General features: G+C 37.8%; 1 protein-coding gene and 4 long non-coding RNA genes across 8 annotated transcripts; 3 read left to right on the top strand and 2 right to left on the bottom strand.

Moving 5' to 3' along the window:
• The first annotated feature begins 32870 nt into the window (after positions 1-32870).
• On the top strand, positions 32871-186140 carry LOC310892313 (uncharacterized protein). 2 transcript variants are annotated; one of them, XM_083819886.1, is made up of 3 exons: positions 32871-33654; positions 35738-35891; positions 168189-171526. In XM_083819886.1, the coding sequence occupies exons 2-3, from the start codon at positions 35857-35859 to the stop codon at positions 168721-168723; spliced, it is 570 nt and encodes a 189-aa protein (XP_083676012.1). In that variant the 5' UTR covers positions 32871-33654; positions 35738-35856; the 3' UTR covers positions 168724-171526. The 2 variants fall into 2 exon arrangements, 1 of the variants encoding a protein (XP_083676012.1); XR_014578034.1 differs by lacking the exons at positions 32871-33654; positions 35738-35891 and adding exons at positions 159139-159765; positions 178253-186140 and having other exon boundaries at positions 168189-173361.
• On the bottom strand, positions 138157-143589 carry LOC310892318. The gene is made up of 2 exons (XR_014578050.1): positions 143548-143589; positions 138157-140281 (listed from the first exon to the last, which is right to left on the bottom strand). It is a non-coding gene; the product is annotated as an uncharacterized lncRNA (long non-coding RNA).
• Positions 161993-226331, bottom strand: LOC310892317. Of its 2 annotated transcripts, XR_014578049.1 has the most exons (3): positions 223425-226331; positions 167232-167333; positions 161993-165359 (listed from the first exon to the last, which is right to left on the bottom strand). It is a non-coding gene; the product is annotated as an uncharacterized lncRNA (long non-coding RNA). The 2 variants fall into 2 exon arrangements; XR_014578048.1 differs by having other exon boundaries at positions 161993-167333.
• LOC310893154 lies at positions 206792-211399 on the top strand. Its single transcript, XR_014578764.1, has 3 exons — positions 206792-207301; positions 207425-207507; positions 208350-211399. It is a non-coding gene; the product is annotated as an uncharacterized lncRNA (long non-coding RNA).
• A 2243-nt stretch (positions 226332-228574) lies between the features above and the next one.
• Positions 228575-236582, top strand: LOC310904419. Of its 2 annotated transcripts, none has more exons than XR_014588319.1 (3): positions 228575-229730; positions 230763-230891; positions 231689-236582. It is a non-coding gene; the product is annotated as an uncharacterized lncRNA (long non-coding RNA). The 2 variants fall into 2 exon arrangements; XR_014588320.1 differs by having other exon boundaries at positions 229666-229730; positions 230760-230891.
• The last annotated feature ends 36504 nt before the right edge of the window (positions 236583-273086 follow it).

Raw genomic sequence — 273086 nt, 5'->3', positions numbered from 1 at the left:
GCATTCAAACTCTTGATCAAGCTACTAATGCTCCAGTTTGAAAAGTATGACAAGATGATTAGATGATTTAAATAGCCCTGTGTTTTTGAGATGGCTGATATCACTAAAGCAATTATTTTTGCAGTTGAATTTTAGATTTCTTATAGTCATATTAATAAAATGTGGTTTGTCAAGTTTTTCAGTAAGGTGGTTTAATAAAAAGAATAATTAATTTTGTTTCTTTTGCTTAACACAGTTACCTGTTATTCAAGTTGTCTATTAACTAAAAGCATAATACCTGGTACTTATATAAAGCTATCTTCAAAGCATATGACTGTCCCACATGATACCCTTGCTTCTAAATTGGAGAGGCATGGATTTAATGGATGGACTGCTCAGTGGGTAAGGAATTGGCTGGATGATCGCACTCAAAGTGTTGAAGTCAACGGCTCAATGTCCAGGTGGATATCAATAATGTGTGGTGGCCCTCAGGGATCAGTGCTGTTTAACATCTTTGTTGGTTACATGGACAGTGACATTGAGTGCAGTCTCAGCAAGTTTGCCGATGACACCAAGCTGTGTGGTGTGGTCAACACACTGGAGGGAAGGGATGTCATCCAGACAGACTTAGACAGGCTTGAGATGTGGGCCTGTGCGAACCTCATGAGGTTCAACAAGGCCAAGTGCAAGGTCTTACATCAGTGTCAGGACAGTCCCAAGTACAAATACAGGCTGGGGGGTGAATGGATTGAGAGCAGCCCTGAGGAGAAGGGCCTGGGGGTGTTGGTTGACAAGAAGCTCAACATGAGCAAGCAATGTGCACTGGCAGACCAGAAAGCCAACCGTGTCCTGGGCTGCATCAAAAGAAACATGGTCAACAGGTTGAGGGAGGTGATTCTCCCCATCTACTCTGCTCTCATGAAACTCTACCTGGAGTATTGTGTTCAGCCCTGGGGCCCCAATCCCAAGAAGTACACGGACCTGTTAGAACGAGTCCAGAGGAGGGCCACAAAGATGATCAGGGGCATGGCGCACCTCTCCTGTAAAGAGAAACTAAGGGAGCTGGTGTTGTTCAGCCTGGAGAAGAGAAGGCTTAGAGGAGACCTTACAGCGGTATTCCAGTACCTAAAGGGGGCCTATGGGAAAACTGGAGAGGGAGTGTTTGTCAGGGAGTGTAGTGATAGGACAAGGAGAAATGATTTGAAACTAAAAGACGGTAGATATAGATTAGAAAATAAGAAATTCTTTACTAAGAGGGTGGTGAAGCATTGGAGCAGGTTGCCCAGAGAAGCTTTGGATGCCCTATCTCTGGAGGTGTTCAAGGCCAGGCTGGATGGGGCTTTGGGCAACCTGAACTAGTGGGAGGCTGGATGACATCCCAGGATTTCCACATCTGTACTGATCTAGAGCAGCCTGGTATTCATTAGCTTTATGTCTTGTCCCGTAAGTGAATCTAAAATAGATCTAAAAAGCAGGAGTCATTTGTCATAGAATGATTAAGGTTGGAAAAGACTTCCAAGATCATCTGGCCCAACCATACCCCTACCACCAATATTACCCACTAAACCATGTCTCTGAGTACCACTTCCAACCTTTCATTAAACATCCCCAGGGACGGTGACTCCACCTGGGCAACTCATTCCAATGCCTAATCACTCTTTCTGAGAAGAAATTTCTCCGAATTTCCAACCTGGTCTCCTGGTGCAACTTGAGGCCATTCTCTCTTGTCCTATCACTAGTTATCTGTAAGAAGAGGCCAACTCTCAGCTCCACACACCTTCCTTTCAGGTAGTTGTAGAGAGCAATGAGGTCTACCCTGAGCCTCCTTTTCTCCAGACTAAACAACCCCAGCTCCCTCAGCCGATCCTTATAGGACTTGTATTCCAAGCCCTTCACCAGCTTCGTAGCCCTTCTCTGGACACACTCCAGGGCCTTGATGTCTTTCTTGCACTGAGGGGACCAAACCTGAACACAGTACTTGAGGTGCGGCCTCACCAGAGCAGAAAACAGAACGATCACCTCCCTGGTCCTGCTGGCCACACTATTGTGTGCCATCAATCAGCACCCCCAGATCCTTTTCCTCTTCACAGCTTTCCAGCCACTCTGCCCCAAGCCTGTAGTGTTGCATGGGGTTGTTGTGGACAAAGTGCAGGACCCGGCACTTAGCCATGTTGAACCTCATCCCATTGGCCTCTGCCCATCGATCCAAACTGTCCAGGTTCCTCTGCAGGGCCTTCTTATCTTCCGGCAGATCGACACTTCCCCCCAACTTGGTGTCGTCTGCAAACTTACTGAGGGTGAACTCAATTCACTCATCCAAATCATCAATAAAGATATTAAAGAGGATGGGCCCCAACACCAACCTCTGGGGAACACCACTGGTGACTGGTCGCCAGCTGGATTTCACTCCATTCACCACCACTCTCTGGGTCCGGCCATCCAGACAGTTTTTAACCCAGCAAAGGGTATACCTGTCCAAGCCATGGGCTGCAAGTTTCTCCAGGAGAATACTATGGGAAACCTTGTCAAAGACTTTGCTGAAGTCTAGGTAGACTACGTCAACAGCCTTTCCCTCATTCACCAGTCTGGGGTCACCTGGTCATAGAAGGAGATGAGGTTGGTCAGGCAGGACTTGCCTTTCATGAACCCATGCTGGCTGGGCCTTGTTGTCTTGCACATGCTGTGTGGTTGCACTCAAGGTGATCTGTTCCGTAACCTTCCCTGGCACCAAGGTCAGGCTGACAGGTCTGTAGTTCCCCAGGTCTTCCTTACAACCCTTCTTATAGATGGGCGTCACATTAGCAAGTCTCCAGTCATCCGGGATCTTTCTGGATGACCATGACTGATGACAGATGATGGAAAGCGGCCCAGCAATCACATCTGCCAACTCCCTCAGCACCCTCGGGTGGATTCCATCTGGCCCCATGGACTTGTGACAGCCCAGGTGGAGCAGCAGGTCTCTAACTGTTTCCACCTGAACTGTGGGAGTTTCTTCTGCTCCCCATCCCAGGCTTCCAGTTCAGAAGGTTGAGTGCCCTGAGGATAACTGGTCTGACTATTAAAAAGAAACATAAAGAACGCATTGAGAATCTGAGCCTTTTCCTTATCCTCAGTTGTCATTTTCCCCACCACTTCCAGTAATGGATGGAAATGATTTTAAAGGATTTAACTTGCACTTAGTGTTTGGAAGAATTATTTTATACTATTTGAAAATAAAGTTGGTAAACTTTCATGAAGGAAGTTCCAAAGGCTGCCCATGAAGCTCTACAAACTGACTCCTCCATGTCTCATTCCAATGGGAAGCTACTTCCCAGCTTATTCATCCTGAGTAGAGGGAACCCTTCCACTCTGCCAGGCTATACGGATGTGGTTGGTAAGGAATATCACAGATTGACTTTTCACTGGGGTAGATAAAGTACATGGGAGAGACTTAAGACTACTAGATTAGGAGACATCATTGTTGATAATGCCATGGAATTGTCTGAACTGTAATCACACCGCACCCTGATAGCCTGGAAGATAAGTATTTTCCCTTTGGTCTTAGCAAAGTGATAGGTGAGAACTCTGCTTATAATATTTCAGGTCACTGAAAGCTCTTTTCCCCGTAATGAACACTTAAAAAAATAATGATGTGCAGATGGACAAACTAATTCTTCAACACCTGTCACTCGGGGCTGGGTAGTCAAGGATCCTCTAATGAAGCAAAATGTTGTGGTCTGTTATAAACCATCAGTCTCATTCTCTGCTGGTACTTGCTAATTAGGTGTGGCTGTATAATGCTATCCATTTATTGTACTTTGAAAATGTTACTATATAGTGATAAAAGGTTTCCATTGTTTACCCCAATTAGATAAATGCAATGGCAGTCCTTAATAGAAGTGTCCTGTCCAGTTTCAAACTCTGTGGAAGCACAGGTTGATTTGATTAATGTGGGCTGTAAAAATTCCAAATAATGCAATGATTTAAGCAAGAAAACACAAACACTTTGCATGCTGGATGCAGTTGAGTGAGTACTGACTGATGAATTGCAGCATCCTAGCAATAATTTCTATATGATTCAGGAGTTTTAATTGCAGAAGTGTCCTAAAATATGCAAAAATGCCCTTTAGGAATGCAAGCTTACAGGAATGATTTATTCTAAATGTAGGGAGCAAATTTATATATATATATATACATACATATATATATAAACATGCACACATATATACAAATAGCAAATGCTCATCATAGCTGAAAAAGTGGCAACGATAATGGTACTTGTGTTCAAAGAAAACTCTTTCCTTTTTGTGATTAAATCAATAGGGGAGTATTTTGCAAAGCCATTGAATGAACTGATGGAGCTTTCCAACATTGCTGTAGGAAATGACCACAAAACAAAATGCTTATGCACCTATTTTGTTACAGGCTGTGAAATGTCATGTTGTCTCGTTAATGATGAAAGCTTGGTATGGGAACAATACTTCTCCATACATGAATTTTCTATTAACACAAATGCCTTTGCTCAAGCAGCACTCTTTGCTAAGGCTCTGCAGTGACTGGCCAAGCTCACAGAAGTGAGATAAGACAACTTCTGAGTGGCAGATGTCAGCAGCGTAGGCAGCTGTGTGATGTGTGACTGACATGGAAAGAGCAGGCTGGCTGCCAAGACCTCTAAGCAGTGATCTGCTTGAGGTATGTGTGAAACACTGAATGTTTTCAGTTACAGGTCTGCTCTGACCTGCTTTGTGCACACATATGGAATGTGTCTGCAAGTACCAGAGATAAAGCTGGAGCAATATGAGACTGAGAAGCACATGTGCATCTGTAGCACTGAGCCCCCTTGGATAACTTGAATGGACTCCAAAGTGAGAGGAACTCATGTCTGCTGTGATAAAAGTGCCAAATGATTAAGGACTAGACTGATAACTGACAGCACAAAGGGGTAAGGTGGATTCTGACTTACTCATAGTTAGACCTCTCTTCTCCATAAGCATGACAACTCAATGATTGTCATGAATAAAGAGGAATTAGAGGCTGTCAGTGGCAGTCCTCAGTTTATTTCTCTTCAGATTCACACACAGTCTCAGTGGTCAAGAGTTTTCCAAATGCTAACTGTTAATGTACAGAGAGAGAGGAAACTGCTGTGGCTTAATAAACACAGTGACACAGATTTTAATGCTGCCAGGCCTGAGCTTATCTCTAGGACTTGCAAAAAGTACTGAGTGGTATACATACTTCCAAGGTGTGAAGAACAAGAGATGCTGTGTGATCCCCTGTCATAGAATCACAGGGACCTTAAAATAGGATCCCCCTTGAAAGGGACCTTAAAGACCATCTAACTCCACCCCCCCTGCCATAGGCAAGGATACTATGCACTAGATCAGGTTGCTCAGGGCCTCATCTAACCTGGTCTTGAACACCTCCAGAGATGGGGTTCTCAGGGATCACTATTCTGCCTTCTGACTCCTTGAGTGTTTGAGTTTTAAAACTTTAATGTCTCTACATGTTGCTTTTGTGTGTGTAGTACCAACAGCAATGGGTGAAGTGTCTTTTTTAATAAGTTACCGTGTTTGTCTACGCAATATAATATCTGTATGAGACCGCTCTGCATTTTTTTTTTCCTGCTATGGAAGAACAAAGATCATTATTTGCTGGAACATGTTGGGCTACTGTTAGTGTAATACATATATTAATAGTCTTATCTCCACATCCAGACAACTTTATTATTCCTTGTTTTTACCGTAATGTAGAGATAAGACACCTTTATACCTGCACCATAAAATAATAATAATAATAATAATAAAAAGAACAGAATCTTTGCCTAACAGTGTTCACCTCCTTCCAGAGGCATTGCTGCATGGTCCACATTGAGCAACCTCTGCAGATTAGCATGGAGATGCTTGTAAAAGCTGCACTCGTACTGTAATAAAAGTGGCTCGCTGCTTTTGGGGGTTCACCATCTAATGTTTCTGAAAACATTTCATTTTTTCTGACAATGACAATTTTTCTGTGCAATCTGCCAGTTATTATACCTCACCTTTTGGAATAAGCGTGAGGGTGGGGAGATGCTGCAACTCTTTTCTGTGCTAAAAGAAGGGTGAGAGGTAAGTGGAAGAAGAGAATTGCTATTGTTTCTATAATGTGTGTGGGAAAAAAAAAAAGAGACATATGCTCTGAAAAAAGTTGAAATCTCATTAATTTGAACTAGCATGACAATGAGGACATTGTAACCCCATCACCTACATCTTTCATACAGAGTCAGTAGAACATCAAGGATAGAAAAAATCCTATATCTCTTTGCTTAATCATGCCTTCCTGCAGCTCTGAATGCAAACCAGAACCGTTAACATCCAAAGCAATTCTTTCCTGTCAAATGCCGTCGGAATGAGTTCTTGCAGAGAAGCTTCCTCATTCTACAGAAAGGGGAGTGTTACTGGCTACTTGGAGACAAAGCTGCAGCTGCTTAGTGACTGTAAATCAGTCCCATCTTGTTAATGTCAGTATTAATGTCAGTAAAGATATGCTAATTTATGCTTGCTGAAGTACTCAAACCTGCAAACGGGCACCTGGTTAAATACCTACGTTTAACCTGCTGAAATTGCTCAGAAGCAATTAAATCAGCAACTGCTCCATTAGGTGGGAAAGGAGCAGTGTTACCCACTTGCACTCCTTTCAGGACCTGAGGCAGTGGGGTTTTGGGGGGTGCCTTCACAACCTCCCCTCCCACTAAAGCCTCTGATGGAAATATGAAGGCAGGGGACCATAGATACGACAACATGCTCTAGGAGTAGCTGAAGAAAGAAATTAAATGCTTGCTGAGATCTCATCCTGCTGATTGGTGACATGATCCATACTTCCCTTCTATTGTCTTCCCAGTCCTTACCTCACTTTTACCTTCTTGACATGCTATATCCCCTTTGTTTCTTTCCTTCAGCATTTCCATTTATTTTCTTTTATTATTACTACAGATGGAAGGAAGCAAGGAAGGAAGGAAGGCAGGCAGGAAGGAAGGCAGGAAAGAAAAACGTGATGTTTGCTATTGCTGCTGACTGTGCTTGCATAATACACACTTTTCCTCTCTTTTTTATTTTCTGCTTGAACTGTAAACTCTGAGCACTCCATTTAGCTAGACACTATACAAATAATGGGGACCCAATCTTATTTTGTCCTCAGGCATTATCATAATAAGAAAAACATTTAAATTTAGTGCACTATCATAAAGATGTGCCTTTTCGTAATGAGAGATAGTCTTTGGTAGTTCCTACTAATAAGAACAAAGCAAAGGAACACCAGAATACTTACTATAAATAATATTTCAGCAAAATCCTGCTATTTCATTGCCTCCTGCAAGCTGCCAACCAATTCTCTTCATTATAAAGTGTACTTGTTTAACAAAAGCTTAAATATTATAATGAAATTGAGTGAAAAGAATTATTCCAATGCAGTAAGTTATGACCTTAATGGACTGATGATCCAAGTGATAAACTAATATTGAATAATCAGGTTAAAGTTTAAAAAGACATATGACATTAAGAAACGCTTAAAACAAAACAAAACAATTCTGAAAATTTAGAAAGTAACTTTTCTTTAAATGGGTGGAGAAATGTCAGAGAATATTTTGATTGTTTGATGGCCAAGTTTCCTGTCTATGTTAGCAGTTACAGTCTTGTTCTCTCCATTGTGAATTGTCTGTGGAAAGTTTTAGATTGGACAGGATCAAGAAAACATTTAGAAATGCTATTGTAGTCATTCAGATGGAAAGAGAATATGAGCATCAACGATTTTTACAACATGCAACAACCGAAATCAATGTGACTCTGCTATCTTCCTTTCTTAAATGGAGGTATGAAACATCTCACCTAACTGTAAACAACCACATTGTAGACAACTCTGAACAAAACATGTTACTCATTTTATAGTCAAGGGAAGGAAGTGTCCTATTTTACTTATTTCCTCTCAGATGAGATAAATTGCACTCTGCAAGTGCCTGTTTCTCCCTCTTGACTCTAAAGATCATCTAGACTGAAAGCTCAGTTTAGGATGTTTACAGTATAGATATCTACATTTTGGCAACCGAGTCCTTTTCTTGGTGTTGGGTCTGTAAATGTGTTCAGAAAATGCACCTTCAGAAAGGCTTCATTGAACACATGCCCATCCATGGCTCCTACCGCACATCCCAGGCTTGGTCATGGCTTCTGAGTTTGAGGCAAGTTTGAAAAATGCTGTGAGTAGGAAGGACAATCAGACTGGGGTGTTCAGCAGAGGAAGGAGCAAGGCAAGGATGGAAAATCTAGTGAAATGGGCTTATTGCTTTTGCCACCTCACTCCTCTTGGCTATCCTTGCCACACCACAGGCTCTGACACCTCTTTTGGCTGCCACAGGCAGGATGACTTCCAGGCCTCTGGCACAGTGAAGTGACGCATGGAGCCTGTGGCCTTTCTACTTCTTTTGCTGATCACTTCTTCTGGTCACTGTTATGTGAGCTGGCTTTGGCTCAAAGACTTCAGGTGTTCTCAGGGATAAGTCCTCTTTCCTTGGTCATCTGTCCAGCTGCATGTTTTAGTTGCCAGTTATTTGAAAAGCTGTCATAACGACTCACCAGTACAAGATAGTGCAGGCAAGTGTTTTCCTCTTTCAGTAATGAAGGGGACAAAATACTGTGAAGGAATTTGCTTCCCTTTGGAAACTAAAATCTATTTACAGGTCTTCCTGCCATTTAAATAACTAATATCAGAGTGGTGGGTCATGGCTCAGGGGGTTATAGGAACAGCAAATTCTGGCTACCACTTGCTCCTTGAGAAAAGTAAATCTTTCATGTTGTTTCTGTTTTTTATTTAAAAAAAAAAAAAAGTGTCTGAATCTTGTATAATGATGACCATTTGGAATTTTATCCTTTTTTTGAAGTAGCAGTAGACCACTCAAACACAACGCAGGAGAGGAAGTACTACTAATCTGTGTGTGTGTGTAACACAAAACATCTACGGTAATTTCTGTGAGAGTAAAATTGGTCAAATTCACTGAATCATCTCAGCAAAAGATTAGATGAAAAGGGCCAAAATATTTTTCTTCAATATGTAAAGACATCTAATTTTTAGTCTGAGTGTTTTGTGTGTGTGTGTGTTTATTTTTTTAAGATTCGCAAAACATAAAATGAAAAAAAAAAATGTTTGGTTTCTGAACCAATCTTTTTCAACAAACCTAAATGGCTATTATTCATAAAAGTGTACTCAGAAAAAGTAGAGACAGATGAAACTCTTTTTATTTTTTTTTTTTTTCCTGAGCTCCTTGGAGACCAGTGAAGCCACTATTAGCTTACTTTAATACTGAGCTGAAGTAAGGCTCTGCCTACCCACATAGTATAGCTGTATTTAACTAAACATATTTCTATTACTCTACGTTGGATACGATCAATTATTTTGCACCTATGGTTTTCTGTGGCATACCATTATATCACGTCAGTCTTTTGTTTGACATCAAACCGATGTAATGTGATACATGAGGAGTTTTATCAGAGCTGTTTTAATTAAGCAAGATATTTTATTCACTTTGTGAATATTTGCTTTGGGTTGCCTGTAGAAGACCACAAAGTACAAGCACCTAAATGCTTCTAGTGAAACGTCAAATGGGGTATCCTGCACTCTGCTGATTAATTACATAATATTTAGATCATTTAGCTAATCTGTTGAATGCATATCACATAGTTAATGAAAGATTTCAATGCTCCAGGCAGACTTTAAGAAATGAATCATCATGTGCAGTACACAGTCTTTATTACTCATTGCAGTAATGCAGCATCCAAAGGTACCAAGCTTGAGCTGGGAGAGGTGCAAAAGGCATTGTTACCCTGCAAAAAATTGGCTTGCTGTCTATTTTCTTCTTACTTGAGGAGTCACACAAGGCAGGGTATATAGATACTCTGGCTTCTTCGTGGGGCAGAGACTGGTCTCAGATGTACTGTTGAGAAAAGTGTCTTTTCATCTCATCCATTTTTCTCTGGAAAGCGCTGCAGCCTTTAGGAACCAAGGTGTCCCCCTTGCACTGCTGTTCCTGGTAAAACTTTAAGGAGGCAAAAAGAATTATAATTCTTGCCCAAGCAGAAAAAAACTTCTGGAATGTGCTAGATTTTTTTCCTTCTTCCCATATGCAGCACTGTACAATGATTAGTTAACAAAGGTTGAAAAGTCGTTGTTATCATCACCACCTTATTGTCATGGCTTGGGTAGTACATTCCATTTTTTTTTTCCCCAGCCAATTATCAGCAATTAAAGGTATCAGTTAACTTGTAAAATGACTGTGAGGATTTTTCCATAATTCTGAAGGCCAAAGGTTTATTAAGTTTCTCTGGGATCATTGGAGAGAAAGAATTCCTCTTTTGTTTACTTATTTGTTTCTAAGGAAAAGATATGGAAACGTGAAGTGGAAGCTTCACTGGACTCCAGCTCCACGTTGTTCCGTGATCATGCTCACTAGGTCTGAGCTGGAAGTCAGGTTTGTAGCAAAACTTGTTGTTTGGGCTCAACAGACAAGAAGGTTAAAAACAAATTAGAAATGGTAGGGTAGAAAGGCATATGGGCTGACAAGTCAAAAATTAGATCCATTTAGTTACAGACTGATTTAGTTGATAGGGCAACTCCTTGCTCACTGATTGGCCACACAAAGGAATGACACAAATGGCATGATGCAGATTGCAAATAAATGCAAATGATAGAATCTTTCTCCTGGGATGCAGCCAGGAGACTCCAGAGACACATGCCTCTCAGCATCTCTTTCACTGCTCTGCACTGTTATCAAAGCCCAGGAGCACTGGCGGTCATCCTGCCCTCGACTCCCTTGGTGGGAGGAACTGCGAGTGCTCTCTCTATCTGACTTAGCCAAAGTCAGCTGGGATAGCTAAGATCCATCTACTCCTGTTTTTTTTTTTTTTTTTAAACTCATTCTGGCTGAAGTAGATTAAGGACCATTTGCACTATCCCTCTGTCTGCAAACCCTCCAGCAGAGGTGGGAACAAACAGCTGAGGTAGAAGTGATAATGTCTTATCTGCTCCAGCCTCTTTCAAAGTGAATATCTGTTCAAAGCCTATGGGGTATGTAGCAAAAAAGCAGCATACATCTCCTCCTCTTCCTGTATGTGGTCAGGACCCGAGTTTCGTATCTCATCTGAAAGATAACACATCCAGGAGCATCCTGGGAGAGCAATTTAGTACTGAGTCAGAGGGAAGAGAATGAGTCACTGCAGCTCTTAGATTTTTCTTGGAAGTTTCTCACTAAAGCATTGACCCAGCCTGACACTGTTTAGTAGATGACATCAGAGAGACTAGAGTTTATGTTAAATTCAACACGGAAAAAGGCTAGGATCCCAGGAAACCAGTTTCAAAAGAGTGGTTAATTCTTTGTGGGGCTGTTAAAAAGTACTTAATTGAGGTATTTTCATCATGCACTTATGGTAAAAGAAAAGCAACCCCCTCCCCCCAAAAAATCAGAAGACTCTCTAACCAGAAATCTTGAGCTGTTAAGTAGTAGATACAGCATGTGTTACATTACAGACTGTTCCTTCCCTTATCGATGGTACACAAAGTGAACTCGTTATAATTGGATTGTATTTGGCTAGAAAAATCTCCAGTCCTTTTTCTTTCTTTCTCTCTTTATTTGTTTTTTTCTTTCTCTCTTAATTTGTTTTTTCTTTCTCCCTCCCTCTTCCACTCTTTCACTCTTGCTCTTTCTTTTGCTCTTTCTATTTCTTTCTCTCTTTCATCATTGAAGGAAAGCTACCTGATTTTTGCAGTGAAGTTGCCTGCAATCCTGTGAAGGATCCCCTCATCAACAGAAAGGCATCAATGGCAGTGCCAGGTTGTCCTCGTGGAGTGGTGCTCTGATGACTATCAGTGAATTGGCAATGATTAGTGACTCACTGTTGCTCATTCTTAATCCAGCCCTGCTTGTACTGCCTTGTGGGAAGCAAATCGGAGCACATGCACAGGAAGAAGTCTCAGAGTTATTTTGCTGGCAGCCTTCCAGAAACCTCCTTTGCACTGTAACTGCCTGTCTGCTACCCACTAAGTTTGCCATCCGGCTGAAGATTTTCTTCTTTTCTGCTGCTGCAGACTTGAAGCCACATGACACAGACAACCATACATGTGCAGAAGCTGTGTTTGCTGTGTCTTGCCCTCAGTGTGCTACTCCATGACTGTTCAAAATGCAGACCTGGCTAGAACGTAGTATGGTTCCAGTCTGGCACATGTGCCTTGGATCACGCGAGTTCAATACAGCAGGACTTAAACGGCCTGTGGACCAGAATTTCCCCCACCAGCTATCACTCTCACATGGGACTGAGAACAGGGGACTGTAGAAGGACAGGCCAGGAAGTTGAGGGGAGTTAGTTGCAGAAGCTGAACTTTTAAGAACCTGAGCTGGTGAAGCTGGAAATAAACTAGCCAGTGGAGGTATCAGAAAGTCAATGTGGCTGTCTCAGCTCTCTCAAAATGCTATAGATTCTGTTCCTTTGTTACTAACCCTTCTGCCTCTGTTGCACCAATATATTTCCTGCACAGAACTGGCTAGAGACCATACAGTTGACTTGTCTGTTTCGTATAATCCCAGGAATACATAAGCAGCAGTGGAAAAAATCATTTTTTTCTTTAAAAAAGAACAACAAAACATGACTGTTTCATGGCCAGTTCCAGACCTCAGTAAAAGCTAAGCTTCCCATACAATCATATGCACACAATGTTTAAGCACAAGGATTAAGCACATGAAATTCAAGATAAAATGAATCCCAATATATTTTCAATGAACTGTTCTTTAGGAGCTGTAAGGAAAAACTAGGTACCTATACAAATGACAGTCTTTTTAGTTTAGCCAACATATTTAGAGCAATAATTCTCAGAATCTAAACTAAAGGCAAAGACATGCTTAGCAGCTATATGCTCAACAGCACTATTGCTGGAAAGGAAGAAGGTTTCTGATACCTGGAAGAATTTATAAAATAAGGCAATTATGTTCTACAATCACTTAGTAAGAGGAGTAGGTCTGTTAGGGTCTCTAGTCTTTGACTTTGTTTTTCATGCCAAACATATTTTGTCACATTTGTTCTCATTGCTTTGAGCTGTTTCTGGCATACTGTATAAGTTCTGCTTACTGCAGCTATACATCTTGAAAAAACATGAAGTTGTTTATATGCAATGTTTTGATGGATGGAATGAAAGCTGGCATTTAAAGGCACATTTTGAATGTTTGCATCCAGAGTTCTTGGCACACTGGTGCATCCTGAAAAAAAGAAAAAAAAAAAAGGAAAAAAAGAAAAAAAGTTCTGCTTCAATAACATGAAAACCTCAGTTGTATTTAATGGGTGGCTCCAGATGAGGTGGCATCCACACAGCCACCTGCCTGCCAGGCACTCTGTCCAAGTGTCCAGGTGTGTACTAGATAGGGTAGAGTGTCCTCTTTGAATTGCAAGACACCTTTCTATGCCCGAGAAACAAATCTGTTATTCTAAGGATGAAGGGATACCTCTCAGAAGACTTTTGGACACATCTCTAGTGTCTTTAGGTTTTGACTGTCTTGGTTTCCCAGAGTTAAAAGGGCTCCCTGGCCCTCTGTCCTTTCTCTTACTGAAATCCTTGTCCACATATCCTTTAGGCAAAAGACAACTGGGATATGCTTTTTTATGCATACTAATTTCTCAAGCTTTTGTACTTCTGTTTCAGGAGAAAAAAGGACCGTTTGAATTTTCTGTCATCTGAGGGAGATAACATAGGAATGGGTTGTGTGATTTGCAGTACACATGGTCTTTTTGGTCTATGTGACATTGCATGTGACTCCAAGGACTATTCCTTGTGCACAGGCACATTTCTGGTTAACATATCTTATACTTCTGCTCTGTGAAACCAGCAGCTGGTCAGCAAGCCACAGACCAAGCTGATCAGCAGTGGCACAGTGTGTCAGAGTGGAATGGAGACCTTGGCTTTGTGCTGCATAACTGGGACACAGCAGATTTCATCACCAGGCAGGAGTTGGCTGCCAGTCTGGCACGTTGTGTGAGGTGTGATGGGTCTGCAGAAGGCTAACACTGCTTACCCTTGGTATCTGCTCAATGGTTCTTCATTAGCAGCTGCAGTGACTGAGAAACCTCCAGTTTCTGCTTTTGACATCACTTGCAGGTCACTGTTTCCTAGCACCAGTCTACGCCAACAAGCAAAGTCCCAAGGACGTGCTGTGTCTGCACTCCTCACGTTTGTTAGGGCAGGCTGTCCTGCTGCAATTGAAATCAAGGGCCAAAACGCCCATTGAAGTTAATGAGAACATGGGTGAGCCCACTTCCCATATGGTGCCTGTCAAACACGTGCTTAAGAAACATCTGATATATTTTTATTGTCATCATGTGTTTGGTATAAAGATTAAGACTTGCTAAAGCTTGTGAGTTCTGAGACTGTAGGCAGCAAGAAATTCCCAAGTTTTGTATAAATATCCAGCTTTATTCTTTTGTGAGAGAACCACATGCCAGCGTGAGGACTCATATGATTCTGGGTGCAAGTTAGAAAAGCCATCTGCTTTAAGGTATGCTTAATGCGCTCTGTGGCAAACTGTGGCTCCTGTCAGTGAAACATTTGTTTACATAAACCTACAACTTCAGGTCACTTTAAATTTCAGATGCATAATTAAGATATTTAGGATAATTAAGGCTGACCTTTACCATTTTTTGCATTTCTGTGTTTTTTTGTGCAACTTTTTGACATCTGCTGTCTTAGTCAATGTGAAGCTGAACTATAATGCTATCACCTTTGTAGTAAAAGAATTATAATAATAATGCTGCTATAACAACAACAACAACAAAATCATTCGAATGATATTTGATCCTGATAGATATTCTCCACAGATTAATGTCTCATTAGGTGGTTCATTTCAATTTAAATAGGTCCCTGAACTTTAGGTAGATGACCAAAATTTTAATATGACATTACAGTGGACAAGATTTATCTGTTACGAAACAAGTTTACTGTTTTATGTCACCTTGACTTTGCGCAAATGTATCATATTATAACTGAAATTGTTCAGAGTACAATGGAGCATAAAAGAAAAATGATTCTGAACAAGGTACAGGCACAAGCTGACTTTCATGCTTCCTAAGGACAGAGACTAAAGGAAAGTGTGAACCATTGCTGTTGTAGGTTTGCTTTTACTCCACAGAATTGTTTGGGGAGCCCTCCAAGACTTAGTGGAGTGGACTGGACATAAATTGCAGATGGCATAGCAAAGATGCAAAAAAAAACCCCAAAAAGATACCATCCCACAACTTCTTTCTATTGTGGTTAATTCTTGACAGTGTCATCATAAGACAGGCCATTTTTTATCTTCTGTTGTTAGCAGTAACAGGATTTTTTTTTCTTTTTCTTTTTTTCATAATTTCTATACTTCCTATATCAATGATATTTTGCATATCGGTTTGTGAGTAATAAAAAGCTGATACAGAACAGGAATAGAACTACATAGCAGCTATGTTGTTTATAGGAAACCAAAGTGAATTTAATATAATTTATTCTACTCAGGATAAAAATCAATATCTATTTTGAATAGATAAGAAGGTCTCTTGAGCAGACAAAAATCTTCATTTACTTCTACTGCACCCACAGTGATTTCCCACTCTGCTGCCTGAAGCTTATTCTTCGCAGTTAATAATAAACATCATTGACTAAATGATGACTGCAGTTCCTCTGCTGGAATCACAAACGTTCACTTATGTTTTAGCCAGCGCTGTTCTCCCCTCAGTGCATTCATTCACAGCACACTCTGCATTACTACAGGCTCTGTTTGTTCATGGGCTTCAACCACAGTCAAACTCACTTAAAGTAGAACTGTTAACATTTTCCAAATAGTTGTGAAACACCTAATAAACCTGTATGTTCTCCTTGCGCTTCAGTTAGTCACTGCCTATTTACCATGGGGAAAAAAAAGAAGGACTTTGACCTCTAGAATAGAATTTCAGGGGCGATCTCATCCAGAACGTCTGAAAAATGTGTCACCTCAAGCCACTAACCTATTTAACCTTTACTGTGTTTCATACTTAACAGAGAAAACAATTTCCTCTAACTGTATCCTAAGGGTACTGAGGAGATACTGATATCACTTACACTGTATTCTGGCAGATAAGGTTTCAATTTCATCTTTGGCATTCAAAGAGTCGAGTCTAATGATACTATATAAAAGTGGTGATCTCTTCTGCATTGATTTCCAAAATGCTAATTTGGTAATGCAAAAGGTGAGTGGTGATAAGCTTCTAAAAATGGTTAATTTATCTCCTGTAAGTTTAAAAAACATTGGCTTGGCTTCCTAATAAATAGGTGACTGAGTTAACTCCTGGAGAGTTAACCAAAATAGTTGTTTGTAATCTGAGAAAGTCTGAAGGTTGTTTGAAAGACTTGTACATTATATTTTTTGAAATGGATTCGAACAAGCTCATAATGTGCTGTAAGTTTGTCCTCCAAATAGTATAAAATACCTGTAAATCCTGAAATACCATTTGAAGTGTTTCTCCAGGATATGATTACAAAGCATCCTTCATCCATTTTAAAAGTTAATGTTAATCAAGGCTTAACTATGAGTGAGAGAAAAACGCATCTGAATAATTAAGCTAGATAGCTTGTGTCCTGCTTCCATACGACCAAAAATATGCCTCCTCCTGGATTATTTTCTACTTTCTTGTAATCTAAGAAATGGTTTACTATACAGGCAATACAGTTTCCATGGTAAATACAATACCAAAAAAAAAATAATCCTTTCAGTTACAAATTTATTTATCTTCCTGGCATTGCTAGTCACATACCAGCCATGTAACATAATATAATGACATTCGTAGCTGTAGACCTGGAGTTGCTGGAGGAGGCCATGCAATGGTTGTGTAATGCCTTGCGTGCAGTCCTATGAGGCTGTGCCTACTTGTATTGAGTCTGCACACTCGAAATACTGTACGTTATGTTTCTGCTTCAAGTAACTAATTAATGAAGGCTGAAATAATTAATGATGAATGTAACAGAAATACAGTGTGGGGACTGAGGTTAACAAGTTTATCTTATTCCTTACCATTCATTATCTGTGCATCTCTGATATTAATTGAGTAAACTGTGAAAACAAGAATTGAATAAGTATAACTTAACACCTATGAGTCCCGCAATATTTCAATTATACTTTTGCCAACGTGAAAGGTGTGCAGTAAATCATCAATCAGACTACTGAAGTGAGAGTGTAGCAGGTAACACCGGAAGATTCACTCCCCAGGGACAATGGTATTGTTACAACTCCCTATTATTAAGCAGCAATACTATTGGAAGTACAGCAAAATAATTGTTTTATTTCAACCTGGCTGCTGATGTCATTCCTGTCAAAACAAATGTGAAAAAAATCCACTTGGGATGCAGACTTCAGCATGACTTCAGCTCATGCTTAAGTCATGATGAAAGGTGCCCAGGATATCTTCAAAAATACTTAACAACTCAGTGAACAAGGTTCAGAACCTGCAGGAATCATTCTCATCTCCTCTTCTAACAAAAATTAAAGAAAAACAAATCTTTCTTGTTATTAAAAACAAATATCCTAAGAGCATCTGGACTTTCCAAATGTTTAGCATGTGGATGACTCACCAACTTTATGCTAAGATACCATGCTATTATTTCAAAACCAAAATATCAGCTTTGACATTTTTATATGTCGCACAGAGATCCGTAGTCTTTCTCATTATTATATATCATTTCAGTTTTTAAAAGTCTAGAAAGCATTAAGCACGATGCTGATTTTGAATTAAGGAAGGTCTTGTACAAAAAAGATATTTTCTCTGACAAACTCTGTCTGTTTGTCAAAAAGAATTGTATTTAAAAATACATTTGTCTTTCTTTTTTGGACAGGCTCTCATATTAGCTGAATTGTACTTGTTGTAGAATTTGGAATAGGAGGAAAAAAGTTATCCATTTTTTTTCCCCAGCTAGCTCAGGACTTAGAACTGACCAATCAAGGTGGTCTTTCCAGGAATTCTCTGTTCACTGGATCTTGCTAGAAGACTATTGAAAGTGTAGCTTTTCTACCACTTCTTGTGAAGAGGCTTTGACTGCTCAGGAACATCGTTTATAATGGGTGTGGGAGGGAAGAGATATATGTACTTTTATCTTTTATGTAATTGCAGATATCCTTGCTAATATTTTTTTACCAATGTAAGTGATTTAAAGGAGCAGATTGTTTTTTATTATTTATTTATTTATTTATTTAAGAATTTTGTGGGGAGGGTGGTGGTGCTTGTATAGAACTTGAAGTATAAAAAACATTCTTAAGAATTTGCAACTGTAAAACTTCATTTTGGCTTATGTGACTACATATAATTTTCATGCACAATGAATATACACTTAAGTCCTCATTGTGGTCATGCAAGTTGTTACTTCGAATAAAATAGACCATGATTCTTAGCTTGAGTGACCAATACTAAGAAAGAGAAAGTAATCTAAGCCAAGGAAGGAAAAGCGTGTTCCCATGTCACATCTATTATGTTGATAAACAAATCAAGAATAAACTCGCTATTTTTGTTCCAGTGATACATGGAGTTTCAGATTGTACTGGGTCTGGCTGAGACGGAGTTAACTTTCCCTGCTGTAACCCATACAGTGCTGTGCTCTGCACTTGTAGCTAGAAGAGCATTGGTATCACACCAGTGTTTTGTCTACTGCTGAGCAGTGATGGTACAGCATCAGGACTCCCTCCAGCCCTGCCAAAAGTCAGCAGGCTGGGGGTGGGCAAGAGGTTGAGAGGGGACACATACCTAAACCAGCCAAAGGGATATCCTGTACTATGTGGTGTCACACTCAACAATAAAAGGTGGAAAAAGGGATGGAGAGGGGAGGGGTCCCAAACAACAGCTACGCGTATTGAGGTCCTTCTTCAGGGATGTGGTCAAGCATCACTCCTTGGTGGGAAGAAGGGAGTAATTTCTTTCCTTTCTCTCTGTGCTTCCACAAGGCCTTTTTTTTTTTTTTCTTCTTTTTCTTTTCTTTCTTCTTCTGTTATTTTATTTAAATTAAATTATTTAATTTTCCCTTAAAAATAATTTTAATATATAATAATAATAATAATAATAATAATAGTCCCCAAAGATTTCCAGACCTTCCAGCACAGGGTGGTCTTTTGGTTGGTGTGATAGAAAGAGCAGGACTGAAGTATCTTCTGTAACAGCATCTGAGAATCATTTGGTTAACTCACCATAGACTGATATCTAGATGATCTCAAAATCAAGAAAAAAACAGGTATATAAAACTTCCTTCTCTCCAAATTTTAGTGCTAAAGTTGTGTTAGAAAATATGTATGTACATACCAAGTCCAGAGAGAATGACTTTCAGTGTACAGAGACCTATATCATGAATACAGGAATTAAGGCCTCAGTGTATATGCTATGTGAAATCAGACCCTCTGGACTTGTGATATACTGCTTTTCATGATAAATTGGAGTCTTTTTTAACCATGTAGGTTTATTAATTTCCCTTGGTTCTCTCAACAGAAGGAAGACTACTTTCTACTGTGGGTGTATTTATATCTAGCACAGGTATAAAATGGTTTCTGTTTTATTAAAAGATATGATTATAGCAGTATGACCCAAGAGTACAGAATCTGTCAAGCAGCTGCTAAATTAAATTTCTCTAAAGTCCTTGCTCTTACACACCTGAACATAGTTGTCCACAGGCCTGAAAAAATCAGACATAGATAGGAGGAGAGACCAGCATCCTCTCAAAAGGCTGCACCAGTCTCTGATTGCGTCCTTTCAAAGCAAGCTAGAACTTTTAGCTACACTTTAATGCAATGCATGGGCTGGATATGTCAATATAATCATAGTGACTTCATAATCCCCCTATATGCGTCCATTGCTATTTTCTTTGGATCTTTATATAAGATAATTGAATAGTCTCTCTCCTGGGGAACAATCTTCATTTCCTGAGGCCTAAAAATCCCTTTGCCTTCCTTACTCTTATTCCTGTTACCCATTGCAGTCCATTAGGTATACAGTTCCTTCTCAGTAGCTAATGAGACTTAAATAAACATACTGAGAGACGAACACGGCCTCTACAGTTTAATAAATGATGCTGATTCTGGTCTCAATTACACTGGTGTAAATCTGGAACAACACCACTGCTTACAGTTGAATTGCTCTAGATTTATATCAGAGCTGTATTTAGACCATAGATTTTAGTTTTTTAACCTGCTGGGACTTTATTACTGTGATTAAAGCCATTTTAAAAACCAACATATAAAGATAACAGATGAAGTTGTGTTCCTATTTTTTGCCATATCTCTGCATACTGCAACTCTAGCTCTATTTTTTATCTATTTTAAAACCGTACTTTTCCAATAGTTAAGGAACTGATAACATTTTACTGATAACTGATAAGATAACATTGCATATTATAATTAGAAGACCAATATTTCTTTTCTTACAGAAAGCCCTTTAACTCTGCCCTTGAATTTTTGTACTTTTGTCTGCAAATAATGTGTAGCCCAAGTTTTTAAACATACTTTGCTGTCTTGTTCTTAATTAAAATGAAGTGATTTGAAAGATGGAAGAAACACAATGCATCTTAAACTAGTCAGAGGAACAAAGCACCGTTTTGTTCTATAAAGCAAGTAGTGCCAGAGATAGCATGATCACATTGCCAATGTTATAATGAACAGGTTGTTCAGAATCTGCCAAAAATCAAAGGTGAGTCAATGGAAAAAAAGACATTAAGAGGAGAGACACAGACAGTCAGCTCTCAGACAACACAAACATTTGAGTCAAGCAGCTTTCTACCACGTTTTTCCTTTTAGGTCAAAATAATAGTAAACAACAATATTCTTTTTACAGAAACTGAGTAGCCTTCCTATTTCCTAGTTCAGATAAACTATGAGTAAAAATAAATATACACAGTTTAGAGAAGAATATCTATGTGCTTTAATTCTGATGTGGAGGTGTTAAAATTCGCATTAAGCGTCATGATATTAACCTTGGTTGAAGCTGATTCAGCTCAATAATTTTTCTAGAAAGTGCTAGAATTTGTTGAAAAAGTGAAATCTGAAGGACATCGAGGTGCTCAAGCGAGTCCAGAGAAGGGCAACGAAGCTGGTGAGGGGTCTGGAGAACAAGTCTTAACGAGCAGTGGCTGAGGGAGCTGGGATTGTTCAGCCTGGAAAAGAGAAGGCTCAGGGGAGACCTTATCGCACTCTACAGGTACCTTAAAGAAGGCTGTAGTGAGGTGGGGGTTGGTCTATTCTCCCACGTGCCTGGTGACAGGACGAGGGGGAATGGGCTAAAGTTGTGCCAGGGGAGGTTTAGGTTGGATATTAGGAAGAACTTCTTTACTGAAAGAGTTGTTAGGCATTGGAATGGGCTGCCCAGGGAAGTGGTTGAGTCACCATCCCTGGAGGTCTTTAAACGATGTTTAGATTTAGAGCTTAGTGATATGGTTTAGTGGAGGACTTGGTAGTGTTAGGTCATAGGTTGGACTCAGTGATCTTGGAGGTCTCTTCCAACCTAGACGATTCTGTGATTCTATGTTGAAAAGTTATGAGGAAGCATAACTCTCTGGTTGTATGAGTCTTGAGAACATAAAAATGAAGTTATTCTAAGTTGATGTTGGATAAAAGTAATTGCCATTCTTGATGAAGGGATTATCTTCAGTAGTGCTGAGGACAGGAATCCATACATATTGTAATAGTTACCCGCATCTTCCTGTTATAATAAGAAGAAAATGTGTGTGGGAAGGGGGAGGGGGAAGAAGATTAAAAAACCTGTGCAACAGAAGCCATTTGAAAGACAAGATTTGCCAACTATCGTTACCATAGTTACCTTGCATTATAATTATAGAAGAAAGATCTGTGATAGTCTAATTTAACCATGTGTGGGAAGTATCAGTGATTGGATGATGACCCCTGTTCTATGAAATTAAGAAAAGATGTGGCCTCTCTTAGCACATCAGACTCATGGAAATGAATTAACAGTCTCATTAAAAAAGTCAACCTATCAGTGTAATAATGATGAATTATGTTTATTTCAAGACATCTGGTCACATTTCCTAGAGAACTATGACTGATTTATTTTTTTTTAATTTAAATTTTTATTTTTTAAGAAAAGAATAACTGAATGTTTTAGTGTTAATTTTCAAACCCATTGTCATGTCATGTATTATAAAATTGTTGATGCAAACTCCTGCCAAAGAATTAAAGTACACTGAAAAATCTAGACTAACTTTAAGGACTGAATACTCATCTGTTTGTTAAAGTTATATATGCAGGCCTCCATGGATCTTCGTTCTTCCTGTTTGTGAACTGATCTTTCCTGAGACATGCATGATCATCTTCCTACAGCTAATCACTTTGGATACTTCTTCAACACGTTCATCTTGGGAAAAAAAAAGGGGGTGTGTGTGAAGAGATTTCAGAATAATCTTCACAGATTAAGAAAGCACACATTCTCCATCTGATTTTCCTTGCAATTCACACTGGCTCACACCTGGTGTGGGACTTGGACGACACACAAGTTCCAGGATGTTGCAACTAAATCCTTCATTGAATTCTCATGCTGATACAAACCATGGACTACTTGTAGATCATTTGCTTTGCCATTGTTCTACCGTTTCTCCTGGAGACACCCATACAGAGGACTGCACAAGGTGAAGATACATGCTAACTCATCTGCTTAGTAAGTGCTCGTAGAAATCTAGAAATCCAATGATGTGAATGTCTTGAACTTCCCCTTGTGTGCCTAGAGAAGAATTTGTAGTATCAAGTCTGTAATCCTTGCTAACAGGTTAGTTTCCTAGTTGACCTTTTTGTCCTTTTGGAAACTTCCTCCTACCTTTCATTATGAAGAGCCTACAGCCGAGTAAATTTTACAAGTGTACTTATATGAGAGGGGGACTGTTTTGTGGTCTGATTGCTATTGAGTCACAGCTGCACAGACACTATAAGATACTGTGCATATATTTACACTGTGGTCAAACAACAGATCTTACTATAAAATGGCTAATTTGGGACCTGCTAGCATCATAGTCATGGGAGTTTAAGCTAGTTGCCTTCAAGTTTATTTGTTTCTTGGACAGATTTTACAGCCTCCTTTAAGCTTTTGGTGGCCTCTTCTACCATTGAGATTAGGACATGAAATAAAGTTTAAAATTACGCTAGGTGTGTCTGCAAGGGTTGGAACACATCCCTTTTTAAACATAAAACACTCTGTGCTGTGTTGTGACTCATGCTTAACTTTCTGTCAGCTTGGCATTTTTCTATGGCAACACCATTACATTTTTATTAGATCTCCTTGTTTCCCATAGCTTTTTCCTGAGAAAAATCAACCTGGATGTTCTCCAGTTTTTCTACCCAGACTACCCATTTTTCTATCACCCAAATCATGGCATACCTGTGAAGCATGGAAACTCTATAGTTTTGTTTATTACAAAAAGAAGAGTCACTTTGTTTACATGAGGTGACTCAGAAATCTTGGCTTTCTGCTATTTAGGCCACTTCTGCTTCCTGCTTGTTTGGTTTTTAGAGTCTCATCATGGCTGCAGAGGATGGGTCATCACATCAATAGTTTTGCCCCCTCCCTATTCTTCTGAGTTTCTGTTTCATTCCCTTATAATTCTAGACTGGTTTCCAAGTTTCATTTAGTTCTACATGAAAGATGCCTTGAAATATAACTAAAAACATCCTATACTGAAATAGCTTTCTTTTCAATTCACTAAATTTTTACGTGTTTCCTCTCAAGTCAGAGAAAAACCCTTAGTCCTTTTGACATGTGTTACTTGTTTTCTTCTCTACCACTGACCCAGAGATATCAATTGTTCGCATAGTCCTAGTTGTGAGACAGATTTTTAGTTAGTGTAAACTGGAGTAACTCCCTTGATTTTGCTAAACTATGTCAGCCTACACATACTGATAATCTGACCTGTAACCAATTTGTTCTCTACTGAATATTCAATTTTCCTACACCTAGTATGAAGGATGAAAGTGGGAAGGAAATAATAAAATAGTCTTTTTTTTTTTTTTCTCTGTAAAACTATTCTTATTCTACTCACATACTGACATGCATGTCAAAGAAGCCAGTAAATCTTAAGTGTATGTTTCAGGTCAGCATTTTCATCTTTTTTCTTCCTGGTGAAGGAATTAATTATAAATGTGCAATACTTCGTGGGAGCAAAAAAATATATTGATAGATTTTTTTTTCCTTTTTCTCCGTAACATGATTAAAACAATTCAGAGAAGCAAACCATAACAACCTCACTATACTTTCTGAGTCTTATCCTGTCTTTACAGAGTGGCATTTATTGCCTGGGGAGAAGTTTAACTAAGGACTGGAACGACCCAAATTTTCCATATTTGTTGCATGACCATGGAGTATGCAGAATCTTTAAAGCCATCTGATACTTTTTCTGCACTTTTCTGTGAAGCCTAACATCATGAATATGTGAAAAAGATCTGTTAATTAATTTTCAGTGGGGGACACTAATGTCGCTCATGCGTGAATGACTGAATTTAAGCCTGTTAAGCCATTTCTTCAGGTATCAGCCTTGACTGGATATAGAGGGTGAGGGAACATTTCTCATTCTGATTACGCTCCATTTTACAGTACAGAAGTGTTAAGTATCACAGATTCTTCCGTGTTAAGAAAACAGTGTAAGGCTGTTAAGATGTAACTATGAATTGTCTTCATTTTGAAGCAGATTTTTCTTTTTGCTTCCACAGCAGTAATGCCTTAATGAAAATGAATAAACAGTTCTGGCTGTAAAGCCAGATGCTAAATTGTTTCACAAGCAAATTGTTTGCTTATGCAAGTGAGATAATAGGCCCTTAAACTCATTCTGCACATATACACAGTGCCTAGTATTAACATACTAACATAGGCTAAACTCTGTGGTTGCAACTATTTGGACATGTGGAGGTATATGCACAAAGAATCTTGCTGATTTAGTTGTGGTCTAAAAGCTCACACTGAAGACTCCAGCCTCACAGAGCTTTCTGATTTTAAGAATAAAAATTTAATTTTTTATATGAATCTTTTCAAAACGCATATTCAGGATTTAATATAGCAATGCTGAAATGGGTAAGAAAAGCTTCTTACCTCAGTAGTTCATTGCTTCACTCTATGGGAATTATTATTAAACAAGTTTTTGCAAGACCTGAAACTTTTCTATGGGGAAGGTAACAGGGTCCAATTTTTGAAGAAACAAATGTTCTTTGAAGTAAGCCAATGTCAAACATTGAACACCTGGAATCTTTTTTCTTTTTTTTTTTTTTTCCCCACTTCTATGTCTTCTGTTTCACTCCTACATCTGCAGATTTGAATATTCAAGCACAAGCTGAGAGTAGGAGTACATTATTTTGGGCTACTGGTATTTAGTTTGAAACTGTCAATCAGTCTACAGTGAGTGTACAGTGAAGAACAAATACTGCCAAACTCTGAAAAAAACACTCATTACTCTTGATATGAAACAAATTTATACTGAATAATATTAAATTAAATGTTAGTAGTTCACGAATTGTATATTAAATGTTGGTACATGTTGACTTCCTCACAGGGCTCTGAAGTAGTGAAAGCAAAAGTGCCCACATGGTGCTTAAGTAAAAATGGCTTCCCATGAATTCATTTTTCTTATGTTTTTCTCCACGTCAGTAACAATTTTTCTTCACTGAATTAAAAGAATGAAATTTTCTTTTGTCTTCTATCTATCCTTCACACAAATGGATTTAGACTTAATACTACAAAGCTGCACAACATAGTACCTCTAATAATGTAGGGCAGGAACATTTGAACGTTCTCAGTCAACTGAATTAACCGAACCTTCAGAAACTGCTGAAAGAAAACAGGACAAATTCGCCCATATCCAGTTGTCTATGTAAATGTGGTCTCTGGAAGAAAGGAAAATAATATGAAAAAATGTATAGGATACCTGGAAATAAATTAGATTTTCCAAAGCAATGGTGATAAGATATTTATACAAAAAAAAAATCAGAATTAAAAATCGAGGTGCAATGTCATTGTCAAATTAATGAGTATTAGATAGAATATTATCTTATCGATTTTTTTCCAACTAAAGGGTTTTTCAGAATAAAGATTAAAAGTCACAGTGAGTTCAGCTCAGCTGTTGTCTGAAGCTTGGTCTGAGGAGCATCTATGTGGTGCCATGTTGATGTAGTGGCCATCTGTTTGGCTGTTTTTGTGCCACTGTGGTGGTATAGCTGGTAAGAAAACAAGCTGAACTGCTGAGAAATGAGTGGAAAGCTTTTATGCTGGAAAATACTAATTTATAAATATATATATATATAAAAACAAACCATAAAATGAATTTCATTTGAGAAAAAGAGGTTTGCTAAAAGCACAACTCATATGCAGTGTGTGAAATTTCTATTCAGAAAAAAAGACAGAGTCACAGAGTCAATATAGACCTTATTGGGATCACAGAGTACCATAGCATCTTGTTTACCTGGCTACTGTTCTGAGAAACCCTGTGTCTTGAAAAAACACAGTACAATGCAGATTTCTTGGCACATTTTTCAGAACCAGTTTTTACTTTATATTTTTCTTGTAAACTTTGAGAAAACATCTTTTTATTATTATTATTTTTTTTCCCAATCCTTGATTGATTGTTTATGTGTGATGTTCAATAATTTTCTACTAAGTATTTCTTATGATTATGATTCAAGCAACTTTAACAAGTAATTAACATCTATTGCCTTGGTACATTTGTTAGTAATACGTGAAACAGAACACCCTTTTACATGTGTTTGAATGTGCAGTATATTTTTTTTTCTTTCAAAAGTAAGGTTAATCTTGACTTATATCTAAGATTAAAGCCTTAACTTGTTTTAAGTACATATATATATATATAAAGTGTTAATGCCTAATGACCCCTAAAGTACTTTGTTCAGAAAATACAATTTGCTATAATTTACTGAATTACTTCTTGCAGTGTTAGTAAAGAAAATCATTCCATGGTAATCAGTAGGACTCAGACAATGTTGTAACATCAATCTGAAAAGTTCAAGCAGGTCTTATAAGAGCAAAGTTAATAACGCACACTCTGGTATACACCATTCCTGTTATGGACGATAATATTGCTAATTATGCAGTGAACTCTGTAAGAAGCAACCACTCAGAAAACCTAACAAAAGCCCCTTGCAGAACAAAAGTAATTGCTAGCAAAGAAGGTAGAGCAGAACTATCAATATAAGTGTAACCAAGAGGCGGTCTATGGATTTCTGTGGCACAGTGTGAAGTTGTGGAAATTCTGCTCTCAGAGGTTGTTTCATGAAGGTTATTTTCTTGTACAGATCCTTTTCTTGTTCAATTACTACTGGGCATGTGCCCAAGACAAGATTGTATCTAGGCAAGTTGATCTTGTAGAACTATGTCTGTGAATATGGTATTTTCATAAGAATAATTACACATACAATCTACTGAGATTCATGCTGTTGTTCTAACACCTTTAACCAAAACAGCTGAACAGAAAAATAGCTAAATACTTATTTAAAGTTTTATTTTAACTTATTTGTAGGATTTCAATTTTTACACTTCTCAGTATAATTTTAAATGGTGCCAGCGAACCTACACATGGGCTTGATATTAAGGTTGACACAGAATTTCTACTCATGTAAGGGCCACTTCTGAAAGTAGTCATCAAACTTTCACTGAACGTCTATTGGGGCATCCAAAATGAACAAATACAATTTGATCTTTCAGAACTGCTTAGTATCTGAATCTTCTGTTGGCCTTACTTCAACATCCTTGATATGTGCTGACATCACGAGGTACTTTTGGCTCCAAGCTACCATCAACTAAATTATGCATCAGCACAATCATAATAAATCGACAGTACTCTGTTGGTACAAATACAGGATCACCTTAAATACTGAACAGAAGCACTTCATTTTTTACTTGCAGTTTATTTTGCAAATTTTTTGACCTTTGCCTTCTGCAGTGTCTGGAGAGTATAAGCTGCTCTGTTGATTGTGATACCATTTTGAGCATTGCACTGCTGCTTAGTGCTGAGTCATGCAAAAGAAGCAAATTGATGCAATCTTTTTCAGACCTGTCTCTTGACAGCCATATACTTCAGGAGGAGGTGCAGGTTGTTCACATTTTTTGAGAAGTCAGAGAAGTTAGCTTTCTTTATTTTGAAGGAAAGGGTCATTCCCATTTCCACTTGCATTTTAAAATGACTTTCTCACTAGCATTACAGTATTTCACTGCTAGGCTTTGATCTAGAACTGTGGTAAATGGCAAGAAGCTTTAGTACTATTTCTGGGAAATACAACGAATATTGTCGCATCTTAAGAAACCCTAACAGCATGGCTTCAATATAACTGATGCTGAAGATAGGGAAAGTACCAGTGACCAAATAGTGCCCTTCCATATTTCCAAGTATTATATTTTATAAAGCAATTGGATTTGCCTATATGTATGGGAAGCAGAATTTTCCCCTGACTTAAAAATATTGTGTAAAAAGTCTGAAAACACAGGACTTATAGAAAATATTTTTTTCTTTGCCTGATGGTTCTGATAGAGGCCAGGAAAGCAGTGACTATTTGCTGTCACAATTTGGTAGTCTGTGTGAAACGAGAGAGTGAGTGCTGCCAGTTACATTTTCTGACTAATCCAATGCCTGTTCAGCTATGGCAGTTGAGAATGCATCTGAATAATGAAATATTTCCCATGCTTGAAATCAAGCAGGTGGTTTAGTACCTTGATGAGTCAGGTGTCATAACAGAAAACACTATAACTTACTGCTTGTTGGCATGTCTGTAAGTAGGCTCAGCCAAGAGGCCAAGAAAGGAACGGACTTCTCAGCCCAGGAAGCTTGTTGGCAGCATAATATGGGAGCTTACCCTGTCACTGCCTAGGCTGTGCTGGGAGATTAATGGTTATTTTATTCTGACTACATTCAAGTAGGAGACTACACTACAGCCTCTTGAAGAATGGCTAAAAGTCTGTGTGTGCCTCTCTGTATAAATGCACAAATATATATAGTATGCATATATATATACATATAAATGTGCACAACACATATATAAAGCTAGATGTAAATGACTCAGCTACTGCTGAGATTCATATGTCAAACAAACAAACACATAATTTCATTGGCCTTTCTCTGCAACTTACTGCTGTCACACTTCAATTAACTTCTTCACACAACTAAAATGAAGAAAGAATTAATAAAAATGAGAAAGACTAAATAAAAAGTAATGAATAAAAACCTTGTGTCAGAGCAGATGTTTTTCTAGATTTTTTTGTCATTATGAAGTTTCTGCATGATAGGGTTGTGTGTGAAGAACATCTGAAGAATCTTTCAATTACTATGCTTAAAAGAAATTGGAAAATATTGTTTTTCTGGTTAACAAGGACTGAGTTTTCAATGTCTGTTTTGTTTATGTATCTCAAAGTATGCACATAGATATATAGGAGTTTAAAGTCCTTTCCCAAGGTCTTCAAATCCAGTGTATTCCTCCTCTTCAAGCAGAGGCTTAACTCACAGTTCAGATAAAGAGTGTCAATATTCGTACTCTCTAGGAGAAATCATTTATCTTGATTTGGTGGCTGAGCCAGCTGTTGTGCACACGAACAAAGGCAGGGGTTCTTCACAACACGTCTGAAAGTTGTGTCTTAGCCAGTGCTTCAGGGCTTTCAGCAGATACTGGCCCAGCTACAGTATATATCCAAGATCCTTCAACCAACCTAGAATGTCAGAATTATCCTCCTGTGATTTTCTCCAGTCTTGCTGCATTTGAGGACTCCTGTGTTAGGTTTCCATGTGAGAGAGCAGCCCTCACCCTGCTGGCAGCATGACTGCTTTCTGGCACCCCAGCACCTGTCACTGGCTGGGCAGCTGCCAAGGGCTGCTAACCAAAGCCTGGAGAGGTATACTCAAAAACTAGGGCTTCAAAGTTGTAAGTATGACTTGGCAGTAAGAGTTGTCTCAAAAAATTCCACTGCTTAGGGAGAGGCAACAACTGGACTGTGATGGGGAAGTCCCCAGCTGTCCCCTCCTCCTTCGGGATCCCTTTCCATCAGCAGAAGCCCAAAATCTGTGGCCTTTAGTAGCATGGGAAACAACACTCAGCTTTCTTCAGCAGCACTGGGAAAGGACTCTGTTAGCTTTCTTCAGCATGAGTTACTGTACATCAGGCTCTGTGCTTCTCTGACCTATGCTAGCTGTTGTGCCCTCAGGTCAGCCAAGGCAGCAGAGCTGTTTGCACAGCTTCGAGTAATTTTTGTCTTGCTTACCACCAGGATAAGGACAAGACCCATGCATTTGGAGGTTGAGCAACAAAGAGATTAAACAATTAATAAAATTAGTGGTAAGTGTCTGGTCACAGCATAATCATGTTTTCAGATGTGCATGTTTTAGCCTTCCATTTGTCCTGTTCAGTGTCTGTGAGAGCAATATGTGCTGGTCAGCAAGGTGAGGTTTTAAGACTAAAGTAAAATTGTACTTTCATGAGCCTTGGCAAGAAAGGCAATCACTTTTCCTTGGTCTTTGTCTAATAGTCATAGAGATTGCAAGTTCATAAGTGCAGTGAATTGTCTTAATGTGTTTGATATACACTTAAATTGTAATAACAAATCAAGTATCGTACATTAATTTCATGTGTTTTATATTAAAAACAAACAAACAAAACAACAAAACTTGGTCGCTATACTGAATAGACTGAAAAATGTCTCGTATGGCAAGATAATACTTTCAAATGTGGTTAGTATGTTGGGTGTTCAGCCGAGATAGTCAGACAAAGCCTAGTTCTCTGAAAGCATGAACCTTTCAAGCCTCTTTTCTGAAAACTGGACAGCTTTGAGATGCTCCATGTTCAGCAGCAGAAGTCTAGATGGCTCAAGTTATCAGTTTTTTTTTTTTTTTTTTTTTAAGATGAGGCAAAGTGACAACCTGCTTTTCAAAGCAGAACATGGTTTTTACTTTCAAAGATTCATAAAATAACCCTGGATCCCCAGATCTCCATCTCACTTCTGTTGTGCTTATGATCACTGAATAGCTAAACATATGCCCTGAGTGTAACCGCGGAAAGCAGTGAGTTTCTTTCAAGTTGTCAAGAATTTGAATCTTTTGAACTACTTTACCTTCAGCTCTGTGCTTCTACCTCCTCAATTGACCTTGATGTTATGAAATTGATGTTATTTTACATTATTTAAAAGCCATCTAAATTTAATTTCACAAAGCTACAACAAATAAGACTGTAAGCAAAGAGAAACTCATATTTGTATTATTACACTAATAGGCTTAATAACAATAATCCACCAACATCTGCAATCATAAAATAAAAACTTCATTATCATTTCAATACAGTTAATACAAATCCTCAGGTTTGCCAGTACACCAGCTGTGTCCTGGTGCTCAACAACACAAAACAACAATTCACGCAAAATTACCAGTCTTTGTTACTGACTCTTTTCCTTGGCTCCAGTCCCAAAATATTCCTGCTGTTCAGGTCTTTTGTTTCCTCTCACTGGAAGTCTTTCATTTCCTCAGAGAATACAAAAGATCATCCCCAAGGATGCCTTCAGTAGTAGCCTTCTCACCTCCAACATCATGCCTCCAGCCTTTTATTCCTCACAGTTAAGAGCCCTCGAGGCTTGGTTAATAGCCTCTACTGATTTGGACCATGTGCTTCTTTCTCTGGTGCTGCTGGCATTGCTTGAGACATGCCCACAGTGATCTCTAGCACCTTTAACTGACTTGGAAGCTTAGAGTATTAGAAAAAATGATCATATAAGAATAATATTTACTGACGTCTTTCCTTAAGGATTGTAAAATGCTCAAAAATAAACTGACATTTAATGCTTCCCTTTAAATTAGGGTGGTACTTTCAGTGTTGGATATTCTATTAAGCTAGAGACTTGAGGCCTTAACCAGGAATAAGACCTGACTGTGTTGGGCGCTGTATAAGCTTTTTTGGTGGGAAATATCCTTTGCCAGAAGGAGTTTGAAAATCAAAGGCAGAACAGAGGCAGGAGACTAAGAAGGAGAGAGAGGTTCAGGACAAAATATTTCTCTCCTGGATTTGAGCCAGTAATTCAGAAATAGTCCCATTGCACTGGACCTACTGGTTCAATCATTGACAGCAGCTTTCCAGCACACAATTCATTAGAGAGGTGACAATGATCAGAAAAATCATGGTGCTATCACCCATGTCCCTTACAGGCAGCTTCTCATCTCTGCCAAGTAGCCAGCCATAAAAAGGACAGTTTATGTTTCAGACTCCTGGGCTGCCCTTGCATTTCTTCTCTGTCTCACTCAGCTGGCCATCTTGCCATTCCTGCTGTGGTTACAGAAGAGCTTGTGTGTTTGCTGACTGAGATAATGGATATCTTCCCAGCAGTTCTTGTGGGAGGGAAGGGAGGGGAAAGGATGTAAAAAGTTTGCCTGTCAGTTGACTGCATCTGTTATTCCCCAAAGCCTACTGAGAGTACAAAAAGAGGAATGAACATCTCAGATAATGCCCTATTATGTAGCAGACCACAGATCTTGCAAGCTGCCATTAAGATGAGATTCAGGACTGGTAGGCAACAGAACAGTCTAAAATAATTATCCATTATGAGAAGGTTGGCACCTTTCCTGAAAGCATTCTGCACTGTACCTTGGTAGAAAGAGAATACAAGCTGTCTTAGCCCAGTGTGCTACCTGCACGCTCTTTTTATATTAGGAAGCTCCAGTGTTTGAATGGCCCCTGGTATTCTGGCAAATAAAAAAGCATCCAAATGAATGGATGGCATGTGTCTTTTAAGAACACAGCTTTCCCAGGTGACAGGATACATACCTCTTTACATAGATCATTCAGTCACTTGCAAGTAGAGACACTCAGGACACTCCAGTGGTCCAGTGGTGGAGCATGAGCATCTGTAAACAGTTTGCTCACTGGGCAGGTGAAAAGATTTGAGATGTAAAAAATTTAGAGGTGTTTTACCTCACTGGAAAGTAAACATCATCATGTTTTGGTATTGTTTTTAAAGTTAACATCAGAATTGTGTTTGGACAAAAAATGTGTCTTTAAAATGGGCAAAACACTTGACTCTTGAACTTGTGAACTTGTGAAGTGAGGGGAGCCAAGTGCTATTACTGCAGTCAGCTCCTGCTTTTCTAGACAAATCACTTCCTCAATGCTATATCTCTTTCTGTCATTCCCTATCTTGTTTATTTGTATTGTGGACTACTTTCAGCAGATGTTGCCTAATAAGAGTCTGTGCAATGCTGAAAATTTTCAGACCTTACTCCATGTTCATTTTCATAGATTCATAGAATCATTAAAGTTGGAAGAGATCTTCAAGATCATCTGGTCCTGTTTTCAGATCTTAAGAGACTTATATGGAATAGGTTAAAGGCAGACTCTGTACAATGTTTTAGTGCCATGGAACAAAGTTGGATATGTCTACCTGGAAAGGGCACTCCAGTCCAAATACTGTTGACACTCTGAAAAATCTAGAAACTTGTGAATTCAGTTTTTAAGATCGAGCTTTGCAACTACTGGGACATTTTTTGTTGATGTATATAGAGAACTTTTCATTTTAGCTTAAAGTTCACATTTTCAAACTTGTGATCGTTTACCACAATGCCCAATATTATAAAACTTTTATTCTAGGATTTACTGTCAAAATTTGTATTCGAAAAATAAAGTCCAGGAGAAGACCAACCCCAAAACAGGTCTGTATTTATTATGTGACAAATATGGTATTTTTCATTTTGTGTAGAACCCTAACTAAAACTTGTCTAAGTAAGCTAATTTTATTTCAGTAACAATGACTTTAAGAAATGAAAGAAAAAATTTCTTTCATTTTGATTTGAGTTTATTTCATTTTGAGTCAGAGCAAATCATTTGGTGAACGGCTTTATGACTAGTCCATTCTGCTACAGTTGCTGTGTCTAAAGGTCAATCTCTTTACCCCCTAATACAGATTTTTTTTTGTTTGCATTGTTGATTCAGTCTTTCCTTCCTGAGTCAGATGTAACAATCTCCCTTTGACCTTCTCTGTAGGTGTTGTAGACTAAATTTGGCACAAGATATTAAGAGGGAATGCGCAGGCTTTCAACTTTAACTATGGATAAAGTAGGAGTAAGAGAAAAACACTCCAGCATCAGCATAGGAACATGAAAACATCGCACAGGAGTGAGATCCTTTCTTGAGCTCTTTGGGAATAAAGACTCTTAGGAATATAGTACATCTACTAACTCATTACTTAGGCAGAGATTAGCTCTTTGAAGTACCATATCTTTGAGAATCTCTATATAGACTACAGAGAGAGTTGATGGATGACATTTCTGATGTCAGCCTGTCATGTTGACTCTCAACAAGATTGATATTCCCCCCCCCCTTTTTCTTCCCCCCACAATTTCTTTTGTATAATAGCAATAAGACAGTAAGCAGAGTGTTTCCAGTCAATACTGCATTTCTCACACAGTGGAAATAACTTGGCCATCATTTGTGTCCTCAGAGTTCTTCTCTTAAAGACCAAAATAATTCCTTAGATCATGGACAGTCACTGTCCCATCACTTCATCAAATCATATGATCTAGTGGAATGAAATAATTTTCTGACAAACAGTGCCCATGTTCCAGATAATGACTTTCAAAAATGAACCTAAACCTGTAGTTCAAGTAGGGTGGGTTAAGCAGTGTAACCCTACCAGAAATAAATATTTGTGTGTGTGTGTGTGTGTGTGTGTGGTTTCATTATGAGAAATATGTTTTTAAAGTATTAGTTTAGGGCTCAGGACATTGAAATCCAATAAAAGACTTCCATGTCCTGCAAAGCAATGCCGAGGTGCACACAGCGCACAGCTTTGAGTGTGGTAGCAGTTAGGATTCTGATGTAGTGACTTGCTAGACATGGGATACCAAATTGTCTTCATATTCATTCACATTCAAGTATTCATTTATATTCAAATCTTCAAGCACAAAGATTTAGGTGCCATTTAGCTGCCAGAGTGCACTTTGGACCTTTGATGCCTGAGTCAGGGTGGCAGGTAAAAGCCTCCATTCATTCAGTGAGTGCCCAGTGGCTAGCATCCTCTCCAGCTTTAGATTTTGAAGGACGTATGACTGTGTGGTTATTTAACTCTTAGAGAAGGTTCATTTTTTAACAGTAAATCGTATTGTAAATTTTCTGGAAGACACTTTTATGCATCTCTTAACATTTCTTCATATCTTTAGGTGAAATATCTGGATGAATGTTGTCAGGTATTTTAAATTATTGTGGCTCTACTGTGATTTTTACACTGACCTATGTATATTGGGAACATGGATATGTGTACAAGTCCCTTCCCTTTGCTACAGGAAGGCATGCCTTTTCTTTGAGGTCATGGGTTCTACAAGATGAGGGAAAAGATTGCAACACATCTGTCATAGCTCACTATGTGCTTGCCAGAGCCTTCTGCCAGTGTGAGACCATCTCAGTATGATACTATCAGATAATCTGTCGTTATTTTCAACTTGTTTCTTAACTACTTCATGGAGCTACTGCAGGTTGTGCAGTTTGCAAATACATTTCAGAGGAGATGGTAAATTTGTATGATCACTGTAGGAGAACAGCCCCAAATGTTTTACACAGTGTTTCCCTGATGCTACAACCTGCATTCCTCTGAACACTACTGGAGCCTCCTTCCATCACCTCTCACAGTGTCCTCCCCATTCTTCTTCTACCTGATGGCCAAAGATGTAGGGAAGGTAAACAGAGAAAGTTTATCCCATGTCTGGTTTCAACAATGTATTGTTTATCTACTTCTTATAGAAGTCAACATTGATCTTCAGATACACGGGCAGATCACACTTCTGTAGTCCATATCAGCCTCAGCACAACTAGAAACACACCTCCATATTTCTGTAAGTGACCTGTCTCTCAACCCATCTATGGAAGAGGACGTCTTTGTCTCTGGAGCATTCTTGTAAGTAAAACCTGATGATACTGAGTTCCTGAGTTAAATAAATGCAAAAGTGGTGGCTACTGAATAGGAAATATATATATATATATATATATATCTCCAGGAATTTGATCCAAAAGAACCACTGTATGTGAGAATCACCCACTTCTGATCAGTAACACTCACACACTCACACTTTTCTGTTTTGCATATGCCATAAGGATAGTCTAGAAAGGATATTCTTTACAAGCAATGTAGTGTTTGAAAAAAATTTTGCTAACATCAATATTTGAAGAACATGACTTATAACTCCAGCCCATTCAACATTCCTTATTTTAAAATCGTCCTACATGAAAGAACTAGTGGATCTTTATGCTCAAACATTTGCACACAGTTATCTGACTTTAAAAAGATGAACATAATTCATTATTACTTTATTTCACTAGCTATGCACAACCCCTGAGCATATTTTTTGTCTATATATTCAAGTCTAGCTTACTTAGAGATGTTGCTTTATTTTTAATGGGATTATAGGGTTATCTATTCTATTTACTGTCCCAACAAATATAGGTGAGTATATACACAAAATAATAATAATAATAATAATAATAATAATAATAATAATAATAATAAATAATAATAATAATACAAGATTCTCCATCGCTGAATAAAGGATTTTTCAAACTCTGGGCCTGTAAATTGTGAAAACTGATACCACGTGAAGAGGAAGGCCTTTTTTAAAGAACGCTTGGGAAAACTTGCACATTTGAACTGCCAAAAGTAGCTGTATGTTCTATAGTCATTAGTTCCTGTTCCAGTCCTAGGTGGGCTACAATGTTTTCTGAATAGTGTTCTGTAAAAATAGCTTTTTTTTTTTTTTTTTCCTCTGAAATTCTGCAGGAATATCAAGATTTTCCACAACATTTCCGTGGCTGAACTGTACATCAATGTTTCTGACAAAAAACAAATGTTAAGCTGACAGTCCATTGGTATTTGTGTTAGAACTGGTCTGTGTTCCCTTGGACAAGGCATTGCTAGACACTGAAAAAAGACAGAAACCACTTTCAAATTTGCTTGCCTGTGATGTGATTATTCCCATTCTAAGTAACATTTAGCAGGTACTTTGTGTGCATGAGAATAGTAGAAAATAGAAATAAAGAGATTACATTAGACATTCCATGGAACAAAGACTAATTTTTTACTCTATTTTTGCTACCTTTAAGGAGTCCTTGTTCATGATTGTGATTTGTGGTCAACAGGAAGTTTATTAGTAAAAAGTAAATATTATTTTGCGTCTTGGTGTTAAATCTTGTTCAGTCAGGAAAGACTTGAAAGGTACAAGAAAGATTCAGCTTCCGTCTTGGCTTTTCTCCAAGAGAGGGTCCAAAGTCTGGTATTTTCTTTAGTCTCCTCCCATTATAAAAGTTCTGCCCACCAGCAGGAGTAAAAAACACATTACTATATATACTCGGTAACCAGGCACAGTGAGCAAATGCAGGTCAAATTTTTTTTGTCAATATTTGTGGTAGCTGGTTGTAACAAACCTCATCACCTACAGAGCTTATGTAATGAATTAATTAAAGGAGAGAATAATATTCTCAATAAGTATTCCCAACCAATAAATAAATAAATAAAAATCTGACTTCATCAAATTAATGTCTCAGCTCTATTATGTAGTTTTCACAACACAGTATCTAAAAATTTGGGTTGCATGCCCTCGGTCTTTCTAGCCACAACACTGAGATTTATGACAGCATAAGATTTCCCATTGGAACAGATGGCATACTGCAGCAGAATTTATTAGAGATGCATTTCCCAGGCTCTTTTCTGTACTTTTGCTACTTCCCCTCCTTTTCCTAATGTGACAGGACATCATATGGCTCTGACACTGAAATTAGCAGGAAGACATGTGGTTCCTCGCAGATCTGGTCTGAATAAATAATCACTCAGATTACTGACCTGTTAAGGCTCCTAGTTGGCAACAACACATAAAAGCCTGTGATTTCTCCCACTTTGTGGTGCTCCACCATTCCCTGAATTCTAAGCTGCTACATGTCTCTCGTGTTGGACATCAGAGAAGATAATCAGTTGTGGTTTAGGAATATTTTCATTCTAGGTCTTCCATGGAAGTATCTTAGAGTATCTTAGGTTAGTAAGAAGACAGATAGGTATCAAATAACATATGTGACTAGAGAGAATATGGCCAAGTTAAGAATTCTTAGTTTTCCAGGAAGTGTTTAAATTTCAGTTTTTCCATAAATGAGGTTTGTAACAGATGGGTAGAATGTAGGTCAGATGCAGCAGGCATCATAGTAAGCACTTGCTTTATGGTTTCTCAGATCATTTCTGCATCTCTTGTCACACAATAAAAGAAGATTTGAATCAGTTCAGGCTGAGCATTACTGATATGACAAGGGTTAGTGATAGAGCAAACCTGTAATGCAAAGGCCAGGATTCTGGCATTAACATGTGCCTTGGACCAAATTCATGTTGGATATGCATCTGCTGAAGCAGTAGAGTTGCAGGCAGGCAGAATTTGCACCCTCTTAGTAAGTCCTGTGATATATATGATACCCAAGGGCATGTGTTGAGATGAAACTTTTTCAATCCCAGGGCATCGAAGAAAGGGTCAACCAAGGACACAGTGGCAGCCTTGACTTTGAATTTCCTAGCTGTTTTTGACTAGTGCAATACTTAAGGTTTTCATGTCTGCCTTCATATTTTGAGAAAAAGCTGCTTGGGAAACAATCCTCCCTCCTCCAAAACAATAAGTACTTCCCAGTTCTTTCCTCTTAATAACTCGCAGCCTCTTTGGCAAACATATAATGTGTAGAGTTGAAACGATCTGTCTTTACACATGGTATCCTTCAGAGCTGTGAGGTCCCACTATGTAAATCCAACTTAGCTCCCAGGCGTGAGGTATGTAACTGCTCCTTTGGAGCTGCAAGAGCCTTTCTCCTGCTAACGTGTCTGCTGTGCAGACTACTGGCTCTTCTCTTGTGACGTATGCAGAGCTCAATCTGTGCTGCTCAGTCCCTGCAACTGACTATTATATTGTCGGGCAGAGAGCTAACAGAGATCACTGCTGTGAATTTGATTTAGCTTCATAAGGTAAAAAAAAAAAAAAAAGTGTAAAGATTCAAAATCATCTGTCATATTACACTTGTTTCTTGAACACCATTTAAACGTTTTCCTGACATCTGGCATCTTTTCCTAAATTCGACACCAAATTGCTTGTTCTACATTACTCTGTGTGTTACTAAGAATTTAATCCACAGTGGAAAGGTGAGTCAAGCCCAGGAATTATTTTCCTTATAGATTTCCAAGTTTGCTTATTTCTGAGCTGGAGACTAAATATTTTGAGTATTGTCATTAGTTGTTTATATTAGATTTCTTTATGTATTAGGTATATTATTAGATGTATAGACATATATTAGATATATTATTTCTTTAAATATTCTACCTTTTGGAACCAGCCAGAAAAGCACTTATATATGTGTTTAATTTAATGGAATTACTATTCTGCTTAAAGATACATGTAAGTACTTCACTTTCTGATATCCCTGGATAGAGCTGTAAATACGAAATTATAGCTATGGAAACAGAAAGATATGTTGATTTCAAAACCTCTGTCATAGAACACTTTACAGTTTGTATGGAAAATAATTCTTGAACTAGATTCCTCTCTATGGGTAAAAATTGGTTAGGAAATGTCATCGTTTCCTTGATATATCTCTGCTGCTGTTAAGTGAGAGTCAAACCTGTATCTTCCCCTGCAAGTGTTCCATTAAGAAAGTTCCAATGGAGAACCCGTGGCTGGGACCTGAGGACAACATCCACTAGAACTGGAATCATTGGTAATCTTTCCTGGCATGAAATAGCTTTCGGATAGGATCCAACAGGAAAATAAATTTTAGGTCACTGTAGAACAGAGTATCTTTGTGGCTATCCTGTTTATTTAAAGGGAATATGCAAAGTCCTCTTTCCCCTTACACACTAGAAATTTGTTAGAAACATCTTCATTGGTGACATTTCCAAGCTCTTCTGTGGGAATACTCATCCCACAAAGGTCTTTTAAGGCCTTTCTGAAGAATAGCTCCCAGAACTTGTTTTGGCTTTGTTTCTGATTCTTCCTTGCACTCTTCTTTCTTTGTCTCCCTACTGAGTTATTTTGCTGGTTCTTCTATAATCTGTAATCAGAATCAGAGAAATTCTGCCATGCACACATGGGCTGGATATAGTCATATAAGCCTTTGGTGTGGACACTGCTCTGGCTTCACTGAAAAATACAAAAAGTTGTTTATAACCTACTTATCACTACCCTGAAGGAAGTGCAGCTCTTGCAACTTCTGTTATCTTCAGAGAGATTTAATGTGATCCATCATCCATTATTTTATGTTGTCATCTTTCTAGACTGCATAATTTCAGAGAATTATGCTTTGCCTCCCTTCAGCTCTAGGCAGTTAGTGATCTCAGAAAATAGAGATGTATGAGTGAGCTGCTCTTGACTGAAAGGGTCATGCAAAAGGTAACACACTTGTCTCCATTGCAACTCCAGACTGCAGGTTCATTTGACACAATAAGTAGAATGGGATCTGTACTGATCAAATATCAAAATATCTTTGATAGAAAATTGCCTGTATAGAATGAATTTGTCACAGAAGAGTTTACCCCACTTTTATGAGAATTGGAAAAAGAATATTGTGACTCATGATTGTATTTGCGCCCTTAACAATGGACTGTTTCATTTGGCTGAATATAACACAAAAACTGTGAAATAAGTGTACCTTCATGTTTAATGACTCATCTCTCATGGATGAAGAGCAACTACCATTGTAGCTTTCTCCAATTTCAGAGGAGTTGTCAGAAATTAAACCCCTCTCCTTTTTACATTCTCATCCTTGTACTCACAGCAAAACTGTTTGTGCCTCCTTATTTGATGTTGATTTGAAACCATGCATAATAATGTATTATCAAAGCATCTCAACTGTGTTTGGCAGGGACGTTTTGCAAAGTAGTGTTTTGACATACCATGGCACAAAAATTGTGCTCTGGCTTCTGATTAGAGTTGACGTGAATTCGATAAGGGGCAGAGGCAGGGCTGGGACCACAGTTATCAGAGAGGTGCCTCTGTACCTCACATGTACCTCACTCCCAGCATGAGCAATTCCAGTATATCCAAACCACCATGGAGAGCAGAGAGCTACCCTGTGATACAGCTTCACAGTCACATGATATTTTGTATGTTTCCACCAAAAACAAACAAACAAAAAACCAAAAAGCCCTCGAAGCTTAAAACCCCCCTCAAGCGCAGAATGGAAATTATAGCCTGACAAAGATGACATTTCTCAGGATTGGCTATCTCCAAACTAGCACCTGTTGGTCACAATTGTTGAGTCATTAATTTCTTTTCTGGGTAATCAATTAGTACTCTATTTCCTGGGAAGAAAATTTCCCTTTGGACAACAGTGAGAGAGGTTGGGTAAATGATAGCAGGTTTGCAGATGTTGGACAGCTGCCTAATCCTTAAAAAAGTTTCTGGGAAGATGTGTTTTACATAGGAACCCTAGCATGTCCATAATCATCCATACATGTATTCATTCACATACACACAGAAGCGTCAGACACAATCAAGGCCTCACTGTTCCCTGTGCTGCAAAGATGGACATCATGCTTAGAACTAATAAATTCCACAGCTAATGCCACCTCAGAAGTGGTAGAGCTGTATAAATCAATTAAATTTGATTTATACAGAGAAAAACTCTGCCTTTATTGGAGTGCAGCTTGAATAAAGATCATAAGCAAAATTTTATCACAATGAATATCTAAATATATCTAATTGGAGCTAAGATAGAGAAGGAGAGAAATAAACAGGCAGACTTTCTTTTACTTTATTATTTGTTGTACATTTTATCCATCCCAACTCTTACAAGCGAAAACTAAAAGATGTTCATAAACCAAGAATTTCTCACAGCACATTTCTGTTGTTAGAGTGCTGCTCACTTCAATTCAGACTACTGAACATTTATAACTTAAGTCAATTGGTTAAACAAATTCCACCCTTTGTAATCTTAAACTCTGAAAGATTTACTAAATTCTAATGTCCTTCATTCTCATGTGACTAGCATAGTCAGAGGAAAATATGAAAACTGCAGCTGGAAAGATAAGACTTAGATTAAGAGAACCATTACCTCATAACAACACTAAGAAGAGATCACAAGTGTTGAATTCAGTTTGGATGTTACTCAGAGTGGTGGGAAGAGCCTGTGAAACCTCCTGTTGGTGGACAAATCTCTTCTAATGCAGCTGCAGCACTTAGGTAGCCAAAACACAACAGTATGCATTTCTTTTTCACTTAAAAATGAATAATGGTGAATAAACTTTCCCTGAAACTCTTTTTACCACAAAGCATAACTTTTCATATTCAAAACTACTGCTCCACGGTCATCCAAAGTCTTCAGGCATGTGAACATTTTCTATAAGGGCTTGGGTCTGAAGAGTAAGTATGATTCCTGAATATGGCCCATAGGATGGACAGGAAGGGGAGCCTGCCTAAGTGTTAGATGGCCAAAGGTAGGTGATGCTGTGCAATTGCTGGTGGTGCTTTTTATCCAGCAACATGCTCCTTGAGGAGTCAGCAAATCCTCGGGCTCCAGCTGCAAAACTGGCCATGTGATTTAATGCTTTGAGATATCAGCCCAGGGTTTTACATAAGAAGTAAACAAGTGGCCATACTCTAATAGGGGTTTCTCCAGGTGAGCAATGAAGTGTTTTTGCTTTTGCAAGCTCCCACATGTCAGCTGCAAAGGGAAGGTGTCTTGACCGGAGGAGAGTTGAAGAGGGGAAGAATAACAAACATTTCTATGCTTCTCTGAGCCTGGAGCTGCTGGCAGAGGAAGCAGAGCAATGTTGTCTCTGTTCTCATTGGAATCTCTAGTTAATACTCTCCAGGGGACAATTACTCAGGCTGGAGCTTTGTGAAGCAGTAACACCTCCAAGGGGTCAATCCCTCGAGGTAGGTGAGAGGAATAAGAAAATGAAGGTAACACGGGCTCTGTTTGCCAGTATATCTTTCTGTGTTGGTTGTTTTTGCCTGTTCCTGGAAATGCAAAGGGGCTAGGAAAGGTTGTGGACCTGTCTGTACATGCTTTTTTCAGCTTTCCTTTAAAGTTCATCTGAAGTTAGAAAGAAGAATTATCTGAGAATTGATTTTTGCTTCTGTTGAGCTCTGCAATATGTGTCATATTCGATCTTCAGAGAAACTACTTATTCACTCACGGAGGATTGAGCTATTTTTCATACTCTCCTTAGCAGTTTAACTGCACCCAGTGGGTCATGCCTCCAAACACACAAATCACATGCTCAGCTGAGCACTAGTGGCTTTTGTGACTTGGGTGCTGCTGTAAACAGCTTTTTCTTCTTCTTCTTCTACTGTATATATTCTGAACTAAGCACTTTTTACCCACAGAGAAAGAAAGAAAAAAGTATTTTACTTTCTCAAATTCTCTCTCTCTCTCTTTTTAAATTAATATATACATTTTTGTGGATAACTATTGATTAGGCCTTTTTTTTTTTCTTTCCTTTTTTTCTCTCCAGTCAGATAGAAAGCTCCCAGTGATGTGATTGCTCATGTTAGGTAATACTGATAGTTATAGGGTAATAAATGAGAACCATAATGGTTCTGTTGATCAGTGGTTCACATTTCTTGAAGCTGAACTAAGTATCTATAATTGATGACTAATTTTTACAAAATGAATTATAGTCAGTAAAATTTTCTCCTTATTCTGAAGAGGAGAGGTAATTCCTGAGCCGTAATGCAACGCAACAAAGTGGTGATTATCCAGTATTTTGTGATTATCACAGTACTCATCTGCTGCTGCTGTATTGTCAGCCAACACAGGACCCACTTCATATGCTGCCTTATAGCCGTCAGGAAGGAACAAAGTAGACCCCAGCTAGGACACATTGTCAGCATGTATTCCTGCTGATGGACAATATAATTCACCTATCCGTAGGAATTTATACCTATAAACCCTACTGTATCAGCTGCCTGCTGGGGTATATCTTTGCTCTGGCAGATTTCTTCCCTACAGTCAGGTTCTGTAGCAATGCAGGAGACCACATAGATAACCTAGACCTGTTATTGCACAAAACTATCTCATATTAGACTTTTAGCCAGGAGCTGTTGAAACAAGAAGGGCTTATATTTGTTTCCTTCAAGTGCTGATGTGAATAATACACCAACACTCATGGGACTATTTGCACAAAGTAATTAGGAAGGGTGTGAGCATCCTTGACTGAGTTGTGTTTCACAACTCAGATGTGTGCTCAAGATTGTTTGCCCCTGCCACTTGCCACCGGTGTGTAGTCAAGCTGAACACAATGGCTTGGTCACAGGAATAGGCTGGTGGCTGTGGCCTTAGATGTTCTCCTTTTTGTGTCTTTGTTCTCCACATACCATTTGTCTGTCTTGCCTATTCAGACTTTAAGCAATTTTGGGGAAAGGTCCATTTCCAGCAATATGCCACCTGACACATTGCGCTAGGTCATCACCAGCTCGTACATGCCCTGAGCCAGAATCAGGATAGTCATATCAACACAGAGTTTACCCATGAAAACTGTTGTCAAGGCTAATTAAGGAAATAGCATATTGAGAAAGCTAGATTGTCTCCAGGTTCCTTGTGTTGTGTTGTGCCACACTGCTACAGCCTATTTAGTTGAACAACATTTGGACTACAGGGACGTTGATGTTGATTGGGACTTCTATATACTACTATGATATAAGCTAGAAAAATTATCACGTGGTGTCCAAATTATTTATGACAGGGATAAGGAATAAGGTGAACAGCAGTAAGTGTTCAGCAGTGCTCTTGGTGCCAAGTATGAATCCTCCATGGCCCAATCGGGTTTGAGTATGAGGGAGTAAATTAACAGATATTAAAGAAAAAGTTAAAGCAAGTGCAGCACATATATTACTGTAAACCTGTAGTATAATAAATTGAAAACTGGGGGAGAGGGGAGGGAGAGAGAGGGAAAAAGAGTGAGAGAAAGTGGACGGGAAAGATGGAGCAAAACTCAATATCTTCCCCACTTGTAATATATATGTAATTGTAAGTCAGTGCAAAATTCAGAGCTCAGTGCATCTTTGAAGGTATGGAAAGGGGCTAAATTTTCAAAAGCTGCCTTTTCTTGTTAGATTTGGAGAAAGGGAGAGACAAATGATTCATAAGTGAGAACTACTTTTTATAAGACTTTTTTTGACATCTAGAAGGTAAAGAACTCAAAAAAAAAATCCATCTCAATGCAGCTGTTTCATGAACAGCAAACTCTATGAAAATAGATTTAAAATAGTTCCAGGTTATGGCTTATAAAACAAGGCCAGGATAGCTATTGAGCCCCTGTCTTACGTAATAGAAAAATTACTTGATTTATACTGAGTCCCTTTAGCTTTGTTTATATCTGGACTTGGGGCAAAAACTTCCGTAGTGAGGCATTCCTATTTTCATTTCTGTAACTTATACCACTTTGTTTTGTAATTTTTATTTTTGGTAATCTCTTCTGTAAACAGAACATCCTGCAGAGACCTACAGTAGTGAGTCCAAAGCAAACAGGACATCAAAAAGCTTTATATTTGAAAACATTTGCTGGTGTATGATTAAGATTATGACAGGACTACAGTCTGTAACATTATATAAGGCTATGCTATACAAACACTTGAAATGAAGAATTTCTCAGACAGTTTCTGTTATCTTTGAGGGAGTTTATGTTTGGGTTTCTTAGCACCTTATGAGGAACTTTAATAACCTTGCCTTGAGAAATCCCTCCCTTTCCTTTGTATGCAGCAGAAATGGATGTGTAAGCAGGCCATGAGGACATCTTTGCACAGGGTTTTGCACTCAGCCAAGATACAATAGACCTTGAAAGCAGCTGGGATTTGAGGTAGCCCCAGCTGTAGGCAGCAGCCCAGCACACAGGCCCATGGGGGCAGTGAGGCCACTCAGACCTAGCTCTCTCTCGCTAGCAACTTATTGAGGGCTTACTCCAGCCATGTGAGAGGCTCAAAGTGTGTGTCAGGGCGTAGCTCAGTCTGGTAGAGCAGAAATATGTGAGATTTGGCCCCTGTAGAAGGTAGTTTCCAGTCTAATGCATTTCAGTGATTTCAGTGTTTATCTTGCAGCTTGTCCTGCAATGAGAGGCAATGTTTCGTGATGTGGGGACTTACTGTTTTGTAACTAACATTTGCAAAAAAAAATATTGCTTTGATGTGGATGTCATTCAGTTTAGGCAGCATCCAAGTTTTAACCAGGCCTCAGTCTTCTTATTTGCTCTTGTGCTGCAGGAGTGTGTCCCAGGTTATTTAAATGACTTTGCTTACTCCTTCCTGCATAATTAATTTAATGTGAACCTAAAAATCAGTGCAGCTAACTCTCCCTGGAAAACCCTGTGTTGAATATGGCTTAGTTCTTCCCAGCTGCTTTTTATCCCTCAACCTTCTTCCAGTGGAGAGAAATGGCAGTGCAGGAGCTGCTGAAAGAGCATTCCTATAGCCATAACACTGCTATATTAAGACAAGTGACAAGGTAGCTTTTAAAAATCTCCTGACACTGCTGAAACAGAATGTTTGCTCTAAAAACTTGTCTAACCATATTAGTCAAAAGGAGCTACCCAGCAAAGAACAAGTTCTAGTCTCTGTGAAGGCAGCAGAAATCTGGCATTACTTTCTATTGACTGCAGCACAGTTACAAAAGATTTCCACTTGCAAAGTTAAGATCAGTTTGGGGCCTATATGACAAAGCATATTTAAATGATGTCTTCCCCCAGGTATGGCTCAAGAATGTATATGGTTTTTAGTCAGGAAGAATAAATATCTGGGGACATTTGAAACTTTTTTTTAGACGCTGGTGAGATAAAGTCAGCACTTGTGAATTAAAAACAGTCCCAGAGACAGTCCTTTGGACATTGCTTTCAGGAAGATTGATTCCTATCATCTTATCAACCGAGGTATATGCTCGGGGAGTGCGCTGGGAGCAGGCAGGCCGTTTCCACTGCTGTGGCACAGAAATGAATGGCAGATTATCTGCTCGGGTACAGAAGGTCAGCAGTTGTGCTGCGATCTCGGAATACGCAGAGGACAAATTCCTTTCTGTTACAAGGTACAACCCTCCCTCCCCACCCCCCACCCCTGAAAAAAAAAAAAAGCAATTGGTTTTAATGGAGTGATTCTGGATTTACACTATTACAGCTGAGACCAGAATTTGGTTCATTGTGTGTAGATATATCTATGAATAACCCTCTTAACCTGTTGGAAAGCTAATGATGGAAAATGTTCCCTATAAAAGTATATATATTACAGCTGTGTAAATATATTAAAAAACCCCAAACTGTCAGCAAGCTTGCTGGCAGATGTATGAATGTTTCAACAAGTTCTCTGTACTCCACATAGCTTCATTTTTATTCTCTACATAGACACTTGTTCATACACACATGCACATACACACATATATAGACTTAATAGTGTTTAAAGAGTACAAGACTCTTAAGAGAGCTAATTTTGATCAGTTAGCTCCCCCAAACAAACAGGATCCCATTACAGAACAAATGCTATGGGATGTGCTGCATATGAAACACATTTTATAAGCCTTACCTGGTTGCCAGCTATAAAATTCAGCAGGCAATCTGTGCAATAACTGTAAGAAGTAAGAAACAGAGACCTCTTTCTCTTCTTACACATTGTCCAGGGGAGAACAAGAGATGCCCTAATGACAGCACTGGAGTCTCCCCAAAAATTCCTCAGCAAGAGCATCTGAGCTTCTTGTATTACAGTTGACATAAGTTGTCTTTATTATAAGCCAGGCCAGTGGCAAATTTTTGAGGAGCAAGGAAGAAACAAGGAGTAGGTGTCTTGAAGTCCCACTGCCCCTTGAAATTACTTATGGAGAGATGTAAATTACAAACTTAGGGCTAAATCTAGAGACACAATCCATCCTTCATTTTTATAACTTTGTTTAATCAACAGAGTGACTCCTGACCCAAACTTGTACGTCCACTACTTCAGTGGAAAAAGAGGGGGGCGAGGGAGGATTTGACACACACTTCTGGTATTTTTAAAAGCTAATAAACTGGTTAAATCTCTATAACTGAGTAGTTGTAGTGAATAGTTAGTATTTTTGGCAAGACTGTTAAGACATATTTACAGCATGAAATTGGAAAATAAGCTTGTTATAAATAAACTATTCCCAGTGACAGATTAAGAAAATATTGGGTATGTACAAAATGACAGCATTAAACAATGAAAGTATTTCCTGAGGAGCTGAGCCTTAGCAAAAGCCACAGACAAAATATTTTTAGTGGCATTCCAACACTCTGTGTTTCAGAGCCATTTATAACAGAGCTCATTATGAGATACTCCTTTCTGCTACAGGGCACAGCTGGATATACCAAAAAATAACCCTCAGAAAAAGAAAAAAAAAAAAGAAAAAAAAAAAGATTTAAGAAATATTTACCTATGTGAAAGAGTCACAATACCTGGCTTTATTTCATACAGCTAATTTCTTCTCTTCAATCCACCACATTAGTTCAAGAGAAGAATTTGCCCTTATATCTGCATACTCTCAAGCCCTCTCTTCTACCAAGGACTTCTATAAATCCTTGGTCATTCCTGTCTTCAGGAGTATAGAAATTCCAGCAAAAGGTTTCAACCTGTATGTGCAAGCTGTAGTTTCCTGCTCCCTTACCACCCTCCTACAAGACAATGTATTTGAACCATCCATCCTAGAGTACACGCACAATGCATCTTGGCTTCAGCTATCGTGCTGGGCAGCTTTCAAGTGAATCAATCTGCTAAAAGCTCAGGTATATTGTCTTGTCTGTTTAGAACACCCAAACCAAGCCAGCAAACAAATATCTATAGTATACCTCTTCAGGCCTAAGATGGGCTGGGGAGGTGGAAGGTGAAAGGAAGAGAGTAAGTGTAAAAAGGCAGAGCATTTGAGAGCAGTGTCTGGAACGCTTTCAGGGAACTAAGAGAGAAATGCTCAGAAGAGGCACTTTACAGGCTTTGTAAAGGGTAAAGTAGGCATTGTCTGTGAAGGGGGCCTGGGGGTCCTGGCCAGCTGTGTTAATGTGAAGTGACACCAACAAGGGCATTTTGGCTATTTCTCTCTGGGAGTGTATCCACCTTAATCTTGTCGTGGCCTCCCTTGTCCCTCTGCTCATCACTCAAAACAGAGCTCACACCAAGCACTTTTGCCTGTAGATATCATTTTGCCTCCTATAGGACTTATGTTTGCTCCCCTGGGATTTTTATCTTGTTTGTCCCAGTCAGCGCAGATGGCATATCCTTTCGCTGGTCCCAGAAATATGCTCAAGGAAGAAGAAGGAGGTTGGGAAAGGGAAGAGAGGTGCCCTCTCTTTGCTCAGGGAAAAGCTCTATGGAGAGTATGGAGAGGTTTTCATCCAGTTTTCCTTCTTTTCCTCTCCTTTCCTGTGCAAATGGTGTAGATTGCGGGGGGAGGGGGGGGGGAGGGGTGGGCTCCTGCTCCTGCAGCTGCCTTGTTGGTTATGCTCACCCAGAGAGCAGACACGAGGAGAGCTGCCAGCTGGCTTTCCGAGCTACATGTACTGTATAAATATGTACACTCTTCATATGGTTACCTTTCTTTCAGAGAATATAAGTTCTTGGGTCTCTGACTGCAACCTAGCACACATCAAGTGCCACTTTGTCCTCTGCCCTTTTCTGCCCTTTGTATGCCCCAGTGTGCTGACTCTAAATATATAGCCAACACCAGTTGTAATACAGATGCATACAAACCCATGCCACTGTATGATAACAGCCCCGCCCTAGACCATGCCACCGTATTATAAAGTGTAGCTATCTAGCTATCTAATAAGAAGTATGGGTATTCCTTTTTTTTTCTTTTTTTTTTTTTTGCTTTCATTCCTTTTTCTCTCTCTCTCTTTTTTTTTTGTGTTTTGTTTTGTTTTGTTTTTTCCCTCTCTCTTTCTCTCTCTTTTTTTTTTTTTAATATTTATCAATTTATCAAAGCAATGTTGTCCATAACATCAACATATATATTTGAGATCTTGTACTTCTCCCATAAAAGTCCATAGAGATAGACTGAAGAGCTTTGGAAGGAGCTGAATCTCATTCCAGATGTTTAATAAATAAAAGTCAGTTGGTTCAATCAGTGTGATCCAGGTTTTTCATGAAAAATGTTGGATCCTTTCTGGACAATGTGGAAGTGGCAATGGTGTGTATTGACTCTAGGAAGGCACAAGTGTATTCAGACCTCCATCCCCTCCTTCTAAGAGACAACAAACGTGATAGCACATCTTCTGAGCTCCTAGAAGGATTTAACAGGCCAGTTCACCTGTGATCCTCCTGCTGTTTTGAAAGGTATATGCTTCATGATGGAAAATGAGTTTTAGAGTCCAAGTTCTCTTATTCAAAGCAAAGTCTCCTATAACTGAGGGGGGGATTTTTGGCATTTCTACTGACCTGATTTTGTTTTCCTGTCTGCAGTGCCTGATGTTATCAAAGGCTACACCATACACAAAGTTATTGCATTGGCCAGAATTTCCTTAAGAGATTGTTCCAATGACTTGAAAATTTAACCAGGGAATCAGATGATTCCTTACAGACATTCATTAAATATATATGCGCTTTAAAACTGATCTCAGGAGGACCCGTAACTTACTCTAGCCAGATACATTTGCTATTTGTTGCATATTTTTTCTATGAATCACATCATATTTTGGCGTTAAGAATCTGATAATAATGAGGCATGGTTTACATTAGATAGCAGAGGCCAAATTCTATTTGTGCATAGTGTAAAAGTAGAATATTTCCTTTGAAACTTACTTCCCTGGTACAAAATCTCACTCCCATTGAATAGAAAACAAGACTGTCAATTTAAATGGGGTTAACTTACTCCACTGAGTGGTATAAATGAGACTAACAACAGAAGACTAATAGTTGAGTCCATAAGCGATGTAGAAACAAAAATAAAGATCAGTAGAAAGAGTACTACGTTAAGCATTAGTTAGGATCCTACATGTTTTAATGAATCTGTATTTACTATGGGTATGCATGAGAAAAAACTTTTTACTGTGAAGGTGGTTGAACTGGAAGAGGTTGTCCAGAGAAGCTGTGGGATCTCCATTCTTGGAGATATTCAGAACTTGACTGGTCACAGTCCCGAGCAATCTGATGTAGATGAGCCTGTCTGAGAAGTGGCATTGGACGATCTCCAGCAGTCCCTGTCAATCTCAGCTAGTCTGTGATTCAGCAATTCTGTATCTTCAGGGTCCAAAGGAAAGTTTAACAAAAGATAAAATAAACCATTTCCCCAAAATCTGTGCTTTAAAACACAAGCTTTCTCCAGGAACAACTAAAAGTTTTTTTTTTTTTTTTTTTTAACATGACATAGCAAAATTGCTGAAGGCAAAAAACAAAAAGACACAACATAAGAAGAAGTGAGTGCTGGAGAATAGGTCTATGCCTAGGAAGTGTTATTTCTTGTAAGTTGTAAGCACAGTCAATAATCATACACAGAAATGGACAGTCACCAGTATTGTACTGCCCTTTGGAAATCCGCTGTTGCAAAAGTAGTTATGGTGACTGGCATGTTCAGAACAACTAGATAATAGGCAATTATAGTCAAATTCCTTCAATTTTCCCTGTAATTAGAGTAATTACATCTCCAACATGCCTATATCCCAAGCTATGAGCATGTTAGAAAAAGTAATTTGTTTTCAAGAACATCTTATTAAGCTGCATCATCTGTATTAATATTTCCCTGTTAAAAACTTTGTTATTTCCAATAAATGAAGTCCAATGTATTGTGCTTTTTGTATTGCAAAATTCATCTGTATTTCCCCTAAGGGTAAAAGGTCTGAAGCAGCTGTAATGAAGAAAGGTCTAACAGTATAAATCACTTGAATTTCTCGTCAGTTTGATTCTAAGCAACAGCTGCTATAGTCTACTTCATAGCATGTTATGTTTGCAAAACAATGCAAGTTGGGCTGTGTTTCACTGGTTATCCTTTTTATCTGCTGAGTTTTATTTCAATGTAGTGCTTCATTTTGATGTCCTCTCTTTTATAAATAATTGATTCTTATTCTGAGATTTCTGTGGATATTCTCTAATTTTGAAGTATGATAAGAGGTTGACTTCAACTGGATTAAAAGATATTTTCTTCTCAAATAAACATACATATTCAACTAAATTCTTTCCTGCTGTGTTCCTTGTACAATTCACTTAAGGGAACAGCATAATGTGTTACAAATTACCTTCCCTTGTGCACCCGTAGTTACAGGGCGAACCCGAATGGAATTTCCCAGGAAATATATGTACCTAGTAGTCAACTAAGTCAGAGTAGCTACTTTTGTACAAGCATCCTTTATATTTTTCATCTACAATGAAAGTATAAACAATGTCTCCCAAAAGTAGTTCCTTCCTTCCTCCCTCCCTCCCTCCCTCCCTCCCTTCCCCCTCCCTCCCCCCCTTCCCCCCTTCCCTCTTTCTTCCTTTCTCCTTCTTCCTTTCTTCTTCTTCTTCTTCTTCTTCTTCTTCTTCTTATTTTTTTCTTTTTTCTTTCCCTCTCTTCACTTTATTATTTTATTATTTTATACTCAGAAACATGATCAAAAAAGAGATCCACAGTTTGGCTTTACTATTACTGTATAGCTAGGCTTACTGCCCTTTCTATTTCCACAGTATTCTTTTAATTTCCTGCTTTTCCCCCAGCCTGCTTTAAACGGTGTATATTTCAGCTAAGCCTGAGGTAGAGGTTTGTAACTACATGAGAAGTTTTGCACATTCTGATTCTTTTTTTTTCTGTTTCTTATGAACATTCATAAGTTCATACATCTTTGCTTCTCAATAAATTGTAGGTGTTTGTTTCTTTGAAGAACAAAGAATTCCTGCTTTAAAAGCAAATATATACGTAACAATTTATAGGTGACAAAAGTTATTCCACTTTCATAGTGAAGTTACTGTAGCTGGTACTACTACATGCATGAAAAGTTTCAACCTTGTTTATAACATTTTGAAATGCCTAAAAGTAATGTGGTTGCCAATATGTGATCAGGGAACACTGACAGAAGCTCTGGTAGGTCTTGCTGAAGTAGTTAAATCAGCACTTCTTTCAACAAGGTATGGCCCCTGATGCAGACCTGGCAGAACAGAGCATTTTACTGCACCTCAGCTGTTCCATTTTACAGTCCTGGACATGAGCTTAACTTAGTAGTATAAGTTGTTTCACAGTAAGATGCCAGATTATGAAGTAGAGCAGCTGAGGTACAGCAGGTTTTGCTGTATCTGGAACAGGAGCAAGAATTTCTGGCAAAGGGTCAGTAACAAACAGCTGGGATGGGGGGAGAAGAGGCAGCGAGGTCTTAGACACCACAGCTGTTTGCTTAGTGAATGTGAGTCAGAGTCATGAGAGAAGCCTATAGTCAGAAATAGTTGAATAGTTCATAAGCCACCTGTAGTCTGAAGTACATTTCACAGGGAATATTTGTTGGACAGCTGTAAATGATTGCTAAAACTACCCATATCTGCTCTTGGATCATTTGCACAGAGAAAAGAAAGCTGTATCTGTAGTATAAAATATTATTTATAGAGCTCGAGGCCTTGTTCCTTGACTTTGAAGGTAAAACATTTTGAACAGAAATGACTTATCGTGTGTGTCCTTGTAACCAGCATGTCCATATTACTTTGCAAAATGTAATTCATATGAAGCTCTTCTGCAAGTGGCACTGGGGTATCTACCCCTTAAAGCACTGGCATAACTTTTTAGGAAATACCACAACAGAAAGTCAATAGATATTGAAGAAAAAAATGCTATGACACTATCAAAAATGTCTCTCGGTGTCAGGATACTTCTTCTGGTTTTTAATGCTGTTCTTCTATCATTTCTTGATTCTCCTCTGCAGAGAAGCGCTCACATCTATTTATTTATTGATTGACATTCATATCTATAAAACATGTGCCCACTGCCCAATCATCTGGGTGGATTCACACTCACAAAAAGCCTGATAAATAATTCACAGTGTATTACCAACAACTGTTAGAGAAAATAGGATCTCCAAGCTAATTAGTATCTGTGAGCACAAATGCCCTGTAGTAACTTCAGGTCTAACCAATTTCCCTGCTACATCTGCTAAGATAACAAGCCCCATGGATTTTATTAGGAAGAAGCACAGGTAAGCAGATAAGCGTTGCACTGTACCCTAAAGGCCAGCAGGACTAGCAGTACAGCTGAGAAACAAGTTCTAGAGCTGAGTTCTTCACAGCAAATATTTTTTTTGTCCATTACTGAAACTGGAACTGACAACAGAAACGCTCCAGGTGAACTCAATGGCTTACAAGATAAAGACCATATAGGACTTTGTAGTTTATGCCAATAAGTTCAATATTATCACTCCACAAACAAAGCTTTATAGGGTACTTTCATAAAAAATGCACTTGGAACTGAGAGTAAAATGTCCACGTAGTTCATTTATGAAGCAATAAAAGTAAATTAGTCATGGAGCAATAGAATAAGGTAAAATCAAATCAGATTTGCTTATTTGAACACTTTACTACCTAGAAAATAAAAGATAATAATTTGGAAAAAAAGTTTTATGTCTTGACAACAAAACCTTTAAGCAGTCAGATACATTATCTTGCATTTAATGAGAGGGCAAGCAAGTTGAAAGCTGTATAGAAACCTGCAGAACTCATTGACTTATACAGTAAGGATGTGGCAGATGAGTGAAATATATAGACTTCTGCTGACGTAGGTTGGATGCTTATGACCTCGTGGCACATGCCCTCAAGGGTTTAGCTCAAGAAGCTGAATCTGGTCAGAGATTTGAAGGGTTGCTCAGTGGCTTGCATTCCACAAGTTCTGGGGTTCTCTCCGTAGTTCAAACCTGTTGTGTGCAATACAGTTTTGGCAGCTGCTTTGCTCATTGATCTCATTAGGAAGGGGAGCTCTTCTTTGTGCAGTAGTGATACTTTTCCAGACACCTTTTACTGACTCTCTGCACTTTTCCCCACATAGATGATTATTGTCTAATAGGAAACAGTGACATTGTTGTGTAGGGATGAGCTGGCCAGCTTTATCTCTCCAGAGATGTTGGGCATTCTTGTCCTTAGATCTAAATTAAGGAAATTGTGTCAGAGAAAAAAAAAAAATTGAAAAGTCTGAGGGGAGTTTAGAAGAGACTGCTCTGTCTTGGGAATAAGTATGGAGAAACAAGTATGGAGAATTTGGAGAGAATAAAACAGAAGGCAACAGGTGGAAAAATGAAATATATCTACATAAGCCCAAGAGCAGTAAGAATGCACAACTAATCAGAAATCACATAAAATTCAAGTTCATGTACTTGTTCTATATTTCATTCAATAAAGTCTCAGAACTCCTGCTGCCCAATGGCCTGTAAATTCCAAAATGTGGGAAAATCCAAGAATCTTCCTCTCCAGTGACATAAACCTCCTTATTCCATCTACTATGGTAAAGACAAATTCTATTACTTGTATTCGCACATATCTACTGAATAAAATCAACCATGCAAGTTGATTTCCCACTGTGAAGATGGGACCAAGCTAAGGAGAGACTACTGAGACAGTTTCAGTGGTGAAATATAAGTTCATGTTTCCCAGCTCTGTTACTCTGTTAGGTTTTCATCTCACCCAGCAATTGTGTTTTGAACAATAATGCATAGCTTGTAGTTATGTATGCATTTATACAGGAGTGCAGGACCATTGCTTAAAAATGGCAGAGCAAATTTATTCTGAGCATGGTCAGAGAACTCTTTGTATCCAAGCTTATGTCTTCGTAAACAGGGTGACATGAGGTTATTTATTGTCTGGTTCCTAGAAATAAAGCTCATTGTTTTGAAATCATACCTTCAGAAGCAAAGATTTTGACCACAAAGTTTCTGTTGACCTGTGATTTGCTGATTACCAAATTGATGATATCAGAACTCTGTTTTTGGTACAGAGATTTCTATTTTCTTTGCTTCTTTTTACAGACAAGTTATTCTTACACAAATATTAATAGCAGGTTATTGGAGATATGTTTCCTAGTGGTGTGAATAGCACAGGTGTCTTTCTTTTTGTTTCTTTGCACTGGAATTTAACTCGGCACTGGTGACATATGAAGTACAGAGCAGAGTCTATCACCTGTGTTACAGCCATCTGCCCTACCTGCAAATTCAGCAGGGAAGAAGCACAGAGAAAGAAGAGAGGGTCTTTTCTTCCTGCTGGCTTGCTTCTTCAATATTTCGGGCCAGGGAAGGTCCCACTGTGGGCCCTGGTGAAGGGGGTTTCAAAGCCAGAAGACCTGCCCAGTCTAGATGGGCTCCCAGGAGGGCACTGCTGCCAACCCCTCATGAGGTCTCAGTGACCCCCCCGTGCTTGCCAGCATGCTCCTAAAACAGATACAGCTGCCTGAGACTTCACAGAGAAAACTTTCCAGAGCTGCCAACACAGCTTTAGACTCTAGCCCAGTGGTTTCCACATTGGTGAATAAGAAATCATATGCTGACGTGCACAATTTAAAAATATACCCCTCTTAACCTTTCTTCTCTTTATTTCTTTCTGCACAGATTGTAACTCCACAGACAGCATATTTAGGGGGTTATGTTGCATATTTCTGCTACCACAGAAACGATCATCAAATCTTTGTTGCACAATGCAGTTTTGATCTTCCATAAAACCTCCTGCTCTTTGTGCTGCAGAATGTGACACAGACATCCACTAAGATCAGAGACTTTTCAAATCCTGTCCCAGAGTTTTCCCAAAAGACAGATAAATTGAGCTACCAAAAGCATGACAGTCAGAAAACTTACCTTTATGTCAGAAAATTGACATGCACTGTGTATCTTCCAGTAACGTGTTTGTACAAAGCATTGAATGTCTGCTACAATGTGTTATGCAAGATCATCCCTGCGGCCAAACAGAATATTACAGTATTTGAGAGTGTCAAACCATCTATGTTTTTAGAATGGCAGGGACAAGTTAAAAATATGTTTAAGATCTTTGATCTTTGAAGAGCCATTTCCAAAGCTCTAGGGAACTGCCCCCCAGCACCCTCCTGTACCCCCAAGAAAACAAACCCACCCTTGTAAAATATATAGATACATACTTTTTACCAGCCTTCTGGGATAGACCTGTGCATCTCTTGAATTTGCTGTACTCAGGCATTTTCTCACCAAGGATGAGTGATCTTAAGTAATTTCACCCTATATCAAGTTCTGTGTAGTACCAAAAAGTGGGCAGGTGGGCTCCCTCTCAAAAGAAGGGAGGCAGCAAGTCTGGTTTGCTATTTGTCTTATTCTAAACTATGTGTCTTAGTTATTGTGGTGGAATACTGCTCTGGAAGTGCCTCTCTTTACTGAATATAGAGGTAAAAAAAAAAAGATAAGAAAAGATAAGACCTTCTGCTCTTTGACAGGTGAGATCAGTCCTAATAAATGTGATCCCTATATTATACACTTAGAGCAACCCCAATATAATTTCTAATATTGCATCTGTGTTTCACTGGGCCAGGTCTAATAGATTTGTAAGTTAGTGCAAAGGCATTAGTCATGAAAGGTTACTGGCAACTGGAAGTGAGCAGTTGGAAAGAATTATTATTTTATTTTAACAGTATTGTTTAAGGTTAACAGGAAATTAATTGGGACAGGAGGCAAGAAGTGTACACTCCTACCACAGGAAATGGTTAAAGGTAGTGCCACTAGGATGTCATATCATGGCTAGGGCCATGTATATGAAAAATGCAACCTTGAGTTCACAGAACTTAACAAAACCTCCCTTGGGTCTTTCCGAGTCCCTGTTTAGGATTCTAAGTCTATAGTTGTGAATCTTGCCATTTTCTGCAGGCCATAGAATAGAATATCCCAAGTTGGAAGGGACCCACAAGGATCACTGAGTCCAGGGATCACTGAGGTCTACAAGCAGACTTCAAATGACTTCTGTGTAAGCATTGTGGTCCATGAATTCATCCACCTGTATAAACATGGAGGGATACATTCATATGAACACAGTGCATTGAATGCATCAAGTACTTCACAGAGGAAGGAGAGCAAACTTCAATTTATTTACCTGGGAGTTAACAAAACATTGTAACTGAGAATTTATTATAACACAGAGTGTGAAAATGGGTAAAGATCTGATTCTGAAAATCACTGAGTGCCTGAAAGGACAGGAGGAAATGATGCAATCTGTGGGAAACATGAAATGCTGTTCAAAAGCTGCACTTTAAGAGTGTCAGTCACCATGGCATTGCCCATGGGACTAAATACATACAACAATTACAGTCACTCCCATTGGATCTGATTTTCCTCCTTTGGCTTCTAAGACTAAGCAGAATGGTGAAATTTTCTGCAAACACTAAGTTTTTAGTGGGACAGGAGTTTTCCTTTTTTTCAGACACATTATGATATATCCACCAGTGGTTATCACTTTAATAACCTGTCAATAAATAAAGAGAAGGTGTAGTATTTAGACCTTGGCATTTCTTTAATCAGCTTTTTTTTTTGCTATTGGAAGTTCAGTCAAATGTTAACAACTATGAACCACTGAAGTGTTAACAAGAAAATATTGAGAAAAGCTTTTCAGCTCCAGGACCAAGTCCATGACATCTTTCTTTTGTGACAAGTCTGATTCAAAGCTTGTAAACAGCCTACACATTTGTAAAATTAGGTAACGAGTTGGATGTAAAACAAAAAACAAACAAACAAAAACCCCCCAAAAAAACCTCATGAATATTTTACATTTTTTTACTTTTTTTTTTCTTTCCCTGTAGATTGTCATATAATGTAGTTACAGAACTAGCAGGACACAGTGTAGGCACCTGAGCAAACTCATATTGCTACAAACCAGTGTTGTGCAATCCTGAATACAGTTGAAGGCAAAAGCAGCAGGTCTAGTGTACCACAGCAATGACTGTGACACAGCTGCTTCTGTGTTACAGAGATTGAGTTGTTGGGTGAAGTGATAAGTGATAATGTGACTACCACCTCTCCTGAGTTATATTTTGCAGAATTTCTCTTCCACATGTTTTTTTTTTTTTTTTTTTTTTTTTGTCTGCACTGAGTGAATATTGTCCTGGCTTGTCTCTTCTTATTAATGTGATTGAAACTGCATATAAAATTTCAACCAGATCTCCAGAGACTGGAGATTGTATTTCTGTAACATCACACATTTTATATTGTTCAGCAACATGGATTAAGGCAAATTCTTAGAAAAAGCCAACATTTCCAGTTAAAGCTCTCTGCTTGTAAAGTTGCAGAATTATTACATCTGTATTATATATACAATTTAATATTTTAAACATAAGACATATCAACTGTAGCATCCAAAGTAACACTATCTTTCCTAAACAAAAAAATAGGCTCTGTTGGCAGGGTCTCAAATACTTCTGTACTGCTGACAAAATGTGAACAGTTTAAATGGTGACAACTATATGCAGTTTACTCTCGCTTCTCTCCTGGTGATTAGATCTGTCTACAGCAGCAATTAACCACTTAGCTTGTTTTGTCACTGTTGGTATCAGGAAATGAGTGAGTCTGTTTCCACTTGGACAGCAACAAGAGACCATATATGTTGGGAGAGCTTTTATTATTTCATTTAATATGACTCACATAGTATATTTAAAAATAAAATAATAATAATAAAAAACCTTAAAGCCATTTAGACATCCATAGCAAGGAGTAAAATTTCATTTCTGTTTTCACGTGATTTGCTGTGTGAAGACAAGAGGTATCAGTTTTAAGTCTGCCTCAGATACTTGGGAATGATAGAACGTATTTTTAAAGGAGGCTGGAGCATGCTTATTCCATGCCACGGCATCTTGCGCAGGGACACACTAGGTCTGGGATCTGGGACCTAAGCCAGTGTCCTCATGTAGCTAGCTAGCTATGTGCTGTTCTGTGAAGATGTAGCAATCTGTATGGAGTTACTCCAGGGATCACAACTGAGTTCCCCTGATGATGTAGACATGTTGTCAACCACTTGCATGTCTAAATATTATTCAAAATCAATGGGATACTCATTTCTGTTTCCAGTTAGATTTTAGATTCATGTAGAGTGTAGATGCTTCTATTCCTTTCCCCTTTCATAGGAAAAAAAACTGGTAAGGACTTCAGGACAAGCTCATAAGCATCGTTTATACAGTTCTAATACTATATGCCCACAGTAAGAATTATGCTGTGGTGTGGGATAAGAGTTTTTCCATGTTTATAATCATGTTCCTGTTTATTTTCATTCATGTTCTTATTTCTGTTCAGTCTTCTTGCATACATATCTTTTTATTATTATTTTATTTTATTTTATTTTTTATTTTTTTTACTTTTCTGCTGCCCTTCATTATCTAACTGTGTAGTAGCTTACTCTGAGGACCAATATACCTTTTGACAAAGTTCATTACATTTTGAAGACCTGCCCCTTGATGCAGAGGATGGAATTTCCCTGGTTCCCAAGAGCTGGAGGCTGCATGTCAGATGGTAACTACATTGCATTTATGGTCAATGGAGACACATAGGCTGTTTTAGACTTCATTTCATCTCTTCCCAGAGCAGATATCTGGAATAGGCTTGATGAATGAATTTGCCTTTGGCTCTCTCTTGACGGGCAAGGATGTAAATGCCCATTTTCCTCAGCTCATGAGTAGATCTGTAGCCTCAGATGTTATGACTTGTGTTGATTAAAGCTTATTCTCCGCAGTAATTTTTTTTTTTTTTTGGTTAGTCATTGGATTTTAAATGTTTCTGACAAGGACTACAGTTGTTAATGTGAATATAAGCCGTTGGAGGGTCAGGATGACTGTGCTTATGATCTGGGCTAGATACTTAGTAAGTCTCACAGGTTCTTTTATGTGGTTCATAAGATCAGGCTTTAAATAGCAGTTTCTTTGCCCTATTCCTGAGCCATGCCTATTAAAAAATCTTGTGTTCCTGGTACAGTTAATATTCCTGTTATGGTTTTGCTGAACATCTTTTTGTTCATCTTATCATAAAGAGAAATTTCTGGCAAGCGTAAGATAAGACCCAACAGTTGTGGCTTTTGTTTGTGAATGTATACATGTTCATCATGCTGCCCCTCCACTCTGGCTGCCCGCTCAGTTCTCCTAGGCAGGCAGACAGTGAAGTACAGGCTGTGGGAGTCGTGCCCCAAGGGTGCCAGGGAGGGAGATGCTTTCGGACTTCAGTGCCTTGCGTGCACACAGGAGCAGAGGAGAGAAGTGGGGTGCCAGAGTGATGTGACCTGCATATATCTACACAGAGTTTTTGAGCAGTCCACTTACTCCTCTGGGTTTAAGCCACATTACCACGTGGAAAGCTGAATTTTAGCAGTACTGAGCATTGTCACTGGGGAGTGGGGGAGAAGGAGGAGAGGGGGCATCTTAGTTTTATAGGGCAGTGTACAAAAATTACATCCTCAATGGATGGATGGTAAAAATGAGACCTGTCAGTCTCAATAATGTCAGTTTAAAGTTGAACTCAGTGTTTCTTCCAAATGTGTGAGCTACGAATGACACAAAAGACTCACGTTTAGGTGATGTCTGGCAACCACAGTGCACAGAGGCAGAGTGTAGCCACTGTTTTGAAGTAATGCAACTTTATTACAGATCTGCTTAATGTTATGCAGGGAACCTGGAAAAAAAATAATCACCCAGGGTGTTAAAATCAAGTCTGCTGGGAAGCTCTAATTATAGCTGTTGTGCAAAATGTTAAGGCCAGTATATAAGTCAATCTCTGCATGTTTGTACCTCTTGTTATCACAAAATGTAAGAACTTTTTCTCTTCTCCTTTCTCCATTTCATAGTGTCCTATAAGAAGGTGGAGAGTATTGTTTATCGAGAGGCAGGATATTAATGTTTTGCTCTGTGGTGCCTGTGGCTGTTGAGATTGGAGGAAGCCTGGGCAGTGTTCAGCCTTGCACAGGCATGTGGCTGTGTATTAAAGAAAATATCAGAAATCTGTGAATCATTCCCTGAGCTCTAGCATTTTTTTCTAAAAGCACTCCAAGAAGATCTGCAGAGAGTTAGAAAAATTGCCAGTACATTTCTAGCACTCTAAAGGCATTCTGAGACATAATATGAAACAAACAACGGTATAAATTTCTGTGGTAGAGGATGCTGTGGAGTACTGATGAAGATTAAATGAGAAGAAAGAAATCTCCTTCATGTATGAGCTACAGAACAGGTAGACCTTGGAAAGTTTTGTTTTGTTTTGTTGTGGGGTTAAAGATGATGATGATGATGATGATGATGATGATAATAATAATAATAACCTTGTCTGTTAAAATTCAAACAAACAAACAAACAACAAAAAAGAAAATGGTTGACATTACTGAGAAGAAAGAGATACAGGGTGTTTTTTTTTTCTTTTTCTTTTTCTTTTTTTTTTTTCTTTTCCTTCAGCACTGGACAGCACAGTGAATAATTAAAACTTGCTTCATGAAATTAAATTGATTTGGGATTTTCCTTTCCTTAATCAGAAATCTTTGTCATGATAGAACAAGAATGATTTGCAGTTTCTGTAAGAGCAGTCTGCCAATAGCAGTTCTCCACCCACTGCTAATTTTGGTAGGCAAAGCCAACTTTGTATTGTGGCATAATCATAGCAAATAAAAAAAAATGTAATTAATTTAAAATCATGTCTTATGTATCCTTCCATGTGAAGTCAGATGACAGCAGGTACGTGAGGAGCAGGGGCTAAAGAGGCCAAAGATTTGGGAAAACTCTGATGTTTTGTTGAATAGGAAAGAGTGAACCATAGTTTCACTCTGAAGAATATTTTAAGAAACTAAACTCCATGTTTGGGACTACAACTGATTCACTTCCCTGAAACCCAGGCATGGGGAAAGGGAGACAGACATGATACCTCTGACCAGGGGGTGGTACAAAATTTCAAAACAGGTGAATCTAGGAGCCTAAAATACAGAAAAACAAACAAACAAACAAACCACCCAGCTATCTTCTGCAAAATACTAACAAAATCAATAGAGAGTTTTTACAAATGCCTTCTCAATTAGGTGGCCATTAATGTATTTAGGTATTACTTATGACAAATCCTGCAGTCCATTGGTGATTCTAGATTAAACTGGCAGTAACAGAAGAGTGACAGATGCTTTGGCTGCCTGCTGAGGACTACAATTGTATGGAGATCTCTGGGCCATTTAAAATATTTATGTGTTACTCAGAAACTGTGCTATTCTCAGTTAAAAACTTATCTCCATTTGCTGGAGTAAGGGAGAAAACATACTTCATTTTGAAGTGGTAGCAGGCTTTGCTGTAACACACCAGGAAACCAAAACTGTATTCTTGATGAGAAGGACTTCCTGTCAGGCACTTAACAGCTCAAAGTCAAATGCTGCCTGCCGGTCTCTGACTTGGCTTTCTTCTACAAGGCGAAGACAATCTAAAATCCTACAAACATCCAACCTCATTCTAAGTGATGTTGCTGCAAACATACTGGAAGCAATATTAAAATAAAGGGTTTTTCTACCCCATTGCTATTAAAGGTTGGGTGGAAGAGGATATAAAAAAAGTGGAGTATATATGAAGAATTTCCTGGGAGTCCGAGACATCACCTATATAATGTTACTTCACTACTCCAGTGGAAGAAGACATCTTCTGCTGACCCATTAAACATGGGGAAAAACATGTTATGTAGATTTCTGGCTAGAATAGTGATCCTATCCTGGGGGAGTAGATAATTACTCTCAGGAAGGTTCCCTTTCCTGCAGAGAACTCCTGATAGGAAAAGGAAGATGAAGACATAATTCTTGAAACAACACCTCACACTCTCCTTGAAAAAAACAAGCAAACACAAAACTAAACTAAACCAAACCATGCAAACAAACAAAAACCCCACCACTTCCAGAATTAGAGACAACGAGCTTAATGAGAAGAGAAGCTTCACTATGCCTACATTAACTTGACTGGGTGCCACTTAACTGACTTTGACTTCTTGAAGTGTCTTACTAAATCCTCCACAAGGTTTATACTGGCAAGTGGAAAGGCAAGGCCCAGTTGTTAATCACATGGGCTCTTACTGGGTGATAATGGATTTTGTGACACACTCTCCAACTGCACTCTTCCCTTAACATTGAAGAATGTTTTTCACAGTGATGAGCAATCTATAACCAAGACTAATTCAACTACAAAATGAAAACAAGATTGATGCTTTGTTCAGAAATTTCTAGCTTGTCCCCTCCTTCTTCCCACCTCCAGGGGGTAAGATAAGGTGCAAGTACAGAAAATCACGTTGCTGACCTCTGACTCCAACAGGCAGTTTGCAAGTGGGAGCATTTGTCACCTCCCTTCTCATTCCTCCTTGTCAGTTCAGGCATAGGAGATGTTGAGTATGCAGCATCCTCTTCCCCATTCATCTTGGATCCAAAATGCAGGCAACTATGATGTGAGCATATTGATTTAATAGTGTCCACAGGAGGTGGGACATCATCCATCTAAGAGACAAGTGTTTATTCTCAAATGGCCCTGTATGTTCCCTCTGTAGTCAGTTGAGAGGTACAGGCATTTCCAAAGGATGATTCATATCATTAAAAATTAAGTGTGTAGAATAAATGGGATGGACCCTCTAGAGGGACAACTTTCTCTGCACTGTCTGTTCAAGTTACCTAGATGAAAATCTCAGACTAGATGTTTAATTTTTACAGGGCTGAAGTTAGGTGAGGTGAATCCTATCTAAACATAAATTCCATCCACATAGTATCTAGAAGAGCACTTTAAATCACAAATGTGACTCAAATTTTCAATTAGCTTAAAGGAGTTAAACCCTCATACCTATTGGAATAGAAAGGGATTTGGGTGTGGAGATCCGTAGAGAAATTTTGGAAAGACTAGTTTACCTAATGGAAGCTGGCAAAAATCATCACCCAGTGATCTGACATTTAATTTTTTTTTCCACTGCAGATGAGTCATTTACATGAGTAGTCCAAGAACTATAGCCCTATGTTTCCTGTTCAAACATGACCTCTGAGAGTAAATGTAATCCTTTCAACTTCTTTTGAGGAACAATTTCATTGCTTTCTATTTTGTTTAACACAGTTGCTGCTTTGATTAATGATTTAATTGTTTAAACGGTTTGAAAATGTAAAGGCTGCCTCTAAGCCAGGCCCCACTTAGTGAAGATCAAGAACAAAGAAGCTGCAGTGTATGTTACAGGATTAGCTTCATTGTGTGGCCCTGGTGAGATCACCAATTCCCTTGTCCACCTCTGCAGTCTAGCCATTATTTTCCGTGGAACAAACCCTGCCATCTATACTCAAAATTTAATCAGGACAGAAGTCACAATAATGGTACTGAGAGCTACTTCTGGCACAGCTCTGCATAACCTGAAGCTATTTTGCCTTCCCTGCAGTAGCATGCTCTGTTTTGCTTGACATGATGATAAAGCTCAGCAAAAGGCAGCACTGTCAATCCCGAGGAAAGCCAACCCACATCCCTGTCTACCCACTCTTAGAAGTGTGATGAGAAGGTTTCAAACATTACCTTTACCTCTTTCTTTTAAGAAGGATACCAGCATGAGAGAGTTTATTTGAAAGAAATGTTATGCATTATCTCTGAGCTTTTAAGTCCTCTCTTCTTAAATCCCCTGCCCATTTCTTGTTAGGTGGCATCAGATTCCTTTAACAAAACCTCACCTTGTTTTATCTCCTCTCTTCTCACATGTTCCTTCTCCTCTGTATCATGCTCAGCCTCTTGCCGTTGTGGTGGTCATTGTGGTTTCATTAACTGAACTTTGATTATGTCAAAATACAGAAAGTACTGTACTGGTTTATTGTTGTGCACCTACAGTAAGTGGGAAAGGCAGTCAACTTTCAGCTCAGGATGACCATTCAAATGTATAGAAGGAGAGAAACATCCTCAAAAATGGTCTCATAATATGAGAACTATTTTGTTCCCTTTCTTAGAACCAAAAGTGCTGAGAAATGCAGAACAGGTGCTGCTCTGCTCTCTGTCTCACTGTGAGATGGAGTTTGGGCTGATAAAGGGTTCTGTGTTTGCACATGAGTACTCACGATAAGGGAAGTGATTCAATGGCCAAATGTCCTATTATCAAGAACATGCAACATGTAAAGTAAGTGCCTGCTCCTGGGCAAAGATAGCGAGGCGGTTAAAAAAAAAAAAAAAAAAAAAAGGTATCTATGTTGCAATTAAAACCACAGGAGATAATGTGAATGCTATGCATTCTTTTGGCTGTCAGCTATAAAACTTCTTCTATCTTCCACTTTATTGCATGATTTATTTTATTCTTGTCTGCATAAAAAATATGTATTAGGGATAAAATCCATGAGAATGATTTTTAGATAGACAGGCGTCAAAATAAACACACAATGAAGGGTGACCTTTCAAAAGGGGGATTACTTATAAATAGCGATGGTTATCTCTGACAGCCTTATGACATAAGCCTGCTGGGAGTATGAAAAGGAGACCCCTTCCACCAGTTCCTCCAACATGATTTCAGACTGGCACATGACACGTTTTGGCCATGAATAGCTGAAGAGAATTTGCAAGGGATCAAGAAAAAAGCCTCAGCAGCTGGCTGGCTGTTGATACTCCGCTGTGTTTAAAAATTAGCTCAGAACTTCCTCTTTTTTTCCTATGAACAATGGCACATAGTTCTCTAGAAAGGAATATTAAGGTTTCATGTTTGAAATATGTCACTCTGGGAGCTAATTTATGAAAAAAAATAATTGTAGCAATTCTTAAAATTAACCAAGCACTGTCAGCAGAGTTTGTTCAAACTCAAGAGGGTTTAGTACCAGGCTGCAATTCTTAACTATTTTAAATTCTGCTCTCTGCCATGGATCTATCATATCCTTTATTTGGAATAAGGAAGAATTGATGTTACTGGTCATTTACTGTTGTTAAAGAGGTGAGTGAATTAATCAGAAAAAGATACAGTGTATTCTGTTTCTAATACATACTCTTTGCTTATTTGTCCTGTGAGATTATCATAAAATATTTCAGAGTTCCTATTTGATGAGGTTTGCATGAAATAAATTCCCTGGCCACACTGCAAGAAGGTGGTGCACAGAAGACAGCAGTTTTGAATGCTTGGAAGTGGTCAGTGTCTGAATGCCCATGTATCCACTGCATACATAGCTATCTGTACATCCCTCCCAGGTGCATCCTGCATGCAGCCTGAGATCACCAGTGGTCACCCCACAGCATGCAAAGCTGTTCTGCATTTCTGACTCTTGTGACTTCCTGTGCTCAGGATAACAATTCTGATTTAAAAAAAAAAAAAAAAAAAGTGGCTTCAGTGGCTTCACTGTTGTTATATTCATATTGGTTAATTACTATGTTTAGCACCACTATTCAAATAATGATTATTAGTGACCAGGATCTGTGTACAAGACTGGAGCCCATGTGCTATACGCTGTTGGTAAACAAAGTAAGAGACGGTCTTTGTTGAAAGACATTTACTGTCTAAATAGACATGCAGACAAGAGGTGTTATTATCTCCACTTCACAGATGGTGACCAAGATGCGCAGATATGATGTGCCAGGGGACACAGGCAACCATGAGGGGACCAGGGAGGGAGCGAGACAGGTACTGATGCTGGGTTACCAGGCTGCCCTCACTCTGACCACTCTTGCTATGGCAGCTGCTGCAAACCTAAGAGATGCTGGGTTTCCCTTCTCCTGCAGATGCAATAGCATGACAAGCAGTTTCCTCTCTAGCTGCACTGGTTTTACACTCCAAGTTGATTGCTGACCAGCAGTACCAGGTTCCCGTTTACCCAGGACGTATTTGTGACTGGTTGGCTCCACAAAAGAGATATTTTGATTCTGCCTTGCAGATGTTGTTTCAATGAATATTTGACAGTTGTTTCTCAGTTTTACCATCATGATCTGGAGGCTATTCACTTCAGATACTTACAGCTGTTGTTGCATTTAACAGCAGTACTTCATTCAAGCCTTTCCACAGCAGAGAATTCTTCTCTGAATTTATGGCAGGGAAATGTTGCCTTTAAAAAATAAAATAGGGTTTTTAAGGATGAGTTAGGGAAAGAGGTTATATAATATTGTGCAAGTACTAGAAGCAGACTCTATGACCCAGAAGATAGCTTGCAGTCCTATGTTGCTGCTGTTTATGAGATAATGACTTATTTTCAGTGCAACAACACTGATCAGAACAAGTTCTTTTCTGACATGAAAACCCCTAAATGGTTACAGGGAGCAGATCTTTATTTTTGCTATCATGTGGTCTTATTCACATGTAACCCCAGTCAGGGATTGGTGTCCTATTGTGACCTCTCTTATGAACAGAGGTATGAAAATGATCCCTGTCCTCAATGATTAGGAGAATAGGAAATGCCAGCAGATGCCAACTGCCAATTTGCAGCTGGTTTTCCTTTCAGCATAAAACTGAGGGTGGCTTTACCTTGTAGTTGCCGTGCAGCTCCACTCTAACTGGCAGGTTAGTTTTTAAATGTGATTTATGATGTGGATCTTGATTCTGTGTTGGAGTGCTTTTGGATTACAGCATGAAATTTGAATGTATCTAAATAAAGGGAATGCAGTAGTGGCGGTGGCTGGGAGGCAGGGATTATATGAAAGCTTTCAGGACGCTCTGAGCAATGTGCTGCAGTAGCCGAGGGATTTTTACGGGCACAGAGGCACAAAGTAACCCCTCTAATCCCTTTCTCACTGGCTTACAGACTCTGAAGAAGCTTAATAATTACAGGGGAATGCAGTCAAAGTGTTTTTAAGGACATATGTGCAGAGGCTTATTTTAGTCATTTCCTAACAGCAAATGCACTGGCAGATTCTCAAGGAGAAATCTGAGTGTAAATTCTCCCTTCTCTCCCCCCAACAAAAAGATGATGATTTACACTTCTATCAAAAATAGGCTTAACCAGTGAGGAGCTGGAAGAATATTTCCCAGCCTGTAGGTTATGATTTCTTCAACACCACACCACTCACTTCTCTCTGGTGAAATGCAAGGTCTCTCTCTCTTTTGTTGAGTTCCCCAGACTGACTTATTGTAGCAAAAAGGCCAACAGAAAGCCTGCACATTCCCTTTAAAATATTACCTTTCTGGAGAAGTATTTCACCTTCTCTGAAATTACTGTCTCAGCTGATGGTGACTCTACTGCATATGTATCGTTACCCGTAAGTATGTCCCTAGCTGTGTCTGTGCTATATATATGCACAGGCAGGAGGTGTCCAGGAACTGTTTCTGTGCCGAGCTTTCAGTTTCACAGCTATGTCATTTTTGAAGGAATCTGTTCCTCAATGGAGAATGATATGGTGTTACTCTTTCACCCTGGAGACTCTGATTTTTTTTTATTATTTTTTTTTTGAATTTTCTTTCATAGTCTTGCCCAATTCAAAAACTGTGGCGAGGATTTTCCTTTATTCTTCCTCAAATGTCACTTCCTCAGTAAACTGTGCACAAAAAAAAAAAATTGTTACAGCAGCATGAAAAATTTTTTTGAGTGTTAACAGTAGAAGAGGATTGGAAGTATTACAAGTACACTTGTTTTATGTTGCATGCTAAAGCAGGGCTTGACATCCCACTGTTGTTTGGATTATGAACTATAACAGAAGCGAACTCTTATATCTCATCATCGAACTGCTAACTAAAAATGGCCTATTTGTTCAGATTTATTATCAAAGATAAAGGTTTTGTCCATATACTTGCCAATTCTGTAAGACACTTCTGAGACCTATAAATCCATACAAAAATATATGAAGAAATACACGAGGTAAGAATTAACCTCAGCTGTCTGGTATTTCTCTTTTCAAAGTGCAATATTTGCCTGCATCATCAAGAAGGTGCTAACTAAATTCTTGATTTTTTTTCTGCTGGGAAATAGATTGCTTATGTTAGGATTTCAAATTCATTTTAGTTTGAACCCATAACATGTGTTGTGCTAGGTCTAGTATACTGTGTGTGAACCTCTGAGATGAAACAGTATAAACTAATCCAAGACCTGTCTTTCCTTTTTTTTTTGATGTTAAAAACTTGTAGCAAATTTTGAAGAGGGGTTGTTTGCTGAAATGCTATGAACCTGAATCTTCTTTCCTGTGACCCCAAACTTTTTTTCTGGAGGACCCAGCTCACCTTTTCCTTATCACTTTCATACCAAAGGGAGGATATCCTGGCTCGTGTGCTCTAAGCAGTTTAGATTTGAGCTTATTCGGCACATCCGCATGTTCAAGGTTGGAGTCTAGAGGCCAAGCTGAAACAATAGTCCCGTGGTCTACAGTGCATGCTCAGGCCCTGGCTGGCACCACTGGAATGTGGGTGCTGTTGCACCCACATCAACCACCTCAGCCCTCTCAACCCTTTCTCTTGCTTTGCAAAAGGAATGTCAGAGACCTTCTTGACAGCAGAGGAAAAGAGAGAACTTTCATGTTGTGAACAGAAAGGTCTCCTTCCGTGTGTGGTGGCTGTAAACCCATCCCTCAAACAAAGCTTTAAAGACAGAAAGCTTTCAGACAGCCTCAGTACCTTTGCTGATTTTTTGTAGATGGTGTAAAGCAACCTGCTCAAATGTGCAGGTTTGTGCCAGTCCAGTGTCCTGTGATTACATCCAGTATGCTACAAACTCCTAGACTCTGCTATCCAAAATTACTCACACTGAACAATGTTTCTTGTAACTGGGTGTGTAGACTTCTGTGGAATGACTTAGTGTAAGCAAAAGTGGCTTAATCTAGCTTTTATCACTTATAATTGGAGTTACTAACTTAAAAAAAAAAAAAAAAGGGATGGATTTGGATCTTAGATGCCATTACCCCAAGGTGCTGGCTGTGATCAGGTTTTATTCTTTTTGAATGTTTCCAGGAAAAGTGCTTCCTGGGCAGGAGAAACGTGAAAGATCAGGAAAGTGACTAACAAAACGGAAACCTTAATGATGCCTATCAAGAGCAATAACTGAAAACACAGTGGATTGTGGCAAGGATAACAAAATGGGCTGTTTAACACAATGACTGTGAGCTATTGTTTTTCAAACAAATGTCTGAAAGTTGGAGATGATTAGTCTATAACCAGAAGAGGGAAAAAAAAAGGTATAAAGGGTTCGTAGAAGAAACAGGAAATAAAACACACATACAAAATTCATATAAATGTGAAATTCACTCCAGAAATAGCGATCCAAATTTAATCCTCATATATGGCAATAAAGTCAGTCTATTTTCACTGGATTAGGTTTAATTTAATGATTTCAATCACAGGCTAGCTATTTTTGGCAATAAATAATTATCTTTGCTTGAACATGTTCAGTCCTAGCTTTTACACCTTCACTCTGCCCCATTGGCTTTATTTGTAGAAGGGAACAGAGATGGTATTTGCTGATGAAAGAATTGTAAACATTTGCAACAGAAACTCACCACTGATGACAACTCTTCATACTAAAAGAAATGTCATCCAAAAATGCATCCATTTCTGTAGTGTCTGTCTTCCCCAGCAGGGACCTCATGTTACAGAAGGAACACAATCTAAAAGGCAACATGGCATTAAAATATTGATGGAACGATGTTAGTAGGAAGGGGAATGCATATTTAATAAGTGTCTAGATGCTTTTCATGTACACATGTGACACCAGATCTCTCAGGCTAATCAGAGTGAGGTTGGGTCAGTCCTTGTGAGGGGAAGGTTCCAGATGATACATGGGGATATTCTATTGTAGCTAGCTTGAAGGCACCTTTCATTGCCTTGACAGGAGGGAAGGAACAAGGTAAGCAATGTCTTGAATCTAGCATGCTGCTAGGGACACTGTACAAGTACCTCCCCTCAGGTCAGATCTCAAAAGGATCATTTCCTCCATTACAACCTTCTTTTTAAGGAAACACATGCTTTGAGATACTAGTGCTGTAGCCTTCTCTGGGCTGATAAAAAAGGTTGGAAGATATAACACTCATTGTGGTTCCTCACCTGGAAACTAGGAGGTAGCAGGACTCCTGATCTACCAACACAAGAAAGTCTCAGCCTGCATGGAGAAAGCATCTGAGGGGGTAAGACAAGCAACTCATTGTGTCCTGAACACCTCACAGAGAAGGGTCAAGAACATGACCCGGACAATTACTGGCAATGAGCTATAAAAGCTGTGGCTTCTGGGTCATGAATCTATGGTTGTGACTAGGATGCACATTAGAACCTGCAAATTCACCTTGGCCTGTGCCAGGCCTCCATGTACAGGACTGTAAAAGTGCACATAAATGGGTGTGCACACCTCTGTGCTCTGGCTTTGCAAAGGTGTGAACTGTAAGCAGCTGCTAAGTTTTACAGACATGACACATCTTTCAAATAGTTGCTTGTAGATGCATGAATGTTAGGCTTTGAATTGCAAAATTGTCCTTTGTGTTAAAGCACATAAGTAGTCCCATGTGTGCTACCATGTGTGTGTATGTGTGTTTAGGTGCTTGCTCCTTTATTTGGCTAAAAGTAATTTATAACATTCACCAACGGTCTTCTGTACATTTTTATTATGACCAGCTCTTCTTTAGCTTTCACACTCCATACACTTAATATGAGTAATAAAAACTACTTCATTGCCCCAATAAAGGTGACTTTTTATGCTTGAACTTTGATACTGAAAGATTTTCCATTGTATAACTGTGTATTTTTGTACATAGACAATAACATAATGATTTCATAGAAGAATACTTGGAAATAGTGATAAACCTTATGAATGTCATTTATTGGTGACTAAAATGAGCTCTAGATTGCTTTTCAGTCTTAATCACAGCCATCAATTTTTCCATATGAAAGTTTATTTTTCCTTTCAATCAGTTAGGTAGTGGATAGAGAAAAAAAAAGTAATGAGAAAAAAACAGTTCACTTAAAGGAAGATAGCGTTTTCACAGAACCTGGACAAAACTGAAGCACGCTACAGGCAATTATTTCCATTACATCCCAAGCAAAGCATACTAGCAATGCATTAATAGTTGTATTCTCCATGCCAGGATGATGCTTTCACCATTAATGTACTCCATGTTCTGACACAGCAGCACAGCCAAAAGTCTCTGAGGATCATTATGTTATCACAGAGTTCCCTTAAGATGCATTCAGTGATAATGTTAGTTATAAAGAGCTTTAGAAAAAGATGGAAATATCCCTATTATGCCAACTTTTACATATATTGTCAATTTACCATTTATAGACTCACCAAACTTGAGTTCGATTAATTTTACAGCTGTTTGTTGGTTTATAAAATATTAACAAGAGTAGTAGAATTTATTTGTCATAGAAGTATTGGAAAGTAAGATGAAATAGAAACAAACTGGTATATAAATTTGAAGACTTGAAAACTTTTCTAGGTCCACCTTTTACTAGGATATTCAGGAAGTGTTGAGTAAAATCTGTTTTTTTTTTTTTTTTTCACTAGAATTAGGTGAAAGTGCAGGACTTTTGAGGAATCAAATTTCTCAAATCACTAGTGCCTGATTTAGACCCTTTCCTGGAGTGAAGGCATGACAGTGAAGAAATTTAACATGTGCATGGAAACGGCCAGGCAGATACTAAAAAGGGGTCCACAGCAGCATCTTAATTTATTTATGTGGCAATTGATATCTACAGAAGTAACAGAGCAGCCTATACAAAACACTTCCAAATGAGCTACATCAGTAAATATACATATGTATGGGCATATTCAAAGCATATTACACACTAAAGTTGGAAAAACTATAGAGCAACCACGGTATTACATTAAAAATGCCAGTTTGGATCTCTTTCTATCTAGTAAACACACAAAAAGGAGAAAAATGAACCTTCATTTCCCTCCTGGGCTTCTCCTGTTTTATTTTCTGGGACAGACTGCCTCCAGTGGAAGGGGCAAGAGTGGCAATACATATGGGGGGCCAGGACGACTCTGCTGGAGACCTCGTGCCCCCAGTGTTCACCTGTGGCTTATTGCCCACAGTCTTTCTCCTGGAGGCAGCTATTAAATAGAATTGTAGTTGCAAGGACTATTAACCTGGCAGATGTCCCTGCAGTCCACTTATATTGAAATTCCTGGTAAGGAGCTGGGATGCCTTTTGTATGGCTTTTCTTTGCAAGACAAGGTCAAAAGGGAGGACATACCTCCATATTCCTTCTTTCCTCTTCTCCTCTATCCTTATCACAAAGACCTGGTGCCTCACAAGGGTACAGGGGCAGAAGTTTTTCTGGCAGGATGGAGGACCAGGTCTGTACACAAAGACTTCTCTCTATGTGTCGAGCATGAAGAAGACTGGGTCAAGGGGGGCTGAGCTGCCTGGATCTAGATGAAGGTCTGCATAGCTAATCTTCCTGAATTGAAAGGATTGGACAGTATTTTACTCACTGCAGCTCTAGAGGAGAATAATTAGTGAATTAAAATGGATTTTCCACTAGGCAACATGTTGCTGAGGCTAGTTTTAGGATGATTTTTTTTCCTCCTTGTTAATAAAATAAAATAAAACTTAAAAAAAAAATCAAAAAATGAGACAGCTGTCTTGTGAAGGATCTGTATTCAATATTAGAAAGCTACACAACTGTGGAGTCTGGATGCTATCATAAAAACTGAATAGTAGAGACATGGCATTTCTGGAATACAATCCACTTTATAAGTGTGCTGGGTGCTTGGAATATGCCTATCACACAATGAAAGTGCTGCTCTCATCTGTGTTCAAAGTAAGAGAACCAATAGGCCTGTGGAGCTGATGTAATGAGATTCAGGCTGCCCTCAACAGCTGAAATGTTCAGTTCAGCAAATGGATATTTCAAATGTAAATATTTATATGGGCCAAGGGCTCTTTTTTGCTCTGCTATTTTGACATTTTCAAATCCCTCAGCTTTACTTTTGTTACAAAGATGGTCTATTTGCTGACGAGGAGAACAAAGTTCAGTGGCTAGTTATGCAGAAATGGTGTTATTATTGTAGTAAAATACCACTTCTCCCAACCCACAGAGGTCTGATTCCATATCCTTCAATATCATAACGTACATGTTGGAAATAATGCATCCTGCTGGTGGTTATGAGGAAATAAAATTAAAAAAAAAAAGAAAAAAGAAAAAAAAGAAAGTTGTTTGAGGTCTTGATTGGTTAGAATTAATGGTTCATCAGGAAAAAATGTTAAGTGCATTTACCTTTCATTTCAAAAACATTCCCCAACTGCTCTTAATAACCACTTGTTACATTTTACTGAACTGGTATTCACTTTCAATACCATTGCTGTTGCAATTCTTCATTCATTTAACAGTGTGCTCACCTTTGGGGTTTCACACCGTTTAAAGATTTAGAAGAGGTTTTGAAGAGTTTTATTTTAGCTAAAATTATTACTATTTTCTAATCTCTAAAGCTTTAAAATCAACATTCCATTCTTTTCAGTGTTCCTTATATGATTGACTCCATGTCTTTTTATAGCTGGGTGTCATTGCCATTGCTTTTTCCTACTTTGTGTACCACCATCCTTTGACCTTCTGTCTCCTCATCTCTTCATTTTTCTTCCCCCTTCAACTCTTTTCTGCTTTCTTCTCCTTTTTATTCCAGTTTCTACTGCCCCCAAGCAATGTGCCTCTGGCTCCTTGCTTCCCACCTTCTTGCTGTCTTCTGCCATTCTCCTGGGCTGCTGCTAGCTCCTTCTCAGCCCACTTACACCGACTCAGATCCTCAAGTAGAGTTTCTTAGTTTTGTCTTCTCCCCACTCTGTGCTAAGTCTGAATTTTCTTGTTGGGATGTATCATTAGTGGGAACTGCTGAATTATATATAACAGCTTCTTGGAAACTTGAAACAAAGATTGAATGTTTACCAATCCACTCTTTGGCAGATACCCAGATTTATATTCATATTGTTGGACTTCTGCCATAAACCGTTTCTATAAAAATAGAACACTCATAGTTTTCCTGAGGAATATATACATCTCAAGAATAAATTCTTCCAAGATGATCAAAGAAATTATAGGGTGATATGGCCTTGCTGCTACCAGCCTAGGTTTGATAGGTCACATTCTGATGTTACTTATTTGAGCCCACTTAAATGTTTGTGCCTTCAGTATTACTGGTTACCTGGTACTGCTTTTGGTGAGTGATGCATTGAGGAATCATTATTCATATTTGGTTGTGTTCATTGCCTAACTCAGAAACTGAGAGTTAAACTTTCAGCAGGACTCCAATTGTGATTCAGATCTGGAACTGTTTTCGACTGGCAAAACAAAGTGTGGTGAAACAGTTCCCTGTAGTATTCCTTCCTCAAGCCTCCAGCATCCTGTGTGCACAGTCCTCTGCTCGTTTCCTCCATTCATCACCAAATTCTCATTCGTGGCAAGTGGTTTAGATTCTCCAGGTTCCGCACGCCGCCCCCCCCCCCCCCCCCCAAACACTGAAACATTCCTTTTCAGAGCTAAAACTGAGCTACCTTAATTGCCAAGGGAAGAATGTTTCTGTGAAATAGCTGTAGAATTAGCCTACTGTGAGAGTACATGGGAGGTCAGAAGCGCATGGATGCCCTAAGAACATCTGGCAAAGTTTCGGACTGTGAATATACATATTGCAGAGTAATGAGTGTAATACAGAACTGCACTATAATTTCAGAGCTCCAGCTACTCTCTTAAGAGAGGAAGCCCGAGGTAAACAACTTCCATTCTCCTTTTGTCCCTTCATTTTTGCTCAGTTTTCAGATATGAAAAATTATGTCATATCATCTGGACCATGACTAACAATTGCATTCTTGATGGAGATGTTTGAATTTCCACATGGAGCTAATTGCATATTTTGTTAAAATCTTAAGATACTCTAAAGTCGTAACATTGTCTGTGCACTCTGGTGGGAATGGATTTGGAGAGGCATGCTGATATGGTTCTGAAAGCAATTCCTTGATCATGAGGTGTATCATGGTTCAGTGGAAAAAAAATCTCAGTCTCCCATCCTGCTTTGGCAAAGAGGAAGTAAACGCTGACAGCAATGCTCTCATCAGGCAAAGTGTTTCTTGAGAATGTTCTTTCCAGGTCACTAAGAAGCTTGGGTAGTGAGTTACTTTATTTAAATTGTTCTGTGTTTTTGTATATTTTGCTTATGTTTGCATATGCATGTACATTCTGGCTTGCAACTTGCCCTAGAAGAGTTGTTCATTGACAAGTTTTACCTGATTATAAGGAGGAAAATCTTGACTTTGTAGTGTCTCCATGCTCTTCTACTTTTTTTTTTTTTTTTTTTTTTTTGAGCCATCCACATTCACAAAGTTCAGGAGCTGTTCATTTTTTTTCATTGATTTCTTGAAATATAAGCAAAAGATATTGAGTTTTCTCTTGGTCTCACTGATGTATAGTTGGAATCATTTAAGCACCACCCAGATCCAGTGTCTTTGGGGCATTTTTTTTTTTTTCTAAGCACTCTGCTGTCAGATATTTTTTAGTTTGTCACTAATATCACATAGTTATAAAGTTTGTCAATAATTTCTTTCCTTTGAGTCACTACACTTGCTCCTCCACTACACCTATTCAGCCCTAGTGAGACCACAGCGGGACAGCTGGGTCCAGATACGGGTTCTCTAGTACAAGAGAGACGTGGACGTCCTGGACTGAGTCCAACAAAAGACCACAAATATTATTAAGGGACTGAAACATCTTTCATATGAAGAGAGTCTGAGAGGGCTGGGAAAACTGAAGACTCAGTGGGATCTTCTCAATGTGTATCCAATGAATAGAAAAGAGACAGTGGTCACAAATGTGTAAACATAAGAAAACACTTTTTTACTCTGAGGGTGGTTGAACACTGGACCAAGTTGCTCCAAGAGTTTGTGGAGTCTTCATCCTTGAAGATATTCAAAATCCAGCTGGATGTAGCCATGAGCAACCTGCCATAGCTGGTACTGTCTTGAGTGGAAGGTTTGGAGTAGATTATCTCCATATGTCCCTGCTAAACTCAACCATTCTGAAATACTCCCCATACTCCCATAAGGTCCTAATTCTTTTCTCATTTTGCACACTCTCATCATATACTATTTTGAGACACTTCATATCAAGAGCATTTGTGCGTACATCACATGTGGTACTTACATCAATGTGATTTTGAACATGTCTTTTCTTTTGCCACACTTTATATCTAAAGAATAGTTTGCCTAGTGATTTTCTTTCACATCTGCTTATGCTCTTAAATAAAAAAATAAATATATTTGATCAAATTTTCTGGTGCTTTCTTGGACTGTATATATCTCGTTATTATAGAAAAAAAAAGTTGCTCAGTGTAATTTTCTGACTTTGCTTCTCACTGACATTTCCTTTCACTTGTATATGTTGCCTTGTTAGGTGTTATGGCATGTGGTGCCTGGAAAGTTGTATACCCACAGATATCAAAGCATTACTTTGTCCCAAGTCCTACAATTCCACAGCAGTTTCCAAACAAACTTTTAATGGAGCACTTTCTGCTCTTTTGGATAGAACAAAATACCTCTGTATTACCAGCACTACCTAAATGCTATCTGAACTACACCCCTGTATTTCTAGCAATGTTTACTCCCTGCAAGAAAGAGCTTTTAGGCAGGTGACTGAGAATCTCAGATCCTCCTTTGAAGGAGGGAAGAATGCAGCAGTTGTAGCTGCTTCTTTCATCACAAATTTCACCCTAAACTGGATAAGTGACTCACTAGGTTTTTGCTGAGCTTCGTAGCTGTCTTTCTATACGTCTTAACAAAATCAGTGGAAAAAAAGATTTCCTAAAGAACATGAAAAAAACACGGTGAGGTGAATGGCAAAATTTCCAAAGCCTTCTGGGGGTCCATGGTTTTACCTTACTCTGTTGCACTTTATCTTCTGATCAATTTCATCCTCCTCTTGGCTGTCCATCAGCTCCTGCTTGTCAGTGCTGGGAAAATCATTCTCAAGCACTTGAAGTTACTCAGTGCTATTGATCACTTATAAAGTCATTTCCACAATGCAGTCCTTCAGAAATGGGACTGACAGCTAGGCTTAGCTTGTTAGTACAAAAAAATCTTTCACAAAAGTGACTAGAGCAACAATAATGCCTATTCTGATCCCCCTCCCCCCACACACTTTTTTTTTTTTTTGGGTGGGGGTGAGGGAAGGAGGGGGTCATATACATTGAACACCTTTTTTCCTTCTACAGACTCTTCCACAAAGGCAGGATTTCTTTATTTTCTTCCTGATTATAAGCTGACAACTGAGCAATACGTAGAGGGGAACAGAGCCCTTCTGAGCCATGGCAGCTGATAATTACCTTGCTCTGTGCAGGGCTCTCCATAACCCCAGCATTGTGAGAAGTGTACTTGATTACAGCATGTAAGCCCAGCTCGGTGTGAGAGTTCTGCTTCATTAGGGAAACAGACCTGCAGTGCTTTCACTGATCTCATTTCCATCTCCATTTTTGCACTTGCATGTAGCATTAAACTACCTTTATGCTCAAGTAGCTGCCATCCTTTTGTCCTTGGAGAGCACTACAGGTAAATGCATGGAGGCAAAACAAATGGTGAAATATTTGTAAAATGGGGTAGGGTAAGGAGGGGATAACCTGGACGACCACGGGATGCTCTCCAGAAAAGAAAGAAAAAAATTGATAGGCTTTCTCTGGGGAGATAATAGCATATCATTTGAGTGGGTTTATTTGTTGAATCCTTGGAGGAAAAGAAAACCAACTTCCATCCCACAGGGAAAGTGGAATGATCGCCTCCTTGTGGAGTAGGCAGAAACTAAGTACAACGATAATGATGATGATGATTAGAGGTCTTTTAATTGAGAAAAATGGGTACATTGACCATTGTGGTTCAGCAGCCTGGCTCCGGCTTGGTGCATGGAGAATCTGCGGCACTCCTAAGCACTCTATTAAAGTAGATAAGGACGTGGTGCATAAGGGAGGCTTACCTAAAGCGATTGTTTGTACAACAGCTTAGTGTTTGCCAGGATGCATGTTTTCTTCTGCCAGTGATCAAATATTTAAATGATAATTATGGGGATTTCTGATTTGTCAGCATTTAGGACACTTATAATGGCATTTAAAGGTATCTCCTCTCAGCTCTTGTGCTGTTCCTCAGCACTCAGCAGAGAGTGTGCAACCCTGAAAGCAAAGCAGAGAATTTATCTTGGAGAGATTTTTTATTTTAACATCTTTAGACCTGACTGCAGATTTGGAATTACTTATTCTTTCACGACCACTGTGTTCAGCCCTTAGGTTAAGAGTGTAGTTCCATTGGCATTAAAGGGATGGTGCAAGGTAAAGGGTAAGTAGGGTGTACTTACAGGTATGGAGCAAGGAGACCCCCCCCCCCCCCCCGACTGAAGGCAGACTCTGGCTACTGCACACACAGTATGGCGCAGTCAGCAGCAACTGGTTTGAGGCTGAAGACAGGCAATATCCTCCTGAGACCATCTTGCTTCCAGCTAATTCAAGCACAGATGGCAACTAAAGGTGGGAAGTAGGAGGAGTGAGTTTCCCCCTCCAGGTAACGTTGCTCTTATGCTATGCTACATGATGTGTTGCTGTCACATTTTCTGTGGCTGTGGAGTTCCCTTGGAGTCAGGGCTGGGTACCACGATTGTTACAGATACAGCTTGGCTGTCACCCCACTGCTAGCTTAGTTTATCAAATCTCACTCCTATGTTATACAGACTATAAGGTAAGCTATTCAATCTACGTTCCTCATTCATGTGTGTCTTCAGTTGATACTCCAAATGCTGCATTTGAGCTCACAATGATTTTACGGATGGTTTTGAAACCTGCATTTATAGGAAGCTTTTTATTTTATTTTATTTTATTTTATTTTATTTTATTTTATTTTATTTTATTTTATTTTATTTTATTTTATTTATTTTATTTTATTTTAATTTTATTTTATTTCCTTGTAGCCTATGTTTTGCTTCATTTACACTATTAACTTTGAAAGAGCTCCTCTCAAATTAGCTGTACAAAGTGAAGGAGGACTCTGATCTGACTGTCAGAAAATATGGGCCTTAGCTCTCATTTACATGACCATTTATATCTGCTCCTGAGAACCCATTATAGTGCTGGGACTGCTGTGAATTTGTGTGTGCTGCAGCATATTAAGCATGACAGAAACAATGAAATGGGACTCATTGCCTTGCTATCTACCCATATTCCTTCTGCTTCCTTCCACCTTCATGGAACGGTGCTGATCCTCTGTGGCCTGGTATAGTTTCCATGTCTGTAAACTCAGCAGCTTTCTCTTTTTTAATGTATAGAAAAAGAAGATCTACCACATCAAAGCTAGTCATAATGGTACTCTGAACAGAATAATGCCATTTAAGTGAAGTCCCCACAGAAAGAAAGAATGGTCCATGCAATTATAACATGGAACAAGGAGTTATTACTGGAAATTGGGTAAAACAAACAAAAAAAGCCCTCATTGCAAACAAATCTCTAACCTACTTTTTAACATTCCCCCAAAGAAGAATGAGTTTTATTTCCACCAGTGACTGAGGTTTAAAATAAGATCTTTCCTATTATGCTGCTCATGACCTCCTTAGATCTTGTCTCAGTCATAGTGTGTGGAATGAAATGGAGTATTACAGTGTTTGCTCCCAAGGGACGCTTGAGTCTTAGTTACCTTTTGAATTAACTAAACCATTTGGAAAGATTAAGCCATTCCCATGCTATTGTGTTTCATCTAGTCACTTTATTGTTTCAGTTAGCATTTTATGTTTTACCAACTTTGATCAATATTGTTAGGTCTCTCCCTGGATCAGAACAGTCATGAAGACAGTTCACCTAATCAAATTCCTGTCTTAGTTCTCACCTCAGTAAGGTCAGCGGTCACATCATGAGCAGCACACATGTGGCTGCCAATGCAGTCTCACTACCTTACTATTAAATGTAGCGTTTTCCTAGGACTGAGGATATTTATAATATAAGGGCCGCTAAAGGTGTTTCAAAAAAATCCTTGCAAAATTTTCATCTCTTTCTATAGAATAAACATGGTGGAAACCTTGATCATGCACCTTGATCATGACAAATGCATTGTCTCTGCATTTGAATATTGGCCCCATGCTCTGGTTCTCAGGTAAGATTCTGCTTTGAGTCAAGAATGGACAGGGAAGAGACATAGGCTAGGCAGAGTTTGTAAGGGCATTTTAAGGCCTTTTTGAAGCAGTGCCAAGGCCTGCCTACTTCATCTGTTCCTATAGCATTCTGAGTTTCTCTGTGTTGAAATACAGTCTGCTTGAACTATTACTATCACTCCAGAGAAGTAGAGAGTCACCAGCAGAGAAAACTCTTCCTGCTCTTTGCCTGCATCCTCTTTCTAGTTCCATCTTGGGTCTCTCACATTCTTCTACACAGGGAAATAAACTTATCCAAGGCTCTTGTACAGGATGCAGGAGGGCTGAAACTGCTTTTGTAGAAATCATGTGCACCTTTTTCCTAGCTTAAATATTCCCTTTTGAAACCAGGGTTCAATAGCAAGACTCCTGAATAACGGAAAATCACCCTTAGTATATGCTTTTTTTTTTTTTTTTTTTTTTTTTGTATCTCCTTGGGCTGACAGGGTATATGGAAGGAAATATCAAGCTGTGAGAGAAAACCTTCAAAACCTTCTAGGAACAGGGGTAGGTGTTCATGTATTTTCCAGCTGATATAACTGGGGGGGAGGGGGTGGTGGACTGGCTCCTTAGGAACATTTTCGTAGTCTAGTAATGAGTTAAAATCTGGTGGGCAATTAAAGCATCTGATCATTCAGCAATTACCTTCATTTGATAGGTAAATCATTAACAGTTCTTAGGTAGGCAGCTGTGTGAGACTCATGGCAACTGGATGGTACACTTAACTGTGGCTGTGCCCCTCACACAGTTATGTCTACACTGTAGTCTAAAGAGATGCAAGACATCTTTAAATCAGCTAGCCTGAGTCTGGGAAATGGTCTGGTTGTGGTTAGAGAGGGTAATTTAGTTTGCCAAGAAACAGGGAAAGAATCACAATAAGGTTTAGGTGGTGCCAGTTTGTGCTATGCAGGTGAAAAACAATGGTATTTCAGTCATGTAAAAATGAAGTCAGAGAGTGTTGAATCAGTCTTTTTTATTTTTAACCATGGGAAGCAGACACTGAAATGTGTATGGGAAATGCAACAGAATGTGCTATAGCTGAGGAATCTGCAGAAAACCTGCTTTCACAGTTTGGATAGACTGTTAAGGTAGGAGAATTAATAGCATTAGCAGCCTCAGAGGAGATACACAGCTTTCAGATTTCCTAAGTGGGTGGGTGTTAAAGCAAGGTGGATGATGGCAGGATGATTTTCAGCTTTAAAGAGAGCTCCCAGAGCTCCAGCAAACAGCTCGAACAGCTCACTAGCAAGTTGAACAGCAGTGCTAGAACTGGGAGGGGGGGAATGTGAAGGAGGGAGAAGAGAGGGATGGAAGAAATAGCCTGCAGATTATCATCAGTCCCTGGCTGAGTTTACTGAAATACAGAAGGATGACTCTGTTGATTCAGCTTCACCTGCTGCTGGGAACCTTCTCCCCTGCCCTCCCTCACTTCTGATCTCAGCTCTATACTTAAGAGTGTCAAGCACAAGGGAGAAAAGCTACTGAATATTTTGGGCACAGACTCTTTCTTTGTGAAAAGTACAAGACATTTTGAGACTGAAACATGTCTCCTGGAAACACCTTTACCATCCCCTTTCCAAACCAGTTTTACTTTATATATATATATTATTCCCAACATTTATAATCTGAACTCAGGTCAATCTAATTTTAACTGTAAAACCTACCTTGCTTTATGTTCTTCCCTGGCTGCTGTTTAGTAACACTTCCTTTACAAACATAATTCACAGTGCTGCAGCAATTATGGTCTTTTCATCCTCACCACTGAAATTGTTCAGTGAGATATCATCCATTTTGTAGAAGTGCTACACTGGTATGATAATATGAACAAGAAGAGTACCTCACATTTATTTACAGTCCTTCCTCTACAGAAACATCAGACACTTCCACAAGATGAACTTTTATGGTACCAGAGTAAAGAAGATGGCCTCTTTCCAGAGTCCCCTTTCCTGCTGAGGGAGACCCCAGCTGCTGGGTGCATGGGCCTGTGCTCCCAGCCTGTCCTGGGCACTGCTGCAGCCTGTGGCCCGCTCCCAGACCCCTGCTTCTGTGGCAGAGAATGGGCAAGGGTGGGACACCTAGTAAATGAAGACAGATTTGGTTTGGGATATCTTTTAAAAAATATATTATTTTTTTGACTAGCTTGGCAAACGCATACATGATGAATCTGTGCTAGCACATGTTCCTCTCATTGCCACCCCCTCTTTGTCTGTTAAATGTACTTGTCAAATCCTGCCTTAAATCAGACTGCAGCAGGGAGTCCTGTGCAGGGACTCTCTCCCCCCTTTTTTTTTAATGATTTTTTTTTGTTTGTGTGTCCAGAGCCCCCAGGACTATGGGACTTCAGTCCTGATTAGTATTTGATCCAGTATGACTGTAAAAGCAGGTCTTCAGCTCTCTGTCTATTACCATTGACTTTTGCCAGGCCCTCTTGACAGTTACAAAATGAAAGTAGGAAACTGTCATTTTTCATGCATTCTTCCCTGATTGTACTACTTCATCTGTATTTTAATCATCTTTAAAATGGCTTTTTCCACCTAGAAGGCTGCTCTGGAAGATCACACAGAAGTGGACATGCTGCACAAAAATGTATTTGTGCTTTGGGGCCCCATCTTTTCTGCATGTGGGAGCCTGGTGGCAATAGGCTGCCTGACAGACCTGACAGATATGTGAGACAAATGTGAAATCTCAGTGTCTTCAGGCACTATGTGTGTGCCAGGTCATAATTCAGCAAGAAAATGAGTTCAGGTCAAGACTCTCCAGTTGGATGGTGCTCCTCACCCTCCCTTGCTCCTGTCAAGAAAAGCTGAAGACCAATGGGTGACTGGTGCGTTCCCATGTTCCTGGATCTGGGTGAAAATGGCCTGTGCCTGTGCTGGGTTGGCTCTTTGCATGGCTTGGTGCCTGGCAGGGACCCCCAGGCACCACAAGGGAACCCCTGGGCATGGGGAACATGTGGGGCTGTGATGCAGCAGGATGCCCCCAGGGCAGTAGCCCCATGCCATCATGATGGTCACCCCATGCCATCATGATGGTCACTCCATGCCATCGTGGTGGTCACCCAATGACACATGGGGCGATCTCCCCATGCCATGCCCCATGTGACCTGAGGTGGCTGCAGTGCTCCGTGCTGCTCTCACACCACCTGGGACAAGTGATGCAGAGAGGTCTTTCCTCTCCTGGGCTGTGCTGGCTATAAATAGCTCTTGCTGAGGAGAATGGAAGGGGCCACCATGATGCCGAGAGGACACAACTTGTATGAGGAGATGTGGCAGGACTGGCAGCAGCAGCCTCCCTGCCAGTGGCGCCTCTCAAAGCCTCCTCTGTCTCAGCTGGCTCCCTCCGAGCAGTTGCTAGGTAAAAGCAGGTGTGTCAGCTGAAGTAGTGGAAATTTCTATTCATCTTATAAATAGTTGAACAGCCCGACTTGGTGAAATGTGAACCGAGCAAACATCCCATCTTATCCTTGGAGGGCAGATCGGGATTCAGTCTATAGTGCTGTCATGTCAACTGTGTCAGCGCTACTGTTCATGATGCCAAGGCCCTATAAGTTATTCATGAGAACACAGAAAACAAAGGTTTAGCTTAACCGAGGGATGAACATTCCTCTACCTGCAGCTTTCTCCACAGCTAGATGCAAAAAGCTCAGAGGTCACTTAATCTGTGACAGAAATAGATTGCACTGTCTTTGGGGTCAGTATGCTTTGCAAGTATAGTAATATGACTGCAGGCAGCCCTGAGGGCTTCTGGCACAGAGTCCTTGGTTGTAAGAGAAAATGTCATTAAAATCCTAATGCAGCTTGGCTGGTTTACTTGAAATTTGCTAGGGAATTATAAATTTCCCTTATAATCATGTTTATACACTAGACTATTAGAAGGCTTTTTTCTTTTGCTAATCTCCAATGCTTCTTGAGTGAGTACATTGACCCTTGTTCTCCGGTGTCTTAAGACAGATCCCCATCAGAGGTTAATACTCCCTTTGAGACTGTGGGAGCTTTTCAGGTCTTTCTCAGTGACTGAAGAATTTCTGTACTTAAAAAGAAGAGAATTCACTCCCTGAATTTGAAGCTATACATCAGATTGGTAATATATTAAATGGAGTTTATTGTAGTATTTCAATCACAGTCAATTTTAAAGAAAGAAGATATCTCTGTGTTATTGCCTGGAAACCAAGGTGTATGACCAAGCTTTCATATACTTCAAAGAATCAATTCATCAATATCATTTAGTAGTTAAAGCAGAGGGCTGTGAGTGAAGATATTTAGATCTCAATTCTGCCATAAGACCTTTAGCTAGACTGACAAACCAATTCTTCCCATATCTTAGATGATAAAATTGTCATTCAGATGCTGAGGATATCTAGCACAGCAAAGCGTGTTGCACTCATGAGATGAAAGGGAGTCTGTATGTACAAGTTTTTACTTTCTTTTGTTCCCCTGTTAATCAGGTAGTAGAATTTTGCCAGTCATAATTGGTCTGAGCCCCAGTGGAGCTCACACCTCCCATGGAGGAAGGGACACTGGAATTGCCCTGGGTAGTAGTTACTGCCAGTTATTGCGGTGACAGTGACTGAGGAAGATTCATTGAAACAGAACAAGTATTAGGTTGGTGTACAAAACCAAGCTCATCCTTTCAGCTGACTAGTATCTTGGTGAATGGCAAGGACCTGCTCTCATCTGCCCTTGCTCTGTGTAGTTGCTTCCAGAAAGGGGTGACTTGTGGCAAGCCAAAGAAGTGTGCTGTGATGAGGAGCCAAAGGAGGTATGCAAATGAAAATCAAGCTACTTAATACTGGATTGTGCTGCTACTGTACTCTTTCTATTTTTTTAGACCCACATTCACAGAAAAAGCAAAATTCAGCCTCAGCATGCTAGCTGTTACTTTTAACCAATATCTGCCTGTAATCTTATCAAATAGAGGCAGAACAAAATCAATCAAAATTAAGATAGATGACAATGCTCACTACAGAGCTGGTGCTTTGCCCCTTAGCATGCAATGTAGGCTGTCAAGAAGCCTTCCTACCTTTCTGGGAGACAGGTAAGTAAGTGCAGCAGTCATATTTAGCAGATGCAGGAACATGAAAGCTTATAGCTACAACATGAAGGGGGAGGATAAACAATTTATAAGTACTTGTAAGTGATGATGGCACAGCTCTGAGTTGCAGTTCTAATTTACTGCTCTCTGCTTGTCTCCCCCGCAAGCTTCAGCCAGCATATTGCAGGGTCATCATTTTTTTTGAGCTCTGTGCAGTTTCAGACACATGCCGAAGGCTACGCTGTATGAACTGCACTTGCACTTTTGAGAGCGTACACGAAGAGCCTCACCAAAGTCAGTAGGATGCTTTGCATAAATACTCACTCTGCATGGTTTACATAGTGTAGTGCTTACGAGGTGAGCCACTTAGCTAAAAAATGTAGCAAATGTATAAAAATACAACTACTTTTTATGTAGAGCTACTGTAGAACATTAGCCTTGAAAATCTTTGTTTTTAACGTGATAAATACCTAGCTCCCAAGAGCAGTCACTACTGTTATGGAGTACAATCTGATACAGAATGGCAAACAAGGGTTTAATTGATGTGCAGTATTGTGAGTGAATTCATGATTTTAATACTTCTTTCTCTACTGGTCTAAGCAAGCACAGTGTTCTTCATTGTGCAAATAAATGACTGATGTGAACTTTCCATATGCATGTTAATATGGTAGTGCTTAAAGTGTTATGTGGGCTCATTTAGTTAGATGCAAGAAGCTATTTCCTGACAGGAATCCTCATCACCTGAATGGAAGGATAGAGATTTTTTTTTTGAGGAACTTTGTGCAGATCAAAGATGCTGTTTGAACTGTACCTTGGTGAAGCCTGGGAAATGAATTGTTACAGGAGATGTATTTAACTGTGAGGGAATATATATCTTACAGCAGGAGAAAGGAACTTAGAACTTCAAAGGGAGGAAACTTTATAATGAAAAACTAATATACATCTTCACATAACTCTTCAGATTTTGTGTCTCCTGCCATTGTGTAACCTTGCATCAAAGGATAATTGGGTTATTACTTGAGGGAAGCCATTGGCAAGGACAGCAGCACAAGCTATGGAGGGAGTGAGAAAAAGGGAGGTATCAAAAAGATCTATGAATAAATAAAAAGAATAAGGGATAGAATAAATTTTGTTTCCCCATATTAAACTGTTATAGATGAAGAACAGCCTTAAGAAACTGTTTAGACATGTCATGTGACATAGTTACCATAAAAACATAAATATTCATATATCATTAAAGTGATAGTTTCCATTATTGTATTGTGCTTGCACATTGTATGAGATTTGCTTCACACCGGTATTTGTGAAAGTTCTTGGACATAGCTGCTTTCAAACAAATGCTGAGAGATACTTTCAATTGTCAATTTTTAAATTAATACTTGATAATTGATACTTGATCTAGAAAAGTTCCTAAAATTCTTAAAATTTCTTCAGAAATGCATATATCCACTCAGGAGGTTCTGTGGTGATGATTGTAGTGAGATTGTTCTCCAGAGAACAGGTTACCCAACGATGTAACCCACTTAACCTCACAAACAATTGTATACCACATATTATTTGAAAAATATAAACAAAATAATTTTGAATAGTAAATGAAGACTGCAGTGTGCCCACGGAGAGTCTAAGTATATAAAAAAGAGGTAACATTCATTTAAGGTATCATTTATAAGGGGTTGTTTGACAAGTTTAATCATTTGCCATCTTTTATTTTTCATTTTTGTCTCTCTTTCACTAGTTATATATAGATTTTTTATTGAAAGTCATGAACAGCAACTTAAGATACATGTAGGTACTCAGAAATCACATGGCTTAAATTTATTTTATGGTTGCTTAAATTTTCTTAATGAAAACTGAAGTCATGCAGAAGCTACATAACATAGTTTGTATCCTGCTGTTCCGTTAAATTTGGACAAATGCATAATGCTTATGCAGAGCTGTGAGAGAGAATCCTTCCCTTTCTATAGATGTTATCTGGAACATGAAAATACAGATTTCTCTTATACATTTGGAGTTAAGCTGGTGAGCAGCAGCAGCACTTGCTCAAAGCTGGTTTCCAATGGATTTGTGTGGTAAATTTGAGCTCATACATAATATCCATGAAGAGAAATGAGGTATGAGTCTCATTTTAACTTTCCCTTCACTAACTTTCTGGAAATTTAATAAATGCAAGATATGGATAGCCCATCCACCATAGATGGTAAAAAATCAGCAATGTGTTCAGAAGTTATTAAAGGAACTAACAAATAAATATTGATATCGTATAATCTTCTTTTATTTTTTCCTATTCTTTCTCTTTTATTTTTATTTTATTTTTTTCCCCATCATTGAGATAACAGCCACCAAACAAGATATACTTCAGAAGAATTCCCTTGCTAGGTTTCTTCCTTTTATCTGCAACAGAATCATGTCCTTCAAACTTCAGTGACCACTCCTAAAAATCAACCACGACGTTCTTAAGCACACTTAGTGAAAGTGTAGCAGCTACTGCAATGCAAATGTTATTTTCAAGAAAGCTGGAAATATGCTTGATGCTATTTACTTCAGAGAGAATAGAAGGAAGCCAGAGCAGAACACCAAAGAAGACTGCTAGGCTGGGTACTGACAGTATGACTAATTCAGCTCTGACTGAACAGTAGTATACTGCTTGTATGTTGTGTTGTGCCTTTTGCATATTTCCTTTATCAGCACTAAATGTGTAATTTTAATTTAAAGAGACTAATGTTAATACTTTTGTCTTGTTAGCAAAGAAGGCAGGGAAGTACAGGTCTGCCATTTTGGTATGATGATTCATTATTCAGCATCAGGAATGTAATGTGGTGCCCCCTAAGATCTTCCTGAGTACAAAGAATGTTTTGGCCCTACTTGTGTTGACCAAGCTCACAAAAACTTCTTTAAAAAAAAAAGTGGTGGGTTACTGATACTGTGTATATTCCATTCAGCTATTTGGATGGAAAGAGGACTCTTTGGCTCATGAAAGATTTTACTATCTGAAGTCTCTTTCCTCTCCCCTTCTCTTTGCATGATATTACACCGATTTGGCCTAAGGTCATGGAACAGAAGAAAAGGGACTCCATTTGCAGTGTGCAGCAAACTGTGTATCTGTGAGAAGAGGGTGTTTTAACAGCCTAGCTGGCACTTGGTAACATGCAGTTAGTTCCCTACCTATAAATCTCTATTTTAAAATGTCCCAACTATAACACTGCATAGCTTTAGAGAACATCAGATGCCAGGCAGTTTGATTTTACCTTTCTTGACTCCACAGGAATCTGCAAGAAGCATCTGTTCAGTACACTGCTCTCTTGAGCTTTATGGTGTACAGCCCCCACCTACTCTCAGGAGAGACTGTGATGTCTCCTCAGCACCATTTTTTGTTTCTTTCTGGATCATGAGAAATTCTGCTTCTGAGGATCTCAGCTGAGTCAGAGCTCCATTGAGATTTATGGCTTAGTATGGACATAGAAAGGATGGAAAAAAAAAGGGGATATTATGCTCTGCTGCGCTATTGCTTTCAGACTAGCCAGATCACTCCTGGAAACTGGGACAAGTCAGGCTAGGCATTAATACAGCTCAGAGCTGTATCACATCCTTATGAAGCTACTAGATGTGTTGCTGAGCAGCTGCAAGGGGAGCCAGATCAAAGGCAATGAACATTTACATGCTGCAGAGAGGATGGAAAACCATGCTCCACGGAGAGGCAGCTGTCCATGCTAAAGAGGATTCCAGTTTTGAGGAAACTATTTATTTGAATTGCTTAAGTCCTAATGTTGTTGTTCCAAAGCTTTAGAGGATGTCTAGTGTGGCTTTAACTGTGAAAGCCCTTATCTGAGGTGCTCTGAAGGAGAAGGGACTGAAGTACCCAATTCTTTTGCCCGAGAAATTTTTCAGTGCTCACTGATGACAGCAAAAGATTATGGAAATAGCTGCTCACTCTGGCATCCAACAGGAACTTTATTGATGTAAAGAGAATAGAACTCTCCCCAATTTTTCCTTTTCTCTGAAAGCATGTAAATTGCACGGCTGCAAGCTCTACAATAAAAACACTTAACATGCACTCTAAAATAAGAATCCAGGCCTACGGTAGTTACTTATGTTTGAAGAAAGATATAACTCAACATGAGTCATATCAAAGGATCACCAAAGTTGTCACTAAGTGAACTGAGTATGTTGCTTTTGGTAAGTATATGTTCAAATAGTTGGTCATATGCGGCAATCTATTTCTCAAGACGTCCTTGGGAAATAGTTCTGATATACTACAAGCTGTATTCTTGTTGGTGGTCAAATCTGGGGTGTAACTCTGTATTCAACATTCAGATTAAAAGCCATCCTTTTGCCATTGTATCTCGTACAGCATGGGGCAGGGTAGATGATTGCCCAGGGAGTGGAAAGACAACAGTTAGGAAATAACACTGAGGATGGTAAAAACACAGTTTTGGCACTTGGTGAAAATAGAATTACCCTGGTTAGTTTTATTGCATCTTCTATACTGAATCATAAGGAATAAAAAAATACTGCCACAAGGCCAATTCCTGTTGTAATTACTTAACAGTCTGTCATCTCAGGAGTTATACTTTTTTCCATTGTATCAGGTCTTTTTTATAAAGCAGTTACACAATGAATATTCTGATGCCTGGTGAACTCTGTGCCTGGTCTATCTTTCTGGCAAGCATTCAAAGCATAAGAAATTACCAGTGCTTCTGGTAAACTAATGATAGTGCTGGCGCTTGACATCTTTATTGTTTTTCACTTCAAAAATCATTTGACAGAAGAGTGCAAACAACAAAAAATAGTGTATTCGTTTACTAAAATATCCTGATATGTACTGTAGATACTGAATTTTACAGATAAAATGAGCCAAGCTGTGGCTGTATATTCACTTAACATTTGTTAAGGTAGAGTAAAACCAAGTTTACTCAACCTATCAACCACATGACAAAACTGGATTACTCCTAATAAGAGTAATTCATATATATATGTATATATATATATATATAATATATTTGTCCTTGCCAAAATTGACATGATTTGAAAAAAAACTTTTGGTCTTTAAAGTGCAATCACATGCACTAGGAAAAATCACTCACTAATATGTAGATGACTAGAAATACATTTCCTTCATTCCTACTGCATGCATTTCTGAATTTGACATGAGGAAGCACTATCTCTTATGTTGTTGATAACCAAACAATGCTGTAAGAGAATTATTTTTATTATTATTATTTTTAAAGAGAGAGAATGTATCCCAGACTTAGATTTCCTTCCTGTTATTTTCCTAAATGTTTCTCCCCTCTCCTTTTTAGAAATGCACAATGAGCCTTTTAAAAAGTGGAGTTGCTTTCAGAATTGCTATCGTCATCCAGATCAATTTGGAACAAAGTCCGGCCTCCCAATCTATTTTAATTTCAATGTACACACTCTGCTGGCTGGCTGCCAGCATGGAGCTCAGGAAATGATAAATACCCATTTAGTCACAGACGCAAAGACTTCCCTGGTATGGTAGGTTGGGGCTGCTTTAATATCCCCAAACTTACTGCACATTTACACATTCGTTAACGTCACTCAGAGTGATATTTATATGCGGGGGGGGGGGGGAGGGGCGGCCCAGAAGGGGGGCAGGGAAGGACATAATTTACACATGCTCTTCAAGAGGACTGAAGCTCTGAGTCTTGTTCGCCTGCCCTGAGATGATAGCCTTCCACATCAACTAACTGTACATAACATGAATAGAAAATTAGGTTGGACTAATCTAATTTGAAGGAAGCTGCCCACAGCCAGATATTGTGAATCCCAAACAAACTTCTTAGGAACTGGTTATGGTAAATATTTGACATGTTTATTGGATATTGAATGCAATTCTCTGTAGTTATAAAGTACAGCACAATATACAACGAAAATAACCTGTATGTATTGACTTGTTTGCTTTATTATTATTATTATTATTATTATTATTGTTATTGTTATTATTATTATTATCATCATTATTATTATTATTATTATTATCTTTTATTTCTTCCTGAGTTGCTGGGGAGATTTTGTTTTTCTGTGTTCATCTGGGATATTTCCAGAAAAGGGATGAGATTGGAAGATTTTTGTATATAGTTAAATATCATACCCTCTCTCCAATTATTTGAGAACTGGATGTTTTGCAAAAGCTGAATCTGAAGTTAGGGTAAATATTTTCCAATATGGTTTGAATTTTTTGGTGCTTCTCTTGCTGGCATGTTACATAATTTAGTGCTATTAAAAACATCAGTTTAAGCAAAACCTTGTGTAAAAGCTAGTAGCACGTAATGCAAGCAACCCCAACAACTAATATAAAGTTAATGAAGAATAAAAAAAATCCATTTATGTTAATAAGACCAATTATTTGGTTAAGACCAATTATTTGGTTAAAAAGTAATTATGTATGTTTAACTAATTCTGTAGGCAAGAAAGGTCCCCATAATTAACTTATAGTATTGTAAAATATCCGATGTACAGTGACCCATGTTAAAAACACATTCTTGTTTTCATCAGCACTAAACACAAACGTATGTTTTGTATATAGGGATGATATATAGGCTGGCTTCTTTGGTGTCCTGAGTTTCTTATTGGTTTACTAAACAAGAGACTGCTGTGACTCTTGTAACAGTTTCTCAGTCCTCTGGTCCCATATTAATGCAGGTGTTAACAGACTGTTATATGGTCATCCATTATATGGGGATTAATGAAGTTTTGCTCCTTTTCCCCTGTCCAGCACAGTCCTCTTCCACACGTCTGTTGTGGCATCCATATAGAACCTCTTTATAATACCTCCTCTAGACAGAAATAATTTCTTGAGGGAAAGCTGAGTGGTATTTCTACACCATTTGCATTTGAGGATTGTCTCATCAACAGCTGAGTGAGCCAGAAAGAAGGGGAGGGGAGGGAGGTCTTTGATGCTATATGAAGTTTCTGTCAGTGAGATTCCTCACTGTTGTCTACACACATAGGTACAAAAATTAAAAAACAAAACTAAACAACACCAGCAAAACCACCAAGCACACCATCTATGTGAAGCACACACGTATCTCTGCCTTTATTTTTGTCAAGATTTCACATGGCTGTTGTCTTTTTAAAGGTACTGTGCAAGGAATGCTTTAGGCCACAGCCTCCCTCAGCCACCACCATTTTAGCCAAGCTAGCAAAGCAATGATCACATTGCCTTGCAGCACTCTGAGTTTGGGCTATGTGGTGCACTTCCCTGGCAAGAGGGAACAAATGTGCTGAATGGTGGCATCTCTGTTGTCTCACAGTCATAAGGTCATGATTAAAAGAGACACAGGATCAGACAGGGTTCACAACTTGCTCTGACTCAGTGCTGGCTGCATTAAGAGATTTGTGGTAGGATCATTTCACTTGGATGTCTGTGCTGCAATGTTTGCAGGTAAGCTGGTTACTCTCAGTTTTCTTTATTTTCATTGGGAGAAGCAGACATTTCTAGAGCACAATTCACAGGGTTTACTTTAGACAATATGGCCTGAATCAGCTTAAAAGTGCCTTAATCTATTGAGGAGAGCCCAGGAAGATGTGTTTAGACAGATGCTTCTACATTATAGACATGTAAAGTCAGTGACATGAAATGTCACAATTAAAATGTTTAACTAGATAGTAGAGAAATTTTAGTTTCAAAAATCTTAATAAGACATTGCTAAAATGGGGCTGTTTTTCACAAAGTTAGTATTTACTACCATTATGACTCTGATCATAATGTGGCAGTAAAACAATTTAGATTAGAAATAAGTTCCTAAAGTTTTAACCAATGAATACAGGCTTCATAAGCATTTGGAAATTAAATTACTTAGGAAGACAGTCAAAATGTTTAGAGAGACCAAAAGCAAAGAAGAAATCTCTGCTAAGTGTTCTTTTTCATGTTTTTCATGCTTCTATCGAGCCAAGAAAATAATACAAAAACAAACAAACAAAAACCACCACCAACAAACAACAACAACAAAAAATTTTAGAATTGTTCAGGATGTGACTTTGTTAGAAAACTGACCTCATAATTAGTATTAATGAGTGCTAAATTTACATCTCACTTTCTTCTGTATAAAATATCTGTTTAGTATTTCATACGCTGATCTAGAAGAACGAATCTAATTAGAAACAGGTGTTAAATTAGGCCATCCTTATCTCTAGCTCCATCTTATTCTTAAGATCTAAAAGCATTAACTAGTTTCAAGTGTCCAAATTCACCTGCCAAACGTGAAAAAAGTTTCATATATCATTTTTTAACTTTTCTGCAAATCAAAGAGTATGGATGGACCTAAGCCTTCTCTGGAGAGGGCTGAGTAGCTATGTAGCCACAGCCATGTCACTGGACATGAGATGTTATGCTTGCCAAATCTGATACCAGCACATGGGGGTTACTGCAGCTTGGACATTAGCTTGTGCTTTAACATTTTGTGTGTGAATAATTGCTAATTGAGATGCACTGTAAAAATTAATTTGCAATCATAATGACAGGAACACATGTGCATATGCTTTGTGGAGTATCTGTATTTCATAATAAATTAATCTTGAAAATGTTTCACTAAGCTATATTTTCTCATTCCAACACATGCCATTTTTTTTTTTTGGTCTTCTTATAATGAATAATCGCAAGGGCACAGTGTATTGACAAACATTACCATTAGAGAATGAGAGATGAAAGCAAAGTTCTTCTTATCTCAGTGAAAGGAAATGTATTTTGGAAATGGAGTAGCTGAGATACAATAAATTAAGTTTAGCGCTCACTCGTATCTACACAGGGATGTTTGTGCTTTCCTAGTATTGGTCTGTGAGTCATTGCACTCTTTATCTAGTAATATGGTTAAATTCCAGGGTTATCTTGGATTTTGTTTCTTCCTCTTCAATGGAGACTTGAAGATTTCCTTGAATGCAATATTCTACAAGGTCAGCAATATGTTGTTTTATTTCAGTGATCGTGGAAGGAAAACATTCCTGGCCTTTAAAAATATGTATTGTCTATTGCTGGATCTGCAAAAGAAGCATAATGAAATCTGTGTGAACTAGGAAAGTTGTTTGTTTTGTATCAAAGCTATTTAAAACAAAAGCTGAGTTAATAATAACTTTTTTTTTTTTTTAAATGTACAGAATTGACTGTGAAATAGAAAACACTATTCAATACTGGTACTTACAGGAAGATGACTTCAATTTATACTTTGGTCACCAGTGGAGGTAACATATATAAAGATTATCTGGCTTAATGTCTTTTAGTATACATCTCTATCCTAGTATGAATAAAAATACACTATGTTTTTCTGCCCCCTGTTTATTCTGCTGAGAGAGCCTGGTAAACTTCTGGCTAAGTTGTACAAACAAATATAATTCAGTAATACTAATTCTAATTTAAAATGTGGCTGGCAGTTCATCTGCTTACTAAATGTCAGGATAAGTTTTCCATGAACATTTCATTTGCTGAGGTTAAATTCCAAATATGCTTGCAGAAGGTGAACTGTAAGCTTGTGTACTAATGTGCATATAGGTTGTTTGCTTAAATATTATACACATCTGGTGTTTTGGTGATGTGAACAAAACTCTGCTAACACTCAGTACCAATAATAAATAACTTTTCAGAAGTATCTGGTTGTTTCCCAGGTATAAATTAAAGAAACAAAGTCTAACATTTTCCCGAATTGCTTTTGAGTTTGTAATTAATTCAATATGAGAAGAACAGCTTGGTGGATTGGAGTGAATAAAGTGGTAATAAAAACAACTCTAATTTCCTGGCCAGTCACTGCTTTCATTCTTTTGTGCACCAGCGGTCATTCCAGAGGTCATTGCCAGATCTGCAGCCATGTCCCCTGGGGCTTTGGTCTTGACATGTCTTTCAAATAAGCAGGACAGAGGATGTGAACAAGCTAACCAGTTACACAGAATGAAGTAAAGCTTCAGAAGGAGACCACAAAAAACTTGTTAATCTTCTTGCACCTTGGTATCTTGTTTTAACTATGTACAATGGAGTAAGACATAGATATGGGTGTTTCCAGTGAGGTAGTGCTTAATTCCCATCCTTACTTATTTTGGGAATGTTTCTGACTAAACCGTGAGCTTGATTAAAATGCTAGTCCTGCTGTAACTCCCGTTAAAGTTATCTTAAACATTCCCATCGCCTTAATGAAGTTGAAATCAAGCTTGTAGATTGGCACCTCAAAGGAAAATGTGGGCACTACAAGAAAATGATGTGGGTGAATCAGTAGGTGTCAGATCGCTGAGTCCATAATGAATAATTATCTCAGCATAATTATGTGTGCTGTTTTTCAGACAAGATGTAAAACTGAGGTCCTTTTGTCTCCTGGTAATTAAAAACACATCTCTCATGCAATTTCACATTACAAAAGAGTCTCTCTGTTAGAGAACATGGTTTGCTAGTGGTATCCAGGGTTGGATAAGGAACTATTATACTGATAATTAGCATTGGCTGCCCTGTATAATTTTTAGTTCCAGCAGCTCAGATACTCATTTTTGCATTTTAATTTCAGTTTATGCACATAATTTGTAGAAGTAGTTCATATGTTTTACTTTCTTTGACTCTCTTTTTAGTTACATTTATACAAATAGGTTAGTTTTGACACTCCTCCTGTGTCTGCATTGATATAACCTTGGGTTCAAAAATCACCTGCTGGATTTCAAAAGCAACTGGATGCACACATGGGATAAAAATACCTAAAGGAGTCTTAAACACAAAAACATAACTTTTAGTTCAGGATATCCCTGAGTTACAAACTGTTAAAAATTGGGAGAACATTCTTGATACATATCCTTGATTGCTTGCTGTTCTTAAACTCTTTCCTCAAAATCTGCTGTTGACAGTTGTCAAGACAAGATCTGGAGCTATATACATCTTTGGTTTTATCCACAATGACCATACATAGGTTCCTATGTAAGATAACATAACAGCTGAAAATAAATGTCCCATCATCAGGATATCATAACAAATCAAAGAAACAAACTTGGTTTTCAAAAAATTCTGAAAGTTCAAGTAGGTTATATTCTCCTGAAGAAATGTTATAGGGGAAATATTTTTTTTTCCATTGAAATATTTCTGTTCTTTTATATTACCAAAATGGGCATCTCTTATCAAGATGGCTTGCACTTTCTGCAAGTTATGGCATTTTTTTTTTTTTGAAATGACTCCTTTGCCTGCCCTTGGAGCTATTATGGGTAATTAGATGTAGGATGCTAATTTCTCATGTTCCATCGAAATTCTTCAGAATATCCTCTTGGATATGTTAGGTGCCAATACAATTATTTTGGGTGGAAGATTCACGAGAGAGGTGAGATATAGCTATTAGCACTTTTGTGTGCCTATCCCACAGGTAACAGTTAAAAGATACTTTTTTGAAGAACAGTTAGTTTGCTGAAATAACTCTGGATTTCTGACCTGTGGCTTAGAGCCAGATACAAGAATTACCTCTGTACACAATGAAAAACAAGAAATTTGGGATTTTTCTAAAACTTTTTGTGTGATTGTTCCATGACCACAACCAGTAATGGCTGATTTTGGCTTTATCCTTGATTGCCCACAACTACATCTATACTGCCTCTAAGTGTGAATTTAAGATTAATATATATTTTTCTTTGGTAAAACTGAAGGAGGAAAGATTAGAAGACATGAAACCTCTAACTCTGATGCCAGTTGCAGAATGGGAACTCTGAGATGAAATCTATCTGATCTCTTTATTTCTTCATACCTGAGACAAGAATGAAAAGGATAAGGTTCCTTTCATTGACCAATGTCTAGGAGGAAAAAGAAGACAGGAAATAAAGGGTGAAAAAGATGACGTTGCTTGGCCATCATAATGACAATTATGAGATGAGAAGAGAAACACTAATTACTCTGTGACTGATATCCCAGAGAAAGAATGGCCACATGCTTTAGTAATTCAGACATCAAAATCACTTATGAGTCTCATAACATGGCACGTTTGCTTTGTAACACTAATCAATAAGATGCCTTTAAACAAAAAAACAGTGACTTCTCTATGCCAAAGCTTGACTGATCAGTGGTGAATGCAATTTTGTGCTTATCAGTAACTTAAAAATCATGAAGATAGACCTGCTTTTGATTATATGTTTTAATTAAGGAAAACTTGAGGCACTAGAACTTCCACAAAATGTTTTGAACTCTTTGGAAAATGCCAGCATATATATATTCAGGTCCTCATCCCGCTTCCTTGGTATAATACTGAAAAATGAAATAAAAAATTATGACTTTATTATATTTCAGTGAATCTCCTAGGCTGGTGGAAGCATGGAATCAAATCTTGTAGTCAGGTGAGGTCTGCAATGAGCTACACCTGGGGCTCAGGTGTACCTTCTGCTGATTGAATTGCCAGACCTGACCTTGCCACAAGACATTGTCAAAATAAAAAGACATGTCATGTGCTCAGAGAGGTATGGAATAAGGCAGGTCTCAAGCAGGAGACAGAGGTGTTTTTTTCTCTTGCATTTGCCAAGTGCATTTACACATGGAGTTCTTGGCCGCCACTTGTGCAGACTTCCCTCGGAAACATTTTCCATCTGTCATACTCACATGCAAAAGAAACCCTGGAGATTCCACCCCCATCCCTGAAATGGAGCCTCTCTTTGTCTTTACAGTTTTCAGCAAGCCCTTTATTAAAGAGGTAGGGAGGAGAGGAAAAAAAAAAAAAGGCAGACAAGGTACTTTCTAGCATTTCATAATAGAAGCTGCAGCCAGCCAGATCACAAATGTCTGGGATGGCAAGGAGAAAGAGATTCTATTTCACCTTGACTCTGTGTTTCATCCACCAGCAATCCTCCCTTTATCTGCAGCACTCTATGCTCCATCAGCTGCTCCATCCGGGCCTACTAAGAATTAAGAGTCTCCTTGAATGTGGAGGACAGTCAAACAAAGTACAGCCAGAAATTCTTGACACTGCCTTCTACTATACTTAGAACTGCATGTAAAATGCCAGCCATCTTCTTCACAAAAGTAGTAGAAAATTATCTTTTAAGATGTTGAGATTCCCTCTCTTCCCTCTATTCCCTCTACAGCTACAATAGAATGATTGAAAAAAACAGTCACTGAAAAAATACCCCGGGAGTATCAGTCATCATAAGCCTAATCAATAATGATGCAGGGGAAATACATAGGTTTATTATGTTTCTTGTCTTCCAAATAGTAAGTATTTCACAAATAAACTTCTCCCTTATCCAGTGATTATGATTTTCAGAAGATAAATTTTGTGACAATAATTTGTAATATGTAGAAGACCTACAATGAATGCATTGAAAATTAGGACATTAGACGTCAAGAAAGCCAATTGGCATTAGGGTAACTAGTTTTTGTTTGTTTCTTTGTTTGTTGAACAAAAGGAATCTTTCTTTAATAGAATTTCCTTGATTTAAATCTCTGTTTTACGTACCATGTGAAAAGAAGTTGTACAGAAAAATGGAGCACAGGGCCTATTTAAAATTCTGGCTGCTCTTCCTATTATTGACATGGAAAGTCTGAAATTTCAATTGTATTTTAGTTATATTTTGGAGATAGGGACAATTAAAATTATCTTTAAGTATATCGGAAATAATTCTCTCTTAGTTTTCCAGTGGATTTTTTGGCTTTCCCTGTCTATTCTCACCTCCTGATTCTACACAAGCCACCACCCTTGAGGCACAGAAAACAATGGGTTAGCAGATTTTCCATGTGGACATACTGGAAAGCCACACACGAACTGGTCTTCTTCAGCGCTCCTGGGTGACACCACACGGTGCGCCAGGATGTGGCTGGGCTGACAAGGCTTCATCGTGACTCATTATAACAGGAGGCACAATCAGCTGGTGCAGTGAAAAAAATACAGGTTTATTAAGGATAAAGAAAACAAGTTATTCAGGGGGAAATGATCCGTAACTGCTTGTTATTAAAGCCTTTAAGAATTATACGTATAAGAAGAAAGGAGTTGCATAAGAAATTTAACTCTCTGGTTTGTTCTCAGAACAAGAGTGAGTCAGGGCATAACTATCTTTGGAGCCAAAACACACAACTGGTGAAAGTGTTCTTCAGCAGGCCTCTTAAAGGTGTTTTTACTGAGTTGAATGCCATTATCGATTCATTTTGTACTGTGGAAAAAGAAAAGAAAAGGGGGTAAAAAAAGGAAGGTGGCAACTGTGTGAAAATTTCATTTTGTTTGAGAAGACAGAAGAAAGAATATGAATTGGAAAAGTTCCTTTGAGAGCTCCCCCCTCACAAGTCCAAAAAATGAATGCAAATCTGATGATATCATTGCTAATGAAAAACATAGGCATGAGAAAGTGCTCTCAGCTTTACTGAACCACCCCCATTGCAGAGCTCATCATTATATTCTCTTCATGCCTCTTCAGATTTTTCTGTACATTAGTTGCTGCCCACTGTTATCCTGCATCCATGTGTTACCATAGAAGAAGCTGCAGTTCAGTTTTGGTGGAAAGATTTATAGTTTGCAGGGACAAGAGTGGAAAAGGTAGCACAAAATGGCAAAAAGGGAAGATAAATCTTGCAGTGCCCTCTGATCTCCACGGTCTGCTGCCTACCAGCAGTGACCCCAAGCAGAGAGCAGATGCGCGCACATGGATATATATCGCCAGTCTCTCTCTTCTCCCTGAAGCCGGCTTTGCCTTGCCAGCTGTCTAACACCACAGGAAGGCATTTCTTATTCCTCAGCCTGCAGGAAGGAGAGGATGAGGGAAGGAAGAAGAGGCTACTGCCAGGATGTGAAGGCAGAGTTGTTCTGCCAGATGCTCCCCCAGCTTGCCCACAATGAATGTCTTGCTGCTCCCATCCCATCTCTGGGGAGACCTTTCGCCACAGACAAACATGGGCAATTAGATGGGATACATCATCCTGTGTGTGTCTGATGAACAAATTGCCATGGTACTTGCTTACATATTGTATACACAGCAACTGGTAGATTAGTGCTGATCTCTCAGAACTCTGGACAGAGTGGGCCAAGACAGAGAAACACATGTATATATGTGCACACACATTTAAAGATGCGAAAGGTTGATGCCATCTTGCTCTGGGTGCCTGAATAATTTATTATGGTCACAGTGCTGAGGTTACATCATGTTTATATTCTAATATCCTGCTTTTAATGGCTAATAACATTCAGATTTTTTTTCTCTGTTCCAGACATGGTTTCTATCCAAATGTAATTTTATTTGGAAAGTTTGGAACAAGAATGATTCTGATTTCTTTCTCCCTTTCTCCCTTTCTCCCTTTCTCCCTTTCTCCCTTTCTCCCTTTCTCCCTTTCTCCCTTTCTCCTTCTTTCTTTTTCTTTCTTTCTTTCTTTCTTTCTTTCTTTCTTTCTTTCTTTCTTTCTTTCTTTCTTTCTTTCTTTCTTTCTTTCTCTTTCTTTCTTTCTTTCTTTCTTTCTTTCTTTCTTTCTTTCTTTCTTTCTTTCTTTCTCCTTTCTTTTCTTTCCTTTTTTCTTTCTTTCTTTCTTTCTTTCTTTCTTTCTTTCTTTCTTTCTTTCTTTCTTTCTTTCTTTCTTTCTTTCTTTCTCTTTTCTTTCTTTTCTTTCCTTTTTTCTTTCTTTCTTTCTTTCTTTCTTTCTTTCTTTCTTTCTTTCTTTCTTTCTTTCTTTCTTTTTACTCTTTCTTTCTTTCTTTCTTTCTCTCTTTCTTTCTTTCTTTCTTTCTTTTTATTTCTTTCTTTCTTTCTTTACTCTTTCTTTCTTTCTTTCTTTCTTTCTTTCTTTCTTTTTCTTTCTTTTCTTTCTCTCTCTCCTTTCCTTTCCTTTCCTTTCCTTTCCTTTCCTTTCCTTTCCTTTCCTTTCCTTTCCTTTCCTTTCCTTTCCTTTCCTTTCCTTTCCTTTCCTTTCCTTTCCTTTCCTTTCCTTTCCTTTCCTTTCCTTTCCTTTCCTTTCCTTTCCTTTCCTTCCCTTCCCTTCCCTTCCCTTCCCTTCCCTTCCCTTCCCTTCCCTTCCCTTCCCTTCCCTTCCCTTCCCTTCCCTTCCCTTCCCTTCCCTTCCCTTCCCTTCCCTTCCCTTCCCTTCCCTTCCCTTCCCTTCCCTTCCCTTCCCTTCCCTTCCCTTCCCTTCCCTTCCCTTCCCTTCCCTTCCCTTCCCTTCCCTTCCCTTCCCTTCCCTTCCCTTCCCTTCCCTTCCCTTCCCTTCCCTTCCCTTCCCTTCCCTTCCCTTCCCTTCCCTTCCCTTCCCTTCCCTTCCCTTCCCTTCCCTTCCCTTCCCTTCCCTTCCCTTCCCTTCCCTTCCCTTCTTCCCATTTGAGGAGAGTGGAAAAACAAAATTGCTTTTAAGTAATTTTTAAAGTCAGACTAAACAATCCACCTGCTTTCTGTGGGGGTATGCCTAGAGAGAGGCACCAGCAAGTCTTCCATTAGAACAGCCTTCGACCTCTGAGCTTCATTTGTGTACATTAACTGAGTGCAGGACAAAAAGTATCTCTGTCAGAGAGAAAGAAAGGTATGAGGTCAGTATGAGAAAACATGGGAGATATGGGTGAAGAAGAAAAGCGTGATGTGCTGTGGCTTGGGACATTCTCTGAAAAAGATACGGAGGCAGGACAGAAGGGTGAATTACTAATATCTCTGATCGAAAAGACATCATTATATTTTAGTTGTTTCTCATTCTTCTTACCAGTTATGGCAGTTTCATTGCCTCTGGGAAGGCCCTTGGCATAACTGCTTATTTTGTTCCTGCAAATGACTTTCTGTCAGCTTGTGGTGAGTGCTTCTTGTATGCCTTGATTGAGTTCTTTGCAGAGCTTCTCCAAGGGTCACTGGGGTGTCATGTAGTCATGATTTTTTTTTTCAGGTTTCCAACATCACTTGCACTGACAAATCCATCAGTGAACAGAAATTAGCATTTTTTTTAACTGCTACTTGGAATGTGAATGCATTATTTCATTTATTATTTTATTTTATTTTATTTTATTTTAATATTTTATTTTATTTTATTTTTTACAGCAAAGGGGGTAGATGTTAATCCGTGATATTGCCCAATCTTTAGTAGGTATGGAAAAAACTGTATGGGACATTTCATTATTTTTCTGCAAGCAGTCTGTGGGTGCCATTTTCTGCTGGTGTGCCTGTTCTTACATGATGTTACAGATGCTACTCAGCAATGTGACTGATTTCACCCCTGCACTACACAGCGCCTTCCTGCTGCTGCTGACTCAAGTTTACTTATGGCTTTAATGACTTGGATTAAACTCTTTCTGAACATTTTCTCACGTGTATGCATGTGTTTCCCACTGTGTATGAGTGTTGTCATTGCTCAAATGACATAATTTGTTTCTAAAATGTGTTTCTCTTTTCTCTTTCAACTGCATAAGACCAGACTCAGCTATGTGTTTTCTGTGCTTACTTATCTGACTAATCTCAACCTCTACCGATTCACTCTAGCCCTTATGTTATACAAATCCTTCAGCTGGCCTTTAGAACATCATATTTGGGGTGAGTACCATGTGAATGGCTTTGCTTGTGCTTGCAACCACCACCAGCAGATATCTTCTCTAGTTTGCTAGCGAATTGCCTATCCATTGTAATTAATTTGGAGCCTATGAAGAGTGACCACCTTTGTGAAATGTGATATTACAGAATGTAAACTTACGTAATTGTTAAATCCTTCATTACATTACTATCTTTGGTGCAGAGAGAAGTAGTTATTTCCAAAGACTTAATAAAATAGTTGTTTTTGTTTTTTTTTTTTTAGCCATTATTGCATAAGTTTTAAAATCACTTTAAAAAAAAATATTTTTCTTCTGAAAGAAATTTAGTGATCAAGCAGCAGAAACTGGGACATGTGGATAATTCAAATATTTCCAACTGAGTACATGGGAAAAAAGAACCAATATCACCTAACAGTCTTTTTAGATAGTTTTTATCTGTGCATCTTCAGAGTACCTTTTGTCTGTTGTGCACAGTCGTACAACCATATATAGTCATAGTCATACAACCATATATATGGCTTACTGTGAGAAGGAACTTGCCCTTTTGAAATCCTAAATGAAAGGTAATGCTGGTAAGGTAGCTGCAGTGATTCCGACAGGGAAGCCGTTGTACGTCAAGGCATGATTGATCCACAACACAGTCTTCCTGAGTAGGCACAGACCTGTCCTGTGCTGCACACACAGCATGGCCTGCAGGCCAGTGTTGTGCTACACAAATCTGGTGGCTGCAGGGCAAGCTCGGGTGGCTTCTTGTCATGGAGGAGCTGCAGGCAGCTCCCACACAGTGCCGGTGATTATGCCTCTTGCATGGCCTTGCCTTTATCTGACAGTGCTGCAAGAAGTTCTCATGAGAACATTGTTTCTGTTTGACAGTAAAAATGATGAATAGGGATGTTTTCTTGTAGGAAAAGCCTGTAATAGCTCGAATGACTAAAGGATGGAATCTGTCCTATGGGTAGGTTCTGTCCTGTGTCACCATGGATGGACTAGAGTCTGTTTCATGCTGCATCATCTGGGGCTCCCACCATCTAAAGGGTTGTAAGATTGTCTATACTATTCTTTCCTTATAGTGTTAGCTATAATAAGAATTTTCCATGACACTCTGGAGAGTCAGAGTGCCTTTCTTACTAGGATTGTAACAGACTGTCACCTCTTGGTGCAAAACATTAGTACAAAGAAGAATTGCTGTACAGCCCTCTGTATGCACCAAGAGAACTTTTGATACAAATGTTTATTGATAGGCCCAAAATATGCCTCGACTGTAACAGATCCTGCCATGCTGAATCTAGAAACAGGTGACTGCTCTAGGAAACCAGAAGTGAACTGGCAAGTAGTTGAATGGAGAAGGTTCAAAACCTACAGATGCAGGAAAAGGTCAGAGTAAATTGGATCAGTTTTTATGTAGGGTTAAAAAGGGAAGTAGAAATGTGGTGCTCCTTCAAAGATATACACTATTTTTGTCCAGTCTGAGAGTGACTCCTTTATGTGAGATGCTCCACTTCAAGAAAGAGTTATTAATGAAATGGCTAACAGAGTGGCAGAGGTCCAGTTTTATTCTAATGTTACACACTTCATGAGCAAAAGTGAGGAAATGGTTATTACAAACATCAGATCATTTGCAGACCCAGTGGCAGGGAAATAGAAACTTTCTGATGCAATGAGACACTCTCAATATATCTTGGATTCCTGTGAAGTGCTTCAGAGAGATGTCCTCCACATCCGCAGACACCGAGGGCTAGAAGATCGCAACACAATTAACTTCAGGATACAAATTTTTTTTTTTCTTTTTACTGTGAAGACTAGTGCTGAGAGGTAAACAGTGCAATAAAATAATTGCTGCCCAATATTTACTGATCACCATAAATGACAGGGAAATTGAGATTGGATGAATCCGTACTATATGCTCTCAGGAGTCTGAAAAACTGAAGAAATAGGTTAACAAAGATTAAGGTTTTTGAAGATGACAAATTTAGATTAAACTAATTATTTGATAAAAGAACTGGATATCTGGCTACAGAGCCTGTTGCCTGTGTTTGCTGACTACAAACAGACGTACATATAGAACAGTGCCCTTCTACAGTCGTTATGAGTCACAGCTTGGAGCTGCACCAGTGGAACACCAAACTGGACATTTGGTTTATGAAATTTAAGGCGTGCAGGAGAAAGTTGTGAAAAACAACTGGAATGTGGATTGTCACAGCATCAGGAATGGTCACCAATCTCTGCTAGAGGGTAGCCCTGCTGACAGAGGTATGACTCATATGGTTCAGTGCAGCTCAGGAATGATTATCAGTGATCTGACTAACAGTTCATCATAGAAGAGGATCAGAATTGTTTGTCAATGAGCTTACAGGCAGCAGTAGCAGAGCACTTTCATTGCTAGGCAGTGACTTGTGCTTCAAGAGACTTTTTGGATTCAGTGTGTCTGAAGGTGTTAAGTATAGGATACCAGTTTTTACTTGGTTTAACTCTTCAGAAAGAAACATATGACAAAGGAGTGTGCAGCTCCACTACAGAAAATGTCTCTGAGTTCATTGGGACTGACTTGAAAGGGCTGCTCTTGGAAACACCAACTGGAGATCAGCCGGTGCTGACAGCATGTGACAACTTCTCCAAGTATGAGATACAGCAGCCACACATACTTAAAAAAACCCTGACACTTAGAGTTACATTACATCGTCCTTGTTGGCCTTCCGCCATCCTTTTTGTTTTTCTTCACTGGATTATTTTAGGACTCCAAGAATCTACGTTTCCTTCTAACCAGATCTCTGTATCTTAGTGCTGTAGCAGAGTTTGTATTTCAGAAGGTGGGAGAGCAGATAAAGTACAGTCAGGACATCACTGACAAAAAGAATGTATCGATACTGAAAAGATAATAATGATGAGAACATTCAGGATATAGAATAGATGTGGCTAAACAGACAGAGAAAAGCAGAGGATAAAACATCATAAAATACTCATTTTAATGTTCTTTTACATATCTAACGTGGTTGTTATGGATCTAAAAGTTTATTGGTACAGAAAAACACAGACTGCTCTTTTGCAGTGTATCAAAACCTAGTATGAAAATTCCCTAGAAGTGAGAAGGGCCAATAAAAAGAAATCTCAGTGGTTGGAGGGACATGGAAGAAAATCTAGAAATATTATGGTAAGTTCTACATATCCTAATATGTTTTGTTGCATTGGTTGTAACACAGCAATTTGCAGCAGAGAAGGAGTTGCCACCTGAACCTCAACTCACTGCAGTCTCTGTGTACCCAGAGGATAGGCTGGACTCTGCAAACCAGAGACCTGTGACCCTAATAATACAGATGCAAATTTGAATGGTGACTTTGAGGCTGAATTTAAGGCTTGAGCTTGTACACTGTTTAGGAATGCTATATAAATGGATGAGCATGTGTATTCCTAGGGGGTTAAAAGAGTGATAAATGCTTACTAAATCTGGCTTGAAGAAAGTATTTGCAAGGCTCAATACAGATAACACAAATAAGTAGTAATAGTTTTAAGTTCTATGTGGTTTTGTGTTGACATATCTTCTAAGTTATAATCTGCCTGAATGTGTTGGCAGCAGTACTTGTGTTATCACTTTAAATCAAATGACTCCAATTTATGAATTTTCCTCCATGATACAGTGCCATCCTTCAAATGGTTACAAGACTGTATTGGATCTAATAATTGTGTATGTGGTTATGTATTTCTTCCCGTAAATTTACTTCAATAACTAATTGATGCTCTTTTTGGAAAGCAGAATATAAGGTGTGTTGCATTCAGTTGTTCACTCCTAATTTTTGCATGAGGATACAGCTCTCAGAACTCCTATCAACATGTTTGATATTAAGATAAACTTTTCAGATGAGAGCTGCATTGGTACAGATTAAATTGCAGGAAATGGTGTGTCCCTCCCAATTTCTCTTTGTGAGCCATGTACATGTAAATATTTCCTCAGGTAACTGTGATTTAAAAAAAAATTATTGCTGATTTTCCTTGAGTGGAAATGTCCCACCAACTATCCCAGGAGGATTCTCACTCAGCAGGCAGAGCAGGCTTGTAGAGAAGCAGAAGTTGTTCTCTTCTTGTAACATGGTTTCTGATGATGATGACAATGATTTTCTAGTCAGGATGTTGTTTCTTTTTCATTCCTTTTGTTGAATGTTTCACCGGTAGACAAGAGCAATTCCTGGTAAACGGAAGAGTGCAGCACCTGGCTAGAGCAGAGGCTTCAAAATGGTCAAAAAATCATCCTTCTTTTTCATAGAGGTTATATTAGCTGTCAGGACAAACACAAACCCTTGGGAATTAGCAGAGTTCAAGGAATCGTGGCCATCTTGTGCACAGAAACAGTGTGCCAGGCCAAACTCTCCTGAAGGCAAGGGAGCCAACAACAGCTTGCAGATCTGTGGAATGAGCTCCGGAGATGGATGCCAGCAACACCTAATTGCCTTCTGGAGATTATAAGGGCAGCAAAAGGGGCGTAGTATCTTAGAAAACCACCTGAAGTCTTATGCATGATTGGGTTCAGTTTGAGAATCTGGCTAGGTTATTTTCTTGAATTATTTCTTCTTCTATCACTTTGAGAAAAAACAAGAAGAATGACTCAATCCTCTAGCATCTTACATGTGTCTTAGTCATTGTCAATCACAAAAAAAGTTACAGTCTGGTTCTCATGTTGAATTGAAACACTTCCTGAGAGAATGGGCATACTTGATGCAATACTGAGTCACTCTCAGCTGCTCACCATTATTAGGTATTCAGCATTGCTAAATTGATACAATTAATTTTCCTGAAGTCCCATAAAAGCCTCTTTATCCTCCTGACACTATTATTTCTTTTCTTTTTATTACAGTAGTCAGTGTGCTGCTAAAACAAAGACAAGCCAGCTTTTTCTCTTGCTTTTATATCTGAAACTCAGAGAGCATTTTTTTTTAAACTCTCATTTTTGTTGGTTTATTTGTGAATCACTACGTCTTTCAGAATATGAATCTGTAGAACGTCATGCTCTTAGATATAAAGTGAAAGGAAAAAACAAAACAAAACAAAACACAAAACTACACTTCATCCGTCATCTCCTGAGAAAGTCACAGAAAAAAGTCACTGGAGAGGCTGACCTACATACCACACAGTGTCCCTTAAACAAAACAGAGTTGGAATACTTTCAGTGCATTACCAAGGCAGATATAACCATTGAAGATAGGACACATAGAAATAGCCCAGAAGGCTTTCTCTTTAACATTTCATTCTTCAGTTCACTGGACCAATAACAAGTGGTCAAAATTTACTATCTACTCTTTTTCTTTTTCTTTTTCTTTTTCTTTTTCTTTTTCTTTTTCTTTTTCTTTTTCTTTTTCTTGTTCTTGTTCTTGTTCTTGTTCTTGTTCTTGTTCTTGTTCTTGTTCTTGTTCTTTTTCTTTTTCTTTTTCTTTTTCTTTTTCTTCTTTTTCTTTTTCTTTTTCTTTTTCTTTTTCTTTTTCTTTTTCTTTTTCTTTTTCTTTTTCTTTTTCTTTTTCTTTTTCTTTTTCTTTTTCTTTTTCTTTTTCTTTTTCTTTTTCTTTTTCTTTTTCTTTTTCTTTTTCTTTTTCTTTTTCTTTTTCTTTTTTTTCTTTTCTTTTTCTTTCTCTTTCTCTTTCTCTTTCTCTTTCTCTTTCTCTTTCTCTTTCTCTTTCTCTTTCTCTTTCTCTTTCTCTTTCTCTTTCTCTTTCTCTTTCTCTTTCTCTTTCTCTTTCTCTTTCTCTTTCTCTTTCCCTTTCCCTTTCCCTTTCCCTTTCCCTTTCCCTTTCCCTTTCCCTTTCCCTTTCCCATTCCCTTCCCCTTCCCCTTCCCCTTCCCCTTCCCCTTCCCCTTCCCCTTCCCCTTCCCCTTCCCCTTCCCCTTCCCCTTCCCCTTCCCCTTCCCCTTCCCCTTCCCCTTCCCTTCTCGCCTTGCCTTTTTCTTTTCTTTTCTCTTTATCATTCACTTCTTATCATTTTTGGACATGGGTGGTTTCAAGTTATAAAAGGACAGCTTGAGAAAAGCTGGATCTGAAAATAACTCCTAACCCATCCCCCAGGAGAAAAGCACAATCACCATGCGTGTCTTTCTCCCCAGTCGGAAGAACTGGATGAAGTATGTGCCTTGATCCTGGCATTCAAGACACTGTGACTCTGTCTGATAACTGCAGAAAGTAGGTTTCAGAAAGGAACACTGTGGCTGGCTTCTTAGATCTGCTCTAGCTTGACTCAGCTGCCAGTCTGATTTGTTGGGAGAGTCTGATTTCAGGGGAGGCAGATCCCAAAATGTGGTTGCCCTCATTGGCATCAGACAGTGAGCTCTGCATGTGATAAGCACAATGTAGGGATTGCAGCTGTAGAGGTCCACCTCTTATTGAGGAAAAAGGTGTTATATTTTGCACTTCCTGAATGACCTTTCCAGACCTCCTGCTTGTAAAGTACAATACTACATTTCAAGCTGAAGGGAAACAACTCCTCTTCTTCTCCCCCTGAAAAACAATCGTTTAACCATGGAAAACTATTGTGAAATCCTTACTGGGGTGGAAAATTTGTACTCTCTCCTAGTGCATTTCACATGAATGAAAAAAACATTCCTGTACTTCAGAAGCTGTTAACAGGAACAAAAATAATAAAATAAATAAAATGAAGACATTTTCCAGATTTTAAGTCACCTAACAGAGAACAGTAATAATCTTCCCAAAAGGGAAAGGAACATTACCTCTGCTAACTGCAAAAGCTTCTTTTCTCAAGAAACATCTTCTTTCCTCTGTCAGTTCATTCACTTTCTTTTCTGCACTTTCTTGACCTTCATTTCTGTGGCCTGAACCCTGCAAAGTTCTAATTGCAGGCTAAAATGAAGAGTTGAGCTATGGCAATATGACTGATGAGCAAGGAAGCACTTTTTTTCTTAAGGATGACGTAGAATTTGTTTTTAAGAGTTGTTTCCTGTTCAGAATCTTGAGTCAATGCAGACAGTGAGCATCAGGGGTTCCAAGATATGGGGTAATGTGTTTTGGAAAATGGATTCCAGAGGAATGATGTTTTTCTCATCCACTGTATCTCATTCACCACCACTGTATGTTCAGACCAACAAAGAATGAAATGACATCACAGCACCCATCTTTGTGACCAGGGTTTCCTCCCCACAGTTTTTTTTTTTTTTTTTCTGTCTAAGAAAATCTTCTGTGAAAAGATCTTATTTTCAAACATAGGCTAAATATTGTCACAACTCTTGTTTGTGTGGACCTTTCCCCATGTCAGATCATAGCTTGCAGGGCCTTGATAACTTCTCTTGATTCTGTTTGGAAGATAAACAGGAGTGAAACCTGAATATAAGTAATCTGACTTAAAAGACCTCCAGACTTATCACTTTCCCCGATGTAAGAGTCTGGTCATTTATTACTGTGTTTCTATTTATTTTATTAGAAAAAAAAATGTGTGTAGTTTAGAAAGACTTTTATAGCAAATTCTGGACAGCTGAAGCATTTTAACACTTTTAATGACAGATTTGCCTTAAGCATATAAAATTAACTGTATTACAATTTAATTAGGCCATTGAAACATTCTAATTTTTTTATACTTTAGATATGGATTTGAAACTCAGTAAATGTGAAATTGTGGCTCTCTTAGGTTATATCTGTAAACTTTTAGACAGTTTTGCTGCACAAAACATAAATCTGATCACCTAATTTTCTTGTTCTCAGCTCTCTGTGGGACTTTTGGTATTTTTCCCTCCTAAGGAAGGCTGCTGCTTTTGTAGCAGACTGCAATAAATTTATGAAATGGATACACAGATGGTAGAAAACAAAGGGAGAATTTCAGCAGTTATATTTGTGGCCTAAGTTTGCTTTAGGCAGGAGGGATTTTTGCAAATGAAACCTTCTTACAGCACTATGATTTGTCTGTATGAGGTAGTGGATGTCCATATAAAGGCTATATATATATATATATATATATATATATAAAAATAATATATATATATATATATATATATATATATATATAAAACCTGACAAAATCCATTGTGATTCCAAGTTTCATGCAAGTGAGATCCTCAGCTGGCGTAACTGTGCACACCCTCATTTATGGCAAAATACCTTTAATACTCTTAGATTTCTTTTTTCTGGTAATTAATTAAAACAATTGTAATTCAAATTTCTACTTTCCAGAGCCTCATTTTATTATATTAAATAACAATCGGAAGTTCAACTGTACCAGCATTACATCACAAACAAACACTGTGATACCATTGTGTTGAAGGCAATTTTTCCCTTGTTCCTTTGCTGAAAGTTCTGCATACATGGGGTATTAACTTTCACAATTAGAGACACCCTGAGAAAACCCCAGCAAGTCTTCCTCTTTTTGCTAGTATTACTCTGGGGGATGATACGGTTGGTATTTTGCTGCCACAAAGTCACATTAACAAGAGAAAAAGAATCAGTTTCCACAACTAACTGATGGGCTACTGAAGAACTTTGTTCTATATCTGTGCCGACACGCTGTGGGTAACCAAAGTGACTTGCTTTATATTTGAAAGCTTAGAGAACTAACTTACATTCATGTTCTGTCCATTTATACAATGAAAAAAAAATCATTAGCAGAAACAGGAAAGATGGAGGCTTAATTTGCCCTCTGTGCAAATTATGTGCTGATTTTCAGGGAAGGCTTGGAAAACTTGTTTCATTCTTCTGAAAGCAGGCAATGGAGGGAAAAGCGCCATTGATTATATTCCTCATCTATTGCAGAAAATCTGGATTCAGTTTCATGCTCTGCCACGACCCCAAAACCTCAAGTGATCCTAGAATGATTTTTTTTTTCCTGAGAATTAAAGAGCATCTACACCATTTGCTTTTGAAAATGCATATATCTTTTCTAGATCTCATCTGTTCTAATGTAAATACACAGTAGAGCTGTTTCTGATGTGTGTTATAGAAGCTTTTTAATGTAAGCTCTGTGGATAGGCAAAAGGAAATTACTTTGTGGACTGAGTCTTTCTAGCAATGAGACAAGAACATGGGGTCCTATATGCTTTTATCATTTTGCCAGGTTTGTGTGAAGGACAGGCAGAATTGCAGGCTCTGAGCTAAAAGTGGAACAGGAATTGTTCTCCATCTATTACCTCAAAAGGGGCAGAGGAGAATGGAGAGCAGCAGGATGAGGCCACAGCCCCAGATTTTATAGACAGCCTGTAGAAAGGGAAATGTACTGCACCATTTCAACCCAGGGCTTGTGCTCCCCCTGTACTAACAGAAATTGAAAGTTCTTCCTTGGCTGGCAAGGTGCCTGCTGCCCCATTGAAGGTCCATGCCAACAAGATACAATCTAGTCTTCAGGTTACCTTTGAAAAGGAACATCTTATCTAGATAGCGTGAGATTTTTTGCATGTATATGAATTGCATTTATATGCATTGTATATAATGTACACTTACCAGTATATATTTATACCACTGTGGGCTGGAACTGCAAAAGAGTAGGATTTTCTTTCCAATGTATCTGGACTTGTCATTTTGCAATGTCTGAAATCTCATTCTGACCATCATCTACAGGTATCCATGTTTTTTCTTGCTGATTGGAGCAAATTTCTTAAACATGTTGGACCCTCAGGAATATGGAGGTACCAAGTTCTTGTCCTGACTATGGAGAGTGCTGCAGGCCCTGGAACACTGCATGTACCAGGGCAAGACAACCTAGCTGTGGCATGCAAGGTGCTGTAGGCATTTTATTCATTGAGGCATTGAGGGGACTAATACATTAGTTATTGGTCATTGAAGTGATTGTGAAGATTGTCTTTTTTTTTTTTTTTTTGTCCTCCAATTTACCACCCTGACTGCTGTACAATCCTGTGATAACCTTACCACACTGACTGGTTGATAGCCAAGTTCATGTTGGAGCAACACGCCTGGAGACAGTAACGAGTAAAACATAACTGGAGACCCATGTCATTCTCTCCACCTGTTTGCATGTATACTTATACCCATGATATACTGTTATATCCCCAGCTTTTTTCAGGCTCATGCATCCACCAGCTCTGCAATGCAGTGCTTTTATTTATTTATTTATTTATTTATTTATTTATTTATTTATTTATTTTCCTTTGGCTAAACAGAACATAATGGTCAGAATGAAAGCAACACATCAAATCAAATCTCACTCAAAAGTTAAATATTGTTCTCTTTTATCATGTTCAGATGTTTCAGTAAAACAATGCCTTTCTGACATTTTTGGAAATCATCATCTAGAAGCATCACTAGAATGACATATCATTTACTGTTGTGTCAGACCTGCAAGCTGTTGCATAAGTTAAATTCCTTTTTGGCCCTCAGTGCTTAGATATGTGTTAGAGAGCTTTAACATGTCTGCATGAGAGAGGAAGACACTGTGATGCAGTTTCAGTTTGTTTGCCCACTGACACATTTTCAGAGACTAAACAACAAATGAAAAGACCATGTAGTTCTGTGTCTGTTTCTCCTGCTCTATATGTATCACATGTATCAGCCTTTCTTTTCAGGCTCAATAAAATGCCATCTAGCATGACATTCCTCAGCAATCAACACTCATTCCTGACACATCTGCTTGTATTTGGCTTTAATCCTTCTTTGCTTCATCTGTATTTAGCAATACTTCAGAATTTTGTGTCAGCTAGTCTCATACTCTAGCATGACTGCAGTATTGGCATGATAATCTAAAACTTTTAGGTGAAACAAAATATTTTAGATGTATTTAGATCTGATAAATACTTTAACTAACAGTGCCTCGCAGCATAGCCATGTCATTTTATACATTAGGTTTGCTAGTGTCCATTTAAAATAAAACAAACAAACAAACAAACAACAAAAAGAAAACCAACACATTTTAATGTAAGAAAATATCTTAAGAATACTCAAAAACATTAAATTGCGGCAGCATATAGTTTTAAATCTATACTTGTAATATGAAAACAGTAGCATAGAATGGTTAATATCTTTGGAAGATTAAGCAGAATAAGCATTCTGTAACATTGTGAACATATTTCTATTACCTGAATATTAGAATGATGTTTGGCTTTTTAGTCTGAAAACTTTTGTTTTCTCTGGTGTTGGAAATTCCAGTAAATCCTAATAATGAAGAAGCTCGAAAAAATATTATAACCCACTTTATTATCATGATGGCAAATTAAAAAACTTTATGTATCCACTGCCATGGTAGTGATTCTATTTATTTATTTATTTATTTTTGAAGGTTACAATCTTTTAACACAGCAAATGAATCACAGGAATAACATATCTTCTGAGCTGACCTGTATAACTTCAGTCTAAATCCTAAGGATAAAGTAGTTCAAATGCCAAAAGCACAACACCCTTCACAATTTATAATTGTTCTGTGATATTTTGCTAATCAATATAATCTGAGAGGCTAGTCTTGCAAGTTTAGCTATCTCAGAAGAGTTCATGGTCACTTAAAACAGCAATTATAATATTTTATAATCACTGCTGACTTAATGTGGATTCAGACATGTTCCAAGGATGATCTCTGGGCCATTGACTATCTATCCCACCTATTTTGAACTATCCCACCTCTAAAGAGAGCAAGCTGAAAGGGTGGAAAAATATGTATCTGTCAAAGGAAATATATACAGCAGTATCTGGTGTGTTCCTAAGGTTATGTGAAGACCATACAGGATTAACAGTTTTATCAGAGCTGTAACATACTTGTTAAAAAGATATGGACTTGTTGAATTCCTATTATCAGTTGGAACAGATGGATTTCCTGCAATTTAAAGTATTGCAAGCCTTGAGAACCAACGTCTGGGCTCACACGATTTGTGGAGTTTGAACAAGTTTATGAACTTGTCCCTCTCTAGTGCATGAAGACTTTTTTTTTTTTTTTTCTTTCTAACTTTCCTTATGTACAGCTTGTGTTTTGTATTATGACATGGTGATCCCTCCAAATGCTGTGCTGGCAAAGCAGATGTGCTCTGCTTTGCTCAGATATATCTCTAGAGTGTATATCTGGTTATCCACTACTTCCCCTTCTCTTTTAAGCTTGTGCATTAAAGTCTATTGGGAACTTCAATACATACTTCCCCATACACTCAATGTGAAACACTAGCTATGAATATTTCTTCAGTGAAGGTCTAAAAGCATGAACTGTGGTCTTCTTTTCTCCATAGCCTGCAGATGAACTCAGATGTCACAGAAAGAGCAAGACACATTATCCCAGAGTATGTGCAATTTTTCTTAACCAATTCTGTGGGATTTGTCTACTTCTTGTTTCTCATTCTCTTCCAGGGTTCAGCTGAATTTGATATGATTAAAACATTAACATTCCAGACTCCACAAAAGATCCCCATGGAAGACTTAATGTTTAACAACAAAGTCCTTAAGAAGATATTTTTTAGATAGATTTATAGGGATAAATCAAATTTTCTATATAGATAACGAGGTTAAAGTACTGTAATCAGATCTAGCAGGTAGAAGACTTAAACTTGTAAGAGATGTAGCTGAAATGTGGCGGACAGCTTCAAAATATCTTACATTTACATTATTTCAGCCACTGTATTGATACTTTTCTGCATGTTTGTGCTACCATAATAAATCTAACCTCTGTTCTGATTCGTGATACCAAGATGAGGAATAAGAGCTGATAGATAACAGATAGAAAAAAATAACTGATATTCTCAGCTTTTTATCTGTTTTTGCTTTTGGTTGTTATTAGTTTTGATTACTTTCCCATAAAGCATAAAGATTTTCCTATTTTATTTTTTGTCTCTCTGAAAGTTAACTCACCCAAATCTGTAACTGATCAAAAATCCTTCTTTTAAAAGGTCCTGTTAAAAATTTCTGAGGCCTCATGTTCTCATGGAGCCTGCAGAACAGGAAGAGATGGTGTACCAGTGGCACAGCCTTTCTCTCCTGTGGTGGGACCTTGATGTACTTGGATCATCTACCTAGTGTGACCAACCCCTTCTCTTTTTGTAAGGGAAATTCTGAAGTGATGTTGGGTCATCCCTGGAGCTGTGGGAAATGTTCACTTACAAGTAATTTTCTCTGCTGAGTCAACAACACACAGTTCACAACAACGGGAAGTAATTAGATTTTGAAATTAATGGATTTCCCTGTTACCTCAAAATGGACTCTTTTTTTCTAGCCTTTAATAGAACTGCTTTATTATCAAGCTTTGGACTGCTCATGATAGCTACTGTCTCAAATTGGGTGCTGGCAGATACTTATTAGTTTTATTAATGACGGAATAACTAATGAGAAAATGTTGTAGATCTTGTAGTTTTTTAAATTAATCACATTTACCTTAGAATACTTCTGCCATTTTTTTTCTGATTGCAGATAGAATACAATTCAGCTGAGACATTTTTCTGATGATTTGATTTCTATTTGATATTTTTTCTTCTGCTCTTGAAATCAATTACTTGGATAACATAACAGGCCCCCATTAATCTCTATGGAGCACAGTACAATCTGTTTCACTTCAACCAAGGAGGTCCTATTGGTGTAAATCAAGGAGTCAGTCATTTTGTTGCTATTTATAAAATTAGTCACCTGCAACATCATCCTGGATGAAGTCCATTGAATGAAACAATGTTGGAACAGTCCTATGTACAGGACTTAGTGTTTCACTTTCAAGTCTGCAAGTTGCACATCTCTTAATATAAAAATGGGAAGTCCCTTTCCATTCATTTTGAACCTATTACAAAAACAAAACAAAAAATAATAAAAGCAATTTAAAAATGAAATATTTTTTCCCTAGCAAAATTTTATCTCTCTAGACTCCTTCCAGTTATTCAAAATAGCAAAATTGCAATTAGAAACTTGGAAAATTTATATCAACACTTTGCGGGTCTAAAGGATTAAAAAGAAAGGAATCATGTTTTCTCTTCTGTAGTACAAAATCCATCTAGCATATCATCCAAGTTATACAAACCAAGAAAAAAATATCTTCAGAAACTTAATCTAGTATATGACTTCTGTTTACTCAGAATAATCATGACTTACATTCCTATTTTCTGTAAGTAAATGTAGTTATGACTTTCTCCCACTTCATTTTTGGTAGGCAAGATGAAAGACAGGAAGATTTTGCTGTTTTCTTTTACTTGTGATGACTACTGCATTAGTAGTTTTGTTCTTCTGAAAGAATATACACAATGCTATCATGACAAGATGTGCTATAGCATTAATAGTGACAAAGAAAATCCAATTCTTATTCAAAGCAATATAAAATGAGAGTAATTCTTATTCAGAGATGTTAAATTTACATTCACATCAGTGAAAACAGAACTTGTTCAACATGCTTCCCATGTAATAGAAGTTCTTTTCCTCCTAGTAGCTACTTGACCTTATAAGGTAGAAGTTGCATTGTGCCACTAACAGGTGCCAATTTTGCTGGGCATGAGTCAGGTAAGCAGTACCATGCTAATGCTGTTAGCATAAAGGCCTGTCAGCTGCTTCAGTTCGAAGCAAAACAGCTTAAATGTAAAATATGTATGTATATTTTTTATGCATATATATATATGCATATATATACACAATTTAGAAGTAGAATTATATAGAAACAGTTTACTATAACCTTGTGCAATAAAGAGCTGAAAACTGAAATGATGATGCAGACAAGCTGGACTTGTTTTAATGAACTCGTTAAATGCATAGGCAATTCTCAGTGTTGGAATATGGTTATAAAGATTTGGATGTATCCAGCTGATTTCTGGCAAACAAACAAACAAACAACAACAAAAACAAACAAAAAACACCAACAAAAAACAAACAAACAAAAACCACCAACCAACCAAAACAAAAGCAAAAACACCTACAAACATTGATTCTCATTTGACTTAATATAACTACTCATTATGAGCAGGAAATTCCTTCTTTCAAGAAAAAAGGTGTTCTGCTGGAAAATGCTACTTTATCATTGACTTTGAAAAAGGAGTGAATTCTCCTAAAAATCCTGGAGCCAGTAAAGAAATGCCAGCAGTCAACAAGTGTTTTTGGAAGTGTGAAATTTGATGATGAGCTGACACCACTTGGACTGGAACCCTGATTTATGCACTAATCTCATTGTTGTCCAACAGTAGCTGGTACCACTAGTTAGATCTGACTACTTGATGAAGTTATGGTTCATGCTTGAGTCACAAAAAAGATAAAGGGTTAAAAACTCAGGCCATCTAAAGTAAAAGTAGAACAAAGAAGCAATGAAGAAGAACAAACAAGTATAATTAAATTTTATTTTTCTTGAAATATTTCAGACTGTGCAAAATCAAATGCTGTGTTTGGTTTTCAGATTTTTAACCTTTTTGTATGAAAAATAACTAACCTTTAAAAAAAATAAAAAAATGCTTGAAGTGTTCTTTGGCAACTCCCTAAACTAAAAGAATTTCTGAGACAATTAAAAATTAAAACCAATTAAACAATGTTCTCTTCAATAAACATGCATCCATTTGTATACCAAAGCTGCAAAGCATTCCAAATAGTTTTGTGTGCAAATCATGGGGACTTTTTTGTTTATTTGTTTGTTTTTATCCGTATTTATGGATATTCTCCAAAAAGTAGTTGTAGAATGGACCATGGAGAGACTTTTTTTTTTTTTTAGCTCATATTTTCCAGATATTGGTTTATCTCCAGAAACATTTAAATTGTCTCTTGCTTTGTGTTTTCTCTTTGTGTTTTCTTTGTGTTTTCTCTTTTAAACCTACTACTTTGAGCGGGACATTATGGAGAACTCCTGAGGTCCTTTCCAACCTGACCAGTGACATGATTCCATCTGTATGACCAATACTTGTAAATACCTTTGTAAAGCTCCCTATTTCTGAAATATATTATCTTCTTCAGTACTGACGTTATAAGACAGAAATATTTCACTCATCTCAATAAACAGTCTTGACAACTCAAATCTTTTACCTAGATACAGAACTGACATATCATACAGCAACAGAAATGCATTTATCGTGCTTGAATTCTGATAGGTGAAGCTACCATGAGCCTGTCCATTTTACTGGCATGTTCACTCAACTTTTGAGTTATTCAGTTGAGATTTCAATGTAGTTTGAAGATTCACTCTTGAGATAAAAACGGCAGCTCCAGTGAAGAGACACCAGTTTTTGTGGTGAGAGCCATCAGCTGTGTTCTGCAACATCTCCCTAAAGTAGTTAGTGCAACCCATCTGCACTATTCATCTAAGTACAGCTGAGAGAGAGTGAAAAGAACATCTCATCTGTTTTGTACCACTGTTAGGAAGGAGGTGTCAATTTGTCTCCATTGCCCAGAAAGAGAGCCTGCATAGTTACTGTAGCCCGGGCAACTAAATTTTATGTTGCCAAAGTTAGGCTGTGTGGGTCTCATCTTCAGTTACTATTGTGAACAAAAAATTAGAAATTTGGAGTTTAAAGCTTTAGTCGTTTTACCCTGCTGGGTAGCCAACCTCCACCACAGCTACTCCCTCACTCCCTGTCCTCGAAGAAAAAGGGGGAGAAAGTACGACAGAGTGGATTAAGGGTTGAGATGAAGACAGGGAGATCACTCAGTAATTATCATCACGGGCAAAACAGACTCAGCATAGGGAGATTAATATAATTTTTTGCCTACTAGAACAGTGAGAAAATAAATGCAAGCTAAAAACACCTTCCCCTCCATCCACCCTCTTCTACCTCCTTCCCACTAGCGGCGCAGGGGAATGGGGAACTGAGGCTACAGTCAGTCCCTAATGCTTCATCTCTACCTCTCCTTCATGGTCACTCTCTGCCGCTGCTCCACGTGGGGTCCCCGCCGTCCTTCCCAATCTGATCCTTCATGGGCTTCCCACAGGCAGCAGCTCTTCAAGAACTGCTCCAACATGGCTCCGTACCACGGGGTCCATCCCCCAGGAGCAAACTGCTCCATCATGGGTCCCCCATGGGCAGCAGCTCCCCCCAGATCCCCTGTTTCTGCGTGGGCTCCTCTCCACGGGCTGCAGCTCCGGCCCGGGGCCTGCTCCTGCAGCCTCCTCCAGGCCACATCCACCTGCTCCACCAGGGGCTCCTCCATAGGCTGCAGCATGGAGATCTGCTCCATGTGGGACCCATGGGCTGCAGGGGGACAGCCTGCTCCACCAGGGGCCTCTCCACAGGCCATAGGGGAACTTCTGCTCCAGCGTCTGGAGCACCTCCTGCCCCTCTTCTGCATTGACTGTGGGGTCTGCAGGGCTGGTTCTCTCACATTTCTCACTCCTCACTCTCCCAGCTGCTATTGCATACCATTTTTTTCTCCTCTTTCTTAAATCTTTTCTCACAGAGACCCAACTAATGTTGCTCACTTGTTCGGCTCCGGCCAGCTTCAGGTCCCTTTTGAGGCCATTTGGATCTGGCTCTGATCTGACATGGGGCAACTGCTGGGCTCTGCTCACAGAGGCCACCCCTGCTGCCACCCGGCTGCCAAACACTCGCCATGTAAAGCCAATACAATTGAACATCTGAAAATGTTTTGCTGAGTATCTGGGAGAAAAAAGAGAGTCTATGTCCGGTAGAAGGCAACTTGGGGAGAGTACAAGGAATTTGCCAGCATATACAGAGAAAACATCGGGAAGGTTAAAGCACAGCACGAGCTCAATCTGGCCACTATAGTTAAGAATATTAAAAAATATATTTTTATATAAAAATATTTTATAATAAAATTTTATATAAAAATATATAATATATATTTTATATAAAAATATTAAAAATATATACAAATATATTAACGGTAAGAGGAGAATCTCCATCTTTTACTGGATGCAGCGGGGAACATGACTACTGGGGATAAGGAAAAGGCTGAGGTTCTTAATGCCTTATTTACATCTATCTTTACTAGTCAGACTAGTCACGTATCCTCGGGGTACTCAGCCTCCCATCCTGGAAGTCTGGAGTGGGGAGCAGAAGAAACCCCCCACAGTTCAGGTGGAAACAGAGGCCTGCTGCTCCACCTGGACTGTCACAAGTCCATGGGGCCAGATGGGATCCACCCAAGGGTGCTGAGGGAGCTGGTGGATATGTGAGGGAGCTTGGCTGCTTTCCATCATCTATCAGCAGTCATGGTCATCCAGAGAGATCCCGGATGACTGGAGACTTGCTAATGTGACACCCATCTATAAGAAGGGTTGTAAGGAGGACCCGGGGAACTACAGGCCTGTCAGCCTGACCTTGGTGCCAGGAAAGGTAATGGAGCAGGTCATCTTGAATGCAACCATGCAGCATATGCGGGACAGCCAGGGGACCAGGCCCAGTCAGCATGGGTTCATGAAAGGCAAGTTCTGCCTGACCAACCTCATCTCCTTTTATGACTGGGTAACCCATCTGGTGGATGAGGGAAAGGCTGTTGACGTAGTCTACCTAGACTTCAGAAAGGCCTTTGACATTATTTCACACAGTATTCTCCTGGAGAAGCTGGCAGCCCATGGCTTGGACAGGTAAACTCTTTGCTGGGTTAAAAACAGGCTGGATGGCCAGGCCTGAAGAGTGGTGGTGAATGGAGTGAAATCCAGCTGGGTCACCAGTGGTCACCAGTGGTGTTCCCCAGGGGTTGGTGTTGGGGCCTATCCTCTTTAATATCTTTATTGATGATTTGGATGAGTGAATTGAGTGCACCCTCAGTAAGTTTGCAGACACCAAGCTGGAGGTAAGTGTTGATCTGCCGAAGGGTAGGAAGGCCCTTCAGAGGGACCTGAACAAGTTGGATTGATGGGCAGAGGCCAATGGAATGAGTTTCAACATGGCTAAGTGCTGGGTCCTGCAGTTTGGTCACAACCCCATGCAATGCTTCAGGCTTGGGGCAGAGTGGCTGGAAAGCTGTGCAGAGGAAAAATATCCAGGGGTGTTGGTCAATGCTCGCCTGAACATGAGCCAACAGTGTGCCCAGGTGGCCAAGAAGGCCAATGGCATCCTGGCTTGTATCAAGAATAGTGTAGCCAGCAGGAACAGGGAGGTGATCTGTTCTTTGTTCTCTGCTCTGGTGAGGCTGCACCTTGAGAACTGTGTTCAGGTTTGGCTCCTTCAGTACAAGAAAGACATCGAGTGTGTCCAGAGAAGGGCTACGAAGTTCGTGAAGGGCCTAGAACACAGGTCTTATGAGGAGTGGCTGAGAGAACTGGGGTTGTTTAGTCTGGAGAAGAGGAGGCTCAGGGAAGACGTTATTGCTCTCTAAAACTACCTGAAAGGAAGTTGTACAACTACCTGAAAGGAGCTGGGGGTCGGCCTCTTCTCACAGATAACTAGCTATAGGACTAGAGGGAATGGCCTCAAGTTGCACCAGGGGAGGTTCAGGTTGGATATTAGTAGACATTTCTTCTCAGAAAGACTAGCCAGGCATTGGAATGGGTTGCCCAGGGAGGTGGTAGACCCACTGTCCCTGGGGGTGTTTAAGGAAAGGTTGGACGTGGTGCTTAGGGACATGGTTTAGTGGGTGATATTGGTGGTAGGGGTATGGTAGGACCAGATGATCTTGGAGGTCTTTTCCAACTTTATTGATTTTATAAAATCTTGGACCCCTGACACCCATAAAATATTTTTGTCAAATCATCTTTGAGACACTTAATATGATCTAAAACCACAGTCAAAACCTCTGCACTAGAAACACCATAAACAGTGACCTCAAAAGCTTTCCATGCATCTTGAAATATTTTATTTCATTCTTTTAGCATTTTCAAGGTGTCACTGAGATTAAATGATAAGTTCTAAATCTTCCTTAACTAAGTGACATCGAATTTTTTCAGGTTATCTGTGATAAACCTGATAGTGTGATAAAAAAAATACTGTTGTGATAGGCACTTCTAATTGCTTTTTTTTTTTTATTATTTTATTTTTTTTATTTTCAAGACCTTAAAGTGCATCTATTGCTGTTTCTACTGAGAAGGGGAAAGTTAGTATGTATTCATAATAAGAGTCAAAAAAGTAAAGGACAGGGAATTATAGATCTATCAGTTAAACTTCAGTTCTCATAATAAATCTGGAATAACCTGCAGCACCTGGAAAACAAAATGGAGATGAGAAGCATGCAACATGCATATTTGTCAAGAACAAATCTGAGCAAATGAAGATGATTCCTCCAATGACCAGATAACAGGTCTTATGGATAGAAGAGAAGCAGAATTTGTATAGCTTTATTAAGTAAATCTTTTGACAGACTCGGTTGATATTCTAATACCAAAGCAAGGAAAAATATGGCCATTATTCTGTGGGCACAAAACTGATTAGATAACCACACCATACAGTAATTAATAAAGTCTAATTACAGTCAGGGTTCTGTGGGGGGTCTGCTTTAGATCTGTTTCTGTTCAAGGTTTTCATTAGCAAAACAGATGGTGGAATAGTCAGAATGATCATTAGTTTTGCATATGACACAGTGCAAGGAAGAACCCCAAATGTGTTGGAGGACAGCAGTAAAAATAAAAATATGGAGAAATGGACTGGAAATATAGGATGTAACATCCTAGACAAAGGACTAGAGCAAGGTTAGAAGACAAGGGCAGGATATTAAAGGAAAAAATAATGATACAAATCCTGGATAGGAAACATTAGGAAGAGGTTCTCCAGAAAGATTTTAAGATGATAGTGGACCACAAATTGTTTCTGAATTAAGAATGTTACATTCTTGTGAAAAGACAGTCACCTGCTCATGGTATACAAACAGAAATATGACCCAAAAGATGCACACTATGATCAAAGATTGTAGAAAATTCGAGCTAGGAGGTAAGATATAAAGAATTGATGTTATCAGGACTAAAACCAAAAAGACAGGGAAGGATGCTAGTGGCAAGAAAGGTTGATAATCTTAAACTTTCCTGTTGTTTTAAAAGGGAAAAATACTGTTCTCTCTATCCACCATGAATGAGGACAAGACGTTTCAATTGATACTAGAAGGATTAAAGTTATTAAAAATATTTTCTTTTCCTAAAGCTAATTGAGCAGGGAACATTGTAGACTGGACATTGTATCTGTCAGTCTTTAATGAAAGTCAGTCATAAATCTTTCAGAAATGACATCGGTATTGCTAAAACTCCTTAGAGCAATGGGATGGATCAAACTGGTTTGCGTTCCTGAGTCTGCTGGGGGTCCACAGCATAGTATGTAAAATTAGGATGTTTTTTTTTTTTCTTAGGTGCGTTACTGTAAATCTGTATGTTACTTATCCAGCAAGTCAGCATTGGACATTAGTGCACCATTTTGGCAAGGCTGGACAGTTATTTTTATGTTTTAATTTATTTGTCTACAGCAATTCTGCCTTTGCTTGCCTATTGTGTCAAAAGTGAAGTTGTACATTATATTTTAGCTCAGCAGCAGCAGTTGTCCATCACTCCTAGTTCTTGACTCCTTACTTAGAATTAATTTTGTGTAAGTATAGCTGTTAGCAGTGGTGTGTAGTGCTGTGTATAGTCTATTGTATTTTAATTTTATTGTAATTATGCAGCATCCAGATACGTCCAAAGAACAGGAATAATTTAAAAAGAAATGTAATCTTATGAACACCAGTGTTTATTACTATGTGTAACTGCAAAGATATAAGCTAAATTTTTTTAAGAATTGATAGAATTGGTAAGAATTTTGTCTCCATTAGACTGGAATGAGCATTTGTGACTTTGATGACTTTAGAGTTATGTTTCTGACTTATAGATAAATCTGCATAACCAGCATTATAATCCCGCTTTATACTGCAGTTACGGAATATATCTTCCTGTAACAGTCTTAATCCATAGGGCCCAGAACTAATGAAATCAGGGACTTGTGTCTTGTGGTTGGTTGCCTTTTTAACCAAATTAGGACTAATACTGCAGTGGAATTTCAGGCTGTTTAGCCTGGAAGATGATCCTGACAAAAAAAAAAACAGGTTCTTAAGATCCCCATAGGGCACATTTTCCAGCTGAGGCTTGCCTGAAGCTGGGATGTGCAGAAAGTTTTCCCTCATTTGGGTCCTCCCATGTCTAACACAGGGCAAACGTTGCAGCTTTTCCCTCAGCGTTGTGTTATCATAACTCCACTCAATCCGTTCTTTTGTTTATTTCTGTCTTGAAACTTACAGGACAGGGCATGCAAGTCAAATATATATTTGGCTGTTGGAACTAGATGATTAGGGACTAAGGTCCCTTCCAGTCCAAGACATTCTGTGATTCTGTGTCAGAATGCATTATGGACTTCCTTATACTATTAGACTTCCTTATACTATTATCAGATTGCAGACTTCCCAGCATTACAACAGCCTTAGTTTCCCCCCAAAAGTTTATACCATCCTCACAAATGGCACTGTGCATCTCACTTCTGTTCCTGTATTGATTAACCTCAGTTCTTTCTCTTTTCATCTATTTTCCGTCATAATAGTCCTTGTTCCTTCCTGTATTCCCTACCTATGTTTGTTTAGCCTGGAGGCTGGCCAAGAGATGATAGCTGCTCGCCTAGTCCAGACTCACATGCTTGTGAAATGGTCAGCCTAGTGCTTCTCATGCCTAGGTAAATGCACACTACCTCTTTGATAAGGATCTGTGACACAGGGCTGGCCCACCAGCCGTGAACACCGACTGTGATCATAGTCACATCTGTGGATATAATTTTAAAGTCTGGTTAGGGGCTGAGAAGATTTGGGTGGAGCTGGAAGAAAGACATCCTCCTCCCTCAGACCGAACAAAGAACCTAATAAAAATCCTTCTTATTCCCCACACATATCTGTATTTGCTGTGTCTCTACAGCTGCATATCTTAATAAAATAGGCTAGGTAGGGCAAGGAGAAATCTCCTTTCATATAACACAAACTGGAAATGCAAATGCAAACTCACAGTCTGAGTTTAAAGGAGGTGTCAAAAATCACCTTCAAAATAATTAGTTTTGATTACTTGGAAACATCCAAAGGTTCAGTACCAGTCTTACCAAATTTAGGATGTATATTTTTCTACCAATGAGAACAAACGGAAGAATGAAGTTCTTTGGTGAAGCTTCAATTATAAGAAAAAGAAAAAAAAAAGAAGAAAGAAAAACAAAACAAAACATGTTTTATATATTGTTCAGCTGATGTCTATTGTTTAATGAGTCATAAGCCTTTCATTTATAAACAGAAATGTTCTTAGAATTTGAGGGACAGAAAAATATTCTGTGCATAACTACTTCGGCAATAAAAGCACTCCTGACTAAAAATATATCTCAAGCATTAGCTAAAAAATAAACTAACCCAAGCCATTATAATTTGGTTTAGCATTAGCTTTAGAACTCTGTCACTGTACCTGTCTTGGCCCATAAACCAGGGTTCATTGTGTTATATAATAGGGAAGGGGCTAGAGAGCCCCTTCTATCTACATATTTCTGTTATTCTTATTTGTAGGTGTTTCCTGGTACTTTTCCCCACCTGGATCCCACAAGCTTCCATCAGTCAATGGGTGTGCGAGAGGCCATGGTGCTACACTGTACTTGTGCATAATATTTGATTCTTGCAAGGGAATGGGCCTGTGGGGTCAGTCAGGCACATGAAGATCACGGCTGTGGTACTTGTCTCTGTCTCTGTTTGCTGAGGTGGGGATGAGGGGGGAGGTAGGTGAGGTGAGCTGACAGGCTTCTGGACATTTGTACCAACAAAAAATTTTCTGATGGAGTTTAGTGCAATCTGAAGTCAAAAGAAATTTCTCATTAATCCCTTAATCCCTGAAAGACCAAGCAAAATATTGCTTGGCCTTCACCTAAGAAAGTGAAAGCAAATTCCCATGATGTGTCATTTTTACCTACATAAAGCAATAATCTCAGCTCCAGCTTCCAAGCAAAGTAATTCCAATGAAATACAGATTGGATCAACTGCTTTTCAGTATGCATATTATGACTAAAAAAGGATCTTTGCCCAAACAATGTCATAAGCAAATAAAAAACTGTCCAGTTTTTATTTTATTTTATTTTATTTTATTTTATTTTATTTTATTTTATTTTATTTTATTTTATTTTATTTATTTTATTTTATTTTATTTTATTTTATTTTATTTTATTTTATTTTATTTTATTTTATTTTATTTTATTTATTTTATTTTATTTTATTTTATTTTATTTTATTTTATTATTTTATTTCTACCAGAAATGTACTGATGGAAACTATCCCAAATATAATGAATACTAGTTATACATAATTAAGAATCTAATATTTAGGCCTGGATTATTTCTATCTTTTTTCTCTGGTTAGAGGAAGGGTTTTGTTATTTCCTGCTCTGTATGGGAATCCAGGCACAAGCAGTTCATCTCATGACATTTCCTTATACTTAAACAGACAAGGTGACACATAAAGCCCAGGGGCAAAGGGAAACCTGATAGCAATATAGCTGAGCTGCAGTCGGAAGTGGTGAATTCCCTGGACCACAGGGAAAGCTTCCTGTTCTTTGTAGATGAGCCTATTATTGGAATACACTTGCCTGCAGTTAATCCTCAAAGTAATTAAATGGAAAGGAAGCAATTAAATCACTGAAAAGGAATTGCATCTGGTTCAGAGGGAAAAATCCAGGCCTAGGAAGTATTTCAGTGATAGTTGGATGTACTCTGTAAACAGGTATCTTCCTGTTTGCACAGATAATTAACATTTATATGCTAATAATATCTTGTGGTAATCTGATGAATCTGAAATGTAGAAATTCTTGTTATTGTGACCTATGAAGTATTAAGCAATGAAAAGTTGATATATATTTTTCCCATAATGGGATAAAATTAAAAACCAAGCCCCATATCCTCATCTTGTCGAAATTAGTCTTGTGCCATGGAAGCTAGTAAAGCAATGTTCATTTACATCTGCTGAGAACCTAGCTCAGCATTTCAGTAAGCATGTCCCAGAGAAGGAAGACTACAAAAATTAAAGTGAGGAACATGATTATTTATTCATACAGCTCTCCAAAGACAAAGATTAGCCAAGTTCATAAGGAGCTTGGAGTGGCTCCTTATAATCAAGTGTCAGAGCAATGCTAAGCACTACTGTATCTTTTAAAGATTGACAAAAGTCTTTAAATAAATACCATTTTATACATTTTGAAAGCACCAACTGCTTTAGAATTATCTTTTACACTTGTTGGCTAAATTTACTAATTACTGCAAATGTTATTTTTAAGGTATACCTTTTGTTCAGACTGCTCCAGTCTGTAGGATAAATGCTGGAAAGTCATCAGAAGGATCTTGGAGAGATCAAAGCTCTGGCTGATTGCTTCCTTATTTTCACTGCTGGAAAACAGGTAGTTAAAAAACAACTATATTCATTAAAAATCTATAGTAGAGAGTAGCATAAGGATTCTATTTTGAAAGCATACGGAATGGTAAGTGCTTTTTTAATCCTTCTCATTTTTTTTTCCTTATGTTCTTTATTTTTCCTTTGCCTTGTTCCTTGGCACACTCTGGTGTTATACTGCATGTCACTGTTCTCACCGTTACCACCTACGAAGCTGGAAGCTGGGCTGGCTGAAGGCAGTAGATGTTGTCCTGCTAATGAGTGAACAATGATAGGTGAGGTAGCATAAGCTGCCCGGGACTCTAGCAGTGAATACTGACAAGTGGTATTAGCTGTGGCTGATCAAAAGGGATTCAGGAAAATATACCTGTGGAAAAAGACTAGCAAGAAAGAAGATGGTGATAGTAATTGAGACCTGAGAGGATGAAGATATGGATGAGAGCTGTAGGTGTGCAATTGGACCAAAACATCATAGCTGACAGATGATCCAGTAGCAAAGATATGACCTTTTTGTTCAGATGAAGATAAGTCTGAGCTGAAAAATATGCCTGGATTATTGATCTGAGAGACAAGAATTTGCTGCTGGATGAGGGACGTTGGAGTGAGGCTTTGGGATGTGGGGAGAGAACAGCAATACTGGCTGTCCTTTGTCAGCATATGAATACATACAAACTTCTTCATTATTTAAAATATTTCACAATCTGGCAAGAAAAATATATCATTATGTCCTAGATATGAAGAGCCATACCTTACTTTTGAGTAACTGTTGATGTGCTCTCATTTTTATTAATAACAAAATATAGCCTTGCTGTAGCCAGATCTGGGACCTTCCTATTTATCTTCAACTGGTCTTTACCTTGCTTCAATTTTTCCCTTGCTCTCAGAGAATCAGATGCAAGATGTCCGTTAGCTACATTATAATTTCCTTGAAGATCAGCCCTCTAAGCTATACATCTTCACTGTTATAACACAGATAGTATGGATAATGTGGTCAATTTCCCACAAAATACTGTCCACCTGTGTCAGACAGGAAAGGAAAGGAAAGGAATGTTAATATTCAGGTCACTCAATGTAGAATTTATTCAAATGGAGCATATGAATATATTAGCTTAATCATGTGGTTTTACTGTATAATATTCACTTGCATACTTAAAGACTTCTCTAGAAGGACAACTACAGTTAAAGCTTATGTGATGCTTCCAGAAAGGTCCAGTTTTTGGTACTCATCTCAGGATAATCACTAGGGATGTCATTTTTTTCATGTTCAAAAATGCCATATGCTGTTTTTTCTGCCTCTTGGTTTTTGTTTGTTTGTTTGTTTGTTTTTCTATTCAGATGTTTGAAAAAGGGATTCATCAGTAGGAAATCACATTGTTTTGACTATCTCAGAAAGGTTTTTCCTCAGTAGCATTAAGCTTCTTATCTTTGAGGCAAGGACAAGCTATGTTGCAGCAGGAAACCTTTGTAAGAAGAATATACTTTCAGCTGTCTGTGATCTTTGCCAAGCTGGAAGGCTTCAGAAAAATTTCTGTTTGTTCAGTAGAGACTACAGAGACTTTAATGAACAAGCCCCATTCCTCCCCCACGCCATCTGCAGCAACAAGCTAGAAATCTACTGAACTGCCAGAAAATTATGCCCCCTGTGTAAAAGCAGGTATTGCATCTGCCTACCACAGCTCAGTGGGATGCTGGCCATAAGGAAGAAGAAAGAGAGGGAAGGAAAGGAAACTGCAGGACTTGGCACATAGAAAGGAATATGGAGCACAGAGAAGGAGGAAAAGGAGCAGAAACAGGGGATATAACTTAAGACTACATCTCAAAGTATATACATGAAGAACAGAATTAAAGTTGATGAGACAACCTTTAATTAATACTGTAATTTCTTAATTCTGGTGTCTCTTTCTATACAACTGTGATTGTCTTTTAGGCTCAGTTTTACTGCTCACTCTTTGGCACTTATTACTATTTGTAATTCCCTGGATTATCTGTTGGGAGCTGACCGTTATAACAGGACCTGCAGGAGATCTCTGCACTGCTGGAGGCAGGCAGGATACCCTTGAGTGTTTCATGTGGTATTAAACATCTTCCTAAGGGCACATGAATCCTTAGATGCCTTAGTGCATTTCTTGGTGACATGACACAGGTTCTTAGGGTGCTAAATGTTATTTTTGTGTAACTCAAAGTCTACAGGTAAGGTTCCCTCTTGCAATGAACTCCCCATTTGGCACTGATGCTCCAGCTGGCCAGTCTAAGTCATCCTGGCATGGCTGACAGAGAACTGGAAACCTCAGCTATCATTAATTCTTGTTTCCGTAATGGATTCAAGGGAAATGTTGTCATGTTGACACAACTGAATGCTACTTTCATTGGCTTGAAGGTCACACCCAGAGAGTGGTGGTCAATGGCTCTATGTCCAGGTGGAGGTCAGTGAAAAGTGGTGACCGTCAGGGGTCTGTCTTGGGACTGGTACAGTTTAATATCTTAATGACATAGACAGTGGGATCAAGTGTACCCTCAGCAAGTTTTCAGATGACACTAAGCTGAATTGATACAACAGAAGGAGGGGATGCCATCCAAAGGGACCTGGACAAACTTGAGAATTGGGCCCAAGTGACGCTAATGAGGTTCAACAAGTCTAAGTGCAAGGTGCTGCACCTGGGTGGGGGCAATCCCAGAGAGGAGACAGATTGGGAGAAAAACTCATTGAGAGCAGCCCTGCAGAGAAGCACTTGGGGGTTCTGGTGGGTGAAAATCTTGATGTGATCCAGCACTGTGCACTTGAAGCCCATAAGGCCAACTGCATCCTGGGTTGCATCAATAGAGGAGTGGACAGCATGTCAAGGGAGGTGATTGTCCCCCTCTGCTCTGCCCTTGTGAGGTCCCACTTGAAGTACTGTGTCCAGGTCTGGGGCCCCAGCACAAGGAGGATGTTGATCTATTAGAACAGGTCCAGGGGAGTGCCATGAAGATGATCAGAGGGCGGAAGCACCTCTCCTATGAAGAGAGGCTGAGAGAGCTGGGGATGTTCAGCCTAAAGAAGAGGAGGCTCCAGGGTGCCATATTTCAACTTTTCAGTACTTAAAGAGGGCTTATAAAGAAGATGAAGAGCAACTGTTTGCTCAGTCAGATAATGTCAGGACAAGGGGGAATGGTTTTAAACTAAAAGAGAAGAGATTTAGATTAGAGGTTAGGAGGAAATTCTTCACTCAGAGGGTAGTGAGGCACTGGAACAGGTTGCCCAGAGAGGCAGTGGATGCCCCATCCCTGGAGGTGTTCAAGGCCAGGCTGGATGAGGCCCTGGGTAACCTGATCTAGCGGGTGTCATCCCTGCCCATGGCAGGGGGCTTGGAACTAGATGATCTTGAAAGTCCTTTCTAACCCAAGCCATTCTATCATTCTACGTGATATCAGAATTGTATTTGGGTTTATAGTAGGAATATCATTTTGGTCCCGAGATGTTTAATTCCCCCTTTTGTAGACTTGTTCAGAAATAACCATTGGATATCTTACCAAGAAATGGAACAGACCAAGCTTGTGCAATAGTTTAAGATAATTTATAAACTGGTACAAAGGGCAGAATTTATGACACCAATTCTTCTATGCAGATTCTTGCATGTATACCCCTTAGAAATATCAGCTGAATTTACCAGTCCTAAAGTTGTATCAAACGTAGATGTTGACCATACTCTAGCTGTTGATTCATACAGTGTTTTCTTTCCTTTCCAATTCTTTCAGATTCGTGCATCACCTTGAATACATTCGCTCCTCCTACAGCTGTATTATTGCAAACAGACATCACTGAAACAATTTTGAACCAAGTATGAAGCTGTTCTGTTAGAAGTGTTACACACTATCATCAGGAACAAAAACCACAAAGCTTTATCTGGAAACCTAAATGGCCAGATAGAAGGATTTTATTGGGAAAGAATACAGGACTCATGGAAGATTTAGGTCAATTATTCCTCTGTTCTGGTAGTGTTAATCTTTGGGCTGAAATTTCAGATAACAGCAGGTAGTGCTGTTAACACCAGTCCTTGGTGCTGTTAAACTTCCTTTATGTTAGAGTACTAGCAATAAAAAAACAATTTCATTTACATTTTCGTGTATTTCTAACTTACTGTACCTGAAGAATGACTTCCCAAAGGCTTGTAGAGAGCAGTTATCTCTGCAGTGTATTATTCTAGCTACTGTGAAGAGGGAAAGGAACCCCTTAACTGGTTTGCTGTGGCTTTGATAACTGTGGAGTTTGTCTTACTTTGAACCGTATGGCAGGAGATGCTGTGGCCATGCTATCTCTGTGCTGTGTGGGAAAGGCAGAATTTTGGAAATGTTGAAGGTTGGTTGCTTAGTGGTTTTGAGAGCAAAAAAGTATATGAAATGGATAGATATTTACGATTGCCTTAAAACAGCGTGGCCACACTTAAGTAATAGAAGATGGATAAATATATCAGTGACGCGGCAAAATTCTTCTGTCTTCTCCCTTCATACTGCAGTAAATGAAGTCCTTACAGATTAAAAATTTGGAAAACTCATGATTCAAGCTTGTTTTTTCCACCACTGTCATCCAAGACTTTGATGAACGTGGTGCAGCTGCTAGGCAAGCAGGCTAAAGCTACAGGACTAGCAAGTACAAGTGTGAGTGCATTAAAGCTAGCTGAGAGCGCTGCAGTATTTCATGTCCTTATAAATCAGAATGTCTGTTCAGCTTTTGTCTTCTGCTGAAGGGAAGGATAAGATGCATAGCAATGAGCAGATTACGTAATGAAACCAAAATATTTTTTATTAAGTTCTTTCAGTATCTAATATATTTTATTTCAATTTACAAGTGTGAATAATCTGTTTGGTGATGTCATTTGTATAAAAATCCAGCACATACCACAGAAAATGCTAGATAAGAATAAGGACTGGTGCTGGAACCCAGGAGTGCTGTAACCATACACTGAAAGAGCAAGGTGCAGAAGGGATACCTTCTGCATGTTGGAGAAGGATCCCAAGGAAAGGTATAGTAGAAAAAAAAAATCATTCATACATTCATACACATTTGGAGATTGAAATGTGTGCTAACCCAATATAGGAATAAGGATCCTCCATTCCCAGACTGTCTGGTAAAATGAGATGCCCCTTAAGGGGTCCTTTAAGTACAGGGCTGGTGTGACAAGTCACTGTGCAAAGTCAGGCCTGGTGATGACATAACCTGCCAGCTGGAGGGGACTTCCCCGAAGGAGCCCATGTCATTGCTCACTTCTCAAAACACTCCAGAGGCTTTCAAGGACTTCTGGAAACTGGATATAGGCAAGAGCAGCTGTTGTAACAGGTGTGCTGTTCAGTGATCCCTCAGGGTTAGATCCACAAGAGAGTGAAACCTCCACTAACTCCAGCTTTTAGGGGCCAGCTTGTGAATCTGTGATCCTCATACCCTTTTAGTTTCAGTTGTCACCTATCTTTGGAGGTGTTTAAAGACCCTACAAGCCTCAGACACGGGGAGCAAGAGGAAGCTGAGTGCCCCATCATCACAAGAACCGGACCACAATTTTCTTCTCCCTGGTGAACCAGCGGAAGGCTCTTCCTTTGGTCTTTGCCCAAGCAGAAATTTTATTGTGCTGTACAAACTGGAACAACTTCAAGACAGAAGGCACCCATGCAGCTTTTTTCCCCTTTGGGTGCCCTGGAGCAAGGTCTCCAGCTTCCTCCACCATGGTGGCGGTGGTGGCAGCAGCTTTGTCAGTGCTCAGGTGAGAGGAGGAGTTCAGGCACATACTGGTGCGCTCTGCATGAGTGCTGTAATCACAGCATGTTGCTGTAGATGCAGAGCTACTGACAGGGGCAGGCACAGGACACACCTCCAGTCCAGTGGATCACACAATAGAAGTATGATGCATTAACTGTGCAATATGTCTTTGGTGATTCATACTATAAATTAAAGGTTATCTTAATTCTTTTGAGGACAAAATGTACTTTAAAGAGTTATTCTCCCAGTATGAATCACCAGTCCTCCCTCTAGATTAGAAATAGAGACTAAACTTCAATGGTCAGGAAAAATAGTATATCTTGAATTCTGGGGAAAATATTCTGTTTAAGTTTACCTTTTCAAAGGAACTAAGTATCTAAAAATTAAATTTACGTATTTAGGTACCTCTTAGGCTGCCTCATTTTATTCAAACATTTTGACAGAATTGCATATTCTGGCAGAAAAAAAAATATGCTTTTTTTTTTTTTTTTTTTCCCCCTGGGGAAATATTTAAACTAGTCTTTCATTTTTTTTGATTCTTGAATTCTGGAGACTTAGACCCTTAAACACAGTGACAGAAAGCTTTGAATACAGGTGTCGTCTTCAGCCCATCCACAACTCTAGCTATGTGTTGACCTTGAATGTTCAGATTAGGTTTGAGGTTTGAAACACGGGGACAGAGCAAGACCTCTTGATGTGAACTTAAAAGCAAAGGATGAGAGAAATAGTAGGAGGAAGAAACACCCACACTCCAAAGAGAACATAAATAGTGTGGTTATGCACTGGAGGTGTTTTAAACAACAAGGCCTACTGAGCCCTGCCAAATTGACTGCAGCACATCCCTGCACAGTTCAGCCCCTGGAGAAGGGAAGGATTTGACTCACACAGCTGCAATGTCTTACACAACTGCATACTTATCAACCATTCAAGCCTTGATGAGCCCTGGAGTCTATTCCTGGCTCAAGGCTAGAGGGTGGGGATGAGGATGGGAAGAGTTCAAAAAGATAAGGATATCTACAATATTTTAGTCACCCCATAAGACATTGTCAAGCATTAGATAAGAATACAGAGAGTTAAATGTGATCTGGAGATGCTCTGCAGTAAGAGGGAAGGCATAGAAAACATCTTCTATAAGTTACTTTAAAAACATTCTGATTTTACCCTTGATCTGTTGAGGTTCTTGTCTGTAGACAGTTACAAGAAAAAGGAATTCTAAAAAAAAAAATAAAATAATAAAAATCAGGAGAAATGGCAAGAATATAGTTTTGGTCTGGGCAATGATTTCTAAAAATGTATATGGATAAAACTCTTCCACTGTATCAGCACAAGAGAAGGAAGAGTGTGTATTAAGAACAGTAACCAGAGACTTCTAGCTATCTATAGAGAGAAAAGGAATGACTTGAATTTTTGGCCAAAAATTGGCCAAGTCTTCCAATTTTAAACTCTTTTTCTTCCTGTAATATCCAAAACATTTAAACTTTTATCAGACCACTAGAATAATTTGACAGTGTTCAGGATTTATAAACTGTGGTTTACAATAAACCACAACAAGATTTTTACTCAAGGAAAGTTTAAAGAGCTGATGAAAACTAAATTATTGCCACCAAACCATAACTTAAAAGTAAGAAGAAATACACTAAACTGTTAAATGCAACAGAAATATCCAGTTTGCTCTTCATTGAGTATATTGTTCCTTGTATTTGGGTTACACATACAAAACAGTGGTTATTAGAAGCAGCTGCTATCCTATCTGTCCTATATATCCTAACTCTCCTATTTTTAGTACTTACTGCTCTCAAAAGTCTTAAGTAATTTACATTTTTATCATAAAAGAACACTGTACTTTTCTTTCTAAAACTGGATCTACTCTTTATCAGTCTTACTCTTCAGCTTTCTAAGCATATTTCTTAAATCTGTTTGGTATTTTTATTGCTTTCTACTGAACTTCTGCCCATACAAGTATCCTAAAACTGTTTTTCAAATTCAAAAACAGTCCACTAGATGAGTTTTAGACAGAATTGTTATTTCAGAACATATGCATCCTTTCCAGAGGACTGTGTAAAGTCAAGCTCACTTAAAGATAAGAGAAGGCAGATAGATCTTACTATAAAAAAATGCTTAGCTGTGCAAGTACTATCTTCAATTTTATGACTTTAGATCTGAAGATGTCTCATATTTCAAATAAAGTGCAAATAATTAGAGAGGAAAAAATTAAAAATTTCAGAACACGTTAGAGTAATAAAATAAAAATAGCCTTACTGGACAAGTTAAATTATTGTATGACTAGGAAAAACTTTTATATTTAAGTATTTATTCTTGAATTGTTTGTATTCATAAGTCACTCATATATTTTGCAGCCTTACTGACATATGCTCGTTAGGCTTGAGAACAGTTTGCAGACCATAAAACTTTAAATGCCAAATTGCATAGCTCTCCAAAGTCTATTAAGCTTCTATTGCACAGCATTGTGACTGTGAAGACATGTTGATGCTCATCAACACACATCAAAATGCATGGGTATATTGAGAACAGGAGTTGTAGATGAAGAATTGATCAAACCTCAGAGAAGAATTTGTATTCCCTGGTCTCTTCTATGTGCTTTATCATGATTTCTGTTCTGGAAAAAGAGATGCTCATGGAACTGTCTAACAGATGTTACATTATTTTTAAACTACTGACAAAATAGTAAGAATATCATGTGATCACTGTATGATTTCTTTCTTTGCTTAGTTTCTTCTTCTTTCAGGTTTAAAGTTATTTCAGACAAAGCAAAACAAAAGAGTTGGTGTGTTGTGTGTGGTCTTTAGCTCAAATAGATACTTTGGTATTGTAAAAAAAGATGAAAGGATAAATTCCTACCTTTTTTTCTTTGCATAGCTATTATTGGTCCATAGGATGACCTATCTATTTAAAACCACTTTGATGAGTATTCTATTATTTAAACTAGTGAAAGAGAATAACTTTTATTTTATTTTATTTTATTTTATTTTATTTTATTTTATTTTATTTATTTATTTATTTTTAAAGAAAGTTCTTTATTGTGAATATTTCATCTAAATTTCTGTCAAACATATATGCATGGCCTCTCTATCTTCAGTTTTGTTGTGCTGTGGGCCTGCACACCTGTTGAGAAACACATGTATGTTTTCATGCTTTCAGGGAGGGCTGTAATTTGTATACATCTCCCTGACAACCTAATCATTCTTAGATCATCAGGCTTAGAATTTTTTTTTTTTTAAAGTAAGTATCCAGTAGAACATCAGGAGACATTTCTTGGCAATATTGTAGCAGCTCCATCATTGGAGATCTCTTAGAACTTGCTAGACAAACATCTATTCAGAGCACCATTAACGCTGCTTTTGGACATTGTGCTGAATTAGATAGCCCCTAGCATCCCTTCCAATCCCATGATTAGATCATGTTTCCTGAAAAAGAGCATATAACTTGATTTTGGCACATGGAGATTCTGAATCAGGCTGTAGATTGACCTTATTGACCAGATGGTGACTACTCAGCAGAATGGCAGGGGGTGTTAAAAAAAGATAAAGTCAAGATATTTATAGGTGGATGTTGAATAAACCCTTATGGGGAATATGATGAATAGATGGAGAACATAAGACATTCTATCATCTGAGAGTTTAAGAAAGAACTCTTTATCCCAGCATGTAGCTTGAGATATCTCACAGAGATTAAAAACTAATGAAAGAACACATTTTAACCATTTGTTTGGGGTGGGATGAAAGACATTTTAAGCATTCAGAAACATATTTTTTTGCCATTCTTGCCAATAGTTTGAGGAGGCAAAAAGCCACGTAGTATTTACCATAGTGCTAAGCTTTTAGAAGAGAAAGAAAAATAATAATCAGAAGCAGCTGGAGAATTTGTTAGAGCACTTGTTTTTCACCCCCTTTTCTGACAGCCTGTTAACACTGAGAATTCTGTATGGTTTTACAAGTTCAACATCCTGTGTACCCATTAGAAATTACTGTCTGTACTGCAGCAGTACTGGGAGACTCCAAAGGAGTTTTGGCCTTTTGAAATGCATACCTGCAACACTCAGAAGCAATACATTTCTCACAGAGTGGGAAATCTAATCAGGAAAAAAAAAAAAAAGGAAATCTTTCTGATTTTTATTTTTTATTTTTTTGAAATTTTTACAAACTGATGCAGAGATGGATCAGTACAAAATTACACAGGAAATCTATAGTGTGTGTCAGATAAGAGCCCATCTCTGCTAAAGACACTTACATAGAAGTATAATCTCCATTCATTGGGATTTATGATCATGCTAATTATAAGCGCTTAGGAAGTAAATTAAAGTATAACTTTAAGAAAAGTATAAGTAATTTTACAATCAGATCTTAAAGCTGTCAGAGACCACCTGAAGGAATCCAATGGCAGGTCCATGACCTCTATTTATAAAGCACTTAAGAGTCTCTGAAAGTGGATGTACATTTGTATGTTTGTGTATGTACCTTTTTGTATGTATCTGGAACTGTGCTACTGTTTATGCAATGAAAGGTTATTTAGTACCTTTGTCAGAATTGTAGAAACAATATAGTTGCTGATGAGAAAAAAGTGAGTAGTTGAAGTAGAAGACTACTAGACAGAAGAAAAATCTGGTGATGGCTTAGTAGATAAAAGGGAGATTTCTGTACCAAATGCCTTAAGTATGGTCTCTAGGTAGTCCAGGCAGAATATTGAAAGAACTGCATCTCCAGCCTGGGAGGTTTGTCCAGAAGAAAACATCAATCTGCTATCACATCCTTGAAGGTAATTTTTGAAGTGAAAAACTAAGCTTAAATTGTGGGCACCCAGCCATTGCATTTAAAATCATGATTTGTCATTCTGCAATGTCATAAATTACCATGATATCAACAGATCCCAGAAGATTTATCTTGGATGACACAATTGGGAACAATATTAAATGATAAAAATAAAAGATCACATGGAGAAAGTGACAAGACCTAAGGTACTTCCTGTAGTAACAAAATGTTTCATAAATATTATTAGTCAAGGATTTTTGTATGTAGTCAAATCAACATAATCTTCTTGGTGAAGACAGGAAGAAATCCATGTGAGATATCTGGAATAGGAAATAGATGAAGTATGTCTCTTCTATTCAGCAATAAAAAAACAAACAAACAAACAAAAGACAACAAGACAACTAAACAGTAAAATCTAAAATATACGCTAAGTTTATGGACAAAATGAAAAAGAAATAAAAAGAAGACATCTATTTTCTACATCTTACAGAGTTTTTAGTTGTGCTGAAAATGTTTCCTCAATAAAAATGTAATAGAAGTATGTTTTTCTTTTCAATTGCTACTTGCTTAAAATGTTTTTATCGTTAAATGTGTATATATAAATGTGTATATTTAACCAAATATGAAGGCTTATGAAGGCTTATATTTTTGATCGTATGATATTAATTTATTAGTATTTGGCACTGGTTCTTTACTGTTATCTAATAAGGAAATTAATAATGATTATAATGATTATAAATATCTACTTGAATGAAGAAAGTTGCTGGAATTAGTTAAATTATGTACCTTTATTTATTTATTTATTTTTCTATCATAATTAACATTTGCTATTTTCAGCATTGCCTTATATCACTTCTGTAGACATGTTATCTTCATCTCTGGTACACTACATATGAGTTCACTACGGCAGCGCTCCTGGCAGTAACCAGGCACAGAAAGTTGTAGAAACCAAATCTATGTGTTTGTTCAACTGTTCAAGTATAGGGTTCCCAAAGCGGACCTAATCTGGACAGAAGCATGGCACTATTTATATCTTGATGCCTACTGGGTTCTCACTTGAGAATTCCTGCCTGGTTGCCAATCCATGGGTTATAGTTTCCAGTCCACTGTGACTGAGACTTCCCCAGTTGCTCTGTCAGTTATGGTGGGAGTCAGACTATGCAAACATGGTTGAAAAACAGCACAGTGAACACGAAGGTGGGCACATTGGCTGTGGAAGAGCTGGGTTTCATCACGCTGGAGGGAATCATCAAAGGGAGATCAGGTTTAACAACTACTTCAGTTGACAGAACACATTTGCAAAGAACAATAGAACTCCAGGTTATGGTTAGAGCACAGTGCCTTCACACTTCTCAGCCAGTGGAAAAATTTCCCTGAACAAACCTACTTTCATCTCTTCACTCAGTACCCCATCCAATACAGTCTGCCACCAAAGTCTTCTCTTGGACAAAGTCTACACTGGTGTTTGACCAAGGCAAACACAAAAGAAGACTGAGAAGTACTACTCATTTTTGTCTCTTACCCTTCATCCTGAGGCCCTCAAGAGCCCTGAATCAACTGCCAAACATAAAAGAGGTCACGTTATTTCACACTGGGATATTTTTCAAATAATGCGACTCATGCTGTGGCTTAAGGGGTAAGAATGTGATGGAATAAAAAGAAAACAACAACAACAAAAAAAAGAATTACATTGAATCAGTGGTCTTACTTCCTAAGTGAAAATCTCCAAATATGATGGTTTTAGACAAAGAGATATTTGCTGTCCTGCATTTTGTGCAGGAAAGAACACCTCCCACGTTGTTTTTGAAGTAGGTGGTTCCCATTAAATTGTTCGAGAAATGCTCCAACCAAGCCTCACAGTATAGATTTTGTATTATGTAGAGGAATATTAAATAGAGGACGGGCCTTAAGTCAAAGAAGGACCAGTTTCTGAACCTACAGGGCTTAGACATGAGTTTCAGAGATGTGTCAAGACTGACGGTGTCCTAGACTTGCACAGATTTTGTTCTCTTCCTCCCTTATTTCTCAAGGTTGAGTTATGCTCAGCAACATCTCTTGACTTCTGAAATATTTCCAAGTGCTAGAAAACACTGTCTGGGCTTTATTGCTCTATTTTCATGTATAGATACCTTCTATTGAAACTTTGGTCTCACTTCTGCCCATTTGTTATTTATTATTTTCCCTCTAAATTCATCAGAGATCCAAATTCCTGACTACCTGCCTAGAAGGAAGGTGAACCTTTAGCTTTGGTTGCACTTGAGTTCACCATGGCCTGATTTTTCCCAAAAGGCCCTGGGTTAAGCCATAGTTGAGTAGCGATTGTCAGGATTGCAATTATGGCTGCAAGTGCCTAAATCCTCCTTAAAGTCCCTATTGAGCTGCTGTAATGTTGAATTCAATTCAGTAGACTAAAACTAGGAAGTTGTGAGACAGATGGAAATGTGTGAGGTAAGGAATTTAATAAGTGCCTTATTGGCTATTTCATTTTCATAAGGGTGTATGCATTCATTCATGCTGGAAGTGTTTGTACTGGCAATGTACGAAGCCTTTAATTAAAGTTGATTAAAATGGTAATTTTGGGCTCTGAGAGTTTAGAATAACATTTTTTTCTCTCGTCACTCCACATCTGAAAACCTTTTAAACTACTTCAGTGGACTGCAACCTAAGTAATCCTGCTCCTATATTTAGGGACATAAGCCCTGGCTTCAGCAGGGCCGTGGCAGTTAGAATAAGAAGATTTTGCAAGTGTGGAGGATTAGTCTTTGTGGCAGTTGTATGACAAAGCAATATACTCACCACTGATAACACAGGAGGAAGAAAGAAAGAAAGAATTTATCATATTCATTTTTTTTTTCATCAGCAACCTGCCGAAATCTATCCAGAATGATTTTTTTTTTTTTTTTTTTTTTTGGGTGGGGGATTAACTCAGAGCTTTCAGCACCATGAACGTTTCACCTTGCTGCTAAGCATAAGAGGTGAGTCCTGGATGTCATCACTGTCCTGGAAATGAGAACGCTAAGCATCACAGTTTGGGTCCCGTCTAATCCTCCAGTGTGGAGTTAACCTTCTGAGACCTGAACGATCCTCTCTTCCTGGGTACTGATCTTTGTAATCATGAGGAAAGCAGCTAATTAAGTACACAGATGAAAGGACAATTTTTATTATTCAGCTCTTAAATATCTGTGCTAACTTTATTCTTTCTCTAAAATTCACGCTCCAGTTAAGCATGTGAACTAGCATCCTTAAATTTTATGACATCAGTCCTGCACTGATGAACCTGCCACCTTCAAAAGGAGAGAAATTATTGAAACAGCAAACCCACGGGTGATAGAGAAGAAGGCTAAGAGGTAAAACTTGTCATTAAAGAAAAACAAGCAAACAAACAAAAACCCATAACCAACCAAACTCAAAGCTCTGCTAGAGACCAGCTGGGTAAAACACAAGATTCTAGAGCTAGCATAGGTAAAATAAGGTCAGAGTCATGTACCTCTGTATTTTCACTGACTTGGGATAAATTTCCCTTTTCAGTTAAAGAAAGTTTTGATGTAAAGAGGTGAGAAAAGAAGCATAAGATATTTATGGTTACCTTCATTTAAATGTTTATGTTGTCCTGTTCCCATCTCCTTGAAGTTCACTTTGTGTAGATTTTTCAGAGACCTGTTTTATTGACACAAATATTGACAGACAGTTCAGACTCTTCAAACTCACAGGCATAAGTGTTTACAGCTCCTAGGGGATCCATCTCTTCCTCTTTATGCCACCTTATGGCATGAAGTAGCCACCAATTTAAACTATAGGTACCCTGAGAGAATACTGCATTGCCCACATAATGCAAGCTGCTGCATTGAATTTATGTAATTTGTCCCTCTTATAATGCCTTTGGTCTTCTTTCAGGAAGCTGCTATGTTTGAAGGGAAAAATAGGACAATCTCAAAACCTTGAAGGCTTCTTTAAATTAAGGTAACTGCTAGTGGGCAGATGCAACAGCTGAGCAGAGATTTCTGGAAAGAGAGTCCCAGGCATCCATCCTTTCCAAGCTAATGCTAGCTGCAGGGTGGTATAAAAGCACAGCAGAAAGTCAGCATTACCAGATGCTATGCTTATTTCTATGGTGATTCTTACTTTTTTTTTTCTTATTCTTTTTTTTTCTTTCTTTTTTTTTTTTTTTTTCTGGCTGATGAGATGCTTTGTGTTTTCAGCATGATAAAAATAGCAAACACAGGTGAATCTTGTTTAGTGAATCTAACTGGGACTTAATAAGAGCTATTTCAATCTTCAAGCTATTTCACTACGTCTGGACATGAACAAAGTTTTCGTCCTCTGATACAGATCAGCGATCAGAGTTAAAAAGATGTTTTTGGCGCTGAAAGATGTGCCTAGTGGGGACTGCAAAACACCCGAGGAATGTAAGCACTGTATTTCAAATCTTTTGACAGAAATCCTGAAAGAGATTCACTAGATGACACAGATGCCTAACAGTGAGTTAGGATATTGCCTATATTTCAAGTGTTGGCCCTAGTATTGCCTTAAAAGGATCCTCAACCTTGATGAAGTCTCTGCAGACTTCATGGGAGACTTTGGCACTTCTTTTTGCTTTGCATCAAATAATCTATAGGTGTCTAGAATTAACTTATCAAAGTTTAAGGGAAATATCTGAAATATTGAACTCCGAATCCACAGCCAAGTTTATCTTTATTTTTATTTTTCCCATGAAAATGGATTTATCCAGCTTTACCTTTAAAGACCTAAGCAAAGCTCACTGTCAAAGTTGTACCTGGTAGCAGACTCCTTGTACTGGCTTGGTTAATGTGCCCAGTCACTAATTTTTTTTTCAGCTTCAGCTTTCTTCTCCTTATACAATGCTGTAAGCATCATCCTACAAGAAGCTTGGGCAAGGCTGGACCTTAAGCTGTAGTGAAGCTAAGTTTCACAAATTGTACGTTCTGTACAAATAAATACAAGATATTGCAACCAAGAGAGAATGAGTATGTGAGAAAACAGTTTTGGGTGCTGAGGATAAGGTATTCAACTTGAAAAGCACATTTATAGTACCAGCTCATGCTTTGAAGACAGGAATTTTTAGACCATTGATTAATAAGAGTGTGAGTATTGAGAATCACTGCCCAGGATTCCCAAAAAACATCGATCACTGAAATCTGGTTCTGGATATTCTCTTCTGTAAGCAATGTTTTTCAAGTTTTTTGCCATGAGGGAAAGGAAGGGCACCATGTCCCTAGGCTGCTCATCCTGTCATGGCTATGCTAGTTTCTTGGATGTTGATTGGACTCAAGTTGCAGAGCCAGCAGAATTTAGGGCTGAGTTTCTCAACTGTTATGGCACTGAAAAACACTCACTTCTCCTGCCTGCAACTGCAAAGAAAAGTATGCCCTCATTGCTTTGGGATTGTGTTGAGAACCTCTGCTGGAGTGGGATCTTCAGCAGTTGTAGGTTGCATGCTAGTCATTGGCATACACACAAGGGGCTTATGCAGAAGGCATCGGTACCTAAATTAAATCTTACTAAGGACGTATCCAATGAAATTTACATACTTTAAAGTTTAAGTGATAGGAAGAGGGGAACAAGGAATGCTGCCATCTAATTTGGGATTGGAGGTCTCAATTCTTCTGGTTACTAAAGTTTTAATGGAGAGTATCTTATCTTATTCTTTGAAACCTAAATACCTTGAAAAAATTAACTCTGGAGTGCTTCTGCTCTCTGAACCCTAAATGAGTAAGAAGAAGCTTTCCCTTTACTTGTACCTTGATTAGCAGTGATTTGGATATTACATTTGTGGAGTCCCAAGGCTTCATTTAGTGTTGTGGCAGTCCAGTCTGACATGTTTGTAAATCTGTACATCAACATGACATTGAAAAAGAGTGCTGGTGATTCAGATGTAGGGTAATTTTAGTTTGGTTTAGTTCTGATAAAATAAGACAAAGGAAAATTTCAGCACAGATATTTCACATAATGTCACAGACGCCATTCTGGCATAATTCCATGCCTGCCAGAATATCCTTCCATTAAACCGATTGCAAGCTTATATGCACTAGAAATTGAAAGGCAATGTGGGTTTATCACTTAATCTTCAATATTAGTTTTTCCTTTCCTTTTTTATTTTTATTTATTTATTTATTTATTTATTATTTAATTCATTGGACACTTTAGTTGAACCTCTTCAGAGAGATAATTTCTTTCCCAGTCTTCCATTTAAGATTTGTCAGGGAACAAGTATGTGTTGTAGATCAATTTGACCTGAGGTATCCTCATCAGCAATGTACACATCAACCATACTCTGAAACACATTCAGCTTTCTTTTGAATCTGTCACGAATTTGCTAATCTTCAGCTCACTCTCTGTGTCATTCAGATAAATTATAAGTTTAGAGATTCTGCAAATGCTGGGCAATCTCTCTCTTTTTTATAATTTTTTCCTTGCAGCAGAGATTTGTTTCATGCACAATCATTTTAATTTGTTTATCAGGATACGCATGAGGCATTTTGAGTAAGATAAACACTGAGCTGAACTTTCACCCAAACAGGAACCAAATTAATCTCAGTGTTAAGAAAATAGTTTTTATAAATACTAAATCTCTATTTTGCACAAATGTGGCAAGAAAACCAGAATGAGATATTTACAAAATCATTTATATGACACACTCAACTGATTTTTAGATTAGCATAAGCTTCTAATTTTTGGAGTTTCTCCATCCTTGTTTGTGTTGGTTCCTGTTTTTTAGCAAGGAGCTTAAAAATATATATATACATATATTTATAAATCTGGTTCATAGTTTTTGATACTATTTTTCACACTGTGATTTATTGTATTGCTAGCTCTTAGTTAATCCCTATTCTAGTGAGGTAAATCCCATGGGAGTTACATTTAGGTCAAACTATGCATACATGATATGAAGCTGACATTTTGTATGAAATGCTAACAGAAGCATCTGATTTTGCTTCTAGTGAAGTCAGTAGATGCAGAAGTCCTGAAATGAGGATTTATTCATGAGTGTTAGTTGCTGCGCACACATGCAGCTGCCTTACCTGCCAGATGTGTTAAGGGCAGGAAAAATTGCTAAGAGGTACGAATATGAAAAGATAGCATAAATTTTATGAAGAATTGCAATTCCTGAGCCATCAGAGGCAATGGTTCTAGCTTCTCAGATTACTTATGCTGGGATAAATTAGAAACGCTATGGTTAAAAGTATATGTGTTTGTTCATGGAGTTATCTTCCTATTGGTAAATACAATTTTAATGAAAGCAAAAATGGTTAGATGAATTTGCTGATTTCACTAAAACCTGGGGGGAAGGGAGGAAAAACATTTGTAGGAAAAACATTTTATACCTTCAAAATATTCTCTTTCCAGATCTGTGATATTTCATTTTTTTTTTCAGTACAAAATAGCTATTGAATGTAAAAAAAAGTATAGAATCATACAAAAGATGAAGTTGGAGGGAACTTAACCCATTTTCCTGCTCAAAATAGTGTCTACATTATACTCAGACCAGATTATGCTGTAAAAATTGCAGAAAAAAAATCTGTTGTGAGACAAAATATTATGATTAATCATAAACCAAGGAAAAAGAATAAATGATTCTTTAAAGACAATTTGAAATTGTTTGCATTCTTTCTTGTAGGTTATGATCCAATATTGAAAATATGAGTTTCCTAGGAAGCAGAAACTCTTTTATAACTCATTTATAACTTCAGTTGACAATATCATAATGTACCAAAACCAACACAATAATACAGAAATCAGATTCACTAACTGAAAATTTCATGTGTCTAAATTACAGCTGGTCAAAGTGTTACACAGTTCTAAATATTGTGGTTGATTTACTCAGAGTGGGTATTGACTTTCCCAGTACATAATTTTATACCCTAAAGGAAAAACAATCCAGCCTGAATGCTAAAGTCTAGCAGAAATAGCTGCCATTTCAACATCAAATAGAAATGCTTATTCCAAACAGTGAGGTTACCTGACCCCTTGCCTTTGGATTCCTCTGTGATTCTTTAGCAATATTTTAAGACAGAGCTGAATTTCCAAATTCAATGGTTCACATTCAAAATTTGCTAAACTCCTTCTGTTCAGCTGGTTCTCACAGCCTTGGCAAAATCCACCAATCTTCTATATCAGCTTTTTGCAGCAAACCAATAATTAAAAATGAACTAAGAATTGACAACTGTCCTTAAACATATATAATGAAATGAAACAAGCCATTCCAAGTCCCTTTTCCCCACATAGTTGATAGTATAAGTTAGGAAATTAGAATCATGGAATTGTTGAAAGCAACCTTGAAGATCACTTAGATCCACTGCCCCCCTGCCATGGACAAGGACACATTCCACTAGATCAGGCTGCTCAAAGCCCCATCCAGCCTGGCCTTGAACACATCCAGGAAGGAGACATCCACAGCTTCTCTGGGCAACCTGTCCCAGTGCCTCACTACTCTTACAGTAAAGAATTTCTTCCTAATAACTAATGTAAATCTACCTTCGTTTGGTTAGGGTTTTCCCAATTCTGTATCAGAGGCCCCCACTTTCTTTCATGATTCCCCAGACTTGCTCACTGTATTCCTTCCACCCTTATAAAATATTTCCATTGTCATTCTTCTGGTGTTGCTTCCTCTGCTCCTGCTTTTTCATTTGTAGCTGCCATGTTGATGTTTGTTCATCTGTAAAGGGCACAGATGGAGAAAGGAATGCAGCAGAAGCAGCTGGAAGCTGTGCAGAGGTGGTCAGTGAGTAGATCTGAGCTAATACACAAAGTATTAGCTCAGATTTCATGTTGAAAACATGAGTAGGGAACCAGAAGCAGCAGAGATGGATAAATGGTATGTGTCAAAAATGTTTTGTTTATAAATAAGAGGAAATTAAGTGCCCCAAGGCTTCATTGGCACTGACTGACCGTTGTGGAGGGATTGTTCATACCCTTCCAGAAAGTGCACATAAAAGTCTTGAGGCACTTAGGAGTGCTGCAGTCTGCTTGCTAACACAGCCACAGCTTTGCTCCTCACACTGTGAGACACACAGCCCATAAAATACCTATTAGTACTTGCTCTGGTAGGAAGAAAAGCGCATGTCCACATCTAAATAGGGTCACAACATTTCCCTTGCTGAGGCACAACCTCCATGTGAGTTGTCCTGAACAGCAAAGCCTCTGCTTTCCCTGCACTTGGACCACTCAGCTTCTCCAAGAACTGCAAACCAAGGACCATTTTTCCCAGCCAGTTCACAGGTTACATCCAATGTCCCAGGTCAATTTGCCACTAGCTGCACACTCTTTGCCTTTCTACCGTCTTCTGCAGCACAACAGCCTTGCTCTCCCCTTTTAACGTGGCATACAGAGCACAGCACATGCCACAAGAGTCCTGGTCATCCCCATGGATCAAACTTACAGCCAGCCCTAAAGTAAAGCCCACACAGCAGGTAGCAGTGTCCACAGAGCACCAAAACTTCCCACAAAAGAGTTGGTCTCCTTGATTCCAGCAAAAAGCACATACAGCAAGTAGCAGTGTCCACAGAGTACCAAAACTTCCCAAAAGGAGTTGGCCTCCTTGATTCCAGCAGAAAGCACAGACATTGCTTTTGGAAAACAGCTGGTTCACATCCAGCCAGCACCTGGACAGTAACCTACAGGCTGTAAAAAGATCCTGTAGCTATATCCCTGTTTCCTCATATCATAGAGCCAGCCCTGCAAAAATGTTTCTGTAAATCCTTATATCATACAGCTACATTCAGCTAAGTTTGTGCACCTCAAACTGTTGTTTTCAGCTGGGATCCACAGATCTGAAGGGTGCTGAGACATAATGGATATAGGTAAGATGAACCAACTCCTCAAGAAAGGCTCTGCCACTCCAACAGAACACTCATAAGTTTTGCAACTCCCAGACTACAGATTTTGGTGATGATTTCCATCTTCAGGGAAGCAAAGCGACATCTGCATTAGCATGCATAGATTTCAAAAGTGCAAGTTAACAGTAGCTACACTTTTTATTACATGATTTATGGTGGTTTAACTTGAGTCACAGTATATTTAGGGAGACTGCAATTCTGCCTAAATAGTCAACTAGCAGGTTTTATTGTGTCAGTATATACATACATATATTTATTAATCTTAGGTTGAAAATTATTGAAAAACTACCCCTAGAGAAACAGTGAAATACTGACATCTTCTTTTATTATTCTATTTCAAAAAAAACCTGACATGTGTACCAGTTTCATAGCAAGAAAAGAGTTTATTTTTTGCTCAATGACAATTTACTCCTACTGGTTACTAGGATGGGGATCCTAGCTACATCATATATTACATTGCTGCATGTTTCTTTAGGTATATAAACATATTAGCCTGCGGAATTTCCTAAAACATGGGAGCAACAGAAAAGAAGCAATATAATTATATTTAACTATATTAAAAAACAAGGAAAAAAGTGTGAATTTATTTTAATTGAACCAAATCACTCTACCAGCTTATGCCCTAAACAAGGCCATTTTAGCAAATTCTGTCAAATGAAGCCCAAGTGGGATGAAGTGCCAAGTATTTTACTGCCAAGCCTGTAAATGCTGGCGACATTATCCTCTTATTTTGCCAGTGTAACAGAGGATCAATTGTAAGATGCTACAGAGGCTCAGCTACATAATCATTAATTATGGTTTCTGTATTAACTACAAAGGGGAAAAAAAAAGGCACTTGGTAAAACCTTTCCTAGTTCCAAATGTCAAGTTAAACCTTCATGAGACTGATAAATAGACTGAAGATTCAGTGCTGTTGTCATGATGGCTACATAGTCATCATTGTTGGTTACAATAAGTACAGTTGTTATAGCTGGGAAAATGTAAGGGGAAAGGCTGTGAAATATAGTAACATGAAATGCTGTACTAAACTTCACAGAAGTATTCTAAGACAATTGTTCAAGAAGATGGATTTGTACAGTATGCAGATTACATGAAATATCATGACTGTAAATCCTGTAAAAAAAAAAAAAGTTGTCTAAAAATGAAGTAATATTCTGATCATAGGTTTGATTACTGAACATACCAGTCCACTTGATTTGAACACATTAATTTGGAGATGTGAACCTATTATAACTTGTATGTGCCTATTGCATCAGGCATTACTTTAACAGTTTAAAAAGTCTCCTTTGCTACATTTGCTGCATTTTTTTTGTTAAGTTGAAGAAAGCAGCTTGACAAATAAATAAATAAATAAATAAATAAATAAATAAATAAAATCTTCAAATCCCTTGAGAAGAACAATGAAGAAGAAATTATACCTTTTTATTAAGAAACCTTGTGTGAAAAAATGAGATTCGGTCTCTGAAGTACAAGTACAACAGCAATGGCAAATTGGCTTTATTTAGTAAGGTAGTGGTTGTCCATCTGCTTTTTCTTTAAGACAGGGTTTGCAAATGTGTTTTCTTGTTGCTTTTGGGCAGAAAAAAACATTCAGATGAAGCCACAAGTGGACATGGCTTCATGATTTTTTTTGCCTAGGGTGAAAAGACATTTGAGGTTGAGTATCCTGTAAGTATTAGGTCATCCACTGATTTACAGCTTTACTTCTGCAATTTTCTAGACAAAGGAAAACAAAACCATTATCCTTTCCTTTGAAAATGTACTTTACATGTACCTTTCATGAAACAATATTTCAACAAAAGAGAGCTTGGTGACTTGAGGCAATATGTTACCTACAGATACTTTATTTTTAATTGTCTTCTGCCTGTATTGCTTACTTTCAGACTACATCCTCTATATGCTTATACAGCTTGGTATTAGCTGAAATAGGAATAAAATGGTTTGAGCTTTCTTAAAAGAAACTCCTCTTTTTTAGGGTTTCCCACTGCAAATAGAGAGCATGATATTACAACTAAAAGGTTTTGCTATGGAAGGCTGTCATGGAATCATAACAAGTTTATCGGTGTTTGGAAACTTGTGTTTTCCACTGATGGCAATGGCTGCTCGTCTGGATTTCTCAGCTGAGCAGTCTCCATAGTTATTTTTCCACCACAGCTAGTAGAGTATGATAGCACTGTCTAAGCTACACGTCTCAGTGAAGCCTGATTGCCTTTTCAGGGCTGGCTAGCTTTGCTTTCTTAACATCTGGAGGGAGTGTTATATGATTCTGACTTCAACATAAATCAGATTTATTGCAGTTTGCATGTAGTGATTTGTATTTATGTACCAAAGTTTAGATTTGAGGATATTACATAAAATCCCAGACTGTATCATTAAACAGTTACACTACAGTATTTATTAACCAGTTTTCTACTGAAAACAAGTTTGCCATGTATTCATAAGTTGGAGTTTTACTTCTGGCATATATATATATTTGTTATAATAATTAGAGAATGTTCCAGAAGGGCTATGAAACTGGTATGTTTCCACAATCTCTTTATGTAACACTTACTATATGTACAGCGTATATCTGCTTTTCAAGGATATTGCAATAAAATGTGCAAATTATAATCTCTTTAAGGCAATGAATTTTCACTCCAAAAGCATTGCTAGCAGTCAGCAATGAAAAAACACAGCAAGATACATATAGCTTGTGGTCACAAGGTACATCAGATGTGATCACTGTTACAAGTCTCCTTTCCCTGAAGGAATTTCTTCATTGAATGTCCTGAAGAAAGAAAGCCTATTGAATAGTCTTGGTAATTTTCTCTGCAGGGTCAGAAAATGTGCAAATTAGAGGTTGCCAAAAATATTTCACAGGCGCACACACAGACTAAGACCTTGTACTTGTCTTTAAAAAGCCAAAGAGTCTCAAGTCTAGCAAGTAGAGTAAAGACATGTCAAGTGATGAAATCAAATGTGAATGTAAAAGCTTTTCTCTGCTAAAAAAGAACACAGCCTTTAGATGAATATTAGCAAACCCTACTATGTCATATTGCTACAATCAGCATCTCTCTGGGAAATAAGAATACATTAGTTCAGGTCAATATCTGCACTCCCATCAGACAAAATTACCTAACTGTCTTTGTCTGGTAATGATAATGACATTGCTAGCCTCCAGGGAGTTGACGTCACACAACTAAGCAACTCAGGAAGAGCAGAGTACATAAGTGAACCAGCAAAGACCTACACGGCTATGGACTGATTCAACTGATGGATGCTGCACTAATGCTGCCATGCAAAAATCCAAATGTGCTTCAAGCTTCAAGATAAGAAAATAGGTAAATAGCAAATGAGTGTTTTAGGTATATAACCAGTAGTAAGTGACCCATTTGAAAGGAAACACTTAAAGAACAGAAAGGTGTCTGAATCAAATCTACTGTGGTCCATTCATTCTCAGATGTACATGTGTGAATGGTGTATCTACATTTGTGATGGTTAATGTTCCTTTCCACTGTAAATAATGGAAATCCTCTGCCTCACCTCTTCTACTGTTAATAACTCTCTACTTATGCACCTGCCTACCTAGTTATGAATATCCACAGGTGTTCCAAAACCAGCTAGGAAAATGGAACTAAATGTCAAAGCCTGTGAGTAAAGTGTGCCAACTGTATTATTAGCATTAAGGTAAAGGTGGCATGTAATTTTTTTTTGCCATTAAATAAAGAATGAATATGCACTGTTTGTTTTATAAGAAAGGAACTGTGAGCTTATCAGTGTGATTACAGGGGTTAAGGTAGGAGGATTTTTTCATGTTTGTTCAAGGGTTTACATGAAGCTAATTCTCTCTGTGTATTGCATTTATTTAATTAAAAGAGAGGCTCAGTCAATATTGCTGTAGCAAAGCCAAGGCATGTCTGAACTCATTAAGTAGGTTTTGTACACTGACAATGATGAAAGACCTGCTGCTGGTGCTGCTGCAAGTCCATTTAGGTTTTATTTGACATCATGTTACTTTGCCTGTGCTGTCAAAGCCTGTATATGAAGTAGAATACCGTGAAAAAACAGTAGATCTGAAAAGGTACCAGGGATTTCTCAGGTGCTACACGGACACTACTTCATTTGCCTATACTGTTGCCTGGCTTTCAGTACAGCAGGTTTGGGCAATCTGCTTTTAGCTCCCTTGGCTCCCTTAACCATCTCAAAATGGTGCCTGTTCTCTCTCCACAGTCTCCTCCAAATAGCTGCATGTGGGAGGAGATACCTGCAATACAGCTTCTTCTACCCGCACTCCACCTCACATATGTTTGAGATGGGAAAAAGTGGGGCAGTTGCAGGCATCCTAACTCATCTTCAACTTGTGAAAGGAATTAGCTTGCTGAAGCTAACTTCTGCTGTGGATGATTTTCAGCCCACTGGACTGCCAGGAAGAACTGCCGTTAGAGGATGTTGCTTACCTAATATCATGACTGTGTAGTCAGGTTTTTGTAGGGCATTCATAAAGGCTGACTTAGCCCACTCAGGCTCATGTCTCCAGACTGTCTCTATAGCCAGGGCAGAGGCAGTAGAGCATGCAGGAGCATCACAGGATTCTGTTTCTTTCCACTGGCTGCAGAGGTGATTAGCCTCACTGGGCTAAAGTTAGCTTCCATGAAAACTCTTTTAGTTAGACTTTTATCAAAATGAGTGCTTCAGGGTTGAGCAGATTAAATTCCTATAGCTGCATTTTGACATGCTGTTTTGCTTTATTTCTCTCTGCACAGTGCCGCTTAAGCACTGCCCAGAATTTTTAGAAGCTTCAGATCTGATGTGATTCATCCATTTTGAACAGCTTTTCAATGTTAGCCAGAGAAGATCCATTTTATTCCCTCTTTTCACCTCCAAATTAGATGAAAAGGTCTGTCTGTGTTCATCATTTCTTTGTTCATCAGTTCCCTTTAATGACTTCTGAGCACTTTGGTTATTTTCAGCCCCATTTACAAGAGAGTAGAAGTCTCAAAAATGTTAGTTCACTCAAAAACAAACAAAACAAAACAAAATAACAACACTAATAACAAAGAACACCAACAACAAACAGCAGAAGAAAAGCTGAGGGAATGGGGTTTGGTTAGCCTGGAGAAGAGTGCACCAAGAGTGGCAAGACACCATCCCTCTGGTGCCTACAAGGAGGCCACCAAAGAGCCAAACTCTTTACAGTGACGCATAGCAGAAGTACAAGGGGAGTAACCCAAATGGGAGAGCTTCAGGTGTGATACTAAGGAGGAGCTGTTTCCCGAGGAGGACAGTCAAGTAGTGGAACAAGGACCCAGAGCAGCTCTGCATTCATGTGAGGTTTCAACAACAACCTGAATGAAGCCCTGAACAGCTTGGTGTGACCCAGAGGTGACGCTGCTCTAAGCAAGGGGTTGCACTAGAGACCTTCTGAGGTCCCTTCCAGCCTGGATTATTTTGTGATTCTGAATTTTATCCATAGAGGGCGTTAAGCACTGCTAAATTTAAGCATTAGTGCCTAACCAAATCCAAGATGAGAACTCATAATATTTTTTTCATGATCTGCAAGAGGAAATATTTAAAGATCTGTCTGTCTGTCTATCTATCTATCTATCTATCTATCTAAGAAATTCAACTACATAACTACATCAAATTATAAATTTATATGCAATAACCTGGAGAAGTAAAGAGATGGTATTTGAATGTTGTGCCCCTGTGAATCTTGGCACTACACATGACAGAAGTGTTTTTAGATCCATTTTTGCAACGGTGTTCTGGGATTCAAGATCCTTGCCTTCAGCATTGTCTCCTGATGATTACTTTCTGCTTGCCAGTGTTAGCCTTAGCTACACATGATTTATAGTCTCTTAACAGGTAGCTGCTGAGTCCAACACATTTTGATGACAGAAATCCCTACCAGCTTCACCAAGGCCATGATTTCACCCTGTGTGCCCAGACAGGAGAAGCCCAAACCTTGCCGCCGGCACTAAGCCACAATAACAACAGCATCATCCAAACACCAAAAGAAAAGATTGTGCAGGATACCCATAACTTTAACAAAAGAAGCAGTAACAACATGATTGTGCATCTAGTATCAGGCCCTGCTGTGGTCTCAGTTCCGTTTCATCTGCCAGCTCTTTCCTCAAAGGGCACATTTTGACTGAAGAGGAATCAATCCCTCTGATTTAAACTCGGTAAAATGTTTCCCTTGAGGCACAGTCTGGCCTTCAGACTGACCTGACATGGTCACTCTTCTGTATGCTAGAGATTCACTCTAGCATATGTGTTCACAACAAAGTGAGGATTTCCAGGGCTGCTCCAGAATTCTTGTTTTGGCAGAAAAAGCCAGCAGAGGCTTGCCCATAATGCTACACTGATGGAGCTACACTATATGCAGGACATGAGGCTGCTCTGCCCAGTGAGGTTGCTCCCATGCCTTGTGGATATAGTCATAGAATCCTAGAATATACTGAGTTGAAAGGGACCCACAAGGATCATTGAGTCTAACTCCTGGCTCCACACAGAACCACCCAAAAATCAAACCAAGCTGAAAGCTGCAATGAGGTCTCCCCTCAGTCTCCCTTTGTCTAAGCTGAACAAACCAAGTATTCTCAGCTGCTTCTCATATGTCTTGCCCTCTAGACCCTTCACTTCGTCATAGCCTTCCTTTGGACACTCTCTAATAGCTTTATGTCCTTATACTGCAGCGTCCCAAACTGCACACAGTACAGAGGAGAGCAGGAAAATCCCTTCCCATGACCAGCTAGCAATATTGTGCTTGATGCACCCAGGGTATGGTTGGACTTTTTGGCTGCCAGGAACACTGTTGACTCATGTTCACGTCAGTTTATAAGTGCTAAAACTGTTTTAATAGAATGGACATGCAAGCATTTCAAATCTTGGTAATAAATTAAGAAAAATCTAATTTTTTATTTCTTAAATACTCATCCAAAAAGATTATTAGGGTGCTTAGTCCATATTACTTTCCAATTGCATTCACATCACAAAACTGTTCTTACTTGAAATCTTTATGGTACTTAGTAATTTTTGTGTGTTAAATGTATTTTTTCCCTCAAAAAATATCCTTTAGAATTAAGAAAAGGAAATTTATATCTAAATGAGATATTTTTATGCAGTTTTGTTTTTAAAGAGTCTGCTCATATCTTTTGGCAAATATTTTTACAAAGTAGCTGCAGAAAACAAAAAAAGCTATTTAATATTTTATTTTAATGTAACACTATATTTGAATGATTATTTGGATGGCTTTCCTATGCTACCCCATGTAGCACATACATGCGTGTCGAATACCTTCATTACAATCAGTCTTGAGAAAAAATTGGTGTGCCTCAAGCAAAAACTAAAAAAGTTGAAACAAGCAATCTGGTCACTGTTTATCTACACACAGGCACACATGCCTCACATTCCTACTGACATACATTTATCTTTTCCCTACTGACTCCTTTCTTTTCTGGTTCTTCATGTTGGTTATAGTTGTTTTCATTATTTTTTTTCTATTTTTATCCTACATTTACTAAGTGATTTATAACCAAAATCATGCTCTCTGTCCTAAACAATTTGCATGCTGATTAGACTAATGTGCCACAGGATACTGATGTACTTCACTGATTTCTACAATAAAACCCAAAATGATTCATTGTGTAACAATTCCTTCAGGTCATTAGATTACTGTGGCAGGTGCTGTTTTATCTGCAAATTCCAACAAAAAATAGTTTCCTGCAATATGAGATTATGATGATGGGAAAATTATAATGCTTGGAATATTTCTGCAACATATGTCAGCTACTTTATTTCCATGGGTTGGACAAGAAAGTGAAGAACCCATAGAAGAATGTACTGGTTTTGAGAAAAGAGGAAAAAATGCTTCTGAAGAATTTGATATAGAGTTGATGTTATGTATATTCTAAATACAGTGTTAGCCTAATGTAATTCTGGAAGTTAATAATATCACTTTTAATGGAGTCAAACTCAAAATATTGGTGATAGAAGGAAAAGAAGAAATGCTTTCACCAGATTTCTGTTTTCTAGTATCTGTCTGTGCATAGAGATCTATGTACTCCACACATATATATACTCACGTAGAATACATGGTGGAATAGATATATTACTGGAAAAGGCAATAGATATTTGCCCACATCTTATGTCTAAAACTTAGAAGATATAACAGAAAGGAAAATATACTTTCCAGGCTGACCTCCTGTGCCCATCATCATGGTATCTCAATATGTTCACAAGAACATTAATTGCTGTGCCTGTTCTTTCTCACACACGGTTCTTTTTACCTCTCCATTCTTTTCATGTGCAAGACTTAGGAGATGGAACTGGATTCATTTCTAAATATTATTAGAGAGTGGCTGGGGATATTTCGTTTGTTCAACTTGAAGAGGATACTGAGGGGCAACCTCATCATGATTTACAGCCTCCTCATGAGAGGGAGCGGAGGGGCCAGCACTGATCTCTTTGCTCTGGATCCAAGCAACAGGACCCAAGGGAACAGCTTGGAGCTGTGACAGGGGAGGGTCAGGCTGAGTGTTAGGAAAAGGTTCTTCACCAAAAGTGTGTTGGGCACGGGAACAGGCTGCCCAGGGAAGTGGTCACAACACCAAGCCTGCCGGAGTTCAAGGAGCATTTGAACAACAGTCTCAGACGTATGGCTTGATTTTGAGTGGTCCTGTGTGGAGCCAGGAGCTGGACTTGATGATCCTTGTGGGTCCCTTCCAAATAAGGATATTATGTGGTCCTATGATTTTATAATATGCAATGCAGTTTTCTTAATGAGTCACATAAAGAAAAGACAGATTTCATTTTGATTGTGGGGTAGCTTAGTTCTTGTGAGGTTGTGTCTCATAGTCTTTCAGAGATTTACAAGGAAACATGAAATTGGACAAAATAAGGACCTTCAGGATCTGAGCATCATTGCCACTGGGGAAACTAAAATCTGTTTATGGAAACCAGATTTTGCAGTATTGGCTCTGTTATATCCATAATGTCATAGCAGCATTAGAGTATGCTCAGTTCTGACAAGAAACTGGGAAGACCTGTAACGCTTCCTTAACCCAGTGTTAGCCACATGGGTCTCTCTCTGAAGCGTAGCAAGCTGAAGTGCATGTGCTTCCAGTGTCCCAGATGGTTCTTGTACAATCCCTATAACTTTCAGACTTTTATTTCCTTCCTGCTTTTCCTTCCAAAATGCCACTGACTATGAATAACTTAATTTGCCTGCCAGAGTTCTCTATCACTTTCTCCAGCCTTAAGAGAGTAACTTTCTAACACTGTGTTTCAATGTCTTCTGGCAGAATATTTTCCATCTGCTTTTTAGATGTGTGAGTGTGGGAGGGGCAGAGGAGGCTGGGATAGCGGGGGTGGTGTCAGGGAAAGATGCCAAGACATACTGCTCTCACTGAGATGATCTACTGCTTCCTTTCTGTTTCCACACAGCTTGATACACTGCTCGCGCTTCCCTTAGGTGTGGCCGCTGTTCCTCACATTTCCCCGATGTAAGGATAAAAAAGAAAAGAGAAGAAGAAAGTGAATTCCTCTATAGATAACTTTCAGATTCTATAGGGATCAGAACAGTTTGTGAAATACAGCTTTTATACAGTTATTCTGGGCTTTTCTTTGAACCTTGCAGTGTAACTAACATGAAAAGCGTTTGAAGTAAGAGCACTGCTCTGAGTGGACAGAGAGAGCTGGACAGGAACATGGATACCCAGAAGGAAGTGGAGCTGGACACCATCCCTATCAAAGTAGATAACTTGCAACGTCATTCTGTGAACAGGGAGTACAAGGAGTCTTCTGGTTATCACAAAAGGAAAATAACATAAGCAGCAACAGTTTTCCAAGATACAAAGAGGAATAAAATAAGTTTATCTGCCATGTGGAATTTAATGATTCAGCTTTTCAGTGAAGATGCACATACTACAAGAAGTTTTTCTCCATTTGGACTGGGAGTCATAAAGCTGGTAAATCTTCCCTTAACTCTAGACATGTATTTGGAGTGATTTTCTGGAATGTTACGTAACTAATAAGAAGTTGTAAGAGACATCTTGAAGTAGCCTCTAAGATCGCATTGTAATAGTTATGTAAGAAGAAGCAGCTACTTTGATTAGTTTGTGAAGTTCAAGAAACATGACAGCAGGCATTATGCTTAGCATGGAACATATTAATGGTGGATTAAATAATACAGTACCCTGTTGTGAAACACCAGTCAGGCAGTGTGTTGCTTGTTGCTGTACCTAATGTGGTGCACCCCATCACATTCAACCATGAGTACTAAGCTAAGCTGTGCATGGCCTTTATGTAAACAGGGACCACTCAGAAATCCTCCCCACACTTGCCACAAGACAAGGAACTGAACTTGTTCTGTGGAGCACTATTAGATCATGGAAACTGAATGAAAAAAGTTTTGTGCAGCTCTGATGTTGACGCATAGCAAGGAAAATGGCTGTTGATTGGTCAGTTTCCTTTGAAATCTTACGCATTTATTCCTTCTGATTTCTATTAAACTCAGTAACATTTCATCCAAGTTTTATAATTTCTCAGTGGATAACTGGCTATTAAACATAGTAGTGTTTTATCCAGACCATGTATTTTCTTTAATAGATAATAGCTTTAGCCTATCTGTACGACTGACAGGGAATTGGATAAGAATCTCCAGTTCTTGGAAGATGTAATGTAAAATTATCTCACTGAGATGTTCATGGAATAAAAGCCTGATTTTTTTTTCTTTTTTTTTTTTTTCTTTCTAAGAATCATTAAAGCTTAATTAGCAAGTTTTACCATTACAAAGTAGTGAATTTATTTGCTGATATCTATTTGTTAATGTTATACAGTGGATATTTTAAAGCTTTTCTTACTCTGTAGTCTTAACTGTGTTTGACTGTTGAAAATCTACATACAGCTGACTAATTAATTTATACTTTGTCAAAGTTAGGAAACACTTTGAATAGCAATTCAGAAGAACTTCATGCACTGCTTAAGTTAGATTGTTGCTCCATGTACCTTGCAGTGTGTACAAGACAAAGGCAGAATCTACAGCTTTGTTCTATTTTGCATTAAATTGTAGGGTTCTTTTTTTTTTTTTTTTTTCTTTTTGAGCATACGCCACCAAGCATGCTAATGAACCAGTCAAAGAATCAGCTGTACTAACAGTTAATGAGAATTCAAAGAGATTTATTTAGCCTAGCATCATCATTTCAGTGAAGATTCAAAGAGGATTAATTTGATTTATGTCAAAATGGAGGAATCTTTATATAACCTGCAGTCAAACTTTCATGAATATATTTATGCAGACTCACAGGATTCTTCAAATTCATGTGTAAAAGGCTATGGAAGAAGAAGACAATATTTATTTATATGCAAATTATTCTTTTTGTGTAGAAAATCTATTTCAGATTTCAGATGTGTTTATATCTCTCCTCTTTGCAATGCTTGAGAACTTACAGGATAAAATTTGGAGCTGCTGAAATAATTAAGTTTTGAATTTGATTTTAATGGGCTACAGAATTCATCTACAAAAACTGATGGGTAGACATCACTGAGAAAAACTGTACAACATAATACTTAAGGGCAGTCTAACATACCTCAGATCAGCTTTTATTTCTGGGATACATGTCACATACACAGAGTACACATAAGTGTAGCAAAAACATTTTATCTGCTCTCTTTTGGAGAAGCTGGATGACTCACATCTTTCTCATACCCAAGTAAAAAAACTCACGCTAATAACACCATTACACTGCACCAAAGCCTCATGTACAACTATAGTATATATGGAAAAGATAGATGATTCCAGCATCAGCAATGTGTAAACACATTACTGTTCCTCAAACACCATATCATTACCATTTCCAGGAACTGTGCATGGCATCCTGAAGTGGCTTTTCATATGCCATTTCCATTGTCCTTCATGCTCTACTGCTTTCACACAATGACCCCATATCATGCATGATGATACTGTGAGTCACAGATGGCTTTAATACAAAAAGCCTTGTGTTAAGCGATTTTCTTCATGTACACATTGGAATCCAAATTATTCATGAGTAACTGTACTTTTGTTGGACAACTTGTGATACCTAAACTTCAAATTCATAAGATTATTCAAGCATGGCCAGAAAAGAAAGAAAATGTAATATGCAGTATCAAGTGTCCTGACCAGCTCTTACAATGTCCTTCTTCTTTTTATTTAAATATTTTATTTTATTTTATTTTATTTATTTTATTTTATTTTATTTTATTTTATTTTATTTTATTTTATTTTATTTTATTTTATTTTATTTTATTTTATTTTATATTTTATTTTATTATTTTATTTTATTTTATTTTATTTTATTTATTTTATTTTATTATTTTATTTTATTTTATTTTATTTTATTTTATTTTATTTTATTTTATTTTATTTTATTTGTTGTCTAGTAGGGTTTTTTAAACAATGGGGAGAATTATGTCCAATGTACATGAATGCAGTCCTTTGTCTGGTCTGGAGCTCTTTCCAAGGCTTTAGGTGTGTTTATTACTGGCAGCAGATGTTAATACAAGACCATCCATGAGAAGCAAAAGTGCTTTACTAGTTTTAAATACTCACATGTATGTGCTTACTACGTTATCAGAATAAAGATGTGCAGAGTGATACAGCATTCTTGCCCGCAGAACTGTAAAAGAACAATAAGCACACAAAAAGTATACAAAGTTGAGCTAGTGCAGATTCTGTGGTCATCAAGAGACATTCTGCAACACATCAGTGGCAGCAAAGTCTGCTGAGCTACAGCCACTTCAAAATCCCATAAGAAATTTCAGGAAAAAAAAAAAAGAAAAGAAAAAAGAGAGATATTTTTAACAGAATAATATCTATTTCTCCCTAAACTGAAACTGAGTCTGAAAAACAATGGTAGAAAATTCAGTAACTCCAGCAGGATGGATGAAGTCTGGTTTCCCATTGATCTGTGTTCTCTGATCTTCATACCCTACTCACCAGCATTTGGCCCAGAAGGCCAACGGCATCCTGGCCTGCATCAGAAGTAGTGTGGCCAGCAGGACAAGGGAAGTGGTTGTCCTCTTGTATGTGGCACTGGTGAGACTGCACCTTGAATATTGTGTTCGGTTTCAGGCTTCTTACTGCGAGAAGGATATTGAGTTGCTTGAGTGTGTGCAGAGTAGAGCAACGAAGCTGGTAAAGGGACTAGAAACCTAGACTTATGAGGAATGACTGAGGGAAATGGGGCTGCTTAGTGTGGAGAAGAATAGGCTGAGGGGAGACCCCATCGCTGTCTATAGCTACCGGAAAGGAGGTTGCAGTGAGGAGGGTGTCAGTCTCTCAGCTGACAAGAGATAAGATGTGAGGATACAGTCCCAAGTTGCATCAGGTGAGGATTAGATTGGCTATTGGAAAGAGTTTCTTCACGGTGTGTTTGTGTGTGCATGTGATCAAGCATTAGAACAGGCTGTTTGAGTGGTGGAGTCCTTGACCCTAGGGGTACTTAGATGTGTGGAAATGGCAATAAGGGATATGGTTTAGGGATGGGACTTGGTAGGTCAGGTTGATGGCTGGACTTGATAATCTTGAAAACTTTTTCTGACATAGATAATTTTATGCTTCTATGATTCTGTGATATTTCTCCACATCTGCAAGCCTCTTTTCTGATAGCTCTCCTCCTTCCCTGTCCCAGGGTTCCTGAACGAGTGTTTTGGAACTGCTGATCCTTGGGGGCTACTGGCAGTCCACAGAAATCCAGATGTTTGTCAATAAAGAAAAAAAAAATCCCTAAAGACTCGTACATGCAAACAGTCATAGAAAGCTGGGAAAACAGAAGAAGTTAATTAAAATTTAGAGCTGATCCCAGTTTCAGCTTGATGATAAATGAAAAATGATCTTTAGCAGTCCTGCACAAGGTATTTTCTGAAATGTCTAGGCAAACCTTGAATTAAAACTAGCTGAGAAATAATATCCTAGCCATAACAATTTCTTGACATGTTGCTTATCTGTCATATTAGGCAAGAGCACTGCTTGCTGTGGTGGGTTTAGACCTACCTGCAAACTGGCTGACTATCTAGTGAAGAAGAGCTGATAGGTGCTTCAGCAGGGAAAGTTTATTGCCAGTGGCTGAGTCCATGTTTCACCCTCACTGGTACCAGTCTGAGTCTCTCTCTCTTATCTAGACATCAGTTTTTAGAAAACTTACAGGAACATGATATCTTTCAGACCTTTTCTTTTTGTCATCTTGCAACTGTCTAACTAATTAGGCAATTATTAGCTGGTACTGATAGATGAATTCAAAGACCTTATTTGCTAAAAAGAAATAATAAAAAAAATCCCAGTTAAAAATAGAATTATAACTATGTTCCAGGTGCCATTTTCAGCATGACCTTAATTAAAGGCTCACTTTGGTGTGTAGCATATACATACTAAGCAATCAGATCCTTTTAATGTGAAGAAGTCTACATTCAATTTCAATGAAACAGGAAAAATTAAAATCTGCACAGAGTAGTTAATGCTGAGTTGGTCTAAACATTGACTGTTACTGCAAAATGCAGGTTATGTGTTCAGTAAGTTGTGCTACGATAAATCTGTTACATAAAGTCAGGTCATGTGAATGTGATGCCATTAAATGTGATAGGTTATAAAATCAGCTCTGAACAAAAATCCATTACAGTTTCTCATTCTTGCCTTGACAAGGAATATAATGTTTGTGGTGGTCTGCACTATCTTTGATCTGAACATATGGTGATATTATTTTCCCTGTTAAAAGAGTGAATGTACTCTTCCTTGATCCAGATTATAATTCTAAACAGCAATCATCTATATTCCATTATGTTATAATGTGTATATATTACAGATATCAAAAAATTAATTTTAGGCTATACAGCCTGCAGTCAGTAGGATGGTAGCAGTATGAGGCTCAGCACAAACTAACCACTTACATACTTTGCTTTTTCAGCTTTTAATCTGTCATTGAACCCAACATTTTCCCTGTCACTTGTACCTGAATTAGCTAGTATAAAGCTAACGCCAGGTATTTCCTGTCATATGTAATGCAAGAGCATTGTAAACAGTAAAACATAGGATGGAAACCCCCAAAGTTTGTGCCTTATCTTTCTGGAGAAAGATAAATATGGGAACAAATATCTTGACAAATCAGACAGTGCTACAACTGTTTAACAAAAGGAATTCCCTTTTATTTCTGTTGTCTCACTACTGTGTGAGAGACGTGGCAGGTTTCCCTCATATATACCATATATGCTTCCAAATCTGAGATCCATGTCCTATGAGACAAGAAACAAATATTACATAACTGAGATCATATCCTCCCTAGAGTGACTTAACAGAATCACATCAGTTTCCAGAAGCCTGGAAATAAAAAGATTTAAATAAAACATTTCTTTCTTTTTCTAGAAGGAGAGAAAAAATAATCATTGCATAAAAACAAACAAGCAAACAAACAAACAAGCAAACAAACAAACAAACAAAAACAAAACACAGGACCGTATTAGAGATATTGGAAATTTTTGAGGCAACTTACCTTAGTGACATAGCTTTCGAAGCATCAGATATCGGATGTTTCTACAGGTTTTTTTTTTTGGAAAACAGGTGACCCAAAAATAAATAAGTAATAACAAACATTATTAAATCAACCTTGAGCTCAAGCTTTTTCAGTGGCTATTCACAGCAGAACTCTGAATATTTTTGATGGTGTTCAATGAAAGGAGTTATATTCTTCTCTAAGAAAGTATGTCATAGAATGTTTATGGAATATTTAACATGATCCTGTGCCATATAAGTAAACTGTAGAAAGAATAATATATAAATTACCAGGAGAGAACATTCATCCGCTTATTTCTCTCTTGAACTTCCTTTTATCATATACTGTGGATGGTATCAAGTTCTAATTTGCTATATTTATAATCTGTTCTTTTTCTAGAGGTAAAAGATGAGACATGAATAATGTTCTAGGTATGGAGATTTGCTAAGCAAATTATCTGTAAGGCTTCACACATAATAATATTCCCTTGAATTTTAGACTGTGGCCCCACTTTTAAAAAGCATATGCTGCACATGGAAATACTTCATAACTCTTTGGAAGTGAAATGAAAGTATATTTTAAGATTTGAAAATGTCAGGAAATCCTGCTTTATTTATTTTTTTTTCTCAATTAATGCAAAGGAAAAGATTTACAGCTGAAAAGTGAAGGTTTTGTATAATTAAGTAACGCATGGAATAAGAAATCAGATGTGTAATATGAACCTTTAGATACCAACTCATCTCTCTGAAGGGACTAGAAAATAACATGAATCACAGGTTACCTGGGCTGTATTTTCAATGAATGCATTACTCCCCACTCTAGGAATTCTGCTGTTGTCTGTGGTGTTCAGGAAATCACTTATACTCCACTCCCACCTCATCCACTTATGGATGGGAAATTTAATCTGGACAAAGGATGTAATTCACCCATTCTGAGTGGTATTACATTCCCCCATGTCTGGTTAACATGTCTTGCTCAAAAGCGCAAAGATAGCTCAATTAATTTAAACTTACAAAATACTCTGCCCCAGTCCTTACAGACAGTCCAGGCCAGTAAGGCAGACGTATTTTTTTTTGCTCTTATGTGAGGTCTGCCTCCTTGGTTCATCTGGAGTCGTATTTAATAAAACCTGGGTTATTTCGGGGGGTTTATATGACTGGTGGTGGTCTCACTTCCTTGAACTCTGCTAGAGAGACATTAAATTGTGGCGTTTATTCTTCTGATAAAGGCTTTATTACAGGACATTGGGAAGTGATTGATAGCACGTGGTGGCAGGAGGGTGGGTAGAAGTTCCTTGGATCAGATATCTACACTATGGTTTCCAGTGATTATAAGGACTCAGGTCTGAAAATTTCAGTGTTCCCGTATAGTCTTATGTCTTGTTTCAGAAAGATGGGGTGTTACCAGTGGAGGCAACAGTAAGAAACCTGTAAGATTCTGAAGCCACATTTCCCTGTCCCCTTCTTTCCATCTGCCTTGAAGGCCACACACAGATTTTCTTTCTATAGCAATGGTGAAGAAATTGCACAGTAATTTCAAAATGTTTCCTGGAACTAGAGAGCGAACAACATATTCAGATACAGATATGAACTGCAAAAACAGTATGTAACAGTTCATAAAGTGAAACAAACAGTGTTAAACTACCTTTTCTACAAGACCCCACCCAGTCAGCTGGGATGGCAGCTTTGGTTGCACTATCACCAATCACATCATCTTCTCCACATTTGCCCACGCACACACACATACACACCCCCACCCCCACCACTAGCAACAAACACAACTGGAGACTTTCAAATTAATAAGAGTTCCAAGTAGACATCTCAAGATTTCTTTCATTGTGTAGAAATATCACCCCATGCAAATGTTTCAGGGCTATTATTTAACCATATTCTAGAAAAGAGAACAGGTAGTACTTAGAGTCAGTCTGAAAGGTATCTCCAGGTTGGTGACTTTCTAGGATGTCTGCTCCTTTCTATGAATCTGCTTTTCCTCTGGGATAGTCTGAACTGGATTATCTGAAACAATAATTGTGTTTGAAAACAGTTCACTACACTTTGACTAAAAAAGAAAAAAAAAAAAGATCATTTCCATATTTGTCTTTTCTTACCTCTGTTTATGTGTTGGAGTCCAGTCTTAATTGAAGTCCTATTTTGTTGGTGTTTGGTTCTACTGTGACATTAACAACTTAATATTGCTTTCATCTTCCCTTTGTTTTTGCTTTGAAATATGTACAGAGGTCCTGACACAGGTTATCACTTCCTATTTCTGATCTTTTTATTTCTGTAACATGCAAATCAACAGTAATACAATATAAAGCCTAGCTCAGATCTCCTTATGCTTAATTGTTTATAGCTTCTCACCTACAGACAGGGAAAAATATACACTACGGAAAATAACACTTACCTGTCAGAACAGTCCACTTTTCTTAAAGCTACACTTGGGACATTTTCTACTATTTATTTTCACCAGTTTTGGCAATATTGAGAACATCAGTGTGAGACATTGTCTTTACTAGTGTGTTCAAAATGTGTTTAGGTCTGCTCTGAGTCAGACTGAAAAAGGAAGACATCCTTAACCAGAAGCACCAGTACTGGCCAGAGGTTTATTCCTTAAAATTTATCAAAATTGAGTCAGTTTCCACCAAGTCAATAATAACTTTTATCATATGACTTGTAACTACACTGCTGAGATACTAAATTTATTTGATAGTCACATCCTTTCTTGGTATCAGCTTCCATCCAAGTGATATTTCTCTTAATAGAAAGCATGTTTTAAATCCAGTAAAAGAGGTGGTAGTGTTCATATTATAGAACTTGATGGTTTAGTCTTTGTCTCTGAGTTGATTTTTTGATTTTATTTATTCTGGACAGATTGGAGAGCCGGGCGATCACCAACCACGTGAAGTTTAACAAAAGCAAGTGCCGGGTTCTGCACCTGGGACAGGACAACCCTGGCTATATGTACAGACTGGACGACGAGACGCTGGAGAGCAGCCCCACAGAGAGGGATCTAGGGGTTGTGGTTGACAGCAAGTTGAACATGAGCCAGCAGTGTGCCCTGGCAGCCAGGAGGGCCAACCGTATCCTGGGATTCATCAAGCACGGCATTGCTAGTTGGTCGAGGGAAGTGATTGTCCAGCTCTACTCTGCGCTGGTGCGGCCTCACCTCGAGTACTGTGTGCAGTGCTGGGCACCACAGTACAAAAAGGACATTAAACTGTTGGAGAGTGTCCAGAGGAGGGCGATGAAGATGGTGAAGGGCCTAGAGGGGAAGGTATATCAGGAGCGGCTGAGGTCACTTGGCCTGTTCTGCCTGGAGAAGAGGAGGCTGAGGTGGGACCTCATCGCAGTCTACAACTTCCTCGTGAGGGGGAGTGGAGAAGCAGGTGACCGTTATCACCAGTGAGAGGACCCGCGGGCATGGTGTTAAGCTGAGGCAGGGGAAGTTTAGGCTAGACATCAGGAAGAGGTTCTTCACCGAGAGGGTGGTCACACACTGGAACGGGCTCCCCAGGGAAGTAGTCACTGCACCAAGCCTGTCTGAATTTAAGAAGAGATTGGACTGTGCACTTAGCCACATGGTCTAAACTTTTGGGCAGACCTGTGCGGTGCCAGGAGTTGGACTTGATGATCCTTATGGGTCCCTTCCAACTTGGGATATTCTATGATTCTATGATTCTAATTGTTTATTGCTCTCCGGAGATTTTTTTTTTCTTTCTTCTTTCTTCTTTCTTCTTTCTTCTTTCTTCTTTCTTCTTTCTTCTTTCTTCTTTCTTCTTTCTTCTTTCTTCTTTCTTCTTTCTTCTTTCTTCTTTCTTCTTTCTTCTTTCTTCTTTCTTCTTTCTTTTCTTCTTTCTTCTTTCTTCTTTCTTCTTTCTTCTTTCTTCTTTCTTCTTTCTTCTTTCTTCTTTCTTCTTTCTTCTTTCTTCTCTTCTTCTTCTTCTTCTTCTTCTTCTTCTCCTTCTCCTTCTCCTTCTTCTTCTTCTTCAATATAAAATGTATCACTTTTCGTTCTCTATATTTGCATTTTATAATTGGTCTTCAGGCTCATAGTCTGTTGTTCTGTTGCTTTCTCTAGTGTGCCAAATAAGGAATTTTAAAGTGTGTACTTTTTAATTGGCTTTAGAGAGTTTAAACAGTTTTCAGAATTCAACTTGGTTGGCCAAGATATTTTTATTAACTTACAAATACTGTGGTGTGGGAGCATACTTTTTTCAATGCAAATAATGGCCATTACTCAAAGACAGTGAGGAAACAAAAATCATGGCAAAGTGTAACCTTTTTTAAAAGTCTGGAAAAGTCAGATACCATATAATTCCCATGGAGATGCTTTGTTTAAATAATTTGCTATATAATCTTTTATTTTTTTACCTTCCATTTGTTCCTTTTGGTCTGCATTACTCACTAATATAAATTATCATTGATGCCAACTATACAGTTCCAAGTCTATCACTATATCCTACTAGTTGTCCCTAGTATAGTTTCTGTAGTTGTATTCTACATTTAAAAAACATTGACCTAGAAAGAGAAAATTAATTTTATTTGTAGAAATAACAGAAGTCCACATTTTTGAAAAATGGGTATACCTGTCAGACTTTGCAGACCTACTAAGTAAAGACAATTTATATTGTTGCTGCAGGCTACACATACTATGTTGGAGGTGTTCCTTAATCACACTGTGATAGAGAAAACTTGGAGAAATTAATTGTCATATTTGGGCCACTTAAATCACTAATGCCCAGGACGCTAATGAGCAATAACAGTGTTTCAGATGTAGGCCAGTCACATTTTCTGACTACCCCATACTAGTTTGCTGTCTCACAAGTATGTGACTCTCTGTATGGAGAGAACCAGACAGAGATCCTTATAGTGGCAAACCTATTTAATAGCTGTCTATATATAAATTTATCTTGTTATTTATAAAACTATATAAGGTGTCTAAACTATATTTGTATCTCTTTCTCTCAGCAACCATGTCTTCTGCTATTTTGAGGTGATAGTTGATACCCAAATAAATCCTATTTGCTATATTCAGCTCATCTTTATTTTTGGTCTCTGATAACTAACGGCTGTGAATCTTGTCAGTTTGACCTTGAAAAGACCTTTTACTTGCCATGTAGGACAATACAGATCAGTGCCTTCAGTGATGGTAGACATGATATATCTATGAAAGGGTAACAGAAGTCAGCAATCATGGATGAGGGATGAATTCAAACTGGAGGCTTCATGTAATAAATGAGGTAGAAGAGTGGACAATTTGCTCCCTGTGACTGGACAAAAAAATCAGGAGAGATGGATTCTGACCCTTCCATACACTTCCAACAGCCTGTGGGCTGTCGAAATGGGCACCAAGCTGTAGTTTTTAGTTTTTGTTGTTGTTGTTGTTGTTGTTTTTCAGTGCTAAATTGGGACAGAGAATTGAGAATTAAGTTAATCTAATCTAACTTTCAAGCACTCTAGTGGAGATGCCAATAACAGATGGTTACCCCAGACTATCCCTGAGGTCACACAGACACAATCACGACAGTGTGAGATTCACATGCTTTGTATGAGATGGGCCTTCACTGGTCATAAATATCCAGCTTACAAATATCCATGTGGAATACAAGGAGGAATTCCAGTTTTAAAACACAATGTTCAGGTGAAAATTATCCTCATCACCAGCTGAAGCTAATGGAAGCTGCAGACATTCTACCAGAAATCAGAGTTAATTTGGGACATAATTTGTAGTGATTCTGCTGTGGTCAGACTCTGAAAAGCGCTCTCATCTCTTCTCAGAAATAAGTTACAGAAAGTAGTGATAAAAATACATCTTTAGGTCTGAACTTAGATACAAAAAAAAAAAAAGTCTTAAGGAGGGATAAAATCTGTAACCATTTCATCACCTCAAATATACTCATGATTCCTGAGAGGTGATCAGATCCCATAGAGTGAAGTATTCTGTAGAAGAGGCTACAAATAAACCAGATCTGTAATGAGCTAACTCTTTCAGTCATAAATGCAAACAGTAAATTATGTGAAAAAAAGAAGTACGGAACTGCATTAAAATTTATATTAAACATCTGTCTTATTTGCTACTGAAATTCATTCAGAAAAGTTTTTTTATCTGAAAAACAAATGTAGTATAACACATGGAGTACTCTCCTGAGAAGTTTTACAGATTGACCCACTAATAAGACAACCAACCAACCAAAAAAAAAAAAAAACCCCACAAACAACAACAGCAATGACAACAACAACAACAACAAAACACCAAAAACCCAACACCTTTTTCTCTCAGAGTTTGTTAAGACATAAATTATTCCAGGCACGGTATTTTCAAAAGTAATAATTATATCTCCTTTTGTCAAAGCAGTATATATCAAATCTAAGTGTGGTAGAAAGTACTTTACATGTATGAACAAGACAGGAAAAAAAAAAAAACCATAATCAAATTTGACTTAACATTCCAGAGGGCTATCTAATCTGACAAAGGCTTTACAGGAGGCTTAAGAAAGGGTTAAAAACGATCCCAGACTACTTTAAGGGAAAGGGACAAGGAAGAAGTGAATGAAAACTTATTCTTTTTGCTCTGCAAAGCTGTGTATGTACTCAGCTTACTCCATTGATGATATAGACATATGAACAGGTTATCCTGGACTAGTAGAGTAGATTGTGATGCTAATATTTGTTTGGACATGTTAAATGTTAAAATAGTAAGTTCTTTCCATCATAACAAGAAGTAACTTTGATTTCACAGTACAGAAATACCTCCGAAGGCAATTACAGAATCTCATATTATATTGGGAAAAGCACACGCATACTGAAATGGGTGCTTTAAAGGAGGAGATATTTGTGAGCTATAAAATCTTTTCCTTTATTAGTTTTGCCAGGCAAGATGCTTGTGTAATAAAGGAAGAAACTATAACATAAGTGAAAATCAGGGTTTTCTGTTCATTTGCTGCTATATATATATATATTTGATCACGAATTCCATAAAAGGAACATTCTTTTCCCCTGTGATTATGGTCAAATATTGGAAGAAGTTGCTCAGAGAATCTCCATCCTTGGGGATACTCAAAACTCAGAGTGTCTCTGACCAACCTCTTTTAAATGGACCACTTCAAGAAGTGGTCTAGATGGACTAGATTGGACTAGAAGACTACCAGACATCCCTCTCAACCTCAATTGTTGTGTGATAAGAGAGGCTGGGGGTAGATTCTACACCTAAGGCAAAACATCAACTTCAGGGTGAAAGCCAGAGTGAAGAATAGGAGAAATATCTGTACTATGTATTAAGTTATGATTCCATTGAACAAGGCAGCCCATTTTCTAAAAGATTTCCCAATCAGCAGTGCAAAATATATTTAAAAATACTTTTCCTGAGGTCAAAGTTAATTTTTCCACTTTATGCTTCTGAAGTATTCATTGTTCATTTATACTCAACATTAAAATTATGTTATTAATTAAATAAAAGACACCTAAATAGATTGGATTCTCAACTTCTAAGTTAAAGTTAGGTGAGGAAGTGCCAGTCTTTAGACTTGCTAATGTTTTTTCCATGCAAAACAAAAAGATGATTAAGATGAAAATTGTTGAAGAGCTGCATCATTACTGGGATGCCATAAGTTTTGAGCGCTTATTGTGGCAGAGGTACAGCAAAGAGAAAGAGTAAAAGCAAACTTAACATAATCTATAATGCACCTGTGTAGGAAGGTCATCATTGAGGTCAGTAGCTAATTTCAGCAAAAAATTACTAGCATTTGACATTTGTGCCCTCTGGATATTACCTATAATGACTGTTCTACATGAGCTCCCACCCTAACTGAACTTCTTTCATAGAGCAATAAGCACGTATTCTTCCTTGAAACAATTCTTTAAAGTTCTTTCCCTGGCACTAAAACTGCAAACCAAGAGACTGTGTTTCCAATGCTCCTCTCGCTGCCAATCCTCCTACCCAGATTAAAGCAAGAAAAGTTCTCTGGATCAAGTAAGAAGAGCAGAATTAAAGAAAAGAGAGCAGGGAGCAGGACTGGAAGAACTGGCAATATGGAAGAAAGGCGAGGTGAGGCGAGGCAAAGGCAAGGCAAGGCAGGGCAAGGCAGGGCAGGGCAAGGGCAAGGGCAAGAGCAAGGGCAAGGGAAGGGGCGGGAAGGGAAGGGAAGGGGCGGGAAGGGAAGGGAAGGGGCGGGAAGGGAAGGAAGTTTGTAAATACTATTCCACATGCCTCTCTGTCAGTTGGGACTGAACCCTGCAATCCCAAATCTCAGTTTCTCTTATTATCTAAACAGAAAATGTACAGTCCATGTGTCGCCAGTCCATGGCAGAACCAGAGATGAACAGGACATATATTTTCCTTGCTACAGGTTCCTGTCTCAGCTTATTCTGTCATTTGTTCAAAATATTTTGAAACCCTATTGCTGCTGAAGACCTGATCATTGGGATCTTTGCATTTTTATGAGATGAGACCTTGAAGTTTCTTCTTTGTTAAACAGCTCAGGAATTTCATCTCAAAAGCCTTGATTTCAAAGATTGTGTTTGTGAAGTTGCCTCAGCATTTGCTGGTCCAAGGTATTTCAGCCCCTGCTCTAACAAGTGTGACATTGCAAGTTGAAAAGATAATGATATTTCAATTGTTCCCTAGTAAAAACTCACCGCAGCTGAATGCTAGGAGCCTGTAGATCACTCAAATGCAGACCACCTTCCCACCATACATGATTAATTAAGTTAGATTTTGTTTTGAATTTGTGTTTTTCTTAAGCTATCTTTATTTTGTTATAGGGAAGAATTAGGCTTGAATGCCTACAAGTCTCAAGGAATGATTGAAAATAATTGTTGACAGAATTACAGTGTAATATATTGCAGTTTACTACAGTAACCACAGAAGGATGCACTTTAAGTCTACAACATGCTGCATTCTGATAACCTTCTCATGTCGCCTGTAGTTTTTTTTTTTTTTTTTTTTTAAAAAAAAAAGGCTTCTGGGATTATTTATTTATTATTCTAACTGAGGGCTGAACAACCCTGGAGTGATCCTGCCACCTCCTGAATGAATTACTTCTGACATTTCACTTGTAGTCTGAAACATGGAACCAAATCTTGTTTCAGGCAAGTTTTACTAGCTGGTTTCCTGTACTAAATATACATTGTGTAGAAAAAGTAAATGTTGGGAAGAGAAAAACAAGTCCTACTGCTGGTATAGACGCCTAGCCTTATGCTCCTCTTTGTTGTTCTCACAGATTAGTAATTACATACATGATGCTGGATGTTTTTGTAGATAACTGTTTTCATTTTCACAGTTAAACTCTTGTTTGAGAATAGTTGGTGTAGTGAGTTAAAGGAGATGAGTTTTTAGTTCACTTGAACATGGACATTTAGCACAATCCCACTTTTCTGTTCTTTATGTAAGAGCTGAGGAACAGGTCCCAAGACCCAAAGGTACTCAGTAGTCTCAGGCCTCACAAAGGGAAGGTGAGTTTCTGAGGCTGAACTCGTTGCCTCTCCTGTTTAAATCATGCCATGGCTCCACTGTTACTTTGAGACACCTAAGAGTGTAGCTTTTATTTATCTGATGCATTTTAAACTGTTGTATTATAAACAAAGACTTGAGGTCTAACTTAACTTTTGTAAACCAGGAACAATCAAAAACATATATTGTAGAGCTTTTCAAATTTCTTTCCTAATTTATGAAGACTGTGTGGGAGAAGTCAACAATCTGTACTCAGGAGAAATGCAGTGAATCATCCTGATCTTTATAGTGAAATGTTCTCTTACACAGCTGCTGTACCTTGGAGAAAAACAAAACAAAACAAAACAAAACAATAAAACAAAATTCAGATTCTACTTAAATCAATCTGAATTAAAAAAAAAAAAAAAGAACAACAAAAAAGCTGTTGCTCTTCAAACATGCTCAAGAATGGAAACTACCATTTACACAATTAATACAATATTTGATATTGTTTGGAAAGAGTATAATGTGTGTTCCCCCCAGCTGCCAGAGCAATACTGATTAATCACACTGGACTATTGTGGAAGTCGGTCAGAGGCCCAGATGGGAAACAGTGTTGAGACCTCTTTTCCCAGGAAAGAATCTGGGAAGGATTCATCTCTAAGTACTCCAGCATACAAACAACTGTAGCTGAGATGCTTCTTTATGAAATAAGGTGTTATCTGCATACCCAGCTGGCCATCTGGGCTTCCTAGTGCAGAGAGAAGCAAGTGAAGCCCATGCTCCCTTTCTGCCCTCTACTGTGCAGAACAGCTGAAAACAACAACACCATCTTGCATTGCTCTGTTACTGTGCAGGGACAGAAAAGGTGAGAGCACAGGTACTTATGCACACAGAGTCACCACAACGAGACATCAGGAGTCAGAGTCAGTCTGATTTGACCTGAGCTGAGCTATCATGGTTTGTCCCTACTCTAGAAAGTAAGTGAAAATATGGAAACAGTCTGGCAAGGTGTGTGACAGTATAGAGAAGTGGCTGTTGCCCTAAACCGTCTCTGGAACAAAAACTAGCTGAAGAATTAATTACACAGATGTCCTTAATATGGCTGTGGACAGATAGTTTTCAGTTCCAGTCTATATTTACTGCCTTAACAGTTGTCATTGTACTATAAGCATAACAATCTTGATTTCCAAAAGTTTTGGCACTTAATGTAGAACCTGAAGCATTTTGGGATTACATGTCCTAGGAGACTACTCAAATGTCTGTGTGTCCTCTGACAGCTCTTCCACTAGTTGTCATAGTGTGAGAAAGCCCAGGAGAGAAGCTGGAAGCTCTCAATTCCTAGAAACTGTCACCAATGATGTCTTTGCTAGGCACAATCCTCTGCAGTTCAGATCTCTTGGAAGACACAGCAGTATAATGTTCCTTTGTGCATTCCTGTTTCATCTTCTGGTCTGACCAGATATAGAAACAGCCAAGCAAAACTGATGACCTCAATAAGAACCATTCCTGTTCTCTGTAGAAATCTGCTGCAAGTCTTAAGAGACTTGTAAGGCTTTTGGCAGCTCCTCCATTCCAGATTGCTATTATGACTACTTGTATCTGCATTTTAACATAAACGGGGAGAAAGGGTTTCAAGCATGTTTCTTAGTGGCAGACCTATCCTTGGTCATCATGTCTTATATCATTGTTACAGCCACAGAGATGCCTGGCTCCTATCATCCACATGCCATCAGACACCAAGAACTCAACAGGTTTTTGATCAGGATTCTTTTCCTAGCTCCCTGGCAACTACCAAGTGAAGTATAAACAACTAAATGCACTTCACCCCTTATGGCAGGGGCTGGAGTTAGATGATATTTAAGGTCCCTTCCAACCCAAAACATTCTATGATTCATTCTCTAAATAGGAAGGGCTACTCAACATTTCTGACTTTACTACCCCAGAGGCAAAACTCATTGCAGCTGAATGCAGGACCCTCATATTTACAATGCATTCCTCCCACTCCCAGCCTCCTCTGAAACATAGCTTATAGCAAATCTAACATCAGGCAATATGAGCTATAAAAATGCTTTCCTCAGGGCAGGCTCTGCCTTTCTGCAAAATATGAAATTCTATGCTAATGGAGCAGAATTTAAGGACACTCAATGAAAAGTCAATAGGAATTAAGCAGCAAAGCACATCTAGCAATCTTGTTGGATAAGGATCTATGGGTACCTGAAACCTTTTTCAAGTACTGAACTTCATCTTGTATTTGTCCATTTCTTCTCTGTCTGCAAGGCGTGGAGGAAGTGGAAGAGGTTTCTTTTGTCCAACTTCGTAGATATAGCAGATGCTCCAGTTTACTTCAGTCACATATACAGCTTTCCCATCAAAACAAAATAATTTATTAATTCAGATTCATGCTGTTTTTACTGCCTGGGCTGAAATGTTTCAGAAGCTTCACCAGAAACACAACAGGGATAAAGTAGTGATTCACCCAGTTGCGTTCACAGCATATTTCACTGAGCATTGCAATAGTTTAACTTCTTCCAGCAACACACAAACATGTACAAATGCAACTGATAGTGTGCCATTACCAGCTTTTGTTATTTTCCTCAAATTCTTACTGGTGTCTTCTTGTAAAATGAAGATCCTTATAAACCTGTATACCAAAGCCACAGGTGTATTGATCCCTTCGTTCAGTCTGGAAAATTAAAAATGTGGGATGGAATTTTATTCCAACCTTCACTTTCCCTGAATTGACAGTATCTGATAACTTTGGTGTTAATTTTTGTGTCACAAAAGACCCAGCAAGTGACAGAATGGCTATGATTATGTAGGGTGACTATCTTTCAAATGCTTCCAAAGAATCTTTTTATTATTATTGATCACAAAATACAAGGGCTAGCACATTATTAAAAACTTCAATTTCTACAAGCTTCCTGATTTTCCAGCATGAATAAGACATGACAAACAACGGCCACAGCATTGCAAATAGTTATGGAGAAGCTGAATTTTAGACATGCACATAGTCCAGTGAAATTGAGCAAAGATAGTAATATACAAGCAAAATATAATGCCGATATTTAGATAGAGGAACAAGCAGGACACTACTCTTTGACTTACTGCTTGTGGATACTGTTAATGAGGACACTCTTAGTATAAGAACAAGTTTCCTAGGTGTACTCCAGAAAGCTGTCTTTGTATGAGTATTACTACAGGTTATCTGCACATTTTTCATTCAGTTTTGTGGAAGAATTCCTACAGTAAAGGTACAATGCAAATTTCTGTGAGATGTGGAAGTGTATCAGGGTCCTATTAGTGGCAGTGGCTGCTGAAACAATCAGTGAGTTCTGCTCAACCGTGCAGCAGAGAGAGGCTGGGGGTGAGTACCGAAATTGAGTCAATGTGCTCTGAGATATTTAGTGGGAATACATCAACATCAGAAAAAAAAGATTGTTGGAAATGCATCTGTGCTCTAGGGTGGGCCATTTTAAGTATAAATAATAAATTTTATCTAAATTAGCCTGCAGGTTGGGACACTTTTCTGCAATGCATGACAGGATTGTCAAGTACTGAGAACAGTCATGTGAATGGATCAGACTGGTGAAATCAGGCTTCTGAACTGCCTTCTTTTCCTTGGAGACTGGCAACCGAATTTCTTGGCTCTTTTGGAGGATCAGAAGGGGAGCAACAGGAGGAGGGTGGAAGCTACAGCTTTCGCTTGCTCTATTTTTTCTTGAAAAAGTTGAAAGGTCTCAATTTCATCCCAATATGGAATGGAAAACTGTTTCTCAACTTGAACGTATTCCTGGAATGGGAATAAACTGTTTCCTACTCATTTCTATTCATGGTTCTTCATTCTTTCTATTTACAGCCATGGATTTCAGATTATGAAATCTGAAGTCCAAGCACCTTTGAACAGTGGTTCTCCCACAGTAGATGCTTAGCATTGTCACTCATGGGTCAATGAAGATGGAGGACAGTAGTCTTGTAAAAAGTATCCTACTGCTTTTCTTCCTTTGTTTTCACAGTATTAGTTTGGCCTTCAACTAACACTGACCACTTAGGAGAAGAAAAAAAGCTGAAAGCTTGTCATAAATAATTATACAGTCCTGCAGTCCTCTCAGCAATGTTCAGCAGTTATTTTTGAAGCATGCCAGCACTAATACACAATTGTTAAAGTGCTTCAAGTTATTTGCTTTTGTGTAGTGTTGAATTTTTCCACTGATGTTTTTTATTAAATGAAAACAATGCAGCTGACTGGGAGCCAAGAAGATCCTGTATTCTAATTCATGTGAGACAAAGATTTGACTGAGAGCTGTGGCTGCCCAGGCCAAAAACCAAAAACCAGCAACAAAAACAACAACAAAAACACCAAACATCCCCAAACAAAACAAAACAACAACAACAGAAAAACAACAACAAAGAAACCACATGAGTAGAGGAAAAAAATGTACAAATGTCAACTGATTGAATAATTGACACCTCTGTTGAATGAACTGGGGCAAGATGATTCATAGTATGGTGATTTTATTAGTTCAGGGATATTGCTAATTAAGTAAGTAGCCATTGCAGCCAAGTGCCTCATCTTCTGGACATTTTTCACTTTACCATTCTCTGGAATCATATTTCTTGCCACATTGTTGGATGCAGATCTTGTTAAAGTTAGCCATGCTTTTTGTATCTTTAAATTAATCTAACATAACGTGCTGCATGGGAACAGTCTGCCAAGATATTCTGGGAAATGTGCTTGTGCAACATATAGCTGGCCCTTCTCATTGAACTGCAAAGAGCATTGCCTTGATGCTCCACAATCGCCACTATTGCTTCTTAATTTTCACGTGGCTTTTAAATTGCTGCTCTTAACCAGTGCAAATGAAGTAGACCTTTGTCAGTCACATGGTTAACTTAAGCACCTGTTTCTGTTGTGGAATGCTATCTCTGGGAAGGTTGAAAGCTAAAAGTCTCTTATAATTAGCATCAAAATTTGACATCTTGTAAGTGTGACTTGACCAGTCTCAGCAAATGCTTTTGATACCAAGATATAAAAGCTGCAAGAAATATAGCTGAAATGGAAGAATAGAAGAAGGAAAAAAAAAAAAAAAAGAGAGAGAGAGAGATGGACTTTATTATAATGCAATGTCTTTACACTTAGATAACTTTTAATATTACGGGGAGTTAACAGATCGTACCATGAAGATGTTTTGCCAATTTATCTGATCAAATGAGTACTGTGAAGTACTTATTATTGTCTTTTATTACTGTTCTTTGTGAGACTGAGTAAAACTACATAAATTTTTCTTTCCCATCACCTGGCTGAGAATAATTTACAGTGATTGTAAGTTACCTCTGCAAGCAAACAACCTAGTGCTTTGCACCCAAATATTACAATTGGACTGACAGAGTGCTTCATTCAAGTCTCACAAGCTATGGGCTTCCTCATAGAGGAAGATTTCACTTTAGATAACTTCAGCACTTGCAAAATGAGTCAGAGGACCAGAAAAAAATAATCCCACAAATCTTCAGAATTATTCTGTTTATTCATTATGATGAATATTGTATACAAAATATTTGTGAATACTTCTGCATAAACCACAGTTCACTTCTGATTTTGGCTATGCAAATACTGTGATCAGTTGAATAGATCCAGACAGTTGCATGCTCAGTCCACTCCCAGTCCAGTAAACATTTTAATCTTAACAGGACAAAACAACTTGAACTACATGGTATTCAGTTTGGTGTTTGGGTGAAATGGATATGTAATTGTCTGTACCTATCTGTGTAGATGTGTCCTAATTTTTTTCACCTGCAAACAGTGGGGCAAGTGAAATGGTAGTAGTGGAGGAGTTTCACTGCTTAAGTAAATGTGATTGTACAGGAAATGCCATTTGGGGACAAGAGAGGATCATTATACAAAGGGCACATAAGGATTTATAGAACAATTACAAATATTTAACGGTAACTTGCCAACAGGAAGAGAAACTTGTGCCATAAAAATGAGCACATCTAAACAGACAGAACAGAAATAATATCATATGAGCCCAAAGGCTATCACGGAGCTTTTACCTAAACTTAGGAGTAAACTGGAAACTAAATTTCATGAGTGAAAAACAGGCCCATTCTATTTAAAGATATTGTGAAAATAAAACTTAGACTAGACTAGTAAGGCTGATGTGTGGCATTTGGAGCAGGTATAGCAGAGGCAATAAAGTGGAAGATGAAAACACAAGAGGTCTGATTAAGAACATCGAAAGTATGGAAATCTGCAAGTAGATAGGGATAATCCAGGCCACTTCTCCCAGGTGTTTCAGACATTGTAAATCATGTTGATTTTTTATTTTATTTATTTTATTTTATTTTATTTTATTTTATTTTATTTTATTTTATTTTATTTTATTTTATTTTATTTTATATTTTATTTTGTTTTATTTATTTTATTTTATCTTATTTGTTTTGTTTTGCTTTATAAGATTATGTTAAAATTGTGGCAATAATTTACTTTTTTTTTTTTTTCCAAATAATTGCTGATCATTACATATGAGCAATAAAAAATGTGACTGTGTGGGCTGGCTCTAATGAAGCTGGGATTTTGTGTTCATTGATCACAAGACGCAACTCTTCAGTGCATCTGTTATCTATTACGAGATCTTTTTTCTTATGGGTAGATTTATGGGTAATTGAGCTAATGAGGATCTTTGCAGAAAATCATTAGGGAAGAAGGTATATAGAGGCTTCAGTGTGGTAGCTCTGGTGGGCTCACTCATGACAGAAGAATTACAGAAGAAATAAGGTTTACCTCATATAGATTTAGTCATGTGAGCTTTAACGTTCAATTTTAGACAGCCACCAGAGCCCTCTCTATTAATGTTGCATGGAATATCATCTGCTATCTTATACTTCAGACTTATGATGTGAAGAACTGACATGTGAAGGTGTTTATCCCTCTCCATTTATTACAGAGAGCCTAAACAGAAGCTTAGGTGAGACAATTCTAAGTGACTGATGCTGGATACCATAAATATCACTTTAGGAATACAACAAAATCTCCAACCCTGAATAGGTTAAAGCCTCCAAGGAGCCCTTCGAGGAGATAGAAACATATACCTCCTGCAAGCAACTGGTGAAGCTAGCACCAGGACTCAGCAGACACCTTCAAAACTCCAGTCTCAGGTGCTAATCCTTCCCTAGAAAAGGAGATATGCAGTAACAAAACTCTGCATGTAAAAAAGCCTGAGGTAATCTAAAGCTCTCCAGTCATGTGTTGCTTATATATAATTACTGTGAACTTCAGAACCAACATCAGCAGCTAGCTGCTGACACAATGAGAGAGAAGAGAGATAGGCATAAGCTTGAACACAGTAACAGGCAAGAATTAGTACAGAGTATAAGGACTTGTATTCATATCCTCTGTGCAAACAGCAGAAACTGTTTAAGGAAATACTTTCTCAGCTGTTTGCTTACTGGAGGCTACTGTTCCTGTAACTGTGCTGGTAAAAAAGAACATGTATGTGTCAGCAGCTTCCACTCACAGACCTGCATCTTCATGCAAGACCACTTTTACTGCTATCAGCTAAGATGCTGAATGCTGATATTCCCATGAGGGAACATCTGCCAGAGATACTTTGTCAAAGCCCTAAATCAGTGCAGAAATTGATTGTTCATCTCCTTCAAAAGTCTCTGACATTCCTTCACAAATGCTGTAGTCAGAGGTTGCTTATGGTAAGGGACACACTTCCTGCTAGAGCAAGTTGTTGAAGACAACAGATGTCCAGAGGCATAAACAGGGATTAAATACCTGACTCTTACTGGCTTTTACTGTAATTTGACTGCCTGGTTGCCCTTTACACCTTTCAGAAGTTTCCCTGTGGACCTTAATGCACTGTTTTCCAATACATTTCTGAGACATGTTTAGTTTTCTCCTAGAAATTGCTATGCTATTTTTGCATATTCAGATCTCTGTATCTGTATCATTCCAGTTTGGAGAGGCCAACTGTTCCCTCTGTTTTCATATGAAGACAGAATGAATCAGAGTTGCTTCCACCCATATCACTGTTCCCCCAAATGCTTTCACAGATGTACTAGGAACATGGAGTTCTGCAGTCTATAACAGTAATACCCCAGACTGGGCTTTTTTCAAAAACCACCCTGTAAGAACTGTGCAATTATAAGTATCTCAAAGCTGGTAGGAGTTATCACATGTTGCATGAGGAAACATCCTCATGCTATGGTACTGAGGTGACAGTGAATCTCTAACAGGGAAAAAAAAATCAGAAATGAATAGGCTTCCAGAGGTCGGCTTTGCTTCCTTAGGGGAAGAAAGTTACTGTGTATCCAAGGCTGGTCAGACCAGCATTTACTAGATGACAATAAGGAAACTCTACTGGGTGACATATCATGTCTTTTCAGTTTGTTGTGTACAATTGAACTTGCTGAGAGGAAGTATGATACCACTCTATATATTCTTTTATTTGCAGAAATATATTAGAAATCTAACACATACTCCTAAGTATAAGGAGTCTGCTGGTTTTATACCCAGCCTGCTGTGGGAGTGAGCTCACATCACAGCATCACTGTGCATCACTTCCAGTAACTCAGCACAGGTATCAGTGTGAGCTCAGAATGGAACAACTGATTAAATCCACATTCCTGATGAGGGGAAAGAATGAGGAAAGTGCTGAAGATAACAAAGTGCAGTGGCCTATTGATGAAGACAGGAGGGAAATGTCTTCATCTGGTAGACCTTTCATATTTGCAAGCCTAGACATTATTTCTTGACTTCCAATAATAATAACATCAATAACAATAATAATAGGGATAAAGTGAAAGCCATGCAAACCTTCCCTATCTGTGAGACACTCAGACTCTACCAGCTGTGCTGGCTTGCTTCCTACATCTGGGCTCCAAAATGGGTAACAAGAAAACTCTGAGGGAACTATTTTAAGAACTCTGGCACCAAGCAGTGTGGGGAGAAAAAATAAAATAAAATAAAATAAAATAAAATAAAATAAAATAAAATAAAAACCACCACCACCAACAACAAAAAAGCCAACACTCCACTTCTTTACTGAAATCAGTCTGTTGAAAGCATTTCTGTTTGGCTGCCACAGTTCGCCAAACAGCCTAATGTGCCAGCTATTAGTACCCAGCAGAGTGCATGTTTGCAGCTATTCAGCAAAACTATCACATGTCCTTAGCCAAGGCAAGAGGGATCAGCTGCCGAACACTGGAGCTGATGAAGAGCAGAGCTATTAAAGCAAGCAATAAAAAAAAACACAACCCAGAATGGAGACTGATTTTTATTATTATTTTTTTTTTAACCTAATGGATGACATTTATAACTGGAAAGTATGAGTCAGAGTGTGCTGTGCCAGCATGGGGTCTTTATGATGTTTTCATCTTGCTTGTTCTTACTTGTCTGGGACCATTCTATCTGGTTGATTTGTAAGTTTTAGTTAGTTTTCTTGCAGTGCATAGGAGATGGGCACATGTGTGTGTTTGTGCACGTGTGTGAGTACTGACCATAGACCATTGCTCAGTGAACTGAAAGCAAAGAGATAAACTACCAGCAGATTATTATTTTTTTTTTTTTTTTAAAGGGAGAAGTGAGACTGCAGTGTTAGGACCTCTTAGATAAATTATTGCTGCCAAAGTGTTATTGCTGCCAAATGTGGCAGTGACGTGAGTGTGGGAGGCAACCACCCACTTGCTAGCGAGGACAAAATGGACACAGCTCAGTCTCCACAACCACTTAATCTCATCCAAAAAGCTTTAAAAACACAGAACTGTTTGTCCTTTTGTAGCACATGAGCAAATAAAATCCATTTGCCACAGAGCTTCTCTGTAATAGCATATCTCTAGCATGTAACCAAGGAACAAAATTATAATACTTGTTGCAGCGACATTAGAGACTGGTTACCTCAGAAACAATGTATCCAGCTCCAAATTCTGATTCCAGAAAAGTCTCTAGGCTGCAAGAGCAGACCTGCAGCATTTCCCAGCAAGAATACATTAAGGATTCCCTGGTCTGGAAGAGTCCTGCCCAGATGTAAAGCCAACGTCACTTTCAGGAAACTTCTACCGCGCAACAAACACTCCATCACAAGATTTGTGTTAAGGCATGCAAACTTCCCACTAACAGTGCAAACTCTGAAACCTATGCAAGGCAACGTAACACAGCCATGTCTGCCTCAGGTTGCACTGAGACTCAGTCCCCACAGCTTCCTGTGGATGCAGGGAGGTGTGAAGCCAGTGCAAAACCTTTGCCTCGTTTTTCCCACAGCTGATATAGGTCATGCTCAGCACAGCTGAAAATTGAGCCCTCAGGCAGGGAGCTATAATGAATTCACTAGATTAGGCAATGAAAGCCAATGTGAACAAAACAACCAGCTGGCTCAAGAATATTTCACTCTAATGTAAAAATGCTATGGGGGTAGGGTAGGGGAATAAGCTTCAAAACTATGTCCTTTCATTTCTCTGAAGATCATGCCTACCTTTTCTTTTATGCAGATTGTTACAGGCTGCATACAGCTGCGAAACTGAAAAGAAATAAAGGTGTTTTCATCACCTCTACTGTTACATATTATAGTAATTAAAGCTAGTAGATTGTATCTTCATGAAAAAATTTGATGCATCTTGGTAAAAGACTACTGATATAAGAATTGTATCTGAAGCTTTGGGATGTCACTTTTTTATTTTATAATGAGTGAAGTAAATTTTGTTTAGCTCTTCATGGCTATTTTTTAATTCTGGACAATTTAAAACCATTACATGTATGTATAATCATTATTTCTAAATTATTAGGAAATAATAATAATAAAAAAAGTTAAAATAAAATACATAGAGTACTAGAACTCCAGAATCTGAAATTGAAAAAGTATTTATCTTGGTCACTGAGACTGGAGGAATAATTTCAACACAAACTAGTGTGAGAACAGAATCTGGCTTTGTCCTGTGTTTTATGGGTTGTTTCAAAACCCTATGCTTTAAAATGTTGTTTTTCCTTTAGCTGAGAGATGCCTTTTTATATGTGAGCCAACCCACCCACGCTCTTTTCCTGTGATTATCCTCAATAAATGGGAAGAAAATTCCATAGAACATGCATACCCGATAGTGTCAGATCTGCACTTCAAGAGTAGTTTCACTTGATGAATATTTTTCCTTCCTTTCTAGTTCCCAAGTAATGTGTATTCCTACGAGGATTTTTTTTTTTTTTTTTGTAAAATGCATGGCAATTACTGCACTAGAGGAATCTCTCCTATGGATGCCACTCTTACGACAGAAAAAATGTAGGTAAAAACAACCTCACATTTGGCATTTGAAAAAGTGAAAGGTAACACTTAGGAATTCCAGTAGAGCATTGCCCTTACAATCTCCTAAGGAAATCCAACATAAAATACAGTATGTGCTGAGAACAGGCCAGGCCACCTAAATATGGATTGCTTTTGGCTTCGGTTATATAGAAATCCCCTGAACAGGTGCCAGATTAAGTCACCCTACTTGTTGCTTTCTGCAGCTGAAGGTCAGTAACAGTTAACATGGAGAGGAATTTGGATAGCACATCTCACAATTCAAGAGCACTGGGACTGCCTTAAAAAACAAATGCATCCTTACCTCAGAGAACCTCAGCTGTGGAGTAGCTTGGTTTCTCTTAGACATGTAAGCAATCTACAGCTTATAAGGAAAACATATCAGTCTTTCATATCAGTTTTAATTTATGCCGCATTTCCCATCTATTTATAACTCAAGCATTCTAAATTAGAACTATTATATGCAAATATATTATAATCTGCCAGAATGCAAAATATCCCATAAATCTGATTTGATAAAGAGAAATATTTATTCATGTATAGCTGGTGAATGGTTCTACAGTTGCAATTTCAGGAATGTGATTTTCTGAAAGAACTGCTGACAATCCATGTTAAACTTTGAAGATTCGTATGTTTAGACATAATTTTGCTCCTATTTGAATCCTATTTTGTTTCTTATTGCCTTCTTTGTTTCTTAGAACACTTGCATAAATAGAGAATTTTTGTTACTTGAAAGCTTTTTGATCTCCTTTACATTTCCCACCTGCAATTATAACTCTTGTCTTAGTGACATCACCCATTGGATGCAGTGAAAATAATTATAATAAATGGCTGAATAAAGAATTATTGACATCAAGTGGAAAATAGGCAGCTGATGAACACTTAAAAAGCTGTTTGCATGAAAGAATCATAAATAAGAAAGAATACAATTAGAGAAATATAGAAAATACTCCATGGAAGATATGGAGTGCAAATTCAATGCAAAGAATTGAAAACCTCATGAAATTCGTTGGTAATACAAAGTTAAATATCTAGCTTGATTGGTTATAGAATACTTAAAAATATGAATGTAACAATAGTGATATATTATTATATTTTATTTCAGTAAACGGTGAATCAGCATAGCACTTGCCATTTCTTTTTCTTCCAGTCTTCCAATCTAAACTCAGGCTGGGTTTACTTTTAAAAATATGCATCTGTATAAATAAATTTCATTCTGGCAGTGAAATACTGAATAAGTGTATGGTAGGTCCCAAACCATTCCTGTTGGTTTACCATTTTGCCTTTTCTTTATTCCTCAGACTCTCAGTTGCAACTATCATGACTGCATCACCATGCATGATATCTAAGTCCAGACTGTGTGCAAGTATAAATCAGTATAACCCTCTTAATGTGAGTGTAGCTACCTTTGAACTGTGTCAGGCAAGAATCTGGTATTTGACTGAAATAAGTGCTGGTATGTACTACTCTTTGGTTGGTTGGTTGGTTGATATTGTTGGTGGTGTAAACTGCATCCATATTGACTTTAAGCACAGACCTTAACCATATTTACTAGCTGGACATAGAAGTATTGTTTGCAACCCCCTTCACCCGCTATTAAATTTCATTATTCCTTAAATATTCCTTAATTACTCCTTAATTATATTCCTTAAAGAGAATTACAAAGTAGTTGCTGTTCTGTCCATTTCATTGCAGTACTTCATAACATTCACCATGTAAGCCTGAAGGCAGGGAATATAACATATCTAGCTTTAGCCTCTTGTTTTCAAGAAGCTGGAATAAAAGAAATTATAGACAACAGTTCATGCCAGTTTACACTTCCGACAGTGTGGACAGTAGACTTACCTATCTTAGTTTTGTTACTCTTGGCTTTTTAGCTACAGAGAATGTGATAGCTAATTCATCTCCTGGAGAACCTTCAGGCTAACTTGGAATGTAGTTTAATTCCTAGTAATAGATGGTTACTAATATAGTGATTTTTTTAAACTAACCTGCTATGTCTTTGTTCACTGAATAATAAAATATGAAAAGCTACTGGACTTCTTACCAGGCTCAGAGAATATGGCACACAGCAATTCAGTAAGCATTCATGAAGAATAAAAATAGGCATATACAGTCCCAGAGTCAGAATTTTTCTCAAACTTCTGCTTTTTTTCTTTTTTTATCCTCTGATTTTTTACAATGTCACCAGTATTTTCCAAAGCATTTATGCAAGAGCTGTGTATTATTAAGCATGGATAAAGTTAAGACTTTCCACTGTACTTTGAATTTACACAGCTTATCACTTCATAGTAGAGATGATATAAATGCATTCTGTGGTTCAAAAGCAGTTGCCCTCTGGAACAAATTAATAGGTGCTCTAACTTCAAACCTAGTTATTGAAGTCTAGAAATGTCTTTTATACACAGTTTATACCTATGTACATTCATCAAAGCTACTATGTGCTTACACTACTTCAAAAGAGAAAGAAAAGTAGTCACTGAGTATCCTCTCATGCTCAAGGCTCTCTGTCTTTATCTGTTTGGAATGGCACTCTTGGGAAACCCAAGAGCTCTGCAGTATGAACCAACCAAAACAGGTTCGGTTTAAAGCAGACTTTTTGAGAGTTCCGGTATACAGTGTAAGTAAATGAGGCAGTAGAAAATATATATACCACTGGTAGGGAAGATAGTAATCAGAAAAACATTTTAGAAACTCTCTCTGAGCCCCTCAGAGACATATTTTGCATATGACCCTTTAAAAAAAATGTCAGCAACACTGCATCTGCCTTTCTTGATCCTTGAATCAATATCTTTTGGCTGGGTAAGATGCTGGTAAATACATTTTACGTCCAAGCAGATTCTTTCAGAACTGTCACAAGTGACTTTTCACATGGTGCATCATTTATGTGACATTTATGGTTCCTGGCAAAAGTGGGCATAGACATGACCAAGAGTGCCATTCTTTACCCTATGTGAAGATTAACATCGGAATGATTCTTTTACCCAAGAAACCAAATACTTTGTCATGGCAGACTTTTATGTCATCCATCTTATTTAAAATCATGTATGTAGTCACTAAAGGGAACAGTATGACATCTTTGGCTGTGCAACCATAAATACAGTGATGCCATTCATCTCCACACATCTTTGGCTTCGTATTGCCCAGATGATAGAGTTCCTCATACTTTCTGCATAAAATGCCGAGATCATTGCTTGGGTGAGAGGTAATTACCTGAAGAACATCTGAAAAAAGATGACAGACTGTCTGAGGAAGGTACTTGCTGAGACTAAAGGAGCGATTTCTTTCTTTTCAGCCAAGTTAGTGAACTGAGAGTATATTGTAGGAACTTTAACTGAACCTTGATATCCTGGAAGCAGTAGTAACCAGTTACAGTTATTGAGTGGAGGTTTTAAAGTCATTTGAAACTTGAGTAAGAATAGCATATGATTTATTTTCTACTCCATATCTTTTTCTGCATTGCTGCTTAATAGCTATACTGGCTTCAAATTCCATTCTGTTTGCACATTAATTACTGGTTTTCTAATTCATTGCATCTGAAAGAGACAGTCTCTTACAAGGCAACAGGTAAGAAGACCTGATTAGCATAAGCTTGTGGCCCTTATTTTGAAAGCTCTGAATGGATGAACTTCTGCCCTGCTATTTTCTTTAATTCTTGGTCTAGTATGCTGATTTTCTGATACAAGCTATAATAACTTAAGATTTTATTAAAAGGAAAAATGTCTAGTTGTAATCTTCATTTTTGTTGATGGAAGGTATTTATTTATAGTTGTATCAGTATAGTTCTATTTGCAGAGTGAATTTTTATATAAAGTATACATTCATCCAGAACATTTGTGACAGGTGTGTTGTATAAACTGATCAAGTGATTGTAAAAATTGCATAATTTTAGTGGATATTAAAAACGAGAGTTTACTGGAAAATATCCATATAATGGCTGGTGCAGAAAGCATAGCATGATTGTGGATTATCAGGCATAGTCATATGAAGGTCTCATTTTAACCATTGGAGCCATTAGAGAATAAAATAGTGCTTTATTCCCTAGGACAGGGGAATGAAATTGTTTCACAAACTGATGCAAACACAAGCAGTTTGCAATAATAATTTAGAGGGTTCAGTCCTTCAATGATACACAGCTGTTTTACCAGGTCAGAGAGTGCTTTTCTTTTTAGTTTGCCGTTAAGGGTACATTATTAGTTGATTTTTTGGAGTGTTCTTGTGTGGATTCAGGAATTGGACCTGATGATCCTTGTTGGTCTTTTCCAACTCAGAGTAATCTATGATTCTATAATATTTGTATAGTTTTCTTGAACTGAACACATATTCAAAATAAATGTTTTAGAAATGCATTCAAAGAATAGGCATCACAGTTTGTCAGTTTATACAGACTATCATAGTCTGGTGTTGCTAGAGCAGGATGAGGAATGGAAAAGCGTTTTTCCATTAAGAAACTGGACAAGATCTCACTTCCTGTAACAATTTAAGTTAAAATACTTAAGAACTTAACAGAGTTAAGGGCAATATAAATGAAGTCAAACTTTACAGGACTGTTCCAAAGACTACCAAATCTAACAGTAGATTTTTTTAGTGATTTCACTGCATTTTACACCAGGGCTTGAATGTAAAATTTTTTCTCACTTCAATTTAAGAACATTTCAAATGTATTCCTTTTGATTGGAAGGCCAATCAGTGGCTATTTTCTAACACCATCTAATCAGGTACCTTCTTTCACCATTGTATTAACCTATACTAGTGATATTTCAGCTGTTTTGGCTTCTATGAAAAGACAGAAGTTTTCTATAAAAACAATAAATGTATGCTTGAATATAATTAATGAAGATTGTTCTGCTAACTGACTTGAATGTCAGTTTACAGAGATAGCCAGATCTCTAAAATTTTACAGTTCAGGTCAAAACTGGATAAACATCTATGAAAATAAGCTGTCTTATCAGATTCCAGCATTTCCACTTGGCATCTCAGCTGGAAATACCAGAAGAAAAGCCTTTCTGTTAGAGCACAGTCATTTCCAGCTCAAGTCCCTGGTGGAAATTAGAAGTGCCAAAGTACTTTTGCTCATGAAGGGTTCAGTGTAAGTTCAGTTCCAAATACGTGCTAAGGTTCCTTTTGTCTTTCTTCCCTGAAACCTATGTGGGGGCCTAATTTCTAAGTACTGTATATATGTATGTGTATATATATATTATATATATATAAATCCTAATTGCAAATGAGGAGGGGCTTCATTTCTAACCGCTATCTGAGGATGTGACTCAAGCCAATAATTTTGAAAAGGACCACTGATTTTGCATACATTAATTGTCAGGTTTTCTGTGAAAGAGAAATAAAGTAGTTAAGGTATTTTATGGAACTTTCCTTGAGTTACTTATTAAGTAAACACTTTTCCACAAAATGCAGAATTATCTTCTACCTGAGGGGACTTGAGCGGCAATTGTTTATGTCCCTAAGGACTATCTTAATAGCTGCGCTTCAGTAGTCTGTGAGTGGGAGGGAGGAGAGTCTTGGTCGCTTTTGATTAAACAATTTCACTTTGAATAAAATAATATAAATTAGATGAAAATGTTAAGACACATCTCCTTATATTCAGGCAACTGATTATGCTAAAAGAGAGATGTATGCTCAGTGTTTACCTCAATATTTAAATGAGAACATGCAAAGTATGTTAGTTTCAGACTCCGATCTCAGACCTTGCTGTCCAAAACCTCATACTGTCTTAAAAACCTTTGATAAAATGCATAAATATATTTTTATGTCTTTTTTTTTTTTTTTCTTGCCGAAATATCCAAAGCAGTATGTTTTGCCAATTTGATAAAAAGTGTGCAGATAGAGTGCCTGGAAAACATATCATGACTCTCCTAATAATGTTGTCACTTTTGCCTTCAAACTAAAAATGTTAATTAGCTTTGAAAATCCTGTAAAAGTTGCAACATCTGGAACTGTTTTTATAAAGTGTTTTATTTATTTATTTTTTTTATTCAGTTTACAAAACCCATTCATTATTTTGATTAATTCCCATTCATTCTTAGTTCAAGAATCAGGACTTAAAAAAATGGAGCTCAGAAGAACACTGTGTTCTCATATATAGATGACAGACCATGGCTCTCCCTTTCAGTTGATCTTGTTACCAGATTCCTAAAGCTGTAAATTGGGATTAGTATTGTAGTACATAAATATAGGCAGTCATATACAAGCACGTTGCTGGGACAGAAATTTCCATAGGAAACCTGAGCTGCAAGCTGGATCTTATCTTAAATCCATTTTGTTTTTATTCCTAATGTTTGTATCTGAAAGAAAGGGGTTATCTCATTCTACTGAGAAGTACTACAACCCTCAGTAAAGTAAACCAAGATTTTCCTGCTGCTTGAAACAGGAGAGCTGATAATGAGCATTACCAGAAGGTCACCCAAGGTAACACAGCTGCTTTAGCTTGATGTAGCATCTTTGCCTAGAAAGCAAAAGGCCTGGCTTACCTTCTATCTTGAATTACTTTCTTGTTGTGCATGTTTTCTCTAATTCATTAAGGAAAATGCATGGATTGTACCTGTGAGTTGTCTGCACTGTAGAACAGTGCAGAAATAGGCAACTATCCAGTGTCTAATGTCAATAACCCGGTTATCATGGCATTTCTCATTTGCTCCTGTGAATTTCAGATTTTTTTTTTTTTTTTTTTTGTGGGAAGATAACAGCCTTTGAATATCAACATCATCTGGAGACGTGTTCAGTATGGGCTCTACACTGCTGTGCTTATAATCCTTGACCTAAACTGTGAGCTGTGAATGAGATAGACTCTTTGCTATCCCTAAACATCCATTTGGCTCATTCAAGGGCAAAATTATTTTAGCAGCAGTTGATTACCTGTCTGGAATAAATGAACTTCAGAGAAGGCCAAGGAAACAGAGCTGAAACGCACATCTGTTCAGATTACAGTGCCAAAGAAGTTTGTGAAATGATGCTTTTTTTTTTTTCTGTAGAAAATCCCAACACTTCCCTTCCTTCTACTGAAAGTATAATTTTTCTCTAGAATTTAATTCATTGATACTTACGTTTCATAATATGTTCCTTCTATTATTAACATTATAGTCTACTGCACAATATGCACGTTAGGTATTTCTTCATTTTGTAGGGCTTTCAAACAACTGTATTGTAGAACTTGCTGTTTAACAAGACAGAGCACATACTACCCGTTGCTAATTCTTCAAAGCAGCAGTTGAGTTAACATAAGCTTTAAGTGGGCGTTACATATTCATTTGCACATTTTCTGCTGCTGTTTCTGAGTGGTTTAGTTGCAATCTGGTACACATAAAAGGACTGCTGCACCTATATAGAAACTTGCAGAAGTCACAGATGCTTCAGGTGGGTAAATACATAAAACCATAAAACTAACTATAGGTCATTAGTTTGAAATGTTTGGCAGCAGAGAGAAAGAAATCTCTCTCTCTCTTTGCCTCTGCCCACTATCTCACCCACCACCAGTTATAGATGCATTAAATTGGCATTCTCTAAAACCTACCTCATCATCATGAGTCACGTTTCAACTTTTTTTTTCCTCTTTTATTTCCCCCACATCTATTATTCAGGTGAAATATGTATTTAAAATATACCCAGAATACACTAACCATAAAATAGATATTTTTTTATTTACATCAAAAGACAGAACCTGGTGAAATGTAGACAATTGCAGTGCATGCTTCTCTACACACACCTTCTGTAGTATCCCCTGAAGATATATACTGATATATATGAAGATACATACTGAAGGACTCTGTACTTAACCCCTCTGCTGAGCAGGGTGAAATAGCTTCTTAGAATCACTGAATCATCAAGGTTGGAGAAGACCTCCAAGGTCATCTGGTCCAACCATCCCCCTACCACTAATGTCACCCACTAAACCATGTCCCTAAGCACCACATCCAACCTTTCCTTGAACACCCCCAGGGATGGTGACTCCACCATCTCCCTGGGCAACCCATTCCAATGCCTGACTGTTCTTTCTGAGAGGAAATTTCTCCTAATTTCCAACCTAAACCGCCTCTGTTGCAACTTGAGTCCATTCCCTCTAGTCTTATCGCTAGTTATCTGCGAGAAGAGGCTGACACCCAGCTCCCCACACCTTCCTCTCAGGTAGTTGTAGAGAGCAATAAGGTCTTCCCTGAGCCTCCTCTTCTCCAGACTAAACAATCCCAGTTCCCTCAGCCACTCCTCATAGGACTTATGTTCCAGACCTTTCACCAGTTTCGTAGTCCTTCTCTGGACATGCTCCAGGGCCTTGAACTGTTTCCTTGAAGAGAAAAATATGGAACAAACAATACAATTCTCAGCTGTTACCTAGACAAGATTTGACTTCAGATTTTTTTTTTCCTTTGAAGACATTCCTGTGATAGCTCACAGCTAGCGTTTGCTTCCTTTACTCTAAATAAGCACTATTTGTAGAAAAAAAAAAAAAATCAGTACCATGGCTCTCTGAATTCTGAATAAATCAGGCAATAAATGATATTTCCAGTTCTGGAAAAAATGATCTTTGCTTGCTTCTGATTGGAAATTATTTTGCGTGGCTCTTTCCCCCCAGAGCTTATTAGCACATTATATTTTGTTGTTCTTGTTGATGTATGCAGTGGTAAGTTCCCCTATGTTCCACATAGGAAAAAAAGCAAAGCGTGTGCTGTGTATTTTAATGGCTTATCTAGTCATTGCACAGCAAAGGTAAAATTTAGTCATTTTGCTTCGGTTACTACTGTGACCACTTTGTATAAACCACTTCACATGCAGACGTGTAGAGTCATGTCTACTCTCTTACCTCATTGAAATCACTTCATAGAGAAATTCATTAAGCGGATTACTTACTTACATTTATTTATTTATTTATTTATTTATTTATTTTTCTCGCTACACTTTATAGGTTGTATGACAGGACACTTTAGACTTTTTATCACACTTCTCTATTTATTTTTGCATTTAAACATCCATTTCTAGAGTCTGTGGTTAGTATGTATTGAAACCTGTGGGATGTATCTTTAGAGGTATGTCAAATATTTAATGTCAGGATGACAGGCAAGACAGCATTACTGTTCCAAGGCCAGAGGGTAGAAGTTAGATTACGACCAACACGTTAGATTATGACCAACAATGCATTAGGCTCTAGTGTGAGGTAACAAATATTTTTCATAACTCCAAATGAGGACATAGCGCAAATTACCTTACTTCCTTCACTCTTTTTTGTTGTACTGGTTTACTGAGTCAGGCTGTAGTGGTGAGAGAAGATAGGAAGAATAGGTTGAAAAACTGCAGAAACCACTATAAGAACTGAGACAAGAGGGCTGACACCCACACTTTGAACACTGCCATTACCTGTATGAAATATAACTCTGGATATACTCTTTTTTTCTTTTTTTTTTTCCATATAGTATCATAATGCCTTATAAATTGTTCCTTTTGCTTCTTGTCTAGTGTACCTTACAGTATACAATTTCCCACTGCTAACAGGATTCTGTTTATGAACCCTACTTGGTAAAAAACTATTAACATTGAAGCCTCACTTAGAAATGTTAAACATGCATCCTTAAGACACAAGTAACTAGTATATATTCCCATGAATTTTTTTTTTTTTCATGTTATTGGTTAATCAGTTTAATGGCATATTGGTCCCTGAAATTTATTTTAAATAACACCAGTGAAAATGGCTTTGATATTGTCACTGAATAATAAATTGAAAGGTAGCTTTTCAGGTAGACTAGGTGAAATGTCCCTGTTGTGGTATATGTTTGTCATTCTGAAAACTATTAATTGAAATATTTCCCACAGGGAAGACCAAAAAAAAATCATATACTAAACTTTTATTTGAACCAGAACAAAGGAGTGACACGCTAAAAATATTGTTTTAAAATACTTTTTCTTTCTTGTTTTTATTACTTGTTGCACGTCAGATTGAACATTTTTACAATTCTTAATGTGTGACACACTGCATCATTTCTTATGTAGGAAAAACTCAAGACTTTGATATGGTGTGGGACTCATTTCACCAGATTTTACTTATAAAACATGCAAACATAATCTAAGCTAATCAAGCAGGATTCTTTTGTAGCTGAAACTTTCTGTACCATCACGATATAATTGTTTTGAGATGGTGGGATGAATGGTTCTCTGGAGATACCTACTTCCCAATTAAATGCAGGTAGAGCCTACAATACCAACCTAGATTTGTTGCTCTGTCTAACTTTTAGATGAATAAAATTTATTGAGATGAATTTCACATGAGTTCACACAAAGCTTATATCAACACAATACAAACTCAAAATTTCTTAACCTGCAATGAACTCTTATATTAATTGCAATGAAGAATAAAACAGAATAAATTAGATAACAGAATCTTCTTCTATTACATTTCACTACAATATAACATCATGTGAAATAAAGCAACAATGAGGGAAAGAGGACTGAATAACCAGGTAAACTATCAATCTCCTGAAGAGAACAAAATAGTTCTAATTCTTTGCACTGTTTCCTAAGTAGAAAAAATATCTACATTTCACTCCCACTCTCCCCTCTGAGGATTTGGACAATAGAAACAGTAAAGGAGGGAAGTTGTCCTTTTGGAAAATGGGATATTCCAGGACAACAGAGCAAACTGGGGGGAAAGGGAAGGATAAAAGTGAGAAATTATGGGAAATCAGTCCTTGTTTGACTTGAGTTAAGGAAAAGAATAAGCCCACCCTTGTACTATTTTCTTTTCTGAATATATCTGAACTGACTCATCTTTATGCACCTAATTTTATCAAAATAGTACATTCTGATGAAAATGATTTTAACATTAATTGTTAATGTTAATTGTTAATTTGATAAACACTTCTACAAAATTGTTCTTATTTGAGAACACCACTGCATATAAAATGCAGTCACATTATGAAGAGGAAAATATTTAAATCAAAACTCTAAGAATTCTTTCTACCATTTTTAAAAAAAACACATTTGAATCATTACTTCCCATCCACTTACTTTCACTGTAATTTCAACCATATGAATCTTCTGCTTAGTGTGTTTATTTCTATAGAAATGCTATGTATCATTAAGCAGTTTTAATGACTTGAAAGAGTGGCATTTCAATGATGGACCATGGTCTTTTATTTGTATATATATGACAGGCGTTTTGGTTTGTATCAGATGCAAATATAAGAGAAAATTATTGCACTTTGTGGACTTTGTGCTCTTTTTTTTTTTTTCCTCCAGAAAACTAAAAAAAAAGTCTTTTGAAAACCCGTCAGCTAACATCTGTGTGTGTATCAGATTCTGTTGATGCAAGGTACTAAGCAAAACAAATTCTTAACTATTATTGTAATGAGTTATCTGTATTCACTAATGACTGAAAGAATCTTTTATTAGAAATCCCATTGTGATGTGGGAACACTAGGTCATGATTTTCAGGTACGGACAACAGAACTTAAATGTATAAAAACATATTTAGTTACTCATACAATCTAATCTTTAATAGTGCCAAGTACTCAGAGCTGCCTCTCAGAAGGAAACATTTAATGGCTCAGCACCTCTAAAAATGAGACCATAAAAAACTGTATTAAAAATATAATATAAGCACTACTGACTGAAAAGCATAGACATTTCAAAATCCTGTAAATATGTAAAGCAATAGCAACACTTACTAAAATTAAAAGTAATGTAAATAGAAGAAATTCTATCGAATTCAGCAGAAATTCTGATCTTCAAAGCCATGTGGGTATTTTGTCTGTACACTTCCCAATAACTTTGATGTGAAAATATCTGATGATGATTACTATTGTTTTCCTTTTGTTCACGATTCACTTTTTTTTTTTTTTTAATGGAAGAGTTACTCTCCCTTAACGGTACTTCTCTGGCAAACTCATAACCTCAACCATCCTTCAGCAATTGTTTAAGATACTTATAGACAAGCTAGAGCATCAAATGCAATGATAGACGAAGTTACAACATCTTGGCTCTAGCTGATTTGACCTTAAAAAAAATCTCACACGTTGAGGGTGTGATGGGAGGGCAAAGGTAGACAGATCCAAGTGAACAGGATCTTTACTAAGAGTATAGTTCAGATTAAGGCATAAGGAAGAGGTAAGTTATAACAACTTGCTTGAAGTCTCATCATGTCATTCTTATACTTGTTACACTGAGGAGGTCCTTCAGTTATAGCTCCTTTATTCTAGCAAATTCCCAAAGTAAGCAATTATCAAAGCAATTGAGTAGAAAATGGGGAAATTACAGACTATTTTTGCAATCCAATCAAACTTCATTTTATTTTACTTATAACAAAAAAAATTGAATGGGTGGTTAAGTACTACTTTAAAATGTTACTTCGAACTGGATATTTAGATGCAGACTTGCACCCTCACACATTTATTTGCATGTGTATGAAATATACCATTTTAAAAGGAAACAAATCCAGTCATATGTCTGTGCAGCTCCCATAGTATGAAATAAGCTGCAGGCTGTGAAGATGAAAGTAGTATTGCTTTAAGATTGATATTGCCTTTTATTAATATCTGAACTTATATATATATATATATATATATGTATATATTTTTTTCCTAGATTGAGAATTATAATTTCCCTCCACGGCCATTGATCTTTTCTGGACAGCCATTGCCTCCTATCTTACACATCCTTCCAGGACCAGAGCAGTCTCTCTCTGCAGGTGCCCCAAATTCTGTATATAACACAGAGGCCAGTACATGACTAACATAGACTGGATGGACATTTTAGATCGTTTAAATTAATGTGGTGAATCCTACCCATCTAAGTTAGCTATTTCTATGTAGACATTTTGTATTATGTGGAAAATGAATGCTAGAACAAATGTCACCCTCATAAGATCTCAGAACTTCAAAACATAGCCATCTGAAATGCTCTTTCTGAGTTTTCTGCCTAAACTGGGGGCAAAATTGAAATATTTGTTTGATGTTTGCATAATATCTTCAGAATAGTGTAGGTATTTTTAATAAGCATTACAAGTAAATTTTTAAAAACCTCAAAGGTTCATCTCTTCTCCAAAAGAAATAGTAGACACTAGGTCTTCAATATCTTGTGAAACAAAAAAGATTATTGTAACAAATGTATACAACTGAGAGCAAAAAAGTGGGACTAGATATAATTATCTTGGCTCAGAGTCGAAACTGATTTTAAATTGGTAATTAACATTTTTTTTCCCCTCAAGAATATTATATTTATGAAAAAGAAAACAACAGTATGATATTCTTTATTTAAAATTTCAGTCTTTTTTTTTGGTTGTGGTTATATTAATGTACAGTCTGTAGCAAAATTGCCACCTGTGCAGAAAAGACTCATCAGGAAAGGCACATAGAAAAACAAATATATCATTGTTAATTTGCTATTGCCTCCACCAGTGCTTCTTGGATATTGGGATATAAATAAGTTAGGTATATCCATTCCATTCATATGTTCATGCTTTCTGGGATAGCAAAGATATTTAAAATCTTGGTATTGTCTATTCAGCATTTGATCCAGAGACTTTTTAAAATTACAAACTTGTGTTGATATACCTCTTTTTTTTATTATTTTTCCATTTTATTCTTCTACAAAAGAGAGAGAGATTATCATATGAACCTTACAGTGACTGAATTTTTGCACATGACTAAAAAAGTCTTGGCTTGGAAACTTGGGGAAATAATACATGACATTTACAAAAAGTCTGTTTCTATCAGAAAACAGTAAAAGATTTCCTGGCTTTTCACCTCCTTTCCTGGCTTTTCACCTCCTGTGTGCATTAAACCCAGAGGAGAAAGAAGTTGGGGTAGATAACATCCTTTATATTTCTTCTTCCCTAGAAAATGCTAAGTCCACCTGAATTCTTTGGTAATCTTTAGTGACAACAGTCTTGCTGGAGAGAACATATAGGAGATGATCATGCAATAAGGCATTTGAACATGACAGCTTGTACTTTTGAAAGAAAAAAAAGGCGAGAAAAAAAAAAATCACATTATTGGAGTTAGACTTCAGAAAGACAGAGCCAAAGAGGATCTCTGTAACAAAAGGACTGATCATACAATGATGTTTTGGAAATGTTGTTTAGTCTTGGATATATTCAAGTCAAAGGTAGAGGGCCAAGGATAATGAACAGCAAATGATGAGATAAAGATTGCAAATAGCTTATAGGAAGTACTCCAAAATCAAAATGAGAAAGGAAAATGTATATGAGAATATCCATTGCCATTCACTTAAACTTTCCTCTTTGCCTAACAGTATATGGCTCATATGACTGAGTAGTCAGAAGAGCAGCATAACAGAGTGCCCTGTTGCAAAGAGATAAAACAATACTCATTGGTGGACAGAAATGGTGTAATGAGGCATAATGGTGGACATAAGCGGTCTGATGGGGTATAACAGTGACTCATGTAGAGGCAGCCATGAAGTGCTAACTCTCAACACAGAGAATCACCAGCTTCTTCAGCAAAATGAAGTGAGTTGAAGTGAACCAAGGCACCTGGTTCAATGACCTGAAGGCAGCTGTTCTCATTTCCCACAGGTTTAAAGCAGTTACTGGCTTTTAAATTAAAAGTTATTGTTACTAAAGATGAAAACAGCACAGATGAAAAACTGCTTAGTTTATGACCTTGTCCATAGCAAATCATGGCAGCAGAGTGCATAAGGACTTTTCATTTACTTTCCCATTAACAAGCTTCTCACCGTTTCTTTTTATCATTACATTGACTTTTGCAGCCATTGGATAAGATAGCATAATGCCCATTCATAATATATTTTGTGCATTTTGCTTTTAATTCTTTAAATATTTTTTTTCTTGTGGTCTTGAAGGCCTTTTCTTCTGCTCTTCTATACCTATCTACAAGCAACTCCTCTCCAGTTTCTAATCTTGCGTATTTGTTAGAAATATTTTTACATCAGCTGGCAAGGTGACAATAGAGCAATCCTATCTACTGTACAAGGGAACATTATTTTCAAAAGCACTATAAAATAAAAAAAAAGAAAAAAAGAAAATAAGCATTAAAATCAAGCACTTAAAAATATGCTACACTGTCCTTGATGTGTCTTTCCGTCATCTGAAGATGATGTGAGATAATTATTAAAAGAAACCAAAGAGCATATTCCAAGTCAGGTCACTAAAACATCGTGACTTTTCTGATATATTCACATATATTTGAGAGTAGTTATCCTACTTTTTCCTGTCTATTATTGTATAAGTTCATCTATGTTTGCTTTAATACCGATACTCAAAATAGCTGCCTTGGTTATTCTCATTGCTCTTCCCTGCATAAACTGGTGGGCACTGATACATGACATACAAATAACAACTTTACATTCAAAGACATACTAATCCTCTCTTTTGTATCTTACATTGCTTTTTAAAAACTATAGAAATTGAATGACAGAGACAATATGCTGTAAAGATTCATCTCAAAGATTGGCAGTGTAGTTGAATGGATCAACCACAGTTGTTGGGACCTCGCCTCTGATATAAGTCAGATAATGCCAGTCTTTCACAATCAGAGACACACAGAAATCATGGGCTACATCTATCACCCTTCTTCCCCCCTCCAGATTAAAAAATATCAACATAATTATGTTTTATTTCCAAGAGTTGAGGTTTAAGAAAAAACATTAAAGAAAGAAAGTTCCCAAATAAATTACAGGAGCTGGGAACACACATATAAAAAAGCAATAGAATTTGTAACATATTTTTATACCACAAAGTAAAACTGTGGCACTAGGAAAACTATGCAAATTTAAAGAATGAAAATCAAATATTGCTAGCTTATCTTTAAAAAGAATTATACAAGAATTCAAAATGCCAAGGTTTGACTATTCGATTTAATAAAACCAGTAAGAACTATTCCTCATTTCATTGCCTCTTGCTATTCACACAGGCTAATTCTCACTATTGTTGATGTACGGTATTAAACACTAAGTGTCTTATGTTATAATATTCAGACACTTGTGGTTGCCAAGCATCTTCCTTAAAGGAAAACCAAACAAAACTAATCAACCAGCCAACCAACTAAAACCCACAAAAATAAACAAATGAAAAAACAAACAAACAAACCAAAACCAAAAACAAAACACAAAAAACAAATCAAATGAGCCAAACAAAAACACTATATGAATAGTTTTCCTAAACTAGTTACTATTAACTGAGAAGTAATGTTTTCAAAGATCATTATGGAATTATTCAGTAGGAATCCCTATACATATATTTATCAAATAATATATGGAATACATAGTCAAATTACCAGGTAGACATTTCTCTAGCGTGGTCTCCAAAGAGATAAATTGTTTAACTGTACTGAGGAAACTTTGGTGAGTTTCTGCAGTTTGCCATTGTATTCTGTGAAGAAATGAGACAACCAACTTTAACATCTACATCATCTATTCTAATTACTGTAGTATTCATCTTTTGCCCTCAGTTTTTCCATGGTGTCTGTTGCAGACATTTGAATCATCTTCTCATTAACTGGGCTGTGATAGTTTGATGAGGAAATGATATTATAGAAGAAATCTAGGCAGCTCTCAATGGAAAGCAGCTGGCAAAGACAAAGTGAATATATCTTCTTGCTGTGAATCCAAAAGCTCAGGTCTGAGACACTTGTCTTGTAGTGAGGGCAGTAATGAGAGCTGTCCTCAAGTGATCCAATGTGGAAAAGGGATAATCTGGATTAGGTAACTCAGGGCAGCTGGAAAGGTGACTGCCTTATCACCCTGTTGTGCATCACTGACTACCTGGCAGATACTGGTTCACCTTAAGCATACCGGATTGTTTGCAAAGGTTTGGGTGAGCTGAATAGATCTCAGAGTAATTAATCTGGCCTTGATCTGTTTGAGCTGTTTCTTAAAACTTGAAATATGAAACTTAACTGTGTCTCCAAAGGTGATTCAGTTCATCCTAAAATAAGTATCTAAAACAAGTGGGATAAATTGCCTTCTACAAATGGCATTTTTTTTTTTCTGTTGCCTTTTGAGGGAGCCCAGATCACTGGGTTTAATTATGTGTCTAATTTTTAGCAGCCTAAAATTAAGTTAATAGAATAGCATGGTTGTGTTATAAAGCTCTTCTCTTTGACATCTCACTGCATTTAATACAACATTGGCATCTTAAAAAGACATCTAAATTCAGTTAGATGATGGAAAAACAGTAATCCCCCATCACCATCATTTCTTTTGCCTTTAGAAGAGTAAAAAAAAAAAAAATCAGATCATCTGTTTTATAGGGCTTTAATAATTGATGCAAGTACATTTAGTTTTCCTAGTGATTCTGTTTTATCTGTTTTTCTTGGCATTTTACCTGAAAATCACCCTAATGGGGGACTGGGCAGAAAAATATATTTGGCTGGGAAGTGTGGATTGGCAGAAAGCTGTTATCTGGACAAACAAAACCAAACAAAAATGGAGGGAAATATAAAACAGATGAGAATGTCAGCTGCTTCTTCTACTTCATCAAGGTTATTACCATTAGAAAGACCACTTTCCAACACAGCAGTGAGGAAAATGGAATTGAAATTTATAATGCTTCATCTAAAAGGAACGAAAGCCTTCAGATATTGTTGAGAAACCTATGTGATGACTTATATGAAAGATAAAAAAAAAAACCTACTTTCACTATATAAAACGTTTTCATTAAAGAAATAAAGTTATAAAGTCATCATGAGTGAGATCTTACCTTAACTCTAAGTGAAGAGGGAATCAAGAGAATATAAACACAGGCTTAAGACTTGGTCTGCCTGAAAAAATATCATGGATTAAATTTCTATTGAATTTATTACCCTTTCAAATGCCTGTTTAGACCCTGAAGAAATCTGCAATGTGGAAAAGTACTTGTAGCTCTTCTGCAAGACAGATGAGCATATCCACTACCTGTACAATTTTATGTATTTTCCAGATAAGTTTCCTCTTTTAGTCAAACTGTTAAACTTCTATTCGTTAAAGGGACAATACTGATGAGCATCTGAGTAGATATGAGCCATGTAGGAGAGCAAAAGTAGTTCTCTGCAAACTCCATTTCCTATCTTAGATTCCCTATTTTTGTTTCTTGGTGTCTTCCTTTTTGTCAGCCACAGGAACATTAGAGTGGTTGACAGAATATATTTACACATAGAAAATCTGAATTTACTTCCCAAATTTGACAGCAATTTATCTGTATGAACATTAGCAAACCACCTAAGATCTGAGGATTAGATACATTAAACTTGTATAGATATTTGGAGTTCAGTTCTGAAGAGACCTCTGGTCATTTTGTATAGGACATGCCGACTGTTCTTCTCCCCTTGTTGATAAATAAATACTTATATTGTTCCTGAATGCTTTAGTCTTTAGGAAATATCCAACAGTAAATAAAAGCTATACATTTACCTGGTGATAATGTGGTTCATGCAGTTTGGCTCTTTTTCCAGGCAAATAAAACTTAATGAACACAAGAGTGATTGACAAAACAGTTTCTTTATTACATATGTTAAATTCTCAGAGGTGTGTTCTTGTTTTGACATCGATAAGACAGCACATTTCTCTGTAACTGGCAATAAATTTAATAATTTATTAACAGAGATATCTTACTTCAATTTTCCTGTATTTGCTTATCCTTCTATGATTGATTCAAAATTAATATTTTTCTCACATCATCCTAGGAATCAGTTGTAACATTACACAAGAACAGTAAAAAATAAAGTCCAGAAATATTAGTTATTGGCACTAAATTTCATTAAGATTTTAGGTCACATAAGAGAATGAATCAAATCTAACCACATACCTCAAAATGCACTCTAATTAATTAGTTTTTCAGTACAGAACGTGACATAACACCATGTACTTACCCTAGCAATAGGTCTTCCTCAGAATCTGAAATACTTCAGTCAGTAGTGTTATTAGGTTAGTTTGGATTACAGTAATAAGAAGAATAATTATTCAGTACTGGTAAGCCAACATTATTGATTTATAAATCAAAATAGAACTTTATTCAAGAATTTAATAAAATGACTAAATGCTCTGTGTTATCTTTTAAATGTGTGTTCCTTTAAAGGTTTGTTCTGTCTCATAATAGGATGTCTGCCACGTCTGTCCTTGACCTTCTAATAACTTTTGGAGCTGTTAACTGATTTCAAACTAAATTGACACAGAAGTAAACTTTTCAGAAATGATTCTTTGGTACATCATTAAAATCTATCTGGGCAGAAGAATATGCGTCCTAATGAGGGAAAATTGCAATATGAACTTACATCTGATTAGGTGCCATAGAATTAAATAGGGAAAGAGCCACTAAAAGTCGATGTATGGAAGTATTCAGTCAAATTTTGCCCCTTTTTGATATCAGATTCAATTCATGATGATAATGGTGAGATCTGAGAAGACAAACATTTGATTAGACCCAGTGCATATGGAAACATTTCTTTGTATAAACAGGTCTGTATGTGCTTACACCTTGATATAAAAGCAGTAAAATCAGGGTAAACATTCAGCTGCCCTAGCTGAAGACCCTGTATGGCTTCTGACTTCGAACTGTCACTGATTTCACACTGTTTCAGATTCAAATACCTCTTTTGATCAACGTCAGTGATGTTTATGAATTCTTGCTTGAAAAAAAAAAACACCAAACAACAACAAACAAACAAAACCCAGCAAAATTCTTTTTCTTAACTAAAGTTGTGTTAGAAATGCTGAAATTGAATGTGACGAGCTTTAAAGTCTCTTTAACCTTCACAAGGTTCCAATGGATTCCACACATGGTCAAACGTAAAGGCTCAAGATATGATACCAGCCTGTCTCAGCTATTTAACAAACTTTTCTGGCTTTCAGCTTTACGAATTTAGAAGTTAAAAGTGGTCTTAGCTGTGTCATGAAAGTCATTAGTATAGAATATGGAAAGAACTCCATTCTTTTCTGCTTGCAGAAGACTACAGATGGCAGTTACTCCTAGATCCTTAACTTTTTATCTACTAAGCAAAGACCAGCTATCCACCTGGTTATGTGCAAATTCAGGAAGATAATTTAAATGACCTTGGCACCTGTGTTGTGAGCCAGCTAGCACTTGTGCGCATTGGCAGTGAAGATTAATGCTTCTTTAATGTACACGAAAGAAAAGGGGGGCTGAAGTAGAATTGCCAGGGGGGTAAAATGTCCAAAATTGGAGATGAGGAGTATTGTTCTCTAAAAGTTCAACAGGCAAAATCGTTGTTTAATTCAAACTGAATGAATACAGACTTTTGTAGACAATGTATGACAATCCCAACATTAGAATTCATTTCTACTTCTTGATTCACCCCTAGCTCAACTAATAAGTAAAATCTAAAAATGTTTTTTTTCAAAGTATATTTAGCCTAATTTTACTTACTATAATAAAAATCTAGTAAGTTATACTAGAAACCTAAAACCAAAATTCTGTAAGAACTATGTTTCCTGTGAATTAGAGTAAAAATGAGTCAGAAGTTTACAACTGAGCTGAGAAGGACATGAAGAAAATTGATAAAAGTGAGTTTTGCCTTTTTTTAATTAGATGGCCATGCAATATTTACTAATATTAGAAAAAAATATCAGATTTGGTTATATATATATATATAAAGATTGTAAGTTCTTAAAAATATTCATACATGATTTATTTTATATATATTAAATGCTTTATATATACTTAAATACTATTATAATGTTATTTAATATAATTTTAATTTAGAACTGTATATAATTTAGAACTGTTTAATCATTTTTGGCAGTCCTGAACTGGAGTACAGGTGGTGAAATTTACCATGTATTCCTTGCTTTATGATAGTAAGTGTTGTCTCTTTCCTTCTCTGACTATACCACCTCTGCAGAAAAAAAAAATTGCTTATCTCATAATAACTTTTGGTGTAGCCATGTATGTATAGCAAACTCCAAAGCACTCTTTTAGGTTAGTGAAGACAGTTTGTAACACTTCAGAAGGAACTTGTAGAAAAACGTTTAGATGAAGCACCTGGAGGGAGCCTCAGTCTGTTTTCTCAGAGCTCTTGTAGTCAGAATATCCTTGTAAATAAGTAATAAAGAGATCATTTTTTTTTGAGAAGTATGAATCTCTTTCGTGTTACTACCAAGCATCTATGAAACATGGTGGCAAGAAAGAGGTCTAGCAAGAATCACAACAAAACAAGTGAATGTGGTTAACAGGAAAACAAAGAAGTACTAAGAGGCTAAGTAGGTGACTCATATGATAGGAAATGAGATAACGAACAGAAATAGAAGCCCGAGCTGAGGAAAGTGGAGAAACTCTTTGAATTCCGTAACCTCAAAAGGTAAGAGTGTAAGTGGTGACAGTTTGTTTATCAGAAAGCAAGGAGCAGTACAAGCAATAGTGCTGAGAAACTTGTTTTCATATAGAATTTTGCAAACAATAAAGATTTCCTAATTGTTGGCAGGCTTATCTCATGGAAATTGTTCCTCTAGGCCTTGGGGGAGATTGGTCAGAGAAGAGGATTTAACCCTCAAGGGTAATCTACAAGTAAGTGTAAGTGAAACATTCAAAGAAGAGCAGAATAAATGTGTGCTCAGGAAGAAGGAATTGACTAAGTCAGACAGAGGCTGAAAGCCGATGAAAGTGGGCAATATAAAGCAACATACATTCTGCAGAAAGTAATATGGAAGTCTGAAGGAAATAAAATCCGCTTCTAGGCAAAAATGCAAGAGATACCCCCTCAAGCATTCCTCCCCACACCTCCAACCCTCTTTTTTCTAACCAATTAATTGCACAGCTTCTTCAGGGGAAAGAAAGTAATCGGGAAGGTCAAAACTGCAGCTGGAGGGAAGGCTACCTGAAATTTGGTTTTCACAACCCTTTCCAGCCAGCTGCTGTGCTTGAAGAGATGCAACACTGGCTTTGGGTTATTATTTGTTTTTCCCATTGAGGGAAAAGGAAAGAGTGAAAAAAGAATCAAATAGTTCTTGTTCTGATTAATTTAATGAATGAGCAAGGGAAATATCGAAATATCCATAAGCATGGATATAGCTAAAGTGTTGGAAGAGAAGTTCAAGAATGGCTGACCTGAAAAATAATAACTTAAGCTAACTGTTGCAGTCATGATGAAATGTGAGTAAGTACAAATGGAATTATAAGGAGAATAGAAACTGGTTAAGAGTCAGAAAAAGTTTTTAGTCTACATATTCCTTATCTTTAGTATGTATGTCTGCTTATTCTGTACAGAAACAAGCATGGTCTTCCGTGCTTAACAAATACTTTGCAACAAAAGTAATACGTTAGGTTCAAAAGGATTTTGCCACTCAATGTTGTTTTAAAAAACGAAGTAAGAATTCAATGCCTGACAGAGTTTACTTTTGTTTCTGCAGAGAAAGAGAAATAGCAGAACTGAAACTTCACGTGGAAGTGATAAAGGAGTGTCAGCAGGGGATGAAAACAAGTTCCTGTCTTGGAATTGCATCTCTAGATAAGCATTTTATAAATATCACACATACATAGATACACATTTTAAGTGTTTGACTAGTCTTTTGTTCCAAACACCAACTGAAAAAGTTACTTAAGGTTCTTACTTCTGGAACATGAGGTTTTAAAGTAGCCATTGAGTTTCATTTTTTGTAAAGTAGAAAGGTCCTCTAGCAAATTCCACTACTCCACAGTTTATGGATTTGGATTAAAGTGGCAATTGCGAGCAGCCATGTTCATCCCACTTTTTCATCTCATAATATATCTTTTTGTTTCTCCATAAATTAAATTATAATTCATAATTCTCTCTCTGAATTAGCTTCCCACAGAGATCCTTATTATAACAAATGTAGTTGTTATAACTCATTTTAACAATTTAGTCTACAAATTGGTAGAAAGCACTTTATGTTTTTCTGTTAGTGAACAGAACTTATTTTTAAAGGGAATTTAAATGTATTTTTTGTGTTACATGCTGACTGGCTGATAAATTTTTGCATATCCATCATTACAGTACATTAAGCATGTAATAACGCAACAAATAGGAATAGTAGCAGCAGACATGAACGTGAATTTGAAAACTAACATTGAAGAGAAAAAAAATAATACAAGACCAAACAACAGCAAAAAAAACTAGCACAGATTTATGCTGATATGTTAGGGTATGTGGAAATGTATTTTAATAAATACACAGATTTCAAAGAGAAACTATTCAGAAGTATTGAAAGACTGTCTTATTATACACTGCTTATCCTGCAGGCAGTTCTGAGTGGTAAGGCTTTATTTATAGATAAATAGATAGTCAGACTGATATATTTGTATGCTAAGCTCTTCTTGAAGACTGAGTTTTTTTTGTTTTGTTCCGTTTTGCTTGTTTGTTTGTTTTTTAAGCTATCCCTAAGCTGCCAGGAGCAGCTGGGCAAGAGCTGGCTGTTTGGCAGGGCTGTGGAACAGGCAGCTGCCGGTCCTGACACGGCTTCTTCCCTGGAGCCAGCACAGGGCTGCTCAGAGGCACCCTCTTAGTGCTACCCATGATCCAGCAGCCTGACCGCTCAGAGCCGAAGGAGATTGCAGACCTCCTTTGGGCACGTGGAGTCCTGACATAGGCAATACACCTTGCATCGGGCATTTTTATGTCACTAGCCTTTTGTGAACAACCAAAAAAGCTTGTGACTGTGTCTTGAATCTGAGCCCTCCAAAGTTAGAAAAAATTCCGGTCCTCACAACCCCCATTCTCTAATTCTTTGTTCATATAATTGGTTGAAATAGGATTGATAAAGATGAAGCAAATTCATGACTTTTAGAGTCTCAGATGTCTAACTTAGTCTCCTAAGAAGAGAAACCTTGACATTTCATGTTAGTTCACAAATATGTCAATATTAAAGATTATTTTTAAAGTAGGGATTACTCAATGCCACCTTGGTCATATCAAGCTTCTGTATTTATGAACAAATTATTGATGATCATCATGAGCAAAAAGCCCGTATATCTAGGCACTTTAACCCCAAATGGTTTATGTCACTTGGACAGGAATATTCTAAAGAGCTTAACATATTAATTGAGTGAAACCTGTTGTCGTTCTGGTGAAAGGTCCATTGCAATTACTTTATTAATTTATGTTCTGATACCATCACAGAAGATCGTTTAAATTAGAATGTGTTCATGTCTGAGTAACTTCAGCAAAGGTTTACTTAACAACACGAACAGTTCAAATTAATCCTTCTTGTCTATGATGGAAATAAATTTCTCAAGGTTCTCTGGAATGAAGCACATAACAAGGTCAAAAGTGAGCAGCACAGAAATCTGTCAGTCCAAAAACATGGAAATCTCATTTTATATATATATGTGTGTGTGTGTGTAAATAACTCATTGAATTCACCCAATTTAAAGCTTTTCTTTCTTATGTAAGTCCTAGAAATAAAAGGTAAGCAAGAAAAGGTATGAAATAACTAGTTTTTCAGGAACTAGAACTCATCATTTACCTGTAAATCTGACAGTCTATGGGAGGGGATGCTGGGTGTGGAATATTTAATTGCAACCATACCACTATTAATGACATTAAAAGTTCTTTAAAAGGTCATTAAAATCATTGCCTGGTGGCAATCTAGTATGCTTCTCCTCTGTTCTCTAAGAATATTTGGTATCCATTTTAGTCTGTTTTGTTCAATTAGGCTGTGTAAAAAGTAGGACACCAGACAATAGAAACATTTTTCTTTTCAGGAATGAGCTCTTGGTACATTTTGAAGAGATCAATGTCAGAGGGACCTATAAAGTAACTTATGCTACACAATCTGAACCTGTGCTTCCTGGTTCCAGCACCCGTTTGTTTTTATTTGGTCCTTATTAAATACTCAGAAGTAGACAGTATCATGTCTTCATGTAGAAGTTTCATATTATAATTTAAAGAGTAAAATGCATTTAAAATGCACTATTTATGAAATCACGGCTCTGGATATCCAAATAGCTAAAACAGGTGGAAAAAAAAGATATTTATTTGACACAAGACAGAAATGTCAATTAACAGCTCTTACATGCTGAATTTGAGAAGAAATATCCTTACGTCCTGTCCCCCTGAATAGGAGCAATTTCCCTGACAGATCTTTGGAAACTTTGCCCAGAAAAAGCGCTATACTAGCTAGGAAAATAAATAAATAAATAAATAATCTCTTTCCATTTCCCTTCCAGGTATCAAGGGTTATTATATAGAGAATTAAATGGCATATTGCCTAGAAGTACTGAAAATCCAATCTCAATATATACAAAATTACATAGACAACACATGCCAAATAAGTTATACAAGTAGTTGTCTGGCTAAATTTCTCATAACCTAAACTGATTCTGTTTGCTTTCCAAATGGATATGATCTGGGGAGCAAACTAAATCTGCTCATGATAGATGGCAGTCATTTACCTGTTACTTTATTATTATTAATTAAGTCTTTGAAATTTATGGCTCAGAATGTCCTTGTTCTTGCTTTAGATCCCTACTACCTTAACTCAAGGTCAAAGGAAAAATGTGATTCTTCTATTCTACTTTATTTATAACAATAATTTTCCTGATCAACTGAGATACTGATTTTCCCATAGTAACTTGAAGATAGCAGATTTTATCCATATAAATACATATATTTATTTGTATACAGACATACACGGAGATGCAGAAACTGCAAAGATTTTAAAAGTAAAGAGACTGGTTTTGTACTCAATAAAGGATCTGTAAGTACTAATAAAACCTAGGGCATGCGATGTATAGTTTGTACCTTTGAAAAATGCACTCCCTAACAATTATCTTCAGAATGAATATTCAATAGAATAACCCAGTAGCCAAGTGATAGAAAGAAAAAGGACTCAGATTCTGTTTTGGCTATTATGCTGCAGAACTCCTACACTGTATTCAAACAGGAAAATGAAAAGCTCTATGTTCCATTTGCTGTATTTCCTCTTTTAAAATATAAAAGTAATATCTTTATCACTGATGTCCGTGTATTCTAGGTTCCTATCATTTTTTTTTCTAACTGTCATAGCACATCTTAAAACATTCTTAATACAACAGAAATCAGGGCATAAACATGACTATCAAGACATGGTTATTTTACCGCTTTAGAAAAAGGAGAGGTGGGGGAAGGAAATAATATTAATTGATAGTGTACTCTCAGAAGGGTAAAAATATGTGAATAGATGAGTCAATCTATTTATTATTATTTTTGAAAAGTAAATCTATATGAATTGTTTTTATAATGAAAATATAATGTAATTTGTGGTCATTTTTTGAGAACTGAGAAAATTTTGTTAGCTTTGTTAAAGCACAGTTTTAATCTGAAGGACAAGCAATTGTTCAGGAGTGATTTTCCTTTAAAGGGAGACAGTTCTTATCTGATGGCTTCAACTATTAATTTTTTCTCTTGATATTGCAGTCTGGACATCTTTTCTTCCCTAGCACAATATTTCTCAGTTGCCCAAGGTCATAATGGCTCTGTCTATAGATTTATAGAATCATAGAATTATCAAGGTTGGAAAAGACCTCCAAGATCATGTGGTCCAATCATCCCCCTATCACCAAAATTACCCACTAAAACATGTCCATTAGCACCTATGCCACAGGCTGTGCTCACAGTGTTTTTCAATCCTTCTGTATGGACCATCTAAACCGTCTGCTTGTCCATCTATCCAAATCCTGCAGCTACTTCATGCCACCTCCTATCCTACATCTTGCTCTTTTCTACCCTCAGTCCTCCTATGTTTCATTTTCCAAGCCTTTTAAAGCTCTTCGTTCTGCAGTTTCTAACTATTGTTTTCCTATCACTCCTTATCTCTTCTATGCTTTCTATCCCTTCTCTAAAAACAAACCAATATCTGTTCTCCTCATAGATGGTCTCCCATCCCCTTGCACACTGTCTTCCTTTCAATGCTTCCCACCTTTGCATACAAAACTCTGTTACTACCTCCAACCTACCACTGTCATGCTTCAACACATATCGATGACTCAAATTTTCCTGTTATGTCCTTACTTCATTTCAAGCATGTCCAAACTATCTTGGCCTCTCCAGTCTCTGGCTCTTGAATTTCCACTTGAGTTTCTTCATCTGATACAGAACCTGTATTTTTTTTTTCTCCTTGTGGTAAGCAGTATTTTTATCACACTGCTTCATTTAACATATTTTTTTATGGCCTCCAGTTTCTTTCTTTACTTATCTTTTCTCCTGCTGCAAAACGCCTGAGCCTTCTCTTCTGTTTTCCTTTGCTCCAAGCTGCTGTTAACTAGGCCAGGCTAATCCCGCCTAATTTTAGCTGTCTAAAAGCTAGGCATGCAGCCTGAGCTGTTCATCCTACTTTTTAATTCTGAGGTTAAGAAAAAAAAGATGGGGAATTTCAGAGCCTGATTCATGATGCTTACATATCTCAGGATGGGAGCATATCATCTGTAGAGGTGATTATTTTTCTATGATGACTATCAGAGGAATTTACACAGCTAAATTAGGTGACATAATTATTTTTAAAAGGTTAAGATTATTCCTCCTAATATATATTCCATTGTAGTTTCATCCCCTGACTTTTCCCCTTATGAGATCCCACACTTATTTCACAACATTCTGTTTGCAATAATATTTTCAATTCCTAAAAAAAAAAAAAGAAAAAAAAATGACTAATTTGTCATGAGTCAAATTCTGCCTCTGATAATATCATCTATTATCTTTTCTTTAAACTTTGTTGAAAACACCACTTTTCTGTATTACCTCTGGCTTCACATTGTTATTATTGGGCTGGTGCTCAAGGTTGTTGAAAAGTGACTCTGTTTCATAAAGGGGATGATTTTAATTCAGCTTTGAATATAGGGTTGTTAACTAGGTATAAAAAAAAAGTCTACTATTACTGAAAATGTCTACTAATTAATGAAATTACTATTACTGGACAAATAAAACTAGTAGTTAGTATAAATTTATTGTGGTTCAGATTTGATCAAAAAGGAAAAAAATAAAAGAATCTAGTTCTAGACATGACAAAAAAAAAAGAAAAATGAATCTCAGTTTGTTGATTGTGTTAGATATCTAAAAATCAGTGCAAAAATATGGGGTATAAATAGCTGGATCTGGAAGTCTTACTATTTGATCATCAGTATAATTTATTTGGCACTATTCACTGTTTATGATAGAGTACACTAACATAATTTGTATACAAAATTGATATGATATTAACGTATATTAACAAATATAATAAAATGCAAGAAATCTGGGATAATAAAGGTATATAAAACATATAAAGATCAACATTTAATGGAACATGGCTGAGGGTCCTGAAGACTGGGAAGAGGTAAACAGAACCACCATTTTTTTCTTTTAAAATGGGGATCTGGGAAAATTATACAGAGTCAGCTAAACAGGATTTATAAGCAGATAGAATTTAACAGGAAGATGAGCAACTACTGATTTGCATTTTTTTTTCTTTTTAATTTGACTCTTTTAATTAGAATTACAACTAATTTATTCAATCTGCTACAGAACAAATATAATACGTAGTATTAAAAAAGATAAATATATCTGCCCTTGGACAATACAGCATATTGACACAAATAAAAAAAAAAATCACAATGTATTTATGTATCTGAATTAATGTTTTTGTTATTTTCCAATATTTACAAATCTACTCCCCAACACAGTCAGTAAAACTGACACCTTAGGACATCTTTCTGATTATCTAAATAAATTAGTGGAAATCAGACCACTTTTTATCACCATAACATACACCTCCAGAAAAAGGTAGAGAATGTTGGCAAAGACAGAGAGAGAGAAAGTTTACTGGGCTAATTTAGTTGAGAAAGAAATGTCTGTTCTCAAGGATGTCTTAAACTTTACGAGCAAATGCACTTGGAGTACATAAGCGTGTAGATCTCTCAATGCAAGTAAAGTAAGTGTGTGGAAATTCCTCTCCTGTTAATGCAAGAAGTTCAGCATTATGACTATAATCCACTGAAAGACAACTGGGAGGGACACACACATTTATATAGTAAACCAGAACAATTGAAATAATATATATAGTCTAATAAAAGTTTGTATTACTGCCAAGAAGTAAATGTTCATGCCAAAAATGTTTTGGAGCACAGCTGCCAAGGAAAAGCTGCGAGTATTATGAAACACACTAAATCTATACATAGAGGGGGCTTAGGGAAGTTTATTCTTAGGATTCAAGTATATCAAATCATTCTGGTTATTTTGTGCACAATAGGCAAGGTTATGAGCATTCTGGCAAGCATTCAACAAAGCATTTGTGTTGTTTAAGGAGAATGTTCTTAAATTCAGGAGGAAGGTTCAAAAAAGCCATATTTAACTTGACTGCTAGAGGCAAACTAACATCCAAATGACACAAAACCGCCATATACTGCTGGACATGGCTTAATAACACTCCTGCCTACTGCCAGGCCAACTCAGACAACTCCTGATAAAAGTGACTGAGATACACGGAGAAGACTTTCTGGGGTCTGTCTTGAAAAAGACAAAAATTGGGCTGTAATGTGGCTTTCAAATGAGGACATTCATGAGGAAGCTGGAGGCCCTTAGGAAGCTTTCTCAGCCCACAGTTTCCAAAACAGTACTCTAACCACCAGGTTCTGGGTGTTAGATCACGAGTTCTTTAGCTTTCCTCTTGAAGTTAGTTCACTGAATGTTAAAAAAAAATAAATAAAAATTAAAAAAAATCAAGATTCAGGGACCTGGTGTGTGTGTGTGCATGTGTGTCTGCATGGTGCAAACCTGGAAAAAAAAGGCTAGTGATAAGGCATGATGGTTGGGGCTAGAGATGGATATGCCACCTTCTGAGAAGAGAGTAAAAGCCTGGGACTTCAGAGTGTTGGAGGCTGAGGACAGACAGATTGAGGTTTAAAATTCATGAAGACAGAGGTTATGATTAAGGCAGAAATGTTGTTTACTAAATACCAAAATACTGGAACCAGAGGGCACTCAATAACACTAGTAGGAGGTGAGTTCAAAATTGCTAGAAGAAAGTACTTCTTTACACAGCAATTATCAAACTTTTGGAACTTGCTGTCATAGGAGATTTTTCATGTTCATTTGTGAAAAAGTCTTTCAGATATGTTCTTCTCCTAATTCCTTGTTTTGGACTTGCTAAAGCATCTCAGCGCTCACATCACTTGTGATTCCTGATGCAGGAGCCTAACCTTCCTCTGACCGCAGCATGATGTCTTCAGCTCCTACCTTGACATTATGAATCCAGGTGACAGGAGAGAGTAACTAGAAGATGTGATTTGCAAGTTGGTCATTTTAATAGTAGTATAGTCTCAGACTACAGCAAGACCAAATGGGAATTCCTCTTCATCTGCCATTATTAAAGTCTGAATTTTTGAGAATAACACTTTTTGTTTTTGATGGGGTGAGAAGTTTATAGTTAACTTTCTTCACCACCTGTCCCTTTAACACGTTATATCTTGAAGAGCGAGCATAGCTTCATATTTTTGGGGGGGCTGCAAGCAGGAGAATTTTTTCTTATTTGCTGTTGATCTTAACCATATAAATCTGTGAGACAGACCCAAGTTGAAGATATTTATTTTCACAAGATGATTTTTTTCCCCCTATTCTTATATCTTTTTCACAATTATTCATTGTTAACAAGAGCAAACATGCCAATTTTTGCTATGATTAAGCATTTTGAAATTAAGGTCAGTAATAAATATCATAATAAAAATGATGATGATGGTGGTATCATGAAATTTTAAATTCCAATTTTATTTTTAGTCAGCACTTAGAAAATAAACTAAGATATTAATGTCTAAAGAAAGGTAGAGAGAGGACTCAAATATTCTGAATGATAAAGATGGTAAAGAAATAATTAAGTAATAATGAAAATAGTATGATTGGAACCAGTAGTCCTTTCTTCTGCAAAACCTTGGCTAGTAATGTGGTGCTGGCTCACTTCATTTCCAGCTGCTAGATTTCACTAAAAGAAGCTAAAAATAAATTCAATACTTTCCTAAAATTACTTTCCCATGTAAGCAAGTGCTGCAGTTGCCATAGGGATGTTATAACATCACAAATTGGAAGCAGTTCACATAGTGGTAAATAAGCACACTGGTGGGCAAGTTGTCCATTTAAGCATGTCTCAAAGCAGCAGTCTCTAAGACTATATAAGACTATTTTCTTGATGGGAGGGAAGTTAAAAAACAAACAAACAAAACAAAACAAAACAAAACAACAAGAAAACACAAAACAGCACGTTGATATAGACTGCAATAGTGTAAATCACTCGATGTACATGCCTGTGCAGATGCAAGATGCATGCTTGCCTGTGATGAGAGCTGTATCACCTAAACGGTATGACCTAAACCTTTCAGTGAAAAGGCATAAAAATGTTGAAAATATCTGTAAAATCTGTGAAATTGAAAACATCATCACATTCTTGCATTTGTTCAGAGCCTGGAGCTTTCAAGCCCATTCACTTTTCCCTTCTCCTTTATAATATGTTAAGTGACTGAATTCTGGGAGTACATTTTTTGCCCCACAGTATCCAATTATTTTGAAAGTCAATACAAATAAACATTAAAATGCCTAACAATCTGATGGACTTCTTTTCCAGGGTTTCTTCATAATGTTCTACATCATAAAATTTCAAAGGTCAGTTGATATAAATAAGCAATGACTTCACTGAAGTTGATACTACTGTACTGATTTACAGCAAGTAGTAATCTGTCCCAGCACTCAAGCTTTTCATTCTGTGCTCAACTCAGAATAGAAAGCAAATGGCTGGATAATAAATACCATGGAAACAAGAAGAAAGCCCAAATCCTATAAAGAATCAATTTGGGAGAAAAAAAAAAAAAGGAAAAAAGAAAAAAAAAAAAAAAGGAAGAATAGCCAGATTGTCTGAGTTAAAATAGAATTCTCTGGTATTCTGTAACAAGATCATTTAAATACAAAATATTATGATAGGTGGTTTTTATTTTATTTATTTTATTTATTTATTTTTATTTTTTTCCCCCTTACATGGCTTTGGTACTTGTCTGAGAGCTTTTTCTTTAAAGGCTGACAGTTTTACCTGTTTTACCAAGCCATTACCAACTTGCTGTTCTGAATGTTCTGAATCCAGTTTCAAAGTGGTCCCTTTTCCAGATGGCTCTATTCTATTTGTTGGATCAAACCCTCTGATTAGCCTCCCACAAAACTCTTATGTCTCTGATTTGAGCCCATACTTGTTTCCACAGGTAAATAATGTACAGGTTTTCACCTGAAGTGTACCAAGCCCCATTGACTTTGCAGTACATATATATTTACATTGCAAGTAGCTTAAGCATATCAAGGCTGTTTTATATCCCGTTTACTTTCCTGGATGGGACTTAAACTACACAACATTTATGGCTCCATTTTACTATATTAAATGCATAACAGAGGAAGAGTACTTGAACATAGCATCTATATCACAAAGTAGTGGTCTGTGAGCAGATCAAATCACGTTTCTTGTTAACCCAGGACAGAATTAAGTTAGAAGCAGCATCCACCATTGTCCCTGGTATAGCTTGATAAAGTTAATATTATTTGGGACCATATGGCTGGCCAAGTGCAGCAGATGAAAACAAATCCTTTGGAGTTTAAATCACTGTGTGAGAAGTAAGAGTATCAACATGAAAATTTGAGATTTTTTTTCCCCCAGCCTTTCTGTGTCTGGTGTTTTGAGCCTAGTGTTTAGGCGAGTCTCTTAAGAAGTGGATCTCTAAATGACGCTTGGTCAGATCATTCCCAGGGCTGCTGGAACCCCACAAATTAGTGTAGAGATTGGAAGTGAGGTAGGAGTCATCTCCCCAGCTTTAAACAACAACAACAAAAAGATATCTATATCATGCTAGTCACCTAGATTCCCTTTGTAATCAACAGGGAGAAACAATATTAGATAGGATGAATTAATCTGATTATTTTGGACACATACTGAAGCATGAGATAAATGAGGTGAACTGCACTCTGGATGTGCCTATTTATCTCTGTTGGTTTTAATGGAAGTCTAGAATGAACAGCTTAGATGTATACATTTACATTACAGATGTCTCCATTTGGGCAGACAAAAATCACCTTGGCTAGTCATACTGTCCTCTTAAGCAGTCAGCATGCACATTGAGCTTATCCTGCCTGCAGATCCCATTTTCTTCTGCATGAGACAATGCCAAAAATCTCCTTAGAAGGAAATAAGGAGCCTTGGAGACAATCACTGATAGCAAGGGAACATGTGGGAGATGGAGACTCTGGTAGTGTCTTCTCACACAGCATTTGTGCTGGATGCACAGATTATGCTCCAGGTCAGGGATCCTGCCTGCTGGCCCCTCCTCTACTGATGCAGCCCAGGCTGCAGCTGGCATTCTGGGCTGCAAGTGTGCACTTCTGGCTCATGTTGAGCTTTTCATCCACCAGAACCCCCAAGTCCTTCTCTGCAGGGCTGCTTTCAATGCATTCTTCTCCCAGTCTGTACTCCTCTCTGGGATTGTCCTGACCCAGGTGCAGCACCTTGCACTTGGACTTGTTGAACCTCATTAGGTTCATTTGGGCCCACTTCTCCAGCCTGTCCATGTCCCTTTGGATGGCATCCCTTTCTTCTTTGGTATCAACTGCACCACTCAGTTTGGTGTGATCTGCAAACTGGCTGAAGGTACACTCAATCCCATCATCTATGTCATTGATGAAGATATTGAAAAGCACTGGTCCTAAGACAGACCCCTGTGGGACTCCTCTTGTCACCAGTTCCCACCTGGATATAGAGCCATTGGCCACCACTCTCTAGGTGTGGCCATCAAGCCAATTCCTTATCCACTGGATTGTCCACCCCTCAAATCCATATCGTTCCAATTTAGAGATTAGGATGTCATGTGGTACCGTACCAAAGGCTTTACTGAAGTCCAGGTAGATGACATAGGTCAGTCTTCCTTTGTTGACTGATACAGCTACTCTATCATGGAAGGCCACCAGAGTGTAATATTTAGACTGAAGGTAAAGCTCATTTTTGTAGCACTGTAGAGGACCCCAGAGAGGACAGAAAGCAGAACAGATTCTTATACAGACTAGTGTTTCAAAAAGCCAGGGAGCATACTGCCGTGAGTGGTTTCATGAAATCATAGAATCATACAAAGTTTTGGCTTGGAAGGGACAATAAAAATCACCTAGTTCTCTGGATGCCTCATCCTGGATGGGGCATACACAACTTCTTGGGCAACCTTTTCCAGGGCCTCACCACCCTCATGTGAAGCCTTTTCAAGGCTGATTCTATTGAACAATTTTAGGAATTAACAGCAATCTAGGAGAAACACGATATTCAGATAGGTGTCAGCTTTCATATTTTAATATGTTTGTATATTATATATAGTTTACAAATTCACAGATGTATATATATAGTGATATGTATAGTTAAGTATTGATCATAACTAGAAAAATGTGATTGTCATACACTATTTTTCTGTTTATATATATATTTATATGTATCTCTATATACACACATATATAAAAATATATATCATAAGAAAATTAGATTCTCCAGTTATGACCAAATAACCTGGTTGTTATGACAGTACATACGATCAGTACGCACTGATTAAGTATACATTTGAATGGCATTTGTGATGTTCTTTTGTGTTGTTTAAAGAACACTGATTTGAAGTTTATGACTCGGGTAAGACTTTTATATAACAAAACAGAGAAGGGAGAAGATGGGATATATCTGTCAGTTGCTTTCCCAAATGTCTCTAACAGCAGAATCTGAACCTTCTTCCCTCTGGGAAGCACTGGTACTGCTACACCTCCAACTATTGTTGACGCAGAGACTTTTGTCTCTACTTTGTGGGCATGAAATACAAGATGGTGATCAAGCATGGATAAAAAATTAAATATGAATCTAATGATTAATCTTTATTGCATTACTCTAGTTGTTTATAACTAAATACATAACTGATTAGAAACAGAGTTAATTTGTTGAATACGCACAACTGCATACTTAAACAACTGTCTCTATCAAGGTATGGAAAGTGATACTGTTAGCGTCATCAAGACAATCACACACTGAGGCTGGGTTACACACCCCTGTAGCAAAATCATTTGAAAAGTCTCTTTTGAAATGGTAGAAGCATCTGTTGTGATATTGTAGTTACAGAGGGCTGCTCAAGCAAGTCCCAGCAACCCAACTGAACCTTTAGCTAAAATTCACTCCAGTTCTCCACTCCGGATATGGGGGGTATGATTGTTTCTAATACTGAACGTGGTCACTGAGGAGGCTGCTGGACAGGACAAAGGGCCAATGGCTGTCCCATATTAACCCTTAACACTCCTACATGTGAAGCAATGGAAACTTCACACAGAACAAACGCCTCATCTGAAAAACCTACTCCCTTCTCCTGTCAGGGTACTCCAAATAATCAACTCTGTCAATGTTTCCCCAGTACAAAATAATGCTAGTAGGTAGGACCCCAAGTTTTCAGTTAGACCTTTGTCTGCCCTCTTAGAGTTTGTTTTTCTTCTCTCTCTGAAACATTTCTGTAAATTAATTAAATATTAAATTCATGTCATAATATATATGAGAGCTGACATATACTGAGCCAGAAGCACTTACCAGATATATGGTTGCTATCCTACATAGGATACACTATGCTAGCACACATACTGTGCCAGCTTCTGACAGGATATGTTATGCCAGCTTCTGCAGCTTCTGACCAGGCCAAGTGGAGAATTATAAAATTCTAAGGCTAGACATGATATTGCAAGTAGTGTAGTTTATCTCGCTACCCAAAGACAACGTCAGCTGTATCTGAACACTTCCTGAAAGATGACCATCTTACTGGTTACTAAAACCAAATAGTGATAGCAATTCCACAATCCCAGGACAAGCTATTCTAATTAATAGCCATCAGACAGTTGATACTGCTTTTTTTGTAATGTCCAATATAAATCTTCATTATAACAGTTTATGCTTATAATCTAGTTTTGTTCTCAGTGAACAGGAAATATAGTTTATGTTCTTCTTTGACAATTTCTTGAAAATATGTGAGATGGTTAGACTGTCTTTCCTCACACAATTCCTATTATACTGGAAAACAGAAAGCACACAATGTCCCTTAGTCTAGTAATAGATACTGATATCTAATTTATATTATTTTACATGTAGGAAATTTATTTCTCTGTGTATGAAAAGACCAATGTAGGAAACAGTGATATATTTCTGAGGTTGTGAGAACCCTTTTTTGCTTGATCTGGTGTTGGAGGGCTCTGGCAGGTTCCCTACAAATTTAATAATTCCATGAGTCGGTGCTCTTTAAGCCACTTTTTTTTGACTGATTGATGATGTCAGCCCATCAGATTGAGAAAACTGTGATGCGCCAAGAGGGAGAATCTGCAGAGACTGCAACACAGCAGAGATTTTTCCACTCTGCTATTCATGCTGCTAGCATAGACAGTCTCCCCCTCATATCTACCTCTGATTTTGGATAGCAAGCACAAGGTTTGAATGTGGCCTCAAATCACTGCATACACTATGCTGTATTAGTAATGCAGATACAAACAGCAACAGAGCGTCCACCTGATTTAGCTCTGTGGTATGTCACTGGTTGGAGCAGAGAGAATCAAAAAGCACAAAGCAACACAAGCTCTTCCGCCGAAGAAATCCTAATAGTGATCACATGTGACTGCAGTGCACCATGGAAATGGCACAGACATAGATAGCATATGGATCTGCAGTGGCAGCCTTTGCAGGAATGCTTAATAAAACCGGCTAGACATGCCAGGATCCTTGTCTTAGCTGTACGTTGCCATGCTCATGTCTCTTAACAGAAGAACCATGAGGAGAAGCAACAGCAGTATACACATTTTTTCCTCCACTAAGTTGAAAAATACATCTATTAGGTGCTGAATCTGAATATGAAATTTGTTTAGCTGTATTTACTCTTTGCCACAGCCAAGTAATTTGTTGAACAGACATAAACAACAGGTGTGTTCTTGATATCTGTGCTACATGGAACAAGGTCAAATGCCATAAAAGCTCCAAATAATCTTTATTATACTTAATGTGCTGTGTCAAAGCACTGTAATAAAAGACTGATCTGTTCATGGAGACAATTTTTGTCTTTAGTCATGTTTGGACAAAAGGAAATGATCTCTCCTTTTTTTTTTTTTTTTTTTTTTTTTCCCACCCCCCAAAACTAGAAATTTTTGGAGATAGGTATAGTTTACAAATTTTGCTATCTTAGAAACAAAACAAAACAAAACAAAACAAAACAAAACAAACAAAACAAACAAACAAAAAAAACACAAAACAAAAAAAACCACCAAACTTAAAAGGAAGAAAGGAAACAACACAAAGGAAAAAAAAAATCTTATCTTAATCAAAAAGCCTAAATCTGAGTTGCCTTCTACTTTTTAATTTTATTTTCCCAAGATATTTTTCTCACATACTGCACTGCCGTGTTCATCTGAAATATATACAAATACAGTTCACTTTTGGATTAACAGCGTCTCTTACCTTTACAAAATGGCAAAGAGGGCAGCTTTTCTTTGAAACTTTCGGTTCTTGCAGATGTTCTCTTCTGCAGCTCACTTTCCAATTCTGAATGTGTTGAATCTTTCTTTCCTTTCTTCAGCCTGTGTGATTAGTTCCACTACTCAGATATCTCTTGTACCTAAATCTTCGCACATGTGCTGAAAGGTGAGAGATGATTTGGGTGCCTCCTTGAAAAGCGCATTCCCATCTCTTCATTTGAAGTCACAATCACTGGTCTTGTCAGACCACAAAACAAAGTTTTCATGTGCTCTGCTTGACCAGTAATTCCAGTGTGTAATTTCATCACCTAAAGGGCAGGGAGGCAGCATGGTCTGCATGAATCAACTTGCAGACAGGAAGTTTACAGGAGAGCAGTGCATTGCCACAGTGCTGTAACTTATGCCAGCCTATAAAAGAAAGTCTTAACTGCCACCGCTGTAAACTACAGACACATTTATATTTGACCAGTTGCTTCTCTGAGTTATACAGAGAGGTTATTCAAGCATGTCATAAAACAACTACACATTTACCCAGGAAATTGAGGAAATAACCTGCATATTTGCACTTGACACAAATGACACAAAGTATATCCCTATGAATCCCTTTTTCCACATTGCTAAAATGAATTGGCTGGTTTGCTCCATATTTAAACTATTTGCCAAGACAACACCCACAAGGCAAGACAACTGACACCAATCACTACATTTTTTATGATGGTAAGTCTTTTATACAGAAATGTGAGCCAAAAAGAAAAGTAAAAGCTAGTAATACTGAATACTGCTTTGCAGTGCTTCATTGTCCATACAGAGAATCATTAGCAAACATAAAGTTCTGTACCTCGTAAATAATACATCCTCAAAACGCTCTTCTCATTAAGTCAGCTCAGTTGAGAAGATTTCACGGAACACAGACATTCTTAGCTTGGTTCAAAATGGTGACACTTTCTAATATTTGATAAACATTTGCCAGATTTCCAATTTCTGCCTAGTACCTGAGTGTAAAAATCACCCCGCTATTCACAAGTTTGAAAACATAAAAGATCCCTGATGGAATTAACATTCATTGTATTAGCCTTTGAGCTAGATTAGGCCATGAAATTAATGCCCTTCCTTTATCCCAAATTCCAGCAAAAAAATAAATTCCCACAAGAATACTTCATGCATTGGTCAAGGAAAACTGAAAACTTGGGCACAGAAAAAAACACTGACTGAAGATTCCTTTCACTGAGAGTGGATCAAACTGTCCCTGGGGAATGGATATATAACTATACCCAAACAAAGCTCTTTGTGGTGCCTTATACATACCAGGAGGAATTAGCCATGTATTTCTGAAGAATGTCACAGCTTATTCAAAGGAAGTTTTGCTGATCAGATTATAGCTCCTCAACATAAAGTCCTGTGAAGCCAGGAGTTTGAAACCACTCTCTGCATGAGGGTTAGGAGTATTATGTACAATCCAGTTTTAAGACAGTATAAATGATTTCCATCAAAATAAACAGTGATGAAGACATAGAAAACCTATATAAAGAGCTCTGGGGAACAAAGAAAACCTAACATGCAAAGTAATTCCCTTCTTGTCTCCTGCCATTTCTCTCTGGGTTCATAGCCAGAATTTTTTACCAGCCCAGTTAGGAACCCATGTCATGACTTTAAAGCATCTCCTTGTAACTGTTCATGACCTTATTTTGATGGGAAATTTTGCATACTCATCGTTCACATACATTTTTACTCCTCTGTGGCCTGAAACAGGCTACAGAAGTTAGCTGCCATCTCAATTACATCCTACTTGTGCTAGTTTCCATCCCAGCAGAACAGTTTTCTTCAGAGGCTGTGATCCCACAAGAATTCCCCAATGCATTTCTCTTAATTCATTTTTGTATAGCTTAGAGGAATTTGTTAATTCACTAAATCAACTCCAGATACTGTGGCATTTCTTATTAGACATTTGATGATGTGGTCAGCTGCATTGATTTAATAGTCAAGTACAACAGAAATGTGACTGCTTTTTGCCTTCCCTCAGCTTCAGAGACTTGCATCTTCTGGACACCAAGGGGAGTGACTATTAGCACAACAGTGTCTATGGGAGGCTCTCAATCTCCTCAGCAGCCTGTCTGACCTTTAGTGGCATCTAGTGGCAAATGAGTTTGTAGGGAAAATATTTACATTAAATGGCCATTAAATGAGGGAAAATTGATTTCATCTTCATATATGAAAGTGGGAAGATTGGAGAGTGAAATGCGTCAGGATAATGAGGATAGGTTGCTGACCTGATGAAAATCTCTAATTATGGTTTGTAACAAGGATGGTTGGTAATTAAGAAGTTAGCAGTAGCTTTATTTTATTTATTTTTTCTTTCAAATCAACTTGTTATTTGTACTACTTTGTTGATGATAGTTCCTTTGTTCCAGAAACCCATGTGAGTTATTCTTTTATACCACAATGTACCTCTTATTATTATCCTTAGAAACTTCACAACAGATTTTTATATTGCCTTGGCAGGGTAGCCTAAATGAGATTCTCTTCTCTTTTGATTTTATCAGACATTGCCATACATTCTTCTCCTATGCAATATTTAAGTATATATTTAGCAGTGTGTTGGATATTAGTGACACACAATTCAGAGTCAAAAGAAGTATGTCTCATAAATATATAGTTCCATATTCAGGTACCATGCTATTAGCACTTGGTAAAGATATCTAGCTGTGTTCAAATAACAATCTGCCATTTTTAAACTGTCTTAGCCATGTTTGTAAAACATTGGTTTTATACAAGACAGCTGTATGCAAAGATAAACAATTTAATAATCACTGCACATTAAGTAGTCTGCTCAATTGATTTTTTTAAATAATTCCCAATGTTAAAAATATAAGGCAAATATGTATATGTGAAGTTTCCACATGAAACGTCACTACAAGTGCAAAATGTCATGCATGAATTAATGTATGCATATCTGTTACTGTTTTGTAGTGAGTACAACATTTACAATTATTGAAACCTTTTAAAGAAAATTAATATTTACATTAGGTATCTCCTTAAACTTGTAGTTCTGTAGTTCAAGTAGTTCTGATACAGTTTAGCATCACTTATCGTTTGGTCTGACTGAAAAGATATTGTTTGAGTTCACTTTTCGGTGAAAGGTTTTCAACTAAATTCTCTCCTTTACCTAAGAGATAGTCAGGTTTGACCAACTTTCTATGGAAGCCTGTAGGAAATGCAGGAAAAGACATTTTGGCCATTGTATGGTTGCAAAGTACCATGTAGTCAAAACTCATAGCACAACAAAAGTGTTGTAACACTCCATTCTGGGAATTGACGATAAAGTTCTTGCTTCCGTATTCTAGAAATGCCTTCTTTTTCCTGGGATCTGCCACTTCCTAAAGGTGTTGCCAAGCCGTATGCCATAATCTCTTAGGTCAGATTTTTAAAAGAAGAAATGAGTGTTATTTTAGGACACATGTCCCTATATGTCAATGAGTCACAACTCACTATTTCAGAAAGAAACAAGAAAACTTTCCTCAGCAGATTAATAAATGAGATACATTAACACAGCAAGTCCTTCTTATTTCCGTTGCTGAGGGATATACTCACATTCTGGCAGCCAACAAAGCTTGGGAGGCCAGAAAACGTATTTGGGCCAGTTGAGTGTGTTCGTCTGCCAAATTAAATAATAGACCAGAGACACTGGAACAGGAGTAGAGGATGTAGAAGATAAGTGAAAATAGTGCCAGCTGAGAGGTCTAATGGTCTTACTGGAAAGTGGCGTGAACAGCTTGCAGCTGAGATGAGACAAAAAGTCCACGTTGATGGAGAAGCCCATCTGTCTCTGAATGTTTTTTTCCCACTTAGTGTTTAGTAAAGATGCAGAAAGGATTTGGATTCCTTGGTATGCATAGTGAAAGGAAAGTGGGAAAAGATGGTTAAGTTCTTCTGATACCGCACCATGACCTCAGATCAGATTTTGCTTTGTTCAGGAGAAAACCTTCTGCTTAGATGAGCAGTAAAGCCTGTGCTTACCTTCAACGAGTTCTCTATTAATAAAATTGAGTGAATAGTCAGAAAATTATCTACAAAACGTAGGTGACTCTAGCGGTGGAGAAACTCTATCCAGATGAAAGTAATTGGAGATACAAGAGAAATAATATTTATGGTTCAAGAAATATTGACTGTATACCTGGGAAGTCCCAGAAAAAAATGCCTCCTACAGTAGAGACGAGCCTGAGTTTAGAGGAAGAAAGACCTACTGGAGTTACCCATCACTCCAGAGGCATAAAACTGCCTAAAGCAAAAGCTAGACTCTTTAGCCTTCTTCTACCATGCAATAAACTGATGTCTGACAGCTGATTGGAGAGTTTATTATTCTCAGTACAATGGTGGCCTTTAGAAAACTGAAAGCTTCAAGCTGAAAGAGGACTGATTGAAGAATTTGGGTGTGATTCAAGCAATCAGTAAACAGTTGGCAGGTTTAGTAATGCTGCTGAAACTGAGGTGGATTTTGTTCTTAAATGCTTATATATTTTTTAAGCATGGCTCCACAGCAGTCTAAGCGTACTTTGTGCTTCTCTCCCTCCAAATTCAAGAGTAGACAAAATTGAAAGACAGGTGCTAACAAAGCTGAAATAATTTCTAAAATGCATGGAATATCACCAGTGTGATATTTGTCTAAAAGATATGGAAGAACAATGCATTCACCAAAATACATAATGCCTGAAATGAGAAGTTACATTTAAATCAAACACAATGATTAAAGTGAAATATCCAAATAGTACTTTTTTTTTTTTTTTTTTAATATAACATTCAGATGTGAACACAGTAGACTAAACTTTTGTTGTTAAGGCAAACACAAATGTCATGAAATTTCAAATTTACATAAAATATATTTAGGGGAGATATATGTGGAACACAGTTATATGGAAAAGTTCTAAATCCTGGTGAGAAATGGAACATGCTTTAGTGAAAACCACAGACAGATAAGGAGGCACCTAATATTTATTCCTGTCCTTATAGGTGCAACTGTATTAACCCTGAGTCACAGATAGAACAAGCCATTTTTTCAAAGTAATTCCTTCCCTAAATAATTTACATACACAATGAGAGGAAAACAAACAAACAAACAAACAAACAAACAAAAGAGGGGTGAAATAAAAATGGAGTGAGGAAGAAGGCAGAAGCATAAAATGAAAAATAAATGTCTCTGATGATTTTTAACTGATAGATGCAGTAAGAGGGAGAGAATGAAATAACTTTGGGACTGCAAAAAGCACTGAAAAGAAAGGGAAGAAATTAGAGATCAGTATGAATAGTACAGCACAGGAAAAGGTAGGTATAAGCCACTTGAATGTGATGTCAAAGTATAAATGGAGCTGATCAAGGGATTCAAAGAGGAAATGATACTGTACTACAAGTAAAAGATCAGCTGAGTTGGACAAGCCACAGAAAGCAGTCAAATAGATAATGTGATTATAAACTGAAACAAAACAAAACCATCAGGGAGACAATACATTTTTGTTTTTCAAAACACAGTTTAATAGTCTCTACAGGCTGTACTCAGTGTGCTGAGCACTTACCATGAACAGCCAAGAACATGAGGAAACTGTTGCTGTTACTCACTTGCAGAGAGATCAGCTCTCATAAGCACTTATTTGTTGAGACCTATTCTAAGGACTTATTCTATGCTCCTGGGTCTCTGAAAAAAATATGCATAAAACAAATATTACATTTATTAGCTATTCAGTTATTAAAGTCTTCAGATAAAGTATGTCACAACAGCTTAATTAATGCAGGGCTTTTGTCTAAACTAGATCAGGTCAACCTTGACTTTGTCTAGCTGAGTTTTGGAAATCCCTAAAGATTTTCAAGAACCTTTTAAGGATGGATATTTCTGTGATTGCCAATGCCATGCTGCCCTCCCAGGACAGTTTTTCCCTGGTGTTGAGCTTGAACCTCAGTAATTCTCTTTCAGAAACGTCCATCACTAATTTCTTCCCTTTTACCACCACACACTATGACAAATACAGTATCTAGTCCTTACAACCATGATGCTAACCAGAGCAGAGTATAAAAAACTTATTGCTGCACACAAAACTAGCAGTCTAAGATTACACCTTACTCTGGATTCCTGCTACAGGCTTCCCCTGTTATGAATGAGGTTTTGGTCGTTTGAGCAAGGGAATTGAAAGCAGCTGGATATACTTTGCCTTATGTGCTGTTGGCTACCTACAGATGCTGGTATTCCCAAGCCATGCAAGTTTCCTCTGCCTTTGGAGAAGTGGTATTTGAGTGTTAGTACTGGGTATGTTCTTCTACCATCACATTCTAAATTGCTCTTCAAACCCTTCTTTTTTCTGCCCGCCCAGATTAAACAGATTTGGATAAATCTGGTGCATGCATATACACTGAATATCTGTGCTGTCTCTTACTTACAGTTGGAGCACATTTGTCAATGGTAATTCTATGTTTCTTTCTGCCAGTTTAAAGAGGAATGCAATTTTCTCCAAATATCTGAGCAGGGAATCAGTCAGTACCAGCAGAAAAGGGATACTTAATAAACTGCAAGTCATTTAACATTAGTCTTAGATCTTACTGTTTTAAAATGTTGATCCCTTAATTAGTAGTCTTCATTTGTGTGTGTGTGTCTGTGTTATTTTAATAAATTGAGCACTCTAATTCTTTTGCAGAATTACTCATGCAAGTCTTAATATGCCCTTATATTTCCCACATGAATTGGGTGACCACAGCATTGGAAGTATATTTGTGGCTTATTTCTAATTTGCATTATCTTGTCAATATATGTCAATGTACATTTTCAAGTATAGAAGTAACTTTAAAAAGAGTAACTCTGCCCTAACATAGCCATCTGCAGCAAAAGAGTAAGCACTTGGCAACACTAACTAGTTCATAGAAGTTCTTACGAGATATAAATAATCCCATTTTCTGGCAGAGAAAATCTTCATAGTGTGATCTTTAGTTGGAGGAAAGAAAACTTATGTTAGTTGGCACATCTATCAGCATAATGTAGTTATTATTAAGAAAGTGACCATGTAAAAATGGCACCTTGTTAAACAGCGTAACAACTCTCTGTGTGTATTCTGGGGCAGATTGGCTTACACTGTTTAAAACAAAAACAAACTTTTATTGCTTTCTACTCCTGGTAATGCTGCTGAGCCAACACATCCAAGCAGAGCAGCAAGAGGCCAGAGCTAAATACTGACTGAAGTGTTTAAGCAGGACAAAGGTGGACTTAAATATTAAGTCATTAATGTAGATTGAAAAAAAAATGGGGCTGCTGTAGACCTAAATTTTTAACAGAATCTCTTTCTAGCAGAAACTCTGATCAGGGGCATTTTGAAGAACATGGCTGAAATTTCAAGACCTCTTGAGGTACAGGCAGCTTTGATGCGTCCCACCCAGCAGCTGTGTGACCAAAGGTCTCAGATGTGCTCCCCTGCTGGAGGTATGGTTGGGATTTCTGGACATGCAGCTGTCTGGTCAGAGCCGCTCTGCATTTCTTCTCCTCTCTGAGCCCTCTGCTACAGGAAAGCTTCAGGTGGATTAGTGACATGTGCTGTGCAGTGGCTGCTTCTGGGTGGAGGGAAATGTCCTTATCCCTGCTCTTAAACTCTCTCCTTCTCCAGCTCAGGGTGCCTCATATAAACAATACATTGGGAAAGCTTACTTCTGAATTGTACCTAGAAATTATATGGGAGAACTCTAGTTGGCAAAAGCAAAAATTGCACATGAGACTAGTCTAATGATTTGACAGTATAAACGTTCATGTTTCAGAGGTTGGGAACGTTTTCTGGCTCTATTATATTTATTTCTCCATATTAAGCTAGTAAGTTTTAGGCACCCTTAGAGAAGTGGGTTTACTGCACAGGCAGGGACTGGCTGCAGTGCTTGCACAGGACAGCTTACAGTCCTGTGATGCCCCAGAGAGCATTAAGGACTCTTCAAAGACACTGTTTAGCTGCCATTTTTTCTCTGTGGTAGGAACCTTCCCTTCATCTGGGACAAAGCCCTAGACTTCACTGTGCCAGGGGACTAGAAACTGTCCTACCTAAATTTCACAGGGGACAGATCCTGTAGACATTGTCATTGCACAAGAGACACTGGCAGGGTTTATTTCAGATCAAAGACCACAGTTATTACCACTTTAATTCCTAAATGATTGTTAAAAGGTATTTCTTTTTTCTCTCCCTCCCCCCCCCCCCTTTTTTTTTCCCTTTTGTCGAATATCTGGTATTTGCCCAGAAATTGGAAAACATGCATTTCTGACCTTTTTCTGTGAAAGAAGATTCTAACTTCAAAGACCTAAGAGACCAGATTTTTGAGAAGACTGAATGATGGGTGTCATTCTCCACTCATTTTCTTGAAACTGTGTTGCATTCCAGCAGCAATTGTCTCTTTAGAACAGTAAAAATGCAGCCAAACTTATTTTGTTTCCACATTTTTTTTTAAGTTTTCCACTGTTTTTTTTATGTCAATTTTTTTTTTTTTAATATCAAAGATTTTTCAGTACCTCATGTCTCTGAGATTTTTAGTCCTGCTTTACAAGAAACCTAAAATCCCTAGATTTTTCAGTTAGTCTTGGACTCAGGCCTGGATGATTTAGGTTCATAACATTAACAAAAAAATAGAATTAATTGTAAATATATATATAATATATATATATTTTACAGAATTATAATGTTTTTGTACTCCTATTTGTTCATATCATGTTTTCTACCAATAAATTTTATTCTTAGTTCCACTATTTGTATAGGAGATGAAACTAACAGTTAAATAGGAATAATATTGAGATGGCAAAATATAATTTTATTTAATATTGCAACTAAAAAGGTACAGATAAAATTACAAAATTGATATTTTTCTCTAAGTGAAAGACAACTTACCACTGAAGTAATAAATAGTTGCACCCACTTTGTAGAGGCTTTACTGTAAATTCTCTATCATGCACTTTTAGGATACTCCATAGCATTTTCAAAGGAGCTTTTGCAATATATTTTTGGCCTTATAAGTTTAAATACCTGTTTCCAACTTCAGAAAGCTTTAGACTTCTTATTTTTTTGTAAGAAAGCCACTATCCTTTGATTCACTGAAATCATCACCACAGGTAATTTTGTTTGTAAAAAATGTATGCTATGTAATTTATTCTTAAACACTTTTAAAGTTCTCCTGTGCTGACTCAGAAATAATGGTCAGTTGTATGAAATGCCATTTGCAGCAGCTTTTAGAGGACTGGTATATAAGCCTTAAACATTACTATCATGCGTTATATTCCAGAAGGTTACTTTTACTTAAATGTTTAACTAAGAATAAATAACAACTTTGAGATAGCTGGATTTAGGTATGGAAAAAACAAACAAACAAACAAAACCCTATGATGTCCAGGAGAATATCTACTGGCATAGACTAGAAGAATGCTACAGACACATGCATGAAAAGTCGTATGTGAAAATATATTCTCTTCCTTCAACTTCGGATCAATCTGTTAATGCACCAAGGAGATGATCAGTGTGTCTGTAAACATGCAAGTGCCCTTCTGCATTGTTATTCAACTACAGTTTATTTGCCTCAGTATGATCAGATTTTAAAATGGTTTAAAATAAGAAATAAACATTTTTTAAAAGTGAGAATGAACACGTGAAAAAAAAAAATTTAAATAGTGCCTGCTGAGAGATGATCGACCTTGGGACCCAAGAACTTTTTATTTCTCTGAAAAAAAAATCATAGTCCCCCTAAGCCAAAAGCGATGGTTTCACTGGAACCAGTTTTCATCAGAGGCATGAAAATGACTGCTCTTAGATAGGTAAATGTCTATCTGGTTCTCACAGGTCTCCAGATTCCATCCTCAGATGTGGAAATCCTCAGAATTCTGCTCTTTTAAATGTCAGCAGTGGGTGATAACCTCATTTAATAATGAAAATTTAAACTGGAAAGTTGTGCATGTCCATCATATCTAAAATACAAGTTCTTCTTTCAGACAGAAACCTATAGACCATTTCTGCCTAGTTTTCCAAGACAGTATTGCTTTTTGCAGCCACAGGTAAGACATTGGACTAATATCTGTAGAACTCAGAGAAGCTGAAAGAATCAATTCTAACTCACTGGTAAGGGCTGCAGCTATTGACATACCATCTGCCTTCCCAGCTGCTTTATATCATTTATTAGTGCAGATACTATCTTAGCAGGTGCATTAGTGTATAACATTGCCAATAACATTTAGGTGAGTAGTCAGATGCATTATGAAGAGATGGTATTTTTACTGGTACCATCAAATATCTGCAGTTATAATTCCTGAATCATTGCATCATTCCCCCTTCCTGTATCTTGGTCTTGTTGTACAGTGATTTTTTTTTTTCTCCACTGCCTATTGCTCTGATGTGATTTTTAAACTGTGATATAAAAGCTATTAGATGAACACACTCACGTAAAATTCTCCAAATCTTCAAAGATTCCGCCTCATACTTCTTATATTTATGATGTGTTCTAAAACAAATCTGCAAAATTCATAGCCAAGTTTTGTTACAAACCCAGTTCTGTCATAATTCTGTCTATAGAACTATTTCTTGATAATGAGAGTTTGAAACTTGTATTAATGGTTAAAGCTGACCCCTATCACTTGACAATGACATCCTCCTTACAACAGCAAAGTACAGTACTTACTTTCAACAAATGGTTAAATTCAAGAGAAAAAAAAAAAAGAAAAAAAGAAGAGAATAGAAAGAGCTCTGTGTAGTGTTACATCACAGGTCTCTAAAGGCATTTCTGAAGTCAAATAAATTGCCAACAAACCCAGACTTGATCTTAAATTAGCTGTTGGTATGACCTTCTGAAAGGCTGAGAACTTTCTGCACGGTGTTCTTGTGAATATTTATGTATCTACTGTGTAGATCAGTAGTCATAAAAGTAAGACCTGTGGCACCAGAAATATTGCCAAATGCTCTCAACATTTAATATGGTGAATTTTATTCTCATTAAATCCTATCAGGGAGAATTTACAGGTTTGGACTGACCTTGAATGTTGTATAGTTTACAGAGGAAAATTCAGGCAGCTCTCTTTTAGCATGCTTATTACAAAGAAGGAAGAGTGTCTCCATTCTTATGTATGCCCTTAGGGCATTGATGGCTCCAGAGGAGCTAAAACACAGAGATTAACATACTGTTCCTTCTCTGTAAGTGTGAGTGAACAGGTTCAGACAAAGGGTTCCTTCAGCCTTGTATCTTTTCTCTGTCACCTGTTATCAGGATAGTTTAGGAATGAGGATAAGGAAAGAAAAACTCAGAGACAGATTTTCCACAGGGTGCAAACTTTGCCATGAGTCTTATAGAGGCTGCATTTCATACATGTGTTTCATAGACATCAATGGAACTTCTACACATCTTTTCCTTCAGTGGTGGAAGCTCATTCACAGTTCATCATTTGTAAGTATTGTTGGGGTTGTTTTTACTATATGCATTATGCATATTATTGGCAACAAATTTTATTTTCCATTTTATCACTCTGCTACTCAGCATTACAATATGCTTTTGTGGACCACTGTGGACAATTTTAGTTTTAACCACTGAGGTTTATTTTGTATTGTTTACATGCTTTTTCATCTCATTGGTTTGGTTTGTTTTTCAGAATGTTTAGGAATATGGAACTGTCCCTAAGACAGTTTTGTATGTGACTCCCCTGACAATCCAATCTTTTTCTTGTGAATTACCATTTATTCTTATAATTTGCTACATATTCTTCAACCATGTACTGATCTGTAAAAGACTTCCTACTTCCCCACATGACAGCTTAGTTTCTTTAGAGACCATCATTAGGGCTTTTGGAAATCCAAGAATACAATGTTAGAAGGAAAACCTTCTCAAAATAATTGCTGACTCCTTCAAAAAAACTTAGATTTGGGAGGCATTAATTTGCTTTTCAGGTAATAAATCTTCTCAATTATATTGCATTTATTTATTCAATTACTAAAGCTGTTCTTTAATAGAGTTTCTACTAATAGGCCTGAACTGAAAGCCACAGTCACTGGCTTGTGATCTTTTTATTCCTATTTGAAGTGCTGGTTTTTGTTTGTTTACCCCAGTTGATGTTATATTTGTTCTCTCCCCTCTGACAGTGGATGGCATTAGTGTAGATCATGGTTAAAGAACCCATGAAATGTATAATTCAGCAGTTTGTTTTATTTGGACCCCTTAGGCAAATATCACCTGGTCCTGCTAATTTCTTTTTATATATATTATGAACTGATTTCAAAACTTCTTTCACTGATACCCTCTTGCAGAGCAGTTGATGTAAACTGGATGGACTGATTCAACAGGCTTCCCTTTATGACTGTATTTATCTCCCAGGGAAGACTTGCTTCTTCAAATTCACAGGAAACAGTGAAGCTCAGGTTGCCTGTTACCGTCTCTCATACCCAAGAGATGCAATCTAGCTTGTGGTTGTGAAAATCAGTTTACCATTTTACATGCACCATAAAACTATCATTAGAATCATAGAATATCCCAAGTTGGAAGGGACCCGTAAGGATCATCAAGTCCAACTCCTGGCACCGCACAGGTCTACCCAAAAGTTTAGACCATGTGACTAAGTGCACAGTCCAATTGCTTCTTAAATTCAGACAGGCTTGGTGCAGTGACTACTTCACTGGGAAGCCTGTTCCAGTGTGCGACCACCCTCTCGGTGAAGAACCTCTTCCTGATGTCCAGCCTAAACTTCCCCTGCCTCATCTTAACACCATTCCTCTGGGTCTTACCACTGGTGATTACAGAGAATAGGTCACCTGCCTCTCCACTCCCCCTCATGAGGAAGTTGTAGACTGCGATGAGGTCCCCCCTCAGCCTCCTCTTCCCCAGGCTGACGTGCGTGAAATGAGTGATAATCGATGTTCCACATTTTATTTGAAATTATTAAGAAATTAAATCACTATAATAAAATACTGTGAAATACAGTGCAAAAAAGTTAAATCTAGTATAAATTTGTAAAGGCTGTCTACAAAGAGACTGAAGATAAGGGGGTTTAATTTTTTTCTTTCTTTACAACACATAGAAGAGGCCTGAAAAATTATATGAAAAAAGGGACCCATTCTCTTGTTTCATATTAACAAAATGGGTTTATGGAAGGCAGGGAATATGAGCTGTGCTTAACTTTTCTATAATGAAAAAACTGTTTTCTTTCTGAATATGTCTTTTTCTAGAGTTTCAACTAACTAACTAAATAAAAAACACAACCAGCTCCTTCCCTCTGGAAAAAAAAAAAAGTCAGTTAATCTAAGACAGGTATGCATAATTTTTATTTGTATCAATGAAAAATATCTTGTGTGATGGTTTCTTTTTAACACCTTTATACACATAAATACTTGGAAAACAGTGTATATGAAGATATAATGTCATCCCTTATTCTCTACCTTTCAACTTTAATCAATAAAATGTGAATGTAGGCAAAAACTTTATTAATGAATCTTTCCGCAGAACTTACATGACATTACAGATATTTTTATGGTTTAACAATAGCAGAGAATGAAAGCCTTTAGAGGAGAATAGCAAAAGGTCTTTCACAATGTCTTTATCAAAAAGAAACAAAGGTTACCTGTTAAAGAAAAGAAAATTGGGTTATGTGCTCTTAAAGTATAAATATGCGACAGGTTCAAATAGCCATTTGAAAATAGTCTTCAAACAAATTTCCTGGTACAGTGCTAAAATTTTTTTTTTCTCTAGCTTAACAAAGCCTCTCAGTAAGAATTTGCAGAAAATGTGAACAAAGCCACAAGCTATTTAACTACTGCTAAAAATAACCACTATCTTCAGAAATTTTTTTGCTACTTGCAGATATAGATGAAATTTGCTATTAATTAAGGAACATAAAAAATAATGTTGACTTAGAGACAAATCAAAATCACTCTTAATCAGGACATTTATCAGCAGCTAATATCTCCATTATGCAAGAGGAGCTGAATTTTCTGTAATTTGAAATGTAAAAAAGTAAATACAGTAGTAGGTACAATGTCTGAATTTAATCTACATAGTGCCAGGTTTTTAAATGAAGTAAACAATTTCAGAGTATCTCAAAAGCAGGCATTTCAAGTGAATGTAGAGTTATGTCCTTTTGCTAACAACTTTTGCATTAGGCACTGTTTCTTGGTTGCTATAAAATCATACCAGTATTTTCCCTTACAGAGTAAGCTCATCACATACAGATAAAGTATTTCTAAGAAACCAGAAGCTGGTAAAACTATGATTTTACTCACAGGCATTGCTACTTCCGTAAGAGATTGCAGTAATAAATACATGACTTTAGTTTTAGATTATTATAAGTATAGCTACATTTATAATCCACTAACCTGAACAGCTATACCTCTCCAATATCTCTTTAACAGAGCTTTAGTGAGACCTTGCATGAATTCACAATCTTCATTCATGGATCACATTCAGGGACAGAGAATCATAAGAGTCAAGTAGTTTTCTTTCATCAGGTACTGTTTCCTTACATTTATTAGCCCCAAAATAAGTACTTTAAAATAAATGTGAATCAAAGATGAGTTTTTTTCTTCCCTCTCATCTTCTCCCTTAATTGTTTCTTTGTTTTCCTTGCCAAAGGACAGAAAAATTGGAGCCTTCACCTATTATCACATTACTATTGATCAAAGTGATCTACCAGGAGTGCTTACAGCTGATGCAGAAGGACCAAAGGCGCTGTTAGGTTGACCCCAGGAGGTGGTCACTTTTCATTTCCATATTTCAAAGTACCCAAGAAACTAACTCGTCAAACTGTCCGTGAAATCCTTCCCTTCATATAGATTTATGCATCAAGTTCAGCAAGCTGTTTGGTGGAGTGCTGTTTCTTAAAGGACTACTGATAAGAATACATTGATATTTCTTCTCATGCTGTTTTGTTACTACATGTCTACATTGCAGCTGTACCCATTCATCCTGATTGTGTTCCAGGTGTCCTTCTCCAGGGACCTTTGTAGGGCCTGCATTTCTTGATCCTCTTTCACTGATTTGTTAGAATAAGAATATGGCATGCAGGTGTAAGGCTTTGTATTTTTTAAAATCAATGGCTTAGATGTCATTCTTTTCTGAAGTCACTTTTGTCCTCCAAGTGGCACATCTCAACCGCACAGATGAGAAGATGCTCAGCAGACGTATTTTGACCTTCCAGACCATCTTCCATACCCAAGGTGAGTGTGTAGTGCTGGAGGCCATTCCATATAACTCATCCCAGGACCAAAACAAGGAGAAAAATGGATAAAATCCAGGGCCAAGAGCAATTCTAGGAATGCACTGTTTCAGTGACCTCCCCTTAGATAACTGGAGATTCAGAAGTGTGCTCTACATCCTGGTAAAGGGATTCACCTCACTTTCCTCCTTCCCCTTATAAATAGGCCATACAAAAAATAATAATAATAATAATAAAAAAAAATCACAAGTGCTCTTCTCTTTAACTGATGTAAGCACTTCTCTTTTGAAGAGGTCAGTGAGACATTTAGATCCCTAAGAATATTGCTAGATGAATACCCTGGAAGGTTTCTACTAAATTTCTAGGTAGACAAATGTGCTGCTCGTTGGTGCTAGACGCCTCTGTCAAGTGAACAATCCTGCCAAGGCAAGCAAAGAGGCTTGTTCTAGTACAAGGTGACTGCTATGACACTATCATCCTGTTATTGCAACAGAAATAAAAAACAAAACAAAACAAGATTGTGGTTGTGAGATATTTTTTCCAAAAATGTTGGTGTTGGGTACTGGACAGAAAGGGGAGTGTGCCGCTGCTACTGAACTCTGTGCAGGAAGGCTGCACTCTCCTGAGGCTGCTGGCTTATCTGGGTTGGAGCTTGCAAAAGCCTGTGCTTGTTGGCCAACCTACAGAACAATACTTCTTCAGGGTGGCACAGGGATGTGGTGTTTCATGTTGCAGCAGCAGATGCAAGGATGTTTTCACCAAAGGCTCTCACAAGCTTAGGATCTTTTAGAGTGCTCACCAAAGCAGAAAATCCTATAGTCCTTCATAAGTGTATCACATGGCATACTGTAACATTCACTGCTGTGGTTAAAGAAAGCACAGGATGTTCAGGAATTTGGCTTTGAGGGAAGAGCTTAAGGCACTCTTGCAGGACAGTGTGAATACAGCTATTGATTCTTTGGCATTTATTTAACATATCCACTGATTTCTAACAGCTCTGTTTTGGTATGTTATGGTATCCATTAACACTTTCCAGAGTAATAACTCATGTTCCACATTCAGTGACTTATCTGCCATAGCTTTCTGTAGAGCTTAACACGTACTAATTCTGGGTGAACTACCTCTTAGACACAGGAAAGAAGTAGAAGCCTTATTTTCTTCATTTGATTGGAAGTTTCCTAGTGGTTTCCTTTACTTGTGTCTATTCTTCAAATTTACTAGACTTTCTTTTTACATTCTCAAACAGTAATACTATTTTCCTCATTGCAGCAACGTTTATTCAACAAGGATGATTAAAGCATTTAAAATTACAATATACACCTTTCACATGGGGAGATTCCTTAACCAAAATGTCAACTGCATTGCACCAGTGTAAAACAGAAATATCTTCATTGAAGTTGACGCAGTTACAATATAAAAATAATGCAAGCGAGATGACTTCAAGACCCAGTGTTGTAATTCCCTGAGTAATTAATTTCTCAGTTTAAGCTTGTACCGATCAATCTCCATCAGATGTGGGAGGAAGAGAGAGAAAAAGTGAAGTTAAATAGAATCATTACACACACCTTAGCTTAGTAAGCACGTGATACTATTACAGTAAATCTTATCAAATTTTGTTATTCTTTATTTTTATTTTTTATTTATTTGCTTAATTCCTTGTGTTTCTTTGGACAAAGAAATTACTTGGTTTCATTAAGTAAGTCCTGAGCACGTTCAATTAGTAATTACTGAAAAGGAGATACTACTTTTTTTTTTTTCTCAGTACCATCAAATACTGCAATTTGTGTTCCTCCTTTTCTATGTAAGACACAGCTATACACATTTCATATCATGATCTTGTAAACCTGTCATCTTTTGTTTTGATTATATAATATTATTTTTTAATCAAATATAAATCCAACAAATTTTTAATTTCTAGTTACCCTCTTCATGCCACAACCTTGCTAACTTGCTCTTAATCTGTCATCCAGTTAATGCTGCTTTTTCTGCTTGGTACAGTGAAAAAAAAAATGTTAGTTCACTATAATCTAATCTGCCTGCCTTTTCTCCACTGGGATAAAGGTTATAAAGGTTTAAATGTATAGATAAATAGTGTATGTAAAGAAAGAGAAACAACATAACGGTAATCCCTAAATTAGCTTTACACCATGCCATAAAACAGGGGAATACTTTGAATCATTTAAATAGTAAACTCCCAAACCTACTCTAAGTTCTTTGTTGTACTCCTAGAGGAGAGTAAGACCTACTGAATTATACTTTAAGAAGTGGGCTAGCCATTCATGTATGTTCTTTTGGACAAGTAAAATAATCAGGGATACCAGTCTTTTAGAGAATGACTAACCCACTTTCTAAGTCGGTGACACCAAAGCAGTTTATCTGTTTTCTTGGAAACATGCCTGTGTTTCTGTCCCCTTCCTTCTTGAAATGTACTGTACACAGAGCAGCTGCCAAGCCATATGAATCTCTTAGTAGGGGGAATTGCTGAAAATAAGCAGAATGTATTTCAAAAATGCGATTTAGGAATAACTGTAGAAGAGAGAAACAAGCATGGTTTTCTCCATTAAGGTTTGCTCTTAACCACTTTCCAAAAGCTTCATGTGCTATGGAAAATATGCCAGAGAAGAGGTAGTGTCTAGAGCTGAATCAAAAGCTCATTGCTGTCAGTGACTTTTGACTACCAAATGTTTGTATCAAGTAAAAAAAAAAAGGTTCGCTTTCTCTCCCGGCATTCAACATTCAAGGCCTCATATGTGAAAGACCCAAAAGAGCGCACACAAGTAGAACATGAAGATTAAAAAAGAGCTGGGCAGTCACCAACTGCATGAAGTTTAACAAAAACAAGTGCCGGGTCCTGCACCTGGGAAGGGGCAACCCTGGCTATATGTACAGACTGGCGGATGAGAAGCTGGAGAACAGCCCCCCAGAGAGGGATCTGGGGGTTTTGGTTGATAGCAAGCTGAATATGAGCCAGCAGTGTGCTCTGGCAGCCAGGAAAGCCAACCGTATCCTGGGGTGCATCAAACATGGCATTGCTAGTCGGTCGAGGAGGGAAGTGATTGTTCCACTCTACTCTGTGCTGGTGCGGCCTCATCTCAAGTACTGTGTGAAGTTTTGGGCACCACAGTACAAAAAGGATGTGAAACTATTGGAGAGTGTCCAGAGGAGGGCTACAAAGATGGTGAAGGACCTAGAGGGGAAGGATGTTTTTTTTTTTCTTTCTATAATTTCATTTTATCAGGATCAGACCAATAATCTCTGTATTTCTCCCTAGATGTCTTTCAAGCTAAACCCACTCCCTTTTACAGGGGGCTGCAGGTAGCACGATGGTTACAATCTTTCCCTCTCGTGTGCTTTTCTACTCCAAAAAAGAAGTGTCTCAATTTGTTATGAATATTCCAGCAATTCCACAGTAATAAAATGAGGCTAGGAAATACATTTGAGAAGATAGTAGCAACAATTAGAATTGTTGTCTTCTTGTCCCAATTGGGGTGTGCTTGTATGTGCTAAGGGAATGCTTGCCGAGGCATATCCGTCTAGATATGCAGATGGCAGAGTGTCACGCCCAGACATGCATTAAACTTCTCATCTAAGTCAACGCTGAGGGAAAGCTATGTATCTGTCAACTGTGCACCATTGTGATTAGAGAGCAATGGAACTGGGGTATCCAAAGTCATTGTTTGGGGCTGCATAAGGATTTAGTCACCCAACTCAAATTTGGATGCTTAAATCCTTCATTAGATCTGGTCCTAAATTCACAAAATATGCTTATGCCTCCAACAGACATGTTAGGCCAGGAAGCAGACTGAACTCTAGAGACTTTTCACCTACCATGTTTATCTTATTTCTGGGATTATTTAATAGTATACAGTTAAGTGAACATCTGACTGCAGTTTGTTCCCAACCTAACAGATGATGTCAGGATCCATAACATTTGCCTTTACTTTATGGGGGTCTGGCAATATCACCCCAAAGAGAAGTGGCATATATGGTGGCCTGATTTAGACCCTTAATGATCACATGACCATTTAGTGGTTTCGTATGTTTTCCCATAATTATGGATCAGATAAAACATGTACCTAGATGCAAGCATGTGTCCTTACACATTTGGTTTACTGAAGACACACAACTGGTCTGAATTCCATCCTGAAATACAATCTTGGTGAATTTGGCCTTCAGTAGTTTACGAAAGGCTTCTCCAGCCTCTTTGGTTAATAGATTTCTGAAAACAGGAATAATCAGAAAAAAAAAAGTCTCCTAGTCACCATTGATGTTTATTTATTTTTGCATTAACACAACTACTGTAAGAACTGGCCAGTTCTCTTGGCCAGTAGGAATACAGGACTATTTATGTCACAAAGAGAGCTAGTCCTGGTCCTCAGATTATAGACCTTGCTCCAAATTATCTCAACAGTCTTTTGAGGCTGTTTGCTCAAACATATGTATTGTATATGCATTGTTTTCTAGCACTACAGTCCTTATTCATGCAAAACCACCCACAACAGTGCAAAATAATAGAGTAATTTGGCATCCAGTAACAATCTATTCGCAAGTGACATTATTTTCCTATCATCACTGTTGCTTCTTGTCTTGAGTAATTACTGTTCTCTCAGCTTTCTTCAGCTTCATTCATTCATTTCCTTTCTTTTTTCCTTTTAATAAGAGAAAACTTGCCAGAATTCCAAGATGAGGACATAGCATTCATATAAAAACATTTTCATATTTCTTGCATATGCTAATATGACTGAAGTGGATAGTGTCATATTTCCTCTCTTTCCTCTTCTTAATACTGAAATCTTAAGTATTTTTTGGATCCCTAGTAAATATTAGGTTAATATGCCACTGTGTTCCTTCAAAACAAAACAAAAAAAACCCAAAACAACATAACCCCATGTGTATCAGTTCTGTATTTTATATCAGCAAAGAGCAATACATTTATTTTTAAGGAGTATAACTTTTATGACATGAAAGCAATCAAAGGACAAAGCAAGTTTATTAGAAATATATTTATCTGCTGCATGTGGTTTTCTATTTTGAAAACCTAAAATCTCACATAGAGACATTTTGTACTTCAAATGTATTTTGGTGGAAAACAGCATTATAGACTTAGACTTTTCCAAGGTCTCATTATATGCAAAGTAATATGTTTTTGTGATTGTGTGTATATATGTTCCTATGTCTACATATCTATGTAGACATATGTGCAGACATACATATATGCCAATAGAGTGCCATCTGCTGTCATATAAGACTAAATAGTGTTGTCTGTTACATTTTTAGGATTGATAAAGTTGTGGCCTTCAAAGGTTCTCTGGTCAAGTTGTACTAACAGACAAAGAAATTTTTAAACTGAGTGAAAGTGATTTTGTTGTTGTTGGTGGTGGTGTTTTTTATTATGTTATTTTTATTTTTTAACCTTTGAACACATTGACTACTTTGTACTGTATTATGCTTTAATTGATATCATTACTTAATCTTCCTGGCTGACCTGTCTAATCAAAATTTTTATTTTTTTGGTCATAAATGAAAAAATAGGTTTTTTTGATACCATTATGTAAAAACATTGTTGATTTAATTTAAATAATAGCCTATTTAGACAAACTGGTTGTTTTTATTGTTGATCTAGAGATAAATTACAGAGAGTCTAGGCATAATTTAAATAACCCCAGAGACGAATAAATAACTTGTTCTTCAAGAGAAAAATCTGCGCTAAGAATTGAATCCATAGAAAGACTAAAGCAAAAAATAAACTTTACCAGCTGTCACAGCTTCTTCAAAAAGGCAAACCCCAAAATGCTAGCAATATGGTATTTCATTTAAGACTGAAACCTTGCTCAAATGCTATGTCTCCTAGAACTGTTTAGTGCTTCCCTCTGGTGGCCTGTCCCATAAAATATTTCTCAAAAAAATTTTATTGCTTAAACTGCTCTCTTTCAACTTCAGAAATTTTGTGAAAATGTAGATGAATATAAGCTTGGGCCATTTTTCTGAAGTAGCCTTTACTAGAAGGTTTACTAGAAGGCTTTTGACTAGAAGATAAAAAATATTTCAACATTATAGCAAGTTTTGTAGCTTAAACTTGGCTTCTAGTTTGGGTTTGGTGGGTCATACAGACTAAAGTTTTCTTAACTGAAAAGCTCAGGAAAATCCTGAGAAGATATTTACTTATTTTTTAAGACAGGAGGAAGAGTGAAAGCCATTCATGTATTATTTTGGTGAAGTGGCAAAAAAGGTAAAATATGTGAACAACCGATCCTAAATTGGAAAACACATTCTGTTGGGTCTCATACAGAGTTGGGGCCACTTTTCAAAGTTCCTTGGTGTTTTCAAATTTTGGAGGATATGGGAAAGCCAATCATATCCAAGCCATACATATATATATATTTATATTGTATGTATGGGAGGTTAATCAGAGTTAAATGGGGACCTAACATGAAAAGTAAGATTGCCACTGGAAGGATGGCTTGAAAAATATTATCTGGTGGCAAAGCAACCCAATCATGTCACACTTCAGTGTTTTGTTGTACAAAATCCATTTCTAAGAAAAAAAGTAAATGACACTTGCGTTGTCATGTAAGCCCAACAAAAATGTATACCTCAAAAGCAGAACCATCAAAGGCCAGCACTAAGATGGATATCTGGAATGGATTTCATATTCACATATTTCACAAGGTTTAAATTCTGGCAGAAAACTAGAGGATAAGATACTCAAATGACTAAACTAAGATTTGGCCTCCAGATATGCTCCCCATCATGACCAGTGACAAAGTAAGAACAAAGATACTGTGTTACCTAGAGTTAGCCAGGAACCTTGCAAGAAATTTCACTTTAAGAAACAATATTCTTGAATGGAGATGAAATGTTAGAAGTTTGGATTTATTTTTGTGTGGAAGAGGAAATATGATTGAAAAACTAATTTAAAAAGAAAACCAAAAGCAAATAGAAAATCATTGCATTTTCAGCTTTCTCTTTATCTAGACACATACCACCTTCCTAAGCCCCTGGGGAACCAGCAGCACAACTCCATAGGCAGGTGCAAATTCAGTAACTTTCAAGAACATGGCTGTCTGGCAGCTTGTTCAAGTGGGTTAGCAAGCAGGCATGTACGAAACCAGGCAAAGAAGTAAGACACCTTGTGTTAATCACTTAACTCCTTATATAAATTTGACAGAATCAATATATTATCACACTATTTTAAACTGGCGTAATTGGCTCATTGTGCCAAGAGCTAGTTCCTAAGAATAGTTTGTATTGCCATACAGGCATGCAGCAGGGATCTCAAAGCACTTCCCAAATACTGCTGAATGAAGCCTTGTAACACATCCTTCACATTGGGCAAGGAAAGACACAGGAATTAATGGAAACTTTCTTGCACTGCATATGATCCAAATTACCATTGCTGACTACTCCCTTCACTTCAAGTGGAAATATCAACAAAAATTCAACACATATCCTCTAAGAGAGAGGACCTGTTCTTACTCTTGGAATTTTGCACATGCAGGTATGTTCTGGCAAGGAAGACAGGAGCAAAAGAAAATAAGTAGATCCTGTTATTATACAGAATTCTGATTTTGGATTTAAAAATGCATAAGCAAGTGCCATATTCAACTTCCACACTGATTAACTGCAATAATTTTATGTTCAGAGTTCTGCTTTACCCGCAGGACTGAAAATTTGGTAAGAGTTTTAACATCCATTTTTTTTTTCATATACTTCTAAAAATGTATGAGGGATTATTATAAAAGTAAGTGATATTGACTTTAAAAATGTGCTGGTGTAAATAAAAATTTGGGGACAAAAACAGCTCATGTCCCCAGTTGTCATTGAAACCAGTGTCAAAAATTTATGGAATTTAAAGCTTTTTGATAACTTTCAGTTTTCCAATATTTTTACAGATATTCTGTCTGTTAATATATATTGTGACTTAATATGTATTCACTAAATGCTGCTTTTCTTGACTTCTATTAAAAAAGTAAAAAAATAAAAAATCACCATCTCCTCTTTTGATGTGCAATATTTACTGTTTTTCTTTTCACTGTTTATGTTTTAGTTTACTGGGTACCTTTACCAAATAACTGGTATCATAAATTTCAGTTTTTCTCGTAATTGGAATAGAAATACCTAATGCAATTTTTGAGATCTACAAAGTGCCAATGAGATTTCAAAATGAAATTAATTTCTATGTAAGACCATTCTGTAATTTTCCTACAATCTCAAATACCAAGATCAGATTTAATTATACCAATAGTACAACGACAGGTAAAAAAATACTTGAGAACTTTTTACTCAGCTCTGTGGGACCAGGCCTTTCACTACAGACCACAAAACAGATGAAATATTATTTGCACACTTCAATGTGAAAATATTCCTTTCTCCCATTGAATCTTATTATTATATTATCATTATATGCCTTATTATTATACACTAACTATAGTGCATTAACATCATCATCAAACAAACGAAAAAAAAAAGAAAAAAAAGGATTCACTTTGAAAAAACAAAACAGACCACTATGCTTTCTAGAATTAGGAGATTTTTGAAAAGAGCTTGCAATAACATCTCTAGGTTTTTGGAAGGCCCTTCTTTAGTTCACGGATATCAGTACTGTTCTGCAGAATTTTACTGCTAAAAAAAGCTCCCATTAAATAAATTACTGTTGACTTCAGAGTAAAATTAAGTTTAATAGTGTAGTAAACCATGATATTCAAAACACAAGCATCATGTTACATAGCAGTTTCAAAATTGTTTTGCAACAGTAATTATCTTAATGAATTTTGGATTCTTTTTATTTATCTCCCCCTTTTTTATACACTTGACATATTTAGCTAAATTTTTCAGTCTTGTCATTAAAACATGAATTGGAAAAAGATAACAGTTCTTAATAGTTGTTTTTATTGTTGTTGTATAATGGAAGTCTACTTTCAGTTACAAGAAGTGAGATCTAAGAAATGTGCTAGGTATTAGGCAAGCCACAAAACTTTAAGAACTGCCAACCCTAGTATAGCTTCAGGAAGATATAATGTGCTTCATTTTGATAATAACTAGCTGAATCTAAGGCCTAGCAATAGATTTCAGGGGACAATTACTAGTAAAGATCTTTCATCTTCGAAAGAGACCATTTTAAACATTATGAATCTGGTTGCCATGTAGAGAAGAAAGTTTCTAAACAAACAAACAAACAAATTATTCCAGAAATGGAAAATGGAATTGGAATTATGTTATCAAATACAAAAGACAAAGGGGAAAAATCTATTTTAAGTAACTTAAGTTATTTCTAAAGCTAGTAGATATGAAAGATAAAGATACAGGAATACAGTTCTTTCTTGGCTTTAGAAAGTTAAAAAATAGAGTTTTAGGGAATACACTTATATTATAGCAGTCACTTTAAACATAGGCATTTGCTGTCCTATTTCAGGAGAGGAAAGGAGAGATGGAAATTTCCAGAGCACTGCAGCCCAGATTTCTACAGTAGGGTGGGAAGAATTGCAGTCTGGAGGTGCTTGTCTTTCTTCTCTGACTACAGGCTGTCTTGAGCAATCAGCTTATAATTGATTCCTAACATTTAGATAGCTATAATTAGGCAAGATAAATTCGACCTTATGTTAAATACGATGAAGACAGAAACATGAAAAAGACTGTGAGTTGGAAGATAATGCAATTATCTTCACTGCTTGTGCCAGCGGTGCACTGAAGAACTTTTGGTCTTCAGCTTAGTTCCTAGTACGCAAGGTACAGTGCAAACACAGAACAAGAAAGCATACCGTGCCCTACAGAGCTTATTCATATCCCACTGTCAAAGATATTAATAGCTCTATCAGAGCAGGAGTATCTTCCCACACTGGTCTGCTACAAAACTATGATCTCAGTCATATTTCAGTAATGAGCTTTCTAACACACATTAGAAATGGAGAAATGTTAATACACTATATTGATGTCTATGATGCTTAAGAATGGCTTATTTGTCGAGTTTCTTCACAGTAAAAAGGTCAAACTTCCACCACAAGCTGACAATATTAAAAGAATTGAATATTTTAAGAATACAAAAGCATTCATAACCATCTGGACTCCATCTTATGTTTATCAAGTTGTAAGATAAAGGTTTCTGTGTAATTATAGGTGAGCTATGGTGTCCCACTTTCTCATTAGAAGGTAACATCATTTTCTAAGAGATTTAGTTTAAAGGTCCAAGGCTAAAATTAATTTTAGGGTACATATCCTAGCCACACCGTCCACCCTTATGACTTGTCTTCTTTCTCCTTCAAGTTGCATGCATGTAATCACTTCACAGACTTTCACGGAAAATACAGAACTTCATGACAATGAACAAAATCTCTACAATATTGGGATTTTTTCTTGTAAGACAGGTCACAGCTTCTTCCTGTGGTGGTTTTACCCTGTTGGGCAGCTGAGCTCTACCACAACTCTTTCTCCTTTCTCAAAGGAGAAGGGGGAGAAAATACGATGCAAAGGGCTCAAGGGTTGAGATAAGGACAGGGAGAGCACTCAGTAATTATCATCATGGGCAAAACAGACTCAGCATAGGGATATTATTGTAATTTATTGCCTACCTAGCAAACTGGAGCAGTGAGACACTAAAAGCAAACTGAAAACACCTTTCCCCCATCCACCCTCTTCTATGTCCTCCCCCCAAGTGGCACAGGGGAACATGGAATGGGGGCTGCGGTCAGTCCCTGGTGCATTGTCTCTGCTGCTTCTTCACAGTCACTCTCTGCCCCTGCCCCACGTGGGTGGGGTCCCTCCCACAGGATGCTCTGGGGGCTTCCCACAGGCAGCAGCTCTTCAAGAACTGCTCCAACATGGCTCCATACCACGGGGTCCATCGGCACGGGTCCCCCACGGGCAGCAGCTCCCCCCAGACCCCCTGTTTCTGCGTGGGCTCCTCTCCACGGGCTGCAGCTTTGGCCCGGGGCCTGCTCCTGCGGGGGCTCTCCATGAGCCGCAGCCTCCTCCAGGCCACATCCACCTGCTCCACCGGGGGCTCCTCCACGGGCTGCAGCGTGGAGATCTGCTCCTTGTGGGACCCATGGGCTGCAGGGGGACAGCCTGCTCCACAGGAGCACCTCCTGCCCTTCTGCTGCACTGACCTTGGGGTCTGCAGGGCTGATTCTCACTCCTGTCTCTCAGCTGTTGTCACACAACAGTTTTTTCCCCTTTCTTCAATCTGCTCTCCCAGAGGCCCAACCAGCATCACTCACTGGCTCAGCTCTAGCCAGCAGCGGGTCCCTTTTGGAGCTGGCTGGAGCTGGCTCTGATCTGACGTGGGGCAGCTGCTGGGCTTTGCTTGCAGAGACCACCCTTGCAGACCCCCCTGCTACCAAGCCCTTGCCATGTAAATCCAAAGCAGTGCCTCTGGCCATCTTTGCTTCCTCATTTCTGCATGACACAAAAAAATATAGATATATCAAATCCTGCCTAATCACCCATCCAGAAGGGTGGCGATTCTAGATACATAGTATGTGTAGGGAGGGCATACCAATTTCTGGTTGAAGGAAAGATATTACAACATCTTCGATATCAAGGAGTGAGTTATATTAACTGTGTTCTATTAACTAGTCTTTAAAATCTGAATAATATCTTTAGGAATTAAACACACATTAAAACTGCATCACTGGAAAACAAGAAGTAGGTCATCCAGAATGCATAATAGCATGCAACCCAATATCTATTTATTATCAGTTTGCTTTGTAACAAGGTTTAGTACAATGTCAAATTTTCAAACACACCCCAGTGTTGTGGTTGGTGGCTACTAATTTTGTTATTTTCAGCTAGGGAAATGCTGTAAATCACTTGTTTCAATAAGAAGCATACACTGTTAGATCCAGTAGCTGAAGCATAATTGGACATACAGTAACATCTTAGCTGAAACTTAGGGAGTAATATAACAACAACCGTAATGAATTAAGAGGTCAATTGAATTTGAAAGCAATTAGTCTGGTGCAATTTTTTAACTGATATATTAGTAGCATAATTGTAAATTTTAAGAACTTCCATCAGACACTGCTGGACACCTCCAGAGACAGAAAAACTCTTATTAAAAGAGTTTAAATGGATATGGTGGAAAATTAAAAGCTGATGATTCATTTTACTATTACAGAAGAAATAACATTACTTGGAATTTATAAATTATTCTTTTGCTCATAGAATAAGTAATGAATCAGAGTTTTTGTTCATCACTTGCTTGTTATAAATTTGACAGGCCCAGGGATGGCATACTATATTTTCTCCAATTCAATTTTTTATTCAAAGAAATCCTCAGTTTTGGGTTTAGCATGGTGACCAAGAGACATGTAGGGTAACAAAGGAGTAAAGAAAGCAAGTCTCATTGAATTTCATTTCTCCTGATTTGCATAGCAGTATGCTCAACAAGGAAAGTTTCTACTGCCCAATACAGAACACACATCTTGTTACAGAAGAGTACTGCATGCTGTTTTAATGAAGCTGCAGACTACAATGCAGGGATTGCAGAAGACTCATTTGAGATGCAGCTGCTTACTTGGTTGAAGAAACATGTAGGGGGTGTATGTATTTTACTTTTTCTCCAGCTAATATGCACACAATGGTAAGGGTAAGAAAATTAATGGTATTACATCAACAATTTGCATATACAATATATATTTATATGTATTTAAATACAAAATATCAGGCCTCCTTCTATCCAATAACTGCCTTCATTCTAGGACCGATTTTCATCTTTTCTCTTTCTCAGGAGAAAGCAATACAAAAATTATTAAATACAGAAAAAAAGTTTGCTAAATGTTCCTTTTTGAAGACATCAGTTATATATATTAATATATATTAAGGCACAGTTGAAATATATTCCCTTGATTTCAAGATAAGGCATCTATTATTTATGCTGTATTTCTCATAATGAAAGAAGTGCAGGTCTTGGGGGTTTTAGAGGAATTCTGCATGGCACAGATACAGCGTGCCTGTATGGAGTGTATGTTTGGATATAACAGCAACAAAGGAGATTCTGGTTTTGTCCATGTTGCACGGCCATGGTACCTCCGAAGTTTTCATTTGCCTTTGAAAGGAGACTCTGAGTGCTCACAGAGTCTGACTCTAGTAATGCCCTCCAGCACCTCCTGAGCACCATCGGGCTGAAGGAAACTGGCAGAAGGAAGCTGCTTTTTGGCGCATGTCAGAACATCTCTTTGCACACTGTGGATCACCCTGATGTGGAGCATGACAAATGCTCAGCACCACCATGTACAGGTGTCACCTGAGAAAGAGATGAGGGAGGAGAAGCTGCACCTATCACATCCCTATGGATGGATCTCCATAAAGAACACCTGTGAGATGTTCAGCAAATCCATACATTTTCAGGCTCTTCTCATCACAAATGAATCTCTGGTCTCACGTGACAATCTCATATAATAAAGACATACCTGCATGCCAGGTAGCCCAGGTCAGCCCTTTATTAGGAGCAAGAGAGGAGTAAGAGACTGCCATCCTGTGGTGACAAAGGCACTACAAACATGGTCTCCTTGTAAACAGGGCAAACACAAGCTTCTCATACAGCATCCAGGCCTCACCCACTCACTTGTCCCTCCCTGGGGCTGAAAACTAGTCACCTCTCCTCAGCTTGGAAACAGGTTGCAAGTCCCCATCTGGGTCCAGCCACAACTAGCACATCCACTAAGAAAGAGGGACATGTCCCTTTTTAGGCAACCTCTTTCTGGAATGGCTCCCACAACCCTCAGATTGATTCATCTGCTGTTGCTGTTGACACAGCACCAGGTCACATCCCTGAAGATAAGTCCTGTGGAGTGTATGGCATGTAGCCCCTTACAACATTTTTTTTTTTTTCCTCAGTGGTACTCCTTACGACCTTTGTTTTCTTCTTCCATTGTCTTCCAACTTCATTTATGATAACTTGTGACACATAATAGTGCAGTTAGAACATTACATAGATTGATGAGGGGATATTTTAGGCTAAGATGGTATTTCGTGGCACAGACAAGTTAGAGTGGGTGAACACTAAGAGTGTCTTGCTAGACATGCTGTGAGAACCTGTTAGATGTCTGGATGAGAAAACCTTTCAGTTTGGATACGTCTGAGCTATTCTAAGAGTATCCCAGGAATTTAGTGCACTAATAATAATGAACTAGGTTCATTCTCCTTGATGCTTCCCCACCACCCTCATGATTCTTACCTCCATCCATCTCCACGAGGTACAGCTTTTGGCACAGAGGCTGCTGTGTCCCTCTACCCGTGTTGCCAGCACTCTGCAATGATAGTTGCTGCTATGCCTGGCTACCACTGCTGGAGGCACCTGCTTATGCCCTTCAGCTTTTTTTCTCCTCCTGTACTCCCAACAGGCAGAGATTTTAAAATTCTACAGAAGGCTGTTTTTATAAAATATTTCCTTAGATGTGTTTCAGAATAATAGAATCATAGACTCATAGAATGGCTTATGTTGGAAGGGACCTTAAAGATCATCTAGGTACAACACCCCTGACATGGGCAGGGATGCTGCCCACTAGATGAGGTTGCCCAGAGCCCCATCCAACCTGGCCTTGAACGCCTCCAGGGATGGGGCATCCACAGCTTCTCTGGGCAACCTGTTCCAGTGCTTCACCACTCTCTGAGTGAAGAATTTCCTCCTAACTTCTAATCTAAATCTCCTTTCTTTTAGTTTAAAACATTTTCCCCTCATCCTGTCATTATCTGATTGAGCAGAGTCGTTCTCCATCTTTTTATAAACCCCCTTTAAGTACTGAAAAGCTACAATGAGGTCACCCCAGAGACTTCTCTTCTTTAGGCTGAACATTCCCAGCTCTCTCAGCCTTTCTTCATAGGAGAGGTGCTCCAGCCCTCTGATCATCTTTGCAGCCCTCCTCTGGACCGCTCTAACAGGTCCACATCCTTCGCATGCTGGGGGCCCCAAATGTGGACGCAGTACTCCAAGTAGGGCCTCACAAGGGCAGAGCAGAGGGGGACAATCACCTCCCTCCACCTGCTGGCCATTCCTCTGTTGATGCAGCCCAGGATGCAGTTGGCCTTCTGGGCTGCAAGCACACACTGCTGGCTCATGTCAAGCTTTTCATCCACCAGAACCCCCAAGTCCTTCTCTGCAGGACTGCTCTCAATGACTTCTTCTCCCAGTCTGTACTCATGTCTGGGATTGCCCCAACCCTGGTGCAGCACCTTGAAGCTGGCTTTGTTGAACCTCACTAACTTAACTTGGGCCCACTTCTCAAGCATGTCAATGTCCTTTTGGATGGCTTTTCTTCCTTCTGTTGTATCAACTGCACCACTCAGCTTGGTGTCATCTGCAAACTTGCTGGGAGTGCACTTGATCCCACTGTCTATGTCGTTGATAAAGATATTAAACCGTACCGGTCCCAGGACAGACCCCTGAGGGATACCACTCATCACTGGCTTCCACCTGGACATAGAGCCATTGGCCGCCACTCTCTGGGTGTGACATTTAAGCCAATTCCTTACCCACTGAATGGTCCACCCTTCAAATCCATCTCTCTCCCATTTGGAGACCAGGATGTCATGTGGGACCATGTCAAAGGCCTTACGGAAGTCCAGGTAGATGACATCAGTCATTCTTCCCTTGTCAACTGACGCAATTACTCCATCATAGAAGGCCACAAGATTGGGCAGGCATGATTTGCCCTTGCCCAGGAAAAAGCCAGGACAAGAAAGCCCTTCTTTTGGAGCCAGCTCTCCTCTAGCAACCATGGAGATTTTCTGGGAGCATTTTTTGAGGTTTTATTCTGTCTTAAAAGGATCGGCACATGTTGTTAGGAGACTTCGTCTTTGCCTCAAAACCTTAATACAGCATTAAGGGGAATTACATAATTTAAAGACAGCAAAGGCCAAGTAGGGCATCCTGTGCAACCTCTCAGCAGTGACATCTTGCTTCACTTAGCATATTTTGTGATCCCTTTTTCCAGTCTATATGTGACTTAAAAGGAATGTGGCTGCTTGTACTCCTCAGGGTTTTATTTTCTGACAGTTTATGGGATTTTAACCTTTAGAAATTTGGAACAGAAGTTTTATACTTGTGATTTTCATTCAGATTACAATAAATTCCATTTTATATCATACTAATTTCACTTATGTACAAAACCTGAAACATACTGTTATAGCTCTGCAGCAAGGTAAGTAAAAGTGAAAAAAGGCTACTCAGTCATTTCCCCTTTATTGCTCTTCTGTAGGGAAAAAAGCTCTGACTAAACAAGATCTCACTCTTGCTATAATTTTCAGTATACCTCATCTGTTTTCAACCCTTACATCTGGTCTTCTGCCTGAACATGTCTTTATTTTTTTTTTTTTTCCCTCTCTCTCCTTTCTCTTTACTTTTGACCTTTTCAGTCACTTCTTAATACTTTTTGCAGATGCTTTGGGAGATTTTATGAAATACTGCAGAGTGTTCTGCAAAGCTGTAGTATGCCTGAAGTTCACAGTAAGTCTTACTGATTTGCTATAGTGTGCAAAGGAATTGCTGTTCCACTGAAACCAACGATTTTGATAGAGATTTCACAGAGGTTCAAATGCCACCTTGTTTCTGCTGTCTTCCAGCTTCACTTTCACTTCCAATGAAATTTTGAAATCATCACTTCTGAAAAGAGTGACTTGACACCAAATTTTAGAACAGCAAATAAGACCTGTCAGCTTGACTTTCAACAATTTCATCAAGCAGGATTTTTTTCCAGTAGGCCACAGTACTACAGATTTGCATGCTTAATTATGCACATAAGAAGAATCACATTGACTTGAGCAGGAATACATGGAGGCACAAGTTCATCATGGATGATTGTGTGATGAAAGGTGTCATTGTACTCATGACATAATGGTAACTGTTGAAGCTTGTGTTAGTGCTGAGTAAGAAACCTCGGAAATTCAGGATTCAAATTTTATCTATGAACTGTAATGAGGTGATTCCACCCATTATGTCTCTCTGTGCAATAAAGAAAGGTAAGAACCGTAGTAGAAATGGCACTGAAATAAAGAGATAGTGTAAGTGTTTATATTCTGAAGTACTTGGGGTGCCATTTGAGTTGTCAAGTCTTACTATAGTGAGTACCATCCACACCTGTCACATGTATTGTTGAAAGACACTTCTAATTCTTTGCCAATATATTTTTGGACACAGCATAGCATTTCTTGATATGACAGTGAACGACAAGCTTTACAATTTCATTTGTAGGGAAGTATCTGCAGAGAATTGAGAGTTGAAACAAGCAAGAGATGGCCTCTCCTTGGAAGTGTGAGTATGTAGTAGATACGACATTACCTGTCATACAACAGGCTGGGACTTATCTTCAGAATTTTTAAGTAGATATCCTAGATGTTTTAGAATTAAATCTGGGTAAAATGTTTGTGATTATATAACGGGTATTCTGGCTGGGATACCAAGAGAAAACATGTACAAGTTTTTCCTCATTGTAATTTGATGTGATCTATTTTGAAAATGCTCTGCTTTTCCCATTGGGCTGAAATATTCATAAGAAATTTTTTTTTGCAAAAACTGTGTTTTTTTCATGAACCAAAGTAGAAACCTAGAAAATAGCTCAAGTTATAAACTATTAATTAAGCTGCTAATTAGATAATATACTGCTATGAAAATAATGTTTTTGAGTCACCTTAAGTGACTCAATCCTTCTGGAATAAAGCATTGAACTTCCAGGCAATGATATTCTTCAAGCAATCTGAATGATGAACAAGATTTTTGTGATTAATGGCTGTCATAATTAATATAGAATGAACTAATAATGACTTTCAACTTTGCAGTAGAATGATGAAGATAACAGGTATCTTCTGTGATGCACTTACTCTGTGTCTACGAGAGATTAATATTTTAATGCATACCATTAAATGTTGTGAAACAGCTATCTCCGTGAAAACAAATCTTCTGTGGTTTACTGACGATCGGGTTGTAAAAACTGATTCTTTTTTATCTCATTAAATTAAATATATTTACAGGGGAAGTAACACTTAAAATGAGGTGTAACTGATTATCACATTCATTCCAAATTGCAACAAAAAGCTTGCAGAAATAATGATTCCATATTTATCTTTGAAAACATGGCTTTCCAAAACTAAGTAGCGAGTTGTAAACTGAAAAAGTATAGTAAATAATTATCCAGTATCACCAGATACACATTGACCACTACAGTCAAAGTCCCTTCTTGGTGCAGTCTGTAAATGCATGTACAGAAAGTCAGTTACCTCTACTCCTGAGAATATAAATGTTTGAGATAGAGCAAGGGAGACAGAAAATGGCAGGTTATCTTGAGGTTTTAAGGTATTAAATGACTTATAGTCAAGATCCTGACCACAAAATCATCCTTTCTACTCTTCATCTGGTGTATTCACTGACTGAGTCATGGGGAAATGACATATGTCAAACTCAAGATTCAAAGTCTTATTGCAATTTGTCTAGGTACCTGGAGAAGTGAGGAGGAAAAAGGATGTTTAGACTGTCCCCAGGTTTAAGGGAAATGTCAATATTCAGGCTGAATGTCCTGTAATCAAATCCCAGTGTGCTTGCTCCTATGTCTGTTTGATATAGAATCTCCATGTCCAAACACATGAAAATAGGAACATCTATAAATGCCACATCCTTTCACTGTTCTCTGCTAAGAGTATACAGATCGGTGAAAGATACCTAGCTTCATTGTTCAAACCAACAGTTAGCAGATAGCGAGATTTGTAAGGCAAACAGGTTTATACCTCTGCCTTCAAACTGGAAGACCACATATGGTACTGCTTATTTGTAATCTCCTTTCTGATATTCATTTGAGAATAAAGGGCCTGTTAGCCCTCACGTTGACTTACTGGTTTCAGGAAGAAGCAGGGACTCTGTGTGGGAGCTGTGGGCAGCCAGATGATGTTCCTGGATTTGGTGAGCCTCTGAGACTGCCATGAAGGCTCAGTTCTTCACAGTTAGTTCCTATGGATACTTCACTGAATTAGATGCCTTAATTCTTCGAAGCTGTGAAATAGATATCTTTGAAAGGGCCATTAAGTTTTGATTTAGTTGAAAACATTGCTGTGTGACCCGAATCTTAGGGACACTTTCTGAATTGAAAAGTCTGCTGAAGCCTAATACTGGAACTCCATGCAGAAGCGCTAGTGAACAAGGTTAGTTTCCTCCTTCTTCTAGAGTTATCATTGACAAGTAGGACTTTTATTTTCATGGGTCCTTCTTGCTACACTGGAAAAATATGTCAATCTCTCAAACATTTACCACCTTTCCCTTTGTTACCTAGAAATGGGCTGCTGTGCATTAATTTTAAAACGTAGATTCAATTTTTCCACCTCATCCACTCTCATTTTTTCACCAACCGAACAAGTCAGTCTATCATCTACTTCATCCTAAATCTTTTTTATTTTTATTTATTTATTTTATTTTTATTTTTAATTTTATTTATGTTTTATTTTTATGTTTTTTATTATTATTTTTTTTATTTTTATTTTTATTTTGTGCCTACTGGGAAAACAAGTAATAAATAACAAAGTTATTTAAAGAGCACTGCAGTGGACTTGAGATAGCTATTCAATAGTAGTGCCACGGTAGTCTTTGTTTGATGGCTTCTGCGGGGTCCCAATCGGTTTGAAAACATTAAAGATCTGAGGAAAGCCATTTTCCTTCTTAAAAGGAGAATCAATTGAATTGAATAAAAAAGTCCAGACTGATATGATTAAATGATGTGTGCTAAGGAGATGGAGTTCATGTCCTATATTTTAGCACCTACAAGAGGCCCCTAAATACTAACCAGTTCTGATCTTCATAAAAGATTGACTACAAGAATACAGATGTACAAAGGTGAATCTTGGGGTGTGGGTGTGTGTGTAAAAGAACCATGTTACAAACTGCTTTCTTTAATTTATTTCCTTTCAAGGGTGGGGGGGTGGGGCACTCAAAACCTTAAATAGGTTTAGTGGGGATTAGAACTCAGCCAGCAAAGGAAAAATTCTTTGTTTTATGCCCCTACAAGGTCTACTGGAGGAGAGACAGGATCTACCTTCATTGCCCTTCCTTTCAATATACACGTGCTCAAGAAAGGCTGCACATAGCGCAAGATGACATTGACTTTATTGACCTCAGAACACTAACATGTGAAGCCTGGCGTTCTGTGATAAGGGAAATTCTTGGTGCCATAGGTATTTGTGCCCTTCATCCTTTCCTTTTTCCAATCCTCATTACAATTCAGTGTCGTTAAATGTATTGTGAAATTTGGAGGCGCTTAACTGATTATTTTACTTTAAAATAAACGTTTTATTCTCAACATTAAATACTTAGAATGCCTACAAACAACAAATGATGTGATTATTTATGTATATATTTTGTACCCAGTTTCTCATCTGTACATATACATTGTTTTACACTAGCATAAGCTATTCTGAATGTCAGAATGTTTGCTTCTCTACTATTAGGCATGAGTCTCTTCAAAGTTTAATTTTAGATAACAGTGGTAATAATAATGCAGCTTCTGTTTAGTGAAATGTTGCAATGTCATTTACCATTAATGGTAAAAAATGTGAATTGTCCCACCCTTTCTGTTATCTACAGTGACCATGTGTTTTTGATCATTTGTATCACTTCACAGAAACTGGAATTTCTTTTCCAGGAACTTTGCTCTTGACTCTTTGAAGACAGTGGCAGCACTGCCATTGACTTCACTGAAATTAGAATGTAAACCATCAATCCCCATTTAATCTATGTTTAATACATACATTTCTTTTTGTTTGTCATCTATTTGCACTTGTTTCATAATGATTGTTTTTTTGGGTTTTGAAGATTAATTTTTCAGTAAATTATTTATTTTCCCACTGGATTTTCTTTATCTCCCAGATTCTTTTCAGTCTCTTTCTCTTTCTCTCCATGCTCTGTGGAAGTAAGCTTTTCGGTCATATTCTGTTGAAAAGTGTTATAGATTACATAATAATAGAAGTCATAAAAATAAGGATTCAGCTAATCCTGTCTACATTCTGGGTGGGTTATGCTGCAGTCTAATTAGAAAGTGGAATAGATTGAGATACACCATTCTGGAGTGTTGTTACATACAATTTGTACTGGCTGTCATACAGTTTACATGCAACATTCTTGTCTCTGTAAGAAATTCATTCAGTTTATGGATTTGTCTTCTAGATTATAGAGTATTGAATCATTACATTCCCTAGAAAAGAAGTATCTGTGTTCAGTTAGATGTTCCCTATGTCACTAATCAGTAAAGTATAAAATTATCATGATTTCATCACTGTTAACCATACATCGGTGTAAAATCACAGTCACCGAAACAAAATGAAGAAGGTTCCAGGGAGGAAAAAACAAACAAACAAAAGGTTCTCTACCTGGGATTCCCATCTTAGCCTGTTTTGTGAACTCTTTAGAGAAATAAGCTTGCAATGTTGGTCAAATTCTGAGCTCTTCAGGGAGGCAGTAATGTCTGCTGATTTCCATGGAGCCAACCTGTACCGTGTGCACCACAGGCATACAGAGAGACCAGTGTCTTCACATCAAGGCCAGTCCACCTCTGTGGAGCATTATGAGAGTTTGCCTTTCCTGAGGGGAAGTAACATCAAATTCCAGAAGTGTTGGTCTATAGAGACTCTGAGAACAAGGTACTCAAACTTTTATCAGTTGCAGAAAAAGAAAGCTACAGGATTTGGTGCACATTTTAAGCACTGCAGTGCTTATTTAGCTTGCAGACCCAGCACCCGCAGGGAAGGATTTGTTCACTATGCAGCAGCATGTTTTTAGGTACAATGTGACATTAGCTACTCAGTTTAAAAAAACATCAAAATGTAGTACAAAAAAGGACCAATTTTTCTCTCAAAATTTAAAAGGCAGAGGAAACAACATGGAAAATAGTAAATAACATACTTATTAATCCTAAATTAAGCTGCAGTTGATTATTTTCTTTACATTTGCTGGGCTTTATGTCATTGTTTCTATGGTAAACTGTCAGGGTAAATGGAAGAAAATTACTAAGCAATGCCTTGCATGATGATCATCTCTCATACATTAACTCCCCCGCAAAATACATATAACTCACTGTTTGCTATGTGCTGACAGGAATAAGAGCACAATGCTCTTACTCTTCGTTACAGACTACATTGCCTTACTAGGACTGGAAATCAAGACTCACTGATCTACAATTCACAGGATGCCCTGCAGATCCTTTTTTCTATGGATGGGACTGACGTTGCTGTCAATGCAGAGTAGTTATTGGTCTTTCCTTCTGTGGCCTTTTCAATCCTCAGTGCTACTCCTACATCTCCATCATCAAGTTGTCCAAACAGTTCTTTCTGCTGTCTGGTGGCTTTCTGCTTTTGATGTACTTCACAAATTTTCCATCATAAGTTTTCATCCTTTGTAAAGTGGTCTTCTTTTTCCCCCTCTTAATACCTGGTTTATATTTGACATGCTATGCTTCATGATTTTTCCCCATTCTCTTTATTTGGGCATAGATTTTGCTTTTTAAACATAATTTTTCCACATATCAAATGGCACTATTTTTCCTGGGCTTCTACCAAAAAAAAAAAAGTTTTAAATAGACTCTAGGTTGCTCAGAGGCTTCTTGCTTTTTGCAGTGCTTATTTTATTTTATTTTTGGAAATTTGCCTCATTTACATAGTACCTTTTCTTAAACTGAATACCCATGTGTCCATGTGATGGTTTTATTTATATTACATACTGGTCAATGGATCTTCCACACAAATTTGTTGAACTAGGTCCTATGCACCACTGAAAATCAAATCTAGAATAAAGAAAAATAGAAAAATATAATGGCATTTTTTCTTGTAGATACTAAAACTGCATATTCTATTAAAGTCATTAATAAATGACCGTTGCCTGCAAAAACTGTCTCTACACCCTGCCCCTAGGAGGCATATATGCAGTCTGTGTGTTGGTAATTGAGATTTTCTTATTCTTCTTAGCTGTCATAAACCTGCAATTTCTCCAGTTAAGTCTTGCTTAATAGTTTCTGATCATCATCATTGCCCCAGTGAAATATTCAGAATTGCAATCTTAATATAGTGTTTTACTTTTTCACTATTAGGCGTAATCCCATCTGGGACTTCTACCCTAAAGGATTCTGTAATAGTTTATATTCTATAATGTTTTTATGCTAGTGGGATGCTCATTGTCTTATCATGTAACATAACATTTTATTGCTTTTGTAGCTCTGCCTTGTTACATCACAGACTGAACAGCAGAAAGGACTGAACAGTCCTGACAAGCTAGCAATGTAAGATGAGACTGAAATAAATAGATGAAGGTTCAGTAAACGGAAGGCCAATTGGTAAACCAAAGAAAAAGCCTTCATTTTTTTTTTTTTTTTGAAATTTCTTTCCTGTTATGATTAATCCTAAATCCTTATATTATCACTACAGAAGCAGAAATACTTTATGATAAACCACTGGCCCAAGAAGTCAGCTAGACGATAATAATACAATTTGTCCTGTTATATTCAGAGGAGCATAAATTACTGTCTTGGGGTTGTGTATGTGTGTTTGTGAAAATACCGATTTTTTTCTTGCTAACAGGTTGACTTATTCACAATTACTTTAGTTGGTGAAAGATTTATTGGAAATAATACTTGACTAATTAAGTAACAACTGACTATAGTAATGAAATAAAATCCCATACATGACCACAGCTTTGTGTCATCCTTTAATTGACCTGCAAAAATAAGACAGAAATATGCCCATAGATATATATGTATTTAGTTATTACACTGGTATCTCAGTGCCTCAGCTCATTGTTCAAGCTAATCCCAACAACCTAATTTCTTTATTAAAGCTTTGTAGAAAGTTGTACATGTGGGGAAAAAAATAAATTCTAAATTAATTCACACATGTAATCAGGCAAAAGAACAAACTTCCTCTACTTGCTAGGTTATGCCTGCTTTGTCTGAGGAGCTGTGTCCAGAAAAGGTGCTGAAGCCCAGTGTTAAGCCTAGATGTAAACTTATGCATCTACACCCTTCTGTGATGTCCATGGCAGATCTGTCTACATCCACACCATAGGGCAGTGACCAACCAGATCCTGTCTGTTAGAAATCCTACCACCCTGGAGGCAGGCGAGGACTATCTCACGAAACATTGCCTAACCATCAGGCAATGACAATGTCCAGTGCCATTAGTGTTTTATTAAATTTTCAAAGATTTCTGCATGAGTTTAAGACATATGTCTTACCTCTGTCCTTCCAGAGTGACAGCAGGAGGTCTTGAATGCCACCAGAAGGCTATATTGAAGCAATTAAATATTGCCCCCCTGATGTCAGCAGGTGCGATAGCTGGTGTTGTCTGCTCATGGACAGGGTGACTGCCTATCCACACTGCTGATAAATGACCTCTAGCATACACATAAAAATACAGGTTTAAGCTTTCCACTTTTCCTCCTTGTCACAACTCTCCTTCTGCCATCGCCTTCTGGATGTAATGCAGATAACTATGTTTGGCCTTGAACATGGGTTCAGATGCCTATTGTTGGTTCACACCATGATCAAAGACCAGCTGTTGGTCAAAGACCAGCAGCCAGAATGCATGATCTTTGTGACTATGCAAAGAAATATGGAAAAATTAAAGATTACATTTAAACGAAAGTTAATAACTTTCAGAGACAAGCAAGCTTGGCTGGTTTTGATCTGTCAGCTTAGAGAGAAAATGTTGTAGATAAACCATTCCTAATCCCCTGAATCAACACCCTAAAATAAGATAAAATTGTTTCTTTAAAGGATGTCAAAAACTGTTTATAGACAATGAGATTAACTTGATTAAATATCAATTCATCCAGTGAATACAAATGAATAGCATTCACTAATCATAGTTTACTGTATTTGATAAGCTTTCAAAAGAGAACGAGCATTCTCGGGATTCAGTCATTTAAAATAAGTTGCTGTCAGACTTAGAAATAATGGCAAGACAAAGGAAATAATTAGTTCTCTGATATCTCTGTATGATTTTGCAACAGATTAAGGAATAACACTATCTGTAGTAGCAGCACTAACAACAAAAATAATGAAAAAAACAGCAAAGTGACTCTTGAAGATTAAAGGACAGAGATTTTCGTTTACTTCACAGTTTTTAAAATGGAAAGAAGCTCTTTTAATACACATCTATCACATCTGATGTAGGTTATCAATGCCTGCTAGTGGTTAGGTCTTGGATGCAAAAGATTGTAGCAGAAAGGCATTGTAGTCATGATGTAAAGAACTGTAGTCATTGTAGTCAATGTAAATTCGCCTCATTCCATTGACGTCAGCAGAGCTGGAATTAACTTCACTGTCTCCAAATCTGGTCCATACTCTATCTAAACTATTCACAAACAGCACATAGAGAATATTTGATCAATCCCATTGCTGTAATTATAGTTGACAGTGGGCCTATGAGAGGTGGAAGCCTGATAATTGTGCTGAGTCTCGACTTCCAAGCATGAGCAGATAAAGTGGATTTTTTTTTGGGGTGCAGGGGTGTGGGGGGAGGTGGGAGGGAACACTAGAAAGGCACAACATAGCATGTATTTCTTAAAAGAAAGCTTTAAGCCAGTAAGATGGTGAGGGATTTAGGCCATTCTGGTAAAACAAAGAACCCAAGAAGTCTATGAGTACCCAGTGAAGTAGGTCTGGTGGTAGCTTAGGAGCTACCCTTTTCCCAGGTTTCCACAACTGTTATGCAATCACCCCTTCCTGAAAAACAGCTGGACTGAGCTGTTGCTGTTCTGTTGAATCACTGTTTACCGGTTGAGATCCAGTTCACTGGAAGTCCAATCCATTTAACCAGTCCTACAAAGAAAAGATTTTTCCCATACTGGAGAAAGATGCTTTGTAATTCACATATTAGTCATCATTCCCGCTTTTGTGAACAAATGGGAAACAACTGAATATATTTAAAATCAAATCCTGGGGCAGCTCAAAACAGTAGCCATGTTTGAGTCACTATACAATGATATGGGGAGAAAAGGTATTCCTGAATGGTACTAGCAGCTGACAAGACAATAATACAGTGCTGTGATAAGAACATAATTACTTATTATTATTGCCTTAAAATAGCATTTACATGCAGACAATTTATGTTTTATCTTAATAACATGCTGTGGATAAACAAGATAAAATATATTTTGAAACAACTTGTCTGATTGTGGGGAAATTACTCCCAGGAGTTATCTGATATTTTGTCTCAGACTTTTTGTTGCTATTTCCTACCAGTCTTATCTGGTCTACATGTTGTTACCAGAAATTCTAAAATACACTATTATTATTATTAGTAGTAGTAGTAGTAATAATAATAATAAATTTAAATGAATGTATTGACTGTTTATTTACTTTTTTGTTGTTGTTGTTGAAGAATGCTAACAAATTCACTTCTTCACTTCTCTCATCCTGAGACCATATACCATGTATAAAAATGGAAATTAGTCAGAGCTGACCAGTTTAGAAACACTGCTTTTAAATTCATTTCACATTCATTTAAGAATCATCAGCAGTAAATAGCAGAGGGCCATTAATGACCTTTAATTTGCTTTAGAAATTTAAAATACAAGCTATTTTATTCCCCTTGGGTATAGAGAAATGAAGGAAAACAAAGAGTGCACACATTTAGTCACAGAACAGTCATTAGACTTAGTCATTAGTAGCTAGCAAATTCCTTTTTCAACTCAGAAGTTCAGGGAATTCAAAGCAGCCCAGGTAAGAACAATAAAAAGTGCAGGGAAACATGGTCTGGCTCAGAGGTGGGAAGCAGGTTGTCTCCATTCTGCTCCTGGCTTTCACAGTGACTGAAACAAGCCAGTGAATATTTTCGCTCCTCACATGAGAAATCCTTTCCAGATATATAAAGGGATTCATATAAAAGGAGAAGAACACGTTTCAAATAAATAGTAGGAATATTAAGTAGGGTAATTAAGACAAAAAAAAGATTAAAAAAATAAAATGTAAGAGAAGTTATAAAAATGTCTTACCTATTGTGATGTATGCAACAACCTCACAAGATAAATTGTAAAAGCCCACTCCTCTTCAAAAGAAGAGTATTAGTAGAAGTACAGTAAATAACCAAGCATTTATAAATGTAGTTGCAAACATTCAGTAAAAGCAATTCAGTGTAAATTAAGGACAACTCCTTAGCAATCACCAGAGTTATGTAAGTGTAAAATCAGCATGAGTGAGGTCAGATCAGGGTCTAGGAATGTTAATGTATTTCAGCTGGAATGTTAATGTATCTGAACAGGAATGCCAGGTAAAACTTTACAATGCAGTATCTGGAATTAATATTCAGTACTCTTCCCCTCTAATAGACTTCAGTACTGTGAAAAATACAAGCGCCAAAGAAGAAATCTCATTTATCTGCCAAAACCACAATCAGCAAAGCAAACTATGAACTGATAAACACCTGCTTTTCATTCTGATAAGAACAGAAAGAGCAATATGGAAATTTGAAGGCTGCAAATTATGCTGTTTCACTTCCAGTTCAACTTCCAAACATCCCAGCACCTGATATTTGGGTGTCCTTCTCTGGCTTTGACTTGTTTCTCATTGTGCAAAGCTTTTTAGTGCTCACTTGTATCTCACAAGTGAATACCGACAAGTGCCATGTATGTCACAAGAAATCAGTCATACAAATAAAAACAACCATTTTGTGTCATTTCAAGAAAGATCTCTGCTCAAACCACACAACCAGAAGAAAAAAATAAAAGACTCCCTCCACACCCCTCCTAAAGACAGCAGCCAAGCAACAGAGTGCCGAAAGAAAAATAGTCCAAGAGCAGCAAAAAATAAGGAAAACGAGAAAGCAAGAGGGTTTGCCTGACTGATTTAGGATGGGGATGATTCAATGTTGAGGGCCAGGCTAAGATCAGATCACAGCGGTCTTGGTTGGTTGGTTCATTTGATTAGTTTTTGAGCTGTAAGCCTTTTATTTATTTACTTATTTTTTTTTGGGGGGGGGGGGGGTGCAGAGGGGGAGAGAGTGATACTGTGAGTTGTTGTAAGAGATGCCCATTTAACTGAACCTTAGCTTTGAACATTTCACTGTTCTGTCCAAAGATACAGCTGAGAAGAAGGTTGTATCATTTCACTAACCTGGGAAACACTAAGACCATAAAAAGTCTGGGAGGTAAAACATCAGCAAAAAAAAAGGAAGCAAGTTTGTTTTACTGTTCCTTTAAAAAATGCCGCTGATATGATTGTGAGCAGTGGCTGAGTCCTCTTTTTGCCTAGACCCATTTCTCATGAAGCAGCAAGAAGTACGAGACTAAAGAGAGCAACCACAAAAGGGTTAAAATGGTCTCCAGTCTGCAGTGCATTCAAACCTACCTTTGACCTTGCCTTTTGCTACCAGGAGACAAACCTTCCCCTAACTGGTAGGACCTAGCAGGCCTTGAAACTCAATCAGGTCCCTGCCTCAAGGTATTTAAATTAAGCAGCGCCTGGTTGGGGAAATGTAAGTCAGCTGCTGTTTGACTAGGCCCTGGGGGGGGGGGGGGGGGGGGGGACGACTTCTGGCACAGCTCCAGGCAGCAGCTGCCTTCAGAGACCAGCAAAGTCCCTTCCAGGGTAGAGCCAATGGAAGAATGTAAACTTCTCCCTGAGACATCATTTTCTTGGTATCTGTTCCTTCGTGAATCCCAGCTGACAGATTCAAAAGATGAAGACTGTTTTTTGGGGCTGAAGAGGCCCAGCGTCTCCTGTCACAAAGAAGGACATCTTAACTCCTGTAGCTAGCCGGGCGCAGGGCACACCAGTGCAGTGCTGTGTGCATGGCGGGACTGGGCCTGGATAATGAACGCCTCAGAGCAGAGCGGGCAGCACAGGCAGCAGCCGTACCTCCACGGAGGTTGCCTTTCAGTGTCACCAGAGCAGCTCTACCACATGGACAAACATGCGCAGAGCCCTGCATGAGCAGACGTGACACTTGCAGCACCATAGGACAGCAATCCCACTCCTGCCACTGGGAAGGCCTTCTCAGAACACCTAATAAATTGGCTCATTCCTCAGTGGCTTTTAAATGCATCAATATTTCAGCAATAAACCACATTGTCTTCTAAAGTTTCAGAGCTACAGATAACAAAAGCAACACAAAAGTGGTATATTATCATCTAAAAAAGGTAAAATGAGGCATAACAATAACAGTAGCAGTGGGGAGAGTTCTCAACCTCCTTCATTTAAGATTTTTTTTGTGTGTGTGTGTGGAGGGGGTAATAGAAACGGTCAGCTATTGACCATTTCTGGTGAATACAAAACATTATAAAAATGATTAAAGGACTTTGGGATTTTATGAACAAGGTGCTTTTCAGAAGATAGAGGGGAAGAGGGATGATGAGGAAAAAAAAAGGCATTATAACTAAGGAAATCTCAGATTTTTAGGATTTAAAAAGCCAGGTTAATTAATTAATTATTTTATTTATTTATCTTCTGCTGCCACATGCCCTGTGAGAGTCCTGCTGTAGAAGAACAGGTGCATGGATCCTCTGAGATATAGAGAGAGTTAATTGGTGCTGACTTGACAACCTTTACAGTGGGGCCACACCTTTGGAAAACAGAAGCAAAAGTTAATTTTCTGTCTAAAAGGAGGGCATTAGTAGTCTTATACCATTTAGTATAACTTGTTCCTTTGATCTGTATATCTCTTTGTCTATCCTGTGCTAATTTACTTAAGTGTTTGCAAGGAGGGGCCATGGGGAAACAGCTTTCATCAGAGCTACAGAATTGCTGAGTTGTTTGACAGTAATTCTATTGGGAATTCATTTATTTAAGTACAGACAAGGTGGGGTTGAGGAGTGATTTTTTTTTTTCTTGATACACATAGGATAAGTAGTTGAATGGAAATGTATGCATAGATGACTGGCATTGTACAAAGCTTACTTCTGAAAAAATGTTCACCTATTGCTGTGCTACATGGACCTCCCTATTTTGTCACACAAACACATATGTACACATGTCCTGTGTGTACTGTACATGAAAAGGAAAGGCTTCAGGAAAAGCTTTACCTGCATTTTTCTCTCAGTGTGTCCCAATAATCTTAAGGGAAAGGTTTATTAGAGACAGTATTTTATTCCCCAGAACTGTTTTCTGGCTTCCCTGCCAGAGATGACAGTTGTGATGCTGGTTACTAAGATGCACTTACGCAGTGTACTGAAGTTGTACTGAAACGACCAACAGACTTTTCACTGGAGCAGCAGTCTCTTGGGAACAGATTTCAGTGACTATTAACCTAAGCTGTGTTTAAATCATTGACATGGAGATAAAAGGCTTCATATCTTGTTACCAGTTCTTCAAGCCATCTGCTCCTCCATTTTGTTGAATAAAGTAGAAATGATGGGATATGTTTCTTTTTTTTTTTTTTCTCTTCAAAGGAGTAAAATGAACAGAATGAAATGGAACATGAGTTAAAAGTGATGTCAACAGCCTCTCTCTGCAGACTAGTTTTGATGTGCATCTGTACATTTCCACAATATGCTTTGTACCAAGGAATTTGGTGTGGTCATTTCTGGCCTGGGTTATGCCACTTAATAAACATAACAGAGATGAGAGACCCTGAACATGAGAACTGACGAAGAAAGCTTTTCAAAAAAAAAAAAAAAAAGTTATATAATAATACAGAGAATATGCTACTACATGCCAGCACTTTCACACAATAATAACTGAAAAAAGCAGAAGAATTTATAGTAAGCAAATTGAGTGACTTTATTTTTTCTACCTGAAAGCAATATAAAGTAAGTTATAAAACATTTTTTTTCAAAATGTATTCTTCTTTAAATGGTAGCCAGGCTTGATCAAAAATTCTTAATGCATTGTATTAGTAGTTAAAACTTGAAGTATCAATTCATTACAGCTGGATTATAAAACAAACATTATGGATTATTCTTCTCTAATTGCAAATAAACAGATTTTATTGTCTGATTAGTATGCAGGTAAATTGAAATGAATATTTCCATGAATTAACTTGAAATAAGGGTAATTCTCGAAATATTTCAATGTATACCTTGTAAAAACATTTATATGTGCATATATATATATATTTGGTAAAACTTAAACAAATAATGATCTCACTAAAAGATGATATTAAAGAATTGATAAGTGAAGTAAATGAAAACACTAACCAAACAGGTAATATCTGCATTTAAAGCATTTGCCCAGCTGTAGATAAGATATATAATTTCTTCCAGATTATTTACAGAATATCAAGTTGTGCTTTACACGTATGCCCTGTTTTTGTGGATTCCAAGATTACAAGGCCCCTGATTTCCTTCAGGACCAGCAGTCATTAATCTTGTACACCATTAGCTCTGTCTTAAAGACTTTGAAGTACATTTTCCACATCTGGCTGTATGGAAGGTCAGGATGTTCCCAGCTTTTTTTAACTACAACCAGATTCAGATCACTGTTTTCCAAACCATTTCATTTTTATGTTGTCTGTCATTTTACATCACTCCCAAGACAATATTAAATCTAAAATTGTTATTCTGTTGCTGATTTGATTTATATATTAAATTAAAATACAACAATACCATTCATTTCTATGTTGTTCCTCACAACAGCCTCAGACTACTTTTATAATTCAGCCAGCATTGATAGGTGTAATAAGTGGAAGTTTCATCAAATTTTAACACACAAAGATGCACTGTTTTAGCAAATTTGCATGGTTAATGACAGTCTTTGCCTCAAATAGCTTTTAATTAGATTAAAGATAAAATATATCAGCTATGGACAAATCTGCAGTAAATAAGGCAGGTATAAATTTTACAGCAGAGGTGGTACATGGGTGCTACATCTATATTAGCCTTTGCCAATGAATATGCAGTTCAGCCCTCGACATCCCATCCATGACATCCCACTTTTAAAAGGAGAATATCTCTCTAGCTGAAATCATGATGCTAAAAGAGCCAATTTAAAAAAAAAAAAGAAAAAGAAACATTTCTTCTGCAATTGCTTTTCACCTCTTTTCTTATATAATAATCTATAACAAGCATGTTTTATATTTGGCTATATTAAAATTCATATATGAGATACTAATGAAAGCTAAATGCCAGATTGTGACAAATAGCTTACATTGTTCCTTTGGTTCACATTTGATTTTTCTCTCTATTTCTCTGTCTTTACCTTTGAAAAACTTAGAATATTAATCACTTCCCACAAAGCTGTTAGAGGTACTTCAAATCTAGCAGGAAGTTTACTTGGATGTTTGCAATCAGTCATTGTATTTGCTCCAGCTCTTTTATTTCTTTCTTTAAAAATGTGCTCCTTCATTTCACAGCTCAGTTCTCTGACTGTTTAGATGGACTCTATTGCTAAAACACGTTTGTCTCTCCAGCATCTCCAGTATCTCCAGCAATTATGTCTAATGACTTAATATGACTTACAGTTTCTCTCAGATTTCTTTTTTCATGGCATAATAAATCTTTCCTCACAACTAAAGGCTTCTGCCCTCTTTTCCAAATTTAATCTTCCATCCTGCAACTTTTGTTTGTTCTATTTTTCTCCATTATATCTTTGTATTTCAGCTTATGCATAAATTAATTACATATGAACTGTTACTACAGATACCCAAAGTTTTTCCATACTGCCTTTCCATCTCAGTGTTTCACGAAATATTTTATGGCTTACCCAACTGATGTACAAATTATTTGCAAGGGTTCATATTTCATTCATTCACTGCAGAAAAGTAGGATGAAAAAAGAAATCTTTTACAGCACACTGCAGCATTATGCAATGATTTAAGACAAGAAAAGGAGAATGTCGTATCAACTGAGTCCATGGAGGAATGTGGAAAGACAAAATGTTGTTAACCTAGTTACAGTTTGGGGTAGAGACTTACATGTATTATAATATTTTCTCATTGGGATATAAAATATCTATGACTCATCTCTCCCAAAGCTACACATGATCATGTCCTTCCAGACTTACTGCAGTGACTGTAAGGTAATAATATTTACTGAGAAAAAAATCTAGATATATTGTGCATCAGGACAATAAAATTTAGTGTGTTTAAAGTATCATATAGTCTTTGTATAACAATGTTCTGTCATGCAGAAAAATATATTTTTAACAATTTCCTCACTAGTGTCTAGGATTAAGAGAGATAACTTTGTCAGGGACATCCTTAGCCCCTTAGCAGAATGGGAAGAGAACCTCTGAAAACAAGCAAAGAACAAAACAAACAAAACAAGTGCACGCATCAGAATGTGACTTGTTCCTTCTGGAAAATTTGTCCAGTGGAGACAGCAGAAAAGATCAATACGCAGACATCCTCAGAAACAGAAACAGTGCTGGGAAAAGTCCTAACTCTTGGACCCAGTAGCTGAGTTGCAATTCTTGTAGGAAAGCAGAAGAATGAGTGAAAGACAGGGCAGGAAGGCACCAAAAAACTGCGTCCTTCAGGGATTCTGAGCCAACACTAAAAAGTCCTTGTTCTTGGGTGGTGGACACTGGCTGGACTCATACCCAGTCTCTTTCTACTTGTCCCATGGCCGTATTACTTCATTCAGCCATATCTGATACGTACCTGAAACCTGCCCTGTCGAATCTACCTTTCACCCTGGATCTAAAGCACCTTAACACCCGTCTTGCCACACTACCCACTGCAGAACTTCCAGAAGATGTGACACTTTCTTTCTGTTAACATAGTTTGAATGGAAACATGTTGGGATGACAGACTACAGCAGCCACTGTGTGTTCAGGAAATGCTGCACAAGAAAATGCAGCGTCAACAGAAATACCTGACTCTCCTGCTTGTATTAGCACCATCTGTTGGCAGATAATTCATACAAGGGCTCAGAGAGGCATGATGGCAGAAGAGATGACATCTTGCAGTTTTATGCATTAACCTTTCCAAGAATCATCTACTAAACCGGGCAAAATAGAGTACTTAAACCTACTGGAACTGAGGTTTGGATTTGCTATTTTCATTAAACTCAGATCATGTTACTGAAACTCCTACAAATCTGGCTTGGAAAGCCCGTGAATTTCCCTCACCCTGAGACATACCAGAGGGAGGCAGCTTCTGTGTTACAGTGAAGTTTGCTGGAGGCTACAAGGATTAGCTTGTTCCTTGTTATTTAAGGCATATTAAGCTACAGAGGAGAAAGATCATCCCCCAAAGTACACAGGCTTCCAAAGCTTCAGAAGTGTGTGCAAGTACATTTTTTCACATGCTTTCCAGTTATCTTGCACCCATGCCTGCCTGCATCCTGTGCCCAGTAACCCCTCTGCCCCCAGGGTCACTGTACGATGCCATCTACTTAGGCAGTTTCAGACAGCTGCCATTCCTTTAAATCAACCTGCCAGAGAAACATTTCCTCATTCTCTCCAAATGTAAGCTCCCTCTCTTTCTCCCGCCTTCCCCAGTAAATTATTATGGCTTAATGCCCAAAATGGGCAACATTCGATTCTGGACCGATGACATTTTTTCTTTATACATGAAAACATGTCTGAGTTTAACATTTTCTTTCCTAACCACACAAGTTAGGAACAAGACTTTTATATGCGG

This window comes from Anser anser (assembly GCF_964211835.1).
Source record: "Anser anser genome assembly, chromosome: 1".
NCBI lineage: Eukaryota > Metazoa > Chordata > Aves > Anseriformes > Anatidae > Anser > Anser anser.
The sequence above is the reverse complement of the archived record's forward strand: the minus strand, read 5'-3'. Positions and strand labels throughout refer to the sequence as shown.

Bases quoted from the DNA above. Each gene is read 5' to 3' on its own strand.
- LOC310892313 (XM_083819886.1), top strand. From the start codon at position 35,857: ATGGAAGAGGACGTCTTTGTCTCTGGAGCATTCTT. The intron at 35,892-168,188 runs GTAAGTAAAACC...TATTCTGGACAG, and splicing joins TTTGTCTCTGGAGCATTCTT to ATTGGAGAGCCGGGCGATCA.